Source organism: Alosa pseudoharengus, unplaced genomic scaffold (assembly GCF_046254945.1).
Source record: "Alosa pseudoharengus isolate Yale_2024_CS ecotype anadromous, Long Island Sound unplaced genomic scaffold, YU_APseudo_1.1 YU_APseudo_1.1_scf_11, whole genome shotgun sequence".
Taxonomy (NCBI): domain Eukaryota; kingdom Metazoa; phylum Chordata; class Actinopteri; order Clupeiformes; family Clupeidae; genus Alosa; species Alosa pseudoharengus.
The window spans coordinates 787,774-1,076,131 of record NW_027468576.1 but is presented as its reverse complement, the minus strand read 5'-3'; the positions used below and the strand labels follow the sequence as shown (position 1 = coordinate 1,076,131).

At 43.9% G+C, this 288,358-nt stretch overlaps 4 protein-coding genes and 8 long non-coding RNA genes across 21 annotated transcripts; 6 read left to right on the top strand and 6 right to left on the bottom strand.

Annotated features, from left to right (window-relative positions):
• Nucleotides 1–40,488: 40,488 nt before the first annotated feature.
• LOC143114197 (uncharacterized) lies at nucleotides 40,489–43,737 on the bottom strand. The gene is made up of 4 exons (XM_076275696.1): nucleotides 43,026–43,737; nucleotides 42,607–42,720; nucleotides 41,192–41,399; nucleotides 40,489–41,048 (listed from the first exon to the last, which is right to left on the bottom strand). The coding sequence occupies exons 1-4, from the start codon at nucleotides 43,067–43,069 to the stop codon at nucleotides 40,587–40,589; spliced, it is 828 nt and encodes a 275-aa protein (XP_076131811.1). The 5' UTR covers nucleotides 43,070–43,737; the 3' UTR covers nucleotides 40,489–40,586.
• Nucleotides 43,738–63,247: 19,510 nt separating this feature from the next.
• On the top strand, nucleotides 63,248–70,570 carry LOC143117474 (uncharacterized). The gene is made up of 11 exons (XM_076279222.1): nucleotides 63,248–63,325; nucleotides 63,435–63,546; nucleotides 63,663–63,782; nucleotides 64,155–64,334; nucleotides 64,455–64,502; nucleotides 64,626–64,679; nucleotides 64,787–64,831; nucleotides 64,945–65,135; nucleotides 65,368–65,527; nucleotides 66,567–66,670; nucleotides 70,499–70,570. The coding sequence occupies exons 1-11, from the start codon at nucleotides 63,248–63,250 to the stop codon at nucleotides 70,538–70,540; spliced, it is 1,134 nt and encodes a 377-aa protein (XP_076135337.1). The 3' UTR covers nucleotides 70,541–70,570.
• LOC143114192 (uncharacterized) lies at nucleotides 68,033–70,318 on the bottom strand. Of its 2 annotated transcripts, XR_012984864.1 has the most exons (5): nucleotides 69,980–70,318; nucleotides 69,181–69,266; nucleotides 68,825–68,912; nucleotides 68,498–68,721; nucleotides 68,033–68,317 (listed from the first exon to the last, which is right to left on the bottom strand). It is a non-coding gene; the product is annotated as an uncharacterized LOC143114192 (long non-coding RNA). The 2 variants fall into 2 exon arrangements; XR_012984863.1 differs by having other exon boundaries at nucleotides 68,033–68,721; nucleotides 69,980–70,313.
• Nucleotides 70,571–71,213: 643 nt separating the features above from the next.
• On the top strand, nucleotides 71,214–72,627 carry LOC143114187 (uncharacterized). Its single transcript, XR_012984862.1, has 2 exons — nucleotides 71,214–71,549; nucleotides 72,043–72,627. It is a non-coding gene; the product is annotated as an uncharacterized LOC143114187 (long non-coding RNA).
• A 4,359-nt stretch (nucleotides 72,628–76,986) lies between these two features.
• Nucleotides 76,987–83,810, bottom strand: LOC143116564 (uncharacterized). The gene is made up of 3 exons (XR_012985858.1): nucleotides 82,188–83,810; nucleotides 81,254–81,391; nucleotides 76,987–80,975 (listed from the first exon to the last, which is right to left on the bottom strand). It is a non-coding gene; the product is annotated as an uncharacterized LOC143116564 (long non-coding RNA).
• Nucleotides 83,811–87,617: 3,807 nt separating this feature from the next.
• On the bottom strand, nucleotides 87,618–251,059 carry LOC143116560 (spermatogenesis-associated protein 20-like). 2 transcript variants are annotated; one of them, XM_076277739.1, is made up of 6 exons: nucleotides 250,674–251,059; nucleotides 96,970–97,162; nucleotides 96,702–96,832; nucleotides 91,516–91,620; nucleotides 90,451–90,525; nucleotides 87,618–88,029 (listed from the first exon to the last, which is right to left on the bottom strand). In XM_076277739.1, the coding sequence occupies exons 1-6, from the start codon at nucleotides 250,722–250,724 to the stop codon at nucleotides 87,943–87,945; spliced, it is 642 nt and encodes a 213-aa protein (XP_076133854.1). In that variant the 5' UTR covers nucleotides 250,725–251,059; the 3' UTR covers nucleotides 87,618–87,942. The 2 variants fall into 2 exon arrangements, 1 of the variants encoding a protein (XP_076133854.1); XR_012985852.1 differs by having other exon boundaries at nucleotides 88,008–88,029; nucleotides 90,451–90,567; nucleotides 91,261–91,620.
• Nucleotides 168,153–170,182, top strand: LOC143114180 (uncharacterized). Its single transcript, XR_012984861.1, has 3 exons — nucleotides 168,153–168,332; nucleotides 168,432–168,507; nucleotides 168,607–170,182. It is a non-coding gene; the product is annotated as an uncharacterized LOC143114180 (long non-coding RNA).
• LOC143116563 (uncharacterized) lies at nucleotides 247,564–250,680 on the top strand. Its single transcript, XR_012985857.1, has 3 exons — nucleotides 247,564–247,879; nucleotides 248,253–248,466; nucleotides 250,272–250,680. It is a non-coding gene; the product is annotated as an uncharacterized LOC143116563 (long non-coding RNA).
• A 5-nt stretch (nucleotides 251,060–251,064) lies between the features above and the next one.
• Nucleotides 251,065–255,747, top strand: LOC143116559 (uncharacterized). Of its 2 annotated transcripts, none has more exons than XM_076277738.1 (11): nucleotides 251,065–251,363; nucleotides 251,929–252,153; nucleotides 252,263–252,409; nucleotides 252,915–252,980; nucleotides 253,105–253,723; nucleotides 253,818–253,894; nucleotides 254,026–254,212; nucleotides 254,303–254,424; nucleotides 254,576–254,804; nucleotides 255,019–255,165; nucleotides 255,333–255,744. In XM_076277738.1, exons 7-11 carry the CDS (start codon nucleotides 254,053–254,055, stop codon nucleotides 255,587–255,589), a joined length of 915 nt encoding a protein of 304 aa, XP_076133853.1. In that variant the 5' UTR covers nucleotides 251,065–251,363; nucleotides 251,929–252,153; nucleotides 252,263–252,409; nucleotides 252,915–252,980; nucleotides 253,105–253,723; nucleotides 253,818–253,894; nucleotides 254,026–254,052; the 3' UTR covers nucleotides 255,590–255,744. The 2 variants fall into 2 exon arrangements, 1 of the variants encoding a protein (XP_076133853.1); XR_012985851.1 differs by having other exon boundaries at nucleotides 251,279–251,363; nucleotides 255,333–255,747.
• Nucleotides 255,748–255,767: 20 nt separating this feature from the next.
• On the bottom strand, nucleotides 255,768–256,394 carry LOC143116562 (uncharacterized). The gene is made up of 2 exons (XR_012985856.1): nucleotides 256,252–256,394; nucleotides 255,768–256,058 (listed from the first exon to the last, which is right to left on the bottom strand). It is a non-coding gene; the product is annotated as an uncharacterized LOC143116562 (long non-coding RNA).
• Nucleotides 256,395–256,771: 377 nt separating this feature from the next.
• LOC143116561 (uncharacterized) lies at nucleotides 256,772–259,790 on the top strand. 3 transcript variants are annotated; one of them, XR_012985854.1, is made up of 5 exons: nucleotides 256,772–256,860; nucleotides 257,417–257,518; nucleotides 257,676–257,770; nucleotides 258,327–258,370; nucleotides 258,955–259,790. It is a non-coding gene; the product is annotated as an uncharacterized LOC143116561 (long non-coding RNA). The 3 variants fall into 3 exon arrangements; XR_012985853.1 differs by having other exon boundaries at nucleotides 257,417–257,555; XR_012985855.1 differs by lacking the exon at nucleotides 256,772–256,860 and adding an exon at nucleotides 257,161–257,229 and having other exon boundaries at nucleotides 257,417–257,555.
• A 2,662-nt stretch (nucleotides 259,791–262,452) lies between these two features.
• On the bottom strand, nucleotides 262,453–269,357 carry LOC143116557 (uncharacterized). 5 transcript variants are annotated; one of them, XR_012985850.1, is made up of 10 exons: nucleotides 269,074–269,261; nucleotides 267,235–267,357; nucleotides 266,375–266,479; nucleotides 266,203–266,269; nucleotides 263,878–263,971; nucleotides 263,599–263,682; nucleotides 263,395–263,484; nucleotides 263,205–263,297; nucleotides 262,997–263,073; nucleotides 262,453–262,870 (listed from the first exon to the last, which is right to left on the bottom strand). It is a non-coding gene; the product is annotated as an uncharacterized LOC143116557 (long non-coding RNA). The 5 variants fall into 5 exon arrangements; XR_012985847.1 differs by having other exon boundaries at nucleotides 266,203–266,479; nucleotides 269,195–269,357; XR_012985849.1 differs by having other exon boundaries at nucleotides 262,453–262,876; nucleotides 266,203–266,479.
• Nucleotides 269,358–288,358: the final 19,001 nt, after the last annotated feature.

The following is a 288,358-nucleotide window of genomic DNA, read 5'->3' as shown; positions in this document are numbered from 1 at the left end:
CAAAAGACAGATTTTTGACAAATTTCAAAATATGTCAGATATTGTCCAAATTATTTTTTATTTCACGTCTAGACATGTGAAATGCATGAACTAGTGCAAAAAAGTGTAACAAAATTGGTTTGATTTTTTTTTAGTACTTTTCAGTTTTTCTTAGTTTTCACATAAGGTCCGGGGTCAGGACAAAAGACAGATTTTTGACAAATTTCAAAATATGTCAGATATTGTCCAAATCATTTTTTATTTCATTTCTATACATGTGAAATGCATTGAACAAGGGCAAAAAAGTGTAAAAAAATTGGTTTGATTTTTTTTTTAGTACCTTGCAGTTTTTCTTAGTTTTCACATAAGGTCTGGGGTCAGGACAAAAGACAGATTTTTGACAAATTTCAAAATATGTCAGATATTGTCCAAATCATTTTTTATTTCACTTCTAGACATGTGAAATGCATGAACTAGGGCAAAAAAGTGTAAAAAAAATTGGTTTGATTTTTTTTTAGTACTTTTCAGTTTTTCTTAGTTTTCACATAAGGTCCGGGGTCAGGACAAAAGACAGATTTTTGACAAATTTCAAAATATGTCAGATATTGGCTTAAATTATTTTTTATTTCACTTCTAGACATGTGAAATGCATGAACTAGTGCAAAAAAGTTTTAAAAAATTGGTTTGATTTTTTTTTAGTACTTTTCAGTTTTTCTTAGTTTTCACATAAGGTCTGGGGTCAGGACAAAAGACAGATTTTTGACAAATTTCAAAATATGTCAGATATTGTCCAAATCATTTTTTATTTCACGTCTAGACATGTGAAATGCATGAACTAGTGCAAAAAAGTGTAACAAAATTGGTTTGATTTTTTTAGTACCTTTCAGTTTTTCTTAGTTTTCACATAAGGTCCGGGGTCAGGACAAAAGACATATTTTTGACAAATTTCAAAATCTGTCAGATATTGTCCAAATCATTTTTTATTTCATTTCTAGACATGTGAAATGCATGAACTAGTGCAAAAAAGTGTAACAAAATTGGTTTGATTTTTTTTTTAGTACTTTTCAGTTTTTCTTAGTTTTCACATAAGGTCCGGGGTCAGGACAAAAGACAGATTTTTGACAAATTTCAAAATATGTCAGATATTGTCCAAATTATTTTTTATTTCACGTCTAGACATGTGAAATGCATGAACAAGTGCAAAAAAGTGTAACAAAATTGGTTTGATTTTTTTTTAGTACTTTTCAGTTTTTCTTAGTTTTCACATAAGGTCCGGGGTCAGGACAAAAGACAGATTTTTGACAAATTTCAAAATATGTCAGATATTGTCCAAATTATTTTTTATTTCACGTCTAGACATGTGAAATGCATGAACTAGTGCAAAAAAGTGTAACAAAATTGGTTTGATTTTTTTTTAGTACCTTGCAGTTTTTCTTAGTTTTCACATAAGGTCCGGGGTCAGGACAAAAGACAGATTTTTGACAAATTTCAAAATATGTCAGATATTGGCTTAAATTATTTTTTATTTCACTTCTAGACATGTGAAATGCATGAACTAGTGCAAAAAAGTGTAACAAAATTGGTTTGATTTTTTTTTTAGTACTTTTCAGTTTTTCTTAGTTTTCACATAAGGTCCGGGGTCAGGACAAAAGACAGATTTTTGACAAATTTCAAAATATGTCAGATATTGTCCAAATCATTTTTTATTTCACTTCTAGACATGTGAAATGCATGAACTAGGGTAAAAAAAGTGAAAAAAAATTGGTCTGATTTTTTTTAGTACCTTTCAGTTTTTCTTAGTTTTCACATAAGTTCTGGGGTCAGGACAAAAGACAGATTTTTGACAAATTTCAAAATATGTCAGATATTGTCCAAATCATTTTTTATTTCACTTCTAGACATGTGAAATGCATGAACTAGGGCAAAAAAGTGTAAAAAAAATTGGTTTGATTTTTTTTTAGTACTTTTCAGTTTTTCTTAGTTTTCACATAAGGTCCGGGGTCAGGACAAAAGACAGATTTTTGACAAATTTCAAAATATGTCAGATATTGGCTTAAATTATTTTTTATTTCACTTCTAGACATGTGAAATGCATGAACTAGTGCAAAAAAGTTTTAAAAAATTGGTTTGATTTTTTTTTAGTACTTTTCAGTTTTTCTTAGTTTTCACATAAGGTCCGGGGTCAGGACAAAAGACATATTTTTGACAAATTTCAAAATATGTCAGATATTGTCCAAATCATTTTTTATTTCACTTCTAGACATGTGAAATGCATGAACTAGGGTAAAAAAAGTGAAAAAAAATTGGTCTGATTTTTTTTAGTACCTTTCAGTTTTTCTTAGTTTTCACATAAGTTCTGGGGTCAGGACAAAAGACAGATTTTTGACAAATTTCAAAATATGTCAGATATTGTCCAAATCATTTTTTATTTCACTTCTAGACATGTGAAATGCATGAACTAGGGCAAAAAAGTGTAAAAAAAATTGGTTTGATTTTTTTTTAGTACTTTTCAGTTTTTCTTAGTTTTCACATAAGGTCCGGGGTCAGGACAAAAGACAGATTTTTGACAAATTTCAAAATATGTCAGATATTGTCCAAATCATTTTTTATTTCACTTCTAGACATGTGAAATGCATGAACTAGGGTAAAAAAAGTGAAAAAAAATTGGTCTGATTTTTTTTTAGTACCTTTCAGTTTTTCTTAGTTTTCACATAAGTTCTGGGGTCAGGACAAAAGACAGATTTTTGACAAATTTCAAAATATGTCAGATATTGTCCAAATCATTTTTTATTTCACTTCTAGACATGTGAAATGCATGAACTAGGGCAAAAAAGTGTAAAAAAAATTGGTTTGATTTTTTTTTAGTACTTTTCAGTTTTTCTTAGTTTTCACATAAGGTCCGGGGTCAGGACAAAAGACAGATTTTTGACAAATTTCAAAATATGTCAGATATTGGCTTAAATTATTTTTTATTTCACTTCTAGACATGTGAAATGCATGAACTAGTGCAAAAAAGTTTTAAAAAATTGGTTTGATTTTTTTTTAGTACTTTTCAGTTTTTCTTAGTTTTCACATAAGGTCCGGGGTCAGGACAAAAGACATATTTTTGACAAATTTCAAAATATGTCAGATATTGTCCAAATCATTTTTTATTTCACTTCTAGACATGTGAAATGCATGAACTAGGGTAAAAAAAGTGAAAAAAAATTGGTCTGATTTTTTTTAGTACCTTTCAGTTTTTCTTAGTTTTCACATAAGTTCTGGGGTCAGGACAAAAGACAGATTTTTGACAAATTTCAAAATATGTCAGATATTGTCCAAATCATTTTTTATTTCACTTCTAGACATGTGAAATGCATGAACTAGGGCAAAAAAGTGTAAAAAAAATTGGTTTGATTTTTTTTTAGTACTTTTCAGTTTTTCTTAGTTTTCACATAAGGTCCGGGGTCAGGACAAAAGACAGATTTTTGACAAATTTCAAAATATGTCAGATATTGGCTTAAATTATTTTTTATTTCACTTCTAGACATGTGAAATGCATGAACTAGTGCAAAAAAGTTTTAAAAAATTGGTTTGATTTTTTTTTAGTACTTTTCAGTTTTTCTTAGTTTTCACATAAGGTCCGGGGTCAGGACAAAAGACATATTTTTGACAAATTTCAAAATATGTCAGATATTGTCCAAATCATTTTTTATTTCACTTCTAGACATGTGAAATGCATGAACTAGGGTAAAAAAAGTGAAAAAAAATTGGTCTGATTTTTTTTAGTACCTTTCAGTTTTTCTTAGTTTTCACATAAGTTCTGGGGTCAGGACAAAAGACAGATTTTTGACAAATTTCAAAATATGTCAGATATTGTCCAAATCATTTTTTATTTCACTTCTAGACATGTGAAATGCATGAACTAGGGCAAAAAAGTGTAAAAAAAATTGGTTTGATTTTTTTTTAGTACTTTTCAGTTTTTCTTAGTTTTCACATAAGGTCCGGGGTCAGGACAAAAGACAGATTTTTGACAAATTTCAAAATATGTCAGATATTGGCTTAAATTATTTTTTATTTCACTTCTAGACATGTGAAATGCATGAACTAGTGCAAAAAAGTTTTAAAAAATTGGTTTGATTTTTTTTTAGTACTTTTCAGTTTTTCTTAGTTTTCACATAAGGTCCGGGGTCAGGACAAAAGACATATTTTTGACAAATTTCAAAATCTGTCAGATATTGTCCAAATCATTTTTTATTTCATTTCTATACATGTGAAATGCATTGAACTAGGGCAAAAAAGTGTAAAAAAATTGGTTTGATTTTTTTTTTAGTACCTTGCAGTTTTTCTTAGTTTTCACATAAGGTCCGGGGTCAGGACAAAAGACAGATTTTTGACAAATTTCAAAATATGTCAGATATTGTCCAAATCATTTTTTATTTCACTTCTAGACATGTGAAATGCATGAACTAGGGCAAAAAAAGTGAAAAAAAATTGGTCTGATTTTTTTTAGTACCTTTCAGTTTTTCTTAGTTTTCACATAAGGTCTGGGGTCAGGACAAAAGACAGATTTTTGACAAATTTCAAAATATGTCAGATATTGTCCAAATCATTTTTTATTTCATTTCTATACATGTGAAATGCATTGAACAAGGGCAAAAAAGTGTAAAAAAATTGGTTTGATTTTTTTTTTAGTACCTTGCAGTTTTTCTTAGTTTTCACATAAGGTCTGGGGTCAGGACAAAAGACAGATTTTTGACAAATTTCAAAATATGTCAGATATTGTCCAAATCATTTTTTATTTCACTTCTAGACATGTGAAATGCATGAACTAGGGCAAAAAAGTGTAAAAAAAATTGGTTTGATTTTTTTTTTAGTACTTTTCAGTTTTTCTTAGTTTTCACATAAGGTCCGGGGTCAGGACAAAAGACAGATTTTTGACAAATTTCAAAATATGTCAGATATTGGCTTAAATTATTTTTTATTTCACTTCTAGACATGTGAAATGCATGAACTAGTGCAAAAAAGTTTTAAAAAATTGGTTTGATTTTTTTTTAGTACTTTTCAGTTTTTCTTAGTTTTCACATAAGGTCCGGGGTCAGGACAAAAGACATATTTTTGACAAATTTCAAAATATGTCAGATATTGTCCAAATCATTTTTTATTTCACTTCTAGACATGTGAAATGCATGAACTAGGGTAAAAAAAGTGAAAAAAAATTGGTCTGATTTTTTTTAGTACCTTTCAGTTTTTCTTAGTTTTCACATAAGTTCTGGGGTCAGGACAAAAGACAGATTTTTGACAAATTTCAAAATATGTCAGATATTGTCCAAATCATTTTTTATTTCACTTCTAGACATGTGAAATGCATGAACTAGGGCAAAAAAGTGTAAAAAAAATTGGTTTGATTTTTTTTTAGTACTTTTCAGTTTTTCTTAGTTTTCACATAAGGTCCGGGGTCAGGACAAAAGACAGATTTTTGACAAATTTCAAAATATGTCAGATATTGTCCAAATCATTTTTTATTTCACTTCTAGACATGTGAAATGCATGAACTAGGGTAAAAAAAGTGAAAAAAAATTGGTCTGATTTTTTTTAGTACCTTTCAGTTTTTCTTAGTTTTCACATAAGTTCTGGGGTCAGGACAAAAGACAGATTTTTGACAAATTTCAAAATATGTCAGATATTGTCCAAATCATTTTTTATTTCACTTCTAGACATGTGAAATGCATGAACTAGGGCAAAAAAGTGTAAAAAAAATTGGTTTGATTTTTTTTTAGTACTTTTCAGTTTTTCTTAGTTTTCACATAAGGTCCGGGGTCAGGACAAAAGACAGATTTTTGACAAATTTCAAAATATGTCAGATATTGGCTTAAATTATTTTTTATTTCACTTCTAGACATGTGAAATGCATGAACTAGTGCAAAAAAGTTTTAAAAAATTGGTTTGATTTTTTTTTAGTACTTTTCAGTTTTTCTTAGTTTTCACATAAGGTCTGGGGTCAGGACAAAAGACATATTTTTGACAAATTTCAAAATATGTCAGATATTGTCCAAATCATTTTTTATTTCACTTCTAGACATGTGAAATGCATGAACTAGGGTAAAAAAAGTGAAAAAAAATTGGTCTGATTTTTTTTAGTACCTTTCAGTTTTTCTTAGTTTTCACATAAGTTCTGGGGTCAGGACAAAAGACAGATTTTTGACAAATTTCAAAATATGTCAGATATTGTCCAAATCATTTTTTATTTCACTTCTAGACATGTGAAATGCATGAACTAGGGCAAAAAAGTGTAAAAAAAATTGGTTTGATTTTTTTTTAGTACTTTTCAGTTTTTCTTAGTTTTCACATAAGGTCCGGGGTCAGGACAAAAGACAGATTTTTGACAAATTTCAAAATATGTCAGATATTGGCTTAAATTATTTTTTATTTCACTTCTAGACATGTGAAATGCATGAACTAGTGCAAAAAAGTTTTAAAAAATTGGTTTGATTTTTTTTTAGTACTTTTCAGTTTTTCTTAGTTTTCACATAAGGTCCGGGGTCAGGACAAAAGACATATTTTTGACAAATTTCAAAATATGTCAGATATTGTCCAAATCATTTTTTATTTCACTTCTAGACATGTGAAATGCATGAACTAGGGTAAAAAAAGTGAAAAAAAATTGGTCTGATTTTTTTTAGTACCTTTCAGTTTTTCTTAGTTTTCACATAAGTTCTGGGGTCAGGACAAAAGACAGATTTTTGACAAATTTCAAAATATGTCAGATATTGTCCAAATCATTTTTTATTTCACTTCTAGACATGTGAAATGCATGAACTAGGGCAAAAAAGTGTAAAAAAAATTGGTTTGATTTTTTTTTAGTACTTTTCAGTTTTTCTTAGTTTTCACATAAGGTCCGGGGTCAGGACAAAAGACAGATTTTTGACAAATTTCAAAATATGTCAGATATTGGCTTAAATTATTTTTTATTTCACTTCTAGACATGTGAAATGCATGAACTAGTGCAAAAAAGTTTTAAAAAATTGGTTTGATTTTTTTTTAGTACTTTTCAGTTTTTCTTAGTTTTCACATAAGGTCCGGGGTCAGGACAAAAGACATATTTTTGACAAATTTCAAAATCTGTCAGATATTGTCCAAATCATTTTTTATTTCATTTCTATACATGTGAAATGCATTGAACTAGGGCAAAAAAGTGTAAAAAAATTGGTTTGATTTTTTTTTTAGTACCTTGCAGTTTTTCTTAGTTTTCACATAAGGTCCGGGGTCAGGACAAAAGACAGATTTTTGACAAATTTCAAAATATGTCAGATATTGTCCAAATCATTTTTTATTTCACTTCTAGACATGTGAAATGCATGAACTAGGGCAAAAAAAGTGAAAAAAAATTGGTCTGATTTTTTTTAGTACCTTTCAGTTTTTCTTAGTTTTCACATAAGGTCTGGGGTCAGGACAAAAGACAGATTTTTGACAAATTTCAAAATATGTCAGATATTGTCCAAATCATTTTTTATTTCATTTCTATACATGTGAAATGCATTGAACAAGGGCAAAAAAGTGTAAAAAAATTGGTTTGATTTTTTTTTAGTACCTTGCAGTTTTTCTTAGTTTTCACATAAGGTCTGGGGTCAGGACAAAAGACAGATTTTTGACAAATTTCAAAATATGTCAGATATTGTCCAAATCATTTTTTATTTCACTTCTAGACATGTGAAATGCATGAACTAGGGCAAAAAAGTGTAAAAAAAATTGGTTTGATTTTTTTTTTAGTACTTTTCAGTTTTTCTTAGTTTTCACATAAGGTCCGGGGTCAGGACAAAAGACAGATTTTTGACAAATTTCAAAATATGTCAGATATTGGCTTAAATTATTTTTTATTTCACTTCTAGACATGTGAAATGCATGAACTAGTGCAAAAAAGTTTTAAAAAATTGGTTTGATTTTTTTTAGTACTTTTCAGTTTTTCTTAGTTTTCACATAAGGTCTGGGGTCAGGACAAAAGACAGATTTTTGACAAATTTCAAAATATGTCAGATATTGTCCAAATCATTTTTTATTTCACGTCTAGACATGTGAAATGCATGAACTAGTGCAAAAAAGTGTAACAAAATTGGTTTGATTTTTTTTAGTACCTTTCAGTTTTTCTTAGTTTTCACATAAGGTCCGGGGTCAGGACAAAAGACATATTTTTGACAAATTTCAAAATCTGTCAGATATTGTCCAAATCATTTTTTATTTCATTTCTAGACATGTGAAATGCATGAACTAGTGCAAAAAAGTGTAACAAAATTGGTTTGATTTTTTTTTTAGTACTTTTCAGTTTTTCTTAGTTTTCACATAAGGTCCGGGGTCAGGACAAAAGACAGATTTTTGACAAATTTCAAAATATGTCAGATATTGTCCAAATTATTTTTTATTTCACGTCTAGACATGTGAAATGCATGAACTAGGGTAAAAAAAGTGAAAAAAAATTGGTCTGATTTTTTTTAGTACTTTTCAGTTTTTCTTAGTTTTCACATAAGGTCCGGGGTCAGGACAAAAGACAGATTTTTGACAAATTTCAAAATCTGTCAGATATTGTCCAAATCATTTTTTATTTCATTTCTATACATGTGAAATGCATTGAACAAGGGCAAAAAAGTGTAAAAAAATTGGTTTGATTTTTTTTTTAGTACCTTGCAGTTTTTCTTAGTTTTCACATAAGGTCCGGGGTCAGGACAAAAGACAGATTTTTGACAAATTTCAAAATATGTCAGATATTGTCCAAATCATTTTTTATTTCACTTCTAGACATGTGAAATGCATGAACTAGGGTAAAAAAAGTGAAAAAAAATTGGTCTGATTTTTTTTAGTACCTTTCAGTTTTTCTTAGTTTTCACATAAGTTCTGGGGTCAGGACAAAAGACAGATTTTTGACAAATTTCAAAATATGTCAGATATTGTCCAAATCATTTTTTATTTCACTTCTAGACATGTGAAATGCATGAACTAGGGCAAAAAAGTGTAAAAAAAATTGGTTTGATTTTTTTTTAGTACTTTTCAGTTTTTCTTAGTTTTCACATAAGGTCCGGGGTCAGGACAAAAGACAGATTTTTGACAAATTTCAAAATATGTCAGATATTGGCTTAAATTATTTTTTATTTCACTTCTAGACATGTGAAATGCATGAACTAGTGCAAAAAAGTTTTAAAAAATTGGTTTGATTTTTTTTTAGTACTTTTCAGTTTTTCTTAGTTTTCACATAAGGTCCGGGGTCAGGACAAAAGACATATTTTTGACAAATTTCAAAATCTGTCAGATATTGTCCAAATCATTTTTTATTTCATTTCTATACATGTGAAATGCATTGAACTAGGGCAAAAAAGTGTAAAAAAATTGGTTTGATTTTTTTTTTAGTACCTTGCAGTTTTTCTTAGTTTTCACATAAGGTCCGGGGTCAGGACAAAAGACAGATTTTTGACAAATTTCAAAATATGTCAGATATTGTCCAAATCATTTTTTATTTCACTTCTAGACATGTGAAATGCATGAACTAGGGTAAAAAAAGTGAAAATAAATTGGTCTGATTTTTTTTAGTACCTTTCAGTTTTTCTTAGTTTTCACATAAGGTCTGGGGTCAGGACAAAAGACAGATTTTTGACAAATTTCAAAATATGTCAGATATTGTCCAAATCATTTTTTATTTCACTTCTAGACATGTGAAATGCATGAACTAGGGCAAAAAAGTGTAAAAAAAATTGGTTTGATTTTTTTTTAGTACTTTTCAGTTTTTCTTAGTTTTCACATAAGGTCCGGGGTCAGGACAAAAGACATATTTTTGACAAATTTCAAAATATGTCAGATATTGTCCAAATCATTTTTTATTTCACTTCTAGACATGTGAAATGCATGAACTAGGGCAAAAAAAGTGAAAAAAAATTGGTCTGATTTTTTTTAGTACCTTTCAGTTTTTCTTAGTTTTCACATAAGGTCTGGGGTCAGGACAAAAGACAGTTTTTTGACAAATTTCAAAATATGTCAGATATTGTCCAAATCATTTTTTATTTCATTTCTATACATGTGAAATGCATTGAACAAGGGCAAAAAAGTGTAAAAAAATTGGTTTGATTTTTTTTTTAGTACCTTGCAGTTTTTCTTAGTTTTCACATAAGGTCTGGGGTCAGGACAAAAGACAGATTTTTGACAAATTTCAAAATATGTCAGATATTGTCCAAATCATTTTTTATTTCACTTCTAGACATGTGAAATGCATGAACTAGGGCAAAAAAGTGTAAAAAAAATTGGTTTGATTTTTTTTTAGTACTTTTCAGTTTTTCTTAGTTTTCACATAAGGTCCGGGGTCAGGACAAAAGACAGATTTTTGACAAATTTCAAAATATGTCAGATATTGGCTTAAATTATTTTTTATTTCACTTCTAGACATGTGAAATGCATGAACTAGTGCAAAAAAGTTTTAAAAAATTGGTTTGATTTTTTTTTAGTACTTTTCAGTTTTTCTTAGTTTTCACATAAGGTCCGGGGTCAGGACAAAAGACATATTTTTGACAAATTTCAAAATATGTCAGATATTGTCCAAATCATTTTTTATTTCACTTCTAGACATGTGAAATGCATGAACTAGGGTAAAAAAAGTGAAAAAAAATTGGTCTGATTTTTTTTAGTACCTTTCAGTTTTTCTTAGTTTTCACATAAGTTCTGGGGTCAGGACAAAAGACAGATTTTTGACAAATTTCAAAATATGTCAGATATTGTCCAAATCATTTTTTATTTCACTTCTAGACATGTGAAATGCATGAACTAGGGCAAAAAAGTGTAAAAAAAATTGGTTTGATTTTTTTTTAGTACTTTTCAGTTTTTCTTAGTTTTCACATAAGGTCCGGGGTCAGGACAAAAGACAGATTTTTGACAAATTTCAAAATATGTCAGATATTGGCTTAAATTATTTTTTATTTCACTTCTAGACATGTGAAATGCATGAACTAGTGCAAAAAAGTTTTAAAAAATTGGTTTGATTTTTTTTTAGTACTTTTCAGTTTTTCTTAGTTTTCACATAAGGTCCGGGGTCAGGACAAAAGACATATTTTTGACAAATTTCAAAATCTGTCAGATATTGTCCAAATCATTTTTTATTTCATTTCTATACATGTGAAATGCATTGAACTAGGGCAAAAAAGTGTAAAAAAATTGGTTTGATTTTTTTTTTAGTACCTTGCAGTTTTTCTTAGTTTTCACATAAGGTCCGGGGTCAGGACAAAAGACAGATTTTTGACAAATTTCAAAATATGTCAGATATTGTCCAAATCATTTTTTATTTCACTTCTAGACATGTGAAATGCATGAACTAGGGCAAAAAAAGTGAAAAAAAATTGGTCTGATTTTTTTTAGTACCTTTCAGTTTTTCTTAGTTTTCACATAAGGTCTGGGGTCAGGACAAAAGACAGATTTTTGACAAATTTCAAAATATGTCAGATATTGTCCAAATCATTTTTTATTTCATTTCTATACATGTGAAATGCATTGAACAAGGGCAAAAAAGTGTAAAAAAATTGGTTTGATTTTTTTTTTAGTACCTTGCAGTTTTTCTTAGTTTTCACATAAGGTCTGGGGTCAGGACAAAAGACAGATTTTTGACAAATTTCAAAATATGTCAGATATTGTCCAAATCATTTTTTATTTCACTTCTAGACATGTGAAATGCATGAACTAGGGCAAAAAAGTGTAAAAAAAATTGGTTTGATTTTTTTTTTAGTACTTTTCAGTTTTTCTTAGTTTTCACATAAGGTCCGGGGTCAGGACAAAAGACAGATTTTTGACAAATTTCAAAATATGTCAGATATTGGCTTAAATTATTTTTTATTTCACTTCTAGACATGTGAAATGCATGAACTAGTGCAAAAAAGTTTTAAAAAATTGGTTTGATTTTTTTTAGTACTTTTCAGTTTTTCTTAGTTTTCACATAAGGTCTGGGGTCAGGACAAAAGACAGATTTTTGACAAATTTCAAAATATGTCAGATATTGTCCAAATCATTTTTTATTTCACGTCTAGACATGTGAAATGCATGAACTAGTGCAAAAAAGTGTAACAAAATTGGTTTGATTTTTTTTAGTACCTTTCAGTTTTTCTTAGTTTTCACATAAGGTCCGGGGTCAGGACAAAAGACATATTTTTGACAAATTTCAAAATCTGTCAGATATTGTCCAAATCATTTTTTATTTCATTTCTAGACATGTGAAATGCATGAACTAGTGCAAAAAAGTGTAACAAAATTGGTTTGATTTTTTTTTTAGTACTTTTCAGTTTTTCTTAGTTTTCACATAAGGTCCGGGGTCAGGACAAAAGACAGATTTTTGACAAATTTCAAAATATGTCAGATATTGTCCAAATTATTTTTTATTTCACGTCTAGACATGTGAAATGCATGAACTAGGGTAAAAAAAGTGAAAAAAAATTGGTCTGATTTTTTTTAGTACTTTTCAGTTTTTCTTAGTTTTCACATAAGGTCCGGGGTCAGGACAAAAGACAGATTTTTGACAAATTTCAAAATCTGTCAGATATTGTCCAAATCATTTTTTATTTCATTTCTATACATGTGAAATGCATTGAACAAGGGCAAAAAAGTGTAAAAAAATTGGTTTGATTTTTTTTTTAGTACCTTGCAGTTTTTCTTAGTTTTCACATAAGGTCCGGGGTCAGGACAAAAGACAGATTTTTGACAAATTTCAAAATATGTCAGATATTGTCCAAATCATTTTTTATTTCACTTCTAGACATGTGAAATGCATGAACTAGGGTAAAAAAAGTGAAAAAAAATTGGTCTGATTTTTTTTAGTACCTTTCAGTTTTTCTTAGTTTTCACATAAGTTCTGGGGTCAGGACAAAAGACAGATTTTTGACAAATTTCAAAATATGTCAGATATTGTCCAAATCATTTTTTATTTCACTTCTAGACATGTGAAATGCATGAACTAGGGCAAAAAAGTGTAAAAAAAATTGGTTTGATTTTTTTTTAGTACTTTTCAGTTTTTCTTAGTTTTCACATAAGGTCCGGGGTCAGGACAAAAGACAGATTTTTGACAAATTTCAAAATATGTCAGATATTGGCTTAAATTATTTTTTATTTCACTTCTAGACATGTGAAATGCATGAACTAGTGCAAAAAAGTTTTAAAAAATTGGTTTGATTTTTTTTTAGTACTTTTCAGTTTTTCTTAGTTTTCACATAAGGTCCGGGGTCAGGACAAAAGACATATTTTTGACAAATTTCAAAATCTGTCAGATATTGTCCAAATCATTTTTTATTTCATTTCTATACATGTGAAATGCATTGAACTAGGGCAAAAAAGTGTAAAAAAATTGGTTTGATTTTTTTTTTAGTACCTTGCAGTTTTTCTTAGTTTTCACATAAGGTCCGGGGTCAGGACAAAAGACAGATTTTTGACAAATTTCAAAATATGTCAGATATTGTCCAAATCATTTTTTATTTCACTTCTAGACATGTGAAATGCATGAACTAGGGTAAAAAAAGTGAAAATAAATTGGTCTGATTTTTTTTAGTACCTTTCAGTTTTTCTTAGTTTTCACATAAGGTCTGGGGTCAGGACAAAAGACAGATTTTTGACAAATTTCAAAATATGTCAGATATTGTCCAAATCATTTTTTATTTCACTTCTAGACATGTGAAATGCATGAACTAGGGCAAAAAAGTGTAAAAAAAATTGGTTTGATTTTTTTTTAGTACTTTTCAGTTTTTCTTAGTTTTCACATAAGGTCCGGGGTCAGGACAAAAGACATATTTTTGACAAATTTCAAAATATGTCAGATATTGTCCAAATCATTTTTTATTTCACTTCTAGACATGTGAAATGCATGAACTAGTGCAAAAAAGTTTTAAAAAATTGGTTTGATTTTTTTTTAGTACTTTTCAGTTTTTCTTAGTTTTCACATAAGGTCCGGGGTCAGGACAAAAGACATATTTTTGACAAATTTCAAAATATGTCAGATATTGTCCAAATCATTTTTTATTTCACTTCTAGACATGTGAAATGCATGAACTAGGGTAAAAAAAGTGAAAAAAAATTGGTCTGATTTTTTTTAGTACCTTTCAGTTTTTCTTAGTTTTCACATAAGTTCTGGGGTCAGGACAAAAGACAGATTTTTGACAAATTTCAAAATATGTCAGATATTGTCCAAATCATTTTTTATTTCACTTCTAGACATGTGAAATGCATGAACTAGGGCAAAAAAGTGTAAAAAAAATTGGTTTGATTTTTTTTTAGTACTTTTCAGTTTTTCTTAGTTTTCACATAAGGTCCGGGGTCAGGACAAAAGACAGATTTTTGACAAATTTCAAAATATGTCAGATATTGGCTTAAATTATTTTTTATTTCACTTCTAGACATGTGAAATGCATGAACTAGTGCAAAAAAGTTTTAAAAAATTGGTTTGATTTTTTTTTAGTACTTTTCAGTTTTTCTTAGTTTTCACATAAGGTCCGGGGTCAGGACAAAAGACATATTTTTGACAAATTTCAAAATCTGTCAGATATTGTCCAAATCATTTTTTATTTCATTTCTATACATGTGAAATGCATTGAACTAGGGCAAAAAAGTGTAAAAAAATTGGTTTGATTTTTTTTTTAGTACCTTGCAGTTTTTCTTAGTTTTCACATAAGGTCCGGGGTCAGGACAAAAGACAGATTTTTGACAAATTTCAAAATATGTCAGATATTGTCCAAATCATTTTTTATTTCACTTCTAGACATGTGAAATGCATGAACTAGGGCAAAAAAAGTGAAAAAAAATTGGTCTGATTTTTTTTAGTACCTTTCAGTTTTTCTTAGTTTTCACATAAGGTCTGGGGTCAGGACAAAAGACAGATTTTTGACAAATTTCAAAATATGTCAGATATTGTCCAAATCATTTTTTATTTCATTTCTATACATGTGAAATGCATTGAACAAGGGCAAAAAAGTGTAAAAAAATTGGTTTGATTTTTTTTTAGTACCTTGCAGTTTTTCTTAGTTTTCACATAAGGTCTGGGGTCAGGACAAAAGACAGATTTTTGACAAATTTCAAAATATGTCAGATATTGTCCAAATCATTTTTTATTTCACTTCTAGACATGTGAAATGCATGAACTAGGGCAAAAAAGTGTAAAAAAAATTGGTTTGATTTTTTTTTTAGTACTTTTCAGTTTTTCTTAGTTTTCACATAAGGTCCGGGGTCAGGACAAAAGACAGATTTTTGACAAATTTCAAAATATGTCAGATATTGGCTTAAATTATTTTTTATTTCACTTCTAGACATGTGAAATGCATGAACTAGTGCAAAAAAGTTTTAAAAAATTGGTTTGATTTTTTTTAGTACTTTTCAGTTTTTCTTAGTTTTCACATAAGGTCTGGGGTCAGGACAAAAGACAGATTTTTGACAAATTTCAAAATATGTCAGATATTGTCCAAATCATTTTTTATTTCACGTCTAGACATGTGAAATGCATGAACTAGTGCAAAAAAGTGTAACAAAATTGGTTTGATTTTTTTTAGTACCTTTCAGTTTTTCTTAGTTTTCACATAAGGTCCGGGGTCAGGACAAAAGACATATTTTTGACAAATTTCAAAATCTGTCAGATATTGTCCAAATCATTTTTTATTTCATTTCTAGACATGTGAAATGCATGAACTAGTGCAAAAAAGTGTAACAAAATTGGTTTGATTTTTTTTTTAGTACTTTTCAGTTTTTCTTAGTTTTCACATAAGGTCCGGGGTCAGGACAAAAGACAGATTTTTGACAAATTTCAAAATATGTCAGATATTGTCCAAATTATTTTTTATTTCACGTCTAGACATGTGAAATGCATGAACTAGGGTAAAAAAAGTGAAAAAAAATTGGTCTGATTTTTTTTAGTACTTTTCAGTTTTTCTTAGTTTTCACATAAGGTCCGGGGTCAGGACAAAAGACAGATTTTTGACAAATTTCAAAATCTGTCAGATATTGTCCAAATCATTTTTTATTTCATTTCTATACATGTGAAATGCATTGAACAAGGGCAAAAAAGTGTAAAAAAATTGGTTTGATTTTTTTTTTAGTACCTTGCAGTTTTTCTTAGTTTTCACATAAGGTCCGGGGTCAGGACAAAAGACAGATTTTTGACAAATTTCAAAATATGTCAGATATTGTCCAAATCATTTTTTATTTCACTTCTAGACATGTGAAATGCATGAACTAGGGTAAAAAAAGTGAAAAAAAATTGGTCTGATTTTTTTTAGTACCTTTCAGTTTTTCTTAGTTTTCACATAAGTTCTGGGGTCAGGACAAAAGACAGATTTTTGACAAATTTCAAAATATGTCAGATATTGTCCAAATCATTTTTTATTTCACTTCTAGACATGTGAAATGCATGAACTAGGGCAAAAAAGTGTAAAAAAAATTGGTTTGATTTTTTTTTAGTACTTTTCAGTTTTTCTTAGTTTTCACATAAGGTCCGGGGTCAGGACAAAAGACAGATTTTTGACAAATTTCAAAATATGTCAGATATTGGCTTAAATTATTTTTTATTTCACTTCTAGACATGTGAAATGCATGAACTAGTGCAAAAAAGTTTTAAAAAATTGGTTTGATTTTTTTTTAGTACTTTTCAGTTTTTCTTAGTTTTCACATAAGGTCCGGGGTCAGGACAAAAGACATATTTTTGACAAATTTCAAAATCTGTCAGATATTGTCCAAATCATTTTTTATTTCATTTCTATACATGTGAAATGCATTGAACTAGGGCAAAAAAGTGTAAAAAAATTGGTTTGATTTTTTTTTTAGTACCTTGCAGTTTTTCTTAGTTTTCACATAAGGTCCGGGGTCAGGACAAAAGACAGATTTTTGACAAATTTCAAAATATGTCAGATATTGTCCAAATCATTTTTTATTTCACTTCTAGACATGTGAAATGCATGAACTAGGGTAAAAAAAGTGAAAATAAATTGGTCTGATTTTTTTTAGTACCTTTCAGTTTTTCTTAGTTTTCACATAAGGTCTGGGGTCAGGACAAAAGACAGATTTTTGACAAATTTCAAAATATGTCAGATATTGTCCAAATCATTTTTTATTTCACTTCTAGACATGTGAAATGCATGAACTAGGGCAAAAAAGTGTAAAAAAAATTGGTTTGATTTTTTTTTAGTACTTTTCAGTTTTTCTTAGTTTTCACATAAGGTCCGGGGTCAGGACAAAAGACATATTTTTGACAAATTTCAAAATATGTCAGATATTGTCCAAATCATTTTTTATTTCACTTCTAGACATGTGAAATGCATGAACTAGGGCAAAAAAAGTGAAAAAAAATTGGTCTGATTTTTTTTAGTACCTTTCAGTTTTTCTTAGTTTTCACATAAGGTCTGGGGTCAGGACAAAAGACAGTTTTTTGACAAATTTCAAAATATGTCAGATATTGTCCAAATCATTTTTTATTTCATTTCTATACATGTGAAATGCATTGAACAAGGGCAAAAAAGTGTAAAAAAATTGGTTTGATTTTTTTTTTAGTACCTTGCAGTTTTTCTTAGTTTTCACATAAGGTCTGGGGTCAGGACAAAAGACAGATTTTTGACAAATTTCAAAATATGTCAGATATTGTCCAAATCATTTTTTATTTCACTTCTAGACATGTGAAATGCATGAACTAGGGCAAAAAAGTGTAAAAAAAATTGGTTTGATTTTTTTTTAGTACTTTTCAGTTTTTCTTAGTTTTCACATAAGGTCCGGGGTCAGGACAAAAGACAGATTTTTGACAAATTTCAAAATATGTCAGATATTGGCTTAAATTATTTTTTATTTCACTTCTAGACATGTGAAATGCATGAACTAGTGCAAAAAAGTTTTAAAAAATTGGTTTGATTTTTTTTTAGTACTTTTCAGTTTTTCTTAGTTTTCACATAAGGTCCGGGGTCAGGACAAAAGACATATTTTTGACAAATTTCAAAATATGTCAGATATTGTCCAAATCATTTTTTATTTCACTTCTAGACATGTGAAATGCATGAACTAGGGTAAAAAAAGTGAAAAAAAATTGGTCTGATTTTTTTTAGTACCTTTCAGTTTTTCTTAGTTTTCACATAAGTTCTGGGGTCAGGACAAAAGACAGATTTTTGACAAATTTCAAAATATGTCAGATATTGTCCAAATCATTTTTTATTTCACTTCTAGACATGTGAAATGCATGAACTAGGGCAAAAAAGTGTAAAAAAAATTGGTTTGATTTTTTTTTAGTACTTTTCAGTTTTTCTTAGTTTTCACATAAGGTCCGGGGTCAGGACAAAAGACAGATTTTTGACAAATTTCAAAATATGTCAGATATTGGCTTAAATTATTTTTTATTTCACTTCTAGACATGTGAAATGCATGAACTAGTGCAAAAAAGTTTTAAAAAATTGGTTTGATTTTTTTTTAGTACTTTTCAGTTTTTCTTAGTTTTCACATAAGGTCCGGGGTCAGGACAAAAGACATATTTTTGACAAATTTCAAAATCTGTCAGATATTGTCCAAATCATTTTTTATTTCATTTCTATACATGTGAAATGCATTGAACTAGGGCAAAAAAGTGTAAAAAAATTGGTTTGATTTTTTTTTTAGTACCTTGCAGTTTTTCTTAGTTTTCACATAAGGTCCGGGGTCAGGACAAAAGACAGATTTTTGACAAATTTCAAAATATGTCAGATATTGTCCAAATCATTTTTTATTTCACTTCTAGACATGTGAAATGCATGAACTAGGGCAAAAAAAGTGAAAAAAAATTGGTCTGATTTTTTTTAGTACCTTTCAGTTTTTCTTAGTTTTCACATAAGGTCTGGGGTCAGGACAAAAGACAGATTTTTGACAAATTTCAAAATATGTCAGATATTGTCCAAATCATTTTTTATTTCATTTCTATACATGTGAAATGCATTGAACAAGGGCAAAAAAGTGTAAAAAAATTGGTTTGATTTTTTTTTTAGTACCTTGCAGTTTTTCTTAGTTTTCACATAAGGTCTGGGGTCAGGACAAAAGACAGATTTTTGACAAATTTCAAAATATGTCAGATATTGTCCAAATCATTTTTTATTTCACTTCTAGACATGTGAAATGCATGAACTAGGGCAAAAAAGTGTAAAAAAAATTGGTTTGATTTTTTTTTTAGTACTTTTCAGTTTTTCTTAGTTTTCACATAAGGTCCGGGGTCAGGACAAAAGACAGATTTTTGACAAATTTCAAAATATGTCAGATATTGGCTTAAATTATTTTTTATTTCACTTCTAGACATGTGAAATGCATGAACTAGTGCAAAAAAGTTTTAAAAAATTGGTTTGATTTTTTTTAGTACTTTTCAGTTTTTCTTAGTTTTCACATAAGGTCTGGGGTCAGGACAAAAGACAGATTTTTGACAAATTTCAAAATATGTCAGATATTGTCCAAATCATTTTTTATTTCACGTCTAGACATGTGAAATGCATGAACTAGTGCAAAAAAGTGTAACAAAATTGGTTTGATTTTTTTTAGTACCTTTCAGTTTTTCTTAGTTTTCACATAAGGTCCGGGGTCAGGACAAAAGACATATTTTTGACAAATTTCAAAATCTGTCAGATATTGTCCAAATCATTTTTTATTTCATTTCTAGACATGTGAAATGCATGAACTAGTGCAAAAAAGTGTAACAAAATTGGTTTGATTTTTTTTTTAGTACTTTTCAGTTTTTCTTAGTTTTCACATAAGGTCCGGGGTCAGGACAAAAGACAGATTTTTGACAAATTTCAAAATATGTCAGATATTGTCCAAATTATTTTTTATTTCACGTCTAGACATGTGAAATGCATGAACTAGGGTAAAAAAAGTGAAAAAAAATTGGTCTGATTTTTTTTAGTACTTTTCAGTTTTTCTTAGTTTTCACATAAGGTCCGGGGTCAGGACAAAAGACAGATTTTTGACAAATTTCAAAATCTGTCAGATATTGTCCAAATCATTTTTTATTTCATTTCTATACATGTGAAATGCATTGAACAAGGGCAAAAAAGTGTAAAAAAATTGGTTTGATTTTTTTTTTAGTACCTTGCAGTTTTTCTTAGTTTTCACATAAGGTCCGGGGTCAGGACAAAAGACAGATTTTTGACAAATTTCAAAATATGTCAGATATTGTCCAAATCATTTTTTATTTCACTTCTAGACATGTGAAATGCATGAACTAGGGTAAAAAAAGTGAAAAAAAATTGGTCTGATTTTTTTTAGTACCTTTCAGTTTTTCTTAGTTTTCACATAAGTTCTGGGGTCAGGACAAAAGACAGATTTTTGACAAATTTCAAAATATGTCAGATATTGTCCAAATCATTTTTTATTTCACTTCTAGACATGTGAAATGCATGAACTAGGGCAAAAAAGTGTAAAAAAAATTGGTTTGATTTTTTTTTAGTACTTTTCAGTTTTTCTTAGTTTTCACATAAGGTCCGGGGTCAGGACAAAAGACAGATTTTTGACAAATTTCAAAATATGTCAGATATTGGCTTAAATTATTTTTTATTTCACTTCTAGACATGTGAAATGCATGAACTAGTGCAAAAAAGTTTTAAAAAATTGGTTTGATTTTTTTTTAGTACTTTTCAGTTTTTCTTAGTTTTCACATAAGGTCCGGGGTCAGGACAAAAGACATATTTTTGACAAATTTCAAAATCTGTCAGATATTGTCCAAATCATTTTTTATTTCATTTCTATACATGTGAAATGCATTGAACTAGGGCAAAAAAGTGTAAAAAAATTGGTTTGATTTTTTTTTTAGTACCTTGCAGTTTTTCTTAGTTTTCACATAAGGTCCGGGGTCAGGACAAAAGACAGATTTTTGACAAATTTCAAAATATGTCAGATATTGTCCAAATCATTTTTTATTTCACTTCTAGACATGTGAAATGCATGAACTAGGGTAAAAAAAGTGAAAATAAATTGGTCTGATTTTTTTTAGTACCTTTCAGTTTTTCTTAGTTTTCACATAAGGTCTGGGGTCAGGACAAAAGACAGATTTTTGACAAATTTCAAAATATGTCAGATATTGTCCAAATCATTTTTTATTTCACTTCTAGACATGTGAAATGCATGAACTAGGGCAAAAAAGTGTAAAAAAAATTGGTTTGATTTTTTTTTAGTACTTTTCAGTTTTTCTTAGTTTTCACATAAGGTCCGGGGTCAGGACAAAAGACATATTTTTGACAAATTTCAAAATATGTCAGATATTGTCCAAATCATTTTTTATTTCACTTCTAGACATGTGAAATGCATGAACTAGGGCAAAAAAAGTGAAAAAAAATTGGTCTGATTTTTTTTAGTACCTTTCAGTTTTTCTTAGTTTTCACATAAGGTCTGGGGTCAGGACAAAAGACAGTTTTTTGACAAATTTCAAAATATGTCAGATATTGTCCAAATCATTTTTTATTTCATTTCTATACATGTGAAATGCATTGAACAAGGGCAAAAAAGTGTAAAAAAATTGGTTTGATTTTTTTTTTAGTACCTTGCAGTTTTTCTTAGTTTTCACATAAGGTCTGGGGTCAGGACAAAAGACAGATTTTTGACAAATTTCAAAATATGTCAGATATTGTCCAAATCATTTTTTATTTCACTTCTAGACATGTGAAATGCATGAACTAGGGCAAAAAAGTGTAAAAAAAATTGGTTTGATTTTTTTTTAGTACTTTTCAGTTTTTCTTAGTTTTCACATAAGGTCCGGGGTCAGGACAAAAGACAGATTTTTGACAAATTTCAAAATATGTCAGATATTGGCTTAAATTATTTTTTATTTCACTTCTAGACATGTGAAATGCATGAACTAGTGCAAAAAAGTTTTAAAAAATTGGTTTGATTTTTTTTTAGTACTTTTCAGTTTTTCTTAGTTTTCACATAAGGTCTGGGGTCAGGACAAAAGACAGATTTTTGACAAATTTCAAAATATGTCAGATATTGTCCAAATTATTTTTTATTTCACGTCTAGACATGTGAAATGCATGAACTAGTGCAAAAAAGTGTAACAAAATTGGTTTGATTTTTTTTTAGTACTTTTCAGTTTTTCTTAGTTTTCACATAAGGTCCGGGGTCAGGACAAAAGACAGATTTTTGACAAATTTCAAAATCTGTCAGATATTGTCCAAATCATTTTTTATTTCATTTCTATACATGTGAAATGCATTGAACAAGGGCAAAAAAGTGTAAAAAAATTGGTTTGATTTTTTTTTTAGTACCTTGCAGTTTTTCTTAGTTTTCACATAAGGTCCGGGGTCAGGACAAAAGACAGATTTTTGACAAATTTCAAAATATGTCAGATATTGTCCAAATCATTTTTTATTTCACTTCTAGACATGTGAAATGCATGAACTAGGGTAAAAAAAGTGAAAAAAAATTGGTCTGATTTTTTTTAGTACCTTTCAGTTTTTCTTAGTTTTCACATAAGTTCTGGGGTCAGGACAAAAGACAGATTTTTGACAAATTTCAAAATATGTCAGATATTGTCCAAATCATTTTTTATTTCACTTCTAGACATGTGAAATGCATGAACTAGGGCAAAAAAGTGTAAAAAAAATTGGTTTGATTTTTTTTTAGTACTTTTCAGTTTTTCTTAGTTTTCACATAAGGTCCGGGGTCAGGACAAAAGACAGATTTTTGACAAATTTCAAAATATGTCAGATATTGGCTTAAATTATTTTTTATTTCACTTCTAGACATGTGAAATGCATGAACTAGTGCAAAAAAGTTTTAAAAAATTGGTTTGATTTTTTTTTAGTACTTTTCAGTTTTTCTTAGTTTTCACATAAGGTCCGGGGTCAGGACAAAAGACAGATTTTTGACAAATTTCAAAATATGTCAGATATTGTCCAAATTATTTTTTATTTCACGTCTAGACATGTGAAATGCATGAACTAGTGCAAAAAAGTGTAACAAAATTGGTTTGATTTTTTTTTAGTACTTTTCAGTTTTTCTTAGTTTTCACATAAGGTCCGGGGTCAGGACAAAAGACAGATTTTTGACAAATTTCAAAATATGTCAGATATTGTCCAAATCATTTTTTATTTCATTTCTAGACATGTGAAATGCATGAACTAGTGCAAAAAAGTGTAACAAAATTGGTTTGATTTTTTTTTAGTACTTTTCAGTTTTTCTTAGTTTTCACATAAGGTCCGGGGTCAGGACAAAAGACAGATTTTTTACAAATTTCAAAATATGTCAGATATTGTCCAAATCATTTTTTATTTCACTTCTAGACATGTGAAATGCATGAACTAGGGCAACAAAGTGTAAAAAAATTGGTTTTATTTTTTTTAGTACCTTGCAGTTTTTCTTAGTTTTCACATAAGGTCCGGGGTCAGGACAAAAGACAGATTTCTGACAAATTTCAAAATCTGTCAGATATTGTCCAAATCATTTTTTATTTAATTTCTAGACATGTGAAATGCATGAACTAGGGCAAGAAAGTGTGAAAAAATTTGTTTGATTTTTTTTTTGTACCTTGCAATTTTTCTTAGTTTTCACATAAGGTCCGGGGTCAGGATAAAAGACAGATTTTTGACAAATTTCAAAATATGTCAGATATTGTCCAAATTATTTTTTATTTCATTTCTAGACATGTGAAATGCATGAACTAGGGCAAAAAAAGTGAATAAAAATTGGTCTGATTTTTTTTAGTACTTTTCAGTTTTTCTTAGTTTTCACATAAGGTCCGGGGTCAGGACAAAAGACAGATTTCTGACAAATTTCAAAATCTGTCAGATATTGTCCAAATCATTTTTTATTTAATTTCTAGACATGTGAAATGCATGAACTAGGGCAAGAAAGTGTGAAAAAATTGGTTTGATTTTTTTTAGTACCTTGCAGTTTTTCTTAGTTTTCACATAAGGTCCGGGGTCAGGACAAAAGACAGATTTTTGACAAATTTCAAAATCTGTCAGATATTGTCCAAATCATTTTTTATTTCACGTCTAGACATGTGAAATGCATGAACTAGTGCAAAAAAGTGTAACAAAATTGGTTTGATTTTTTTTTAGTACCTTGCAGTTTTTCTTAGTTTTCACACAAGGTCCGGGGTCAGGACAAAAGACAGATTTTTGACAAATTTCAAAATCTGTCAGATATTGTCCAAATCATTTTTTATTTCACGTCTAGACATGTGAAATGCATGAACTAGTGCAAAAAAGTGTAACAAAATTGGTTTGATTTTTTTTTAGTACCTTGCAGTTTTTCTTAGTTTTCACACAAGGTCCGGGGTCAGGACAAAAGACAGATTTTTGACAAATTTCAAAATCTGTCAGATATTGTCCAAATTATTTTTTATTTCACTTCTAGACATGTAAAATGCATGAACTAGGGCAAAAAAAGTGAAAAAAAATTGGTCTGATTTTTTTTAGTACTTTTCAGTTTTTCTTAGTTTTCACATAAGGTCCGGGGTCAGGATAAAAGACAGATTTTTGACAAATTTCAAAATCTGTCAGATATTGTCCAAATCATTTTTTATTTCATTTCTAGACATGTGAAATGCATGAACTAGTGCAAAAAAAGTGTAACAAAATTGATTTGATTTTTTTTTAGTACTTTTCAGTTTTTCTTAGTTTTCACATAAGGTCCGGGGTCAGGACAAAAGACAGATTTTTGACAAATTTCAAAATATGTCAGATATTGTCCAAATCATTTTATATTTCACGTCTAGACATGTGAAATGCATGAACTAGTGCAAAAAAGTGTAACAAAATTGATTTGATTTTTTTTTAGTACTTTTCAGTTTTTTCTTAGTTTTCACATAAGGTCCGGGGTCAGGACAAAAGACAGATTTTTGACAAATTTCAAAATCTGTCAGATATTGTCCAAATAATTTTTTATTTCACTTCTAGACATGTGAAATGCATGAACTAGGGCAAAAAAGTGTAAAAAAATTGGTTTGATTTTTTTTAGTACCTTTCAGTTTTTTTTAGTTTTCACATAAGGTCCGGGGTCAGGACAAAAGACAGATTTTTGACAAATTTCAAAATATGTCAGATATTGTCCAAATTATTTTATATTTCACGTCTAGACATGTGAAATGCATGAACTAGTGCAAAAAAGTGTAACAAAATTGATTTGATTTTTTTTTAGTACTTTTCAGTTTTTTCTTAGTTTTCACATAAGGTCCGGGGTCAGGACAAAAGACAGATTTTTGACAAATTTCAAAATATGTCAGATATTGTCCAAATCATTTTTTATTTCATTTCTAGACATGTGAAATGCATGAACTAGGGCAAAAAAAGTGAAAAAAAATTGGTCTGATTTTTTTTAGTACTTTTCAGTTTTTCTTAGTTTTCACATAAGGTCCGGGGTCAGGACAAAAGACAGATTTTTGACAAATTTCAAAATCTGTCAGATATTGTCCAAATCATTTTTTATTTCATTTCTAGACATGTGAAATGCATGAACTAGGGCAAAAAAAGTGAAAAAAAAATGGTCTGAATTTTTTTAGTACTTTTCAGTTTTTCTTAGTTTTCACGTAAGGTCCGGGGTCAGGACAAAATACAGATTTTTGACAAATTTCAAAATATGTCAGATATTGTCCAAATCATTTTTTATTTCACTTCTAGACATGTGAAATGCATGAACTAGGGCAAAAAAGTGTAACAAAATTGGTTTGATTTTTTTTAGTACCTTTCAGTTTTTCTTAGTTTTCACACAAGGTCCGGGGTCAGGACAAAAGACAGATTTTTGACAAATTTCAAAATATGTCAGATATTGTCCAAATTATTTTTTATTTCACTTCTAGACATGTGAAATGATTGAACTAGGGCAAAAAAAGTAAAAAAAAATGGTCTGATTTTTTTTAGTACCTTTCAGTTTTTCTTAGTTTTCACATAAGGTCTGGGGTCAGGACAAAAGACAGATTTTTGACAAATTTCAAAATATGTCAGATATTGTCCAAATCATTTTTTATTTCACTTCTAGACATGTGAAATGCATGAACTAGGGCAAAAAAAGTGTAAAAAAATTGGTTTGATTTTTTTAGTACCTTTCAGTTTTTCTTAGTTTTCACATAAGGTCCGGGGTCAGGACAAAAGACAGATTTTTGACAAATTTCAAAATCTGTCAGATATTGTCCAAATTATTTTTTATTTCACTTCTAGACATGTGAAATGCATGAACTAGTGCAAAAAAGTGTAACAAATTGGTTTGATTTTTTTTAGTACTTTTCAGATTTTCTTAGTTTTCACATAAGGTCCGGGATCAGGATAAAAGACAGATTTTTGACAAATTTCAAAATCTCTCAGATATTGTCCAAATCATTTTTTATTTCACTTCTAGACATATGAAATGCATGAACTAGGGCAAAAAAGTGTAAAAAAATTGGTTTGATTTTTTTTAGTACCTTTCAGTTTTTCTTAGTTTTCACATAAGGTCCGGGGGGTCAGGACAAAAGACAGATTTTTGACAAATTTCAAAATATGTCAGATATTGTCCAAATCATTTTTTATTTCACTTCTAGACATGTGAAATGCATGAACTAGGGCAAGAAAGTGTGAAAAAATTGGTTTGATTTTTTTTAGTACCTTGCAGTTTTTCTTAGTTTTCACATAAGGTCCGGGGTCAGGACAAAAGACAGATTTTTGACAAATTTCAAAATATGTCAGATATTGTCCAAATTATTTTTTATTTCACTTCTAGACATGTGAAATGATTGAACTAGGGCAAAAAAAGTTAAAAAAAATTGGTTTGATTTTTTTTAGTACCTTGCAGTTTTTCTTAGTTTTCACATAAGGTCCGGGGTCAGGACAAAAGACAGATTTTTGACAAATTTCAAAATATGTCAGATATTGTCCAAATTATTTTTTATTTCACTTCTAGACATGTGAAATGATTGAACTAGGGCAAAAAAAGTTAAAAAAAATTGGTCTGATTTTTTTTAGTACCTTTTAGTTTTTCTTAGTTTTCACATAAGGTCTGGGGTCAGGACAAAAGACAGATTTTTGACAAATTTCAAAATATGTCAGATATTGTCCAAATCATTTTTTATTTAATTTCTAGACATGTGAAATGCATGAACTAGGGCAAAAAAGTGTGAAAAAATTGGTTTGATTTTTTTTAGTACCTTGCAGTTTTTCTTAGTTTTCACATAAGGTCCGGGGTCAGGACAAAAGACAGATTTTTGACAAATTTCAAAATATGTCAGATATTGTCCAAATTATTTTTTATTTCACGTCTAGACATGTGAAATGCATGAACTAGTGCAAAAAAGTGTAACAAAATTGGTTTGATTTTTTTTTAGTACTTTTCAGTTTTTCTTAGTTTTCACATAAGGTCCGAGGTCAGGACAAAAGACAGATTTTTGACAAATTTCAAAATCTGTCAGATATTGTCCAAATTATTTTTTATTTCACTTCTAGACATGTGAAATGCATGAACTAGGGCAAAAAAAGTGAAAAAAAATTGGTCTGATTTTTTTTAGTACTTTTCAGTTTTTCTTAGTTTTCACATAAGGTCCGGGGTCAGGACAAAAGACAGAATTTTGACAAATTTCAAAATATGTCAGATATTGTCCAAATCATTTTTTATTTCACTTATAGACATGTGAAATGCATGAACTAGGGCAAAAAAGTGTAAAAAAAATTGGTTTGATTTTTTTTAGTACCTTTCAGTTTTTTTTAGTTTTCACATAAGGTCCGGGGTCAGGACAAAAGACAGATTTTTGACAAATTTCAAAATATGTCAGATATTGTCCAAATTATTTTTTATTTCACGTCTAGACATGTGAAATGCATGAACTAGTGCAAAAAAGTGTAACAAAATTGGTTTGATTTTTTTTTAGTACTTTTCAGTTTTTCTTAGTTTTCACATAAGGTCCGGGGTCAGGATAAAAGACAGATTTTTGACAAATTTCAAAATCTCTCAGATATTGTCCAAATCATTTTTTATTTCACTTCTAGACATATGAAATGCATGAACTAGGGCAAAAAAGTGTAAAAAAATTGGTTTGATTTTTTTTAGTACCTTTCAGTTTTTCTTAGTTTTCACATAAGGTCCGGGGTCAGGACAAAAGACAGATTTTTGACAAATTTCAAAATATGTCAGATATTGTCCAAATCATTTTTTATTTCACTTCTAGACATGTGAAATGCATGAACTAGGGCAAGAAAGTGTGAAAAAATTGGTTTGATTTTTTTTAGTACCTTGCAGTTTTTCTTAGTTTTCACATAAGGTCCGGGGTCAGGATAAAAGACAGATTTTTGACAAATTTCAAAATCTCTCAGATATTGTCCAAATCATTTTTTATTTCACTTCTAGACATGTGAAATGCATGAACTAGTGCAAAAAAGTGTAAAAATATTGGTTTGATTTTTTTTAGTACTTTTCAGTTTTTCTTAGTTTTCACATAAGGTCCGGGGTCAGGACAAAAGACAGAATTTTTACAAATTTCAAAATATGTCAGATATTGTCCAAATCATTTTTTATTTCACTTCTAGACATGTGAAATGATTGAACTAGGGCAAAAAAAGTAAAAAAAAATGGTCTGATTTTTTTTAGTACCTTTCAGTTTTTCTTAGTTTTCACATAAGGTCTGGGGTCAGGACAAAAGACAGATTTTTGACAAATTTCAAAATATGTCAGATATTGTCCAAATTATTTTTTATTTCACGTCTAGACATGTGAAATGCATGAACTAGTGCAAAAAAGTGTAACAAAATTGGTTTGATTTTTTTTTAGTACTTTTCAGTTTTTCTTAGTTTTCACATAAGGTCCGAGGTCAGGACAAAAGACAGATTTTTGACAAATTTCAAAATCTGTCAGATATTGTCCAAATTATTTTTTATTTCACTTCTAGACATGTGAAATGCATGAACTAGGGCAAAAAAAGTGAAAAAAAATTGGTCTGATTTTTTTTAGTACTTTTCAGTTTTTCTTAGTTTTCACATAAGGTCCGGGGTCAGGACAAAAGACAGAATTTTGACAAATTTCAAAATATGTCAGATATTGTCCAAATCATTTTTTATTTCATTTCTAGACATGTGAAATGCATGAACTAGGGCAAAAAAGTGTGAAAAAATTGGTTTGATTTTTTTTAGTACCTTGCAGTTTTTCTTAGTTTTCACATAAGGTCCGGGGTCAGGACAAAAGACAGATTTTTGACAAATTTCAAAATATGTCAGATATTGTCCAAATTATTTTTTATTTCACTTCTAGACATGTGAAATGATTGAACTAGGGCAAAAAAAGTTAAAAAAAATTGGTCTGATTTTTTTTAGTACCTTTTAGTTTTTCTTAGTTTTCACATAAGGTCTGGGGTCAGGACAAAAGACAGATTTTTGACAAATTTCAAAATATGTCAGATATTGTCCAAATCATTTTTTATTTAATTTCTAGACATGTGAAATGCATGAATTAGGGCAAAAAAGTGTGAAAAAATTGGTTTGATTTTTTTTAGTACCTTGCAGTTTTTCTTAGTTTTCACATAAGGTCCGGGGTCAGGACAAAAGACAGATTTTTGACAAATTTCAAAATATGTCAGATATTGTCCAAATTATTTTTTATTTCACGTCTAGACATGTGAAATGCATGAACTAGTGCAAAAAAGTGTAACAAAATTGGTTTGATTTTTTTTTAGTACTTTTCAGTTTTTCTTAGTTTTCACATAAGGTCCGAGGTCAGGACAAAAGACAGATTTTTGACAAATTTCAAAATCTGTCAGATATTGTCCAAATTATTTTTTATTTCACTTCTAGACATGTGAAATGCATGAACTAGGGCAAAAAAAGTGAAAAAAAATTGGTCTGATTTTTTTTAGTACTTTTCAGTTTTTCTTAGTTTTCACATAAGGTCCGGGGTCAGGACAAAAGACAGAATTTTGACAAATTTCAAAATATGTCAGATATTGTCCAAATCATTTTTTATTTCACTTATAGACATGTGAAATGCATGAACTAGGGCAAAAAAGTGTAAAAAAAATTGGTTTGATTTTTTTTAGTACCTTTCAGTTTTTTTTAGTTTTCACATAAGGTCCGGGGTCAGGACAAAAGACAGATTTTTGACAAATTTCAAAATATGTCAGATATTGTCCAAATTATTTTTTATTTCACGTCTAGACATGTGAAATGCATGAACTAGTGCAAAAAAGTGTAACAAAATTGGTTTGATTTTTTTTTAGTACTTTTCAGTTTATCTTAGTTTTCACATAAGGTCTGGGGTCAGGACAAAAGACAGATTTTTGACAAATTTCAAAATATGTCAGATATTGTCCAAATCATTTTTTATTTAATTTCTAGACATGTGAAATGCATGAATTAGGGCAAAAAAGTGTGAAAAAATTGGTTTGATTTTTTTTAGTACCTTGCAGTTTTTCTTAGTTTTCACATAAGGTCCGGGGTCAGGACAAAAGACAGATTTTTGACAAATTTCAAAATATGTCAGATATTGTCCAAATTATTTTTTATTTCACGTCTAGACATGTGAAATGCATGAACTAGTGCAAAAAAGTGTAACAAAATTGGTTTGATTTTTTTTTAGTACTTTTCAGTTTTTCTTAGTTTTCACATAAGGTCCGAGGTCAGGACAAAAGACAGATTTTTGACAAATTTCAAAATCTGTCAGATATTGTCCAAATTATTTTTTATTTCACTTCTAGACATGTGAAATGCATGAACTAGGGCAAAAAAAGTGAAAAAAAATTGGTCTGATTTTTTTTAGTACTTTTCAGTTTTTCTTAGTTTTCACATAAGGTCCGGGGTCAGGACAAAAGACAGAATTTTGACAAATTTCAAAATATGTCAGATATTGTCCAAATCATTTTTTATTTCACTTATAGACATGTGAAATGCATGAACTAGGGCAAAAAAGTGTAAAAAAAATTGGTTTGATTTTTTTTAGTACCTTTCAGTTTTTTTTAGTTTTCACATAAGGTCCGGGGTCAGGACAAAAGACAGATTTTTGACAAATTTCAAAATATGTCAGATATTGTCCAAATTATTTTTTATTTCACGTCTAGACATGTGAAATGCATGAACTAGTGCAAAAAAGTGTAACAAAATTGGTTTGATTTTTTTTTAGTACTTTTCAGTTTATCTTAGTTTTCACATAAGGTCTGGGGTCAGGACAAAAGACAGATTTTTGACAAATTTCAAAATCTGTCAGATATTGTCCAAATCATTTTTTATTTCACTTCTATACATGTGAAATGCATGAACTAGGGCAAAAAAGTGTAAAAATATTGGTTTGATTTTTTTTAGTACCTTTCAGTTTTTCTTAGTTTTCACATAAGGTCCGGGGTCAGGACAAAAGACAGATTTTTGACAAATTTCAAAATATGTCAGATATTGTCCAAATCATTTTTTATTTAATTTCTAGACATGTGAAATGCACGAACAAGTGCAAAAAAGTGTAACAAAATTGGTCTGATTTTTTTTAGTACTTTTCAGTTTTTCTTAGTTATCACATAAGGTCCGGGGTCAGGACAAAAGACAGATTTTTGACAAATTTCAAAATATGTCAGATATTGTCCAAATTATTTTTTATTTCACTTCTAGACATGTGAAATGCATGAACTAGGGCAAAAAAAGTGAAAAAAAATTGGTCTGATTTTTTTTTAGTACCTTGCAGTTTTTCTTAGTTTTCACATAAGGTCCGGGGTCAGGACAAAAGACAGATTTTTGACAAATTTCAAAATATTTCAGATATTGTCCAAATCATTTTTTATTTCACTTCTAGACATGTGAAATGCATGAATTAGGGCAAAAAAGTGTGAAAAAATTGGTTTGATTTTTTTTAGTACCTTGCAGTTTTTCTTAGTTTTCACATAAGGTCCGGGGTCAGGACAAAAGACAGATTTTTGACAAATTTCAAAATATGTCAGATATTGTCCAAATTATTTTTTATTTCACGTCTAGACATGTGAAATGCATGAACTAGTGCAAAAAAGTGTAACAAAATTGGTTTGATTTTTTTTTAGTACTTTTCAGTTTTTCTTAGTTTTCACATAAGGTCCGAGGTCAGGACAAAAGACAGATTTTTGACAAATTTCAAAATCTGTCAGATATTGTCCAAATTATTTTTTATTTCACTTCTAGACATGTGAAATGCATGAACTAGGGCAAAAAAAGTGAAAAAAAATTGGTCTGATTTTTTTTAGTACTTTTCAGTTTTTCTTAGTTTTCACATAAGGTCCGGGGTCAGGACAAAAGACAGAATTTTGACAAATTTCAAAATATGTCAGATATTGTCCAAATCATTTTTTATTTCACTTATAGACATGTGAAATGCATGAACTAGGGCAAAAAAGTGTAAAAAAAATTGGTTTGATTTTTTTTAGTACCTTTCAGTTTTTTTTAGTTTTCACATAAGGTCCGGGGTCAGGACAAAAGACAGATTTTTGACAAATTTCAAAATATGTCAGATATTGTCCAAATTATTTTTTATTTCACGTCTAGACATGTGAAATGCATGAACTAGTGCAAAAAAGTGTAACAAAATTGGTTTGATTTTTTTTTAGTACTTTTCAGTTTATCTTAGTTTTCACATAAGGTCCGAGGTCAGGACAAAAGACAGATTTTTGACAAATTTCAAAATCTGTCAGATATTGTCCAAATTATTTTTTATTTCACTTCTAGACATGTGAAATGCATGAACTAGGGCAAAAAAAGTGAAAAAAAATTGGTCTGATTTTTTTTAGTACTTTTCAGTTTTTCTTAGTTTTCACATAAGGTCCGGGGTCAGGACAAAAGACAGAATTTTGACAAATTTCAAAATATGTCAGATATTGTCCAAATCATTTTTTATTTCACTTATAGACATGTGAAATGCATGAACTAGGGCAAAAAAGTGTAAAAAAAATTGGTTTGATTTTTTTTAGTACCTTTCAGTTTTTCTTAGTTTTCACATAAGGTCCGAGGTCAGGACAAAAGACAGATTTTTGACAAATTTCAAAATATGTCAGATATTGTCCAAATCATTTTTTATTTTACTTCTAGACATGTGAAATGCATGAACTAGGGCAAAAAAGTGAAAAAAAATTGGTCTGATTTTTTTTAGTACTTTTCAGTTTTTCTTAGTTTTCACATAAGGTCCGGGATCAGGATAAAAGACAGATTTTTTACAAATTTCAAAATATGTCAGATATTGTCCAAATCATTTTTTATTTCACTTATAGACATGTGAAATGCATGAACTAGGGCAAAAAAGTGTAAAAAAATTGGTTTGATTTTTTTTAGTACCTTTCAGTTTTTTTTAGTTTTCACATAAGGTCTGGGGTCAGGACAAAAGACAGATTTTTGACAAATTTCAAAATATGTCAGATATTGTCCAAATCATTTTTTATTTAATTTCTAGACATGTGAAATGCATGAACTAGGGCAAAAAAGTGTGAAAAAATTGGTTTGATTTTTTTTAGTACCTTGCAGTTTTTCTTAGTTTTCACATAAGGTCCGGGGTCAGGACAAAAGACAGATTTTTGACAAATTTCAAAATATGTCAGATATTGTCCAAATCATTTTTTATTTCACTTCTAGACATGTGAAATGCATGAACTAGGGCAAAAAAAGTGTAAAAAAATTGGTTTGATTTTTTTAGTACCTTTCAGTTTTTCTTAGTTTTCACATAAGGTCCGGGGTCAGGACAAAAGACAGATTTTTGACAAATTTCAAAATCTGTCAGATATTGTCCAAATTATTTTTTATTTCACTTCTAGACATGTGAAATGCATGAACTAGTGCAAAAAAGTGTAACAAAATTGGTTTGATTTTTTTTAGTACCTTTCAGTTTTTCTTAGTTTTCACACAAGGTCCGGGGTCAGGACAAAAGACAGATTTTTGACAAATTTCAAAATATGTCAGATATTGTCCAAATCATTTTTTATTTCACTTCTAGACATGTGAAATGCACGATCAAGTGCAAAAAAGTGTAACGGTTGAAGCTGCATTAACTGCGTTAGAAGAAGAGGAATAATAAGAATAAGAAGCCTAGGAAGAACAGTACAGTGCATTTTCATGCACTGTAATAACTAGAAAAGCATTTCCTGAAGGAAATACAGTGCATGAAAATGCAAAAATATGATGTAAAATATCATACAGAGTAAAAACAAACTATATTGGTTGCTAAGTAGATGAGGTTTAATATAGTTGGAATGACTGAACAGTTCAATAGGTGGATAGTTTAAATTGTTAAATTATTTAGGTAGATAGTTGATGATAACTGACAGTTAGAATGGCTCGAATGTTTGCTAGTAGTTATGCTAACTATGTTAACAAAGATAATAATGTTAACCAAGTTACTATGCTAACTAGCATGCTAACAATATTAAAATGCTAACTATGCTAACCATGTGACTTAGTTAACTTAGCTAATCATTTTTAACAGTTTTGCAAAAAATGCTAACTAGCATGCTAACATGTTAGCATGCTAACTATGCTAACCATGTGACTTAGCTAATCATTTTTAGCAGTTTTGCTAAAAATGCTAACTAGCATGCTAACATGCTAGCATGCTAACTATGCTAACCATGTGACTTAGCTAACTTAGCTAATCCTTTTTAGCATTTTTAGAAAAAATGCTAACTAGCATTTTAACATGCTAGCATGCTAACTATGCTAACCATGTGACTTAGCTAATCATTTTTAGCAGTTTTGTAAAAAATGCTAACTAGCATGCTAACATGTTAGCATGCTAACTATGCTAACCATGAGACTTAGCTAACTTAGCTAATCATTTTTAGCAGTTTTGCAAAAAATGCTAACTAGCATGCTAACATATTAGCATGCTAACTATGCTAACCATGTGACTTAGCTAACTTAGCTAATCATTTTTAGCAGTTTTGTTAAAAATGCTAACTAGCATGCTAACATGCTAGCATGCTAACTATGCTAACCATGTGACTTAGCTAACTTAGCTAATCATTTTTAGCAGTTTTGCAAAAAATGCTAACTAGCATGCTAACATGCTAACTATGCTAAACAAGTTACTTAGCTAACTTAGCTAACTAGCTACAGTGAGTAGGAGTCATAGTTGATGACAAGTAACAGTTACAATGGCTGAACAGTTAAAAAGTTCAGTAGTTTAAAGGGTTAAATTGTTTAACAGTGAAATATTGTAGTGAGGACTTTTATTTTGAAACAGTTTTTGGCAGAGGAAGCAGTTGAACAGGATGTGTAGTCTTAATAGGGCCAGTTTGTATGCTTAAAGCCTGAGACTGGCAGTTGATGCAGCTGGCCCGAACACCTGCCATAGGATTCTAATTGCTTAACGGCTCTATTGTGATGTCATCAGCCCGTGTTAAGTCTATGGGGAAATTTTGAACAGTTTTTAATTAATAGTTTAAAAAGTATAAAAGTTACAAAGCTGAAAAATACATAGCAGGCATGTCCTAAGTAAGACCTACGTAACATAGTTTGAATGAAGTTTCTACGTTAAACGGTTGAAGCTGCATTAAGTGCGTTAGAAGAAGAATAAGAACTAGAAAAGCATTTCCTGAAGGAAATACAGTGCATGAAAATGCAAAAATATGATGAGTTCATATGGTTAAATTATTTGCTTGGTAGATAAGGTTTAATATAGTTGGAATGACTGAACAGTTAAATAGGTTAATAATTGAAATGGTTAAATTATTTAGGCAGATAGTTGACGATAACTAACAGTTAGAATGGCTCCAATGTTTGCTAGTAGTTATGCTAACTATGTTAATAAAGATAATAATGTTAACCAAGTTACTATGCTAACTAGCATTCTAACAATGTTAAAATGTTAACTATGCTAACCATATGACTTAGCTAACCTAGCTAATCATTTTTATTAGTTATGATAACTATGCTAATTAGCATGCTAACATGTTAATTATATTAACCATGTGACTTAGCTAACTTCGCTAATCATTTTTAGCAGTTTTGCAAAAAATGCTAATTAGCATGCTAACATGCTAACTATGCTAACCATGTGACTTAGCTAACTTAGCTAATCATTTTTAGCAGTTTTATAAAAAATGCTAACTAGCATGCTAACATGTTAGCATGCTAACTATGCTAACCATGTGACTTAGCTAACTTAGCTAATCATTTTTAGCAGTTTTGCTAAAAATGCTAACTAGCATGCTAACATGCTAACTATGTTAACCATGCTAACTAGCTACAGTGGGTAGGAGTCATAGTTGATGACAAGTAACAGTTACAATGGCTGAACAGTTAAAAAGTTCAGTAGTTTTAAGGGTTAAATTGTTTAACAGTGAAATATTGTAGTGAGGACTTTTATTTTGAAACAGTTTTTGGCAGAGGAAGCAGTTGAACAGGATGTGTAGTCTTAATAGGGCCAGTTTGTATGCTTAAAGCCTGAAACTGGCAGTTGATCCAGGTGGCCCGAACACCTGCCATAGGATTCTAATTGCTTAACGGCTGTATTGTGATGTCATAATCATAATGTTAAGTCAATGGGGAAATTTTGATTAGTTTTTAATTAATAGTTTAAAAAGTATAAAAGTTACAAAGATGAAAAATACATAGCACCCATGTCATAAGTAAGACCTACGCAACGCAGTTTGAATGAAGTTTCTACGTTAAACGGTTGAAGCTGTATTAAGCACGTTAGAAGAAGAAGAAGAATAAGAACTAGAAAAGCATTTCCTGAAGGAAATACAGTGCATGAAAATGCAAAAATATGATGAGTTCATATGGTTAAATTATTTGCTTGGTAGATAAGGTTTAATATAGTTGGAATGACTGAACAGTTAAATAGGTTGATAATTGAAATGGTTAAATTATTTAGGCAGATAGTTGACGATAACTAACAGTTGGAATGGCTCCAATTTTTGCTAGCAGTTATGCTAATGTTAACAAAGATAATAATGTTAACCAAGTTACTATGCTAACTAGCATGCTAACAATGTTAAAATGTTAACTATGCTAACCATATTACTTAGCTAACTTCACTAATCATTTTTAGCAGTTATGCTAACATGCTAGCATGCTAACTATGCTAACTATGTGACTTAGCTAACTTAGCTAATCATTTTTAGCAGTTTTGTAAAAAATGCTAACTAGCATGCTAACATGCTAGCATGCTAACTATGCTAACCATGTGACTTAGCTAACTTAGCTAATCATTTTTAGCAGTTTTACAAAAAATGCTAACTAGCATGCTAACATGCTAGCATGCTAACTATGCTAACCATGTGACTTAGCTAACTTAGCTAATCATTTTTAGCAGTTTTGCAAAAAATGCTAACTAGCATGCTAACATGCTAGCATGCTAACATGCTAACTATGCTAACCATGCTAACTAGCTACAGTGGGTAGGAGTCATAGTTGATGACAAGTAACAGTTACAATGGCTGAACAGTTAAAAAGTTCTGTAGTTTAAAGGGTTAAATTGTTTAACAGTGAAATATTGTAGTGAGGACTTTTATTTTGAAACAGTTTTTGGCAGAGGAAGCAGTTGAACAGGATGTGTAGTCTTAATAGGGCCAGTTTGTATGCTTAAAGCCTGAAACTGGCAGTTGATCCAGGTGGCCCGAACACCTGCCATAGGATTCTAATTGCTTAACGGCTGTATTGTGATGTCATAATCATAATGTTAAGTCAATGGGGAAATTTTGATTAGTTTTTAATTAATAGTTTAAAAAGTATAAAAGTTACAAAGATGAAAAATACATAGCACCCATGTCATAAGTAAGACCTACGCAACGCAGTTTGAATGAAGTTTCTACGTTAAACGGTTGAAGCTGTATTAAGCGCGTTAGAAGAAGAAGAAGAATAAGAACTAGAAAAGCATTTCCTGAAGGAAATACAGTGCATGAAAATGCAAAAATATGATGAGTTCATATGGTTAAATTATTTGCTTGGTAGATAACATAGATATATACACTAGATGTCGCCTTCTGCTTCTCAGCATGCGTCAACACCGCCGCCATCTTTGTACAGGGATCTGAATCGCTAAACTAGTTCTCCTGTATTGTCAGCGTTACCTATTTAGCGACGTTTGGCCATCCCCAGCGATAGAAAACCTTTTTAGCGATTAGCGACAAATTTGGGAACTTCTCACAATGATGGCAGATCGGCTTCTTTGTTGTTGAAACGTAAGAAAATCACCTTTCTCATGCCTTTGTCATTTATGAATTCAGCTACATCTCGTTTGCCCATGGCACTGACCCATGATTATAAAAGTAACGACTGGCGTAGCCTATGTAGTAGCAGAGGTAAATGTTCTACAGATCTACAGCAACTTCTGGTGAGATTACAACTTACATGAGTAAACGAGACGAGGGGTATGTGGCCTCAACCAGAGCCTGTCTACGAAGAGCCTGTTTACTTTCATTGTATCGATCCTGGTTGCAGTTTACTCATTGTTCCTCTAGGGGCCGCCGCTAGCTAGTGCAGAATGAATGGGAGTCTATGGGGCTAGACGGGTAAAATGTATCTTTATTATCGTCTTAAGCTTAGTTTTCTGTAGACTCAACCATAAATACATGCCTGTCAGTTGGAACAACCCAAAAAATTAGATAATTGCTTGAGATTTTGACGATTTATGGTGATTTTATTTTCGCTAGATCTTTGCCCAGATTGACGCTAATGCATTATAGAGGAGTGGATCACTGAAGCAAGATGGCGTCTCGATTGACGCATTCGTTCCAATGAACAGCAGTAGTCAAGGCGACATCTAGTGTATATATCTATGGGTAGATAAGGTTTACTATAGTTGGAATGACTGAACAGTTAAATAGGTTGATAATTGAAATGGTTAAATTATTTAGGCAGATAGTTGACGATAACTAACAGTTGGAATGGCTCCAATGTTTGCTAGTAGTTATGCTAACTATGTTAAAGATAATAATGGTAACCAAGTAACTATGCTAACTAGCATGCTAACAATATTAAAATGTTAACTATGCTAACCATATGACTTAGCTAACCTAGCTAATAATTTTTATTAGTTATGATAACTATGCTAATTAACATGCTAACATGCTAATTATGTTAACCATGTGACTTAGCTAACTTCGCTTATCATTTTTAACAGTAATGCTAACTAGCATGCTAACATGCTAGCATGCTAACATGCTAACCATGTGACTTAGCTAACTTAGCTAATCATTTTTAGCAGTTTTGCTAAAAAATGCTAACTAGCATGCTAACATGCTAGCATGCTAACTATGCTAACCATATGACTTAGCTAACTTAGCTAATCATTTTTAGCAGTTTTGCAAAAAATGCTAACTAGCATGCTAACATGTTAGCATGCTAACTATGCTAACCATGTGACTTAGCTAACTTAGCTAATCATTTTTAGCAGTTTTGTAAAAAATGCTAACTAGCATGTTAGCATGCTAACTATGCTAACCATGTGACTTAGCTAACTTAGCTAATCGTTTTTAACAGTTTTGCTAAAAATGCTAACTAGCATGCTAACTAGCATGCTAACATGCTAGCATGCTAACTATGCTAACCAAGTTACTTAGCTATCTTAGCTAACTAGCTACAGTGGGTAGGAGTCATAGTTGATGACAAGTAACAGTTACAATGGCTGAACAGATAAAAGTTCAGTAGTTTAAAGGGTTAAATTGTTTAACAGTGAAATATTGTAGTGAGGACTTTTATTTTGAAACAGTTTTTGGCAGAGGAAGCAGTTGAACAGGATGTGTAGTCTTAATAGGGCCAGTTTGTATGCTTAAAGCCTGAGACTGGCAGTTGATGCAGCTGGCCCGAACACCTGCCATAGGATTCTAATTGCTTAACGGCTCTATTGTGATGTCATCAGCCCATGTTAAGTCTATGGGGAAATTTTGAACAGTTTTTAATTAATAGTTTAAAAAGTATAAAAGTTACAAAGCTGAAAAATACAAAGCACCCATGTCCTAAGTAAGACCTACGTAACATAGTTTGAATGAAGTTTCTACGTTAAGCGGTTGAAGCTGCATTAATTGCGTTAGAAGAAGAAGAATAAGAAGCCTAGGAAGAACAGTACAGTGCATTTTCATGCACTGTAATAAGAAGAAGCCTAGGAAGAACAGTACAGTGCATTTTCATGCACTGTAATAAGAAGCCTAGGAAGAACAGTATAGTGCATTTTCATGCACTATAATAAGAAGAAGAAGAAGCCTAGGAAGAACAGTAGAGTGCATTTTCATGCACTCTAATAAGAAGAAGCCTAGGAAGAACAGTACAGTGCATTTTCATGCACTGTAATAATAAAATGCCTTGGAATAACAGTACAGTGCATTTTCATGCACTGTAATAAGAAGAAGCCTAGGAAGAACAGTACAGTGCATTTTCATGCACTGTAATAAGAATCAGAAGAAGCCTAGGAAGAACAGTACAGTGCATTTTCATGCACTGTAATAAGAAGAAGCCTAGGAAGAACAGTACAGTGCATTTTCATGCACTGTAATAACAGTACAGTGCATTTTCATGCACTGTAATAATAAAATGCCTTGGAATAACAGTACAGTGCATTTTCATGCACTGTAATAATAAAATGCCTTGGAATAACAGTACATAATAAAATGCCTTGGAATAACAGTACAGTGCATTTTCATGCACTGTAATAACTGGAGTGCAAACCATCTATGAACATAATGTTTATTTGAAGTTTCACCAAAACGGTAAGTTATGAAAGTTGACAAAACAAATTTGATTATGGAAAACATCACATCAAAACAACTTCTATTTATATTTCTTGGCAATGTCATGGAGTAGGCGACCCAGTGAGCCATTGCGATGTTTTTTGGCTAGCCATTCATTCCACTCAATTAGTGTAAGGTGATCTGTTAACAAGTCCTCTGTCCGATTCCCCCTGCATCTTGAGATGATCTCCTTATAACTCCGCCAAGCCCTCTCGATGTGCTGAGTGTGGCAACCTGTATCTGCATTGACGAATGCTTGACTGTGGTTCACTGTGTAATGATCATACCCCAGTGCAGGCAGTACCTGGCGGTAGGCTCGCCATTCGTCACTTAAAACTGAAGTCCCTCTTCTAATATGGTGGACGATGAGAGGTACCAGCTCTTGTCTTGTCCTTTTTGGCACTAAACGTAGAATAGGTCGACGTCTTGAGTGCTTCACACCGAGCATCCCAAACACCCACTTTTTTCTTTTCCAGCCACCTGTTATCCGGCCACGTCCATACTGTCAAAAAAGCACACATGGATATTACAAATTATGTTTAAGCATTATTTTACTCTTTGGTAATAAAAATAGGAGAAAGAGGAAGATGATGAGGAATAACAAAAAGAAGAAAAATACATTATGTGTATTGTGTTTGCATTTACTTTTCTTTTGTGCCTGAAGTGGCTTTCATCTATCGCCACAAACTCTCTTCGACCTCCCAGCCTCTGTCCTCTCTTCCTTCGCATTCGTTCCACAGCCTCAACACAGACATTTCTCAAAAGTTTGGCCATTCTTGTCAGTGTTGCTGAACTTGCGGCAATGTCATCGGTTATCATGTCAACTTGTCTTAACCGTAGGCCTTGTGCAAACCTGATAATACACAATATTATAGTAATGGTGAAAATTTGCATAATAAACAGTGAGCAGACACCTAATTAGGACACATGAAATATGCATCAAGGAGAGAAAGAGGAAGGTAGAATGAGAGAGAAGTAAGACAAACAGAAAGAGTGAAAAGGGGAGAAAGTGAAGACATAGATAGATGTGGGTGGATGAATAGACATAGGTACATGGATAGATGATAGTCGGGTAGATATGGAAGAGAGTGCAGGTAACTAGATGGAAATATCTAGTACAGATAGATTATTGATAGAGACAGACTGGCAGACTCAATAGACCTCTGAAGTTTGCCTACAAAAAAGAACCAAAACGGCCATCTTTGCCCATATAAGGAGATCCGGTTGTTAATTGAAGCTAACTACCTATGGCAAGTTGCATTGCAAGTTAGCTCTGGGGTAGCAATAATCTAAGTGTGCCGCCTTCACGTACCGGAGATCACAGTATCCACTCGAAGGCAGAGGACAAAAGTGTGTTCAGGAAAACGTCTGCATTTCAGACTTTTTCATCCCCGCGAGAGTTTAAAAGATGCGATAATTTAAAATCCCCATGTTATTTTCCCACAGGAAAAATCTTAGAATAGCCTACTTTATTTTTTTTTTAGATATGTGATCACATTTCACTTCACCTTGGCAAATGGTACGCTCTGAATGATTAAACATAATGATTCATGGTAACTTTTTACACCTGAATTTATAATTTAGCCTACTTGTCTATAGGCCTTTCTCACAAAACGACCGATGGCCCAAAAAGTCTTCAGAGCAGTGTACTCGAGCTTCCAATGTTTAAGGGCGCTACACACCAACCCAAAGTTAGCTGCCAGGTGCCGACGGCGATAGCTTTTGTGCCGATTCAACATGTGTAATCGGCAGAAAAGCTACCACCGCCGGCATCCGTCAGTCGATATCGGGTTGGTGTGTAGCGCCTATAGGTGCAGGAACCGGAAGAGCCAGTCCCTGCTCTGAAGACTTTTTGGGCCATCGGTCGTTTTGTGAGAAAGGCCTATTGTGATCAGAATGTTCAAGATGAACTTAAAAGTGCCTAATTGTCCATCCAAAGGTTATACCAAAAGACTATCTGATATTTAAGCCTTGTTATGGGTATAGGCCCTGTTTAAGCAACATTAAAAACTAATTGGCCTACATATACCTACTGTTACTGTAGTAGTCTATGTCCATACCTGTATAAGAACCTCATCCAGCTGAAAAGGCACATCTTGGATTTGCTGAAGATTGTCTGGTGTCGGATGGATTTCCTGACTATGCCTTTGTGCTTGCCCCGACGTCGACATACCCTGTGGACAAAAAACACAAGCAATGAAATCAAACTTAAAGTTATTCGTTTGATCTCAATTCATAGTATCCTAGGCTTATACATGTTTCCCCCATAAATATAAATCGTATAGGCTTTTCAGATAATTAGAAATGAGTCTTCTAGCCTAGGCCGATATGCCTACATAGCCTGGTAGCCTACAAAATATAAAATGAGAAACAAAAATGCCAGTAGCCTAAGTATATAGAAAATATAAGTGGTTTTCATTCAAGATGTAGGCCTATCTATCTGTGATAAATATAACCTATGGATAAAAAGACAACTTACCATTCACATTTATCCACACCATGACACTTCTGTTCAATTTTCATTGTATGGTGGCAAAAGTTGCATTTGATCTTTTTTTTTATCAGTCTTCTCCTCTACAACCATTTTATAAGCTTCTTTAAATTATTTTTACTTCTTCTTCCTTCAATTAGTTGCCGCGGCTCCCTTGCTAAACCAGGCATCTTGATTCCATAAGGAAATATGCTACTGTGTTCCAGTTTGCGCCAAAAAATACGCGCCAGAAGTGCATTGGTAGCTGTGAAGCCAGCAGCAATAGGGTGGGGGGAAACGTCATTATACAAATATAAGCATTGACTGATGATACTGTTTTGCCACAATGTTATCAGCCTTCATTTACCATTGTTGGTTTTCAATAGCATGCTATAAAGTATACAATTTACAAATTATAAATCAACATGGCAAGTTTCAAACCCAAAGAGAGGGATTTTAAACTCTTATTCTGAAGTCAATGAATTCAGGAAACTCCGGCTGAGGGTAGCTAATCTTTATTTTTTCGTTATGTTACCAAGTGGCTAGTGACAAGATCTCGAAGTAACGTGGAATTAAAAGAAGAAAATAAGCATAGCATTACATTTCATTGCCATTTATCTTAGACACGAAATGGCAAAAAGAAAAATTAGACCTTTTACAAGGTCAGGGAAGATCAGGAAACTAGATGGTGAAAAGAAATCGCCTGTAACCCTAATCGACGATGACGATGGCGTTGATGGACACGTTCCAGCCAGATAGTGCTAAACTCAACTCAAACCGCCGGTAAGTTTCTTAACTTTCATTCTTATTAGCCTGTTATTAATGCATCCAACTTACTGTCTTAACAGTAGTTTCTAGCGTTAGCTTTTTTCCCCTAAAGTTTATAACAACTTGTCAAATGTGCATGGCTATCTTATCACATCTGGTGTAGCTAGCGTGAAAGCTTGTAGGATGTCTTGGAGCAGCTTAGCAGCTACACACAGGTCGTTAACACATTTTGAGAGCAGCACTCCGAGGGATGCAGATAGTTTTCGAGAGGCAAACATTTAAGAAATGCTTTTTAGCATATGTAGCCTACACTGTAAACATTCACAGTTGTTGAAGCCTATATGCCATCAAAGGGCAGAACTGACTACTAATTGTATTATGTGTAGTCTCTCAAAATCTTCAAATAGCCTATTATGTTTATTATTGTCATTAATTGTGGTTATACTGCCTGTATTTTGGTGAAAAACAGCATACTGCATGGTGAACAAATGTAGAGCAAACCATGAATGTAGTATTGATGTGCTTTTAAAACAGAAACATAGCATGCTCTACCTATTATTTATTTATTTTTTTCTTCCTTGCTTTCTGTCTTTCAGGAAACTCTATGTCTCCAACAGTATCAGAGCTCCTCCTTAAAGCTAAGGAGAGAGAGGGTGTCCTGATAAGGAAGAACAAGAAGCTGAAAAAGGAATTGCACTCTTCACAAACAAGGGGCTGGTAAGTCAATACTTTATCTCAATATGACACTTAACAACAAACACCACTTGGATTAAAACATTTTAATATAGGGCTCTTCACAGTGTAAGTAGAACGCTCCATTCACGTTCGGCTGTCAATTCTTTATGCTAAGCATAATTGACCGCTGTCAAGGATAGTGGCCTTTTTGCCACTGATTCACTACAGACAGTTGTTCAGCTGCGTTCTAAAGAATGTTGTATTCAAGTTCAGTGAGTTTGGTGAAGTTTGTTTCTCATCATTTGCCAATGAAAACAGTAAAAAATACATTTAAAGACCCATCAGGTGAAGTGTCTTCTCTTATGTTGGTAGGTAGCCGTATAATAAGTGGGGTCCGGGTCGCTCTGTCGGGGCTTATTTTTTTGATAATGGCTGGCATTCTATACATTAACCCTTACACAGTAGAGCCCTTTGAAGACTCCATCGATAATATCAAATATCAAGTATAACTTTTTTTTCATGTTGTCACCATGTTGGTCTTGAGGATGGACACACATCCCAGCTAACACACGACCAAATGGCAACGTTGCCTATAAGTTGCCATTTGGTCATGGCGACATTACTTTCTGGCAACGTTGTGGCAACATTGCCACAACGTTGCCTGCAGGAAGTTGCCATTAAGTAAACAAATTACGTTGCCGCAACGAAGTGGCTTGGTAATTTTGATAACGTTGCCTCTTGGTAGTGTAAGTGACGTTGCCACAACGTTGCCTACAGGAAGTTGCCATTAAGTAAACAAATTACGTTGCCGCAACGTAGTGGCTTGGTAATTTTGATAACGTTGCCTCTTGGTAGTGTAAGTGACGTTGCCACAACGTTGCCTACAGGAAGTTGCCATTAAGTAAACAAATTACGTTGCCGCAACGTAGTGGCTTGGTAATTTTGATAACGTTGCCTCTTGGTAGTGTAAGTGACGTTGCCACAACGTTGCCTACAGGAAGTTGCCATTAAGTAAACAAATTACGTTGCCGCAACGTAGTGGCTTGGTAATTTTGATAACGTTGCCTCTTGGTAGTGTGAGTGACGTTGCCACAACGTTGCCTACAGGAAGTTGCCATTAAGTAAACAAATTACGTTGCCGCAACGTAGTGGCTTGGTAATTTTGATAACGTTGCCTCTTGGTAGTGTAAGTGAGGTTGCCTACAGGAAGTTGCCATTAAGTAAACAAATTACGTTGCGCAACGTAGTGGCTTGGTAATTTGCTAACATTGCCACTTCCACTGACACATTGCGACAGGTTGTGGTCATTTACTTACCGCGATACGTCAAACTTCAGAATTACACCATACAAGTAAGAAAGGCTGTTTCCGTGTCCAGCACAAATATTAGGTTTGAATGCTATTCAGGACATGTATGACAATTTCTAGTGTAGAATTTATATTTCCATAGTGACAATAAAGGGCCCACCTTCAGACAGCTCAGGAAAACCAGGTTAACATGCTATAAACAGATTTTTAAGTCAAACTATCTTCCAGCCAAAAATAATTACCCACAGTGTTGTTTATTCACTACCTAGGGATGACTCAATTCCCACAGAAAATATTTGTGCTCAACTACTGTAGGATTAATCCAAAACTACATAACAATTCAGTTCCACAAACTGACCCAGTTGAAAAAAATAGCAATGACACATTTAGATACTGAATTGATGAAGCATTTATTTTAAATGCATATACAGGGACCACATAAATAAATCACAATGACAATTCTTTCTATTAAAACATTTGAAGTAAAATTCATGCATTTCACATGCATACACTAGTGATGTGTCAAACTATTGCAGGGTAGGCATTGGTCAACCAGTACAGAGCATGAGGTGGAGAGTAGCTAAAACAGTGACTGCCAAAAACTATACAAATACTATACATTTTGTAATCAAAAATATAGAAGTTAATTTGATACAGTGAAGAATTATTTTGTCTATTAGAATTGCAATGATAATACTCTGTTGAAAGCACAAACAGGGTTCCTACACATTTTCCATTTCAAAATACCATACTTTTTCCATACTCAAATGTCCAAACTTCTCGTTAGATTTTTCTGACCATATTCTCGACATTGCGGCCACTTCTGGTTTGGGATAACTCGGTGAAAACAAAGGTATGGACAACTGAAGTGAATTAAAAAATGACACTTAATATTCGTTCATTTAGCTTGGTCATTTTTAGTTGTATCATAGTATCTTAACGATGGGGACTGACAGTTAAGCTACACAACAGTAGGAATGGTTCATTATGACCTGAGTGAAGTGATTAGTACTGCAAATGTAATAGTCTGGAAACACAAATATTTCTCCAAACCCTTGTTTCTTTTTTCCATACTTATCCTGACCTGGAAATTACTAAAATCAAATTCCATACTTTTCCAGGTTTTCCATACTGCGTAGGAACCCTGGCACAGATGACAACATACTGCAATGTCATTAAGACCTCACAGCATTCGCAGCGATTCAAAATTAGAACAATTTGACTTCTGCCTACCATACTCCATTGGCTGTCCAGCGCATTCCTCAATCCTAACGTTACTTCACTATTATTTGCACATTTACCTTTTTTTTTTTGCCTGTTTTTAAGGCACTCTTTAAGTTGTTTCAGTTCGGCCTGAGTTTGTGCTTGCTGTAACTCCACAGTAGCTTCCCCAGGGTTACCGTTATGTTACAATGTTGCAAGTTAATTTGATACAGTAAAAAATTATTGTGTCTGTATAAAAGAATTGCAATAATACACTGATGAGAGCACAAATGACAACATACTGCAATGTCATGAAGAATGGCCATGAAGATTATTTTCCCTATCTTGATTGACTGTCTTGAGGTGGCTGAAACAAAGTGCAATGATCTTGAATTTTAGTACTCCGACTAATGTTGAATACATGCTAAAAAACCTTTATGTCAATCATGTCACAAATTCTATGTAAGTTCTGCAAAACACCAATGCTGTTGTGAGGTTTTTTTGTTTTGTTTTGGTCATTTCAGAGGACAGCTACTGGTCATTCAACAAGCCCACACAGAGGGCAAAATAAAAAAAGTTTCTATTTTACAAAGGACCAAGACCACCAAAAAAAGATGACTACACAGCATAAACATACTTGCACACCCTAAAACTCTCCATGGTCCAAGGCGATAGCCTGCTGACCTACATAGGTCAAGCTAAGCCTTTTACACAATTTTCCACAGAACCTCCAACAAAACACACAGTAGCACAGAGTAGCACTGCATAGAAAGTAAGTTAACCCATCAAATGCCTCCACTTGAACAGGTAGACTAGGAATAATAGCCTTACAAGAAATGCGTTGAACAAGCTGGTGGCTGTATGGACAAGGCTTGAGGTGCAGCACAAATTAAACACAGCCATGGGTATATCATTTACTAATCACTCTCACGCAGGACATTTTGCCCAATTAACAGAACTACGTAAGGGGCTATTTCAAAATATTATCCGAAACGACCAAATTCTTTCTATTAAAACATTTGAAGTACATTTCATGCGTTTCAGATTCACGTGATGTGTACTAACAAACCACATTGCAGGGTAGGCATTGGTCAACCAGTACAGAGCATTAAGGCCTTGGAGAGGCTGAGGTGGAGAGTACTAAAACAGTGACTGCTAATCAGAATCCAGTCCAAACTAATGTTAATGCTGTCTAGCGCAATTTGACTTAGATCTCCCTCTTGTTATCAAATTACTGGCAACAATACCAAGTCTTTTCTCCCAAAAACTCCACAATAGTATACATATACCTACAAAAACATAGACGTTAATTTGATACATTTGATAAATTTTTGTGTCTGCATTAGATAATACAATTGCAATGATAATACTCTGATGAGAGCACAAATGACAACATACTGCAATGCCATGAAGAATGGCCATGGAGATTATTTTTTCCCTAACAGGAATCTTGATTGCACTTTGTTTTAGGTTGTCTTCTGGGATCCACTTCAAAACAGTGTCATTGATCTTGAATTTCAGTACTGGTTACCATTAAGTTCTCGGCCTCTCTAAACAAAAAATCAGTATATATCTCCAGTGTTGCTCTACCAATGCTGGGCTTACGAGAACGTTCATCGCCACACTGAATGTCATGAAGTGGCTGAAAAAATCATCTTTAAGGACGCCCTTCAGCACAATCTTTCCTGTATACAACATAAACTGCCTATATTCCGTTGCCTTCCATCTCTCCAGCTCTTTAAGATCTCTCGGTCTGCGAGCGAAGCTGGAAGGGATGTGTGGACGGAGGTTGGTGAGCCTGCTGCTGACTTCCTCTATTTGGGTTGCTGACATCTTGAGGCCCTTCACTCCTCTGCACCACATGAAGAGAAGCCTCTTCATTACACCCAAGCATGCCTGGTGCATGTAATCAATGGGAAATGCTCTGATCATGTTTATGGGCAAATCCAAAAGCGGGGTGCTCCCGTGATGATGCTCGCCCTGTGTCTGTTGGCGGAAGGAGTCATCGCTACGAGCCACCACCTCTGTGTCTTGGTAAGTTACTTTATTATACCACTCACCCCTCTGAACACACTGGTCACACCCATAATAGCCTGTGCAAAGCTTAACATTCTTCACAAAGGCCTTCGCAGGAGCATCGCACACAAAACATAGAATGTTGAATTTAATTGTTTTGTTCCTGTGTTGCAGGCCACTGGACAGGAGGTTGTTGACATCCATCACCATGTCTTCCAGGAATTCTAGATTCTGTGGCTTCGCACCTCCACAAGTCAGGGTGATGGGGAAGACTGACACTGGCTTTAAATGGACAGCACAAAGGATGGGCCACATTGTTCTTCCTGAGCTCTTAAACAGAGGTAGCCCATCTACGTTGAAGGAAAGATCAACACAGTCAGGGACCTGGTCTGCTGGGTATCTCAATAGAGTCTGGTGCAATTTGTCCTTGATGGGAAAATGGACATACTCCATACCAGACTTTGATGTGATCCTGACCTCCCTGGGTGTCTTCAGGAGTGTCCTGGTGGTGGATGGCAGGTCAGTGTGTCCGTGACCTCTCAAAACTTTCAAAAGGTCATCAACAGCATTGTGTTTCACCTGAAACTGGCAAGCCCAGCTAGCGAGGTCAGCCGCTAGGGATGCCGGACACTGGTCGGATGCCTCCAGGTCATCCTCTAAAGCCTCTTCCTCCTCATCATCAGAGGGATCAACATCCATCCAGTCATCCTCAGAAGCAGAATTATCCTGAAATGACTCATCCAAGTCCAAGGAGTTGCCAACAGGCGCAAGAACACTGGATGGACTGCTGGCCAAGCTGACATCAGCCACATGGTGTTCTGTGACACAATCACTGGCAGTGCGATCAGCTATCTTACTCATAACTTGTTTAGCTGATCTCCATGAACGGAGGTACTGCCTTGCCCTTAACTGTTTTTCCTCACTCATCCTGTGGAATAAAATGTTTCGAATTGTCATGTGCGATTGAGGTTTCAATACCGTCTAACCAATCTAAGATTCAGACCAAAGATTCACGATGAAAATGGAACACTGATTCCAAAATTCAGCAGGGTTCACACACCCATGCAACCTCTATCAACAGCACCACTGTTTCCATAACAATAATCTTTGTTCTGAATTGGCTTTAAGGCTGACACTGAATACATACCTGACAAAAATGAGGTCAACAGGGACTGAAGGGAATGATCTATAATGCAAAAAGAAATGTATAGGGAATGAATGTAATTGTGTTCATTAAGCTTTTAAACAGTACAGTTCATGATGCATACAGTTTGTGAAACAGTACAGGACTAGGCCTAGGTTTTGTGCAGGTAAAGAAGAATGTGGGAATGTGTAAATTCATCTTAAATCAAAACTGAAAGGTGATTTAATTTGCTCAAAGGTAATACATTCAAACTGGGAAGAGTCTTAAGATATGAAAATATGGCTGTTTATTTCATCTTTTGAGGGGTATGTTGCCTGGTAAGCCAAACTCATTCATGAGTGAATAGTCTGGTTACTCATGATTGGGAAAATTGGCTATAAATGCTGTGCTTTCATTATACATTGATGTTCCTTGGGGTCAGTTTGACCCCAGCTGTATGAAACTTTACATGAATATTTGACACATTATGGATATTATTATTCTAAAAGCATGAGACCATATTGTTATTATCATTACATACACAAGTACATATTACATATAAGTGGGGCTGTCAAAATAACTGATTAATAAAAAAAATTGCGCAGATTAATCGAATCCACATGACCTTTGACCCCGAGCCATTCTAGTCAGTAACCATTAGACTGTAAAATGAAGGAAAGAGAAGAAGAATGTGCTGCCTAGATCGTTGATTGGAACATTTACTTTTTAAAAACAGCGTGATGGTGTTGATAAAAAATAGTGTTGATTAAAATAAAGTCCTCTGCAATGTCTGCAGCAAGGAATTTGCATATAACCGGAGTTCGTCAACTCTAAAGTCGCACATCAATGCAAAGAAATAGTGTTGACATTGAGGGGAGTATTCATTTATTTTCATTGTGTCCTCTAGGTTATATCTGTGGCCTGAAATGCCTTGTATGTGAAAAAAAAACTCCTTCCCGAAGCAGTTTTGAATTTATTTCCTCAGCATATTAGGTCATATCATAGATTATTATGCCCATTATTTGAACAGTGAAAATAATAATGAAAGAGTTTTTTTAACTTTAATGTCACTAATGCTGATTATTCAATGATTAATTTGAATTTAAATATTTAAAATCCTTTTACAAAAAAAATTTATATATGCAATCAATTTAGATTAATTAATCACAGAGTATGTAATTAATTCAATGACATTTTTGACAGCCGATTGACAGCCCTTATAAGTCATTTTGGCAGGACTGTATAAGTCAAAAGGGCTTTGGGCTGCTGACATTGGATGGGCAATATTGCCGGCCAGGGTTCCAAGGTTCATAAAAGGGGGGTAACTCTTGTTAAGTACCTGTCACAAAAAAAACTGGGTAACAATATGAATTCTAATCATTTTCTGAGGGTTTATTTAGCTGGGGTCAAGGAGGATAAAGCATGTCGGTAAGATTTGAGGGTAACACAAGCGTTAACAGACGTTTGGGGCAATGATTTCAATGGGAATACATGTGATTGGTAGTTTTTTTAAATGACGTCACATAAACGTCAATTGAGTACATCGTTCGGATATCCTCTCATTCCCGCGAAAGCTTCATGGCGGATAGCAGACCTACTGAGCCGTGGTCGATTTTGCTGGAAATCCTCAACAATGTAAGTTTAAACTACCGTTGATGGCATAACGTTATAGTCTGTAGACAGAGGAACACATAACTAACCAAATGCTTTTAAATTCTTGCAGTTTGGTAGAACCGACAGAGTCCAAGAAGATATGGTGAGGAACTGAAGCTAAGGTATGTGCAAAGCTAACGTTATTCACTGCTAATGTAGCATTACGTTCGATAGCATGGACCGACATGTCCTGTGACCAAGTCCGATAGCCAATTGGTCACTTGATCGCCGTTACTATGCTAGCTCTGAAATTATCATAGGGCTAGGCTACTGCTAGCTGCTTTACAGGGTCTCGGCAACTTTTATTTTATTTTACTGTGTCCATTGTTGGTGTTATCAGAGCCCGTCTTATTAGACATTCTCTGGTGTTATTAATGTTAGGTTAGCATCATTGTTTTTCGCGCCACCACTTTAACCTCGTATAAGTTAACGTTAGCAGCTAGGTTCCAAGCACATGCGACAACCTTAGAAAGAGTGACAGAGACAGGATCTTCGTTTAAGTTGCCAGTTTAACAGTAATTTGAAATGCCAAAGCTTAGTCAATTGTTCAATGTAATGTCAGGATAGACAATTGCTATAGTCTATGTGACTTTACAGGGTCTCGGGAACTTTTATTTATTGGCGTTATTAATGTTAAATTGGCATCATTGTTTTGCGTTGGGCACTGCGTAGTCAAAGTTTTTCGCGCCACCACTTTAACCTCATGTAAGTTAACGTTAGCACTAGGTTCCAAGCACATGCGACAACGTTAGAAAGAGTGTGACAGAGACGGGATCGATCTTCGGTTTAAGTTGCCAGTTTAACAGTAATTTGAAATGCCAAAGCTTAGTCAATTGTTCAATGTTATTTCACCATTAATGTCAGGATAGCCAATTGCTATAGTCTATCTATGTGACTTTACAGGGTCTCGGCAACTTTTATTTATTGGTGTTATTAACTTAATGTTAAATTGGCATTATTGTTTTGCGTTGGGCACTGCGTTGGTCACCGTTTTTCGCGCCACCACTTAAGCTCGTGTACCATTAGCACTAGATCCCAGTCAAGAGCATGCGACAAGACCGTTAGAAAGTGTGCATGCGACAGAAACTGGAACCTTCATTTTGCAAGTTGTTTAACGGTCATTTGACATGTCGAAGCTTACTCAGTTTTAAACGTTAGCTGCTAGATGTTATTCACCATCACCATGTGACTTACAGGGTATCCGCAACTTTTACTTTATTTTTAATCTGTCTTATTGGTTGGAGATTCCTAAAGAAACACAAGCACCCACCCCTTAAGTGTATCTAAAATAGCCTTCGTGCCGTTTGAAAGGGTGGATATAGGCGCCCAGCACTAAACTCCGAGCTTGGTAAACAAAATCGGATATTTCAGGCAGTAAAAGCCCCTGTAAGAACCAAAGCAGATTTGGTTCAAATATAAACACCTATGGCTACTGGAAAATGTAAGGTTAATTTATCAAATGTTATTTTGAAGTATTAAAAACATCGTTGTTTTAGAATTTTCGAACGAAAGGGGCGGTAGTTGGAGGCGTTACGATAACGTTAGCTACCCGTGCCGAGTGAGTGGTCAGGGCACCCAGCTGCCCGGCACCAAACTCAGAGATAAACAAAATCAGATAGCTCTATTTCAGGCAGTAAAAGCCCCTGTAAGAACCAAAGGTTCAAATCTACACACCTGTGGCTACTGGAAATGTCAAGGTTCATTTATCAAATGTTATTTTGAAGTATTAAAAAAACATCGTTGTTTTAGAATTTTCGAACGAAAGGGGCGGTAGTTGGAGGCGTTACGATAACGTTAGCTAGTTCTACCCGTGCCGAGTGAGTGGTCAGGGCACCCAGCTGCCCGGCACCAAACTCAGAGCTTGATAAACAAAATCGGATGTTTCAGGCAGTAAAAGCCCCTGTAAGAATCAAAGGTTCAAATCTACACACCTGTGGCTACTGGAAATGTCAAGGTTCATTTATCAAATGTTATTTTGAAGTATTAAAAAAACATCGTTTTATAATTTTCAAGAAAGGGGCTAGCATAGCGGCTAACGTTAACGTTAATTTAAGAATTTGCGAACATTGTCCTTATCTTACAGAACTACAACTTATAAACGCTAACATTGAAACTAAATAGCTCAACTTAACTTACCTTAGATGACGATGTCAATATAAACACAAAATAAACGAATTACAATATATATACACTAAAAATATTACAAAATGAAACTTAACTATTAAACTAATAATACACTAATAATAATAATAATCTAATAATAATAAACTTAATATCTAATGCTAATACTAATAATAACTCTATCTATCACGCTTCTTCTCTGTCTCTAATAATAATACACTAATAATAATACACTAATAATAATAATAATCTAATAATAATAAACTTAATATCTAATGCTAATACCAGAGCCCGTCTACGGAGAGCCTTGTCACTCCGTATTAAGTCCCATTGTACCGAATTTTGGTTGCAGTTCCACCATATTTCCACTGGGGGCGATCGCCATGAGTGCAGAATGAATGGGAGTCAATGGAGCTAGACGGCTAAATTTGTCTCTTTCACCTGATTGTCGTTGACAAATCTCAGATTTGATTGTAGTTTGTATAACTTCAACATGGGTTATAGGTCAAAAGTTGAATGAACGAGTACTTATGTCCTTTTGATTTCTTACAGTTTGGGTCGTTGTTGCCCATAACACGCTAGCATTGTGCTAATGAGTGACGTCATTGACACGTTTGAAAGGCTTTTTAGAACAATTAAGTGACTTTAAAAAATATAATACTCCACCAAGTGTATTTTCTTTGCCTCCCCTTTCGAATACAATATTCAAATTACTTGAAAAAAAATTATATCCCGAGAAAAGTGGATTTTGAGGGGTACAGCTCCATAGACCTCCATGCATTCTGCACTCGTGGACGAGCGCCCTCATGTGGAACCACAGAAGGAACTGCAACCAGTTCAGAAACCGGAAGTTTTCCGAGAGTGGCAGTTCTCCCCTTATTAGACATTCTCTGCTAATACTAATAATAACTCTATCTATCACGCTTCTTCTCTGTCTCTCGTCTCTGTCTCTTCTCCTGTCTCAAAACCCACAAAGGCAACTTCGGTAGTACTGGGTATTTAAACGGGCTATATTGCGCGAGACATGCAATGCCTGGTTCTATACACGAATCCGACGAGCGTTCTGTGTAGGCTGCCATCTTATGGCGACGCCATCACTGAGATGTTAACTTACTGGTATGTAAACAAACCTCCGTGATAACGCACCCTCGATGACAGCTACAGCCAGACAGTATGGCTTGTTCCCGCGGTCTTCCTGTTTTAGTGTTTTCCGTAATTATCGCGTATTTTAATACTGTCTTAGCCTAGTTCATGGGCATGCACTGAGTGATTATTTGATTAGCCAACAACGTGTATATTTTAATATGTAACGTTTAGGGGTGGCACTGTTAATGAAAATAAATCTGAACCGTTCGGTTCGCTTGTCTCTGTTAGGGGCATGTGTGCATCGTACGCTTTTGACGGTTCATGACGTAATGTAGCCTCATGCCCATATGTGACCCCAGACAGTTTTTTTTCCCTTTCGCGTGAAAGCGGAGGTGTGGAGTGCTGCGGGTCACGTGAAAAATGGCAAGTGGGAGAGATAATGAAAGGCAGCACGGAGTTGGAGGATGCACCAGCGTCGCATTAGTCTGGTGTATGAACATTTTGGATTTGATTTTACCTATGATGACAGCGGAAAGAAAACTCTAGATAGAACTGCGACTGTGTGCAAGCATTGTGCAACATTCAGTAGCCTACCTATGCTATACAGGCCCAGTGTGGCTAATCGGGAGGGTGGGCAGGTCTGAATATCGTGAGCAAATATTGTTTCTGAAGTTCATTTGCGGTGCCCTCACGGCTTAAACACACGTGGGAAAACTGAACAATCCAACCAGCAGACTGATAAGAGAGCCAACTATGCTGCTTAATTTTCAATATTTACCATATTTACCAGACAGTGTTACAAATGTATTTTAATGCAAAATTAGTATGAAATGCTGTTCAACTGAAGTCAGGGTAATGTCATGTTTCCAACTTGAAGTTCATTTTTCCTCTTGGTGGGGTATAGCTCAGGTTGTTGGTTGGTCTGAGATACAAATTGTTCAACAAAGGGATGGGCATGTCCTCCTTTAGTGTTGTCCATGGGGCCAGGAAGTGAAAATAGAGACAGGGTTGTGTGTTGTCCTTTTTGACAGCTGTAGTAGTACTGAACGATTCAATTGGTCTGGGGAGGATGTGGTCTATGCTGGAGTGGTTGATATCTGTCTCTTGTGAGGGATTTTTTTTTTACATGTGTTTATAATGGGGTCATAAATTATAACAAAAGAATTACAACAAAACAATAAACAAATACAATAAAACAAACTGGAAATGGAGCCATCGACTTTGTAAGTGCATGCACATAAATGCGCAAAATAATATTTAGGTAAGCATAGACAATCGTTTCTTAATCTAATGTTACATCGAAAAGGCAAGCTTGCATTAACAATGTTTGCACAGGCTACAGAGGGCAGCATGGAGGTTACTTAGTCACTCCTCACATCTGGTGCAGCTGTGAGCTACAGGCATAAAAACAAGACCTATTTGTCAAACCCAGCTAGCTAGACACAATTGTTCTTGTATAGCTTTTTTGTTTCGCTTGATATTTTACTCAACTGTTTCTCAGCATATGGTATGTGTGTGTTAACAGAAAGTATTAAGACATTCTTACCTTTTTTTTTTTTGTCCTTTTCCAGAGACTGAACTGAAAATGCTGGGATCCACCATTTTGGAGATGACTGGAGGCCAAAGGACATCTTGACAACCCTGACTCAGCTGCAACTGCAAAACCAGCCCCACTGCGGCTTCAGGACAACTTCAGCTTGATAGAAAACTGGGGGGCAGTTACCTTTTGGGTCTATTAGTGTTTCCCTGTCCCTTATGCCTTGTGAATCACCGTTTTAAATGGGAGATACCGACCACCGTCTTTGTTTGTCGTTTCAGATAATATTTTAAAATAGCCCCTTACATAGTTCTGTTAATTGGGCAAACTGTCCAGCGTGAGGGTGTGATTAGTAAATTATATACCCATGGCTGTATTTCATTTGTGCTGCTCCTCAAGCTTTGTCCATACGGCCACCAGCTTGTTCAATACATCTCTTGTCAGGACATTGTCTGTTTTGTGTGCGATGCTCCTGCGAAGGCCTTTGTGAAGAATGTAAGGCTTTGCACAGGCTATTATGGGTGTGACTGAAGAGAATTGTCTTAAGAACATAAATGCCCCCTGTCAATGGTAGCACCCCGCTTTTGGATTTGCCCATAAACATAATCAGAGTATTTCCCATCGTTTACATGCACGTAGCAGTGTGGCTATGAACATTCTTGTAAGTCCAGCATTGGTCGAGCAACACTGGATATATGCTGCTGATCTCCTCAGATTTTTTGTTGAGAGAGGCCGAGAACTTTATGGTAACCAGTTTCTTGTCTACAGCGTCCACTCAATGTGGCACATTACGGAGGATGCCGTGAATCTTGTGTGTAGGATTGGACAATTGTAGCGCTTTCAAATTTGAGAATTGTCTTAAGAACATAAATGCCCCCTGTCAGTGCCAGTTTCAGGTGAAACACAATGCTGTTGATGACCTTTTGAAAGTTTTGAGAGGTCAAAGGGAAGCGGATCATAGTTAAACCCAAAAAGTTTACTCACAACGGTATATATTTCAGAAGACATGCAGCTACTGGCCACTAAATAACCCCACACATAGGGCAAATGAAAGAGTCCTACATGACCCAAAGGCCCGTCCGAATATTTTCCTCGTCAGGTGTGTTAATGGGCGGCAAAAACATAGTGATGTACACAAAAGCAACAAATTTAAAAGAGCGCAATTTGCACAAATTGTTTTGGTCAACCTTACTTTGTTCAGATGACTGGGAAAGGAGGACAAAGGGAAGCGCATCATAGTTAAACCCAAAAAGTTTACTCACAACGGTATATCTACACATCCTTGTGACCTGCAGTAACTTAGGCCTCCATACAGTATATATCCATATAGTAGGCTACTTTTGCAGTCTGACACTAATTTCCATATATAGTCATACTGAAGTCTTACTGGAGTCACTGCATGTTTCAGCCTTTTTGCAGTTGTACAGTGTAAGGTAGCAGTTGTGGCTATCTGACCAGTTTTAAGATTGTCTTTTCCTAGTCTTGACCTTGTGACACTGACAAGTCTATTAATTAGTGACCCAGTCTTTGTGTGCCTTTAGTGTTAAAAGTGCATGCAGCAATTCTAAACAATTTGTAAACATGTAACACTGTTATTTACATTCTAATATGATTCTGTTCAGTTGAAAAAAAAACACAGAAAAAAAAAGAGAAGAAACAAGTCCAACATTCAAAGACTTCCCTTCCTCCAGCACCCCAGACAGGACTATCCACTCCACGGCCTAGTAGTTCATATCTAAGTCCACAGCCTAGCCCACAGCACCCCCCTCAACAATACGCTTCACGACCTGCAACTGATGACGGTAAAGTTATGCAAGGGAGTGATGGTGAAAAACAAATACCAATAATTGTATAGAAGTCAAGAAGACTAAGGTTCGAAACAAAAACAAATAACCTAAATTCTTATCTTGTACTTTCTGTAGATGACTCGCTTCCATCTTCACCTTGTGACTTGGAGTAACTTAGGGCCTCCATACACTATATTACTTTCGCAGTCTGACACTAATTTCCATATATAGTCATACTGAAATCTTGGGAGTCTTACTGGAGTCACCGCATGTTTCAGCCTTTTTGCAGTTGTACAGTGTAAGGTAGCGGTTGTACAGTTGTGGCTATCTGACCAGTTTTAAGATTGTCTCGACCTTGTGACACACATCCCTTCCAGCTTCGCTCTCAGACCGAGAGATCTTAAAGAGCTGGAGAGATGGAAGGCAACGGAATATAGGCAGTTTATGTTGTATACAGGAAAGATTGTGCTGAAGGGGGTCCTTAAAGATGATTTTTTCAGCCACTTCATGACATTCAGTGTGGCGATGAACGTTCTCGTAAGCCCAGCATTGGTAGAGCAACACTGGAGATATATACTGATTTTTTGTTTAGAGAGGCCGAGAACTTAATGGTAACCAGTACTGAAATTCAAGATCAATGACACTGTTTTGAAGTGGATCCCAGAAGACAACCTAAAACAAAGTGCAATCAAGATTCCTGTTAGGGAAAAAATAATCTCCATGGCCATTCTTCATGGCATTGCAGTATGTTGTCATTTGTGCTCTCATCAGAGTATTATCATTGCAATTGTATTATCTAATGCAGACACAAACATTTATCAAATGTATCAAATTAACGTCTATGTTTTTGTAGGTATATGTATACTATTGTGGAGTTTTTGGGAGAAAAGACTTGGTATTGTTGCCAGTAATTTGATAACAAGAGGGAGATCTAAGTCAAATTGCGCTAGACAGCATTAACATTAGTTTGGACTGGATTCTGATTAGCAGTCACTGTTTTAGTACTCTCCACCTCAGCCTCTCCAAGGCCTTAATGCTCTGTACTGGTTGACCAATGCCTACCCTGCAATGTGGTTTGTTAGTACACATCACGTGAATCTGAAACGCATGAAATGTACTTCAAATGTTTTAATAGAAAGAATTTGGTCGTTTCGGATAATATTTTGAAATAGCCCCTTACGTAGTTCTGTTAATTGGGCAAAATGTCCTGCGTGAGAGTGATTAGTAAATGATATACCCATGGCTGTGTTTAATTTCACATGTATTCCCATTGAAATCATTGCCCCAAACGTCTGTTAACGCTTGTGTTACCCTCAAATCTTACCGACATGCTTTATCCTCCTTGACCCCAGCTAAATAAACCCTCAGAAAATGATTAGAATTCATATTGTTACCCAGTTTTTTTTGTGACAGGTACTTAACAAGAGTTACCCCCCTTTTATGAACCTTGGAACCCTGGCCGGCAATATTGCCCATCCAATGTCAGCAGCCCAAAGCCCTTTTGACTTATACAGTCCTGCCAAAATGACTTATAAGGGCTGTCAATCGGCTGTCAAAAATGTCATTGAATTAATTACATACTCTGTGATTAATTAATCTAAATTGATTGCATATATAATTTTTTTTTGTAAAAGGATTTTAAATATTTAAATTCAAATTAATCATTGAATAATCAGCATTAGTGACATTAAAGTTAAAAAAACTCTTTCATTATTATTTTCACTGTTCAAATAATGGGCATAATAATCTATGATATGACCTAATATGCTGAGGAAATAAATTCAAAACTGCTTCGGGAAGGAGTTTTTTTTTCACATACAAGGCATTTCAGGCCACAGATATAACCTAGAGGACACAATGAAAATAAATGAATACTCCCCTCAATGTCAACACTATTTCTTTGCATTGATGTGCGACTTTAGAGTTGACGAACTCCGGTTATATGCAAATTCCTTGCTGCAGACATTGCAGAGGACTTTATTTTAATCAACACTATTTTTTATCAACACCATCACGCTGTTTTTAAAAAGTAAATGTTCCAATCAACGATCTAGGCAGCACATTCTTCTTCTCTTTCCTTCATTTTACAGTCTAATGGTTACTGACTAGAATGGCTCGGTGTCAAAGGTCATGTGGATTCGATTAATCTGCGCAATTTTTTTTATTAATCAGTTATTTTGACAGCCCCACTTATATGTAATATGTACTTGTGTATGTAATGATAATAACAATATGGTCTCATGCTTTTAGAATAATAATATCCATAATGTGTCAAATATTCATGTAAAGTTTCATACAGCTGGGGTCAAACTGACCCCAAGGAACATCAATGTATAATGAAAGCACAGCATTTATAGCCAATTTTCCCAATCATGAGTAACCAGACTATTCACTCATGAATGAGTTTGGCTTACCAGGCAACATACCCCTCAAAAGATGAAATAAACAGCCATATTTTCATATCTTAAGACTCTTCCCAGTTTGAATGTATTACCTTTGAGCAAATTAAATCACCTTTCAGTTTTGATTTAAGATGAATTTACACATTCCCACATTCTTCTTTACCTGCACAAAACCTAGGCCTAGTCCTGTACTGTTTCACAAACTGTATGCATCATGAACTGTACTGTTTAAAAGCTTAATGAACACAATTACATTCATTCCCTATACATTTCTTTTTGCATTATAGATCATTCCCTTCAGTCCCTGTTGACCTCATTTTTGTCAGGTATGTATTCAGTGTCAGCCTTAAAGCCAATTCAGAACAAAGATTATTGTTATGGAAACAGTGGTGCTGTTGATAGAGGTTGCATGGGTGTGTGAACCCTGCTGAATTTTGGAATCAGTGTTCCATTTTCATCGTGAATCTTTGGTCTGAATCTTAGATTGGTTAGACGGTATTGAAACCTCAATCGCACATGACAATTCGAAACATTTTATTCCACAGGATGAGTGAGGAAAAACAGTTAAGGGCAAGGCAGTACCTCCGTTCATGGAGATCAGCTAAACAAGTTATGAGTAAGATAGCTGATCGCACTGCCAGTGATTGTGTCACAGAACACCATGTGGCTGATGTCAGCTTGGCCAGCAGTCCATCCAGTGTTCTTGCGCCTGTTGGCAACTCCTTGGACTTGGATGAGTCATTTCAGGATAATTCTGCTTCTGAGGATGACTGGATGGATGTTGATCCCTCTGATGATGAGGAGGAAGAGGCTTTAGAGGATGACCTGGAGGCATCCGACCAGTGTCCGGCATCCCTAGCGGCTGACCTCGCTAGCTGGGCTTGCCAGTTTCAGGTGAAACACAATGCTGTTGATGACCTTTTGAAAGTTTTGAGAGGTCACGGACACACTGACCTGCCATCCACCACCAGGACACTCCTGAAGACACCCAGGGAGGTCAGGATCACATCAAAGTCTGGTATGGAGTATGTCCATTTTCCCATCAAGGACAAATTGCACCAGACTCTATTGAGATACCCAGCAGACCAGGTCCCTGACTGTGTTGATCTTTCCTTCAACGTAGATGGGCTACCTCTGTTTAAGAGCTCAGGAAGAACAATGTGGCCCATCCTTTGTGCTGTCCATTTAAAGCCAGTGTCAGTCTTCCCCATCACCCTGACTTGTGGAGGTGCGAAGCCACAGAATCTAGAATTCCTGGAAGACATGGTGATGGATGTCAACAACCTCCTGTCCAGTGGCCTGCAACACAGGAACAAAACAATTAAATTCAACATTCTATGTTTTGTGTGCGATGCTCCTGCGAAGGCCTTTGTGAAGAATGTTAAGCTTTGCACAGGCTATTATGGGTGTGACCAGTGTGTTCAGAGGGGTGAGTGGTATAATAAAGTAACTTACCAAGACACAGAGGTGGTGGCTCGTAGCGATGACTCCTTCCGCCAACAGACACAGGGCGAGCATCATCACGGGAGCACCCCGCTTTTGGATTTGCCCATAAACATGATCAGAGCATTTCCCATTGATTACATGCACCAGGCATGCTTGGGTGTAATGAAGAGGCTTCTCTTCATGTGGTGCAGAGGAGTGAAGGGCCTCAAGATGTCAGCAACCCAAATAGAGGAAGTCAGCAGCAGGCTCACCAACCTCCGTCCACACATCCCTTCCAGCTTCGCTCGCAGACCGAGAGATCTTAAAGAGCTGGAGAGATGGAAGGCAACGGAATATAGGCAGTTTATGTTGTATACAGGAAAGATTGTGCTGAAGGGGGTCCTTAAAGATGATTTTTTCAGCCACTTCATGACATTCAGTGTGGCTATGAACATTCTCGTAAGTCCAGCATTGGTCGAGCAACACTGGAGATATGCTGCTGATCTCCTCAGATTTTTTGTTGAGAGAGGCCGAGAACTTTATGGCAACCAGTTTCTTGTCTACAACGTGCACTCAATGTTGCACATTGCGGAGGATGCCGTGACTTTTGCAGGATTGGACAATTGTAGCGCTTTTAAATTTGAGAATTGTCTGAAGAACATAAAGAGGATGGTAAGGAGTGGAAGATGCCCCCTGTCACAAGTGGTGAAAAGGCTTGAGGAATGTGCTGGACAGCCAATGGAGTATGGTAGGCAGAGGTCCAATTCTTCTTTTATATTGAATCGCCGCGAATGTTGTGAGGTCATAGAGGAGAGGGATGGAAGCAAGCTGTGCCGTGTATTCCAGCACCCAGAACCACTTTTCAGTGTCCCTTGTGACTCGACATTAATTGGAGCACTGAAATTCAAGATCAATGACACTGTTTTGAGGTGGATCCCAGAAGACAACCTAAAACAAAGTGCAATCAAGATTCCTGTTAGGGAAAAAATAATCTTCATGGCCATTCTTCATGACATTGCAGTATGTTGTCATTTGTGCTCTCATCAGTGTATTATCATTGCAATTCTTTTATACAGACACAATAATTCTTTACTGTATCAAATTAACTTCTCTGTTCTTTATTACAGAATGTATAGCATTGTGGAGTTTTTGGGGGAAAAGACAGTTGGCATTGTGGCCAGTAACTGGATTAGAAAAGAGGGAGATGTAAGTACATTCTAAAAACCTTTATGTCAATCATGTCACAAATTCTATGCAAGTTCTGCAAAACACCAATGCTGTTGTGAGATTTTTTGTTTTGTTTTTTCCATTTCAGAAGACATACAGCTACTGGCCACTAAATAACCCCACACAGAGGGCAAAGGAAAGAGTCCTACATGACCCCAAGACATGGCTTAAAAGGCCAGTGCGAATATTTTCCTCGTCAGGTGTGTTAATGGGCGGCAAAAACATGGTGACGTACACAAAAGCAACAAATTTAAAAGAGTGCAATTTCTAGCTGATAATTTGCACAAATTGTTTTGGTCAACCTTACTTTGTTCAGATGACTGGGATCAGGCCGTCAGGAGGAACAAGAGGGCGGAGACAAAGTCCTGTGTAGAGACAGGAAAGGAGGACAAAGGAAAGCGCATCATTGTTAAACCCAAAAAGTTTACTCACAACGGTATATCTACACATCCTTGTGACCTGGAGTAACTTAGGGCCTCCATACACTATATTACTTTCGCAGTCTGACACTAATTTCCATATATAGTCATACTGAAATCTTGGGAGTCTTACTGGAGTCACTGCATGTTTCAGCCTTTTTGCAGTTGTACAGTGTAAGGTAGCGGTTGTACAGTGTAAGGTAGCAGTTGTGGCTATCTGACCAGTTTTAAGATTGTCTTTTCCTAGTCTTGACCTTGTGACACTGACAAGTCTATTAATTAGTGACCCAGTCTTTGTGTGCCTTTAGTGTTAAAAGTGCATGCAGCAATTCTAAACAATTTGTAAACATGTAACACTGTTATTTACATTCTAATATGATTCTGTTCAGTTGAAAAAAAAACACAGAAAAAAAAAGAGAAGAAACAAGTCCAACATTCAAAGACTTCCCTTCCTCCAGCACCCCAGACAGGACTATCCACTCCACGGCCTAGTAGTTCATATCTAAGTCCACAGCCTAGCCCACAGCACCCCCCTCAACAATACGCTTCACGACCTGCGACTGATGACGGTAAAGTTATGCAAGGGAGTGATGGTGAAAAACAAATACCAATAATTGTATAGAAGTCAAGAAGACTAAGGTTCGAAACAAAAACAAATAACCTAAATTCTTATCTTGTACTTTCTGTAGATGACTCGCTTCCATCTTCACCGGCGAGACATTATACAGACAATGATGGTAAAGTTATGTATGGTAATGATGATGAATGATGACATTTAACAGTAATTCTATGAGCCAAGACAACAAAGAGTTTGTAACAAAAAAACATAACATTGAATTATTGTTTTGTACTTTCTGTAGATGATTCAATTCCCTCTTCAATCGAACCACCATCGCCAATCTACACTGGTGACGGTAAAGTGGCGGGTGGAGAGGGTGGTCAAAAGCAAACTAGTAACTCTTATCCACAGGTTATATCAGTTATCTGTCTATACTAACACTGCTTTTTACACACTACTCAGGTGACCGAAGAGAAACCATGCCCATCTGGGCAAAGAATATAAACGGTAATACATTATGTAGTTAAAAATTGTGACGTCTTGTAGAAACACAGTGTATGCAAATGACAACAACTTCTACTAAATACACTCCTCTCTTCTCAACTTATATTTTTTTACAGCGACATTGGAGGTTCTGCTTCGCAAAGTGGAAACTATGGAGCAGAACCAAAGAGAGGCTCTACGTTTGCTTCAGGCAAAACAACATGGGGACCCTGGGGAAGCTACTGTGGAGTTAGAGCAAGCCCAAACTCAGGCCGAACTTAATAAACTCGAAGAGCACCTTAAAAATAGGGATTTCACAAAAAAAATGGTAAATGTACAAATAATAGTGAAGTGACGTTAGGCTATAGTGTACACATAAACTTTTTTTCATGAGTTCCCTGTTAGTGGGTCACGCTAGTAGTTAAGTTGTTAGAGAGATGAGCAGTCCATTTTCAAAGACCTATTAATTTGGTTACCACCCCCCCAAAAAAAACCACCACCACCATGTGTAAAATACAACGCAAATACTTGCCTTAACCATGGTTGTGTCCTTTCCTTAGATTTCCCATCTGAGCCTCGTTGGTGGGTCCAATCCTGGGGAGTGTGTGAGGAGGGTGTTGCGCTCTGTGGCCTCCAACTATGTGTGGAGCAGCTACAGCCTTAGGGGGAAAAAGGGGAAGATGCCACTGCTTGGCACAGCAGTGGGCAGTACCATTAAACGTAAGTTCAAATATGTGCAAACAAATCTCTTTCAGTGTCCCTGGCTGCTTTTTTGTCTTTGTATTGGAGGATGTTTGTTATGGAATGCTTTCAATGCATCACATCTATTTACTAATATATTGACTGCTCTCTTTAACAGAGGCACTTTATCTTTACTATATTTTGAATTTATTACCTGCCGTTGTTGCTGCTCAGGAGTTGAAGGGGACCAAAGACTTTCACTCTTGTGCTTTTGCTGAAATGCAACAACACTGAATTTGAATTAGACCTGATAGGGAATTAAATAGCCTAGTGCAAGACATGTTGACATCACACATCTGTACACATGTATCTCATGTATAGCTAAAGGCTATGTTTTTCTGGAGTATATTTTTGTATGATAACAAATTCGATCTTATAGCTATGTGATTTTAACAGATTTTTAAGTCCTTGTGGCTACAGCAGAACAACACCGTGGATTACCAACCATTACCACTCTCATTCATACTATATTAAATTGTCTGGATTCAGATGAAAGATAACTAATATACATATGTTTTGGTTTATATCATTAAAGAAAAACTGATAAAACCACTATATATTTTCTTAAAGCATATACCCTCTAGATGTCATTTAACAGTTTGTTTACTATGGCCGACGGCTTTTGCATTTTGGCAACAATGTAGGGGGTTTGACTTACATCTAGAGGGTATGCTTTCAGGAAACACAGTTTTGGTGAGTTTATTCAGTTTTCTTTCTACAAACCAAAATGTGTTAGCTGTGCACTTTATCTGAATCCATACAATCCCTTTCATTTTTAATGAGAAGGCTACTTGAGAGGCTGTTGAAATCACAAAGCAACAAGTTCCAACTTACTATCACACAAAAATATACTCCAGAGATAAATAGCTTGGGTGGGGTGTAGTGAGAATTTGCTACCCGAGTGTTGGTGACACGCCCATTTTTTGGCCTGTGCTGTGGTTCATGGAGTAATATGCTTTCAGAAAAATAAAGTGACTAATTTGTCTGAAATGTCATCACGAATCCAATCTTATTACAGAGGCGATCATGAAATGGAAGCCAGGGCTGGGAGAGAAGGACGTGGAGCTGCTGATAGCGGAGGTCCTAAAACATGCCCCTGCAGCCCACTCCAAAAGTTTAAAGGTGAGTTGAAACGAGAGAGGCATAAATATCCCTCCAAATCAATTAAAAGAACATGCCGACTATTAGGGAACTGGCTATACTTGCACGAAATTGCTCTAATAGCCTACGTTTCTTTTCCGGTGGAGCCAGGTGTGTTTGAACCTGCCGCTATTGTTAATGCAATTAGCGTCTACGGACCCGGTTGGGTGTTGCACCTAGTAAATCAGCATGTTACGATTAAGGATTTATGCGTGTGTTCAAATTTATATTAATGGGCAAACAAGATATTCAGTGTAGGAGTGTAAGATGCCGTTACAAGACAGTTACGCTCCACCTGAAACAAACGAATGCACTGAGCCTTTTGTGCAAGTCCATTATCATATTTTTGTACACCACCTCAAAATGATATGCGGATCCATGCCCTACTTTTTAAGCTTGTTCACAAGACGTGCAGTTACTCGTCTTCGTCTTCAAGCCAAACAAGGCTAACCTTCTAAGCGAGACATCTTTGTGCAACAAGCTACAACACTCGCAACAATGAAGCTGATAGCCTAGCCAAAAACAAATCATGTTTCACTAGCATTACAGCTATAGCAGCAATATACTGTAGGCCTACAGTTTTAGCAGCAACATGCTGGTGGATCAACACAAGATGATATCTCCATGTTAATAAAGTAGGCTAACTGTGAGACGTCATATAGCCTATTAAATGTGCATAGGCTACTGGATCATACCGCGACCATTTTTCACTCTCGCGTTCTATCAACGCATTTACAATCCTCAATAATGCTTCTAAAAAAAACACAGACTGATAACGAACTAAACTTTACAAAGGAGCAGTATCAATACTTACGGGTGGGCTATCTGAACACACAAAATTATAATATTTAAGACAGAAACACCATCCGCATCTCGCCTACTATTTCCGCGACTTGATAGCCGTCGGCGCATCCTCACACTCTGATCTACACTGAAAAAAAAAGTTCCTTGAATTTACATGATTTTAATGTGTACATCGGTCCCACATAATCAGAATGTGTCCAGCTGACACAATTTTTACACTTTTGTTCTAGTTAATCGTTTCTTGTAAAACCTACACATTGAAATCACATCGTATTACATAAAAAAATCATGTTGAATGAAGATAATACCTTCATATTTATGTAATACCAATGTATTGTGTAATGCAAAAGTAATTTTATCATGTCAATAGTAATAGATTGTAAAAGGTACTTCTAACTTCATTTATTAATGCTAAAAAAATAAACTCTTAAAGTTTTATGTCCCTATAGTAACAGAACAGTGTGTTTTAACTGTTTTTTCTTTCTTTCTAGAATTGCAGACATCTGTTATATATCTTTTTACTGAAAAGAGTCAAGTCAGTTTAGTAGTCAATTTTTATTGAAAGCAACATGAAATACACAGTATTGTTTTTTATCCAGCAATTGACAAATGGAAAAAAGTGCAGCAAACATCACAGGGAAAGGAGAAAGATAGAGGAGTGAGAGAGGAAGAGGAGAGAGAGAAGTGAGAGAGGGAGAAGGGGAGAGAGGGAGAGAGAAGGGGGAAGAGAGAGAGGGAGAGAAGAGAAAGAAAGTGAGAGATCAGGCCTGAAGACTGATGGACCAGATTCAAAGATGACTGACCAAAAGGTGACATTTCTAGTTCCTAAAATAAAGATAATTAATAATTAATAATAATAAAAAACATCCACAAAAAGATTTCATGACCCGTGGTCACTCAGCCATTGATAGTCCTTTCAGGTTTCAACATAGTAAAAACAGTATTTCTTTTTCAAAAAATAAAAATGGAAAGTCATTCACTGAAACAGGTTGTTCTTTAACCAACCTTTGGAGTTTGCCTTCATCCAGCTCCATGAAGATTTTTTACAATGCCTCAAAGGTGTATCTAAGCACGGGCAGGTACATGAGGTTATCAACTCCGACATCATCAGTGACAGCTAACGGCCATGTAGATCTGTCAAAAACTTTATTCCTTGGAGTACGACCCCAATGTCCTCATGTTCTCTCAGGACATAAACCTCAACAGTTGTCTTCAACTTCATCCATGACCTGAATTAGGCAGACAAATGCACATAACAGTAAGAAAATGAGACCCTCTAACAAAGCCCTATTGAGAAATGAATGTGAAAAATAGACATGTTCATGTACATACCACATATTCCTGCACAAAGTTTTCAGGATCTTCCCCCGTGTAGATACAGAGTCCCTTCAGGAGACACTCGGCCAGCATCTATATCACACTGAAATAAAAACATTATTGATTAGCACGTTAATCCAAGTTTCATTTAAGTCAGCCACTGTTGTAAACGACCATATGATAAAAAGAAACAAAAAGTTAGACGAATACAATAGATAGATACTTTATTCTTCCCGAGATCATCACAAATTTTAGGATGTGATGAATAATAGAATAATAATAGAACAATATGTGAAGAAGTATCAATATCAACATGATCAAAAATATTAGCCTCTGTAAGGTTTGCATGATTAAAACTCTGCATTACTCACATCAGTAATTTGCTTAATCATTGCTTGGAGACAGGAACTTGGATTGAAGTGGGACAATTGTGATTCTTTTGAAATTCCGTGTTGATCTGAAATAAGAGGCAGGAAGAAAATTAGTTTCATACGACAGTGCCAGACAAAACATACGCATACTGCACCACACATCTGGCATAACAGGCATTTATTGGTGTATAAGACATTCATTTTATCAACAGTAAATTCATAAATAAATAAAAGATCAAACTTCAGTGACTTCAAACAGTAACATCACTACATCTTAGACTCAGTAACAAAAAAGTTGTATGCGTACACTGTACTGCCTGTTTTTTTGCCTGCACAAACAAATCAAAATATTTATATTTCATATTTTCATCATATGGGGAGACAACTTCCTAGGGCTAAACGTTTTTGGATGCTATAATGTAACTTTGCAAATGGCTTTTTGTCCACATGGCTATGCTAGCTTGCTTTTAGGCAGCCATTTGCTGGCAACACACTTGGCGCACACAGGCTAACAGGCTTTTCACTCACATACAACTTATTATGCTTCAAACGTGATCAAATTAATGGACTGTACCAAACCAACCCCAATTTAGCTTTACTATGATTTATGTATTTTTCCAACCGCCCAACAGATGCAGCTAACTGGTTGGTTAGGCTAACGTTAACTTGGTAGAAAGAAACGGACCAAAAAATAATACAAAGACATCAAGGGTCAACTTTGCAACGCTGTAATACTGTAAGAAAACAGCTAGGAGATTTATTGTCTAATATAACATGATCATAAGGTTGATAAACTTACCCTTCAGTAGGCTAATTCGATTTGCCATTCTCTCTTCCACTTCAGTCACTGATGATAGATATCCAAACTTTAACGGTCAAACCATGCTTCAAAAACTTCTTCTTCTACTACTATGTATTTTTTTTAATGACACATTACAGCCACCTGCTGCTCTGGAGTATGTCTGAACTTAACATTTTCACTTTCGATCAACACAAGAAAAATGTCTACATCCAGCATTCAAAATTATCTCTTGAAATCTACTTAATTAAAACACGTTTGCAAGCGGAATATAAAACAATCATGTTGCATATATCAAATTAATTTGTGTCAAATCAAAGACCCCCTATTTCCATTTTTTTCAGTGTAGGCTACAAGCGCAAGGGCGAAGTAATGACCCAGCAGCAGCAAAAAGTCTAGCATAACCAGCTATTGGCATATCCTATTTAAGTTTTGACTAAATGTAAAATGACTTTTGACTGAATGTAAAATTAATATAAATGCACTTACCTGTTGTTCTCTTTTATTTGTTCTTCACAGGGTCGGATGGAACGGCAGGTGGAAGACCATCCGCAAAATTGATTTTTTTAAATAAAATATAATAAATTGATATTTGTTAGTGTACAGCTGTCTTTTCTTTTGAATAGGCTCAACATTAGCAACAGCCATCAGTCAAAATGCAGGTAAAACATGAATGTGGCTTGTCTAGGCTCTCAACTAGATTTTGTGGGTTCTATTAAAGGCAAATGAGAACTCTCATAACTCTGACCGCACCTGCTTCGCTGCGTGGCAGTCATAATAAATTGATATTTGTTAGTACAGTTGTCTTGAATAGGCTTGGAGTAGTCAACATTAGCAACAGCCACTATAGCCAAATGCAGGTATATGAATGTGGCTTGTCTATTTTCAGACAACTAGATTTTGTGGATTCTATAAAGGGCAAATGAGGACTGCACATGCAGATCCGCCCTAACGTGCTGGCGACATTATGGCAACCTTTCTCAGGAAGGTTGCTACAATGTCGCCAGTATGTCTTTTGATTGCCGCGACGTGGCGGTTACGTGCGAGAAACGTTGCCAAGATATGTTGCGGCAACGTAATCGCGTCTTTCACCCGCACGTGTCGGCAACGTTAGAACTTACGTGGCGGCAACGTATGTTTGGTAATAAAGTTACGTAACCGCCACGTAACGGCGACGTAACTGTGTTAGCTGGGATACACCTTTGTACCTGACAAAATGTACAGTATGTGAGTACTGAAGCTTCTCACTTAAACTTCACTTGATTAAACTTTCCCGTCCCCTTTCCTTATTGTTTCTTTTCAGACAAGATATGCCATACCACAACTTCTGACCACACCACTTCATCTGAGTCATCATCTGAGTCCTCTTCCACCAGTAATTCATCTTCCTCTTCTTCCTCCAATTCTTCATTGTCATCAGACGATGAAAGTCATAAGAAAAGGCGTTACAAAAAAAAGCATACAAGGAAAGACAAAAGGCATCGGAAGGAAAAGAAGTCGGCAAAAGCAAGGCATCGCAAAAAGCACAAGAAGGAACAGAAGTCCGCAAAACCTGAATGTGGACAAAGAGGTGAGTCATAAGGGAGGGCTCCTGTTTACAAAAACAATTACATTAATACACAGGATTAAAGTTAAAATCCCTTGTGCCAAAATCCAAGGTAAAAACACATTCAGAAGCCCCTACTCAAAATTAACTTTAAAAAGCACGCTACCCACAAATCCACCAACAAATGGTCACTAACACAAGACAAATGGCCCATCCAACAGCAGTATATAGTATGTGGTATGTCATTGGGGTTATCAAGTGGGCACCCTCATTCACCGATGTTTCGTTAAGTTAGGCCCACGACACCTCATGAAGGCTTAACAGTGAAACCAGCGTCCTGGAGACACTCCCCTCCATGCTGCCACCATATTACCACTTTGAAATATCCAATACCCAAAATACTCTTAACCAGCTTAGGCATGGTCAAGTTATGGGTGATGCATGTTAATGTCAACAATATTTTGTCTCATCTCACAGTCCAGTTAATCTCTATTTGTTTTATTTCTTACTGATGCAGCTTCCAGTCCAAAAGACATCGTTGCAAGGTACAAGAAGGTTCTGCGGGCTTACAACCGTGGAAAAAAACTTGGGGAAGCGTGTACCATTGCTGGTGTTACAGAGGTGACCGTTCGATCAAAAGCAGCTATCCCAGAGTTGGCTATAGCTTCACCAGAAAAATTTGAGGAGCTTTTGGCAGGCTACAACAAAAGAGGAAAAATTTCTGATTTTCTAAGTAAATGTGAAGACCTTATTGAGAATGATACACAGGTCAGAGCTGAGATAGCAAAACTCAAACATGAGGGCAATCTCATACCCTACATTAAGAGGGAGCCGAAGTAAGCCCCCCGCCAACAACCCTCTTATGTTTAAGCAGTGTTCATTCATGTTGTGTTCATGTTTACTGTCTGATTGTCTGAAGAGGCAGCAGAAGTAAGTGCCCCTCGCCCCACCACCCTGTTTTGTTTATGCTGTGGTGTTGCAATGAAGGATTGATAGCCTTTTAAGCTATTATGTTTTTTGTTTAATTTTTATTTGCTTATTGCCCTCCTCTGATGGATCAGAAGTTTTGATTTCAATAAATATCTCTTGATATTAAAGCCAATTGTGATGTGTGACAATGCTTTACAATGTGTTAAGCATCTGTAATTGCAGTGTATGTAAAGTGTTATTGTTTTCATTATCACTATTGTCATTTAACAATATTTGACTTTAATCGGCAAAGTCATAAGTTAAGTACAGAACTATGAACACCAGTTACAACTTCAATGTGTTTATACATTGTTTGCTCCAGGTATATCCCATCAGTTTGAAATACAGCATTTTTGGATCATTTACAAATTGTTCATTAAAATATAAGACTAAGATGTAACTTCATAATAGCCACCCAAAATTTTGTTTCATGCAGTCATTTTCCATCAATTGATTATAAGATTGACATTTTTAGATAATTTACAAATTGTTTATTAACATATAAAAGACTAAGATGCAACTTCATAATAGCCATTAAAAAAAAGGTTTGATGCAATCATTTATCATCAATTAATTATAAAAAGTACATTTTTAGATAGTTTACAAATGATTTACTACCAAATAAAAGACTACGACCCAACTTTATCATAGCCATCTGAAAAACAAATATTGTAATTGTTTTCTAACTAACTGTTAATCAATAGAACATCATTTATAGTTCAATAGTTAATCAACCTATGTAATATGCATAGGCGTTGTGTATATGGCTATGTAAAGGCCTACAATCAACATTATAATCATTAACAATAACTCAATATATCATTATTAATAATACGATATTTGCAATAATAATGTAGCTTATTAATATAAAATAAATTGAAATCAAGCTATCACTAAACGGATATTTTTTAGAGTAGAGTAGAGTAGAGTGAGAGAGTGAGTGAGGTAGAGTAGAGAGGTAGAGTAGAGTAGAGAGGTAGAGTAGAGTAGAGTAGAGTGAGTGAGTCAGTGACGCCACTCTTGACCTACATAAATTCAAATATGCTTTATTGGCACGACACACCATATGATGCATTGCCAAAGCGTTCACAGTAATAATAATAATTAAAGAAAATACAAATACAAAATGATATAAACATGTACAAACATTACAAACATTGTTACACTTCCGTCACACACACACACACACACACACACACACACACACACACACACACACACACACACACACACACACACACACACACACACACACACACACACACACACACACACACACACACACAGCACGTCACGTCACAACCATACAAGACCATTGTCTGTACACGTCCACAGGAAAACCAAGACAGGACAAAACAAAACAAACAGGAGACATGGTGTAATAGACTGGGGCTGGGGAGCAGTGTTATGTTGAAGGGTGGAGGTAGTGGGGTGATTATCTTAAGTAATGCCTTCTCTCAGGTTATGGAGTGAGGACACATAACTGGCTGCCAGTATGCATGTGCTGGTGTCCTCACCCAAAACTACAGCAAGTTTTTTCTGTTCCTCCAGTTTTGTGAAGTTGGGAATGATGTTGTTCAAAATGGTGAAATATTTGTCTCTTTGGGACCGATATTTGTCACAGTAGGGATGAGCTCTTGGGATTTAAGTGCTTTAAAATGTAGTGAATTTTGAGGGCTTAATTTTAGATGAATCCAGAATTTTAGTGATCGTTTTTGGATATTAATCAATAGTGGAAATCGGCCTAATTCTGCCCTGCTAGCATTTGTGGGTACTTTTCTTTGGATATGTAACAAATTTCTACAGAATTCAGCATGCAGGGCTTCGATTGGGTGTTTGTCCCATCTTGAGTAGTCGTGCTTACTGAGTGGACCCCATATTTCACTTCCATAAAGTGCAATTGGCAAAATGACTGTCAAATATTTTGGACCAGATTTTAATTGGTATATCTATTTGATGAAAATTTCTTTTTATTGCATAAAATGCTCGTCGTGCTTTTTCTTTTAGTGCATTCACTAAATATGTATGTGAATGGCTAGGTTGAGAGCTCTATCTAGTGTGTAGCATTCAAAGAAGTGGGCATGCATGGTGAATATCTGTCAGGATTTCCCCATGCACACCACACTTACCCTGTGTAAGATGTATGCCTCCTCTGTAATGTGTGCATTAAAATAAGTGAGGCATGCAGATAGACACCTGATGAGGTATCTACCTGCACTCCACCCTTACCCTAGCCTGTTTTGTAGTTTTGTTTGTGTTTTATGAATGTCACCTAATATGTAGTGCAATTAAAAGAGAGTAAGCGTGCTGTAAGCACTTAAATCCCAAGAGCTCAGCCCTAAGCCCAGTCCCCTATGTCAGTTGGTCTCGGATTTAACTAACCCAATAACCCACAAATTGTCCAGACCAGCACTGCTTCCCAACAACCAATCAGAATCAACCAAATTAACAAGAACAACAAGAATTCTTATTTGGAACACTGGAAGAAAGAAACAAAATTACAACACAAACTAGAATGTTACATTGGCATACGAAAAGACTATCAATTGGCAGAGTATCTCCACACTGTCAGAGATACGAAGCAGAGACAGATCCTCACCAAGTACAGGCTGAGTGACCACAGTCTAGCCATAGAGAAAGGCAGGCACAAGAAGTCATGGCTGCCCAAAGAGCAAAGGACATGTGGTCACTGTCAGGGGAGGTAGAGTCAGAGGTGCACTTTCTGCTACACTGTGACAAATATCGATCCCAAAGAGACAAATATTTCACCATTTTGAACAACATCATTCCCAACTTTACAAAACTGGAGGAACAGAAAAGACTTGCTGTAGTTTTGGGTGAGGACACCAGCACATGCATACTGGCAGCCAGTTATGTGTCCTCACTCCATAACCTGAGAGAAGGCATTACTTAAGATAACCACCCCACTACCTCCACCCTTCAACATAACACTGCTCCCCAGCCCCAGTCTGTTACACCATGTCTCCTGTTTGTTTTTGTTTTGTCCTGTCTTGGTTTTCCTATGCACGTGTACAGACAATGGTCTTGTATGGTTGTGACGTGCTGTGTGTGTGTGTATGTGTGTGTGTGTGTGTGTGACGGAAGTGTAACAATGTTTTTAATGTTTGTACATGTTTATATCATTTTGTATTTGTATTTTCTTTAATTATTATTATTCCTGTGAACGCTTTGGCAATGCATCATATGGTTTGTCGTGCCAATAAAGCATATTTGAATTTGAGTGAGTGAGTGAGTGAGGTAGAGTAGAGAGGTAGAGTAGAGTAGAGAGGTAGAGTAGAGTGAGTGAGTGAGTGAGAGAGGTAGAGTAGAGAGGTAGAGTAGAGTAGAGAGGTAGAGTAGAGTAGAGTGAGTGAGGTAGAGTAGAGAGGTAGAGTAGAGTAGAGAGGTAGAGTAGAGTAGAGAGGTAGAGTAGAGTAGAGTGAGTGAGGTAGAGTAGAGAGGTAGAGTAGAGTAGAGTAGAGTAGAGAGGTAGAGTAGAGAGGTAGAGTAGAGTAGAGAGGTAGAGTAGAGTAGAGAGGTAGAGTAGAGTAGAGTAGAGTAGAGTAGAGTGAGTGAGTGAGTGAGTGACGCCACTCTTGACCTAAATATGTATGTGAATGGCTAGGTTGAGAGCTCTATCTAGTGTGTAGCATTAAAAGAAGTGGGCATGCATGGTGAATATATGTCAGGATTTCCCCATGCACACCACACTTACCCTGTGTAAGATGTATGCCTCCTCTGTAATGTGTGCATTAAAATAAGTGAGGCATGCAGATAGACACCTGATGAGGTATCTACCTGCACCCCACCCTTACCCTAGCCTGTTTTGTAGTTTTGTTTGTGTTTTATGAATGTCACCTAATATGTAGTGCAATTAAAAGAGATTAAGCGTGCTGTGTGCTTCCAGGACAAGGCATGTGCATGAGCATATGAGGGGGGTGCACAACGGGGGCCCAGGGCCAATGGATAACCCACAGGACCCAACCAATGCCAAACCCACACAGCGACCCACCAGGACCGAGTCTCCCAAGCCATCCAATGGGGCCCCGGCAGAATGACAATGAGAGAGGCAGAGAGTGAAATTAGAAAAGTTAGAGTAGAGAGGTAGAGTAGAGAGGTAGAGTAGAGAGGTAGAGTAGAGTAGAGAGGTAGAGTAGAGAGGTAGAGTAGAGAGGTAGAGTAGAGTAGAGTGGTAGAGTAGAGAGGTAGAGTAGAGTAGAGTAGAGTGAGTGAGTGAGAGAGGTAGAGTAGAGTAGAGAGGTAGAGTAGAGTGAGTGAGTGAGTGAGTGAGAGAGGTAGAGTAGAGAGGTAGAGTAGAGTAGAGAGGTAGAGTAGAGAGGTAGAGTAGAGAGGTAGAGTAGAGTAGAGTGAGAGAGTGAGTGAGGTAGAGTAGAGAGGTAGAGTAGAGTAGAGAGGTAGAGTAGAGTAGAGTAGAGAGGTAGAGTAGAGTAGAGTAGAGTGAGTGAGTCAGTGACGCCACTCTTGACCTACATAAATTCAAATATGCTTTATTGGCACGACACACCATATGATGCATTGCCAAAGCGTTCACAGTAATAATAATAATTAAAGAAAATACAAATACAAAATGATATAAACATGTACAAACATTACAAACATTGTTACACTTCCGTCACACACACACACACACACACACACACACACACACACACACAGCACGTCACAACCATACAAGACCATTGTCTGTACACGTCCATAGGAAAACCAAGACAGGACAAAACAAAACAAACAGGAGACATGGTGTAATAGACTGGGGCTGGGGAGCAGTGTTATGTTGAAGGGTGGAGGTAGTGGGGTGATTATCTTAAGTAATGCCTTCTCTCAGGTTATGGAGTGAGGACACATAACTGGCTGCCAGTATGCATGTGCTGGTGTCCACACCCAAAACTACAGCAAGTTTTTTCTGTTCCTCCAGTTTTGTGAAGTTGGGAATGATGTTGTTCAAAATGGTGAAATATTTGTCTCTTTGGGACCGATATTTGTCACAGTGTAGCAGAAAGTGCACCTCTGACTCTACCTCCCCTGTCATACAGTGACCACATGTCCTTTGCTCTTTGGACAGCCATGACTTCTTGTGCCTGCCTTTCTCTATGGCTAGACTGTGGTCACTCAGCCTGTACTTGGTGAGGATCTGTCTGCTTCGTATCTCTGACAGTGTGGAGATACTCTGCCAATTGATAGTCTTTTCGTATGCCAATGTAACATTCTAGTTTGTGTTATAATTTTGTTTCTTTCTTCCAGTGTTCCAAATAAGAATTCTTGTTGTTCTTGTTAATTTGGTTGATTCTGATTGGTGGTTGGGAAGCAGTACTGGTCTGGACAATTTGTGGGTTAGGGGTTATTGGGTTAGTTAAATCTGAGACCAACTGACATAGGGGACTGGGTTTAGGGATGGGGATTCTTTTTCCAGACTATCGCTACAGCTGTCCAAGGCTTTTGCGGCGTTTTGCATTGCTTGACGCTGTTCCCTTGTTGGTTTGGAATTTGGTCACCTGTCTGATCAATGAGTTCAGGTCTATGGCTGTTTTCATCATCAGGTGTGAACGGAATTATTTTCACAAATGCAGGAGTAGAAAATACCTGTCTTCAATGTAGGTTATACCCTGAATACTCAGATCCTATGGCCATACAGTAAATCCTCAAATTATGGCCGAGATTATATTCTCTATAGCCGGGCCTCTGATAATAGCCAGGGGCATTGTTTATTCGAACAAATAAAGGCCAGGGTAATAATTGCCATGTGGGCTAGGCCTATTGGTCCACTTTTTTTATTGTTGATTTTTTTTTTATTGTTACGGTTTGATTCATATTCGTAATAAACCACACAGGAAGGAATAGGCCTACACACCTCTCTCTCACACACACGTGTGCGAATGTGTAGCCTATGTTGTTACATTTGCAATGAGTTTAATTTAGCCTAATTTTTGGGGGGCAAATGTTTAAATACAAAGTAAAATAAATGATAGTTTTGGCTTTGGAAAGTAATTGTTTCACTCATTATACAAATAGGCGCTGTTAAGGCTGTGGCAGGTTAAAGCGGCATTGGGCTTCTTTTGGGCTTCTTTTTGAGGTGAGAGTTGCTTATTTGTCTCGCAAGAGTTGGCAACACTGGACCAGCGCGAAATCATTTCCAACCATGTTTCCAACCGGGGACAACACGCGAACCCTTTCCTCCAAACAATGTTTTTTATATAGTTAATAGCAGTTATTTCAGGAGTAATCGTGTAAATAATAGTGTTTTGGTATTGAATGTTATATTTACCATCGTGTATTTTATATCGTGTGTGTGAAACCGGTTAACGTTAACGTTAGCAACATTGTGCAGTGCTTCATATCTGACTGCCATCCTGATGCATGGACCGGTGCATGGTCTGCTCTTGGACCACCATATTCAGTTTATTAACTTGCTGTGAATTATTACACAAAATGTTCATTAAATGTACGAAGAAGTATTTCTAGGTTAATGATTGATGATATGGCTCGTACAGTATGAAGGCTACAGTAGCCTAGCTAATGTTAACTAGCATTACCAACCTCCCTGCAAAACTCACCACACAACTTCGTAGGTTTGATAGGTCTTGTCCCTCATGCTGGCCCTTACAAAACCCACAAGCTGACCCTCGACACACAACAGTCAATAATGTGACCCGATTTAAAGTGGTTTTCACCCCTTTGGACACTCTTGATGTCGTCCTTGAAACAGTGAAAGATTCACGGGGGCATGGACGGTTTGCTAGTTCTAACCATTTTACTGCAGTGTCGTAGCATCCAGCCTGTGCTATCAGCTAGCTAGCTAGTTCAAAGGTTTAAGTACTTAATGGGGATATACCGGGCTTTTCAAGCCTCGACTAAGTTGATGTTTCATATAAACAACAATTCATATTCATAGAAACAACAAGGTCACTAAAACATAATATATTTCATACCTGTGTTGCAGCATGTAGGCTAATGTTAGCAGCATTATAATGACATTCTAATGTCTGAAAGGCTAATTATTAGCCTGTCGGCTAACTGAAAAGTTAAGTGTTCAAACTAGCATTTCCAGTGTTCTATTTGATGGTGTATTGGCCCTGACTAAGTTCGTGTTATATATAAACCACAATCCTTGTTGATACAAGTACCAATATTCGTCAAGAAAGTTTTTAATCACATTAAGAATTTCGCCATAGGCAGTAAAAGACTCCGCCATCTTTGTCAATAATTTTCGCTGATAAAGTTTCAAACTATGACCTTAACGGCCTTTCCACCAATCAGAGGCATCACTGTGGGATTGTGGGTAATGAAGTACTTATCCAAGACATCCTGAATAAAAGACATTTATCTCAAAACAAGGTTAGTGCCCCGTGAACTTTTGGAGTCTATATGAGCATACACAATCGCTTAGTACAGCCGTAGCTGGTTTTGAGTCTACCATGTGCAGTTAAGTTTTTATGGCTTATACCCGAATTGTCAATGGAGAAATTGCATTGAATTCTTACTTCCAGAAACTCCTGTGGGCGGGACTGTGATGCTCAGCCAAATTACTCTGGGGGGGGATCGTGCAGGAGACACTGTGCAGGCAGGAGTCAGCAGGATCCGTGTATACAGCCCAAAGATGAGGGCAACTAAGACACCTTAAAAAATGACGCAAACGGGTTTGTAAAGAGCAAAACATGAAGAGCGGAAAGAGAAGATTGACCTGGGTGTGATCTGGAAAACATTGTTAGAAGGATGCGGTGACCAGTGTTTCCCACAGAATTGAATTCCAATTGTGGTGGTTGGTTTGCAATTTAATACAACCTGGAAAATCATTGTGTGGTGGTCAATGTTGATATTGTGGTAGGCCGCTACAAATAAGTCAATGTATGGGAAACACTGGGTGACCCCATGGGTGGTGGCACCAATCCAGGGAAAGAGGGGTGAGGGAGAACCAGGACGCGGTCCCTGGCTGGGGAAGAGACACGGGCACGAACGCGGTTCACGCTACACGCTGGTGTAGGGGAGAGTGGGGTGAGTTGTGCCAGTTTTTACTTAAAGTGACTTAAAGTGACTAAAGGGAGGCCATGATAGCAATGCTTCCAACTACAATATGAACATATATTTCAGGATGTGGTGCATCTCTGGGAACAATCACTTTCGATCTGAAATATAGTATTTAAGAGATATAGCTTTCTGAAAAAAAGTGGTCTTGTGGCACAACTTGCCCCCGGTGCGGGGTAAGTTGTGCCTTTGAAGAGAATCCATTGGGGTAAATTGTGCCATAGATTATTGAAGTAAAACAGTATATTTTGATCTCAGACACAGTAATGCTTTATAAAAGCTAGACAAATTCAATACAAAATTACTTATTTAAAGTTATTTTACAACATCAAAGGCCAGTTTTCTACAAGCCTATTGCGCCACATGAGCACATCAAAGGTCATTTTCCGTTGCCACACCATTTCATCCATGTTGTAGATCTTGTGTGGAGGGAAGTCATACCTGAAATGAGATTAAAGTTTTGTTGATCAGAGAAGTTTACAGCAGATTTAGGTGGTTGGATGTGGTTGTGTAGATGTCAACTCTGCTACTACCTAGAGATGATGTTCCCCCTCTCCTTCCCAGGCTTCCTGGTCAGTGTGTGTGTGTGAGAGAGAGAGGGAGAGAGAGCATGTGTGTGTGAGAGAGAGAGAGAGAGCATGTGTGTGTGAGAGAGAGAGAGAGAGTCCTGTACACAGGAGTGTCTTTCTGGGGCTGACATGTCAAAGCCATATGATTACCTGTCCATCACTTTAGGTTATCAAATAACTCCCCCACGTTGTGCCTATTAATGGCAGTAGCTCTACCAACAGAGGTTGCTTCAGAAGTGCGGCATGACAAATGACGGCGTGCTTTAAAGGCTCCAAACCAATCACATCCTAGAAAATATTAAAAGTTTATTAGTATTATTAGCATATCTCTTAAATTGTCCCTTATTGAGCCCTTGAGTCCCTTGTGTTTAGATAAGTTGAAGCTATACGCTCTAAATAAGTACCCAATTTTGCTTCTCTTATCTGCATGAGCATTCCTGGGAAATAATTGATAAACTTCCCTTTTACTTCTTTCCCTTTTTATTAATAAATGCACATAACCAAACCTGCTTTTTCCTCTCTGATCCAGCTGGCAGGGATATCGATGTCATTTCTTTTTGCGTACTCAAGAGCAAGTTCACAGCATTTCATGGGACTTAGACCGTGAAACATTACTGCTAGTGCCTTAATATGTTCTGCCAGCTCCTTCTCCAAACAGTATGCCCTGCCTGTCTTCTTATAACTCTGTAGCATGATGGTATATTTCTATTTTTGGTCTAAAATTAAGACTGTCACATAGTTTTAGTGATAAAATGTAAGGATAAAATGCACAATTACAATAAAATAATGTTTAAAACATTTATAAGTGGGGGTGAGTTGTGTCACTGGCACAACTTAACCCAGGCCCTTTGGCACAAATCACCCCAACCCCACCATTTTGGAAAAAATGCATCATCCATCAGATTTGAGCTAACATCATGCTAGCTGTATAGACTCATAATGTAGCTTACCAAAGCACTAAAACATGTGTGAAATCTTTTCAAACTTGTCTATAACTGTTTTGACACAACAATCAAAAAAACATGATCATAGAAATTTTACTTTGAAAGGCAAAAAACAGTTTTTTCAACTTAAATGTGCTTACCTGTCATGCAATGAGGCTCTCTTCTTTGCAGGATGAGTGAAATGGCTGTGTCTTCAAAAATGTGTGGTCACATGACCCAATTTTTTCTATAGTTTCCTAGAAATAGGGGGTGGCACAACTTCCCCACTGGCACCAATCACCCCACTCTCCCCTACCTGTGCTCCCATGGTCAGCTAGGGAAGGCTTTAATATGCTGGCACTCAACACAGAGGAAGGCGGAAAAAAAAAAAACTCCCAAACACTTTAAAGGAGAAAAAATTCCTTCCTTGCCCTCTTAGCAATGAGCGACAGAGCAACAGCTCCTGTGCATCAGCTGCCTTACAGCCAAAGCCGGCATTGAGGTGGGGGTAACTGACCTCAACTCCGCATCTCACACACACTGGGACTCCATATTTGTGCATGTCTGGATCAGAATGATACCAGATTGTTGCGGCACAGAATCTGGCCGAATGACAGTTCAGCTTGGTGTACATTAAAGGTTAGCATCATGAACACCGCAGCGCAATGCATATTAAACTGTTCTCATCACAAATCAAACGCCGATATTCTTCAAACAGGCAAAGTGGTAAGCAGTCAGCAACATGTAGATGCGTTAGCTGTAGAACGCAGCTGAGTTGGTTAGCTGTTTGTTATGTAGGTCTACTACTTATCTTTAATGAGATAGAAACTCGTAAAGTTATTATTAAAATCATGTAGCAGGAAATGGCCTACAAGCTAAGCTAGAACCCACTGCATAGCCCACGGTGACACACAAACTGACTAGCAGGAGTAGGCTATAGTCAATAGCCTACTAAAATCAAAACAGTAGGCTAGGTAATTTTAGCTAACGTTATACAATTACCCTTGGCAAACGGCAGCAGTTTGTAGCCTAGTACCAACTTCATGTGTAGGCTAACCATTAGCCATCTGCAATGAGGGAAAGCTAGTTGCTTGCTAAAACAAACAAAGTGGCAAGAGATGTATGTAACGTTAACGTGTTAGAAGTTACAAGCTGGGACCCACGCAAATCACGGAATACAGGCACATTGGCTACTGAAGCAAATTTGAGTGACAAACAACTTAGGATAGACAACACGTTGGTTAACACAATTCCAAGCAAACTTTACCAAAGAACCACGAAGGACTGGAAGCCTGATTTATCAGAAATGTCACGTCTATATAACATGGCCGCTTGCAATGCTCAAGTGTGATTCACGGGATATTTAGCCTACACTGACTTCAGTTCACCCTATGCCTCCAGACAAGCAGTAGCCTAGTGGCTACTCCATGAGCCTGTAACTATTAACACAGCCAATGTGACCGAAAAGTTGTTAGCTAAAAACAGGCAAATAGCAAAACAAGTGTCTTCATCTAGTAGGCTATACATGTTTGTGACATGTATCTCAACATTCAGCAGGAACGAGTGGGCTTTACAACCAGCTCTAATACAAAGCAACAAGATAAGAACTACCTCCCTCCAGTAGTTTCCCATGCAACCTAGACCATGATCGTCTGTAACAGATAATGGGCAGCAAGTTCTGCTTGACACAAGCGAGCAAACCGGTAGCCACTGCGAGCGGAGTAAAACCGATGGTGCAACTCCCCGCGCCGGCGGCGGGGATTCTTTAGCTAAACGGCCCTAAACCGTTTCCCATGCATTTCCAATGGTAGTCCTAAACCACTACGGATGTAATATTATTTTGGCCGCCACTTCCTTTTTGGCGCTGTTTTGCGGGTTTTTTTAGGCCATTTCCGGTCTCCTAAAATCACTACGGATTGGCGGCCATCTTTGATTCATTTGTTGTGGTCGGCGTTACCACTGATCTATACTGTTCTTTATAGATCAGTGGGCGTTACCCATAGATATATACACTAGATGTCGCCTTGACTACTGCTGTTCATTGGAACGAATGCGTCAATCGAGACGCCATCTTGCTTCAGTGATCCACTCCTCTATAATGCATTAGCGTCAATCTGGGCAAAGATCTAGCGAAAATAAAATCACCATAAATCGTCAAAATCTCAAGCAATTATCTAATTTTTTGGGTTGTTCCAACTGACAGGCATGTATTTATGGTTGAGTCTACAGAAAACTAAGCTTAAGACGATAATAAAGATACATTTTACCCGTCTAGCCCCATAGACTCCCATTCATTCTGCACTAGCTAGCGGCGGCCCCTAGAGGAACAATGAGTAAACTGCAACCAGGTTCGATACAATGAAAGTAAACAGGCTCTTCGTAGACAGGCTCTGGTTGAGGCCACATACCCCTCGTCTCGTTTACTCATGTAAGTTGTAATCTCACCAGAAGTTGCTGTAGATCTGTAGAACATTTACCTCTGCTACTACATAGGCTACGCCAGTCGTTACTTTTATAATCATGGGTCAGTGCCATGGGCAAACGAGATGTAGCTGAATTCATAAATGACAAAGCCATGAGAAAGGTGATTTTCTTACGTTTCAACAACAAAGAAGCCGATCTGCCATCATTGTGAGAAGTTCCCAAATTTGTCGCTAATCGCTAAAAAGGTTTTCTATCGCTGGGGATGGCCAAACGTCGCTAAATAGGTAACGCTGACAATACAGGAGAACTAGTTTAGCGATTCAGATCCATGTACAAAGATGGCGGCGGTGTTGACGCATGCTGAGAAGCAGAAGGCGACATCTAGTGTATATATCTATGGGCGTTACCAATGACAGATATCGGACTTACTTTTTACTCTCAGGTAAGTTTGGTCTAATTATGCGCTATCCAATGAATGAAACTCGATATATTTTTGGATCATTTGTCTGATATTCATGATTTTACGTGATAATATCTTGTTAGCGCCGTACTGACACAAATTTTCTGCGACGAATTGGCTAGGCTAGCACCGCTTGTTTACATTAAAATAGCTAGGTTCGATCTCTCTGAAATGCGTTTAAAATGCGATCAGACTATTGATTTTACACATTGAGACCTTGGGGAATGTACTACTACTGTGTGGACTCGAAATGTAAAGGTTAAATATGTTTTAGATGCGTTAGAATATCAACCGCGATTAGAATGCTAAATGCATTGAAAATGAATGAGCTACCAATCGCCACTGTAATGACCTGACGATCACTGGAAATACTTTAAAAACGTGACCAGACACCCTAGCTCACTTCTTAAGAGCATAGAGATGGTGTTACAACAGTTTGGAGTTGGAATTTGAGGTGTAGATATGCTTTAGAAGTGTAAACATGTCAACCGGGAATTCCATGCTAAAAACAGAGTGATGAATGAACTATTTTTGTTTACTACTTTTACGAGGGCTGAGGGTCTCTGTAAATGTATTTAAGCCCTCATCAGATCATCTGGCTAGCATGTTTAGACCCTCTAGATGTATTTACTACAGTGTGGAGTCCAAATTCGAGGTCTAAGTATGCTTTAGATATGTAAACAGAACACCTGATTTTTTAACGTGTGTTAATGAGTACACCACTATCAAACTAATAGTGATGGGCTATTATTACAACTCCAGGGATCTGTGTGTGTCTTCAAAATGGATTCTGTATGGTGTGATTTAAATTGTTTGTCTTTTCCTCGTAGAAAGTTGCATCTGTGCCCTGCCCCCCTTTAGGTTTGAGCCCTCGTCCTCCCAACTGACCCCGTGGCCCTCCGCTGCAGCAGAACTGGCCCTTGAGTACCGCCAGAAGGGGACCACTACCTAGAAGATCAAGAGGGTGGACAGGGTGTACATGGAGGCAAGGGACACAGTGGCACTGAAAGGAGGTGACCCCAGAGCGTGATGTGCGTAGGATGATGGGTCGGGCGCTGATACAGCTGTGTGAGCTAAATCAAAGGATACTCTCTCAATGGTAGGTCAAATGTTTTAGCTGCTCAGTCCCTGTTATTTACAATAAGACCAGACAGTGCATGAGGAGACACTGTCATTACATTTTGAGGCCCCCGACACACCTGGCACCCCCACTGCACCTGAGACCTTTATTTCCCTGGGAAGCATCCAGGAGCCCTCCAAGCCCACCTAGGGAAAGTTCAGGTGGAGGTTCAGCTGCACAAAGCAGACAGCCCCCACCACCACCCAGGAGTGCCTGGTTCCTCAGGAGGAGTCCACCAGCTGCCTTCCCTTCATAAAAAATCTGAGGAGACTTCTTAAAAGGAACAAATGTTTTAGCACAACGCTGTGGTCATATTCAGTTACCCGCTTTAAGGACTGTACATAAATGGTGACATTTAATTATTTGTACAGGTCCGTGAGAACACAGAGGGAGACAGAAAGGACTGTGGTGGCACCTTGACCAGGCAATGCAGACGGGCTCAGCAGGGTCGACCCAGAACCCAGCAGCATCGGCAACGTATCGTCCAGCAGCAGTGGACCCACAGCCCAGCAGCAGTGGCGGTGTAGCGTCTGACAGCAGCGGCCGGTTCTGCAGTGGCGGTGTATCGTCTGACAGCAGCCGACCCAGGGCCCAGCAGCATCGACAGTGTATCGTCCAGCAGAAGCAGACCCAGGGCCCAGCAGCAATGGCGCTGTATCGTCCAGCAGAAGCAGACCCAGGGCCAGCAGCAGTGTCAATGTATCGCCCAGCAACAGCGGACCCAGGGACAGCACACACACGCGCTGCCACGGCTACACAATGCGCACACAAACACATCAGCACTCTACTCTCCCTCTCTCACACACACACCTTTTGATTTTGTTTGGTTGTTTTTTGTCATCTTTTACTCATGATACTAGCTACCCAGCTAACTCCTCGAACACACTACGGCATACACAAACACACACACACACACACACACACACACACACACACACCCATCCACTCTCATACCACACCACTACTGCTCTGTACACACTGAATCAAACACGCCTTGAACTCTCACTCTCACACACACCTTTTAATTGTTTTGTTTTACAGTCTTTTTTTGCAGTGTTACTATGCCATAGAAACCCTGTATTTCACATTCTCACTGCATCCTCCACACTACACACTTACTGTACATGCACCAGACTTCCTCACACATTCTGATGGTCATAGGTATTCATCACTCACTCCTCAAACACACACACACTTCATCATCCATCAACTCAGACATTCATTCAGATCTCCCTATACACTGCAACAACAAAGCCACACACAGTCAGACACACCTTGAAACATACACACACTTTATCCATCAGATCTCCCTAAATCCACTGAATCATCCACACATTACACTAGACACACACACACACACACACACGCATGCCCTTGCACCTTTTTCTAACACCTTATATTGACTTTAAAACACTTTTATTTAGAATGTTATGTACACATTTTCAGTGATAACAGGATTTTTCTTGCAATACAATGTTTGAATGGCCTACTGTTATGATCCACATTAATCATTCAAGCACTTATGTGAAATTGTAAGTTTAAACTAATAAAGTTGTCCTCCATAGAGGGGGGGTGGTGGTGGGCCAAAATAGTTTCATAGCAGTATTGCTTTATTCTCACTTGAATTGTTTGTACTTGTTACCATCTGTGGTGGAGTGCTACCAGCACCCCATAACTAATGTACATGATTATTCATAAATAAAGTTTATTTCATGAAAATTCTGCCTGTGACTTTTACATTGAAATGATCTCACCATCAGTACCTATCAACAAGATAAAATATACTATTAAACACTGTCTCAATCATGGATAAAGGAAGGATGACATTATAATATACATTATATGACTATACATTATAAGACTTTATTTTACATTATAAGACTTTATTTTATAATATAATACAAAGTTCATGTTAAGGGAAATAAAAAATACAGGACATTAAAATATTGGAGGAAAGCTCTTCCAGTATGGAGAGGGGACCAATTTGTTTACCCTGCATCTGTAAGACAAATGGAGAGAAAGGGAGGGGTAGAGAGAAGACAGTCTCAATACAAACACTCAGCAATCAGGTCTTTTAGAATTGTTCACATTTTAAAAGGTATTTCAAGAGTTTTTACAACATTTACACTCATTTCTACATTTCTACATACTCGTTTTTACTCGTTTTTACATATTCGTCATATATTTTGAATGCTTCTGTCGCGATTCGAACCCGCGATTTCGGTGGAAAATTGACACGATAATGATATGCGCACGTCAGATTAAGGCTTCGATTTGATTGGCTGTTTCTCCGTTACACCTATTCACGGCTGGCCCCCGCGGGTAGACTGCGAATAAATAACCTGACCGATTGAAGAAGGAGGCGTGGCAAATTCCGTCACGCTCCTCCCGAACTTCCGTTTGTAAAACGCCATTTATGGATGCTTTTGACTAAACTAGTGAGCTAATAACTACAGCACACTTGCCATACACATATCAACCATAAAACAGCTGACTGATGAAATTTGGAAGAATATTTGGGGACAATGTAGTGGAAAAGATGTTTGACTTTTTCAAGGGGATTTCATCCCTAGACCAGTAGGCCTATAGTGTGATGCCATATCATTAAAATATAACTGCCAAGGGATTTTCTTGTTATTTGTATCAATATGTCGGTTCAATTATGGAGTTGACATTTTCTGTCATGTTATGGTCATGGTAAGAACATGCTTTTCATCTTGTACGCCAGACTATATAGAATGTGGATGTGAGCAGCCACAGGGAGCAAGTGGAGGGCAACAGGCAGTGGACTAACAAGTACTAGAGCAGACACGTGGCCGTGTTCTGGAACATGTGTGTTCACATGCAGGCAGACCTATTAGGCCCACTCTGCCCATTATGAAATCAAATATAGTCTTTTTGACATCAATTTTATTGATTTTGTCGCCCGGATTATACGTGTGATAGGTCATGTGGAATCAAGAGTACACACATACACTGTATGCATTTGACCTGAGCATACATGCATGCAGAGACAGTTCGGCTGCCCTATAGTATACTGTACTGCAGGGTTTGACAGTTTGTCCTAGACCATAGAATGACTGTGATAATGTAGTGGTGCGGTGTGTTCACAACCAGGTATATGAATACTAGCAAAGACCCAAAGGGATAAAAGCTCAAACTCAAAGATTAGAACGAATAATGTCTGCATACAACACATCAGCCTTGTTCTACCAATACACATTCCTTGTGTTCACTGTGGTCAGGAACCATTCCAGTGAATTCAAATTGGACTTAGACACAGTAAATGAATGTTGATCCAAACTGAAAATGATGTAATCAGCTAATCATATACAATGATATACTAGAAGTGTTATTTTTATGTTAATATGTTTCTCACTGAGGTTTTGAAGCAGTTTGGCGAAATGTCTGCTTTTTCCACTGGCAGATGATCAGAACTGAACAAAACTACAGAGACAATGAGTAAAACATCTTAAATGGCATATGGCAACCTTATTCAAAAAGCTTTGTAAAATACTGATCTAAATGTGGCATCTTTGATGGTTTCCATGTTGTAGTTGCCAAGATGACACCAGAAGATTAATAAGAGAAACTAAGAAATTTAAAAAGGAGCAATATTCATCATCACAGGCATGTCTTTGGGGCTGGCAGTGAGCAAGCTACTCTAATTTTAGGAATATTCATATACATATTATCTGCAATATTAAGCCATCAGCTCCCCACTGCCTCTCTTAAGTGCAAAATCATGGGCCAAATATGTGGAGCTCCTGGAACCCTCTTATTTTTTATCATTACAATATCTAACATATCACTGTTTATATTACAGTACATTAATACTGTACCTACTTTGTGCTAAATTGCTTATGTTACAGTATTAATCCACTTTGTAAATAGAGAATATACTCTATAAAAGAATATCTTTACTTCAGTACAAAAAAATATTCAGAACTAAATAAAAACCAGAGACAATCTCCTATCGTCCTTCCATATTATGTCGTAAAAAGCAAAAGAACACTTGCCTCTAATCATAATCCTTCCCCACTGGATTACCTGGTATGACAATTATACTATATAAAAAATAAGACATTAATTATTCCAGTGAACAAAAATGACCATCACTGGTGAATGTGCCTTATATTACCATGTTTTCTTAATGTAGAATTACTCTATAAATCATGGAAAACATAATCATAACCAATATAGTTAGTCTAATTGTGACCTCTACGTGTAAGGGTAGGCCAATTCATCACCACACTATGGTTTGGCCATTGTGTTCCTTCTACAGTACAGAAATGAGTTGACCTCAAAACGAGGGGCTTTGGCTATGTGGGAGATGTTCAGCAATCTGTCGCCAGTGGTACGGTGCCGAGTCAGCAGGGGCTAACAGACGCCTGCACTAATGAGGGGGAAGATGGCTCACCTTGTCACTCAGATCCCGAGAGACATAGAGCAGCACGTCACGAGCCACATCTGCAAAACACTGTTCCTTGGACACCTGTGGCCAACCCAACCAAAGAGACATATGTCTTAATGTAGCCTTTGATAGCAATAAATGTATGGTTAAAATGGATAATAATTTAACTTCAAGACTACTTTTAGTTAGCCATGTAACCCTTCATGGTTTTAAACAAAGACACCATCCCCTCCCCCAATGGAATGCTAATGTGCTGGTTACTTACACAGGACAAAGGATATTACCTTGATATAATGTATCCATGTGTCATGAAATGTAAATGTATTCATGTTTGGTATCATTCTGATAGTCTCCTTACAAGGATTGTAATGATTTGATTGTGAGAATGTTTGGAACATTCTATAAGTGATATTTCTGATATATATGATATCTCTCCTCATGCTATTCTGATAAGAATTGATAGGTGTGAAGTGGGTGTGAGTAGGTGTGTCTGATGCCAACTGGAGAACCAATCATGTGGGATTGTTTTTGGCGCCATTTTCTTCTTTGTTTAAAGCATTTAAAAAGTAACTAAACTGCAAGGTTTGTCAGATTTTAGATTTTGGATTGTCAGACTAAGGATGTAGCGGAAGAGAGGAGGAGTTGGCTACAGGCCAACCTAGGCCTTTCAGGCCTGGGCTAGGCCTACATAGACCATAGACCTTTTTTTTGTACCCTCTCAGCTTGTAAACAGAATAAACCTGATTCCTGAGTATTTCCTGAAGTTTGCCAGTCTAAGATTAATATTAAGTAATTATTCACCACAATTACTTTCACCTTTCAAGTCAAATGTTATAAGCTAATATGATATGCCCTTAGAAAACCCTACTTCTTACCAAAGAATACAATACATTATTTTTAAAAAGTGTATAGCGGAGAATGAATGCTTGGAAAACAAACAAACTGGGGCATTCCCTTCCCACCCAATAAAATGAACCTTCAAGCTTTATGCTGAATAAGTGTGTTAGTCTAGGTTGTGATCTATGACTATCCAGAATGAAGACACATACAGATGCACATAAACAAACACACCTGGTAAGCTGTGATGTAGGCCACCGCCAGCTGGGCCTGGTCGTACAACATCTTCTCAAAGTGGGGCACATGCCAAGAGGAATCTGTGGAGTAACGGTGAAAACCCTGAGAAAACAGAGAAGGAAGGGGAGGGAGAGAGAAAGCACAAGAGATGGAGGGAGAGTCTTATTGAAAGTACAAAATGAAAGTAAAATAGGAGAAAACATCAGTCAAAGTTTAAAAAATCTAGAACTTTTATAGATGGTGTATAGTACTGTAATACTATAATATAATACCCTTGCATTGGGGGTAACAAGGACAATATTTCACATTCTATCATTGTGAAATGATTAAATATGTTAAATTGATAAGATCTCATCACAGTTCAAACAATTCAAGTGTAATTGTCTTCAAGCTATTTAATGCATAATACTTATGAGCCTGAAAAACAATCATCAAAGCCATTAAAAATATGTTCCTTGTTCTCATCTGTGTTTACTTAAAAAATAGTACTATCCACACACTCCACACTTCTATGCAATCATAAGTCATAAGTTCTCTAGCCATCTTTAAAGGTTGTATCAGTGATTGCAGGCCCAAAAAAGGACCAAACATAAATGATCACATTCATCTAATCTTTCCTAACGATCCGCTAGCTGCCTGCCCCATAAGCAGGCCGTTAAAAAAATGTGTCTCTGTAGGCAGCCTAGGCTCTGAGATCTGCACACAAAAACAATTGCTAACAACAAGTGTTGCCAAAATAAAGTGTTCCAACCAATAACCAACGAGATGCGTGTTCAGGAGAGTTTCAATTGCACGGGAGGGAGGGGGAGGGAGTAGCGAGCTTTTTTTGTTTGTTTGAACGTCAACAGAAGTGACGTTACCCCGCCATCGCTGATACAACCTTTAAAGCTCACTTCACCCTGGATGGCCCTTAAATCCCACCTAGATCTAGGAAGCCAGTGAAGATGCTGAGTACAGTCTTCAACTGCAGCCTCTGAGATTCATTCCGACATCAACCAAGGAGCTCAAAGCTTGGCTTGTTCAGGTGAATAAGTCAAACCTGCCTGAAAGATTCAAATCCTGGATTTAGCAACATGGCATACAGCCTCACATTCTCTGGTCTCTGTATCATGATGCTGTATCAAGTACAGATATTAGAGCAGTGAAAGACCTTGGAAAGAAAAATCACCATCTACCTTCGCAGGTGGCTCAGCTTGTCGTAGAGTCTTAACAATGCAGTAACAATGCAGCAACATTCTGAAGCTTCCATTCACCAGCACTGCAGAGGAGCTGCCTGAAAGCCCAGGGAGAGGGTTGCTATCATGATCCCAGCATGATCCCAGCAGCAGAGTGGTAGAAAAGCCCTATCTAGGGTTGCACCAATACTGGTATCGAATATTGTATCGGTGTGAATATACTCATACTCATATATGATAGAAATACTGCCTTATTGATAACTCATATCGCAAAGTACCCATATGTACAGTAAGTATTACTCATACTCGGTCTAAAAATAGTGGTATTGGTGCATTGCTAGCTCTATCCATATTCCTAGCCCCGACAACATCTCATCCTCTGAGAGCAATGCTTCAAAACAACTGGTTATGGTGAAACTGACAGGAAACTGACAGAACCTGAGAGGACCACATGGAGGAAGCATTCAAGAGAAAGCATACAAAGTAGCAGAATCTTCTGGGCCAATGGTGGAGACAGGGATGGCGAGCTAGCTGCAAGCCTGTATGAGTGGGTTGCAGAGTCTTTGTGAGTCGCTCGCTCTGCAGAGCATTTGTACTGCTTGGCATCACAGAGATAGAAAAAAGAGGAGTCATCACATCCACCTCTGAGGCCGCAAAGAGAGGGTCCAGTTGCTTCTGGATCAAGAGGATTGATCTGTGGATCACTGCTACTGTAATGCAATTTGGAGAGTGATGGTCCCTGACTGGGTATGATGTTGCAGGACCCGAGACACCCAATGAGCATCACTGAAGATGTGCCCAAGTGCATCCGCAAAACATGAATAGGAGCTCCAGCTAAGTGACTACTAGAACATCAAATTGTACTGCCGTTCAAAAGTTTGGGGTCACTTAAAAATGTCTATACCACTCTACTATAGACAGAATAGCAGCTGACTGCTTCTTCCCTACATGTTTCCTGCATAGTTTTGAGCTATGTTTTGACCACTTTTTGGATGAAATTGTCTCCAATCAAACACGTCCACAGGGTGAGGCATGGCACTGCAAATCAGAGTGAAAGCCTTCTTTCTTCAAGATTCCTTTTACTCAGTATAGTTTCCATTTTACTGCCACCATAGCACAACCAGACCATTCCCTCCACCATGCTTGACACTTCTCCAGCATCTGGTTGGTCACTAATGTTCTTCTTTGTGATCAGAACAGCAGAGCTTTGTCCGTGTATAAAAAAATGTTCCTGTCTTCTTTTACCAATCTTCATCTTTTCTTTACTTTTCTCTTTTTGGCTAGTCTGAGATATAGGGTTTTTTTTCTCTGTCTAGAAGATTGGCATCCTGAAGTCACCTCTTCTGTTAACACTGGTGTTTTGGTACTATTTACCAAAGCTGCCAGTTGAGGACCTGTGATATGTCTGTTTTTCACTGGACAGACTAATGTCAAGCATTTGTTCACTGGGGCCTCCCAAATCCTTTCCAGTTTATGCTTTTCTGTGGAGGGAGTAGCACACAGCGATGTATGAGATGTTCCGTTTCTAGGCTCTTTCTCACATGGAACGTCCTTCATTTCTCAGAGCAAAAAGAAAGTTTCAGAAGAAAGAAGAAAGTTCTTTGTTTCTGGCCATTTTGTGCTTTTAATCGAACCCACAACAAATTATGCTCCAGATACTCAATTCATCTAAAGAAGGACAGTCGTATTGCTTCTTTAATGAGGGCAACAGTTTCAGCTGTGCAAACATAATTACAAAAGGCTTATCTAATGAACAGTTAGTTAGCCTTTTAAAATTCTAAACTTGAGCCCCATTTACACACAAGATAAACGCTAAAGTTGAATCAGCAAACACTGCACCTGCAATGTAGTGCGATACACACTTTTCTTCTGTGTGAAAACAAGCCAATTGGTAAGCGGGTTTGAGAAGGGCAAGGGGGGGGGGGGGGGGATTTACCCGCTATACTAATATGAGACATTTTTTTGAGACATTCAGCCTTGCTTCAGGCAATGTTCGTGGCATGTTTCTTGGTTGCAAATTAATGTTAGTTGCTAAACTGTGCTTTTGTTAGCTTGCATTGTTCACAATATCTAGCAGATGCTACTTAGTTTAAAACACTCTTGAATACATCTTTAAAATTAGAGCTTACAGTAGAGCCACAGTGCTTCAATCACAGCATAAGCAATCTTAGGTGTCTTGAAAGGCACTTTATACTGTATATAAAATGCATTATTATTACTATTATTATAAGGGAAAGGGTTAAAAGGATGCTTGTGCAGCTCTGCTGCTTGGTCAGTTCATAAGCACACTAGTAACTGCCACTGGTTAAGAAATACAGTAGCTAGCAAAGATTGGAGATACATAGCAAAGATTAAATCTCGCAGTCATACAACTTCAATGGAGAGAAGTGAAGCCTATTTGAACCAGTTTCCTGGGCATCGTTTATATCACAAGCTCAGTTTGGTGACATAGACGTGACATTGAACAACAGACTGTCACACAGTCACTCATCTAGCCCACACCCAGAATATTAAGAACGTGCTTTGAGTTAAAGTGCAGCTTTTGGAAGGTAATTTGTTCCAACATAGTGCTAATCCAACAAAACATCACTTAATATTTTTTTTTTTTCCGAATACTTTCTAATTCTCTATAGCTTTAAATGAAAAAGCCCGTAATAAATACAATTTAGAAAACCATTTATTACGGGGTCATAGAGTGAGATACAAGGTAAGGTATCAGTCGTACGATGTTTTATTTCTTTGGAAATAAACTGTGGTCACATAAAGGCTTAAAACGCGTTAGATGTAAAATTATTAGATGTCAAAGTGACGTCCAAATGAATGGGGTCAATGGAATGCTAACTGTAAGTGGTCATTTATCAACCTCAGACCCTACCATTAGTGGTATCCTTTCTGAACGGTCTACCCTTGGCAATAATAGCTAGAATAGTTTGTAGCAAAGATAATACACCTGACCTTGCATGTTTACTCTTGAAAGATTGCAGAGACGTGAACCCGTTAAATGCCTTCGTGTGACAACTGTCACCTGAGACCTGTTACTTTATCATTACGGGGGAGCGTGTGAGAACGCAAAAAAATGATGATTTTTTTCTCTTTTCTTTTCTGAGTGAGGCTTTGTATTAGCAGACAGAGTGCGCCTTTGGAACATAGGATGGATGGTAGCTAATAAAAGGCCTCTGTACACTTACACCTACTGTACATATATTGCATTAAGAATCAACCATTCCTGTTACAATGGTCACTTGCAACATTCATGTCTACACCATACTACTGATTGATCAGGTGCTATTTTAATGGCCAGAAAATGTGGCTTTTTCTTCAAAACAAGGAGATTATAAAGTGACCCCAAACATTTGAACAGTAGCATAAGGTGAGGTAATATGCATAGCATCATCTCAGCAAATCTCAGTAGTGTGGCTCAAAAAAATTGTGTTGTGTTCATTATGAAACAGTATCTAGAAGATTAAGACTGCACATAGTTTTCATTTTATCCACTAGTACCACAGATCATATTATGGTGACAAACGTGTAAGATATAAAGGATGCCTTTTAAAAAGGTGGAGAGTGGAGAGCAGAAGAGTGGGGCATAATCTTGAAACAAATAAAGATGATCCAGTCCAATAAGACTTACGCATTATGTCATTGCCTAAATCATTGCAATACCATACTTGTGCTGGTTCTCTCTTCTATCACTTGGTGGGTGCTTTTTAGATTTTGCAAGTGCTACTCTTGCCCCATCTGCTGGCAAGTTAGTTTTGGTTTCCTAAATTGACAAAAATGACAAATAATCAAACTGTGGGTAAACTCATTAAGTATGAAAAGGCAAAAATGTCACACCCTTCTCATTTTAAAATGGACTTTTATGCTTTGACTGTATGTATGAGTGTCTGATGGTACGTCTGCCCTGAGTTTAAATTTGCTGTCTTTTTTGTAGTTGTTGTAATACTTCACCTTACATTTCAGATTAGTGAACTGTACATGTTGTGATCCATGTGATGTTTTGATTACCTGTGCCACGTGGTCATGGACGCCCCCGAGTGCCATCATACGAAGAGTGTGCAAGGCCATCTCCAAGGCCTCCACGCCCTCAGAGGTAGTGCGGTTCTCCGCCCAGAATGACATCAGGAACATCAGATTCACTGTGAAGTAGGAGAATTCATGTGCCATCAGTGCCTGCAGTCAAACGTCTGCTCAGTTTCCTTCAAATTGTCACTATCTGGGACTGAACAAATAAAACATGCTGATATAATGTAGCTATTTTTAATAACTTGGTTACCTGGTGAAGGGAACTTAGGTGCTTCTCTAAATCCTTCATAGTCTTCATCATAGGAATGAGCCAACTGTTGGAAACATCTGTTGGCAACATCAGGGCCTGAGGGACCTTCATTAGCTGCAATGGTGGTTCCCTTCCTGAGGGCCTCTAGTGCTCTCTCCCCACTGGACTCTAGCGCCTCTCTGTTCCCCTGCCACTACAGCACATACCACAGAAAGACAGTATGAGGAAAATAAAAACTATGGCTACTCGCTAGTGTTACAAGCTACTGCAAGTTTATCTACTCAAACATAGTATGACACAGGGCCGTAGTCACCATAGACATTGAGGGGGACGTGTCCCCCCCCCAATATTCAAATATGACCAAAATGTCCCCCCCAATATTCGGACATAGAAAAATACAGAAAGAATAAAGCGCTATACTAGGCCTACAGGAAACCAACACGTATCTGAAATGTAATCAAACGTAAATAACGCACAAATTAGTGACCTATGGTTCCAGAGTAGCCTACACCCCTGAGTGGTTTGTCCTGGTGATTTTCCGTTTTTCGTTAGTGGCGTGCGCTATCAAAAGCTTCCATTTACTGCACCCTACTGCGGTGAGGTAGGGCTGTCAACAATATCGCAAAAGCTACCGGAACAATTTTCACAAAACTTCTTGGAAAGGTAAGGAAATCCCATACATGTTTGGAGCGATCAGACTGAAAGGGAACATTTTCCATATTGTAGCCTATTCTCGCAATGATAGCGAAAATGAAACGTTTTCAGAGGGGCAAAAAAGGGCATTTTCCACTATAGAATTTCACAAGTGGGGTGTCATTGGAAAGGGGAGGAAGTGTAGTTTCAGAATGTGGTGAAAGATCCCTTGCAAAATCCTTCATGGGATATTTGTCCCTGTTCAAGTGTTGAAATTCTGCAATTTCACAAATACATATTATATTTTCAGAGGGGCAAAAAAGGGCATTTTCCACCATAGAATTTCACAAGTGGGGTGTCATTGGAAAGGGGAGGAAGTGTAGTTTCAGAATGTGGTGAAAGATCCCTTGCAAAATCCTTCATGGGCTATCTGTCCCTGTTCAAGTGTTGAAATTCTGCAATTTCACAAAATATATACTGTTTTTAGAGGGGCTAAATATCCAATTTTCCACCATAGAATTTCACAAGTGGGGTGTCATTGGAAAGGGGAGGAAGTGTAGTTTCAGAATGTGGTGAAAGATCCCTTGCAAAATCCTACATGGGATATCTGTCCCTGTTCAAGTGTTGAAATTCTGCAATTTCACAAATACATATTATATTTTCAGAGGGGCAAAAAAGGGCATTTTCCACCATAGAATTGCCCCCCCCCCCAGTGTAAAATGAACAAAATTATTGAATAGAAAAAAACATAACACAACATGTATCAAAAGATCCAGCACAGGAAAAAAAAAAAAAACTACATAATCTGCCACCCTCTACATAACCCCCCCCCCCCCCCCCCCTCTAAATTACCAAATTATTTAATAGAACACAAAAGGCAACATTTCTCAAAACATTCGGCAGTGGAGTCAACAGAAAAAAGATATACAGGCTTTTGAATGTCTGTGAACAATGCCTGTTCATCTGCAACAGGCACATGCCTGTGTTATCGCGGATTTGCGGTCAACACTGGCCCCTTGTGGACGAGGTAGAAAATTGCATTATTTAAGGTGGAACAGAAACTTAACTCCCCCGCGATCTGAAAGTGGTCTTCCCCCGCGGAAACGAAAGTGGTGCCAAGTTCAGCCTCGTGTGACAGCGGTGGTCACGTCATGAAGCAGGATTAAAACCTGCTACGCTGGCACAATGCTTCAAGTGCTTTGCACAGCGACGACCAGTCCATTGTGCTACGGGAGCGCTGTTTAATGTCGTGCTCGGTGTTCTATCCATTATGACAGTCTCGTGACGGTGCCCGTAGCGTGCGTCGGTCAAAGGCCCTCGTTCTCGTAAAAAAAAATGTTTTTTATTTTTCCGGCTGTTGCAATTGATATCAGTGGTTAATATGAGTGCCCTCAGTAAACAGCACTACAGACAGACAGCAAACAGTCACGCAATTGGCTTCTTAAGAGATCGCGATTGCACTGACTAGGCTACCGGACACCGGTAAAATTAACGGGAGACGGCGTGACAGCGGTGGTCACGTCATGAAGCAGGATTAAAACCTGCTACGCTGGCACAATGCTTCAAGTGCTTTGCACAGCGACGACCAGTCCATTGTGCTACGGGAGCGCTGTTTAATGCCGTGCTCGGTGTTATATACATTATGACAGTCTCGTGACGGTGCCTGTAGCGTGCGTCGGTCAAAGGCCCTCGTTCTCGTAAAAAAAAAGATTTTTATTTTTCCGGCTGTTGCAATTGATATCAGTGGTTAATATGAGTGCCCTCAGTAAACAGCACTACAGACAGACAGCAAAGAGTCACGCAATTGGCTTCTTAAGAGATCGCGATTGCACTGACTAGGCTACCGGACACCGGTAAAATTAACGGGAGACGGCGTGACAGCGGTGGTCACGTCATGAAGCAGGATTAAAACCTGCTACGCTGGCACAATGCTTCAAGTGCTTTGCATATCGACGACCAGTCCATTGTGCTACGGGAGCGCTGTTTAATGTCGTGCTCGGTGTTCTATCCATTATGACAGTCTCGTGATGGTGCCCGTAGCGTGCGTCGGTCAAAGGCCCTCGTTCTCGTAAAAAAAATGTTTTTTATTTTTCCGGCTGTTGCAATTGATATCAGTGGTTAATATGAGTGCCCCTCAGTAAACAGCACTACAGACAGACAGCAAACAGTCACGCAATTGGCTTCTTAAGAGATCGCGATTGCACTGACTAGGCTACCGGACACCGGTAAAATTAACGGGAGACGGCGTGACAGCGGTGGTCACGTCATGAAGCAGGATTAAAACCTGCTACGCTGGCACAATGCTTCAAGTGCTTTGCACAGCGACGACCAGTCCATTGTGCTACGGGAGCGCTGTTTAATGTCGTGCTCGGTGTTCTATCCATTATGACAGTCCCGTGACGGTGCCCGTAGCGTGCGTCGGTCAAAGGCCCTCGTTCTCGTAAAAAAAATGATTTTTATTTTTCTGGCTATTGCAATTGATATCAGTGGTTAATATGAGTGCCCCTCAGTAAACAGCACTACAGACAGACAGCAAACAGTCACGCAATTGGCTTCTTAAGAGATCGCGATTGCACTGACTAGGCTACCGGACACCGGTAAAATTAACGGGAGACGGCATGACAGCGGTGGTCACGTCATGAAGCAGGATTAAAACCTGCTACGCTGGCACAATGCTTCAAGTGCTTTGCACAGCGACGACCAGTCCATTGTGCTACGGGAGCGCTGTTTAATGCCGTGCTCGGTGTTATATACATTATGACAGTCTCGTGACGGTGCCTGTAGCGTGTGTCGGTCAAAGGCCCTCGTTCTCGTAAAAAAAAAGATTTTTATTTTTCCGGCTGTTGCAATTGATATCAGTGGTTAATATGAGTGCCCTCAGTAAACAGCACTACAGACAGACAGCAAACAGTCACGCAATTGGCTTCTTAAGAGATCGATCGCGATTGCACTGACTAGGCTACCGGACACCGGTAAAATTAACGGGAGACGGCGTGACAGCGGTGGTCACGTCATGAAGCAGGATTAAAACCTGCTACGCTGGCACAATGCTTCAAGTGCTTTGCATATCGACGACCAGTCCATTGTGCTACGGGAGCGCTGTTTAATGTCGTGCTCGGTGTTCTATCCATTATGACAGTCTCGTGACGGTGCCCGTAGCGTGCGTCGGTCAAAGGCCCTCGTTCTCGTAAAAAAAAATGTTTTTTATTTTTCCGGCTGTTGCAATTGATATCAGTGGTTAATATGAGTGCCCTCAGTAAACAGCACTACAGACAGACAGCAAACAGTCACGCAATTGGCTTCTTAAGAGATCGCGATTGCACTGACTAGGCTACCGGACACCGGTAAAATTAACGGGAGACGGCGTGACAGCGGTGGTCACGTCATGAAGCAGGATTAAAACCTGCTACGCTGGCACAATGCTTCAAGTGCTTTGCACAGCGACGACCAGTCCATTGTGCTACGGGAGCGCTGTTTAATGTCGTGCTCGGTGTTCTATCCATTATGACAGTCTCGTGACGGTGCCCGTAGCGTGCGTCGGTCAAAGGCCCTCGTTCTCGTAAAAAAAATGTTTTTTATTTTTCCGGCTGTTGCAATTGATATCAGTGGTTAATATGAGTGCCCCTCAGTAAACAGCACTACAGACAGACAGCAAACAGTCACGCAATTGGCTTCTTAAGAGATCGCGATTGCACTGACTAGGCTACCGGACACCGGTAAAATTAACGGGAGACGGCGTGACAGCGGTGGTCACGTCATGAAGCAGGATTAAAACCTGCTACGCTGGCACAATGCTTCAAGTGCTTTGCACAGCGACGACCAGTCCATTGTGCTACGGGAGCGCTGTTTAATGCCGTGCTCGGTGTTATATCCATTATGACAGTCTCGTGACGGTGCCCGTAGCGTGCGTCGGTCAAAGGCCCTCCTTCTCGTAAAAAAAAAGATTTTTATTTTTCCGGCTGTTGCAATTGATATCAGTGGTTAATATGAGTGCCCTCAGTAAACAGAACTACAGACAGACAGCAAACAGTCACGCAATTGGCTTCTTAAGAGATCGCGATTGCACTGACTAGGCTACCGGACACCGGTAAAATTAACGGGAGACGGCGTGACAGCGGTGGTCACGTCATGAAGCAGGATTAAAACCTGCTACGCTGGCACAATGCTTCAAGTGCTTTGCATATCGACGACCAGTCCATTGTGCTACGGGAGCGCTGTTTAATGTCGTGCTCGGTGTTCTAAGAATGCCGACTCCACTGTCGCATTTCCCAGCCAGGTCCATGATAGGCTTTTTGTCACTGCTTCCAAAAATGTCTCCCTCTTGATAAAGCAGTTTAATACCCGTGCTGTGTTGCGCTCACTAAAGGGCGATTCTTAAAGTAGTCCTAGCCTACATGATCCAAAGCACTATCTCCGTTGCTCGAGTTTATCATTAGCACTGGACAATATCGGAAAATATAGGAAATGCGACATGTCAGTTTGGCCCTTTATGGTTTCTGCAATTTAGATTAACAGATCATGCATTCAGCTTGGGTCATCCTGCGGTCATACGAAAAACCTTGTATTTTCCATTAGGCCTATATTCCCAGATCTATCTTGAGACATTTTACTGGATTTCTTATGCAGCAGTGTCTAAAAACCCTACTGATCGAGATTTATGCTCATTTGGCGTTGCAGGAGTCGTGGTAAATATATCGGTGGCACTCATTGCAACGGTGTCCGAGTGTGCAGAATCCCTTTTCATCGCGCAGTTTGCGCACATAATCAACAGTAGCATAGTTGACACATGTCATGTTTCATTTTGAGTAGTAAGTGTTCAACATCAGTGTTCAATATGGATTTAATTTCAATCATGCATAATAATATTTAGATTTTTTTATGTGAGGGAGAGAACTCAGTTGGGGGGGCACACTGGCCTGTTTGGACGGGCCTGGCCCCCTATGGCCCGCCCTTGACGCCGACGCTGTCTATCCATTATGACAGTCTCGTGACGCTGTAGCGTGTGCAGGCCAAAGGCCCTCCTTCTCAGTAAAAAATGATTTTTATTTCTCTGGCTGTTGCAATTGATATCAGTGGTTAATACGAGTGCCCTCAGTAAACAGGGCAACAAACAGACAGCAAACAATTAGAAACATTTACGCAATTGGCTTCTTAAGAGATCGCCTGCACTCGCTCGCGATTCGCGATTGCATTGACTAGGCTACCGGACACCGGTAAAATTAACGGGAGACCGCGGTGGTCACGTCATGAAGCAGGATTACAACCTGCGACGCTGGCACAATGCTTCAGCGACGTCTAGTCTACGGGAGCGCTGTTTAATGTAGTGCTCTGTGTTCTATCCATTGCAACACCCAGAGGAGTAAAAAATAATTTTACAAAATAGGGGAATGCCGCGATCAGCGGACTTTGACCTACACACGCACGCTCGCACGCAGTAGCCGGCAGTCACGAGACTCTAATCATGTATAATGAGCACTGCATTAATGGTGTCTCCGTAGCACACATGGGAAAGGCAGCGCTGTGCTACATAGCACTTTAAGAATGTCATCGCAGGTTCGAATCCAGCCTGAAGCACCGTCCGGCCATTTCCGCGGTCTCGCGTTGTTTTACGCGACGGTGCCCTCTGCTCAGCGTCTTCCCGATCACCGGCGACATCTTATGAAGCAGAGAACCTGAGTGTTTGTAACTGATTGCATTCCTGTTTCTTGTGTTTTTTTACTGAGGGCAAACATATGAATCATTGATATCCATTGCAACACCCAGAGGAGTAAAAAATAATTTTACAAAATAGGGGAATGCCGCGATCAGCGGACTTTGACCTACGCACGCACGCACGCAGTAGCCGGCAGTCACGAGACTCTAATCATGTATAATGAGCACTACATTAATCAGCGTCTCCGTAGCACACATGGGAATGGCAGCGCTGTGCTACATAGCACTTTAAGAATAGCATCGCCGGTTCGAATCCGGCCTGAAGCACCGTCCGGCAGTTTCCGCGGACTCACGTTGTTTTACGCGACGGTGCCCTCTGCTCAGCGTCTTCCCGATCGCCCGCGACATCTTATGAAGCAGAGAACCTGAGTGTTTGTAACTGTTTGCGTCCTGTTTCTTGTGTTTTTTTACTGAGGGCAATCATATGAATCATTGATATCCATTGCAACACCCAGAGGAGTAAAAAAATATTTTACAAAATAGGGGAATGCCGCGATCGGCGGACTTTGACCTACGCACGCACGCACGCAGTAGCCGGCAGTCACGAGACTCTAATCATGTATAATGAGCACTGCATTAATCAGCGTCTCCGTAGCACACATGGGAAAGGCAGCGCTGTGCTACATAGCACTTTAAGAATGTCATCGCAGGTTCGAATCCAGCCTGAAGCACCGTCCGGCCATTTCCGCGGTCTCGCGTTGTTTTACGCGACGGTGCCCTCTGCTCAGCGTCTTCCCGATGGCCGGCGACATCTTATGAAGCAGAGAACCTGAGTGTTTGTAACTGATTGCATTCCTGTTTCTTGTGTTTTTTTACTGAGGGCAATCATATGAATCATTGATATCCATTGCAACACCCAGGAGAGTAAAAAATAATTTTACAAAATAGGGGAATGCTGCGATCGGCGGACTTTGACCTACACACGCACGCACGCACGCAGTAGCCGGCAGTCACGAGACTCTAATCATGTATAATGAGCACTGCATTAATCAGCGTCTCCGTAGCACACATGGGAAAGGCAGCGCTGTGCTACATAGCACTTTAAGAATGTCATCGCAGGTTCGAATCCAGCCTGAAGCACCGTCCGGCCATTTCCGCGGTCTCGCGTTGTTTTACGCGACGGTGCCCTCTGCTCAGCGTCTTCCCGATCGCCCGCGACATCTTATGAAGCAGAGATCCTGAGTGTTTGTAACTGTTTGCGTCCTGTTTCTTGTGTTTTTTTTACTGAGGGCAATCATATGAATCATTGATATCCATTGCAACACCCAGAGGAGTAAAAAAATATTTTACAAAATAGGGGAATGCCGCGATCAGCGGACTTTGACCTACGCACGCACGCACGCAGTAGCCGGCAGTCACGAGACTCTAATCATGTATAATGAGCACTACATTAATCAGCGTCTCCGTAGCACACATGGGAATGGCAGCGCTGTGCTACATAGCACTTTAAGAATGGCATCGCCGGTTCGAATCCGGCCTGAAGCACCGTCCGGCAGTTTCCGCGGACTCACGTTGTTTTACGCGACGGTGCCCTCTGCTCAGCGTCTTCCCGATCGCCCGCGACATCTTATGAAGCAGAGAACCTGAGTGTTTGTAACTGTTTGCGTCCTGTTTCTTGTGTTTTTTTACTGAGGGCAATCATATGAATCATTGATATCCATTGCAACACCCAGAGGAGTAAAAAAATATTTTACAAAATAGGGGAATGCCGCGATCGGCGGACTTTGACCTACGCACGCACGCACGCAGTAGCCTGCAGTCACGAGACTCTAATCATGTATAATGAGCACTGCATTAATCAGCGTCTCCGTAGCACACATGGGAAAGGCAGCGCTGTGCTACATAGCACTTTAAGAATGTCATCGCAGGTTCGAATCCAGCCTGAAGCACCGTCCGGCCATTTCCGCTGTCTCGCGTTGTTTTACGCGACGGTGCCCTCTGCTCAGCGTCTTCCCGATCACCGGCGACATCTTATGAAGCAGAGAACCTGAGTGTTTGTAACTGATTGCATTCCTGTTTCTTGTGTTTTTTTACTGAGGGCAAACATATGAATCATTGATATCCATTGCAACACCCAGGAGAGTAAAAAATAATTTTACAAAATAGGGGAATGCTGCGATCGGCGGACTTTGACCTACACACGCACGCACGCACGCAGTAGCCGGCAGTCACGAGACTCTAATCATGTATAATGAGCACTGCATTAATGGTGTCTCCGTAGCACACATGGGAAAGGCAGCGCTGTGCTACATAGCACTTTAAGAATGTCATCGCAGGTTCGAATCCAGCCTGAAGCACCGTCCGGCCATTTCCGCGGTCTCGCGTTGTTTTACGCGACGGTGCCCTCTGCTCAGCGTCTTCCCGATCGCCCGCGACATCTTATGAAGCAGAGATCCTGAGTGTTTGTAACTGTTTGCGTCCTGTTTCTTGTGTTTTTTTTACTGAGGGCAATCATATGAATCATTGATATCCATTGCAACACCCAGAGGAGTAAAAAAATATTTTACAAAATAGGGGAATGCCGCGATCAGCGGACTTTGACCTACGCACGCACGCACGCAGTAGCCGGCAGTCACGAGACTCTAATCATGTATAATGAGCACTACATTAATCAGCGTCTCCGTAGCACACATGGGAATGGCAGCGCTGTGCTACATAGCACTTTAAGAATGGCATCGCCGGTTCGAATCCGGCCTGAAGCACCGTCCGGCAGTTTCCGCGGACTCACGTTGTTTTACGCGACGGTGCCCTCTGCTCAGCGTCTTCCCGATCGCCCGCGACATCTTATGAAGCAGAGAACCTGAGTGTTTGTAACTGTTTGCGTCCTGTTTCTTGTGTTTTTTTACTGAGGGCAATCATATGAATCATTGATATCCATTGCAACACCCAGAGGAGTAAAAAAATATTTTACAAAATAGGGGAATGCCGCGATCGGCGGACTTTGACCTACGCACGCACGCACGCAGTAGCCTGCAGTCACGAGACTCTAATCATGTATAATGAGCACTGCATTAATCAGCGTCTCCGTAGCACACATGGGAAAGGCAGCGCTGTGCTACATAGCACTTTAAGAATGTCATCGCAGGTTCGAATCCAGCCTGAAGCACCGTCCGGCCATTTCCGCTGTCTCGCGTTGTTTTACGCGACGGTGCCCTCTGCTCAGCGTCTTCCCGATCACCGGCGACATCTTATGAAGCAGAGAACCTGAGTGTTTGTAACTGATTGCATTCCTGTTTCTTGTGTTTTTTTACTGAGGGCAAACATATGAATCATTGATATCCATTGCAACACCCAGGAGAGTAAAAAATAATTTTACAAAATAGGGGAATGCTGCGATCGGCGGACTTTGACCTACACACGCACGCACGCACGCAGTAGCCGGCAGTCACGAGACTCTAATCATGTATAATGAGCACTGCATTAATGGTGTCTCCGTAGCACACATGGGAAAGGCAGCGCTGTGCTACATAGCACTTTAAGAATGTCATCGCAGGTTCGAATCCAGCCTGAAGCACAGTCCGGCTGTTTCCGCGGTCTCACGATGTTTTACGCGACGGTGCCCTCTGCTCAGCGTCTTCCCGATCGCCCGCGACATCTTATGAAGCAGAGAACCTGAGTGTTTGTAACTGATTGCGTCCTGTTTCTTGTATTTTTTTACTGAGGGCAATCATATGAATCATTGATATCCATTGCAACACCCAGGAGAGTAAAAAATAATTTTACAAAATAGGGGAATGCTGCGATCGGCGGACTTTGACCTACACACGCACGCACGCAGGCAGTAGCCGGCAGTCACGAGACTCTAATCATGTATAATGAGCACTGCATTAATGGTGTCTCCGTAGCACACATGGGAAAGGCAGCGCTGTGCTACATAGCACTTTAAGAATGTCATCGCAGGTTCGAATCCAGCCTGAAGCACAGTCCGGCTGTTTCCGCGGTCTCACGATGTTTTACGCGACGGTGCCCTCTGCTCAGCGTCTTCCCGATCGCCCGCGACATCTTATGAAGCAGAGTTTGTAACTGTTTGCGTCCTGTTTCTTGTGCTTTTTTACTGAGGGCAATCATATGAATCATTGATATCCATTGCAACACCCAGAGGAGTAAAAAATAATTTTACAAAATAGGGGAATGCTGCGATCGGCGGACTTTGACCTACGCACGCACCCACGCAGTAGCCGGCAGTCACGAGACTCTAATCATGTATAATGAGCACTGCATTAATCGGTGTCTCCGTAGCACACATGGGAAAGGCAGCGCTGTGCTACATAGCACTTTAAGAATGTCATCGCAGGTTCGAATCCGGCCTGAAGCACCGTCCGGCAGTTTCCGCGGACTCACGTTGTTTTACGCGACGGTGCCCTCTGCTCAGCGTCTTCCCGATCGCCCGCGACATCTTATGAAGTAGAGAACCTGAGTGTTTGTAACTGTTTGCGTCCTGTTTCTTGTGTTTTTTTACTGAGGGCAATCATATGAATCATTGATATCCATTGCAACACCCAGAGGAGTAAAAAATAATTTTACAAAATAGGGGAATGCCGCGATCAGCGGACTTTGACCTACGCACGCACGCACGCAGTCGCCGGCAGTCACGAGACTCTAATCATGTATAATGAGCACAGCATTAATCGGCGTCTCCGTAGCACACATGGGAAAGTCAGCGCTGTGCTACATAGCACTTTAAGAATGTCATCGCAGGTTCGAATCCAGCCTGAAGCACCGTCCGGCCATTTCCGCGGTCTCGCGTTGTTTTACGCGACGGTGCCCTCTGCTCAGCGTCTTCCCGATCGCCCGCGACATCTTATGAAGCAGAGATCCTGAGTGTTTGTAACTGTTTGCGTCCTGTTTCTTGTGTTTTTTTTACTGAGGGCAATCATATGAATCATTGATATCCATTGCAACACCCAGGAGAGTAAAAAATAATTTTACAAAATAGGGGAATGCTGCGATCGGCGGACTTTGACCTATACACGCACGCACGCAAGCAGTAGCCGGCAGTCACGAGACTCTAATCATGTATAATGAGCACTGCATTAATCGGTGTCTCCGTAGCACACATGGGAAAGGCAGCGCTGTGCTACATAGCACTTTAAGAATGTCATCGAAGGTTCGAATCCGGCCTGAAGCACCGTCCGGCAGTTTCCGCGGACTCACGTTGTTTTACGCGACGGTGCCCTCTGCTCAGCGTCTTCCCGATCGCCCGCGACATCTTATGAAGTAGAGAACCTGAGTGTTTGTAACTGTTTGCGTCCTGTTTCTTGTGTTTTTTTTACTGAGGGCAATCATATGAATCATTGATATCCATTGCAACACCCAGAGGAGTAAAAAATAATTTTACAAAATAGGGGAATGCCGCGATCAGCGGACTTTGACCTACGCACGCACGCACGCAGTAGCCGGCAGTCACGAGACTCTAATCATGTATAATGAGCACTGCATTAATCAGCGTCTCCGTAGCACACATGGGAAAGGCAGCGCTGTGCTACATAGCACTTTAAGAATGGCATCGCCGGTTCGAATCCGGCCTGAAGCACCGTCCGGCAGTTTCCGCGGACTCACGTTGTTTTACGCGACGGTGCCCTCTGCTCAGCTTCTTCCCGATCGCCGGCGACATCTTATGAAGCAGAGAACCTGAGTGTTTGTAACTGATTGCATTCCTGTTTCTTGTGTTTTTTTACTGAGGGCAATCATATGAATCATTGATATCCATTGCAACACCCAGTAGAGTAAAAAATAATTTTACAAAATAGGGGAATGCTGCGATCGGCGGACTTTGACCTACACACGCACGCACGCACGCAGTAGCCGGCAGTCACGAGACTCTAATCATGTATAATGAGCAGTGCATTAATCGGTGTCTCCGTAGCACACATGGGAAAGGCAGCGCTGTGCTACATAGCACTTTAAGAATGTCATCGCAGGTTCGAATCCAGCCTGGAGCACAGTCCGGCTGTTTCCGCGGTCTCACGATGTTTTACGCGACGGTGCCCTCTGCTCAGCGTCTTCCCGATCACCCGCGACATCTTATGAAGCAGAGTTTGTAACTGTTTGCGTCCTGTTTCTTGTGCTTTTTTACTGAGGGCAATCATATGAATCATTGATATCCATTGCAACACCCAGAGGAGTAAAAAATAATTTTACAAAATAGGGGAATGCTGCGATCGGCGGACTTTGACCTACGCACGCACCCATGCAGTAGCCGGCAGTCACGAGACTCTAATCATGTATAATGAGCACTGCACTAATCAGCATCTCCGTAGCACATATGGGAAAGGCAGCGCTGTGCTACATAGCACTTTAAGAATGGCATTGCAGGTTCGAATAAGGCCTGAAGCACCGTCCGGCCATTTCCGCGGTCTCGCGTTGTTTTACGCGACGTGCCCTCTGCTCAGCGTCTTCCCGATCTCTGGCGACATCTTATGAAGCAGAGAACCTGAGTGTTTGTAACTGATTGCATTCCTGTTTCTTGTGTTTTTTTACTGAGGGCAATCATATGAATCATTGATATCCATTGCAACACCCAGGAGAGTAAAAAATAATTTTACAAAATAGGGGAATGCTGCGATCGGCGGACTTTGACCTATACACGCACGCACGCAAGCAGTAGCCGGCAGTCACGAGACTCTAATCATGTATAATGAGCACTGCATTAATCGGTGTCTCCGTAGCACACATGGGAAAGGCAGCGCTGTGCTACATAGCACTTTAAGAATGTCATCGCAGGTTCGAATCCGGCCTGAAGCACCGTCCGGCAGTTTCCGCGGACTCACGTTGTTTTACGCGACGGTGCCCTCTGCTCAGCGTCTTCCCGATCGCCCGCGACATCTTATGAAGTAGAGAACCTGAGTGTTTGTAACTGTTTGCGTCCTGTTTCTTGTGTTTTTTTACTGAGGGCAATCATATGAATCATTGATATCCATTGCAACACCCAGAGGAGTAAAAAATAATTTTACAAAATAGGGGAATGCCGCGATCAGCGGACTTTGACCTACGCACGCACGCACGCAGTAGCCGGCAGTCACGAGACTCTAATCATGTATAATGAGCACTGCATTAATCAGCGTCTCCGTAGCACACATGGGAAAGGCAGCGCTGTGCTACATAGCACTTTAAGAATGGCATCGCCGGTTCGAATCCGGCCTGAAGCACCGTCCGGCAGTTTCCGCGGACTCACGTTGTTTTACGCGACGGTGCCCTCTGCTCAGCGTCTTCCCGATCGCCGGCGACATCTTATGAAGCAGAGAACCTGAGTGTTTGTAACTGATTGCATTCCTGTTTCTTGTGTTTTTTTACTGAGGGCAATCATATGAATCATTGATATCCATTGCAACACCCAGTAGAGTAAAAAATAATTTTACAAAATAGGGGAATGCTGCGATCGGCGGACTTTGACCTACACACGCACGCACGCACGCAGTAGCCGGCAGTCACGAGACTCTAATCATGTATAATGAGCAGTGCATTAATCGGTGTCTCCGTAGCACACATGGGAAAGGCAGCGCTGTGCTACATAGCACTTTAAGAATGTCATCGCAGGTTCGAATCCAGCCTGAAGCACAGTCCGGCTGTTTCCGCGGTCTCACGATGTTTTACGCGACGGTGCCCTCTGCTCAGCGTCTTCCCGATCACCCGCGACATCTTATGAAGCAGAGTTTGTAACTGTTTGCGTCCTGTTTCTTGTGCTTTTTTACTGAGGGCAATCATATGAATCATTGATATCCATTGCAACACCCAGAGGAGTAAAAAATAATTTTACAAAATAGGGGAATGCTGCGATCGGCGGACTTTGACCTACGCACGCACGCACGCAGTCGCCGGCAGTCACGAGACTCTAATCATGTATAATGAGCACAGCATTAATCGGCGTCTCCGTAGCACACATGGGAAAGGCAGCGCTGTGCTACATAGCACTTTAAGAATGGCATCGCCGGTTCGAATCCGGCCTGAAGCACCGTCCGGCAGTTTCCGCGGACTCACGTTGTTTTACGCGACGGTGCCCTCTGCTCAGCGTCTTCCCGATCGCCGGCGACATCTTATGAAGCAGAGAACCTGAGTGTTTGTAACTGATTGCATTCCTGTTTCTTGTGTTTTTTTACTGAGGGCAATCATATGAATCATTGATATCCATTGCAACACCCAGGAGAGTAAAAAATAATTTTACAAAATAGGGGAATGCTGCGATCGGCGGACTTTGACCTACACACGCACGCACGCACGCAGTAGCCGGCAGTCACGAGACTCTAATCATGTATAATGAGCACTGCATTAATGGTGTCTCCGTAGCACACATGGGAAAGGCAGCGCTGTGCTACATAGCACTTTAAGAATGTCATCGCAGGTTCGAATCCAGCCTGAAGCACAGTCCGGCTGTTTCCGCGGTCTCACGATGTTTTACGCGACGGTGCCCTCTGCTCAGCATCTTCCCGATCGCCCGCGACATCTTATGAAGCAGAGTTTGTAACTGTTTGCGTCCTGTTTCTTGTGCTTTTTTACTGAGGGCAATCATATGAATCATTGATATCCATTGCAACACCCAGAGGAGTAAAAAATAATTTTACAAAATAGGGGAATGCCGCGATCAGCGGACTTTGACCTACGCACGCACGCACGCAGTAGCCGGCAGTCACGAGACTCTAATCATGTATAATGAGCACTACATTAATCAGCGTCTCCGTAGCACACATGGGAATGGCAGCGCTGTGCTACATAGCACTTTAAGAATGGCATCGCCGGTTCGAATCCGGCCTGAAGCACCGTCCGGCAGTTTCCGCGGACTCACGTTGTTTTACGCGACGGTGCCCTCTGCTCAGCGTCTTCCCGATCGCCCGCGACATCTTATGAAGCAGAGAACCTGAGTGTTTGTAACTGTTTGCGTCCTGTTTCTTGTGTTTTTTTACTGAGGGCAATCATATGAATCATTGATATCCATTGCAACACCCAGAGGAGTAAAAAAATATTTTACAAAATAGGGGAATGCCGCGATCGGCGGACTTTGACCTACGCACGCACGCACGCAGTAGCCGGCAGTCACGAGACTCTAATCATGTATAATGAGCACTGCATTAATCAGCGTCTCCGTAGCACACATGGGAAAGGCAGCGCTGTGCTACATAGCACTTTAAGAATGTCATCGCAGGTTCGAATCCAGCCTGAAGCACCGTCCGGCCATTTCCGCGGTCTCGCGTTGTTTTACGCGACGGTGCCCTCTGCTCAGCGTCTTCCCGATCGCCGGCGACATCTTATGAAGCAGAGAACCTGAGTGTTTGTAACTGATTGCATTCCTGTTTCTTGTGTTTTTTTACTGAGGGCAATCATATGAATCATTGATATCCATTGCAACACCCAGGAGAGTAAAAAATAATTTTACAAAATAGGGGAATGCTGCGATCGGCGGACTTTGACCTACACACGCACGCACGCACGCAGTAGCCGGCAGTCACGAGACTCTAATCATGTATAATGAGCAGTGCATTAATGGTGTCTCCGTAGCACACATGGGAAAGGCAGCGCTGTGCTACATAGCACTTTAAGAATGTCATCGCAGGTTCGAATCCAGCCTGAAGCACAGTCCGGCTGTTTCCGCGGTCTCACGATGTTTTACGCGACGGTGCCCTCTGCTCAGCGTCTTCCCGATCGCCGGCGACATCTTATGAAGCAGAGAACCTGAGTGTTTGTAACTGATTGCATTCCTGTTTCTTGTGTTTTTTTACTGAGGGCAATCATATGAATCATTGATATCCATTGCAACACCCAGGAGAGTAAAAAATAATTTTACAAAATAGGGGAATGCTGCGATCGGCGGACTTTGACCTACACACGCACGCACGCACGCAGTAGCCGGCAGTCACGAGACTCTAATCATGTATAATGAGCACTGCATTAATGGTGTCTCCGTAGCACACATGGGAAAGGCAGCGCTGTGCTACATAGCACTTTAAGAATGTCATCGCAGGTTCGAATCCAGCCTGAAGCACAGTCCGGCTGTTTCCGCGGTCTCACGATGTTTTACGCGACGGTGCCCTCTGCTCAGCATCTTCCCGATCGCCCGCGACATCTTATGAAGCAGAGTTTGTAACTGTTTGCGTCCTGTTTCTTGTGCTTTTTTACTGAGGGCAATCATATGAATCATTGATATCCATTGCAACACCCAGAGGAGTAAAAAATAATTTTACAAAATAGGGGAATGCCGCGATCAGCGGACTTTGACCTACGCACGCACGCACGCAGTAGCCGGCAGTCACGAGACTCTAATCATGTATAATGAGCACTACATTAATCAGCGTCTCCGTAGCACACATGGGAATGGCAGCGCTGTGCTACATAGCACTTTAAGAATGGCATCGCCGGTTCGAATCCGGCCTGAAGCACCGTCCGGCAGTTTCCGCGGACTCACGTTGTTTTACGCGACGGTGCCCTCTGCTCAGCGTCTTCCCGATCGCCCGCGACATCTTATGAAGCAGAGAACCTGAGTGTTTGTAACTGTTTGCGTCCTGTTTCTTGTGTTTTTTTACTGAGGGCAATCATATGAATCATTGATATCCATTGCAACACCCAGAGGAGTAAAAAAATATTTTACAAAATAGGGGAATGCCGCGATCGGCGGACTTTGACCTACGCACGCACGCACGCAGTAGCCGGCAGTCACGAGACTCTAATCATGTATAATGAGCACTGCATTAATCAGCGTCTCCGTAGCACACATGGGAAAGGCAGCGCTGTGCTACATAGCACTTTAAGAATGTCATCGCAGGTTCGAATCCAGCCTGAAGCACCGTCCGGCCATTTCCGCGGTCTCGCGTTGTTTTACGCGACGGTGCCCTCTGCTCAGCGTCTTCCCGATCGCCGGCGACATCTTATGAAGCAGAGAACCTGAGTGTTTGTAACTGATTGCATTCCTGTTTCTTGTGTTTTTTTACTGAGGGCAATCATATGAATCATTGATATCCATTGCAACACCCAGGAGAGTAAAAAATAATTTTACAAAATAGGGGAATGCTGCGATCGGCGGACTTTGACCTACACACGCACGCACGCACGCAGTAGCCGGCAGTCACGAGACTCTAATCATGTATAATGAGCAGTGCATTAATGGTGTCTCCGTAGCACACATGGGAAAGGCAGCGCTGTGCTACATAGCACTTTAAGAATGTCATCGCAGGTTCGAATCCAGCCTGAAGCACAGTCCGGCTGTTTCCGCGGTCTCACGATGTTTTACGCGACGGTGCCCTCTGCTCAGCGTCTTCCCGATCGCCCGCGACATCTTATGAAGCAGAGATCCTGAGTGTTTGTAACTGTTTGCGTCCTGTTTCTTGTGTTTTTTTTACTGAGGGCAATCATATGAATCATTGATATCCATTGCAACACCCAGAGGAGTAAAAAAATATTTTACAAAATAGGGGAATGCCGCGATCAGCGGACTTTGACCTACGCACGCACGCACGCAGTAGCCGGCAGTCACGAGACTCTAATCATGTATAATGAGCACTACATTAATCAGCGTCTCCGTAGCACACATGGGAATGGCAGCGCTGTGCTACATAGCACTTTAAGAATGGCATCGCCGGTTCGAATCCGGCCTGAAGCACCGTCCGGCAGTTTCCGCGGACTCACGTTGTTTTACGCGACGGTGCCCTCTGCTCAGCGTCTTCCCGATCGCCCGCGACATCTTATGAAGCAGAGAACCTGAGTGTTTGTAACTGTTTGCGTCCTGTTTCTTGTGTTTTTTTACTGAGGGCAATCATATGAATCATTGATATCCATTGCAACACCCAGAGGAGTAAAAAAATATTTTACAAAATAGGGGAATGCCGCGATCGGCGGACTTTGACCTACGCACGCACGCACGCAGTAGCCTGCAGTCACGAGACTCTAATCATGTATAATGAGCACTGCATTAATCAGCGTCTCCGTAGCACACATGGGAAAGGCAGCGCTGTGCTACATAGCACTTTAAGAATGTCATCGCAGGTTCGAATCCAGCCTGAAGCACCGTCCGGCCATTTCCGCTGTCTCGCGTTGTTTTACGCGACGGTGCCCTCTGCTCAGCGTCTTCCCGATCACCGGCGACATCTTATGAAGCAGAGAACCTGAGTGTTTGTAACTGATTGCATTCCTGTTTCTTGTGTTTTTTTACTGAGGGCAAACATATGAATCATTGATATCCATTGCAACACCCAGGAGAGTAAAAAATAATTTTACAAAATAGGAGAATGCTGCGATCGGCGGACTTTGACCTACACACGCACGCACGCACGCAGTAGCCGGCAGTCACGAGACTCTAATCATGTATAATGAGCACTGCATTAATGGTGTCTCCGTAGCACACATGGGAAAGGCAGCGCTGTGCTACATAGCACTTTAAGAATGTCATCGCAGGTTCGAATCCAGCCTGAAGCACAGTCCGGCTGTTTCCGCGGTCTCACGATGTTTTACGCGACGGTGCCCTCTGCTCAGCGTCTTCCCGATCGCCCGCGACATCTTATGAAGCAGAGAACCTGAGTGTTTGTAACTGATTGCGTCCTGTTTCTTGTATTTTTTTACTGAGGGCAATCATATGAATCATTGATATCCATTGCAACACCCAGGAGAGTAAAAAATAATTTTACAAAATAGGGGAATGCTGCGATCGGCGGACTTTGACCTACACACGCACGCACGCAGGCAGTAGCCGGCAGTCACGAGACTCTAATCATGTATAATGAGCACTGCATTAATGGTGTCTCCGTAGCACACATGGGAAAGGCAGCGCTGTGCTACATAGCACTTTAAGAATGTCATCGCAGGTTCGAATCCAGCCTGAAGCACAGTCCGGCTGTTTCCGCGGTCTCACGATGTTTTACGCGACGGTGCCCTCTGCTCAGCGTCTTCCCGATCGCCCGCGACATCTTATGAAGCAGAGTTTGTAACTGTTTGCGTCCTGTTTCTTGTGCTTTTTTACTGAGGGCAATCATATGAATCATTGATATCCATTGCAACACCCAGAGGAGTAAAAAATAATTTTACAAAATAGGGGAATGCTGCGATCGGCGGACTTTGACCTACGCACGCACCCACGCAGTAGCCGGCAGTCACGAGACTCTAATCATGTATAATGAGCACTGCATTAATCGGTGTCTCCGTAGCACACATGGGAAAGGCAGCGCTGTGCTACATAGCACTTTAAGAATGTCATCGCAGGTTCGAATCCGGCCTGAAGCACCGTCCGGCAGTTTCCGCGGACTCACGTTGTTTTACGCGACGGTGCCCTCTGCTCAGCGTCTTCCCGATCGCCCGCGACATCTTATGAAGTAGAGAACCTGAGTGTTTGTAACTGTTTGCGTCCTGTTTCTTGTGTTTTTTTACTGAGGGCAATCATATGAATCATTGATATCCATTGCAACACCCAGAGGAGTAAAAAATAATTTTACAAAATAGGGGAATGCCGCGATCAGCGGACTTTGACCTACGCACGCACGCACGCAGTCGCCGGCAGTCACGAGACTCTAATCATGTATAATGAGCACAGCATTAATCGGCGTCTCCGTAGCACACATGGGAAAGTCAGCGCTGTGCTACATAGCACTTTAAGAATGTCATCGCAGGTTCGAATCCAGCCTGAAGCACCGTCCGGCCATTTCCGCGGTCTCGCGTTGTTTTACGCGACGGTGCCCTCTGCTCAGCGTCTTCCCGATCGCCCGCGACATCTTATGAAGCAGAGATCCTGAGTGTTTGTAACTGTTTGCGTCCTGTTTCTTGTGTTTTTTTTACTGAGGGCAATCATATGAATCATTGATATCCATTGCAACACCCAGGAGAGTAAAAAATAATTTTACAAAATAGGGGAATGCTGCGATCGGCGGACTTTGACCTATACACGCACGCACGCAAGCAGTAGCCGGCAGTCACGAGACTCTAATCATGTATAATGAGCACTGCATTAATCGGTGTCTCCGTAGCACACATGGGAAAGGCAGCGCTGTGCTACATAGCACTTTAAGAATGTCATCGCAGGTTCGAATCCGGCCTGAAGCACCGTCCGGCAGTTTCCGCGGACTCACGTTGTTTTACGCGACGGTGCCCTCTGCTCAGCGTCTTCCCGATCGCCCGCGACATCTTATGAAGTAGAGAACCTGAGTGTTTGTAACTGTTTGCGTCCTGTTTCTTGTGTTTTTTTACTGAGGGCAATCATATGAATCATTGATATCCATTGCAACACCCAGAGGAGTAAAAAATAATTTTACAAAATAGGGGAATGCCGCGATCAGCGGACTTTGACCTACGCACGCACGCACGCAGTAGCCGGCAGTCACGAGACTCTAATCATGTATAATGAGCACTGCATTAATCAGCGTCTCCGTAGCACACATGGGAAAGGCAGCGCTGTGCTACATAGCACTTTAAGAATGGCATCGCCGGTTCGAATCCGGCCTGAAGCACCGTCCGGCAGTTTCCGCGGACTCACGTTGTTTTACGCGACGGTGCCCTCTGCTCAGCGTCTTCCCGATCGCCGGCGACATCTTATGAAGCAGAGAACCTGAGTGTTTGTAACTGATTGCATTCCTGTTTCTTGTGTTTTTTTACTGAGGGCAATCATATGAATCATTGATATCCATTGCAACACCCAGTAGAGTAAAAAATAATTTTACAAAATAGGGGAATGCTGCGATCGGCGGACTTTGACCTACACACGCACGCACGCACGCAGTAGCCGGCAGTCACGAGACTCTAATCATGTATAATGAGCAGTGCATTAATCGGTGTCTCCGTAGCACACATGGGAAAGGCAGCGCTGTGCTACATAGCACTTTAAGAATGTCATCGCAGGTTCGAATCCAGCCTGAAGCACAGTCCGGCTGTTTCCGCGGTCTCACGATGTTTTACGCGACGGTGCCCTCTGCTCAGCGTCTTCCCGATCACCCGCGACATCTTATGAAGCAGAGTTTGTAACTGTTTGCGTCCTGTTTCTTGTGCTTTTTTACTGAGGGCAATCATATGAATCATTGATATCCATTGCAACACCCAGAGGAGTAAAAAATAATTTTACAAAATAGGGGAATGCTGCGATCGGCGGACTTTGACCTACGCACGCACGCACGCAGTCGCCGGCAGTCACGAGACTCTAATCATGTATAATGAGCACAGCATTAATCGGCGTCTCCGTAGCACACATGGGAAAGGCAGCGCTGTGCTACATAGCACTTTAAGAATGGCATCGCCGGTTCGAATCCGGCCTGAAGCACCGTCCGGCAGTTTCCGCGGACTCACGTTGTTTTACGCGACGGTGCCCTCTGCTCAGCGTCTTCCCGATCGCCGGCGACATCTTATGAAGCAGAGAACCTGAGTGTTTGTAACTGATTGCATTCCTGTTTCTTGTGTTTTTTTACTGAGGGCAATCATATGAATCATTGATATCCATTGCAACACCCAGGAGAGTAAAAAATAATTTTACAAAATAGGGGAATGCTGCGATCGGCGGACTTTGACCTACACACGCACGCACGCACGCAGTAGCCGGCAGTCACGAGACTCTAATCATGTATAATGAGCACTGCATTAATGGTGTCTCCGTAGCACACATGGGAAAGGCAGCGCTGTGCTACATAGCACTTTAAGAATGTCATCGCAGGTTCGAATCCAGCCTGAAGCACAGTCCGGCTGTTTCCGCGGTCTCACGATGTTTTACGCGACGGTGCCCTCTGCTCAGCATCTTCCCGATCGCCCGCGACATCTTATGAAGCAGAGTTTGTAACTGTTTGCGTCCTGTTTCTTGTGCTTTTTTACTGAGGGCAATCATATGAATCATTGATATCCATTGCAACACCCAGAGGAGTAAAAAATAATTTTACAAAATAGGGGAATGCCGCGATCAGCGGACTTTGACCTACGCACGCACGCACGCAGTAGCCGGCAGTCACGAGACTCTAATCATGTATAATGAGCACTACATTAATCAGCGTCTCCGTAGCACACATGGGAATGGCAGCGCTGTGCTACATAGCACTTTAAGAATGGCATCGCCGGTTCGAATCCGGCCTGAAGCACCGTCCGGCAGTTTCCGCGGACTCACGTTGTTTTACGCGACGGTGCCCTCTGCTCAGCGTCTTCCCGATCGCCCGCGACATCTTATGAAGCAGAGAACCTGAGTGTTTGTAACTGTTTGCGTCCTGTTTCTTGTGTTTTTTTACTGAGGGCAATCATATGAATCATTGATATCCATTGCAACACCCAGAGGAGTAAAAAAATATTTTACAAAATAGGGGAATGCCGCGATCGGCGGACTTTGACCTACGCACGCACGCACGCAGTAGCCGGCAGTCACGAGACTCTAATCATGTATAATGAGCACTGCATTAATCAGCGTCTCCGTAGCACACATGGGAAAGGCAGCGCTGTGCTACATAGCACTTTAAGAATGTCATCGCAGGTTCGAATCCAGCCTGAAGCACCGTCCGGCCATTTCCGCGGTCTCGCGTTGTTTTACGCGACGGTGCCCTCTGCTCAGCGTCTTCCCGATCGCCGGCGACATCTTATGAAGCAGAGAACCTGAGTGTTTGTAACTGATTGCATTCCTGTTTCTTGTGTTTTTTTACTGAGGGCAATCATATGAATCATTGATATCCATTGCAACACCCAGGAGAGTAAAAAATAATTTTACAAAATAGGGGAATGCTGCGATCGGCGGACTTTGACCTACACACGCACGCACGCACGCAGTAGCCGGCAGTCACGAGACTCTAATCATGTATAATGAGCAGTGCATTAATGGTGTCTCCGTAGCACACATGGGAAAGGCAGCGCTGTGCTACATAGCACTTTAAGAATGTCATCGCAGGTTCGAATCCAGCCTGAAGCACAGTCCGGCTGTTTCCGCGGTCTCACGATGTTTTACGCGACGGTGCCCTCTGCTCAGCGTCTTCCCGATCGCCCGCGACATCTTATGAAGCAGAGATCCTGAGTGTTTGTAACTGTTTGCGTCCTGTTTCTTGTGTTTTTTTTACTGAGGGCAATCATATGAATCATTGATATCCATTGCAACACCCAGAGGAGTAAAAAAATATTTTACAAAATAGGGGAATGCCGCGATCAGCGGACTTTGACCTACGCACGCACGCACGCAGTAGCCGGCAGTCACGAGACTCTAATCATGTATAATGAGCACTACATTAATCAGCGTCTCCGTAGCACACATGGGAATGGCAGCGCTGTGCTACATAGCACTTTAAGAATGGCATCGCCGGTTCGAATCCGGCCTGAAGCACCGTCCGGCAGTTTCCGCGGACTCACGTTGTTTTACGCGACGGTGCCCTCTGCTCAGCGTCTTCCCGATCGCCCGCGACATCTTATGAAGCAGAGAACCTGAGTGTTTGTAACTGTTTGCGTCCTGTTTCTTGTGTTTTTTTACTGAGGGCAATCATATGAATCATTGATATCCATTGCAACACCCAGAGGAGTAAAAAAATATTTTACAAAATAGGGGAATGCCGCGATCGGCGGACTTTGACCTACGCACGCACGCACGCAGTAGCCTGCAGTCACGAGACTCTAATCATGTATAATGAGCACTGCATTAATCAGCGTCTCCGTAGCACACGGGAAAGGCAGCGCTGTGCTACATAGCACTTTAAGAATGTCATCGCAGGTTCGAATCCAGCCTGAAGCACCGTCCGGCCATTTCCGCTGTCTCGCGTTGTTTTACGCGACGGTGCCCTCTGCTCAGCGTCTTCCCGATCACCGGCGACATCTTATGAAGCAGAGAACCTGAGTGTTTGTAACTGATTGCATTCCTGTTTCTTGTGTTTTTTTACTGAGGGCAAACATATGAATCATTGATATCCATTGCAACACCCAGGAGAGTAAAAAATAATTTTACAAAATAGGGGAATGCTGCGATCGGCGGACTTTGACCTACACACGCACGCACGCACGCAGTAGCCGGCAGTCACGAGACTCTAATCATGTATAATGAGCACTGCATTAATGGTGTCTCCGTAGCACACATGGGAAAGGCAGCGCTGTGCTACATAGCACTTTAAGAATGTCATCGCAGGTTCGAATCCAGCCTGAAGCACAGTCCGGCTGTTTCCGCGGTCTCACGATGTTTTACGCGACGGTGCCCTCTGCTCAGCGTCTTCCCGATCGCCCGCGACATCTTATGAAGCAGAGAACCTGAGTGTTTGTAACTGATTGCGTCCTGTTTCTTGTATTTTTTTACTGAGGGCAATCATATGAATCATTGATATCCATTGCAACACCCAGGAGAGTAAAAAATAATTTTACAAAATAGGGGAATGCTGCGATCGGCGGACTTTGACCTACACACGCACGCACGCAGGCAGTAGCCGGCAGTCACGAGACTCTAATCATGTATAATGAGCACTGCATTAATGGTGTCTCCGTAGCACACATGGGAAAGGCAGCGCTGTGCTACATAGCACTTTAAGAATGTCATCGCAGGTTCGAATCCAGCCTGAAGCACAGTCCGGCTGTTTCCGCGGTCTCACGATGTTTTACGCGACGGTGCCCTCTGCTCAGCGTCTTCCCGATCGCCCGCGACATCTTATGAAGCAGAGTTTGTAACTGTTTGCGTCCTGTTTCTTGTGCTTTTTTACTGAGGGCAATCATATGAATCATTGATATCCATTGCAACACCCAGAGGAGTAAAAAATAATTTTACAAAATAGGGGAATGCTGCGATCGGCGGACTTTGACCTACGCACGCACCCACGCAGTAGCCGGCAGTCACGAGACTCTAATCATGTATAATGAGCACTGCATTAATCGGTGTCTCCGTAGCACACATGGGAAAGGCAGCGCTGTGCTACATAGCACTTTAAGAATGTCATCGCAGGTTCGAATCCGGCCTGAAGCACCGTCCGGCAGTTTCCGCGGACTCACGTTGTTTTACGCGACGGTGCCCTCTGCTCAGCGTCTTCCCGATCGCCCGCGACATCTTATGAAGTAGAGAACCTGAGTGTTTGTAACTGTTTGCGTCCTGTTTCTTGTGTTTTTTTACTGAGGGCAATCATATGAATCATTGATATCCATTGCAACACCCAGAGGAGTAAAAAATAATTTTACAAAATAGGGGAATGCCGCGATCAGCGGACTTTGACCTACGCACGCACGCACGCAGTCGCCGGCAGTCACGAGACTCTAATCATGTATAATGAGCACAGCATTAACCGGCGTCTCCGTAGCACACATGGGAAAGTCAGCGCTGTGCTACATAGCACTTTAAGAATGTCATCGCAGGTTCGAATCCAGCCTGAAGCACCGTCCGGCCATTTCCGCGGTCTCGCGTTGTTTTACGCGACGGTGCCCTCTGCTCAGCGTCTTCCCGATCGCCCGCGACATCTTATGAAGCAGAGATCCTGAGTGTTTGTAACTGTTTGCGTCCTGTTTCTTGTGTTTTTTTTACTGAGGGCAATCATATGAATCATTGATATCCATTGCAACACCCAGGAGAGTAAAAAATAATTTTACAAAATAGGGGAATGCTGCGATCGGCGGACTTTGACCTATACACGCACGCACGCAAGCAGTAGCCGGCAGTCACGAGACTCTAATCATGTATAATGAGCACTGCATTAATCGGTGTCTCCGTAGCACACATGGGAAAGGCAGCGCTGTGCTACATAGCACTTTAAGAATGTCATCGCAGGTTCGAATCCGGCCTGAAGCACCGTCCGGCAGTTTCCGCGGACTCACGTTGTTTTACGCGACGGTGCCCTCTGCTCAGCGTCTTCCCGATCGCCCGCGACATCTTATGAAGTAGAGAACCTGAGTGTTTGTAACTGTTTGCGTCCTGTTTCTTGTGTTTTTTTACTGAGGGCAATCATATGAATCATTGATATCCATTGCAACACCCAGAGGAGTAAAAAATAATTTTACAAAATAGGGGAATGCCGCGATCAGCGGACTTTGACCTACGCACGCACGCACGCAGTAGCCGGCAGTCACGAGACTCTAATCATGTATAATGAGCACTGCATTAATCGGTGTCTCCGTAGCACACATGGGAAAGGCAGCGCTGTGCTACATAGCACTTTAAGAATGTCATCGCAGGTTCGAATCCGGCCTGAAGCACCGTCCGGCAGTTTCCGCGGACTCACGTTGTTTTACGCGACGGTGCCCTCTGCTCAGCGTCTTCCCGATCGCCCGCGACATCTTATGAAGTAGAGAACCTGAGTGTTTGTAACTGTTTGCGTCCTGTTTCTTGTGTTTTTTTACTGAGGGCAATCATATGAATCATTGATATCCATTGCAACACCCAGAGGAGTAAAAAATAATTTTACAAAATAGGGGAATGCCGCGATCAGCGGACTTTGACCTACGCACGCACGCACGCAGTCGCCGGCAGTCACGAGACTCTAATCATGTATAATGAGCACAGCATTAACCGGCGTCTCCGTAGCACACATGGGAAAGTCAGCGCTGTGCTACATAGCACTTTAAGAATGTCATCGCAGGTTCGAATCCAGCCTGAAGCACCGTCCGGCCATTTCCGCGGTCTCGCGTTGTTTTACGCGACGGTGCCCTCTGCTCAGCGTCTTCCCGATCGCCCGCGACATCTTATGAAGCAGAGATCCTGAGTGTTTGTAACTGTTTGCGTCCTGTTTCTTGTGTTTTTTTTACTGAGGGCAATCATATGAATCATTGATATCCATTGCAACACCCAGGAGAGTAAAAAATAATTTTACAAAATAGGGGAATGCTGCGATCGGCGGACTTTGACCTATACACGCACGCACGCAAGCAGTAGCCGGCAGTCACGAGACTCTAATCATGTATAATGAGCACTGCATTAATCGGTGTCTCCGTAGCACACATGGGAAAGGCAGCGCTGTGCTACATAGCACTTTAAGAATGTCATCGCAGGTTCGAATCCGGCCTGAAGCACCGTCCGGCAGTTTCCGCGGACTCACGTTGTTTTACGCGACGGTGCCCTCTGCTCAGCGTCTTCCCGATCGCCCGCGACATCTTATGAAGTAGAGAACCTGAGTGTTTGTAACTGTTTGCGTCCTGTTTCTTGTGTTTTTTTACTGAGGGCAATCATATGAATCATTGATATCCATTGCAACACCCAGAGGAGTAAAAAATAATTTTACAAAATAGGGGAATGCCGCGATCAGCGGACTTTGACCTACGCACGCACGCACGCAGTAGCCGGCAGTCACGAGACTCTAATCATGTATAATGAGCACTGCATTAATCAGCGTCTCCGTAGCACACATGGGAAAGGCAGCGCTGTGCTACATAGCACTTTAAGAATGGCATCGCCGGTTCGAATCCGGCCTGAAGCACCGTCCGGCAGTTTCCGCGGACTCACGTTGTTTTACGCGACGGTGCCCTCTGCTCAGCTTCTTCCCGATCGCCGGCGACATCTTATGAAGCAGAGAACCTGAGTGTTTGTAACTGATTGCATTCCTGTTTCTTGTGTTTTTTTACTGAGGGCAATCATATGAATCATTGATATCCATTGCAACACCCAGTAGAGTAAAAAATAATTTTACAAAATAGGGGAATGCTGCGATCGGCGGACTTTGACCTACACACGCACGCACGCACGCAGTAGCCGGCAGTCACGAGACTCTAATCATGTATAATGAGCAGTGCATTAATCGGTGTCTCCGTAGCACACATGGGAAAGGCAGCGCTGTGCTACATAGCACTTTAAGAATGTCATCGCAGGTTCGAATCCAGCCTGGAGCACAGTCCGGCTGTTTCCGCGGTCTCACGATGTTTTACGCGACGGTGCCCTCTGCTCAGCGTCTTCCCGATCACCCGCGACATCTTATGAAGCAGAGTTTGTAACTGTTTGCGTCCTGTTTCTTGTGCTTTTTTACTGAGGGCAATCATATGAATCATTGATATCCATTGCAACACCCAGAGGAGTAAAAAATAATTTTACAAAATAGGGGAATGCTGCGATCGGCGGACTTTGACCTACGCACGCACCCATGCAGTAGCCGGCAGTCACGAGACTCTAATCATGTATAATGAGCACTGCACTAATCAGCATCTCCGTAGCACATATGGGAAAGGCAGCGCTGTGCTACATAGCACTTTAAGAATGGCATTGCAGGTTCGAATAAGGCCTGAAGCACCGTCCGGCCATTTCCGCGGTCTCGCGTTGTTTTACGCGACGTGCCCTCTGCTCAGCGTCTTCCCGATCTCTGGCGACATCTTATGAAGCAGAGAACCTGAGTGTTTGTAACTGATTGCATTCCTGTTTCTTGTGTTTTTTTACTGAGGGCAAACATATGAATCATTGATATCCATTGCAACACCCAGAGGAGTAAAAAATAATTTTACAAAATAGGGGAATGCCGCGATCAGCGGACTTTGACCTACGCACGCACGCACGCAGTAGCCGGCAGTCACGAGACTCTAATCATGTATAATGAGCACTGCATTAATCAGCGTCTCCGTAGCACACATGGGAAAGGCAGCGCTGTGCTACATAGCACTTTAAGAATGGCATCGCCGGTTCGAATCCGGCCTGAAGCACTGTCCGGCAGTTTCCGCGGACTCACGTTGTTTTACGCGACGGTGCCCTCTGCTCACCGTCTTCCCGATCGCCCGCGACATCTTATGAAGCAGAGATCCTGAGTGTTTGTAACTGTTTGCGTCCTGTTTCTTGTGTTTTTTTTACTGAGGGCAATCATATGAATCATTGATATCCATTGCAACACCCAGAGGAGTAAAAAAATATTTTACAAAATAGGGGAATGCCGCGATCAGCGGACTTTGACCTACGCACGCACGCACGCAGTAGCCGGCAGTCACGAGACTCTAATCATGTATAATGAGCACTACATTAATCAGCGTCTCCGTAGCACACATGGGAATGGCAGCGCTGTGCTACATAGCACTTTAAGAATAGCATCGCCGGTTCGAATCCGGCCTGAAGCACCGTCCGGCAGTTTCCGCGGACTCACGTTGTTTTACGCGACGGTGCCCTCTGCTCAGCGTCTTCCCGATCGCCCGCGACATCTTATGAAGCAGAGAACCTGAGTGTTTGTAACTGTTTGCGTCCTGTTTCTTGTGTTTTTTTACTGAGGGCAATCATATGAATCATTGATATCCATTGCAACACCCAGAGGAGTAAAAAAATATTTTACAAAATAGGGGAATGCCGCGATCGGCGGACTTTGACCTACGCACGCACGCACGCAGTAGCCGGCAGTCACGAGACTCTAATCATGTATAATGAGCACTGCATTAATCAGCGTCTCCGTAGCACACATGGGAAAGGCAGCGCTGTGCTACATAGCACTTTAAGAATGTCATCGCAGGTTCGAATCCAGCCTGAAGCACCGTCCGGCCATTTCCGCGGTCTCGCGTTGTTTTACGCGACGGTGCCCTCTGCTCAGCGTCTTCCCGATGGCCGGCGACATCTTATGAAGCAGAGAACCTGAGTGTTTGTAACTGATTGCATTCCTGTTTCTTGTGTTTTTTTACTGAGGGCAATCATATGAATCATTGATATCCATTGCAACACCCAGGAGAGTAAAAAATAATTTTACAAAATAGGGGAATGCTGCGATCGGCGGACTTTGACCTACACACGCACGCACGCACGCAGTAGCCGGCAGTCACGAGACTCTAATCATGTATAATGAGCACTGCATTAATCAGCGTCTCCGTAGCACACATGGGAAAGGCAGCGCTGTGCTACATAGCACTTTAAGAATGTCATCGCAGGTTCGAATCCAGCCTGAAGCACCGTCCGGCCATTTCCGCGGTCTCGCGTTGTTTTACGCGACGGTGCCCTCTGCTCAGCGTCTTCCCGATCGCCCGCGACATCTTATGAAGCAGAGATCCTGAGTGTTTGTAACTGTTTGCGTCCTGTTTCTTGTGTTTTTTTTACTGAGGGCAATCATATGAATCATTGATATCCATTGCAACACCCAGAGGAGTAAAAAAATATTTTACAAAATAGGGGAATGCCGCGATCAGCGGACTTTGACCTACGCACGCACGCACGCAGTAGCCGGCAGTCACGAGACTCTAATCATGTATAATGAGCACTACATTAATCAGCGTCTCCGTAGCACACATGGGAATGGCAGCGCTGTGCTACATAGCACTTTAAGAATGGCATCGCCGGTTCGAATCCGGCCTGAAGCACCGTCCGGCAGTTTCCGCGGACTCACGTTGTTTTACGCGACGGTGCCCTCTGCTCAGCGTCTTCCCGATCGCCCGCGACATCTTATGAAGCAGAGAACCTGAGTGTTTGTAACTGTTTGCGTCCTGTTTCTTGTGTTTTTTTACTGAGGGCAATCATATGAATCATTGATATCCATTGCAACACCCAGAGGAGTAAAAAAATATTTTACAAAATAGGGGAATGCCGCGATCGGCGGACTTTGACCTACGCACGCACGCACGCAGTAGCCTGCAGTCACGAGACTCTAATCATGTATAATGAGCACTGCATTAATCAGCGTCTCCGTAGCACACATGGGAAAGGCAGCGCTGTGCTACATAGCACTTTAAGAATGTCATCGCAGGTTCGAATCCAGCCTGAAGCACCGTCCGGCCATTTCCGCTGTCTCGCGTTGTTTTACGCGACGGTGCCCTCTGCTCAGCGTCTTCCCGATCACCGGCGACATCTTATGAAGCAGAGAACCTGAGTGTTTGTAACTGATTGCATTCCTGTTTCTTGTGTTTTTTTACTGAGGGCAAACATATGAATCATTGATATCCATTGCAACACCCAGGAGAGTAAAAAATAATTTTACAAAATAGGGGAATGCTGCGATCGGCGGACTTTGACCTACACACGCACGCACGCACGCAGTAGCCGGCAGTCACGAGACTCTAATCATGTATAATGAGCACTGCATTAATGGTGTCTCCGTAGCACACATGGGAAAGGCAGCGCTGTGCTACATAGCACTTTAAGAATGTCATCGCAGGTTCGAATCCAGCCTGAAGCACAGTCCGGCTGTTTCCGCGGTCTCACGATGTTTTACGCGACGGTGCCCTCTGCTCAGCGTCTTCCCGATCGCCCGCGACATCTTATGAAGCAGAGAACCTGAGTGTTTGTAACTGATTGCGTCCTGTTTCTTGTATTTTTTTACTGAGGGCAATCATATGAATCATTGATATCCATTGCAACACCCAGGAGAGTAAAAAATAATTTTACAAAATAGGGGAATGCTGCGATCGGCGGACTTTGACCTACACACGCACGCACGCAGGCAGTAGCCGGCAGTCACGAGACTCTAATCATGTATAATGAGCACTGCATTAATGGTGTCTCCGTAGCACACATGGGAAAGGCAGCGCTGTGCTACATAGCACTTTAAGAATGTCATCGCAGGTTCGAATCCAGCCTGAAGCACAGTCCGGCTGTTTCCGCGGTCTCACGATGTTTTACGCGACGGTGCCCTCTGCTCAGCGTCTTCCCGATCGCCCGCGACATCTTATGAAGCAGAGTTTGTAACTGTTTGCGTCCTGTTTCTTGTGCTTTTTTACTGAGGGCAATCATATGAATCATTGATATCCATTGCAACACCCAGAGGAGTAAAAAATAATTTTACAAAATAGGGGAATGCTGCGATCGGCGGACTTTGACCTACGCACGCACCCACGCAGTAGCCGGCAGTCACGAGACTCTAATCATGTATAATGAGCACTGCATTAATCGGTGTCTCCGTAGCACACATGGGAAAGGCAGCGCTGTGCTACATAGCACTTTAAGAATGTCATCGCAGGTTCGAATCCGGCCTGAAGCACCGTCCGGCAGTTTCCGCGGACTCATGTTGTTTTACGCGACGGTGCCCTCTGCTCAGCGTCTTCCCGATCGCCCGCGACATCTTATGAAGTAGAGAACCTGAGTGTTTGTAACTGTTTGCGTCCTGTTTCTTGTGTTTTTTTACTGAGGGCAATCATATGAATCATTGATATCCATTGCAACACCCAGAGGAGTAAAAAATAATTTTACAAAATAGGGGAATGCCGCGATCAGCGGACTTTGACCTACGCACGCACGCACGCAGTCGCCGGCAGTCACGAGACTCTAATCATGTATAATGAGCACAGCATTAATCGGCGTCTCCGTAGCACACATGGGAAAGTCAGCGCTGTGCTACATAGCACTTTAAGAATGTCATCGCAGGTTCGAATCCAGCCTGAAGCACCGTCCGGCCATTTCCGCGGTCTCGCGTTGTTTTACGCGACGGTGCCCTCTGCTCAGCGTCTTCCCGATCGCCCGCGACATCTTATGAAGCAGAGATCCTGAGTGTTTGTAACTGTTTGCGTCCTGTTTCTTGTGTTTTTTTTACTGAGGGCAATCATATGAATCATTGATATCCATTGCAACACCCAGGAGAGTAAAAAATAATTTTACAAAATAGGGGAATGCTGCGATCGGCGGACTTTGACCTATACACGCACGCACGCAAGCAGTAGCCGGCAGTCACGAGACTCTAATCATGTATAATGAGCACTGCATTAATCGGTGTCTCCGTAGCACACATGGGAAAGGCAGCGCTGTGCTACATAGCACTTTAAGAATGTCATCGCAGGTTCGAATCCGGCCTGAAGCACCGTCCGGCAGTTTCCGCGGACTCACGTTGTTTTACGCGACGGTGCCCTCTGCTCAGCGTCTTCCCGATCGCCCGCGACATCTTATGAAGTAGAGAACCTGAGTGTTTGTAACTGTTTGCGTCCTGTTTCTTGTGTTTTTTTACTGAGGGCAATCATATGAATCATTGATATCCATTGCAACACCCAGAGGAGTAAAAAATAATTTTACAAAATAGGGGAATGCCGCGATCAGCGGACTTTGACCTACGCACGCACGCAGTAGCCGGCAGTCACGAGACTCTAATCATGTATAATGAGCACTGCATTAATCAGCGTCTCCGTAGCACACATGGGAAAGGCAGCGCTGTGCTACATAGCACTTTAAGAATGGCATCGCCGGTTCGAATCCGGCCTGAAGCACCGTCTGGCAGTTTCCGCGGACTCACGTTGTTTTACGCGACGGTGCCCTCTGCTCAGCGTCTTCCCGATCGCCGGCGACATCTTATGAAGCAGAGAACCTGAGTGTTTGTAACTGATTGCATTCCTGTTTCTTGTGTTTTTTTACTGAGGGCAATCATATGAATCATTGATATCCATTGCAACACCCAGTAGAGTAAAAAATAATTTTACAAAATAGGGGAATGCTGCGATCGGCGGACTTTGACCTACACACGCACGCACGCACGCAGTAGCCGGCAGTCACGAGACTCTAATCATGTATAATGAGCAGTGCATTAATCGGTGTCTCCGTAGCACACATGGGAAAGGCAGCGCTGTGCTACATAGCACTTTAAGAATGTCATCGCAGGTTCGAATCCAGCCTGAAGCACAGTCCGGCTGTTTCCGCGGTCTCACGATGTTTTACGCGACGGTGCCCTCTGCTCAGCGTCTTCCCGATCACCCGCGACATCTTATGAAGCAGAGTTTGTAACTGTTTGCGTCCTGTTTCTTGTGCTTTTTTACTGAGGGCAATCATATGAATCATTGATATCCATTGCAACACCCAGAGGAGTAAAAAATAATTTTACAAAATAGGGGAATGCTGCGATCGGCGGACTTTGACCTACGCACGCACGCACGCAGTCGCCGGCAGTCACGAGACTCTAATCATGTATAATGAGCACAGCATTAATCGGCGTCTCCGTAGCACACATGGGAAAGGCAGCGCTGTGCTACATAGCACTTTAAGAATGGCATCGCCGGTTCGAATCCGGCCTGAAGCACCGTCCGGCAGTTTCCGCGGACTCACGTTGTTTTACGCGACGGTGCCCTCTGCTCAGCGTCTTCCCGATCGCCGGCGACATCTTATGAAGCAGAGAACCTGAGTGTTTGTAACTGATTGCATTCCTGTTTCTTGTGTTTTTTTACTGAGGGCAATCATATGAATCATTGATATCCATTGCAACACCCAGGAGAGTAAAAAATAATTTTACAAAATAGGGGAATGCTGCGATCGGCGGACTTTGACCTACACACGCACGCACGCACGCAGTAGCCGGCAGTCACGAGACTCTAATCATGTATAATGAGCACTGCATTAATGGTGTCTCCGTAGCACACATGGGAAAGGCAGCGCTGTGCTACATAGCACTTTAAGAATGTCATCGCAGGTTCGAATCCAGCCTGAAGCACAGTCCGGCTGCTTCCGCGGTCTCACGATGTTTTACGCGACGGTGCCCTCTGCTCAGCATCTTCCCGATCGCCCGCGACATCTTATGAAGCAGAGTTTGTAACTGTTTGCGTCCTGTTTCTTGTGCTTTTTTACTGAGGGCAATCATATGAATCATTGATATCCATTGCAACACCCAGAGGAGTAAAAAATAATTTTACAAAATAGGGGAATGCCGCGATCAGCGGACTTTGACCTACGCACGCACGCACGCAGTAGCCGGCAGTCACGAGACTCTAATCATGTATAATGAGCACTACATTAATCAGCGTCTCCGTAGCACACATGGGAATGGCAGCGCTGTGCTACATAGCACTTTAAGAATGGCATCGCCGGTTCGAATCCGGCCTGAAGCACCGTCCGGCAGTTTCCGCGGACTCACGTTGTTTTACGCGACGGTGCCCTCTGCTCAGCGTCTTCCCGATCGCCCGCGACATCTTATGAAGCAGAGAACCTGAGTGTTTGTAACTGTTTGCGTCCTGTTTCTTGTGTTTTTTTACTGAGGGCAATCATATGAATCATTGATATCCATTGCAACACCCAGAGGAGTAAAAAAATATTTTACAAAATAGGGGAATGCCGCGATCGGCGGACTTTGACCTACGCACGCACGCACGCAGTAGCCTGCAGTCACGAGACTCTAATCATGTATAATGAGCACTGCATTAATCAGCGTCTCCGTAGCACACATGGGAAAGGCAGCGCTGTGCTACATAGCACTTTAAGAATGTCATCGCAGGTTCGAATCCAGCCTGAAGCACCGTCCGGCCATTTCCGCTGTCTCGCGTTGTTTTACGCGACGGTGCCCTCTGCTCAGCGTCTTCCCGATCACCGGCGACATCTTATGAAGCAGAGAACCTGAGTGTTTGTAACTGATTGCATTCCTGTTTCTTGTGTTTTTTTACTGAGGGCAAACATATGAATCATTGATATCCATTGCAACACCCAGGAGAGTAAAAAATAATTTTACAAAATAGGGGAATGCTGCGATCGGCGGACTTTGACCTACACACGCACGCACGCACGCAGTAGCCGGCAGTCACGAGACTCTAATCATGTATAATGAGCACTGCATTAATGGTGTCTCCGTAGCACACATGGGAAAGGCAGCGCTGTGCTACATAGCACTTTAAGAATGTCATCGCAGGTTCGAATCCAGCCTGAAGCACAGTCCGGCTGTTTCCGCGGTCTCACGATGTTTTACGCGACGGTGCCATCTGCTCAGCGTCTTCCCGATCGCCCGCGACATCTTATGAAGCAGAGAACCTGAGTGTTTGTAACTGATTGCGTCCTGTTTCTTGTATTTTTTTACTGAGGGCAATCATATGAATCATTGATATCCATTGCAACACCCAGGAGAGTAAAAAATAATTTTACAAAATAGGGGAATGCTGCGATCGGCGGACTTTGACCTACACACGCACGCACGCAGGCAGTAGCCGGCAGTCACGAGACTCTAATCATGTATAATGAGCACTGCATTAATGGTGTCTCCGTAGCACACATGGGAAAGTCAGCGCTGTGCTACATAGCACTTTAAGAATGTCATCGCAGGTTCGAATCCAGCCTGAAGCACCGTCCGGCCATTTCCGCGGTCTCGCGTTGTTTTACGCGACGGTGCCCTCTGCTCAGCGTCTTCCCGATCGCCGGCGACATCTTATGAAGCAGAGAACCTGAGTGTTTGTAACTGATTGCATTCCTGTTTCTTGTGTTTTTTTACTGAGGGCAATCATATGAATCATTGATATCCATTGCAACACCCAGGAGAGTAAAAAATAATTTTACAAAATAGGGGAATGCTGCGATCGGCGGACTTTGACCTACACACGCACGCACGCACGCAGTAGCCGGCAGTCACGAGACTCTAATCATGTATAATGAGCACTGCATTAATGGTGTCTCCGTAGCACACATGGGAAAGGCAGCGCTGTGCTACATAGCACTTTAAGAATGTCATCGCAGGTTCGAATCCAGCCTGAAGCACAGTCCGGCTGTTTCCGCGGTCTCACGATGTTTTACGCGACGGTGCCCTCTGCTCAGCGTCTTCCCGATCGCCCGCGACATCTTATGAAGCAGAGTTTGTAACTGTTTGCGTCCTGTTTCTTGTGCTTTTTTACTGAGGGCAATCATATGAATCATTGATATCCATTGCAACACCCAGAGGAGTACAAAATAATTTTACAAAATAGGGGAATGCCGGGATCAGCGGACTTTGACCTACGCACGCACGCACGCAGTAGCCGGCAGTCACGAGACTCTAATCATGTATAATGAGCACTACATTAATCAGCGTCTCCGTAGCACACATGGGAATGGCAGCGCTGTGCTACATAGCACTTTAAGAATGGCATCGCCGGTTCGAATCCGGCCTGAAGCACCGTCCGGCAGTTTCCGCGGACTCACGTTGTTTTACGCGACGGTGCCCTCTGCTCAGCGTCTTCCCGATCGCCCGCGACATCTTATGAAGCAGAGAACCTGAGTGTTTGTAACTGATTGCATTCCTGTTTCTTGTGTTTTTTTACTGAGGGCAATCATATGAATCATTGATATCCATTGCAACACCCAGTAGAGTAAAAAATAATTTTACAAAATAGGGGAATGCTGCGATCGGCGGACTTTGACCTACACACGCACGCACGCACGCAGTAGCCGGCAGTCACGAGACTCTAATCATGTATAATGAGCAGTGCATTAATCGGTGTCTCCGTAGCACACATGGGAAAGGCAGCGCTGTGCTACATAGCACTTTAAGAATGTCATCGCAGGTTCGAATCCAGCCTGAAGCACAGTCCGGCTGTTTCCGCGGTCTCACGATGTTTTACGCGACGGTGCCCTCTGCTCAGCGTCTTCCCGATCACCCGCGACATCTTATGAAGCAGAGTTTGTAACTGTTTGCGTCCTGTTTCTTGTGCTTTTTTACTGAGGGCAATCATATGAATCATTGATATCCATTGCAACACCCAGAGGAGTAAAAAATAATTTTACAAAATAGGGGAATGCTGCGATCAGCGGACTTTGACCTACGCACGCACGCACGCAGTCGCCGGCAGTCACGAGACTCTAATCATGTATAATGAGCACAGCATTAACCGGCGTCTCCGTAGCACACATGGGAAAGTCAGCGCTGTGCTACATAGCACTTTAAGAATGTCATCGCAGGTTCGAATCCAGCCTGAAGCACCGTCCGGCCATTTCCGCGGTCTCGCGTTGTTTTACGCGACGGTGCCCTCTGCTCAGCGTCTTCCCGATCGCCCGCGACATCTTATGAAGCAGAGATCCTGAGTGTTTGTAACTGTTTGCGTCCTGTTTCTTGTGTTTTTTTTACTGAGGGCAATCATATGAATCATTGATATCCATTGCAACACCCAGGAGAGTAAAAAATAATTTTACAAAATAGGGGAATGCTGCGATCGGCGGACTTTGACCTATACACGCACGCACGCAAGCAGTAGCCGGCAGTCACGAGACTCTAATCATGTATAATGAGCACTGCATTAATCGGTGTCTCCGTAGCACACATGGGAATGGCAGCGCTGTGCTACATAGCACTTTAAGAATGTCATCGCAGGTTCGAATCCGGCCTGAAGCACCGTCCGGCAGTTTCCGCGGACTCACGTTGTTTTACGCGACGGTGCCCTCTGCTCAGCGTCTTCCCGATCGCCCGCGACATCTTATGAAGTAGAGAACCTGAGTGTTTGTAACTGTTTGCGTCCTGTTTCTTGTGTTTTTTTACTGAGGGCAATCATATGAATCATTGATATCCATTGCAACACCCAGAGGAGTAAAAAATAATTTTACAAAATAGGGGAATGCCGCGATCAGCGGACTTTGACCTACGCACGCACGCACGCAGTAGCCGGCAGTCACGAGACTCTAATCATGTATAATGAGCACTGCATTAATCAGCGTCTCCGTAGCACACATGGGAAAGGCAGCGCTGTGCTACATAGCACTTTAAGAATGTCATCGCAGGTTCGAATCCAGCCTGAAGCACAGTCCGGCTGTTTCCGCGGTCTCACGATGTTTTACGCGACGGTGCCCTCTGCTCAGCGTCTTCCCGATCGCCCGCGACATCTTATGAAGCAGAGTTTGTAACTGTTTGCGTCCTGTTTCTTGTGCTTTTTTACTGAGGGCAATCATATGAATCATTGATATCCATTGCAACACCCAGAGGAGTAAAAAATAATTTTACAAAATAGGGGAATGCTGCGATCGGCGGACTTTGACCTACGCACGCACCCACGCAGTAGCCGGCAGTCACGAGACTCTAATCATGTATAATGAGCACTGCACTAATCAGCATCTCCGTAGCACATATGGGAAAGGCAGCGCTGTGCTACATAGCACTTTAAGAATGGCATTGCAGGTTCGAATAAGGCCTGAAGCACCGTCCGGCCATTTCTGCGGTCTTGCGTTGTTTTACGCGACGTGCCCTCTGCTCAGCGTCTTCCCGATCTCCGGCGACATCTTATGAAGCAGAGAACCTGAGTGTTTGTAACTGATTGCATTCCTGTTTCTTGTGTTTTTTTACTGAGGGCAATCATATGAATCATTGATATCCATTGCAACACCCAGGAGAGTAAAAAATAATTTTACAAAATAGGGGAATGCTGCGATCGGCGGACTTTGACCTATACACGCACGCACGCAAGCAGTAGCCGGCAGTCACGAGACTCTAATCATGTATAATGAGCACTGCATTAATCGGCGTCTCCGTAGCACACATGGGAAAGGCAGCGCTGTGCTACATAGCACTTTAAGAATGTCATCGCAGGTTCGAATCCGGCCTGAAGCACCGTCCGGCAGTTTCCGCGGACTCACGTTGTTTTACGCGACGGTGCCCTCTGCTCAGCGTCTTCCCGATCGCCCGCGACATCTTATGAAGTAGAGAACCTGAGTGTTTGTAACTGTTTGCGTCCTGTTTCTTGTGTTTTTTTACTGAGGGCAATCATATGAATCATTGATATCCATTGCAACACCCAGAGGAGTAAAAAATAATTTTACAAAATAGGGGAATGCCGCGATCAGCGGACTTTGACCTACGCACGCACGCACGCAGTAGCCGGCAGTCACGAGACTCTAATCATGTATAATGAGCACTGCATTAATCAGCGTCTCCGTAGCACACATGGGAAAGGCAGCGCTGTGCTACATAGCACTTTAAGAATGGCATCGCCGGTTCGAATCCGGCCTGAAGCACCGTCCGGCAGTTTCCGCGGACTCACGTTGTTTTACGCGACGGTGCCCTCTGCTCAGCGTCTTCCCGATCGCCGGCGACATCTTATGAAGCAGAGAACCTGAGTGTTTGTAACTGATTGCATTCCTGTTTCTTGTGTTTTTTTACTGAGGGCAATCATATGAATCATTGATATCCATTGCAACACCCAGTAGAGTAAAAAATAATTTTACAAAATAGGGGAATGCTGCGATCGGCGGACTTTGACCTACACACGCACGCACGCACGCAGTAGCCGGCAGTCACGAGACTCTAATCATGTATAATGAGCAGTGCATTAATCGGTGTCTCCGTAGCACACATGGGAAAGGCAGCGCTGTGCTACATAGCACTTTAAGAATGTCATCGCAGGTTCGAATCCAGCCTGAAGCACAGTCCGGCTGTTTCCGCGGTCTCACGATGTTTTACGCGACGGTGCCCTCTGCTCAGCGTCTTCCCGATCACCCGCGACATCTTATGAAGCAGAGTTTGTAACTGTTTGCGTCCTGTTTCTTGTGCTTTTTTACTGAGGGCAATCATATGAATCATTGATATCCATTGCAACACCCAGAGGAGTAAAAAATAATTTTACAAAATAGGGGAATGCTGCGATCGGCGGACTTTGACCTACGCACGCACGCACGCAGTCGCCGACAGTCACGAGACTCTAATCATGTATAATGAGCACAGCATTAATCGGCGTCTCCGTAGCACACATGGGAAAGTCAGCGCTGTGCTACATAGCACTTTAAGAATGTCATCGCAGGTTCGAATCCAGCCTGAAGCACCGTCCGGCCATTTCCGCGGTCTCGCGTTGTTTTACGCGACGGTGCCCTCTGCTCAGCGTCTTCCCGATCGCCGGCGACATCTTATGAAGCAGAGAACCTGAGTGTTTGTAACTGATTGCATTCCTGTTTCTTGTGTTTTTTTACTGAGGGCAATCATATGAATCATTGATATCCATTGCAACACCCAGGAGAGTAAAAAATAATTTTACAAAATAGAGGAATGCTGCGATCGGCGGACTTTGACCTACACACGCACGCACGCACGCAGTAGCCGGCAGTCACGAGACTCTAATCATGTATAATGAGCACTGCATTAATGGTGTCTCCGTAGCACACATGGGAAAGGCAGCGCTGTGCTACATAGCACTTTAAGAATGTCATCGCAGGTTCGAATCCAGCCTGAAGCACAGTCCGGCTGTTTCCGCGGTCTCACGATGTTTTACGCGACGGTGCCCTCTGCTCAGCGTCTTCCCGATCGCCCGCGACATCTTATGAAGCAGAGTTTGTAACTGTTTGCGTCCTGTTTCTTGTGCTTTTTTACTGAGGGCAATCATATGAATCATTGATATCCATTGCAACACCCAGAGGAGTAAAAAATAATTTTACAAAATAGGGGAATGCTGCGATCGGCGGACTTTGACCTACGCACGCACCCACGCAGTAGCCGGCAGTCACGAGACTCTAATCATGTATAATGAGCACTGCATTAATCGGTGTCTCCGTAGCACACATGGGAAAGGCAGCGCTGTGCTACATAGCACTTTAAGAATGTCATCGCAGGTTCGAATCCGGCCTGAAGCACCGTCCGGCAGTTTCCGCGGACTCACGTTGTTTTACGCGACGGTGCCCTCTGCTCAGCGTCTTCCCGATCGCCCGCGACATCTTATGAAGTAGAGAACCTGAGTGTTTGTAACTGTTTGCGTCCTGTTTCTTGTGTTTTTTTACTGAGGGCAATCATATGAATCATTGATATCCATTGCAACACCCAGAGGAGTAAAAAATAATTTTACAAAATAGGGGAATGCCGCGATCAGCGGACTTTGACCTACGCACGCACGCACGCAGTCGCCGGCAGTCACGAGACTCTAATCATGTATAATGAGCACAGCATTAATCGGCGTCTCCGTAGCACACATGGGAAAGTCAGCGCTGTGCTACATAGCACTTTAAGAATGTCATCGCAGGTTCGAATCCAGCCTGAAGCACCGTCCGGCCATTTCCGCGGTCTCGCGTTGTTTTACGCGACGGTGCCCTCTGCTCAGCGTCTTCCCGATCGCCCGCGACATCTTATGAAGCAGAGATCCTGAGTGTTTGTAACTGTTTGCGTCCTGTTTCTTGTGTTTTTTTTACTGAGGGCAATCATATGAATCATTGATATCCATTGCAACACCCAGGAGAGTAAAAAATAATTTTACAAAATAGGGGAATGCTGCGATCGGCGGACTTTGACCTATACACGCACGCACGCAAGCAGTAGCCGGCAGTCACGAGACTCTAATCATGTATAATGAGCACTGCATTAATCGGTGTCTCCGTAGCACACATGGGAAAGGCAGCGCTGTGCTACATAGCACTTTAAGAATGTCATCGCAGGTTCGAATCCGGCCTGAAGCACCGTCCGGCAGTTTCCGCGGACTCACGTTGTTTTACGCGACGGTGCCCTCTGCTCAGCGTCTTCCCGATCGCCCGCGACATCTTATGAAGTAGAGAACCTGAGTGTTTGTAACTGTTTGCGTCCTGTTTCTTGTGTTTTTTTACTGAGGGCAATCATATGAATCATTGATATCCATTGCAACACCCAGAGGAGTAAAAAATAATTTTACAAAATAGGGGAATGCCGCGATCAGCGGACTTTGACCTACGCACGCACGCACGCAGTAGCCGGCAGTCACGAGACTCTAATCATGTATAATGAGCACTGCATTAATCAGCGTCTCCGTAGCACACATGGGAAAGGCAGCGCTGTGCTACATAGCACTTTAAGAATGGCATCGCCGGTTCGAATCCGGCCTGAAGCACCGTCCGGCAGTTTCCGCGGACTCACGTTGTTTTATGCGACGGTGCCCTCTGCTCAGCTTCTTCCCGATCGATCGCCGGCGACATCTTATGAAGCAGAGAACCTGAGTGTTTGTAACTGATTGCATTCCTGTTTCTTGTGTTTTTTTACTGAGGGCAATCATATGAATCATTGATATCCATTGCAACACCCAGTAGAGTAAAAAATAATTTTACAAAATAGGGGAATGCTGCGATCGGCGGACTTTGACCTACACACGCACGCACGCACGCAGTAGCCGGCAGTCACGAGACTCTAATCATGTATAATGAGCAGTGCATTAATCGGTGTCTCCGTAGCACACATGGGAAAGGCAGCGCTGTGCTACATAGCACTTTAAGAATGTCATCGCAGGTTCGAATCCAGCCTGGAGCACAGTCCGGCTGTTTCCGCGGTCTCACGATGTTTTACGCGACGGTGCCCTCTGCTCAGCGTCTTCCCGATCACCCGCGACATCTTATGAAGCAGAGTTTGTAACTGTTTGCGTCCTGTTTCTTGTGCTTTTTTACTGAGGGCAATCATATGAATCATTGATATCCATTGCAACACCCAGAGGAGTAAAAAATAATTTTACAAAATAGGGGAATGCTGCGATCGGCGGACTTTAACCTACGCACGCACCCATGCAGTAGCCGGCAGTCACGAGACTCTAATCATGTATAATGAGCACTGCACTAATCAGCATCTCCGTAGCACATATGGGAAAGGCAGCGCTGTGCTACATAGCACTTTAAGAATGGCATTGCAGGTTCGAATAAGGCCTGAAGCACCGTCCGGCCATTTCCGCGGTCTCGCGTTGTTTTACGCGACGTGCCCTCTGCTCAGCGTCTTCCCGATCTCTGGCGACATCTTATGAAGCAGAGAACCTGAGTGTTTGTAACTGATTGCATTCCTGTTTCTTGTGTTTTGTTACTGAGGGCAATCATATGAATCATTGATATCCATTGCAACACCCAGGAGAGTAAAAAATAATTTTACAAAATAGGGGAATGCTGCGATCGGCGGACTTTGACCTATACACGCACGCACGCAAGCAGTAGCCGGCAGTCACGAGACTCTAATCATGTATAATGAGCACTGCATTAATCGGTGTCTCCGTAGCACACATGGGAAAGGCAGCGCTGTGCTACATAGCACTTTAAGAATGTCATCGCAGGTTCGAATCCGGCCTGAAGCACCGTCCGGCAGTTTCCGCGGACTCACGTTGTTTTACGCGACGGTGCCCTCTGCTCAGCGTCTTCCCGATCGCCCGCGACATCTTATGAAGTAGAGAACCTGAGTGTTTGTAACTGTTTGCGTCCTGTTTCTTGTGTTTTTTTACTGAGGGCAATCATATGAATCATTGATATCCATTGCAACACCCAGAGGAGTAAAAAATAATTTTACAAAATAGGGGAATGCCGCGATCAGCGGACTTTGACCTACGCACGCACGCACGCAGTAGCCGGCAGTCACGAGACTCTAATCATGTATAATGAGCACTGCATTAATCAGCGTCTCCGTAGCACACATGGGAAAGGCAGCGCTGTGCTACATAGCACTTTAAGAATGGCATCGCCGGTTCGAATCCGGCCTGAAGCACCGTCCGGCAGTTTCCGCGGACTCACGTTGTTTTACGCGACGGTGCCCTCTGCTCAGCGTCTTCCCGATCGCCGGCGACATCTTATGAAGCAGAGAACCTGAGTGTTTGTAACTGATTGCATTCCTGTTTCTTGTGTTTTTTTACTGAGGGCAATCATATGAATCATTGATATCCATTGCAACACCCAGTAGAGTAAAAAATAATTTTACAAAATAGGGGAATGCTGCGATCGGCGGACTTTGACCTACACACGCACGCACGCACGCAGTAGCCGGCAGTCACGAGACTCTAATCATGTATAATGAGCAGTGCATTAATCGGTGTCTCCGTAGCACACATGGGAAAGGCAGCGCTGTGCTACATAGCACTTTAAGAATGTCATCGCAGGTTCGAATCCAGCCTGAAGCACAGTCCGGCTGTTTCCGCGGTCTCACGATGTTTTACGCGACGGTGCCCTCTGCTCAGCGTCTTCCCGATCACCCGCGACATCTTATGAAGCAGAGTTTGTAACTGTTTGCGTCCTGTTTCTTGTGCTTTTTTACTGAGGGCAATCATATGAATCATTGATATCCATTGCAACACCCAGAGGAGTAAAAAATAATTTTACAAAATAGGGGAATGCTGCGATCGGCGGACTTTGACCTACGCACGCACGCACGCAGTCGCCGGCAGTCACGAGACTCTAATCATGTATAATGAGCACAGCATTAATCGGCGTCTCCGTAGCACACATGGGAAAGGCAGCGCTGTGCTACATAGCACTTTAAGAATGTCATCGCAGGTTCGAATCCAGCCTGAAGCACCGTCCGGCCATTTCCGCGGTCTCGCGTTGTTTTACGCGACGGTGCCCTCTGCTCAGCGTCTTCCCGATCGCCCGCGACATCTTATGAAGCAGAGATCCTGAGTGTTTGTAACTGTTTGCGTCCTGTTTCTTGTGTTTTTTTTACTGAGGGCAATCATATGAATCATTGATATCCATTGCAACACCCAGGAGAGTAAAAAATAATTTTACAAAATAGGGGAATGCTGCGATCGGCGGACTTTGACCTATACACGCACGCACGCAAGCAGTAGCCGGCAGTCACGAGACTCTAATCATGTATAATGAGCACTGCATTAATCGGTGTCTCCGTAGCACACATGGGAAAGGCAGCGCTGTGCTACATAGCACTTTAAGAATGTCATCGCAGGTTCGAATCCGGCCTGAAGCACCGTCCGGCAGTTTCCGCGGACTCACGTTGTTTTACGCGACGGTGCCCTCTGCTCAGCGTCTTCCCGATCGCCCGCGACATCTTATGAAGTAGAGAACCTGAGTGTTTGTAACTGTTTGCGTCCTGTTTCTTGTGTTTTTTTACTGAGGGCAATCATATGAATCATTGATATCCATTGCAACACCCAGAGGAGTAAAAAATAATTTTACAAAATAGGGGAATGCCGCGATCAGCGGACTTTGACCTACGCACGCACGCACGCAGTAGCCGGCAGTCACGAGACTCTAATCATGTATAATGAGCACTGCATTAATCAGCGTCTCCGTAGCACACATGGGAAAGGCAGCGCTGTGCTACATAGCACTTTAAGAATGGCATCGCCGGTTCGAATCCGGCCTGAAGCACCGTCCGGCAGTTTCCGCGGACTCACGTTGTTTTACGCGACGGTGCCCTCTGCTCAGCTTCTTCCCGATCGCCGGCGACATCTTATGAAGCAGAGAACCTGAGTGTTTGTAACTGATTGCATTCCTGTTTCTTGTGTTTTTTTACTGAGGGCAATCATATGAATCATTGATATCCATTGCAACACCCAGTAGAGTAAAAAATAATTTTACAAAATAGGGGAATGCTGCGATCGGCGGACTTTGACCTACACACGCACGCACGCACGCAGTAGCCGGCAGTCACGAGACTCTAATCATGTATAATGAGCAGTGCATTAATCGGTGTCTCCGTAGCACACATGGGAAAGGCAGCGCTGTGCTACATAGCACTTTAAGAATGTCATCGCAGGTTCGAATCCAGCCTGGAGCACAGTCCGGCTGTTTCCGCGGTCTCACGATGTTTTACGCGACGGTGCCCTCTGCTCAGCGTCTTCCCGATCACCCGCGACATCTTATGAAGCAGAGTTTGTAACTGTTTGCGTCCTGTTTCTTGTGCTTTTTTACTGAGGGCAATCATATGAATCATTGATATCCATTGCAACACCCAGAGGAGTAAAAAATAATTTTACAAAATAGGGGAATGCTGCGATCGGCGGACTTTGACCTACGCACGCACCCATGCAGTAGCCGGCAGTCACGAGACTCTAATCATGTATAATGAGCACTGCACTAATCAGCATCTCCGTAGCACATATGGGAAAGGCAGCGCTGTGCTACATAGCACTTTAAGAATGGCATTGCAGGTTCGAATAAGGCCTGAAGCACCGTCCGGCCATTTCCGCGGTCTCGCGTTGTTTTACGCGACGTGCCCTCTGCTCAGCGTCTTCCCGATCTCTGGCGACATCTTATGAAGCAGAGAACCTGAGTGTTTGTAACTGATTGCATTCCTGTTTCTTGTGTTTTTTTACTGAGGGCAATCATATGAATCATTGATATCCATTGCAACACCCAGGAGAGTAAAAAATAATTTTACAAAATAGGGGAATGCTGCGATCGGCGGACTTTGACCTATACACGCACGCACGCAAGCAGTAGCCGGCAGTCACGAGACTCTAATCATGTATAATGAGCACTGCATTAATCGGTGTCTCCGTAGCACACATGGGAAAGGCAGCGCTGTGCTACATAGCACTTTAAGAATGTCATCGCAGGTTCGAATCCGGCCTGAAGCACCGTCCGGCAGTTTCCGCGGACTCACGTTGTTTTACGCGACGGTGCCCTCTGCTCAGCGTCTTCCCGATCGCCCGCGACATCTTATGAAGTAGAGAACCTGAGTGTTTGTAACTGTTTGCGTCCTGTTTCTTGTGTTTTTTTACTGAGGGCAATCATATGAATCATTGATATCCATTGCAACACCCAGAGGAGTAAAAAATAATTTTACAAAATAGGGGAATGCCGCGATCAGCGGACTTTGACCTACGCACGCACGCACGCAGTAGCCGGCAGTCACGAGACTCTAATCATGTATAATGAGCACTGCATTAATCAGCGTCTCCGTAGCACACATGGGAAAGGCAGCGCTGTGCTACATAGCACTTTAAGAATGGCATCGCCGGTTCGAATCCGGCCTGAAGCACCGTCCGGCAGTTTCCGCGGACTCACGTTGTTTTACGCGACGGTGCCCTCTGCTCAGCGTCTTCCCGATCGCCGGCGACATCTTATGAAGCAGAGAACCTGAGTGTTTGTAACTGATTGCATTCCTGTTTCTTGTGTTTTTTTACTGAGGGCAATCATATGAATCATTGATATCCATTGCAACACCCAGTAGAGTAAAAAATAATTTTACAAAATAGGGGAATGCTGCGATCGGCGGACTTTGACCTACACACGCACGCACGCACGCAGTAGCCGGCAGTCACGAGACTCTAATCATGTATAATGAGCAGTGCATTAATCGGTGTCTCCGTAGCACACATGGGAAAGGCAGCGCTGTGCTACATAGCACTTTAAGAATGTCATCGCAGGTTCGAATCCAGCCTGAAGCACAGTCCGGCTGTTTCCGCGGTCTCACGATGTTTTACGCGACGGTGCCCTCTGCTCAGCGTCTTCCCGATCACCCGCGACATCTTATGAAGCAGAGTTTGTAACTGTTTGCGTCCTGTTTCTTGTGCTTTTTTACTGAGGGCAATCATATGAATCATTGATATCCATTGCAACACCCAGAGGAGTAAAAAATAATTTTACAAAATAGGGGAATGCTGCGATCGGCGGACTTTGACCTACGCACGCACGCACGCAGTCGCCGGCAGTCACGAGACTCTAATCATGTATAATGAGCACAGCATTAATCGGCGTCTCCGTAGCACACATGGGAAAGGCAGCGCTGTGCTACATAGCACTTTAAGAATGTCATCGCAGGTTCGAATCCAGCCTGAAGCACCGTCCGGCCATTTCCGCGGTCTCGCGTTGTTTTACGCGACGGTGCCCTCTGCTCAGCGTCTTCCCGATCGCCCGCGACATCTTATGAAGCAGAGATCCTGAGTGTTTGTAACTGTTTGCGTCCTGTTTCTTGTGTTTTTTTTACTGAGGGCAATCATATGAATCATTGATATCCATTGCAACACCCAGGAGAGTAAAAAATAATTTTACAAAATAGGGGAATGCTGCGATCGGCGGACTTTGACCTATACACGCACGCACGCAAGCAGTAGCCGGCAGTCACGAGACTCTAATCATGTATAATGAGCACTGCATTAATCGGTGTCTCCGTAGCACACATGGGAAAGGCAGCGCTGTGCTACATAGCACTTTAAGAATGTCATCGCAGGTTCGAATCCGGCCTGAAGCACCGTCCGGCAGTTTCCGCGGACTCACGTTGTTTTACGCGACGGTGCCCTCTGCTCAGCGTCTTCCCGATCGCCCGCGACATCTTATGAAGTAGAGAACCTGAGTGTTTGTAACTGTTTGCGTCCTGTTTCTTGTGTTTTTTTACTGAGGGCAATCATATGAATCATTGATATCCATTGCAACACCCAGAGGAGTAAAAAATAATTTTACAAAATAGGGGAATGCCGCGATCAGCGGACTTTGACCTACGCACGCACGCACGCAGTAGCCGGCAGTCACGAGACTCTAATCATGTATAATGAGCACTGCATTAATCAGCGTCTCCGTAGCACACATGGGAAAGGCAGCGCTGTGCTACATAGCACTTTAAGAATGGCATCGCCGGTTCGAATCCGGCCTGAAGCACCGTCCGGCAGTTTCCGCGGACTCACGTTGTTTTACGCGACGGTGCCCTCTGCTCAGCTTCTTCCCGATCGCCGGCGACATCTTATGAAGCAGAGAACCTGAGTGTTTGTAACTGATTGCATTCCTGTTTCTTGTGTTTTTTTACTGAGGGCAATCATATGAATCATTGATATCCATTGCAACACCCAGTAGAGTAAAAAATAATTTTACAAAATAGGGGAATGCTGCGATCGGCGGACTTTGACCTACACACGCACGCACGCACGCAGTAGCCGGCAGTCACGAGACTCTAATCATGTATAATGAGCAGTGCATTAATCGGTGTCTCCGTAGCACACATGGGAAAGGCAGCGCTGTGCTACATAGCACTTTAAGAATGTCATCGCAGGTTCGAATCCAGCCTGGAGCACAGTCCGGCTGTTTCCGCGGTCTCACGATGTTTTACGCGACGGTGCCCTCTGCTCAGCGTCTTCCCGATCACCCGCGACATCTTATGAAGCAGAGTTTGTAACTGTTTGCGTCCTGTTTCTTGTGCTTTTTTACTGAGGGCAATCATATGAATCATTGATATCCATTGCAACACCCAGAGGAGTAAAAAATAATTTTACAAAATAGGGGAATGCTGCGATCGGCGGACTTTGACCTACGCACGCACCCATGCAGTAGCCGGCAGTCACGAGACTCTAATCATGTATAATGAGCACTGCACTAATCAGCATCTCCGTAGCACATATGGGAAAGGCAGCGCTGTGCTACATAGCACTTTAAGAATGGCATTGCAGGTTCGAATAAGGCCTGAAGCACCGTCCGGCCATTTCCGCGGTCTCGCGTTGTTTTACGCGACGTGCCCTCTGCTCAGCGTCTTCCCGATCTCTGGCGACATCTTATGAAGCAGAGAACCTGAGTGTTTGTAACTGATTGCATTCCTGTTTCTTGTGTTTTTTTACTGAGGGCAATCATATGAATCATTGATATCCATTGCAACACCCAGGAGAGTAAAAAATAATTTTACAAAATAGGGGAATGCTGCGATCGGCGGACTTTGACCTATACACGCACGCACGCAAGCAGTAGCCGGCAGTCACGAGACTCTAATCATGTATAATGAGCACTGCATTAATCGGTGTCTCCGTAGCACACATGGGAAAGGCAGCGCTGTGCTACATAGCACTTTAAGAATGTCATCGCAGGTTCGAATCCGGCCTGAAGCACCGTCCGGCAGTTTCCGCGGACTCACGTTGTTTTACGCGACGGTGCCCTCTGCTCAGCGTCTTCCCGATCGCCCGCGACATCTTATGAAGTAGAGAACCTGAGTGTTTGTAACTGTTTGCGTCCTGTTTCTTGTGTTTTTTTACTGAGGGCAATCATATGAATCATTGATATCCATTGCAACACCCAGAGGAGTAAAAAATAATTTTACAAAATAGGGGAATGCCGCGATCAGCGGACTTTGACCTACGCACGCACGCACGCAGTAGCCGGCAGTCACGAGACTCTAATCATGTATAATGAGCACTGCATTAATCAGCGTCTCCGTAGCACACATGGGAAAGGCAGCGCTGTGCTACATAGCACTTTAAGAATGGCATCGCCGGTTCGAATCCGGCCTGAAGCACCGTCCGGCAGTTTCCGCGGACTCACGTTGTTTTACGCGACGGTGCCCTCTGCTCAGCGTCTTCCCGATCGCCGGCGACATCTTATGAAGCAGAGAACCTGAGTGTTTGTAACTGATTGCATTCCTGTTTCTTGTGTTTTTTTACTGAGGGCAATCATATGAATCATTGATATCCATTGCAACACCCAGTAGAGTAAAAAATAATTTTACAAAATAGGGGAATGCTGCGATCGGCGGACTTTGACCTACACACGCACGCACGCACGCAGTAGCCGGCAGTCACGAGACTCTAATCATGTATAATGAGCAGTGCATTAATCGGTGTCTCCGTAGCACACATGGGAAAGGCAGCGCTGTGCTACATAGCACTTTAAGAATGTCATCGCAGGTTCGAATCCAGCCTGAAGCACAGTCCGGCTGTTTCCGCGGTCTCACGATGTTTTACGCGACGGTGCCCTCTGCTCAGCGTCTTCCCGATCACCCGCGACATCTTATGAAGCAGAGTTTGTAACTGTTTGCGTCCTGTTTCTTGTGCTTTTTTACTGAGGGCAATCATATGAATCATTGATATCCATTGCAACACCCAGAGGAGTAAAAAATAATTTTACAAAATAGGGGAATGCTGCGATCGGCGGACTTTGACCTACGCACGCACGCACGCAGTCGCCGGCAGTCACGAGACTCTAATCATGTATAATGAGCACAGCATTAATCGGCGTCTCCGTAGCACACATGGGAAAGGCAGCGCTGTGCTACATAGCACTTTAAGAATGGCATCGCCGGTTCGAATCCGGCCTGAAGCACCGTCCGGCAGTTTCCGTGGACTCACGTTGTTTTACGCGACGGTGCCCTCTGCTCAGCGTCTTCCCGATCGCCGGCGACATCTTATGAAGCAGAGAACCTGAGTGTTTGTAACTGATTGCATTCCTGTTTCTTGTGTTTTTTTACTGAGGGCAATCATATGAATCATTGATATCCATTGCAACACCCAGCAGAGTAAAAAATAATTTTACAAAATAGGGGAATGCTGCGATCGGCGGACTTTGACCTACACACGCACGCACTCACGCAGTAGCCGGCAGTCACGAGACTCTAATCATGTATAATGAGCACTGCATTAATGGTGTCTCCGTAGCACACATGGGAAAGGCAGCGCTGTGCTACATAGCACTTTAAGAATGTCATCGCAGGTTCGAATCCAGCCTGAAGCACAGTCCGGCTGTTTCCGCGGTCTCACGATGTTTTACGCGACGGTGCCCTCTGCTCAGCATCTTCCCGATCGCCCGCGACATCTTATGAAGCAGAGTTTGTAACTGTTTGCGTCCTGTTTCTTGTGCTTTTTTACTGAGGGCAATCATATGAATCATTGATATCCATTGCAACACCCAGAGGAGTAAAAAATAATTTTACAAAATAGGGGAATGCCGCGATCAGCGGACTTTGACCTACGCACGCACGCACGCAGTAGCCGGCAGTCACGAGACTCTAATCATGTATAATGAGCACTACATTAATCAGCGTCTCCGTAGCACACATGGGAATGGCAGCGCTGTGCTACATAGCACTTTAAGAATGGCATCGCCGGTTCGAATCCGGCCTGAAGCACCGTCCGGCAGTTTCCGCGGACTCACGTTGTTTTACGCGACGGTGCCCTCTGCTCAGCGTCTTCCCGATCGCCCGCGACATCTTATGAAGCAGAGAACCTGAGTGTTTGTAACTGTTTGCGTCCTGTTTCTTGTGTTTTTTTACTGAGGGCAATCATATGAATCATTGATATCCATTGCAACACCCAGAGGAGTAAAAAAATATTTTACAAAATAGGGGAATGCTGCGATCGGCGGACTTTGACCTACGCACGCACGCACGCAGTAGCCGGCAGTCACGAGACTCTAATCATGTATAATGAGCACTGCATTAATCAGCGTCTCCGTAGCACACATGGGAAAGGCAGCGCTGTGCTACATAGCACTTTAAGAATGTCATCGCAGGTTCGAATCCAGCCTGAAGCACCGTCCGGCCATTTCCGCGGTCTCGCGTTGTTTTACGCGACGGTGCCCTCTGCTCAGCGTCTTCCCGATCGCCGGCGACATCTTATGAAGCAGAGAACCTGAGTGTTTGTAACTGATTGCATTCCTGTTTCTTGTGTTTTTTTACTGAGGGCAATCATATGAATCATTGATATCCATTGCAACACCCAGGAGAGTAAAAAATAATTTTACAAAATAGGGGAATGCTGCGATCGGCGGACTTTGACCTACACACGCACGCACGCACGCAGTAGCCGGCAGTCACGAGACTCTAATCATGTATAATGAGCAGTGCATTAATCGGTGTCTCCGTAGCACACATGGGAAAGGCAGCGCTGTGCTACATAGCACTTTAAGAATGTCATCGCAGGTTCGAATCCGGCCTGAAGCACAGTCCGGCTGTTTCCGCGGTCTCACGATGTTTTACGCGACGGTGCCCTCTGCTCAGCGTCTTCCCGATCACCCGCGACATCTTATGAAGCAGAGTTTGTAACTGTTTGCGTCCTGTTTCTTGTGCTTTTTTACTGAGGGCAATCATATGAATCATTGATATCCATTGCAACACCCAGAGGAGTAAAAAATAATTTTACAAAATAGGGGAATGCTGCGATCGGCGGACTTTGACCTACGCACGCACGCACGCAGTCACCGGCAGTCACGAGACTCTAATCATGTATAATGAGCAGAGCATTAATCGGCGTCTCCGTAGCACACATGGGAAAGTCAGCGCTGTGCTACATAGCACTTTAAGAATGTCATCGCAGGTTCGAATCCAGCCTGAAGCACCGTCCGGCCATTTCCGCGGTCTCGCGTTGTTTTACGCGACGGTGCCCTCTGCTCAGCGTCTTCCCGATCGCCGGCGACATCTTATGAAGCAGAGAACCTGAGTGTTTGTAACTGATTGCATTCCTGTTTCTTGTGTTTTTTTACTGAGGGCAATCATATGAATCATTGATATCCATTGCAACACCCAGGAGAGTAAAAAATAATTTTACAAAATAGGGGAATGCTGCGATCGGCGGACTTTGACCTACACACGCACGCACGCACGCAGTAGCCGGCAGTCACGAGACTCTAATCATGTATAATGAGCACTGCATTAATGGTGTCTCCGTAGCACACATGGGAAAGGCAGCGCTGTGCTACATAGCACTTTAAGAATGTCATCGCAGGTTCGAATCCAGCCTGAAGCACAGTCCGGCTGTTTCCGCGGTCTCACGATGTTTTACGCGACGGTGCCCTCTGCTCAGCGTCTTCCCGATCGCCCGCGACATCTTATGAAGCAGAGTTTGTAACTGTTTGCGTCCTGTTTCTTGTGCTTTTTTACTGAGGGCAATCATATGAATCATTGATATCCATTGCAACACCCAGAGGAGTACAAAATAATTTTACAAAATAGGGGAATGCCGGGATCAGCGGACTTTGACCTACGCACGCACGCACGCAGTAGCCGGCAGTCACGAGACTCTAATCATGTATAATGAGCACTACATTAATCAGCGTCTCCGTAGCACACATGGGAATGGCAGCGCTGTGCTACATAGCACTTTAAGAATGGCATCGCCGGTTCGAATCCGGCCTGAAGCACCGTCCGGCAGTTTCCGCGGACTCACGTTGTTTTACGCGACGGTGCCCTCTGCTCAGCGTCTTCCCGATCGCCCGCGACATCTTATGAAGCAGAGAACCTGAGTGTTTGTAACTGATTGCATTCCTGTTTCTTGTGTTTTTTTACTGAGGGCAATCATATGAATCATTGATATCCATTGCAACACCCAGTAGAGTAAAAAATAATTTTACAAAATAGGGGAATGCTGCGATCGGCGGACTTTGACCTACACACGCACGCACGCACGCAGTAGCCGGCAGTCACGAGACTCTAATCATGTATAATGAGCAGTGCATTAATCGGTGTCTCCGTAGCACACATGGGAAAGGCAGCGCTGTGCTACATAGCACTTTAAGAATGTCATCGCAGGTTCGAATCCAGCCTGAAGCACAGTCCGGCTGTTTCCGCGGTCTCACGATGTTTTACGCGACGGTGCCCTCTGCTCAGCGTCTTCCCGATCACCCGCGACATCTTATGAAGCAGAGTTTGTAACTGTTTGCGTCCTGTTTCTTGTGCTTTTTTACTGAGGGCAATCATATGAATCATTGATATCCATTGCAACACCCAGAGGAGTAAAAAATAATTTTACAAAATAGGGGAATGCTGCGATCAGCGGACTTTGACCTACGCACGCACGCACGCAGTCGCCGGCAGTCACGAGACTCTAATCATGTATAATGAGCACAGCATTAACCGGCGTCTCCGTAGCACACATGGGAAAGTCAGCGCTGTGCTACATAGCACTTTAAGAATGTCATCGCAGGTTCGAATCCAGCCTGAAGCACCGTCCGGCCATTTCCGCGGTCTCGCGTTGTTTTACGCGACGGTGCCCTCTGCTCAGCGTCTTCCCGATCGCCCGCGACATCTTATGAAGCAGAGATCCTGAGTGTTTGTAACTGTTTGCGTCCTGTTTCTTGTGTTTTTTTTACTGAGGGCAATCATATGAATCATTGATATCCATTGCAACACCCAGGAGAGTAAAAAATAATTTTACAAAATAGGGGAATGCTGCGATCGGCGGACTTTGACCTATACACGCACGCACGCAAGCAGTAGCCGGCAGTCACGAGACTCTAATCATGTATAATGAGCACTGCATTAATCGGTGTCTCCGTAGCACACATGGGAATGGCAGCGCTGTGCTACATAGCACTTTAAGAATGTCATCGCAGGTTCGAATCCGGCCTGAAGCACCGTCCGGCAGTTTCCGCGGACTCACGTTGTTTTACGCGACGGTGCCCTCTGCTCAGCGTCTTCCCGATCGCCCGCGACATCTTATGAAGTAGAGAACCTGAGTGTTTGTAACTGTTTGCGTCCTGTTTCTTGTGTTTTTTTACTGAGGGCAATCATATGAATCATTGATATCCATTGCAACACCCAGAGGAGTAAAAAATAATTTTACAAAATAGGGGAATGCCGCGATCAGCGGACTTTGACCTACGCACGCACGCAGGCAGTAGCCGGCAGTCACGAGACTCTAATCATGTATAATGAGCACTGCATTAATCAGCGTCTCCGTAGCACACATGGGAAAGGCAGCGCTGTGCTACATAGCACTTTAAGAATGTCATCGCAGGTTCGAATCCAGCCTGAAGCACCGTCCGGCCATTTCCGCGGTCTCGCGTTGTTTTACGCGACGGTGCCCTCTGCTCAGCGTCTTCCCGATCGCCGGCGACATCTTATGAAGCAGAGAACCTGAGTGTTTGTAACTAAATGCATTCCTGTTTCTTGTGTTTTTTTACTGAGGGCAATCATATGAATCATTGATATCCATTGCAACACCCAGGAGAGTAAAAAATAATTTTACAAAATAGGGGAATGCTGCGATCGGCGGACTTTGACCTACACACGCACGCACGCACGCAGTAGCCGGCAGTCACGAGACTCTAATCATGTATAATGAGCAGTGCATTAATCGGTGTCTCCGTAGCACACATGGGAAAGGCAGCGCTGTGCTACATAGCACTTTAAGAATGTCATCGCAGGTTCGAATCCGGCCTGAAGCACAGTCCGGCTGTTTCCGCGGTCTCACGATGTTTTACGCGACGGTGCCCTCTGCTCAGCGTCTTCCCGATCACCCGCGACATCTTATGAAGCAGAGTTTGTAACTGTTTGCGTCCTGTTTCTTGTGCTTTTTTACTGAGGGCAATCATATGAATCATTGATATCCATTGCAACACCCAGAGGAGTAAAAAATAATTTTACAAAATAGGGGAATGCTGCGATCGGCGGACTTTGACCTACGCACGCACGCACGCAGTCGCCGGCAGTCACGAGACTCTAATCATGTATAATGAGCAGAGCATTAATCGGCGTCTCCGTAGCACACATGGGAAAGTCAGCGCTGTGCTACATAGCACTTTAAGAATGTCATCGCAGGTTCGAATCCAGCCTGAAGCACCGTCCGGCCATTTCCGCGGTCTCGCGTTGTTTTACGCGACGGTGCCCTCTGCTCAGCGTCTTCCCGATCGCCGGCGACATCTTATGAAGCAGAGAACCTGAGTGTTTGTAACTGATTGCATTCCTGTTTCTTGTGTTTTTTTACTGAGGGCAATCATATGAATCATTGATATCCATTGCAACACCCAGGAGAGTAAAAAATAATTTTACAAAATAGGGGAATGCTGCGATCGGCGGACTTTGACCTACACACGCACGCACGCACGCAGTAGCCGGCAGTCACGAGACTCTAATCATGTATAATGAGCACTGCATTAATGGTGTCTCCGTAGCACACATGGGAAAGGCAGCGCTGTGCTACATAGCACTTTAAGAATGTCATCGCAGGTTCGAATCCAGCCTGAAGCACAGTCCGGCTGTTTCCGCGGTCTCACGATGTTTTACGCGACGGTGCCCTCTGCTCAGCGTCTTCCCGATCGCCCGCGACATCTTATGAAGCAGAGTTTGTAACTGTTTGCGTCCTGTTTCTTGTGCTTTTTTACTGAGGGCAATCATATGAATCATTGATATCCATTGCAACACCCAGAGGAGTACAAAATAATTTTACAAAATAGGGGAATGCCGGGATCAGCGGACTTTGACCTACGCACGCACGCACGCAGTAGCCGGCAGTCACGAGACTCTAATCATGTATAATGAGCACTACATTAATCAGCGTCTCCGTAGCACACATGGGAATGGCAGCGCTGTGCTACATAGCACTTTAAGAATGGCATCGCCGGTTCGAATCCGGCCTGAAGCACCGTCCGGCAGTTTCCGCGGACTCACGTTGTTTTACGCGACGGTGCCCTCTGCTCAGCGTCTTCCCGATCGCCCGCGACATCTTATGAAGCAGAGAACCTGAGTGTTTGTAACTGATTGCATTCCTGTTTCTTGTGTTTTTTTACTGAGGGCAATCATATGAATCATTGATATCCATTGCAACACCCAGTAGAGTAAAAAATAATTTTACAAAATAGGGGAATGCTGCGATCGGCGGACTTTGACCTACACACGCACGCACGCACGCAGTAGCCGGCAGTCACGAGACTCTAATCATGTATAATGAGCAGTGCATTAATCGGTGTCTCCGTAGCACACATGGGAAAGGCAGCGCTGTGCTACATAGCACTTTAAGAATGTCATCGCAGGTTCGAATCCAGCCTGAAGCACAGTCCGGCTGTTTCCGCGGTCTCACGATGTTTTACGCGACGGTGCCCTCTGCTCAGCGTCTTCCCGATCACCCGCGACATCTTATGAAGCAGAGTTTGTAACTGTTTGCGTCCTGTTTCTTGTGCTTTTTTACTGAGGGCAATCATATGAATCATTGATATCCATTGCAACACCCAGAGGAGTAAAAAATAATTTTACAAAATAGGGGAATGCTGCGATCAGCGGACTTTGACCTACGCACGCACGCACGCAGTCGCCGGCAGTCACGAGACTCTAATCATGTATAATGAGCACAGCATTAACCGGCGTCTCCGTAGCACACATGGGAAAGTCAGCGCTGTGCTACATAGCACTTTAAGAATGTCATCGCAGGTTCGAATCCAGCCTGAAGCACCGTCCGGCCATTTCCGCGGTCTCGCGTTGTTTTACGCGACGGTGCCCTCTGCTCAGCGTCTTCCCGATCGCCCGCGACATCTTATGAAGCAGAGATCCTGAGTGTTTGTAACTGTTTGCGTCCTGTTTCTTGTGTTTTTTTTACTGAGGGCAATCATATGAATCATTGATATCCATTGCAACACCCAGGAGAGTAAAAAATAATTTTACAAAATAGGGGAATGCTGCGATCGGCGGACTTTGACCTATACACGCACGCACGCAAGCAGTAGCCGGCAGTCACGAGACTCTAATCATGTATAATGAGCACTGCATTAATCGGTGTCTCCGTAGCACACATGGGAATGGCAGCGCTGTGCTACATAGCACTTTAAGAATGTCATCGCAGGTTCGAATCCGGCCTGAAGCACCGTCCGGCAGTTTCCGCGGACTCACGTTGTTTTACGCGACGGTGCCCTCTGCTCAGCGTCTTCCCGATCGCCCGCGACATCTTATGAAGTAGAGAACCTGAGTGTTTGTAACTGTTTGCGTCCTGTTTCTTGTGTTTTTTTACTGAGGGCAATCATATGAATCATTGATATCCATTGCAACACCCAGAGGAGTAAAAAATAATTTTACAAAATAGGGGAATGCCGCGATCAGCGGACTTTGACCTACGCACGCACGCACGCAGTAGCCGGCAGTCACGAGACTCTAATCATGTATAATGAGCACTGCATTAATCAGCGTCTCCGTAGCACACATGGGAAAGGCAGCGCTGTGCTACATAGCACTTTAAGAATGTCATCGCAGGTTCGAATCCAGCCTGAAGCACAGTCCGGCTGTTTCCGCGGTCTCACGATGTTTTACGCGACGGTGCCCTCTGCTCAGCGTCTTCCCGATCGATCGCCCGCGACATCTTATGAAGCAGAGTTTGTAACTGTTTGCGTCCTGTTTCTTGTGCTTTTTTACTGAGGGCAATCATATGAATCATTGATATCCATTGCAACACCCAGAGGAGTAAAAAATAATTTTACAAAATAGGGGAATGCTGCGATCGGCGGACTTTGACCTACGCACGCACCCACGCAGTAGCCGGCAGTCACGAGACTCTAATCATGTATAATGAGCACTGCACTAATCAGCATCTCCGTAGCACATATGGGAAAGGCAGCGCTGTGCTACATAGCACTTTAAGAATGGCATTGCAGGTTCGAATAAGGCCTGAAGCACCGTCCGGCCATTTCTGCGGTCTTGCGTTGTTTTACGCGACGTGCCCTCTGCTCAGCGTCTTCCCGATCTCCGGCGACATCTTATGAAGCAGAGAACCTGAGTGTTTGTAACTGATTGCATTCCTGTTTCTTGTGTTTTTTTACTGAGGGCAATCATATGAATCATTGATATCCATTGCAACACCCAGGAGAGTAAAAAATAATTTTACAAAATAGGGGAATGCTGCGATCGGCGGACTTTGACCTATACACGCACGCACGCAAGCAGTAGCCGGCAGTCACGAGACTCTAATCATGTATAATGAGCACTGCATTAATCGGCGTCTCCGTAGCACACATGGGAAAGGCAGCGCTGTGCTACATAGCACTTTAAGAATGTCATCGCAGGTTCGAATCCGGCCTGAAGCACCGTCCGGCAGTTTCCGCGGACTCACGTTGTTTTACGCGACGGTGCCCTCTGCTCAGCGTCTTCCCGATCGCCCGCGACATCTTATGAAGTAGAGAACCTGAGTGTTTGTAACTGTTTGCGTCCTGTTTCTTGTGATTTTTTACTGAGGGCAATCATATGAATCATTGATATCCATTGCAACACCCAGAGGAGTAAAAAATAATTTTACAAAATAGGGGAATGCCGCGATCAGCGGACTTTGACCTACGCACGCACGCACGCAGTAGCCGGCAGTCACGAGACTCTAATCATGTATAATGAGCACTGCATTAATCAGCGTCTCCGTAGCACACATGGGAAAGGCAGCGCTGTGCTACATAGCACTTTAAGAATGGCATCGCCGGTTCGAATCCGGCCTGAAGCACCGTCCGGCAGTTTCCGCGGACTCACGTTGTTTTACGCGACGGTGCCCTCTGCTCAGCGTCTTCCCGATCGCCGGCGACATCTTATGAAGCAGAGAACCTGAGTGTTTGTAACTGATTGCATTCCTGTTTCTTGTGTTTTTTTACTGAGGGCAATCATATGAATCATTGATATCCATTGCAACACCCAGTAGAGTAAAAAATAATTTTACAAAATAGGGGAATGCTGCGATCGGCGGACTTTGACCTACACACGCACGCACGCACGCAGTAGCCGGCAGTCACGAGACTCTAATCATGTATAATGAGCAGTGCATTAATCGGTGTCTCCGTAGCACACATGGGAAAGGCAGCGCTGTGCTACATAGCACTTTAAGAATGTCATCGCAGGTTCGAATCCAGCCTGAAGCACAGTCCGGCTGTTTCCGCGGTCTCACGATGTTTTACGCGACGGTGCCCTCTGCTCAGCGTCTTCCCGATCACCCGCGACATCTTATGAAGCAGAGTTTGTAACTGTTTGCGTCCTGTTTCTTGTGCTTTTTTACTGAGGGCAATCATATGAATCATTGATATCCATTGCAACACCCAGAGGAGTAAAAAATAATTTTACAAAATAGGGGAATGCTGCGATCGGCGGACTTTGACCTACGCACGCACGCACGCAGTCGCCGACAGTCACGAGACTCTAATCATGTATAATGAGCACAGCATTAATCGGCGTCTCCGTAGCACACATGGGAAAGTCAGCGCTGTGCTACATAGCACTTTAAGAATGTCATCGCAGGTTCGAATCCAGCCTGAAGCACCGTCCGGCCATTTCCGCGGTCTCGCGTTGTTTTACGCGACGGTGCCCTCTGCTCAGCGTCTTCCCGATCGCCGGCGACATCTTATGAAGCAGAGAACCTGAGTGTTTGTAACTGATTGCATTCCTGTTTCTTGTGTTTTTTTACTGAGGGCAATCATATGAATCATTGATATCCATTGCAACACCCAGGAGAGTAAAAAATAATTTTACAAAATAGAGGAATGCTGCGATCGGCGGACTTTGACCTACACACGCACGCACGCACGCAGTAGCCGGCAGTCACGAGACTCTAATCATGTATAATGAGCACTGCATTAATGGTGTCTCCGTAGCACACATGGGAAAGGCAGCGCTGTGCTACATAGCACTTTAAGAATGTCATCGCAGGTTCGAATCCAGCCTGAAGCACCGTCCGGCCATTTCCGCGGTCTCGCGTTGTTTTACGCGACGGTGCCCTCTGCTCAGCGTCTTCCCGATCGCCGGCGACATCTTATGAAGCAGAGAACCTGAGTGTTTGTAACTGATTGCATTCCTGTTTCTTGTGTTTTTTTACTGACGGCAATCATATGAATCATTGATATCCATTGCAACACCCAGGAGAGTAAAAAATAATTTTACAAAATAGGGGAATGCTGCAATCGGCGGACTTTGACCTACACACGCACGCACGCACGCAGTAGCCGGCAGTCACGAGACTCTAATCATGTATAATGAGCACTGCATTAATGGTGTCTCCGTAGCACACATGGGAAAGGCAGCGCTGTGCTACATAGCACTTTAAGAATGTCATCGCAGGTTCGAATCCAGCCTGAAGCACCGTCCGGCCATTTCCGCGGTCTCGCGTTGTTTTACGCGACGGTGCCCTCTGCTCAGCGTCTTCCCGATCACCGGCGACATCTTATGAAGCAGAGAACCTGAGTGTTTGTAACTGATTGCATTCCTGTTTCTTGTGTTTTTTTACTGAGGGCAAACATATGAATCATTGATATCCATTGCAACACCCAGGAGAGTAAAAAATAATTTTACAAAATAGGGGAATGCTGCGATCGGCGGACTTTGACCTACACACGCACGCACGCACGCAGTAGCCGGCAGTCACGAGACTCTAATCATGTATAATGAGCACTGCATTAATCAGCGTCTCCGTAGCACACATGGGAAAGGCAGCGCTGTGCTACATAGCACTTTAAGAATGGCATCGCCGGTTCGAATCCGGCCTGAAGCACCGTCCGGCAGTTTCCGCGGACTCACGTTGTTTTACGCGACGGTGCCCTCTGCTCAGCGTCTTCCCGATCGCCGGCGACATCTTATGAAGCAGAGAACCTGAGTGTTTGTAACTGATTGCATTCCTGTTTCTTGTGTTTTTTTACTGAGGGCAATCATATGAATCATTGATATCCATTGCAACACCCAGGAGAGTAAAAAATAATTTTACAAAATAGGGGAATGCTGCGATCGGCGGACTTTGACCTACACACGCACGCACGCACGCAGTAGCCGGCAGTCACGAGACTCTAATCATGTATAATGAGCACTGCATTAATGGTGTCTCCGTAGCACACATGGGAAAGGCAGCGCTGTGCTACATAGCACTTTAAGAATGTCATCGCAGGTTCGAATCCAGCCTGAAGCACAGTCCGGCTGTTTCCGCGGTCTCACGATGTTTTACGCGACGGTGCCCTCTGCTCAGCGTCTTCCCGATCGCCCGCGACATCTTATGAAGCAGAGTTTGTAACTGTTTGCGTCCTGTTTCTTGTGCTTTTTTACTGAGGGCAATCATATGAATCATTGATATCCATTGCAACACCCAGAGGAGTACAAAATAATTTTACAAAATAGGGGAATGCCGGGATCAGCGGACTTTGACCTACGCACGCACGCACGCAGTAGCCGGCAGTCACGAGACTCTAATGATGTATAATGAGCACTACATTAATCAGCGTCTCCGTAGCACACATGGGAATGGCAGCGCTGTGCTACATAGCACTTTAAGAATGGCATCGCCGGTTCGAATCCGGCCTGAAGCACCGTCCGGCAGTTTCCGCGGACTCACGTTGTTTTACGCGACGGTGCCCTCTGCTCAGCGTCTTCCCGATCGCCCGCGACATCTTATGAAGCAGAGAACCTGAGTGTTTGTAACTGATTGCATTCCTGTTTCTTGTGTTTTTTTACTGAGGGCAATCATATGAATCATTGATATCCATTGCAACACCCAGTAGAGTAAAAAATAATTTTACAAAATAGGGGAATGCTGCGATCGGCGGACTTTGACCTACACACGCACGCACGCACGCAGTAGCCGGCAGTCACGAGACTCTAATCATGTATAATGAGCAGTGCATTAATCGGTGTCTCCGTAGCACACATGGGAAAGGCAGCGCTGTGCTACATAGCACTTTAAGAATGTCATCGCAGGTTCGAATCCAGCCTGAAGCACAGTCCGGCTGTTTCCGCGGTCTCACGATGTTTTACGCGACGGTGCCCTCTGCTCAGCGTCTTCCCGATCACCCGCGACATCTTATGAAGCAGAGTTTGTAACTGTTTGCGTCCTGTTTCTTGTGCTTTTTTACTGAGGGCAATCATATGAATCATTGATATCCATTGCAACACCCAGAGGAGTAAAAAATAATTTTACAAAATAGGGGAATGCTGCGATCAGCGGACTTTGACCTACGCACGCACGCACGCAGTCGCCGGCAGTCACGAGACTCTAATCATGTATAATGAGCACAGCATTAACCGGCGTCTCCGTAGCACACATGGGAAAGTCAGCGCTGTGCTACATAGCACTTTAAGAATGTCATCGCAGGTTCGAATCCAGCCTGAAGCACCGTCCGGCCATTTCCGCGGTCTCGCGTTGTTTTACGCGACGGTGCCCTCTGCTCAGCGTCTTCCCGATCGCCCGCGACATCTTATGAAGCAGAGATCCTGAGTGTTTGTAACTGTTTGCGTCCTGTTTCTTGTGTTTTTTTTACTGAGGGCAATCATATGAATCATTGATATCCATTGCAACACCCAGGAGAGTAAAAAATAATTTTACAAAATAGGGGAATGCTGCGATCGGCGGACTTTGACCTATACACGCACGCACGCAAGCAGTAGCCGGCAGTCACGAGACTCTAATCATGTATAATGAGCACTGCATTAATCGGTGTCTCCGTAGCACACATGGGAATGGCAGCGCTGTGCTACATAGCACTTTAAGAATGTCATCGCAGGTTCGAATCCGGCCTGAAGCACCGTCCGGCAGTTTCCGCGGACTCACGTTGTTTTACGCGACGGTGCCCTCTGCTCAGCGTCTTCCCGATCGCCCGCGACATCTTATGAAGTAGAGAACCTGAGTGTTTGTAACTGTTTGCGTCCTGTTTCTTGTGTTTTTTTACTGAGGGCAATCATATGAATCATTGATATCCATTGCAACACCCAGAGGAGTAAAAAATAATTTTACAAAATAGGGGAATGCCGCGATCAGCGGACTTTGACCTACGCACGCACGCACGCAGTAGCCGGCAGTCACGAGACTCTAATCATGTATAATGAGCACTGCATTAATCAGCGTCTCCGTAGCACACATGGGAAAGGCAGCGCTGTGCTGCATAGCACTTTAAGAATGGCATCGCCGGTTCGAATCCGGCCTGAAGCACCGTCCGGCAGTTTCCGCGGACTCACGTTGTTTTACGCAACGGTGCCCTCTGCTCAGCGTCTTCCCGATCGCCGGCGACATCTTATGAAGCAGAGAACCTGAGTGTTTGTAACTGATTGCATTCCTGTTTCTTGTGTTTTTTTACTGAGGGCAATCATATGAATCATTGATATCCATTGCAACACCCAGGAGAGTAAAAAATAATTTTACAAAATAGGGGAATGCTGCGATCGGCGGACTTTGACCTACACACGCACGCACGCACGCAGTAGCCGGCAGTCACGAGACTCTAATCATGTATAATGAGCACTGCATTAATGGTGTCTCCGTAGCACACATGGGAAAGGCAGCGCTGTGCTACATAGCACTTTAAGAATGTCATCGCAGGTTCGAATCCAGCCTGAAGCACAGTCCGGCTGTTTCCGCGGTCTCACGATGTTTTACGCGACGGTGCCCTCTGCTCAGCGTCTTCCCGATCGCCCGCGACATCTTATGAAGCAGAGTTTGTAACTGTTTGCGTCCTGTTTCTTGTGCTTTTTTACTGAGGGCAATCATATGAATCATTGATATCCATTGCAACACCCAGAGGAGTAAAAAATAATTTTACAAAATAGGGGAATGCTGCGATCGGCGGACTTTGACCTACGCACGCACCCACGCAGTAGCCGGCAGTCACGAGACTCTAATCATGTATAATGAGCACTGCACTAATCAGCATCTCCGTAGCACATATGGGAAAGGCAGCGCTGTGCTACATAGCACTTTAAGAATGGCATTGCAGGTTCGAATAAGGCCTGAAGCACCGTCCGGCCATTTCCGCGGTCTCGCGTTGTTTTACGCGACGTGCCCTCTGCTCAGCGTCTTCCCGATCTCCGGCGACATCTTATGAAGCAGAGAACCTGAGTGTTTGTAACTGATTGCATTCCTGTTTCTTGTGTTTTTTTACTGAGGGCAATCATATGAATCATTGATATCCATTGCAACACCCAGGAGAGTAAAAAATAATTTTACAAAATAGGGGAATGCTGCGATCGGCGGACTTTGACCTATACACGCACGCACGCAAGCAGTAGCCGGCAGTCACGAGACTCTAATCATGTATAATGAGCACTGCATTAATCGGCGTCTCCGTAGCACACATGGGAAAGGCAGCGCTGTGCTACATAGCACTTTAAGAATGTCATCGCAGGTTCGAATCCGGCCTGAAGCACCGTCCGGCAGTTTCCGCGGACTCACGTTGTTTTACGCGACGGTGCCCTCTGCTCAGCGTCTTCCCGATCGCCCGCGACATCTTATGAAGTAGAGAACCTGAGTGTTTGTAACTGTTTGCGTCCTGTTTCTTGTGTTTTTTTACTGAGGGCAATCATATGAATCATTGATATCCATTGCAACACCCAGAGGAGTAAAAAATAATTTTACAAAATAGGGGAATGCCGCGATCAGCGGACTTTGACCTACGCACGCACGCACGCAGTAGCCGGCAGTCACGAGACTCTAATCATGTATAATGAGCACTGCATTAATCAGCGTCTCCGTAGCACACATGGGAAAGGCAGCGCTGTGCTACATAGCACTTTAAGAATGGCATCGCCGGTTCGAATCCGGCCTGAAGCACCGTCCGGCAGTTTCCGCGGACTCACGTTGTTTTACGCGACGGTGCCCTCTGCTCAGCGTCTTCCCGATCGCCGGCGACATCTTATGAAGCAGAGAACCTGAGTGTTTGTAACTGATTGCATTCCTGTTTCTTGTGTTTTTTTACTGAGGGCAATCATATGAATCATTGATATCCATTGCAACACCCAGGAGAGTAAAAAATAATTTTACAAAATAGGGGAATGCTGCGATCGGCGGACTTTGACCTACACACGCACGCACGCACGCAGTAGCCGGCAGTCACGAGACTCTAATCATGTATAATGAGCACTGCATTAATGGTGTCTCCGTAGCACACATGGGAAAGGCAGCGCTGTGCTACATAGCACTTTAAGAATGTCATCGCAGGTTCGAATCCAGCCTGAAGCACAGTCCGGCTGTTTCCGCGGTCTCACGATGTTTTACGCGACGGTGCCCTCTGCTCAGCGTCTTCCCGATCGCCTGCGACATCTTATGAAGCAGAGTTTGTAACTGTTTGCGTCCTGTTTCTTGTGCTTTTTTACTGAGGGCAATCATATGAATCATTGATATCCATTGCAACACCCAGAGGAGTAAAAAATAATTTTACAAAATAGGGGAATGCTGCGATCGGCGGACTTTGACCTACACACGCACGCACGCAGTAGCCGGCAGTCCCGAGACTCTAATCATGTATAATTCGCACTGCATTAATCAGCGTCTCCGTAGCACACATGGGAAAGGCAGCGCTGTGCTACATAGCACTTTAAGAATGGCACCGCCGGTTCGAATCCGGCCTGAAGCACCGTCCGGCAGTTTCCGCGGACTCACGTTGTTTTACGCGACGGTGCCCTCTGCTCAGCGTCTTCCCGATCGCCCGCGACATCTTATGAAGCAGAGAACCTGAGTGTTTGTAACTGATTGCGTCCTGTTTCTTGTATTTTTTTACTGTGGGCAATCATATGAATCATTGATATCCATTGCAACACCCAGGAGAGTAAAAAATAATTTTACAAAATAGGGGAATGCCCCGATCGGCGGACTTTGACCTACGCACGCACGCACGCAGTAGCCGGCAGTCACGAGACTCTAATCATGTATAATGAGCACTGCATTAATCAGCGTCTCCGTAGCACACATGGGAAAGGCAGCGCTGTGCTACATAGCACTTTAAGAATGTCATCGCAGGTTCGAATCCGGCCTGAAACACCGTCTGGCCGTTTCCTCGGTCTCACGTTGTTTTACGCGAAGGTGCCCTCTGCTCAGCGTCTTCCCGATCCTCCGCGACATCTTATGAAGCAGAGTTTGTAACTGTTTGCGTCCTGTTTCTTGTGCTTTTTTACTGAGGGCAATCATATGAATCATTGATATCCATTGCAACACCCAGAGGAGTAAAAAATAATTTTACAAAATAGGGGAATGCTGCGATTGGCGGACTTTGACCTACGCGCACGCACGCAGTAGCCGGCAGTCACGAGACTCTAATCATGTATAATGAGCACTGCATTAATCAGCGTCTCCGTAGCACACATGGGAAAGGCAGCGCTGTGCTACATAGCACTTTAAGAATGGCATCGCCGGTTCGAATCCGGCCTGAAGCACCGTCCGGCAGTTTCCGCGGACTCACGTTGTTTTACGCGACGGTGCCCTCTGCTCAGTGTCTTCCCGATCGCCGGCGACATCTTATGAAGCAGAGAACCTGAGTGTTTGTAACTGTTTGCGTCCTGTTTCTTGTGTTTTTTTACTGAGGGCAATCATATGAATCATTGATATCCATTGCAACACCCAGAGGAGTAAAACATAATTTTACAAAATAGGGGAATGCCGCGATCAGCGGACTTTGACCTATGCACGCACGCACGCAGTAGCCGGCAGTCACGAGACTCTAGTCATGTATAATTCGCACTGCATTAATCAGCGTCTCCGTAGCACACATGGGAAAGGCAGCGCTGTGCTGCATAGCACTTTAAGAATGGCATCGCCGGTTCGAATCCGGCCTGAAGCACCGTCCGGCAGTTTCCGCGGACTCACGTTGTTTTACGCGACGGTGCCCTCTGCTCAGAGTCTTCCCGATCGCCGGCGACATCTTATGAAGCAGAGAACCTGAGTGTTTGTAACTGATTGCATTCCTGTTTCTTGTGTTTTTTTACTGAGGGCAATCATATGAATCATTGATATCCATTGCAACACCCAGGAGAGTAAAAAATAATTTTACAAAATAGGGGAATGCTGCGATCGGCGGACTTTGACCTACACACGCACGCACGCACGCAGTAGCCGGCAGTCACGAGACTCTAATCATGTATAATGAGCAGTGCATTAATCGGTGTCTCCGTAGCACACATGGGAAAGGCAGCGCTGTGCTACATAGCACTTTAAGAATGGCATCGCCGGTTCGAATCCGGCCTGAAGCACCGTCCGGCAGTTTCCGCGGACTCACGTTGTTTTACGCGACGGTGCCCTCTGCTCAGCGTCTTCCCGATCGCCGGCGACATCTTATGAAGCAGAGAACCTGAGTGTTTGTAACTGATTGCATTCCTGTTTCTTGTGTTTTTTTACTGAGGGCAATCATATGAATCATTGATATCCATTGCAACACCCAGGAGAGTAAAAAATAATTTTACAAAATAGGGGAATGCTGCGATCGGCGGACTTTGACCTACACACGCACGCACGCACGCAGTAGCCGGCAGTCACGAGACTCTAATCATGTATAATGAGCACTGCATTAATGGTGTCTCCGTAGCACACATGGGAAAGGCAGCGCTGTGCTACATAGCACTTTAAGAATGTCATCGCAGGTTCGAATCCAGCCTGAAGCACAGTCCGGCTGTTTCCGCGGTCTCACGATGTTTTACGCGACGGTGCCCTCTGCTCAGCGTCTTCCCGATCGCCCGCGACATCTTATGAAGCAGAGTTTGTAACTGTTTGCGTCCTGTTTCTTGTGCTTTTTTACTGAGGGCAATCATATGAATCATTGATATCCATTGCAACACCCAGAGGAGTAAAAAATAATTTTACAAAATAGGGGAATGCTGCGATCGGCGGACTTTGACCTACACACGCGCGCACGCACACAGTAGCCGGCAGTCACGAGACTCTAATCATGTATAATTCGCACTGCATTAATCAGCGTCTCCGTAGCACACATGGGAAAGGCAGCGCTGTGCTACATAGCACTTTAAGAATGGCATCGCCGGTTCGAATCCGGCCTGAAGCACCGTCCGGCAGTTTCCGCGGACTCACGTTGTTTTACGCGACGGTGCCCTCTGCTCAGCGTCTTCCCGATCGCCCGCGACATCTTATGAAGCAGAGAACCTGAGTGTTTGTAACTGATTGCGTCCTGTTTCTTGTATTTTTTTACTGTGGGCAATCATATGAATCATTGATATCCATTGCAACACCCAGGAGAGTAAAAAATAATTTTACAAAATAGGGGAATGCCCCGATCGGCGGACTTTGACCTACGCACGCACGCACGCAGTAGCCGGCAGTCACGAGACTCTAATCATGTATAATGAGCACTGCATTAATCAGCGTCTCCGTAGCACACATGGGAAAGGCAGCGCTGTGCTACATAGCACTTTAAGAATGTCATCGCAGGTTCGAATCCGGCCTGAAACACCGTCTGGCCGTTTCCTCGGTCTCACGTTGTTTTACGCGAAGGTGCCCTCTGCTCAGCGTCTTCCCGATCCTCCGCGACATCTTATGAAGCAGAGTTTGTAACTGTTTGCGTCCTGTTTCTTGTGCTTTTTTACTGAGGGCAATCATATGAATCATTGATATCCATTGCAACACCCAGAGGAGTAAAAAATAATTTTACAAAATAGGGGAATGCTGCGATCGGCGGACTTTGACCTACGCACGCACCCACGCAGTAGCCGGCAGTCACGAGACTCTAATCATGTATAATGAGCACTGCACTAATCAGCATCTCCGTAGCACATATGGGAAAGGCAGCGCTGTGCTACATAGCACTTTAAGAATGGCATTGCAGGTTCGAATAAGGCCTGAAGCACCGTCCGGCCATTTCCGCGGTCTCGCGTTGTTTTACGCGACGTGCCCTCTGCTCAGCGTCTTCCCGATCTCCGGCGACATCTTATGAAGCAGAGAACCTGAGTGTTTGTAACTGATTGCATTCCTGTTTCTTGTGTTTTTTTACTGAGGGCAATCATATGAATCATTGATATCCATTGCAACACCCAGGAGAGTAAAAAATAATTTTACAAAATAGGGGAATGCTGCGATCGGCGGACTTTGACCTATACACGCACGCACGCAAGCAGTAGCCGGCAGTCACGAGACTCTAATCATGTATAATGAGCACTGCATTAATCGGTGTCTCCGTAGCACACATGGGAAAGGCAGCGCTGTGCTACATAGCACTTTAAGAATGTCATCGCAGGTTCGAATCCGGCCTGAAGCACCGTCCGGCAGTTTCCGCGGACTCACGTTGTTTTACGCGACGGTGCCCTCTGCTCAGCGTCTTCCCGATCGCCCGCGACATCTTATGAAGTAGAGAACCTGAGTGTTTGTAACTGTTTGCGTCCTGTTTCTTGTGTTTTTTTACTGAGGGCAATCATATGAATCATTGATATCCATTGCAACACCCAGAGGAGTAAAAAATAATTTTACAAAATAGGGGAATGCCGCGATCAGCGGACTTTGACCTACGCACGCACGCACGCAGTAGCCGGCAGTCACGAGACTCTAATCATGTATAATGAGCACTGCATTAATCAGCGTCTCCGTAGCACATGTAGCAGGGTAGCTTGTGCTTTCCCTGTTTCCCTCTGGCAGCTGCCAGATTGGAGGTGGGTACGTTAATGAAGGGGGCGGCCCCTACATTAAGTATATTTATACGGCTAGATATCAGCTGACCATGCGTCTTCCGTTCTCCCATTGTCGCTGGAGGAGCTAGCTTCCGTGTTTGGGTGGCTTGCGGGCAGTTTGGTTTGGCCTTACTGGAGCTAGGTTTACTGCTTGGGTCTCTTGCATCGTTCTACTACAAGGTAAGCTTTCTCTTAAAGTCACACGCGGTTTGATGCGGTCGTGACACCTGTTTATGCTTTTGTGCGACCGCATCATTAGTTTATGCTTCCTTGCTTTAGAGCGCATCCTCGCTTGGCAGTGGACTGTTTGCACGTCCAGCCTTGAGCGTTTATTCACTGGAATCGTGCCATTAAGGTATACCGATCTTCCTAATTTATGTCGGACGCTTTTTATACCCCGTTGATTATCTCCGGGGGGTTTAATCTGCCTTGTTTGCCTGTTGTCTGGTTTTAGCACTGTTCGGTAGCCCTTCCTGTCATGTTCTTGGATTAGCTGTGCTTCCAGGTATGTAGCCTACTCTTAATTTCAGTTTCTGCATTTAGAGGTATTTGGCTTGTATTAATTCTCCTCTGTGATTTCAGACGGTGAAGTTTAACTGAAGCCTGTGCGGTGCTCCAGATTGTGGCTGCACATAAGCCTCGCCACTGCTGCTTTGTTTCCACATAAATTCTACCGTAGGCTAACCTTTGCTGTCCAGTCAGGTAGCTTCCCCCCTGGCCGTGCCACCTGGGAAGCCGCTTGCTGTACAGTATACTGTGTATTCTATGTGTTATGACTGCATGTTCTAACGTGTCCAAATGATACTGGGCTAGACTGTACTCGCCTCTATCACCACCGCCTGTTGCTATATGGTTTAGCCTTACTTTTGTGTCCATTGTCTTCACGCTGTGTGTTGTTTTTGTTTGTTTATTTTCTTTTTTTCATTTCACTCTCCTAAATAGGAGAGTTGACTGTATGTGCTTGTGTGTGTGTGCGCGTGTGTTTGTGGCTGTGGTTGGGGTGCATGTGCTTGTGAGTGTGTGAGTGTGTGTGTGCGTCTGCGGTTGAGGTGCATGCTTGTGTGTGTTCGTCTGCGGTTGAGGTGCATGCTTGTGTGTGTTCGTCTGCGGTTTAGGGTGCATGTGCATGTGTGTGTGTGCGTGGGCCTTGGAATCTTGTGATTGTGTCTTGCAGTGGACCATTGGGGCAGTATGCAGGGACCTCCCGCCTAGTACTAAGTGGAAGGCCCAGGGCTCTGTGTGCATAAAAGCTAAGTGTCCTACACATTGTTGTATGCTATGTCCAACTAGCCATTTTGTGACCTTCCTGCCCTCACTAAACATTGTTGCCCTTCTCTTTCTCTCTCCCTTGGTGTGTGTGGAAGACAGGAGCTGTTTGACCTCGAGCAGTGGGTCGGTGGTGGAGCCCTTTCCTCACTGGTCTTCTATTTTGTGCACATCCAGGGTTTTGCTTTTTTTCTTTTGTATTTTGATCTTGCTGTGTTCACGTGTGGTGTGGTTTTGGACCCGTCCCCCTCCTCTTCAGTCTACCCCTGCCGTGGTAAGCTACAGCCCTGTTTCTCCCCACACTATCCAGTTGAGTAGTCTCTCCGGGCCCTGCGCCCCCATGGTCCACACATCTTATAACATCTTATAACTGCTCATATCCGCTTGTGTTTTAAGGAGTGATCACTCTGTTAGTACTTTGTCAAACTCTTAATAAAAAGACTTTGTATTTTTCTGTAAATCACGTCTCCAGTCTCTTGATGTACATGCGAACCTGTGTCATTGGTTGAGAGTAACCACCCTTTAAAACTAAACTTCTTGGGGCGCAATCCCCTAGATGGCGTAGTCGTCTAGAATCAATAACCCCTCAGCTCTGCCACATTTTGGCGTAGCAGTCGGCAGGATACATCAAGGTACTAAGACGTGGTTCCCATTTTTGTGGTATTGTTAGGACGCACCTGGTCTTATTTGTGTATGTATGGAATACTTTTCCCTTTTCTTCTGTGTATGAATGGTGGATGTGCCTTTAAGTTTTCTTTAGAAACAAAGCAGCAGTGGCCTTTCCCAGAATTGAAGTTCGCCGTCTAGAGGGCGGCTCCTCCAGTACAAGGTTTGCAGGACCGCTTCTAGCTGCAGTGAGCGTAAGTTAAATCCCTTACTTTTTGGTCATGGAGGAAGACTTACAGGAACTCAGGGACCTGGTGGCACAGCTTAAAGCTGAGAATGAGCGGCTGAGGCTTGAACGAACAGCAACTCCCCAGCCTGACTCAGGCCGCTCTAGTGACCCCCCGCCTCCGGCAGACCCTCTAGCAGCCACTCCAGCTGAGGGTCCTAATGCGACAGGATCCCGAGTGAATGATGGTGGTCAGGCCCTTGGCTCTGAGAGGTTGGTCTTTGTCCCCCGTGACCGCAAATGTCCAAGTTTCAGTGCTAAGTCAGGCATTAGCGTAACAGAGTGGGTAGAGGAAGCACAAGCCTGTATGCGCGTCCGGCGCCTCTCCACCGTTGATCAGGCTGACTTCTTGTTCGACCACCTTGTGGGAGAAGCGAGGGAGGAGATAAAATATCGCCCTTTTGAAGACCGTAGAGATCCTGATAAGATTATTAGCATCCTAACAGAGTTGTATGGGTGTTCTCAGTCATATATATCCCTTCAGGAGGCATTCTTCTCCCGTAAACAGCAGGAGGGAGAAACCTTGCAGGAGTTTTCTCTGGCACTGCTGAGTTTAATGGATAAAGTTAAGAGGCAGGCTCCCCATGCAGTACTCAATGCTGATGTCTTATTGCGCGACCAATTTGCAGAGCACGTTTTGGACGGAGCTCTGCGGAGAGAGTTGAAGCAGTTGATACGCCGCCAGCCACTACTGACACTGATAGAACTCAGGGCTGAGGCTATTAGGTGGGAACGGGAGGGTTTACCAGGAGGCGCTAGGAGCCGTAGCCATTCTCTTCCTTCCACCTACGGTATTCAGTATGCAGTTCAAGGAACCACACAAGCTCCAGCTGGTAGCGGGCCCCAGCAGTCAGAGCTAGACGAGTTAAAACAGATCTTAAAGCAGCAACAACGGCAGTTAGACCAGATGACTCAGAGCATTGCACAGTTGCGCGACGTCCAGCAGCCTCGTCGTCCCCTGCGTGACCAGCCTATCATCTGCCGGAGATGCCACCGCCCAGGGCATTTTGCCCGTGAGTGTGATGGGGAAAGGGCCCTTCACCGCTCATATTCCCCCTCCTCAGCAGTCCCCTCAACTAGTGGTAGGCCTCAGCCTCCCTCACAGTCGGGAAACTAGTTCCCCCTGGGCTGCAGAGTCACAGCTTAGGTGGGGACATTGTTGACTCCGAGAGAGTGAGTGGTAGTTTGGGTACATTATCTAGCCTAATGTCTACTTGCCCTCATTTAGATGTGTGCATTGGAGGTGTATTGGTTCCTTGCTTGATAGATACAGGTTCTATGGTATCGACAGTTACAGAGACATTCTTTTTAAGACACTTTGAGCCACAGGGTCAGGACCAGATGCGGTCCTGCCAATGGCTGCAGCTCCGTGCAGCCAACGGACTGTCTATCCCTTATGTCGGCTACCTAGAGTTGGAGGTAGAACTGTGTGGTAAGACTATCCCAGGTTGTGGTATCTTGATTGTGAAAGATCCTCCTGGCCCCATGGGCTCCAGGGTACCTGGGGTGCTTGGAATGAATGTGCTTGGTAGGTGTTATCGTGAGTTGTTCGGTCAGCATGGCCCCGCCTTGTTTAAAGCTACCTCGGTGTTGCAGGCTCCCACCCTCGTGGTTGAGGCCTTGCAACAATGTCATCGAGTAGAGGTTGAGTTGCCATCTGGCCAGCTGAGTCCTGTCAAAGTTCGTGGTGGGCGAGCATTTAGAGTCCCCGGGGGAACTATGAAGCTTATTCCGTCTACCTGTTCGAGCATATATGCCCATGGCATGGTGCTGTTTGAGCCTCCAGAGTCTGGTCTACCAGCTGGATTATTGGCGTCGCCTGCACTAGTTAGGGTAGTTGGTGGTACCGCCTCTATCCCAGTGGTTAATGTGAGTACCGCAGATGTCCTTCTCTTCCCACGCACCTTGCTAGGCACTTTACAGCATGCACACGTAGTCAGCTTGCCGGCTGGAGTAACTGAAGTTCCGTCTGTTACGGCCACAGTCAGTTCCCAGATAGTTCTGGAACCTGCACCTAGCATACAGGAACAGATTGAGGCCTTGGAACTGCCAGCTCTGTCTACATCAGAGCGGGGCCAGGTCAAAGCTTTGCTCAAACGGTACCAGACAGTGTTTTCTGCTCATGATGGTGACCTGGGTTGCACAAAATTGCTGTCGCATGATATTCCGCTGGTTGATGAGGTGCCTATCCGTCAGCGATACCGGCGAATACCCCCATCCGAGTACGAGGTGGTAAAAGCCCACATTCACCAGCTCCTGGATGCACAGGTCATCAGAGAGAGCTGTAGTCCATTTGCCTCCCCTATAGTCTTGGTTAAGAAAAAAGACGGTAGCCTGCGCTTATGTGTAGACTACCGTCAGCTGAATGCCAAGACTAGGAAGGATGCGTTCCCATTGCCCCGCATCGAAGAGTCGCTGGACGCTTTGGCTGGGGCCAAGTGGTTTTCCACAATGGATTTGGCCAGTGGATATAACCAGGTCCCGGTCACGGAGGGAGATAAAGCTAAGACCGCTTTCTGCACCCCATTTGGCCTCTTCGAGTGGAATCGAATGCCTTTTGGGTTATGTAACGCTCCCTCCACGTTCCAGCGGCTTATGGAACGCCTCTTCGGTGATCAACAGTGCCACTCTTTGCTGCTGTATTTAGACGACATCGTAATTTTTTCGTCTACTGTATCTCAACATTTAGAGCGGTTGGAGCTTGTTCTGGGCCGGCTAAACCAAGAGGGGTTGAAGGCCAAGTTGCGCAAATGTGCGTTCTTTCAGCGGGAGGTCAGTTACTTGGGGCATGTCATTTCAGACCAGGGGGTTGCGACTGACCCCAGCAAGGTTGAGGCAGTGGCACAGTGGCGACGCCCAAGTAATGTCTCAGAGTTGAGATCATTCTTGGGCTTCGCCAGTTATTACCGCCGCTTTGTGGAGGGTTTCGCTAAGTTAGCGGGTCCCCTACATAAGCTGGTAGCAGCTTACGGGGGCAGTAAGTCCCGGCCACCCAAGGCGGGCTTTGCACAGGCTTGGTCCAATGACTGTCAGGCCAGCTTCGAGGCCCTGAAGGGTAAGTTAACCACCACCCCTGTCTTGGCCTATGCTGACTTCTCCCTTCCGTTCATCTTAGAGGTGGACGCCAGCTACGGGGGGCTGGGAGCTGTTCTTTCCCAGGAGCAAGGGGGCAGGGTGCGACCAATAGCATATGCAAGTCGTGGTCTACGGCCCACTGAGCGCAACACCATCAACTATAGTTCCATGAAGTTGGAATTTTTGGCGCTCAAGTGGGCCATGACTGAGAAGTTTCGAGAATACTTGCTGGGGAATAAGTGCCTTGTTTTTACAGACAACAACCCCCTTAGCCACCTGACCTCCGCGAAGCTCGGAGCCACTGAACAGCGTTGGGCAGCCCAACTGGCCCTGTTTGATTTTCAGCTTCGGTATCGCTCAGGAAAGAGTAACACCAATGCTGATGCACTGTCACGACAGTACCAGCCAGATGTAGATCCTGACTCTCTGGCCCCAGGACTTTCTCTTCCAGCCTCCTTGTTGCAGGCTATTGAACAAGGGCCGTCAGTGGCTGTCAGTCAAAATCTGGTCGTTGCCTTCCCGGGGCACACCCTAGCTGACTTGTCCTCCCTGCAACAGGCAGACCCAGTTTTGGGGAAGGTCTTGGGCTTCTGGAGGCAGAAAAAACGCCCCAGTGCTGACCAGCGTCGCACACTCTCCAAGTCAGTCCTGACCCTGCTACAACAATGGGACCGCCTGGTGGAGCAAGGGGGTGTGCTCTACCGTCGTATTTTCCGCCCAGATGGCGGTGAGGAGGTATTGCAGCTGGTTCTGCCCAGTGCCTTGAAGCAAGAGGTGCTCACCCAGTTACACCAAGATCATGGTCACCAAGGCGTTGAGAGAACATCTGAGCTGCTCCGCTCACGCTGCTATTGGCCAGGTATGACTACAGACGTGGTGCGTTGGTGTCAGGAGTGTGACCGGTGCCAACTGGCCAAGGACACGCAACGGCCTGCCCGCACTTTCATGGGCCATTTGCTGGCAGCTCACCCGAATGAAGTCTTAGCTATTGATTTCACAACACTGGAACCCTCTGCTTCAGGGGTGGAGCATGTGCTGGTAATGACCGACGTGTTTACTAAGTACACTGTGGCCATCCCCACAAGGGATCAGCGGGCTAACACTGTAGCCCAAGTTCTAGTGTTAGAATGGTTTTATAGGTTTGGGGTGCCGGCCCGGATCCATTCGGACCAGGGTCGGAGTTTTGAGTCTTTACTCCTTCATCAGCTCTGTGACCTCTATGGGGTCCGGAAGTCCCGCACCACCCCTTATCACCCAGAGGGTAATGGCCAGTGCGAGCGGTTCAACCGCACTTTGCATGGCCTCCTGCGCACTCTGCCTGTGACTAAGAAACGGGATTGGGTGTCCTGTCTTCCTCAGCTGTTATTCTGTTATAACACCACCCCCCATCAAGCCACAGGGGAGAGTCCTCACTTCCTTATGTTTGGGCAAGAGCCGCGCCTCCCGATCGACTTCCTACTGGGTCGGGTGCAGGAACCAGGAGTTGGAAGAGTGCATGATTGGATCCTTGAACACCAGTCCCGTCTCCAGGTAGGCTTTGAGGGAGCCCAGGAGCGATTGCGGATAGCTGCTGATCGCCGGAAGGCCCACCATGACCAATATGTCCATGGCACACCACTGGTGCAGGGTCAACAGGTGTATCTCCGCAATGTGAGTGTGAGAGGGAGACATAAAATCCAGGACCTGTGGAGCCCAGTAGTGTACCAGGTGGTTAGGGCACCGGCAGCAGGGGGTGCAGTGTACACTATAGCCCCAGTAGAGGACCCATCGCAGCAGAGGCAAGTTCACCGCACTCTCTTGAAGGCAAGGGTGGAAAGGGGCCACCCTGAACTAAGCCCATGTACCAGGACATCATTGATAGCTACACCCTCCTCACCTCCCCATGAGGTTTGCGAGGGTGATTTGTTTGTGCTGGTCCCAGAACAGTCACGAGCATCCACATCTCAGTTGGAAGCGAACCCTGATCCACCTGAAACAATCCCCGGTGCAGCGATGGTGGCTGTCTCTGAGGAGCAGCAACCGTCTGCCTCAGGGTGGCAAATGGCCTCTGACCTACCGGATCAAACCTCCAGGGGAGTGATTTCTAGTAGCGACGGAGAACAAGGGCAAGGTAACCCTGCCCTGACAGTAGTCACTAACTCTGACGAAGGCTGTGAGTCAGCGCCACGCCGTACTCCTAGAGGTAATGCGGGGCAACACTCCAATCCACACCGGCTGCCACAGTCAACACAAGGGATTCTGTAATTGCCGTGTTCCGCCTCAACCCTTTGTGTTGAATTTACTATCGTCGGGCCGACGACACAAAAAGGGGGGGTGGATTGTAGCAGGGTAGCTTGTGCTTTCCCTGTTTCCCTCTGGCAGCTGCCAGATTGGAGGTGGGTACGTTAATGAAGGGGGCGGCCCCTACATTAAGTATATTTATACGGCTAGATATCAGCTGACCATGCGTCTTCCGTTCTCCCATTGTCGCTGGAGGAGCTAGCTTCCGTGTTTGGGTGGCTTGCGGGCAGTTTGGTTTGGCCTTACTGGAGCTAGGTTTACTGCTTGGGTCTCTTGCATCGTTCTACTACAAGGTAAGCTTTCTCTTAAAGTCACACGCGGTTTGATGCGGTCGTGACACCTGTTTATGCTTTTGTGCGACCGCATCATTAGTTTATGCTTCCTTGCTTTAGAGCGCATCCTCGCTTGGCAGTGGACTGTTTGCACGTCCAGCCTTGAGCGTTTATTCACTGGAATCGTGCCATTAAGGTATACCGATCTTCCTAATTTATGTCGGACGCTTTTTATACCCCGTTGATTATCTCCGGGGGGTTTAATCTGCCTTGTTTGCCTGTTGTCTGGTTTTAGCACTGTTCGGTAGCCCTTCCTGTCATGTTCTTGGATTAGCTGTGCTTCCAGGTATGTAGCCTACTCTTAATTTCAGTTTCTGCATTTAGAGGTATTTGGCTTGTATTAATTCTCCTCTGTGATTTCAGACGGTGAAGTTTAACTGAAGCCTGTGCGGTGCTCCAGATTGTGGCTGCACATAAGCCTCGCCACTGCTGCTTTGTTTCCACATAAATTCTACCGTAGGCTAACCTTTGCTGTCCAGTCAGGTAGCTTCCCCCCTGGCCGTGCCACCTGGGAAGCCGCTTGCTGTACAGTATACTGTGTATTCTATGTGTTATGACTGCATGTTCTAACGTGTCCAAATGATACTGGGCTAGACTGTACTCGCCTCTATCACCACCGCCTGTTGCTATATGGTTTAGCCTTACTTTTGTGTCCATTGTCTTCACGCTGTGTGTTGTTTTTGTTTGTTTATTTTCTTTTTTTCATTTCACTCTCCTAAATAGGAGAGTTGACTGTATGTGCTTGTGTGTGTGTGCGCGTGTGTTTGTGGCTGTGGTTGGGGTGCATGTGCTTGTGAGTGTGTGAGTGTGTGTGTGCGTCTGCGGTTGAGGTGCATGCTTGTGTGTGTTCGTCTGCGGTTGAGGTGCATGCTTGTGTGTGTTCGTCTGCGGTTTAGGGTGCATGTGCATGTGTGTGTGTGCGTGGGCCTTGGAATCTTGTGATTGTGTCTTGCAGTGGACCATTGGGGCAGTATGCAGGGACCTCCCGCCTAGTACTAAGTGGAAGGCCCAGGGCTCTGTGTGCATAAAAGCTAAGTGTCCTACACATTGTTGTATGCTATGTCCAACTAGCCATTTTGTGACCTTCCTGCCCTCACTAAACATTGTTGCCCTTCTCTTTCTCTCTCCCTTGGTGTGTGTGGAAGACAGGAGCTGTTTGACCTCGAGCAGTGGGTCGGTGGTGGAGCCCTTTCCTCACTGGTCTTCTATTTTGTGCACATCCAGGGTTTTGCTTTTTTTCTTTTGTATTTTGATCTTGCTGTGTTCACGTGTGGTGTGGTTTTGGACCCGTCCCCCTCCTCTTCAGTCTACCCCTGCCGTGGTAAGCTACAGCCCTGTTTCTCCCCACACTATCCAGTTGAGTAGTCTCTCCGGGCCCTGCGCCCCCATGGTCCACACATCTTATAACATCTTATAACTGCTCATATCCGCTTGTGTTTTAAGGAGTGATCACTCTGTTAGTACTTTGTCAAACTCTTAATAAAAAGACTTTGTATTTTTCTGTAAATCACGTCTCCAGTCTCTTGATGTACATGCGAACCTGTGTCATTGGTTGAGAGTAACCACCCTTTAAAACTAAACTTCTTGGGGCGCAATCCCCTAGATGGCGTAGTCGTCTAGAATCAATAACCCCTCAGCTCTGCCACACACACATGGGAAAGGCAGCGCTGTGCTACATAGCACTTTAAGAATGGCATCGCCGGTTCGAATCCGGCCTGAAGCACCGTCCGGCAGTTTCCGCGGACTCACGTTGTTTTACGCGACGGTGCCCTCTGCTCAGCGTCTTCCCGATCGCCCGCGACATCTTATGAAGCAGAGAACCTGAGTGTTTGTAACTGATTGCGTCCTGTTTCTTGTATTTTTTTACTGTGGGCAATCATATGAATCATTGATATCCATTGCAACACCCAGGAGAGTAAAAAATAATTTTACAAAATAGGGGAATGCCCCGATCGGCGGACTTTGACCTACGCACGCACGCACGCAGTAGCCGGCAGTCACGAGACTCTAATCATGTATAATGAGCACTGCATTAATCAGCGTCTCCGTAGCACACATGGGAAAGGCAGCGCTGTGCTACATAGCACTTTAAGAATGTCATCGCAGGTTCGAATCCGGCCTGAAACACCGTCTGGCCGTTTCCTCGGTCTCACGTTGTTTTACGCGAAGGTGCCCTCTGCTCAGCGTCTTCCCGATCCTCCGCGACATCTTATGAAGCAGAGTTTGTAACTGTTTGCGTCCTGTTTCTTGTGCTTTTTTACTGAGGGCAATCATATGAATCATTGATATCCATTGCAACACCCAGAGGAGTAAAAAATAATTTTACAAAATAGGGGAATGCTGCGATCGGCGGACTTTGACCTACGCACGCACCCACGCAGTAGCCGGCAGTCACGAGACTCTAATCATGTATAATGAGCACTGCACTAATCAGCATCTCCGTAGCACATATGGGAAAGGCAGCGCTGTGCTACATAGCACTTTAAGAATGGCATTGCAGGTTCGAATAAGGCCTGAAGCACCGTCCGGCCATTTCCGCGGTCTCGCGTTGTTTTACGCGACGTGCCCTCTGCTCAGCGTCTTCCCGATCTCCGGCGACATCTTATGAAGCAGAGAACCTGAGTGTTTGTAACTGATTGCATTCCTGTTTCTTGTGTTTTTTTACTGAGGGCAATCATATGAATCATTGATATCCATTGCAACACCCAGGAGAGTAAAAAATAATTTTACAAAATAGGGGAATGCTGCGATCGGCGGACTTTGACCTATACACGCACGCACGCAAGCAGTAGCCGGCAGTCACGAGACTCTAATCATGTATAATGAGCACTGCATTAATCGGTGTCTCCGTAGCACACATGGGAAAGGCAGCGCTGTGCTACATAGCACTTTAAGAATGTCATCGCAGGTTCGAATCCGGCCTGAAGCACCGTCCGGCAGTTTCCGCGGACTCACGTTGTTTTACGCGACGGTGCCCTCTGCTCAGCGTCTTCCCGATCGCCCGCGACATCTTATGAAGTAGAGAACCTGAGTGTTTGTAACTGTTTGCGTCCTGTTTCTTGTGTTTTTTTACTGAGGGCAATCATATGAATCATTGATATCCATTGCAACACCCAGAGGAGTAAAAAATAATTTTACAAAATAGGGGAATGCCGCGATCAGCGGACTTTGACCTACGCACGCACGCACGCAGTAGCCGGCAGTCACGAGACTCTAATCATGTATAATGAGCACTGCATTAATCAGCGTCTCCGTAGCACACATGGGAAAGGCAGCGCTGTGCTACATAGCACTTTAAGAATGGCATCGCCGGTTCGAATCCGGCCTGAAGCACCGTCCGGCAGTTTCCGCGGACTCATGTTGTTTTACGCGACGGTGCCCTCTGCTCAGTGTCTTCCCGATCGCCGGCGACATCTTATGAAGCAGAGAACCTGAGTGTTTGTAACTGTTTGCGTCCTGTTTCTTGTGTTTTTTTACTGAGGGCAATCATATGAATCATTGATATCCATTGCAACACCCAGAGGAGTAAAACATAATTTTACAAAATAGGGGAATGCCGCGATCAGCGGACTTTGACCTATGCACGCACGCACGCAGTAGCCGGCAGTCACGAGACTCTAGTCATGTATAATTCGCACTGCATTAATCAGCGTCTCCGTAGCACACATGGGAAAGGCAGCGCTGTGCTGCATAGCACTTTAAGAATGGCATCGCCGGTTCGAATCCGGCCTGAAGCACCGTCCGGCAGTTTCCGCGGACTCACGTTGTTTTACGCGACGGTGCCCTCTGCTCAGAGTCTTCCCGATCGCCGGCGACATCTTATGAAGCAGAGAACCTGAGTGTTTGTAACTGATTGCATTCCTGTTTCTTGTGTTTTTTTACTGAGGGCAATCATATGAATCATTGATATCCATTGCAACACCCAGGAGAGTAAAAAATAATTTTACAAAATAGGGGAATGCTGCGATCGGCGGACTTTGACCTACACACGCACGCACGCACGCAGTAGCCGGCAGTCACGAGACTCTAATCATGTATAATGAGCAGTGCATTAATCGGTGTCTCCGTAGCACACATGGGAAAGGCAGCGCTGTGCTACATAGCACTTTAAGAATGGCATCGCCGGTTCGAATCCGGCCTGAAGCACCGTCCGGCAGTTTCCGCGGACTCACGTTGTTTTACGCGACGGTGCCCTCTGCTCAGCGTCTTCCCGATCGCCGGCGACATCTTATGAAGCAGAGAACCTGAGTGTTTGTAACTGATTGCATTCCTGTTTCTTGTGTTTTTTTACTGAGGGCAATCATATGAATCATTGATATCCATTGCAACACCCAGGAGAGTAAAAAATAATTTTACAAAATAGGGGAATGCTGCGATCGGCGGACTTTGACCTACACACGCACGCACGCACGCAGTAGCCGGCAGTCACGAGACTCTAATCATGTATAATGAGCACTGCATTAATGGTGTCTCCGTAGCACACATGGGAAAGGCAGCGCTGTGCTACATAGCACTTTAAGAATGTCATCGCAGGTTCGAATCCAGCCTGAAGCACAGTCCGGCTGTTTCCGCGGTCTCACGATGTTTTACGCGACGGTGCCCTCTGCTCAGCGTCTTCCCGATCGCCCGCGACATCTTATGAAGCAGAGTTTGTAACTGTTTGCGTCCTGTTTCTTGTGCTTTTTTACTGAGGGCAATCATATGAATCATTGATATCCATTGCAACACCCAGAGGAGTAAAAAATAATTTTACAAAATAGGGGAATGCTGCGATCGGCGGACTTTGACCTACACACGCACGCACGCACACAGTAGCCGGCAGTCACGAGACTCTAATCATGTATAATTCGCACTGCATTTATCAGCGTCTCCGTAGCACACATGGGAAAGGCAGCGCTGTGCTACATAGCACTTTAAGAATGGCATCGCCGGTTCGAATCCGGCCTGAAGCACCGTCCGGCAGTTTCCGCGGACTCACGTTGTTTTACGCGACGGTGCCCTCTGCTCAGCGTCTTCCCGATCGCCCGCGACATCTTATGAAGCAGAGAACCTGAGTGTTTGTAACTGATTGCGTCCTGTTTCTTGTATTTTTTTACTGTGGGCAATCATATGAATCATTGATATCCATTGCAACACCCAGGAGAGTAAAAAATAATTTTACAAAATAGGGGAATGCCCCGATCGGCGGACTTTGACCTACGCACGCACGCACGCAGTAGCCGGCAGTCACGAGACTCTAATCATGTATAATGAGCACTGCATTAATCAGCGTCTCCGTAGCACACATGGGAAAGGCAGCGCTGTGCTACATAGCACTTTAAGAATGTCATCGCAGGTTCGAATCCGGCCTGAAACACCGTCTGGCCGTTTCCTCGGTCTCACGTTGTTTTACGCGAAGGTGCCCTCTGCTCAGCGTCTTCCCGATCCTCCGCGACATCTTATGAAGCAGAGTTTGTAACTGTTTGCGTCCTGTTTCTTGTGCTTTTTTACTGAGGGCAATCATATGAATCATTGATATCCATTGCAACACCCAGAGGAGTAAAAAATAATTTTACAAAATAGGGGAATGCTGCGATCGGCGGACTTTGACCTACGCGCACGCACGCAGTAGCCGGCAGTCACGAGACTCTAATCATGTATAATGAGCACTGCATTAATCAGCGTCTCCGTAGCACACATGGGAAAGGCAGCGCTGTGCTACATAGCATTTTAAGAATGTCATCGCAGGTTCGAATCCGGCCTGAAACACCGTCTGGCCGTTTCCGCTGTCTCGCGTTGTTTTACGCGACGGTGCCCTCTGCTCAGCGTCTTCCCGATCGCCCGCGACATCTTATGAAGTAGAGAACCTGAGTGTTTGTAACTGTTTGCGTCCTGTTTCTTGTGTTTTTTTACTGAGGGCAATCATATGAATCATTGATATCCATTGCAACACCCAGAGGAGTAAAACATAATTTTACAAAATAGGGGAATGCCGCGATCAGCGGACTTTGACCTATGCACGCACGCACGCAGTAGCCGGCAGTCACGAGACTCTAGTCATGTATAATTCGCACTGCATTAATCAGCGTCTCCGTAGCACACATGGGAAAGGCAGCGCTGTGCTACATAGCACTTTAAGAATGGCATCGCCGGTTCGAATCCGGCCTGAAGCACCGTCCGGCAGTTTCCGAGGACTCATGTTGTTTTACGCGACGGTGCCCTCTGCTCAGCGTCTTCCCGATCGCCGGTGACATCTTATGAAGCAGAGAACCTGAGTGTTTGTAACTGTTTGCGTCCTGTTTCTTGTGCTTTTTTACTGAGGGCAATCATATGAATCATTGATATCCATTGCAACACCCAGAGGAGTAAAAAATAATTTTACAAAATAGGGGAATGCTGCGATCGGCGGACTTTGACCTACACACGCACGCACGCACGCAGTAGCCGGCAGTCACGAGACTCTAATCATGTATAATGAGCACTGCATTAATCAGCGTCTCCGTAGCACACATGGGAAAGGCAGCGCTGTGCTACATAGCACTTTAAGAATGTCATCGCAGGTTCGAATCCGGCCTGAAACACCGTCTGGCCGTTTCCTCGGTCTCACGTTGTTTTACGCGAAGGTGCCCTCTGCTCAGCGTCTTCCCGATCCTCCGCGACATCTTATGAAGCAGAGTTTGTAACTGTTTGCGTCCTGTTTCTTGTGCTTTTTTACTGAGGGCAATCATATGAATCATTGATATCCATTGCAACACCCAGAGGAGTAAAAAATAATTTTACAAAATAGGGGAATGCTGCGATCGGCGGACTTTGACCTACGCGCACGCACGCAGTAGCCGGCAGTCACGAGACTCTAATCATGTATAATGAGCACTGCATTAATCAGCGTCTCCGTAGCACACATGGGAAAGGCAGCGCTGTGCTACATAGCATTTTAAGAATGTCATCGCAGGTTCGAATCCGGCCTGAAACACCGTCTGGCCGTTTCCGCTGTCTCGCGTTGTTTTACGCGACGGTGCCCTCTGCTCAGCGTCTTCCCGATCGCCCGCGACATCTTATGAAGTAGAGAACCTGAGTGTTTGTAACTGTTTGCGTCCTGTTTCTTGTGTTTTTTTACTGAGGGCAATCATATGAATCATTGATATCCATTGCAACACCCAGAGGAGTAAAACATAATTTTACAAAATAGGGGAATGCCGCGATCAGCGGACTTTGACCTATGCACGCACGCACGCAGTAGCCGGCAGTCACGAGACTCTAGTCATGTATAATTCGCACTGCATTAATCAGCGTCTCCGTAGCACACATGGGAAAGGCAGCGCTGTGCTACATAGCACTTTAAGAATGGCATCGCCGGTTCGAATCCGGCCTGAAGCACCGTCCGGCAGTTTCCGAGGACTCATGTTGTTTTACGCGACGGTGCCCTCTGCTCAGCGTCTTCCCGATCGCCGGTGACATCTTATGAAGCAGAGAACCTGAGTGTTTGTAACTGTTTGCGTCCTGTTTCTTGTGCTTTTTTACTGAGGGCAATCATATGAATCATTGATATCCATTGCAACACCCAGAGGAGTAAAAAATAATTTTACAAAATAGGGGAATGCTGCGATCGGCGGACTTTGACCTACACACGCACGCACGCACACAGTAGCCGGCAGTCACGAGACTCTAATCATGTATAATTCGCACTGCATTAATCAGCGTCTCCGTAGCACACATGGGAAAGGCAGCGCTGTGCTACATAGCACTTTAAGAATGGCATCGCCGGTTCGAATCCGGCCTGAAGCACCGTCCGGCAGTTTCCGCGGACTCACGTTGTTTTACGCGACGGTGCCCTCTGCTCAGCGTCTTCCCGATCGCCCGCGACATCTTATGAAGCAGAGAACCTGAGTGTTTGTAACTGATTGCGTCCTGTTTCTTGTATTTTTTTACTGTGGGCAATCATATGAATCATTGATATCCATTGCAACACCCAGGAGAGTAAAAAATAATTTTACAAAATAGGGGAATGCCCCGATCGGCGGACTTTGACCTACGCACGCACGCACGCAGTAGCCGGCAGTCACGAGACTCTAATCATGTATAATGAGCACTGCATTAATCAGCGTCTCCGTAGCACACATGGGAAAGGCAGCGCTGTGCTACATAGCACTTTAAGAATGTCATCGCAGGTTCGAATCCGGCCTGAAACACCGTCTGGCCGTTTCCTCGGTCTCACGTTGTTTTACGCGAAGGTGCCCTCTGCTCAGCGTCTTCCCGATCCTCCGCGACATCTTATGAAGCAGAGTTTGTAACTGTTTGCGTCCTGTTTCTTGTGCTTTTTTACTGAGGGCAATCATATGAATCATTGATATCCATTGCAACACCCAGAGGAGTAAAAAATAATTTTACAAAATAGGGGAATGCTGCGATCGGCGGACTTTGACCTACGCGCACGCACGCAGTAGCCGGCAGTCACGAGACTCTAATCATGTATAATGAGCACTGCATTAATCAGCGTCTCCGTAGCACACATGGGAAAGGCAGCGCTGTGCTACATAGCATTTTAAGAATGTCATCGCAGGTTCGAATCCGGCCTGAAACACCGTCTGGCCGTTTCCGCTGTCTCGCGTTGTTTTACGCGACGGTGCCCTCTGCTCAGCGTCTTCCCGATCGCCCGCGACATCTTATGAAGTAGAGAACCTGAGTGTTTGTAACTGTTTGCGTCCTGTTTCTTGTGTTTTTTTACTGAGGGCAATCATATGAATCATTGATATCCATTGCAACACCCAGAGGAGTAAAACATAATTTTACAAAATAGGGGAATGCCGCGATCAGCGGACTTTGACCTATGCACGCACGCACGCAGTAGCCGGCAGTCACGAGACTCTAATTATGTATAATGAGCACTGCATTAATGGTGTCTCCGTAGCACACATGGGAAAGGCAGCGCTGTGCTACATAGCACTTTAAGAATGTCATCGCAGGTTCGAATCCAGCCTGAAGCACCGTCCGGCCATTTCCGCGGTCTCGCGTTGTTTTACGCGACGGTGCCCTCTGCTCAGCGTCTTCCCGATCGCCGGCGACATCTTATGAAGCAGAGAACCTGAGTGTTTGTAACTGATTGCATTCCTGTTTCTTGTGTTTTTTTACTGAGGGCAATCATATGAATCATTGATATCCATTGCAACACCCAGGAGAGTAAAAAATAATTTTACAAAATAGGGGAATGCGATCGGCGGACTTTGACCTACACACGCACGCACGCAAGCAGTAGCCGGCAGTCACGAGACTCTAATCATGTATAATGAGGACTGCATTAATCGGTGTCTCCGTAGCACACATGGGAAAGGCAGCGCTGTGCTACATAGCACTTTAAGAATGTCATCGCAGGTTCGAATCCAGCCTGAAGCACAGTCCGGCTGTTTCCGCGGTCTCGCGATGTTTTACGCGACGGTGCCCTCTGCTCAGCGTCTTCCCGATCGCCCGCGACATCTTATGAAGCACAGTTTGTAACTGTTTGCGTCCTGTTTCTTGTGCTTTTTTACTGAGGGCAATCATATGAATCATTGATATCCATTGCAACACCCAGAGGACTAAAAAATAATTTTACAAAATAGGGGAATGCTGTGATCGGCGGACTTTGACCTACACACTCACGCACGCAGTCGCCGGCAGTCACGAGACTCTAATCATGTATAATGAGCACTGCATTAATCAGCGTCTCCGTAGCACACATGGGAAAGGCAGCGCTGTGCTACATAGCTCTTTGAGAATGGCATCGCCGGTTCGAATCCGGCCTGAAGCACCGTCTGGCAGTTTCCGCGGACTCACGTTGTTTTACGCGACGGTGCCCTCTGCTCAGCGTCTTCCCGATCGCCGGCGACATCTTATGAAGCAGAGAACCTGAGTGTTTGTAACTGATTGCATTCCTGTTTCTTGTGTTTTTTTACTGAGGGCAATCATATGAATAATTGATATCCATTGCAACACCCAGGAGAGTAAAAAATAATTTTACAAAATAGGGGAATGCTGTGATCGGCGGACTTTGACCTACACACGCAAGCACGCACGCAGTAGCCGGCAGTCACGAGACTCTAATCATGTATAATGAGCACTGCATTAATGGTGTCTCCGTAGCACACATGGGAAAGGCAGCGCTGTGCTACATAGCACTTTAAGAATGTCATCGCAGGTTCGAATCCGGCCTGAAGCACCGTCCGGCAGTTTCCGCGGACTCATGTTGTTTTACGCGACGGTGCCCTCTGCTCAGCGTCTTCCCGATCGCCGGTGACATCTTATGAAGCAGAGAACCTGAGTGTTTCTAACTGATTGCATTCCTGTTTCTTGTGTTTTTTTACTGAGGGCAATGATATGAATCATTGATATCCATTGCAACACCCAGGAGAGTAAAAAATAATTTTACCTAATAGGGGAATGCCGCGATCAGCGGACTTTGACCTACGCACGCACGCACGCAGTAGCCGGCAGTCACGAGACTCTAATCATGTATAATGAGCACTGCATTAATCAGCGTCTCCGTAGCACACATGGGAAAGGCAGCGCTGTGCTACATAGCACTTTAAGAATGGCATCGCCGGTTCGAATCCGGCCTGATTACCGTCCGGCAGTTTCCGCGGACTCACGTTGTTTTACGCGACGGTGCCCTCTGCTCAGCGTCTTCCCGATCGCCGGCGACATCTTATGAAGCAGAGAACCTGAGTGTTTGTAACTGATTGCATTCCTGTTTCTTGTGTTTTTTTACTGAGGGCAATCATATGAATCATTGATATCCATTGCAACACCCAGGAGAGTAAAAAATAATTTTACAAAATAGGGGAATGCCGCGATCGGCGGACTTTGACCTACACACGCACGCACGCACGCAGTAGCCGGCAGTCACGAGACTCTAATTATGTATAATGAGCACTGCATTAATGGTGTCTCCGTAGCACACATGGGAAAGGCAGCGCTGTGCTACATAGCACTTTAAGAATGTCATCGCAGGTTCGAATCCAGCCTGAAGCACCGTCCGGCCATTTCCGCGGTCTCGCGTTGTTTTACGCGACGGTGCCCTCTGCTCAGCGTCTTCCCGATCGCCGGCGACATCTTATGAAGCAGAGAACCTGAGTGTTTGTAACTGATTGCATTCCTGTTTCTTGTGTTTTTTTACTGAGGGCAATCATATGAATCATTGATATCCATTGCAACACCCAGGAGAGTAAAAAATAATTTTACAAAATAGGGGAATGCGATCGGCGGACTTTGACCTACACACGCACGCACGCAAGCAGTAGCCGGCAGTCACGAGACTCTAATCATGTATAATGAGGACTGCATTAATCGGTGTCTCCGTAGCACACATGGGAAAGGCAGCGCTGTGCTACATAGCACTTTAAGAATGTCATCGCAGGTTCGAATCCAGCCTGAAGCACAGTCCGGCTGTTTCCGCGGTCTCGCGATGTTTTACGCGACGGTGCCCTCTGCTCAGCGTCTTCCCGATCGCCCGCGACATCTTATGAAGCACAGTTTGTAACTGTTTGCGTCCTGTTTCTTGTGCTTTTTTACTGAGGGCAATCATATGAATCATTGATATCCATTGCAACACCCAGAGGACTAAAAAATAATTTTACAAAATAGGGGAATGCTGTGATCGGCGGACTTTGACCTACACACTCACGCACGCAGTCGCCGGCAGTCACGAGACTCTAATCATGTATAATGAGCACTGCATTAATCAGCGTCTCCGTAGCACACATGGGAAAGGCAGCGCTGTGCTACATAGCTCTTTGAGAATGGCATCGCCGGTTCGAATCCGGCCTGAAGCACCGTCTGGCAGTTTCCGCGGACTCACGTTGTTTTACGCGACGGTGCCCTCTGCTCAGCGTCTTCCCGATCGCCGGCGACATCTTATGAAGCAGAGAACCTGAGTGTTTGTAACTGATTGCATTCCTGTTTCTTGTGTTTTTTTACTGAGGGCAATCATATGAATAATTGATATCCATTGCAACACCCAGGAGAGTAAAAAATAATTTTACAAAATAGGGGAATGCTGTGATCGGCGGACTTTGACCTACACACGCAAGCACGCACGCAGTAGCCGGCAGTCACGAGACTCTAATCATGTATAATGAGCACTGCATTAATGGTGTCTCCGTAGCACACATGGGAAAGGCAGCGCTGTGCTACATAGCACTTTAAGAATGTCATCGCAGGTTCGAATCCGGCCTGAAGCACCGTCCGGCAGTTTCCGCGGACTCATGTTGTTTTACGCGACGGTGCCCTCTGCTCAGCGTCTTCCCGATCGCCGGTGACATCTTATGAAGCAGAGAACCTGAGTGTTTCTAACTGATTGCATTCCTGTTTCTTGTGTTTTTTTACTGAGGGCAATGATATGAATCATTGATATCCATTGCAACACCCAGGAGAGTAAAAAATAATTTTACCTAATAGGGGAATGCCGCGATCAGCGGACTTTGACCTACGCACGCACGCACGCAGTAGCCGGCAGTCACGAGACTCTAATCATGTATAATGAGCACTGCATTAATCAGCGTCTCCGTAGCACACATGGGAAAGGCAGCGCTGTGCTACATAGCACTTTAAGAATGGCATCGCCGGTTCGAATCCGGCCTGATTACCGTCCGGCAGTTTCCGCGGACTCACGTTGTTTTACGCGACGGTGCCCTCTGCTCAGCGTCTTCCCGATCGCCGGCGACATCTTATGAAGCAGAGAACCTGAGTGTTTGTAACTGATTGCATTCCTGTTTCTTGTGTTTTTTTACTGAGGGCAATCATATGAATCATTGATATCCATTGCAACACCCAGGAGAGTAAAAAATAATTTTACAAAATAGGGGAATGCCGCGATCGGCGGACTTTGACCTACACACGCACGCACGCACGCAGTAGCCGGCAGTCACGAGACTCTAATTATGTATAATGAGCACTGCATTAATGGTGTCTCCGTAGCACACATGGGAAAGGCAGCGCTGTGCTACATAGCACTTTAAGAATGTCATCGCAGGTTCGAATCCAGCCTGAAGCACCGTCCGGCCATTTCCGCGGTCTCGCGTTGTTTTACGCGACGGTGCCCTCTGCTCAGCGTCTTCCCGATCGCCGGCGACATCTTATGAAGCAGAGAACCTGAGTGTTTGTAACTGATTGCATTCCTGTTTCTTGTGTTTTTTTACTGAGGGCAATCATATGAATCATTGATATCCATTGCAACACCCAGGAGAGTAAAAAATAATTTTACAAAATAGGGGAATGCTGCGATCGGCGGACTTTGACCTACACACGCACGCACGCAAGCAGTAGCCGGCAGTCACGAGACTCTAATCATGTATAATGAGGACTGCATTAATCGGTGTCTCCGTAGCACACATGGGAAAGGCAGCGCTGTGCTACATAGCACTTTAAGAATGTCATCGCAGGTTCGAATCCGGCCTGAAGCACCGTCCGGCAGTTTCCGCGGACTCAAGTTGTTTTACGCGACGGTGCCCTCTGCTCAGCGTCTTCCCGATCGCCCGCGACATCTTATGAAGCAGAGAACCTGAGTGTTTGTAACTGTTTGCGTCCTGTTTCTTGTCTTTTTTTACTGAGGGCAATCATATGAATCATTGATATTCATTGCAACACCCAGAGGAGTAAAAAATAATTTTACAAAATAGGGGAATGCCGCGATCAGCGGACGTTGACCTACGCACGCACGCAAGCAGTAGCCGGCAGTCACGAGACTCTAATCATGTATAATGAGCACTGCATTAATCAGCGTCTCCGTAGCACACATGGGAAAGGCAGCGCTGTGCTACATAGCACTTTAAGAATGGCATCGCTGGTTCGAATCCGGCCTGAAGGTTCGGCAGTTTCCGCGAACTCACGTTGTTTTACGCGACGGTGCCCTCTGCTCAGCGTCTTCCCGATCGCCCGCGACATCTTATGAAGCAGAGAACCTGAGTGTTTGTAACTGTTTGCGTCCTGTTTCTTGTCTTTTTTTACTGAGGGCAATCATATGAATCATTGATATTCATTGCAACACCCAGAGGAGTAAAAAATAATTTTACAAAATAGGGGAATGCCGCGATCAGCGGACTTTGACCTACGCACGCACGCATGCAGTAGCCGGCAGTCACGAGACTCTAATCATGTATAATGAGCACTACATTAATCAGCGTCTCCGTAGCACACATGGGAAAGGCAGCGCTGTGCTACATAGCACTTTAAGAATGGCATCGCCGGTTCGAATCCGGCCTGAAGCACCGTCCGGCAGTTTCTGCGGACTCACGTTGTTTTACGCGACGGTGCCCTCTGCTCAGCGTCTTCCCGATCGCCCGCGACATGTTATGAAGCAGAGAACCTGAGTGTTTGTAACTGTTTGCGTCCTGTTTCTTGTGTTTTTTTACTGAGGGCAATCATATGAATCATTGATATCCATTGCAACACCCAGAGGAGTAAAAAATAATTTTACAAAATAGGGGAATGCCGCGATCAGCGGACTTTGACCTACGCACGCACGCACGCAGTAGCCGGCAGTCACGAAACTCTAATCATGTATAATGAGCACTGCATTAATCAGCGTCTCCGTAGCACACATGGGAAAGGCAGCGCTGTGCTACATAGCACTTTAAGAATGGCATCGCCAGTTCGAATCCGGCCTGAAGGTCCGGCAGTTTCCGCGGACTCACGTTGTTTTACGCGACGGTGCCCTCTGCTCAGCGTCTTCCCGATCGCCCGCGACATCTTATGAAGCAGAGAACCTGAGTGTTTGTAACTGTTTGCGTCCTGTTTCTTGTCTTTTTTTACTGAGGGCAATCATATGAATCATTGATATTCATTGCAACACCCAGAGGAGTAAAAAATAATTTTACAAAATAGGGGAATGCCGCGATCAGCGGACGTTGACCTACGCACGCACGCACGCAGTAGCCGGCAGTCACGAGACTCTAATCATGTATAATGAGCACTGCATTAATCAGCGTCTCCGTAGCACACATGGGAAAGGCAGCGCTGTGCTACATAGCACTTTAAGAATGGCATCGCCGGTTCGAATCCGGCCTGATTACCGTCCGGCAGTTTCCGCGGACTCACGTTGTTTTACGCGACGGTGCCCTCTGCTCAGCGTCTTCCCGATCGCCGGCGACATCTTATGAAGCAGAGAACCTGAGTGTTTGTAACTGATTGCATTCCTGTTTCTTGTGTTTTTTTACTGAGGGCAATCATATGAATCATTGATATCCATTGCAACACCCAGGAGAGTAAAAAATAATTTTACAAAATAGGGGAATGCTGCGATCGGCGGACTTTGACCTACACACGCACGCACGCAAGCAGTAGCCGGCAGTCACGAGACTCTAATCATGTATAATGAGGACTGCATTAATCGGTGTCTCCGTAGCACACATGGGAAAGGCAGCGCTGTGCTACATAGCACTTTAAGAATGTCATCGCAGGTTTGAATCCGGCCTGAAGCACCGTCCGGCAGTTTCCGCGGACTCACGTTGTTTTACGCGACGGTGCCCTCTGCTCAGCGTCTTCCCGAACGCCCGCGACATCTTATGAAGTAGAGAACCTGAGTGTTTGTAACTGTTTGCGTCCTGTTTCTTGTGTTTTTTTACTGAGGGCAATCATATGAATCATTGATATCCATTGCAACACCCAGAGGAGTAAAAAATAATTTTACAAAATAGGGGAATGCCGCGATCAGCGGACTTTGACCTACACACGCAAGCACGCACGCAGTAGCCGGCAGTCACGAGACTCTAATCATGTATAATGAGCACTGCATTAATGGTGTCTCCGTAGCACACATGGGAAAGGCAGCGCTGTGCTACATAGCACTTTAAGAATGTCATCGCAGGTTCGAATCCGGCCTGAAGCACCGTCCGGCAGTTTCCGCGGACTCATGTTGTTTTACGCGACGGTGCCCTCTGCTCAGCGTCTTCCCGATCGCCGGTGACATCTTATGAAGCAGAGAACCTGAGTGTTTCTAACTGATTGCATTCCTGTTTCTTGTGTTTTTTTACTGAGGGCAATGATATGAATCATTGATATCCATTGCAACACCCAGGAGAGTAAAAAATAATTTTACCTAATAGGGGAATGCCGCGATCAGCGGACTTTGACCTACGCACGCACGCACGCAGTAGCCGGCAGTCACGAGACTCTAATCATGTATAATGAGCACTGCATTAATCAGCGTCTCCGTAGCACACATGGGAAAGGCAGCGCTGTGCTACATAGCACTTTAAGAATGGCATCGCCGGTTCGAATCCGGCCTGATTACCGTCCGGCAGTTTCCGCGGACTCACGTTGTTTTACGCGACGGTGCCCTCTGCTCAGCGTCTTCCCGATCGCCGGCGACATCTTATGAAGCAGAGAACCTGAGTGTTTGTAACTGATTGCATTCCTGTTTCTTGTGTTTTTTTACTGAGGGCAATCATATGAATCATTGATATCCATTGCAACACCCAGGAGAGTAAAAAATAATTTTACAAAATAGGGGAATGCCGCGATCGGCGGACTTTGACCTACACACGCACGCACGCTCGCAGTAGCCGGCAGTCACGAGACTCTAATTATGTATAATGAGCACTGCATTAATGGTGTCTCCGTAGCACACATGGGAAAGGCAGCGCTGTGCTACATAGCACTTTAAGAATGTCATCGCAGGTTCGAATCCAGCCTGAAGCACCGTCCGGCCATTTCCGCGGTCTCGCGTTGTTTTACGCGACGGTGCCCTCTGCTCAGCGTCTTCCCGATCGCCGGCGACATCTTATGAAGCAGAGAACCTGAGTGTTTGTAACTGATTGCATTCCTGTTTCTTGTGTTTTTTTACTGAGGGCAATCATATGAATCATTGATATCCATTGCAACACCCAGGAGAGTAAAAAATAATTTTACAAAATAGGGGAATGCTGCGATCGGCGGACTTTGACCTACACACGCACGCACGCAAGCAGTAGCCGGCAGTCACGAGACTCTAATCATGTATAATGAGGACTGCATTAATCGGTGTCTCCGTAGCACACATGGGAAAGGCAGCGCTGTGCTACATAGCACTTTAAGAATGTCATCGCAGGTTCGAATCCGGCCTGAAGCACCGTCCGGCAGTTTCCGCGGACTCAAGTTGTTTTACGCGACGGTGCCCTCTGCTCAGCGTCTTCCCGATCGCCCGCGACATCTTATGAAGCAGAGAACCTGAGTGTTTGTAACTGTTTGCGTCCTGTTTCTTGTCTTTTTTTACTGAGGGCAATCATATGAATCATTGATATTCATTGCAACACCCAGAGGAGTAAAAAATAATTTTACAAAATAGGGGAATGCCGCGATCAGCGGACGTTGACCTACGCACGCACGCAAGCAGTAGCCGGCAGTCACGAGACTCTAATCATGTATAATGAGCACTGCATTAATCAGCGTCTCCGTAGCACACATGGGAAAGGCAGCGCTGTGCTACATAGCACTTTAAGAATGGCATCGCTGGTTCGAATCCGGCCTGAAGGTTCGGCAGTTTCCGCGAACTCACGTTGTTTTACGCGACGGTGCCCTCTGCTCAGCGTCTTCCCGATCGCCCGCGACATCTTATGAAGCAGAGAACCTGAGTGTTTGTAACTGTTTGCGTCCTGTTTCTTGTCTTTTTTTACTGAGGGCAATCATATGAATCATTGATATTCATTGCAACACCCAGAGGAGTAAAAAATAATTTTACAAAATAGGGGAATGCCGCGATCAGCGGACTTTGACCTACGCACGCACGCATGCAGTAGCCGGCAGTCACGAGACTCTAATCATGTATAATGAGCACTACATTAATCAGCGTCTCCGTAGCACACATGGGAAAGGCAGCGCTGTGCTACATAGCACTTTAAGAATGGCATCGCCGGTTCGAATCCGGCCTGAAGCACCGTCCGGCAGTTTCTGCGGACTCACGTTGTTTTACGCGACGGTGCCCTCTGCTCAGCGTCTTCCCGATCGCCCGCGACATGTTATGAAGCAGAGAACCTGAGTGTTTGTAACTGTTTGCGTCCTGTTTCTTGTGTTTTTTTACTGAGGGCAATCATATGAATCATTGATATCCATTGCAACACCCAGAGGAGTAAAAAATAATTTTACAAAATAGGGGAATGCCGCGATCAGCGGACTTTGACCTACGCACGCACGCACGCAGTAGCCGGCAGTCACGAAACTCTAATCATGTATAATGAGCACTGCATTAATCAGCGTCTCCGTAGCACACATGGGAAAGGCAGCGCTGTGCTACATAGCACTTTAAGAATGGCATCGCCAGTTCGAATCCGGCCTGAAGGTCCGGCAGTTTCCGCGGACTCACGTTGTTTTACGCGACGGTGCCCTCTGCTCAGCGTCTTCCCGATCGCCCGCGACATCTTATGAAGCAGAGAACCTGAGTGTTTGTAACTGTTTGCGTCCTGTTTCTTGTCTTTTTTTACTGAGGGCAATCATATGAATCATTGATATTCATTGCAACACCCAGAGGAGTAAAAAATAATTTTACAAAATAGGGGAATGCCGCGATCAGCGGACGTTGACCTACGCACGCACGCACGCAGTAGCCGGCAGTCACGAGACTCTAATCATGTATAATGAGCACTGCATTAATCAGCGTCTCCGTAGCACACATGGGAAAGGCAGCGCTGTGCTACATAGCACTTTAAGAATGGCATCGCCGGTTCGAATCCGGCCTGATTACCGTCCGGCAGTTTCCGCGGACTCACGTTGTTTTACGCGACGGTGCCCTCTGCTCAGCGTCTTCCCGATCGCCGGCGACATCTTATGAAGCAGAGAACCTGAGTGTTTGTAACTGATTGCATTCCTGTTTCTTGTGTTTTTTTACTGAGGGCAATCATATGAATCATTGATATCCATTGCAACACCCAGGAGAGTAAAAAATAATTTTACAAAATAGGGGAATGCTGCGATCGGCGGACTTTGACCTACACACGCACGCACGCAAGCAGTAGCCGGCAGTCACGAGACTCTAATCATGTATAATGAGGACTGCATTAATCGGTGTCTCCGTAGCACACATGGGAAAGGCAGCGCTGTGCTACATAGCACTTTAAGAATGTCATCGCAGGTTTGAATCCGGCCTGAAGCACCGTCCGGCAGTTTCCGCGGACTCACGTTGTTTTACGCGACGGTGCCCTCTGCTCAGCGTCTTCCCGAACGCCCGCGACATCTTATGAAGTAGAGAACCTGAGTGTTTGTAACTGTTTGCGTCCTGTTTCTTGTGTTTTTTTACTGAGGGCAATCATATGAATCATTGATATCCATTGCAACACCCAGAGGAGTAAAAAATAATTTTACAAAATAGGGGAATGCCGCGATCAGCGGACTTTGACCTACGCACGCACGCACGCAGTAGCCGGCAGTCACGAGACTCTAATCATGTATAATTCGCACTGCATTAATCAGCGTCTCCGTAGCACACATGGGAAAGGCAGCGCTGTGCTACATAGCACTTTAAGAATGGCATCGCCGGTTCGAATCCGGCCTGAAGCACCGTCCGGCAGTTTCCGCCGACTCACGTTGTTTTACGCGACGGTGCCCTCTGCTCAGCGTCTTCCCGATCGCCGGCGACATCTTATGAAGCAGAGAACCTGAGTGTTTGTAACTGATTGCATTCCTGTTTCTTGTGTTTTTTTACTGAGGGCAATCATATGAATCATTGATATCCATTGCAACACCCAGGAGAGTAAAAAATAATTTTACAAAATAGGGGAATGCTGCGATCGGCGGACTTTGACCTACACACGCACGCACGCAAGCAGTAGCCGGCAGTCACGAGACTCTAATCATGTATAATGAGGACTGCATTAATCGGTGTCTCCGTAGCACACATGGGAAAGGCAGCGCTGTGCTACATAGCACTTTAAGAATGTCATCGCAGGTTCGAATCCGGCCTGAAGCACCGTCCGGCAGTTTCCGCGGACTCACGTTGTTTTACGCGACGGTGCCCTCTGCTCAGCGTCTTCCCGATCGCCGGCGACATCTTATGAAGCAGAGAACCTGAGTGTTTGTAACTGATTGCATTCCTGTTTCTTGTGTTTTTTTACTGAGGGCAATCATATGAATCATTGATATCCATTGCAACACCCAGGAGAGTAAAAAATAAATTTACAAAATAGGGGAATGCCGCGATCAGCGGACTTTGACCTACGCACGCACGCAGTAGCCGGCAGTCACGAGACTCTAATCATGTATAATTCGCACTGCATTAATCAGCGTCTCCGTAGCACACATGGGAAAGGCAGCGCTGTGCTACATAGCACTTTAAGAATGGCATCGCCGGTTCGAATCCGGCCTGAAGCACCGTCCGGCAGTTTCCGCCGACTCACGTTGTTTTACGCGACGGTGCCCTCTGCTCAGCGTCTTCCCGATCGCCCGCGACATCTTATGAAGTAGAGAACCTGAGTGTTTGTAACTGTTTGCGTCCTGTTTCTTGTGTTTTTTTACTGAGGGCAATCATATGAATCATTGATATCCATTGCAACACCCAGAGGAGTAAAAAATAATTTTACAAAATAGGGGAATGCCGCGATCAGCGGACTTTGACCTACGCACGCACGCACGCAGTAGCCGGCAGTCACGAGACTCTAATCATGTATAATTCGCACTGCATTAATCAGCGTCTCCGTAGCACACATGGGAAAGGCAGCGCTGTGCTACATAGCACTTTAAGAATGGCATCGCCGGTTCGAATCCGGCCTGAAGCACCGTCCGGCAGTTTCCGCCGACTCACGTTGTTTTACGCGACGGTGCCCTCTGCTCAGCGTCTTCCCGATCGCCGGCGACATCTTATGAAGCAGAGAACCTGAGTGTTTGTAACTGATTGCATTCCTGTTTCTTGTGTTTTTTTACTGAGGGCAATCATATGAATCATTGATATCCATTGCAACACCCAGGAGAGTAAAAAATAATTTTACAAAATAGGGGAATGCTGCGATCGGCGGACTTTGACCTACACACGCACGCACGCACGCAGTAGCCGGCAGTCACGAGACTCTAATCATGTATAATGAGCACTGCATTAATGGTGTCTCCGTAGCACACATGGGAAATGCAGCGCTGTGCTACATAGCACTTTAAGAATGTCATCGCAGGTTCGAATCCAGCCTGAAGCACCGTCCGGCCATTTCCGTGGTCTCGCGTTGTTTTACGCGACGGTGCCCTCTGCTCAGCGTCTTCCCGATCGCCGGCGACATCTTATGAAGCAGAGAACCTGAGTGTTTGTAACTGATTGCATTCCTGTTTCTTGTGTTTTTTTTACTGAGGGCAATCATATGAATCATTGATATCCATTGCAACACCCAGAGGAGTAAAAAATAATTTTACAAAATAGGGGAATGCTGCGATCGGCGGACTTTGACCTACACACGCACGCACGCACACAGTAGCCGGCAGTCACGAGACTCTAATCATGTATAATTCGCACTGCATTAATCAGCGTCTCCGTAGCACACATGGGAAAGGCAGCGCTGTGCTACATAGCACTTTAAGAATGGCATCGCCGGTTCGAATCCGGCCTGAAGCACCGTCCGGCAGTTTCCGCGGACTCACGTTGTTTTACGCGACGGTGCCCTCTGCTCAGCGTCTTCCCGATCGCCCGCGACATCTTATGAAGCAGAGAACCTGAGTGTTTGTAACTGATTGCGTCCTGTTTCTTGTATTTTTTTACTGTGGGCAATCATATGAATCATTGATATCCATTGCAACACCCAGGAGAGTAAAAAATAATTTTACAAAATAGGGGAATGCCCCGATCGGCGGACTTTGACCTACGCACGCACGCACGCAGTAGCCGGCAGTCACGAGACTCTAATCATGTATAATGAGCACTGCATTAATCAGCGTCTCCGTAGCACACATGGGAAAGGCAGCGCTGTGCTACATAGCACTTTAAGAATGTCATCGCAGGTTCGAATCCGGCCTGAAACACCGTCTGGCCGTTTCCTCGGTCTCACGTTGTTTTACGCGAAGGTGCCCTCTGCTCAGCGTCTTCCCGATCCTCCGCGACATCTTATGAAGCAGAGTTTGTAACTGTTTGCGTCCTGTTTCTTGTGCTTTTTTACTGAGGGCAATCATATGAATCATTGATATCCATTGCAACACCCAGAGGAGTAAAAAATAATTTTACAAAATAGGGGAATGCTGCGATCGGCGGACTTTGACCTACGCGCACGCACGCAGTAGCCGGCAGTCACGAGACTCTAATCATGTATAATGAGCACTGCATTAATCAGCGTCTCCGTAGCACACATGGGAAAGGCAGCGCTGTGCTACATAGCATTTTAAGAATGTCATCGCAGGTTCGAATCCGGCCTGAAACACCGTCTGGCCGTTTCCGCTGTCTCGCGTTGTTTTACGCGACGGTGCCCTCTGCTCAGCGTCTTCCCGATCGCCCGCGACATCTTATGAAGTAGAGAACCTGAGTGTTTGTAACTGTTTGCGTCCTGTTTCTTGTGTTTTTTTACTGAGGGCAATCATATGAATCATTGATATCCATTGCAACACCCAGAGGAGTAAAACATAATTTTACAAAATAGGGGAATGCCGCGATCAGCGGACTTTGACCTATGCACGCACGCACGCAGTAGCCGGCAGTCACGAGACTCTAATTATGTATAATGAGCACTGCATTAATGGTGTCTCCGTAGCACACATGGGAAAGGCAGCGCTGTGCTACATAGCACTTTAAGAATGTCATCGCAGGTTCGAATCCAGCCTGAAGCACCGTCCGGCCATTTCCGCGGTCTCGCGTTGTTTTACGCGACGGTGCCCTCTGCTCAGCGTCTTCCCGATCGCCGGCGACATCTTATGAAGCAGAGAACCTGAGTGTTTGTAACTGATTGCATTCCTGTTTCTTGTGTTTTTTTACTGAGGGCAATCATATGAATCATTGATATCCATTGCAACACCCAGGAGAGTAAAAAATAATTTTACAAAATAGGGGAATGCGATCGGCGGACTTTGACCTACACACGCACGCACGCAAGCAGTAGCCGGCAGTCACGAGACTCTAATCATGTATAATGAGGACTGCATTAATCGGTGTCTCCGTAGCACACATGGGAAAGGCAGCGCTGTGCTACATAGCACTTTAAGAATGTCATCGCAGGTTCGAATCCAGCCTGAAGCACAGTCCGGCTGTTTCCGCGGTCTCGCGATGTTTTACGCGACGGTGCCCTCTGCTCAGCGTCTTCCCGATCGCCCGCGACATCTTATGAAGCACAGTTTGTAACTGTTTGCGTCCTGTTTCTTGTGCTTTTTTACTGAGGGCAATCATATGAATCATTGATATCCATTGCAACACCCAGAGGACTAAAAAATAATTTTACAAAATAGGGGAATGCTGTGATCGGCGGACTTTGACCTACACACTCACGCACGCAGTCGCCGGCAGTCACGAGACTCTAATCATGTATAATGAGCACTGCATTAATCAGCGTCTCCGTAGCACACATGGGAAAGGCAGCGCTGTGCTACATAGCTCTTTGAGAATGGCATCGCCGGTTCGAATCCGGCCTGAAGCACCGTCTGGCAGTTTCCGCGGACTCACGTTGTTTTACGCGACGGTGCCCTCTGCTCAGCGTCTTCCCGATCGCCGGCGACATCTTATGAAGCAGAGAACCTGAGTGTTTGTAACTGATTGCATTCCTGTTTCTTGTGTTTTTTTACTGAGGGCAATCATATGAATAATTGATATCCATTGCAACACCCAGGAGAGTAAAAAATAATTTTACAAAATAGGGGAATGCTGTGATCGGCGGACTTTGACCTACACACGCAAGCACGCACGCAGTAGCCGGCAGTCACGAGACTCTAATCATGTATAATGAGCACTGCATTAATGGTGTCTCCGTAGCACACATGGGAAAGGCAGCGCTGTGCTACATAGCACTTTAAGAATGTCATCGCAGGTTCGAATCCGGCCTGAAGCACCGTCCGGCAGTTTCCGCGGACTCATGTTGTTTTACGCGACGGTGCCCTCTGCTCAGCGTCTTCCCGATCGCCGGTGACATCTTATGAAGCAGAGAACCTGAGTGTTTCTAACTGATTGCATTCCTGTTTCTTGTGTTTTTTTACTGAGGGCAATGATATGAATCATTGATATCCATTGCAACACCCAGAGGAGTAAAAAATAATTTTACAAAATAGGGGAATGCCGCGATCAGCGGACTTTGACCTACGCACGCACGCACGCAGTAGCCGGCAGTCACGAGACTCTAATCATGTATAATGAGCACTGCATTAATCAGCGTCTCCGTAGCACACATGGGAAAGGCAGCGCTGTGCTACATAGCACTTTAAGAATGGCATCGCCGGTTCGAATCCGGCCTGAAGCACCGTCCGGCAGTTTCCGCCGACTCACGTTGTTTTACGCGACGGTGCCCTCTGCTCAGCGTCTTCCCGATCGCCGGCGACATCTTATGAAGCAGAGAACCTGAGTGTTTGTAACTGATTGCATTCCTGTTTCTTGTGTTTTTTTACTGAGGGCAATCATATGAATCATTGATATCCATTGCAACACCCAGGAGAGTAAAAAATAATTTTACAAAATAGGGGAATGCTGCGATCGGCGGACTTTGACCTACACACGCACGCACGCAAGCAGTAGCCGGCAGTCACGAGACTCTAATCATGTATAATGAGGACTGCATTAATCGGTGTCTCCGTAGCACACATGGGAAAGGCAGCGCTGTGCTACATAGCACTTTAAGAATGTCATCGCAGGTTCGAATCCGGCCTGAAGCACCGTCCGGCAGTTTCCGCGGACTCACGTTGTTTTACGCGACGGTGCCCTCTGCTCAACGTCTTCCCGATCGCCGGCGACATCTTATGAAGCAGAGAACCTGAGTGTTTGTAACTGATTGCATTCCTGTTTCTTGTGTTTTTTTACTGAGGGCAATCATATGAATCATTGATATCCATTGCAACACCCAGGAGAGTAAAAAATAAATTTACAAAATAGGGGAATGCCGCGATCAGCGGACTTTGACCTACGCACGCACGCAGTAGCCGGCAGTCACGAGACTCTAATCATGTATAATTCGCACTGCATTAATCAGCGTCTCCGTAGCACACATGGGAAAGGCAGCGCTGTGCTACATAGCACTTTAAGAATGGCATCGCCGGTTCGAATCCGGCCTGAAGCACCGTCCGGCAGTTTCCGCCGACTCACGTTGTTTTACGCGACGGTGCCCTCTGCTCAGCGTCTTCCCGATCGCCCGCGACATCTTATGAAGTAGAGAACCTGAGTGTTTGTAACTGTTTGCGTCCTGTTTCTTGTGTTTTTTTACTGAGGGCAATCATATGAATCATTGATATCCATTGCAACACCCAGAGGAGTAAAAAATAATTTTACAAAATAGGGGAATGCCGCGATCAGCGGACTTTGACCTACGCACGCACGCACGCAGTAGCCGGCAGTCACGAGACTCTAATCATGTATAATTCGCACTGCATTAATCAGCGTCTCCGTAGCACACATGGGAAAGGCAGCGCTGTGCTACATAGCACTTTAAGAATGGCATCGCCGGTTCGAATCCGGCCTGAAGCACCGTCCGGCAGTTTCCTCCAACTCACGTTGTTTTACGCGACGGTGCCCTCTGCTCAGCGTCTTCCCGATCGCCGGCGACATCTTATGAAGCAGAGAACCTGAGTGTTTGTAACTGATTGCATTCCTGTTTCTTGTGTTTTTTTACTGAGGGCAATCATATGAATCATTGATATCCATTGCAACACCCAGGAGAGTAAAAAATAATTTTACAAAATAGGGGAATGCTGCGATCGGCGGACTTTGACCTACACACGCACGCACGCACGCAGTAGCCGGCAGTCACGAGACTCTAATCATGTATAATGAGCACTGCATTAATGGTGTCTCCGTAGCACACATGGGAAATGCAGCGCTGTGCTACATAGCACTTTAAGAATGTCATCGCAGGTTCGAATCCAGCCTGAAGCACCGTCCGGCCATTTCCGTGGTCTCGCGTTGTTTTACGCGACGGTGCCCTCTGCTCAGCGTCTTCCCGATCGCCGGCGACATCTTATGAAGCAGAGAACCTGAGTGTTTGTAACTGATTGCATTCCTGTTTCTTGTGTTTTTTTTACTGAGGGCAATCATATGAATCATTGATATCCATTGCAACACCCAGGAGAGTAAAAAATAATTTTACAAAATAGGGGAATGCTGCGATCGGCGGACTTTGACCTACACACGCACGCACGCACGCAGTAGCCGGCAGTCACGAGACTCTAATCATGTATAATGAGCACTGCATTAATGATGTCTCCGTAGCACACATGGGAAAGGCAGCGCTGTGCTACATAGCACTTTAAGAATGTCATCGCAGGTTCGAATCCAGCCTGAAGCACCGTCCGGCCATTTCCGCGGTCTCGCGTTGTTTTACGCGACGGTGCCCTCTGCTCAGCGTCTTCCCGATCGCCGGCGACATCTTATGAAGCAGAGAACCTGAGTGTTTGTAACTGATTGCATTCCTGTTTCTTGTGTTTTTTTACTGAGGGCAATCATATGAATCATTGATATCCATTGCAACACCCAGGAGAGTAAAAAATAATTTTACAAAATAGGGGAATGCTGCGATCGGCGGACTTTGACCTACACACGCACGCACGCAAGCAGTAGCCGGCAGTCACGAGACTCTAATCATGTATAATGAGGACTGCATTAATCGGTGTCTCCGTAGCACACATGGGAAAGGCAGCGCTGTGCTACATAGCACTTTAAGAATGTCATCGCAGGTTCGAATCCAGCCTGAAGCACAGTCCGGCTGTTTCCGCGGTCTCACGATGTTTTACGCGACGGTGCCCTCTGCTCAGCGTCTTCCCGATCGCCCGCGACATCTTATGAAGCAGAGTTTGTAACTGTTTGCGTCCTGTTTCTTGTGCTTTTTTACTGAGGGCAATCATATGAATCATTGATATCCATTGCAACACCCAGAGGACTAAAAAATAATTTTACAAAATAGGGGAATGCTGTGATCGGCGGACTTTGACCTACGCACGCATGCACGCAGTCGCCGGCAGTCACGAGACTCTAATCATGTATAATGAGCACTGCATTAATCAGCGTCTCCGTAGCACACATGGGAAAGGCAGCGCTGTGCTACATAGCACTTTAAGAATGTCATCGCCGGTTCGAATCCGGCCTGAAGCACCGTCCGGCAGTTTCCGCCGACTCACGTTGTTTTACGCGACGGTGCCCTCTGCTCAGCGTCTTCCCGATCGCCGGCGACATCTTATGAAGCAGAGAACCTGAGTGTTTGTAACTGATTGCATTCCTGTTTCTTGTGTTTTTTTACTGAGGGCAATCATATGAATCATTGATATCCATTGCAACACCCAGGAGAGTAAAAAATAATTTTACAAAATAGGGGAATGCTGCGATCGGCGGACTTTGACCTACACACGCACGCACGCACGCAGTAGCCGGCAGTCACGAGACTCTAATTATGTATAATGAGCACTGCATTAATGGTGTCTCCGTAGCACACATGGGAAAGGCAGCGCTGTGCTACATAGCACTTTAAGAATGTCATCGCAGGTTCGAATCCAGCCTGAAGCACCGTCCGGCCATTTCCGCGGTCTCGCGTTGTTTTACGCGACGGTGCCCTCTGCTCAGCGTCTTCCCGATCGCCGGCGACATCTTATGAAGCAGAGAACCTGAGTGTTTGTAACTGATTGCATTCCTGTTTCTTGTGTTTTTTTACTGAGGGCAATCATATGAATCATTGATATCCATTGCAACACCCAGGAGAGTAAAAAATAATTTTACAAAATAGGGGAATGCTGCGATCGGCGGACTTTGACCTACACACGCACGCACGCACGCAGTAGCCGGCAGTCACGAGACTCTAATCATGTATAATGAGCACTGCATTAATGGTGTCTCCGTAGCACACATGGGAAATGCAGCGCTGTGCTACATAGCACTTTAAGAATGTCATCGCAGGTTCGAATCCAGCCTGAAGCACCGTCCGGCCATTTCCGTGGTCTCGCGTTGTTTTACGCGACGGTGCCCTCTGCTCAGCGTCTTCCCGATCGCCGGCGACATCTTATGAAGCAGAGAACCTGAGTGTTTGTAACTGATTGCATTCCTGTTTCTTGTGTTTTTTTTACTGAGGGCAATCATATGAATCATTGATATCCATTGCAACACCCAGGAGAGTAAAAAATAATTTTACAAAATAGGGGAATGCTGCGATCGGCGGACTTTGACCTACACACGCACGCACGCACGCAGTAGCCGGCAGTCACGAGACTCTAATCATGTATAATGAGCACTGCATTAATGATGTCTCCGTAGCACACATGGGAAAGGCAGCGCTGTGCTACATAGCACTTTAAGAATGTCATCGCAGGTTCGAATCCAGCCTGAAGCACCGTCCGGCCATTTCCGCGGTCTCGCGTTGTTTTACGCGACGGTGCCCTCTGCTCAGCGTCTTCCCGATCGCCGGCGACATCTTATGAAGCAGAGAACCTGAGTGTTTGTAACTGATTGCATTCCTGTTTCTTGTGTTTTTTTACTGAGGGCAATCATATGAATCATTGATATCCATTGCAACACCCAGGAGAGTAAAAAATAATTTTACAAAATAGGGGAATGCTGCGATCGGCGGACTTTGACCTACACACGCACGCACGCAAGCAGTAGCCGGCAGTCACGAGACTCTAATCATGTATAATGAGGACTGCATTAATCGGTGTCTCCGTAGCACACATGGGAAAGGCAGCGCTGTGCTACATAGCACTTTAAGAATGTCATCGCAGGTTCGAATCCAGCCTGAAGCACAGTCCGGCTGTTTCCGCGGTCTCACGATGTTTTACGCGACGGTGCCCTCTGCTCAGCGTCTTCCCGATCGCCCGCGACATCTTATGAAGCAGAGTTTGTAACTGTTTGCGTCCTGTTTCTTGTGCTTTTTTACTGAGGGCAATCATATGAATCATTGATATCCATTGCAACACCCAGAGGACTAAAAAATAATTTTACAAAATAGGGGAATGCTGTGATCGGCGGACTTTGACCTACGCACGCATGCACGCAGTCGCCGGCAGTCACGAGACTCTAATCATGTATAATGAGCACTGCATTAATCAGCGTCTCCGTAGCACACATGGGAAAGGCAGCGCTGTGCTACATAGCACTTTAAGAATGGCATCGCCGGTTCGAATCCGGCCTGAAGCACCGTCCGGCAGTTTCCGCCGACTCACGTTGTTTTACGCGACGGTGCCCTCTGCTCAGCGTCTTCCCGATCGCCGGCGACATCTTATGAAGCAGAGAACCTGAGTGTTTGTAACTGATTGCATTCCTGTTTCTTGTGTTTTTTTACTGAGGGCAATCATATGAATCATTGATATCCATTGCAACACCCAGGAGAGTAAAAAATAATTTTACAAAATAGGGGAATGCTGCGATCGGCGGACTTTGACCTACACACGCACGCACGCACGCAGTAGCCGGCAGTCACGAGACTCTAATTATGTATAATGAGCACTGCATTAATGGTGTCTCCGTAGCACACATGGGAAAGGCAGCGCTGTGCTACATAGCACTTTAAGAATGTCATCGCAGGTTCGAATCCAGCCTGAAGCACCGTCCGGCCATTTCCGCGGTCTCGCGTTGTTTTACGCGACGGTGCCCTCTGCTCAGCGTCTTCCCGATCGCCGGCGACATCTTATGAAGCAGAGAACCTGAGTGTTTGTAACTGATTGCATTCCTGTTTCTTGTGTTTTTTTACTGAGGGCAATCATATGAATCATTGATATCCATTGCAACACCCAGGAGAGTAAAAAATAATTTTACAAAATAGGGGAATGCTGCGATCGGCGGACTTTGACCTACACACGCACGCACGCACGCAGTAGCCGGCAGTCACGAGACTCTAATCATGTATAATGAGCACTGCATTAATGGTGTCTCCGTAGCACACATGGGAAATGCAGCGCTGTGCTACATAGCACTTTAAGAATGTCATCGCAGGTTCGAATCCAGCCTGAAGCACCGTCCGGCCATTTCCGTGGTCTCGCGTTGTTTTACGCGACGGTGCCCTCTGCTCAGCGTCTTCCCGATCGCCGGCGACATCTTATGAAGCAGAGAACCTGAGTGTTTGTAACTGATTGCATTCCTGTTTCTTGTGTTTTTTTTACTGAGGGCAATCATATGAATCATTGATATCCATTGCAACACCCAGGAGAGTAAAAAATAATTTTACAAAATAGGGGAATGCTGCGATCGGCGGACTTTGACCTACACACGCACGCACGCACGCAGTAGCCGGCAGTCACGAGACTCTAATCATGTATAATGAGCACTGCATTAATGATGTCTCCGTAGCACACATGGGAAAGGCAGCGCTGTGCTACATAGCACTTTAAGAATGTCATCGCAGGTTCGAATCCAGCCTGAAGCACCGTCCGGCCATTTCCGCGGTCTCGCGTTGTTTTACGCGACGGTGCCCTCTGCTCAGCGTCTTCCCGATCGCCGGCGACATCTTATGAAGCAGAGAACCTGAGTGTTTGTAACTGATTGCATTCCTGTTTCTTGTGTTTTTTTACTGAGGGCAATCATATGAATCATTGATATCCATTGCAACACCCAGGAGAGTAAAAAATAATTTTACAAAATAGGGGAATGCTGCGATCGGCGGACTTTGACCTACACACGCACGCACGCAAGCAGTAGCCGGCAGTCACGAGACTCTAATCATGTATAATGAGGACTGCATTAATCGGTGTCTCCGTAGCACACATGGGAAAGGCAGCGCTGTGCTACATAGCACTTTAAGAATGTCATCGCAGGTTCGAATCCAGCCTGAAGCACAGTCCGGCTGTTTCCGCGGTCTCACGATGTTTTACGCGACGGTGCCCTCTGCTCAGCGTCTTCCCGATCGCCCGCGACATCTTATGAAGCAGAGTTTGTAACTGTTTGCGTCCTGTTTCTTGTGCTTTTTTACTGAGGGCAATCATATGAATCATTGATATCCATTGCAACACCCAGAGGACTAAAAAATAATTTTACAAAATAGGGGAATGCTGTGATCGGCGGACTTTGACCTACACACGCATGCACGCAGTCGCCGGCAGTCACGAGACTCTAATCATGTATAATGAGCACTGCATTAATCAGCGTCTCCGTAGCACACATGGGAAAGGCAGCGCTGTGCTACATAGCACTTTAAGAATGTCATCGCCGGTTCGAATCCGGCCTGAAGCACCGTCCGGCAGTTTCCGCCGACTCACGTTGTTTTACGCGACGGTGCCCTCTGCTCAGCGTCTTCCCGATCGCCGGCGACATCTTATGAAGCAGAGAACCTGAGTGTTTGTAACTGATTGCATTCCTGTTTCTTGTGTTTTTTTACTGAGGGCAATCATATGAATCATTGATATCCATTGCAACACCCAGGAGAGTAAAAAATAATTTTACAAAATAGGGGAATGCTGCGATCGGCGGACTTTGACCTACACACGCACGCACGCACGCAGTAGCCGGCAGTCACGAGACTCTAATTATGTATAATGAGCACTGCATTAATGGTGTCTCCGTAGCACACATGGGAAAGGCAGCGCTGTGCTACATAGCACTTTAAGAATGTCATCGCAGGTTCGAATCCAGCCTGAAGCACCGTCCGGCCATTTCCGCGGTCTCGCGTTGTTTTACGCGACGGTGCCCTCTGCTCAGCGTCTTCCCGATCGCCGGCGACATCTTATGAAGCAGAGAACCTGAGTGTTTGTAACTGATTGCATTCCTGTTTCTTGTGTTTTTTTACTGAGGGCAATCATATGAATCATTGATATCCATTGCAACACCCAGGAGAGTAAAAAATAATTTTACAAAATAGGGGAATGCTGCGATCGGCGGACTTTGACCTACACACGCACGCACGCACGCAGTAGCCGGCAGTCACGAGACTCTAATCATGTATAATGAGCACTGCATTAATGGTGTCTCCGTAGCACACATGGGAAATGCAGCGCTGTGCTACATAGCACTTTAAGAATGTCATCGCAGGTTCGAATCCAGCCTGAAGCACCGTCCGGCCATTTCCGTGGTCTCGCGTTGTTTTACGCGACGGTGCCCTCTGCTCAGCGTCTTCCCGATCGCCGGCGACATCTTATGAAGCAGAGAACCTGAGTGTTTGTAACTGATTGCATTCCTGTTTCTTGTGTTTTTTTTACTGAGGGCAATCATATGAATCATTGATATCCATTGCAACACCCAGGAGAGTAAAAAATAATTTTACAAAATAGGGGAATGCTGCGATCGGCGGACTTTGACCTACACACGCACGCACGCACGCAGTAGCCGGCAGTCACGAGACTCTAATCATGTATAATGAGCACTGCATTAATGATGTCTCCGTAGCACACATGGGAAAGGCAGCGCTGTGCTACATAGCACTTTAAGAATGTCATCGCAGGTTCGAATCCAGCCTGAAGCACCGTCCGGCCATTTCCGCGGTCTCGCGTTGTTTTACGCGACGGTGCCCTCTGCTCAGCGTCTTCCCGATCGCCGGCGACATCTTATGAAGCAGAGAACCTGAGTGTTTGTAACTGATTGCATTCCTGTTTCTTGTGTTTTTTTACTGAGGGCAATCATATGAATCATTGATATCCATTGCAACACCCAGGAGAGTAAAAAATAATTTTACAAAATAGGGGAATGCTGCGATCGGCGGACTTTGACCTACACACGCACGCACGCAAGCAGTAGCCGGCAGTCACGAGACTCTAATCATGTATAATGAGGACTGCATTAATCGGTGTCTCCGTAGCACACATGGGAAAGGCAGCGCTGTGCTACATAGCACTTTAAGAATGTCATCGCAGGTTCGAATCCAGCCTGAAGCACAGTCCGGCTGTTTCCGCGGTCTCACGATGTTTTACGCGACGGTGCCCTCTGCTCAGCGTCTTCCCGATCGCCCGCGACATCTTATGAAGCAGAGTTTGTAACTGTTTGCGTCCTGTTTCTTGTGCTTTTTTACTGAGGGCAATCATATGAATCATTGATATCCATTGCAACACCCAGAGGACTAAAAAATAATTTTACAAAATAGGGGAATGCTGTGATCGGCGGACTTTGACCTACGCACGCATGCACGCAGTCGCCGGCAGTCACGAGACTCTAATCATGTATAATGAGCACTGCATTAATCAGCGTCTCCGTAGCACACATGGGAAAGGCAGCGCTGTGCTACATAGCACTTTAAGAATGGCATCGCCGGTTCGAATCCGGCCTGAAGCACCGTCCGGCAGTTTCCGCCGACTCACGTTGTTTTACGCGACGGTGCCCTCTGCTCAGCGTCTTCCCGATCGCCGGCGACATCTTATGAAGCAGAGAACCTGAGTGTTTGTAACTGATTGCATTCCTGTTTCTTGTGTTTTTTTACTGAGGGCAATCATATGAATCATTGATATCCATTGCAACACCCAGGAGAGTAAAAAATAATTTTACAAAATAGGGGAATGCTGCGATCGGCGGACTTTGACCTACACACGCACGCACGCAGTAGCCGGCAGTCACGAGACTCTAATTATGTATAATGAGCACTGCATTAATGGTGTCTCCGTAGCACACATGGGAAAGGCAGCGCTGTGCTACATAGCACTTTAAGAATGTCATCGCAGGTTCGAATCCAGCCTGAAGCACCGTCCGGCCATTTCCGCGGTCTCGCGTTGTTTTACGCGACGGTGCCCTCTGCTCAGCGTCTTCCCGATCGCCGGCGACATCTTATGAAGCAGAGAACCTGAGTGTTTGTAACTGATTGCATTCCTGTTTCTTGTGTTTTTTTACTGAGGGCAATCATATGAATCATTGATATCCATTGCAACACCCAGGAGAGTAAAAAATAATTTTACAAAATAGGGGAATGCTGCGATCGGCGGACTTTGACCTACACACGCACGCACGCACGCAGTAGCCGGCAGTCACGAGACTCTAATCATGTATAATGAGCACTGCATTAATGGTGTCTCCGTAGCACACATGGGAAATGCAGCGCTGTGCTACATAGCACTTTAAGAATGTCATCGCAGGTTCGAATCCAGCCTGAAGCACCGTCCGGCCATTTCCGTGGTCTCGCGTTGTTTTACGCGACGGTGCCCTCTGCTCAGCGTCTTCCCGATCGCCGGCGACATCTTATGAAGCAGAGAACCTGAGTGTTTGTAACTGATTGCATTCCTGTTTCTTGTGTTTTTTTTACTGAGGGCAATCATATGAATCATTGATATCCATTGCAACACCCAGGAGAGTAAAAAATAATTTTACAAAATAGGGGAATGCTGCGATCGGCGGACTTTGACCTACACACGCACGCACGCACGCAGTAGCCGGCAGTCACGAGACTCTAATCATGTATAATGAGCACTGCATTAATGATGTCTCCGTAGCACACATGGGAAAGGCAGCGCTGTGCTACATAGCACTTTAAGAATGTCATCGCAGGTTCGAATCCAGCCTGAAGCACCGTCCGGCCATTTCCGCGGTCTCGCGTTGTTTTACGCGACGGTGCCCTCTGCTCAGCGTCTTCCCGATCGCCGGCGACATCTTATGAAGCAGAGAACCTGAGTGTTTGTAACTGATTGCATTCCTGTTTCTTGTGTTTTTTTACTGAGGGCAATCATATGAATCATTGATATCCATTGCAACACCCAGGAGAGTAAAAAATAATTTTACAAAATAGGGGAATGCTGCGATCGGCGGACTTTGACCTACACACGCACGCACGCAAGCAGTAGCCGGCAGTCACGAGACTCTAATCATGTATAATGAGGACTGCATTAATCGGTGTCTCCGTAGCACACATGGGAAAGGCAGCGCTGTGCTACATAGCACTTTAAGAATGTCATCGCAGGTTCGAATCCAGCCTGAAGCACAGTCCGGCTGTTTCCGCGGTCTCACGATGTTTTACGCGACGGTGCCCTCTGCTCAGCGTCTTCCCGATCGCCCGCGACATCTTATGAAGCAGAGTTTGTAACTGTTTGCGTCCTGTTTCTTGTGCTTTTTTACTGAGGGCAATCATATGAATCATTGATATCCATTGCAACACCCAGAGGACTAAAAAATAATTTTACAAAATAGGGGAATGCTGTGATCGGCGGACTTTGACCTACGCACGCATGCACGCAGTCGCCGGCAGTCACGAGACTCTAATCATGTATAATGAGCACTGCATTAATCAGCGTCTCCGTAGCACACATGGGAAAGGCAGCGCTGTGCTACATAGCACTTTAAGAATGGCATCGCCGGTTCGAATCCGGCCTGAAGCACCGTCCGGCAGTTTCCGCCGACTCACGTTGTTTTACGCGACGGTGCCCTCTGCTCAGCGTCTTCCCGATCGCCGGCGACATCTTATGAAGCAGAGAACCTGAGTGTTTGTAACTGATTGCATTCCTGTTTCTTGTGTTTTTTTACTGAGGGCAATCATATGAATCATTGATATCCATTGCAACACCCAGGAGAGTAAAAAATAATTTTACAAAATAGGGGAATGCTGCGATCGGCGGACTTTGACCTACACACGCACGCACGCACGCAGTAGCCGGCAGTCACGAGACTCTAATTATGTATAATGAGCACTGCATTAATGGTGTCTCCGTAGCACACATGGGAAAGGCAGCGCTGTGCTACATAGCACTTTAAGAATGTCATCGCAGGTTCGAATCCAGCCTGAAGCACCGTCCGGCCATTTCCGCGGTCTCGCGTTGTTTTACGCGACGGTGCCCTCTGCTCAGCGTCTTCCCGATCGCCGGCGACATCTTATGAAGCAGAGAACCTGAGTGTTTGTAACTGATTGCATTCCTGTTTCTTGTGTTTTTTTACTGAGGGCAATCATATGAATCATTGATATCCATTGCAACACCCAGGAGAGTAAAAAATAATTTTACAAAATAGGGGAATGCTGCGATCGGCGGACTTTGACCTACACACGCACGCACGCACGCAGTAGCCGGCAGTCACGAGACTCTAATCATGTATAATGAGCACTGCATTAATGGTGTCTCCGTAGCACACATGGGAAATGCAGCGCTGTGCTACATAGCACTTTAAGAATGTCATCGCAGGTTCGAATCCAGCCTGAAGCACCGTCCGGCCATTTCCGTGGTCTCGCGTTGTTTTACGCGACGGTGCCCTCTGCTCAGCGTCTTCCCGATCGCCGGCGACATCTTATGAAGCAGAGAACCTGAGTGTTTGTAACTGATTGCATTCCTGTTTCTTGTGTTTTTTTTACTGAGGGCAATCATATGAATCATTGATATCCATTGCAACACCCAGGAGAGTAAAAAATAATTTTACAAAATAGGGGAATGCTGCGATCGGCGGACTTTGACCTACACACGCACGCACGCACGCAGTAGCCGGCAGTCACGAGACTCTAATCATGTATAATGAGCACTGCATTAATGATGTCTCCGTAGCACACATGGGAAAGGCAGCGCTGTGCTACATAGCACTTTAAGAATGTCATCGCAGGTTCGAATCCAGCCTGAAGCACCGTCCGGCCATTTCCGCGGTCTCGCGTTGTTTTACGCGACGGTGCCCTCTGCTCAGCGTCTTCCCGATCGCCGGCGACATCTTATGAAGCAGAGAACCTGAGTGTTTGTAACTGATTGCATTCCTGTTTCTTGTGTTTTTTTACTGAGGGCAATCATATGAATCATTGATATCCATTGCAACACCCAGGAGAGTAAAAAATAATTTTACAAAATAGGGGAATGCTGCGATCGGCGGACTTTGACCTACACACGCACGCACGCAAGCAGTAGCCGGCAGTCACGAGACTCTAATCATGTATAATGAGGACTGCATTAATCGGTGTCTCCGTAGCACACATGGGAAAGGCAGCGCTGTGCTACATAGCACTTTAAGAATGTCATCGCAGGTTCGAATCCAGCCTGAAGCACAGTCCGGCTGTTTCCGCGGTCTCACGATGTTTTACGCGACGGTGCCCTCTGCTCAGCGTCTTCCCGATCGCCCGCGACATCTTATGAAGCAGAGTTTGTAACTGTTTGCGTCCTGTTTCTTGTGCTTTTTTACTGAGGGCAATCATATGAATCATTGATATCCATTGCAACACCCAGAGGACTAAAAAATAATTTTACAAAATAGGGGAATGCTGTGATCGGCGGACTTTGACCTACGCACGCATGCACGCAGTCGCCGGCAGTCACGAGACTCTAATCATGTATAATGAGCACTGCATTAATCAGCGTCTCCGTAGCACACATGGGAAAGGCAGCGCTGTGCTACATAGCACTTTAAGAATGGCATCGCCGGTTCGAATCCGGCCTGAAGCACCGTCCGGCAGTTTCCGCCGACTCACGTTGTTTTACGCGACGGTGCCCTCTGCTCAGCGTCTTCCCGATCGCCGGCGACATCTTATGAAGCAGAGAACCTGAGTGTTTGTAACTGATTGCATTCCTGTTTCTTGTGTTTTTTTACTGAGGGCAATCATATGAATCATTGATATCCATTGCAACACCCAGGAGAGTAAAAAATAATTTTACAAAATAGGGGAATGCTGCGATCGGCGGACTTTGACCTACACACGCACGCACGCACGCAGTAGCCGGCAGTCACGAGACTCTAATTATGTATAATGAGCACTGCATTAATGGTGTCTCCGTAGCACACATGGGAAAGGCAGCGCTGTGCTACATAGCACTTTAAGAATGTCATCGCAGGTTCGAATCCAGCCTGAAGCACCGTCCGGCCATTTCCGCGGTCTCGCGTTGTTTTACGCGACGGTGCCCTCTGCTCAGCGTCTTCCCGATCGCCGGCGACATCTTATGAAGCAGAGAACCTGAGTGTTTGTAACTGATTGCATTCCTGTTTCTTGTGTTTTTTTACTGAGGGCAATCATATGAATCATTGATATCCATTGCAACACCCAGGAGAGTAAAAAATAATTTTACAAAATAGGGGAATGCTGCGATCGGCGGACTTTGACCTACACACGCACGCACGCAAGCAGTAGCCGGCAGTCACGAGACTCTAATCATGTATAATGAGGACTGCATTAATCGGTGTCTCCGTAGCACACATGGGAAAGGCAGCGCTGTGCTACATAGCACTTTAAGAATGTCATCGCAGGTTCGAATCCAGCCTGAAGCACAGTCCGGCTGTTTCCGCGGTCTCACGATGTTTTACGCGACGGTGCCCTCTGCTCAGCGTCTTCCCGATCGCCCGCGACATCTTATGAAGCAGAGTTTGTAACTGTTTGCGTCCTGTTTCTTGTGCTTTTTTACTGAGGGCAATCATATGAATCATTGATATCCATTGCAACACCCAGAGGACTAAAAAATAATTTTACAAAATAGGGGAATGCTGTGATCGGCGGACTTTGACCTACGCACGCATGCACGCAGTCGCCGGCAGTCACGAGACTCTAATCATGTATAATGAGCACTGCATTAATCAGCGTCTCCGTAGCACACATGGGAAAGGCAGCGCTGTGCTACATAGCACTTTAAGAATGGCATCGCCGGTTCGAATCCGGCCTGAAGCACCGTCCGGCAGTTTCCGCCGACTCACGTTGTTTTACGCGACGGTGCCCTCTGCTCAGCGTCTTCCCGATCGCCGGCGACATCTTATGAAGCAGAGAACCTGAGTGTTTGTAACTGATTGCATTCCTGTTTCTTGTGTTTTTTTACTGAGGGCAATCATATGAATCATTGATATCCATTGCAACACCCAGGAGAGTAAAAAATAATTTTACAAAATAGGGGAATGCTGCGATCGGCGGACTTTGACCTACACACGCACGCACGCAGTAGCCGGCAGTCACGAGACTCTAATTATGTATAATGAGCACTGCATTAATGGTGTCTCCGTAGCACACATGGGAAAGGCAGCGCTGTGCTACATAGCACTTTAAGAATGTCATCGCAGGTTCGAATCCAGCCTGAAGCACCGTCCGGCCATTTCCGCGGTCTCGCGTTGTTTTACGCGACGGTGCCCTCTGCTCAGCGTCTTCCCGATCGCCGGCGACATCTTATGAAGCAGAGAACCTGAGTGTTTGTAACTGATTGCATTCCTGTTTCTTGTGTTTTTTTACTGAGGGCAATCATATGAATCATTGATATCCATTGCAACACCCAGGAGAGTAAAAAATAATTTTACAAAATAGGGGAATGCTGCGATCGGCGGACTTTGACCTACACACGCACGCACGCAAGCAGTAGCCGGCAGTCACGAGACTCTAATCATGTATAATGAGGACTGCATTAATCGGTGTCTCCGTAGCACACATGGGAAAGGCAGCGCTGTGCTACATAGCACTTTAAGAATGTCATCGCAGGTTCGAATCCAGCCTGAAGCACAGTCCGGCTGTTTCCGCGGTCTCACGATGTTTTACGCGACGGTGCCCTCTGCTCAGCGTCTTCCCGATCGCCCGCGACATCTTATGAAGCAGAGTTTGTAACTGTTTGCGTCCTGTTTCTTGTGCTTTTTTACTGAGGGCAATCATATGAATCATTGATATCCATTGCAACACCCAGAGGACTAAAAAATAATTTTACAAAATAGGGGAATGCTGTGATCGGCGGACTTTGACCTACGCACGCATGCACGCAGTCGCCGGCAGTCACGAGACTCTAATCATGTATAATGAGCACTGCATTAATCAGCGTCTCCGTAGCACACATGGGAAAGGCAGCGCTGTGCTACATAGCACTTTAAGAATGGCATCGCCGGTTCGAATCCGGCCTGAAGCACCGTCCGGCAGTTTCCGCCGACTCACGTTGTTTTACGCGACGGTGCCCTCTGCTCAGCGTCTTCCCGATCGCCGGCGACATCTTATGAAGCAGAGAACCTGAGTGTTTGTAACTGATTGCATTCCTGTTTCTTGTGTTTTTTTACTGAGGGCAATCATATGAATCATTGATATCCATTGCAACACCCAGGAGAGTAAAAAATAATTTTACAAAATAGGGGAATGCTGCGATCGGCGGACTTTGACCTACACACGCACGCACGCACGCAGTAGCCGGCAGTCACGAGACTCTAATTATGTATAATGAGCACTGCATTAATGGTGTCTCCGTAGCACACATGGGAAAGGCAGCGCTGTGCTACATAGCACTTTAAGAATGTCATCGCAGGTTCGAATCCAGCCTGAAGCACCGTCCGGCCATTTCCGCGGTCTCGCGTTGTTTTACGCGACGGTGCCCTCTGCTCAGCGTCTTCCCGATCGCCGGCGACATCTTATGAAGCAGAGAACCTGAGTGTTTGTAACTGATTGCATTCCTGTTTCTTGTGTTTTTTTACTGAGGGCAATCATATGAATCATTGATATCCATTGCAACACCCAGGAGAGTAAAAAATAATTTTACAAAATAGGGGAATGCTGCGATCGGCGGACTTTGACCTACACACGCACGCACGCAAGCAGTAGCCGGCAGTCACGAGACTCTAATCATGTATAATGAGGACTGCATTAATCGGTGTCTCCGTAGCACACATGGGAAAGGCAGCGCTGTGCTACATAGCACTTTAAGAATGTCATCGCAGGTTCGAATCCAGCCTGAAGCACAGTCCGGCTGTTTCCGCGGTCTCACGATGTTTTACGCGACGGTGCCCTCTGCTCAGCGTCTTCCCGATCGCCCGCGACATCTTATGAAGCAGAGTTTGTAACTGTTTGCGTCCTGTTTCTTGTGCTTTTTTACTGAGGGCAATCATATGAATCATTGATATCCATTGCAACACCCAGAGGACTAAAAAATAATTTTACAAAATAGGGGAATGCTGTGATCGGCGGACTTTGACCTACGCACGCATGCACGCAGTCGCCGGCAGTCACGAGACTCTAATCATGTATAATGAGCACTGCATTAATCAGCGTCTCCGTAGCACACATGGGAAAGGCAGCGCTGTGCTACATAGCACTTTAAGAATGGCATCGCCGGTTCGAATCCGGCCTGAAGCACCGTCCGGCAGTTTCCGCCGACTCACGTTGTTTTACGCGACGGTGCCCTCTGCTCAGCGTCTTCCCGATCGCCGGCGACATCTTATGAAGCAGAGAACCTGAGTGTTTGTAACTGATTGCATTCCTGTTTCTTGTGTTTTTTTACTGAGGGCAATCATATGAATCATTGATATCCATTGCAACACCCAGGAGAGTAAAAAATAATTTTACAAAATAGGGGAATGCTGCGATCGGCGGACTTTGACCTACACACGCACGCACGCACGCAGTAGCCGGCAGTCACGAGACTCTAATTATGTATAATGAGCACTGCATTAATGGTGTCTCCGTAGCACACATGGGAAAGGCAGCGCTGTGCTACATAGCACTTTAAGAATGTCATCGCAGGTTCGAATCCAGCCTGAAGCACCGTCCGGCCATTTCCGCGGTCTCGCGTTGTTTTACGCGACGGTGCCCTCTGCTCAGCGTCTTCCCGATCGCCGGCGACATCTTATGAAGCAGAGAACCTGAGTGTTTGTAACTGATTGCATTCCTGTTTCTTGTGTTTTTTTACTGAGGGCAATCATATGAATCATTGATATCCATTGCAACACCCAGGAGAGTAAAAAATAATTTTACAAAATAGGGGAATGCTGCGATCGGCGGACTTTGACCTACACACGCACGCACGCAAGCAGTAGCCGGCAGTCACGAGACTCTAATCATGTATAATGAGGACTGCATTAATCGGTGTCTCCGTAGCACACATGGGAAAGGCAGCGCTGTGCTACATAGCACTTTAAGAATGTCATCGCAGGTTCGAATCCAGCCTGAAGCACAGTCCGGCTGTTTCCGCGGTCTCACGATGTTTTACGCGACGGTGCCCTCTGCTCAGCGTCTTCCCGATCGCCCGCGACATCTTATGAAGCAGAGTTTGTAACTGTTTGCGTCCTGTTTCTTGTGCTTTTTTACTGAGGGCAATCATATGAATCATTGATATCCATTGCAACACCCAGAGGACTAAAAAATAATTTTACAAAATAGGGGAATGCTGTGATCGGCGGACTTTGACCTACGCACGCATGCACGCAGTCGCCGGCAGTCACGAGACTCTAATCATGTATAATGAGCACTGCATTAATCAGCGTCTCCGTAGCACACATGGGAAAGGCAGCGCTGTGCTACATAGCACTTTAAGAATGGCATCGCCGGTTCGAATCCGGCCTGAAGCACCGTCCGGCAGTTTCCGCCGACTCACGTTGTTTTACGCGACGGTGCCCTCTGCTCAGCGTCTTCCCGATCGCCGGCGACATCTTATGAAGCAGAGAACCTGAGTGTTTGTAACTGATTGCATTCCTGTTTCTTGTGTTTTTTTACTGAGGGCAATCATATGAATCATTGATATCCATTGCAACACCCAGGAGAGTAAAAAATAATTTTACAAAATAGGGGAATGCTGCGATCGGCGGACTTTGACCTACACACGCACGCACGCACGCAGTAGCCGGCAGTCACGAGACTCTAATTATGTATAATGAGCACTGCATTAATGGTGTCTCCGTAGCACACATGGGAAAGGCAGCGCTGTGCTACATAGCACTTTAAGAATGTCATCGCAGGTTCGAATCCAGCCTGAAGCACCGTCCGGCCATTTCCGCGGTCTCGCGTTGTTTTACGCGACGGTGCCCTCTGCTCAGCGTCTTCCCGATCGCCGGCGACATCTTATGAAGCAGAGAACCTGAGTGTTTGTAACTGATTGCATTCCTGTTTCTTGTGTTTTTTTACTGAGGGCAATCATATGAATCATTGATATCCATTGCAACACCCAGGAGAGTAAAAAATAATTTTACAAAATAGGGGAATGCTGCGATCGGCGGACTTTGACCTACACACGCACGCACGCAAGCAGTAGCCGGCAGTCACGAGACTCTAATCATGTATAATGAGGACTGCATTAATCGGTGTCTCCGTAGCACACATGGGAAAGGCAGCGCTGTGCTACATAGCACTTTAAGAATGTCATCGCAGGTTCGAATCCAGCCTGAAGCACAGTCCGGCTGTTTCCGCGGTCTCACGATGTTTTACGCGACGGTGCCCTCTGCTCAGCGTCTTCCCGATCGCCCGCGACATCTTATGAAGCAGAGTTTGTAACTGTTTGCGTCCTGTTTCTTGTGCTTTTTTACTGAGGGCAATCATATGAATCATTGATATCCATTGCAACACCCAGAGGACTAAAAAATAATTTTACAAAATAGGGGAATGCTGTGATCGGCGGACTTTGACCTACGCACGCATGCACGCAGTCGCCGGCAGTCACGAGACTCTAATCATGTATAATGAGCACTGCATTAATCAGCGTCTCCGTAGCACACATGGGAAAGGCAGCGCTGTGCTACATAGCACTTTAAGAATGGCATCGCCCGTTCGAATCCGGCCTGAAGCACCGTCCGGCAGTTTCCGCCGACTCACGTTGTTTTACGCGACGGTGCCCTCTGCTCAGCGTCTTCCCGATCGCCGGCGACATCTTATGAAGCAGAGAACCTGAGTGTTTGTAACTGATTGCATTCCTGTTTCTTGTGTTTTTTTACTGAGGGCAATCATATGAATCATTGATATCCATTGCAACACCCAGGAGAGTAAAAAATAATTTTACAAAATAGGGGAATGCTGCGATCGGCGGACTTTGACCTACACACGCACGCACGCAAGCAGTAGCCGGCAGTCACGAGACTCTAATCATGTATAATGAGGACTGCATTAATCGGTGTCTCCGTAGCACACATGGGAAAGGCAGCGCTGTGCTACATAGCACTTTAAGAATGTCATCGCAGGTTCGAATCCAGCCTGAAGCACAGTCCGGCTGTTTCCGCGGTCTCACGATGTTTTACGCGACGGTGCCCTCTGCTCAGCGTCTTCCCGATCGCCCGCGACATCTTATGAAGCAGAGTTTGTAACTGTTTGCGTCCTGTTTCTTGTGCTTTTTTACTGAGGGCAATCATATGAATCATTGATATCCATTGCAACACCCAGAGGACTAAAAAATAATTTTACAAAATAGGGGAATGCTGTGATCGGCGGACTTTGACCTACGCACGCATGCACGCAGTCGCCGGCAGTCACGAGACTCTAATCATGTATAATGAGCACTGCATTAATCAGCGTCTCCGTAGCACACATGGGAAAGGCAGCGCTGTGCTACATAGCACTTTAAGAATGGCATCGCCGGTTCGAATCCGGCCTGAAGCACCGTCCGGCAGTTTCCGCCGACTCACGTTGTTTTACGCGAAGGTGCCCTCTGCTCAGCGTCTTCCCGATCGCCGGCGACATCTTATGAAGCAGAGAACCTGAGTGTTTGTAACTGATTGCATTCCTGTTTCTTGTGTTTTTTTACTGAGGGCAATCATATGAATCATTGATATCCATTGCAACACCCAGGAGAGTAAAAAATAATTTTACAAAATAGGGGAATGCTGCGATCGGCGGACTTTGACCTACACACGCACGCACGCACGCAGTAGCCGGCAGTCACGAGACTCTAATTATGTATAATGAGCACTGCATTAATGGTGTCTCCGTAGCACACATGGGAAAGGCAGCGCTGTGCTACATAGCACTTTAAGAATGTCATCGCAGGTTCGAATCCAGCCTGAAGCACCGTCCGGCCATTTCCGCGGTCTCGCGTTGTTTTACGCGACGGTGCCCTCTGCTCAGCGTCTTCCCGATCGCCGGCGACATCTTATGAAGCAGAGAACCTGAGTGTTTGTAACTGATTGCATTCCTGTTTCTTGTGTTTTTTTACTGAGGGCAATCATATGAATCATTGATATCCATTGCAACACCCAGGAGAGTAAAAAATAATTTTACAAAATAGGGGAATGCTGCGATCGGCGGACTTTGACCTACACACGCACGCACGCAAGCAGTAGCCGGCAGTCACGAGACTCTAATCATGTATAATGAGGACTGCATTAATCGGTGTCTCCGTAGCACACATGGGAAAGGCAGCGCTGTGCTACATAGCACTTTAAGAATGTCATCGCAGGTTCGAATCCAGCCTGAAGCACAGTCCGGCTGTTTCCGCGGTCTCACGATGTTTTACGCGACGGTGCCCTCTGCTCAGCGTCTTCCCGATCGCCCGCGACATCTTATGAAGCAGAGTTTGTAACTGTTTGCGTCCTGTTTCTTGTGCTTTTTTACTGAGGGCAATCATATGAATCATTGATATCCATTGCAACACCCAGAGGACTAAAAAATAATTTTACAAAATAGGGGAATGCTGTGATCGGCGGACTTTGACCTACGCACGCATGCACGCAGTCGCCGGCAGTCACGAGACTCTAATCATGTATAATGAGCACTGCATTAATCAGCGTCTCCGTAGCACACATGGGAAAGGCAGCGCTGTGCTACATAGCACTTTAAGAATGTCATCGCCGGTTCGAATCCGGCCTGAAGCACCGTCCGGCAGTTTCCGCCGACTCACGTTGTTTTACGCGACGGTGCCCTCTGCTCAGCGTCTTCCCGATCGCCGGCGACATCTTATGAAGCAGAGAACCTGAGTGTTTGTAACTGATTGCATTCCTGTTTCTTGTGTTTTTTTACTGAGGGCAATCATATGAATCATTGATATCCATTGCAACACCCAGGAGAGTAAAAAATAATTTTACAAAATAGGGGAATGCTGCGATCGGCGGACTTTGACCTACACACGCACGCACGCACGCAGTAGCCGGCAGTCACGAGACTCTAATTATGTATAATGAGCACTGCATTAATGGTGTCTCCGTAGCACACATGGGAAAGGCAGCGCTGTGCTACATAGCACTTTAAGAATGTCATCGCAGGTTCGAATCCAGCCTGAAGCACCGTCCGGCCATTTCCGCGGTCTCGCGTTGTTTTACGCGACGGTGCCCTCTGCTCAGCGTCTTCCCGATCGCCGGCGACATCTTATGAAGCAGAGAACCTGAGTGTTTGTAACTGATTGCATTCCTGTTTCTTGTGTTTTTTTACTGAGGGCAATCATATGAATCATTGATATCCATTGCAACACCCAGGAGAGTAAAAAATAATTTTACAAAATAGGGGAATGCTGCGATCGGCGGACTTTGACCTACACACGCACGCACGCACGCAGTAGCCGGCAGTCACGAGACTCTAATCATGTATAATGAGCACTGCATTAATGGTGTCTCCGTAGCACACATGGGAAATGCAGCGCTGTGCTACATAGCACTTTAAGAATGTCATCGCAGGTTCGAATCCAGCCTGAAGCACCGTCCGGCCATTTCCGTGGTCTCGCGTTGTTTTACGCGACGGTGCCCTCTGCTCAGCGTCTTCCCGATCGCCGGCGACATCTTATGAAGCAGAGAACCTGAGTGTTTGTAACTGATTGCATTCCTGTTTCTTGTGTTTTTTTTACTGAGGGCAATCATATGAATCATTGATATCCATTGCAACACCCAGGAGAGTAAAAAATAATTTTACAAAATAGGGGAATGCTGCGATCGGCGGACTTTGACCTACACACGCACGCACGCACGCAGTAGCCGGCAGTCACGAGACTCTAATCATGTATAATGAGCACTGCATTAATGATGTCTCCGTAGCACACATGGGAAAGGCAGCGCTGTGCTACATAGCACTTTAAGAATGTCATCGCAGGTTCGAATCCAGCCTGAAGCACCGTCCGGCCATTTCCGCGGTCTCGCGTTGTTTTACGCGACGGTGCCCTCTGCTCAGCGTCTTCCCGATCGCCGGCGACATCTTATGAAGCAGAGAACCTGAGTGTTTGTAACTGATTGCATTCCTGTTTCTTGTGTTTTTTTACTGAGGGCAATCATATGAATCATTGATATCCATTGCAACACCCAGGAGAGTAAAAAATAATTTTACAAAATAGGGGAATGCTGCGATCGGCGGACTTTGACCTACACACGCACGCACGCAAGCAGTAGCCGGCAGTCACGAGACTCTAATCATGTATAATGAGGACTGCATTAATCGGTGTCTCCGTAGCACACATGGGAAAGGCAGCGCTGTGCTACATAGCACTTTAAGAATGTCATCGCAGGTTCGAATCCAGCCTGAAGCACAGTCCGGCTGTTTCCGCGGTCTCACGATGTTTTACGCGACGGTGCCCTCTGCTCAGCGTCTTCCCGATCGCCCGCGACATCTTATGAAGCAGAGTTTGTAACTGTTTGCGTCCTGTTTCTTGTGCTTTTTTACTGAGGGCAATCATATGAATCATTGATATCCATTGCAACACCCAGAGGACTAAAAAATAATTTTACAAAATAGGGGAATGCTGTGATCGGCGGACTTTGACCTACGCACGCATGCACGCAGTCGCCGGCAGTCACGAGACTCTAATCATGTATAATGAGCACTGCATTAATCAGCGTCTCCGTAGCACACATGGGAAAGGCAGCGCTGTGCTACATAGCACTTTAAGAATGGCATCGCCGGTTCGAATCCGGCCTGAAGCACCGTCCGGCAGTTTCCGCCGACTCACGTTGTTTTACGCGACGGTGCCCTCTGCTCAGCGTCTTCCCGATCGCCGGCGACATCTTATGAAGCAGAGAACCTGAGTGTTTGTAACTGATTGCATTCCTGTTTCTTGTGTTTTTTTACTGAGGGCAATCATATGAATCATTGATATCCATTGCAACACCCAGGAGAGTAAAAAATAATTTTACAAAATAGGGGAATGCTGCGATCGGCGGACTTTGACCTACACACGCACGCACGCACGCAGTAGCCGGCAGTCACGAGACTCTAATTATGTATAATGAGCACTGCATTAATGGTGTCTCCGTAGCACACATGGGAAAGGCAGCGCTGTGCTACATAGCACTTTAAGAATGTCATCGCAGGTTCGAATCCAGCCTGAAGCACCGTCCGGCCATTTCCGCGGTCTCGCGTTGTTTTACGCGACGGTGCCCTCTGCTCAGCGTCTTCCCGATCGCCGGCGACATCTTATGAAGCAGAGAACCTGAGTGTTTGTAACTGATTGCATTCCTGTTTCTTGTGTTTTTTTACTGAGGGCAATCATATGAATCATTGATATCCATTGCAACACCCAGGAGAGTAAAAAATAATTTTACAAAATAGGGGAATGCTGCGATCGGCGGACTTTGACCTACACACGCACGCACGCACGCAGTAGCCGGCAGTCACGAGACTCTAATCATGTATAATGAGCACTGCATTAATGGTGTCTCCGTAGCACACATGGGAAATGCAGCGCTGTGCTACATAGCACTTTAAGAATGTCATCGCAGGTTCGAATCCAGCCTGAAGCACCGTCCGGCCATTTCCGTGGTCTCGCGTTGTTTTACGCGACGGTGCCCTCTGCTCAGCGTCTTCCCGATCGCCGGCGACATCTTATGAAGCAGAGAACCTGAGTGTTTGTAACTGATTGCATTCCTGTTTCTTGTGTTTTTTTTACTGAGGGCAATCATATGAATCATTGATATCCATTGCAACACCCAGGAGAGTAAAAAATAATTTTACAAAATAGGGGAATGCTGCGATCGGCGGACTTTGACCTACACACGCACGCACGCACGCAGTAGCCGGCAGTCACGAGACTCTAATCATGTATAATGAGCACTGCATTAATGATGTCTCCGTAGCACACATGGGAAAGGCAGCGCTGTGCTACATAGCACTTTAAGAATGTCATCGCAGGTTCGAATCCAGCCTGAAGCACCGTCCGGCCATTTCCGCGGTCTCGCGTTGTTTTACGCGACGGTGCCCTCTGCTCAGCGTCTTCCCGATCGCCGGCGACATCTTATGAAGCAGAGAACCTGAGTGTTTGTAACTGATTGCATTCCTGTTTCTTGTGTTTTTTTACTGAGGGCAATCATATGAATCATTGATATCCATTGCAACACCCAGGAGAGTAAAAAATAATTTTACAAAATAGGGGAATGCTGCGATCGGCGGACTTTGACCTACACACGCACGCACGCAAGCAGTAGCCGGCAGTCACGAGACTCTAATCATGTATAATGAGGACTGCATTAATCGGTGTCTCCGTAGCACACATGGGAAAGGCAGCGCTGTGCTACATAGCACTTTAAGAATGTCATCGCAGGTTCGAATCCAGCCTGAAGCACAGTCCGGCTGTTTCCGCGGTCTCACGATGTTTTACGCGACGGTGCCCTCTGCTCAGCGTCTTCCCGATCGCCCGCGACATCTTATGAAGCAGAGTTTGTAACTGTTTGCGTCCTGTTTCTTGTGCTTTTTTACTGAGGGCAATCATATGAATCATTGATATCCATTGCAACACCCAGAGGACTAAAAAATAATTTTACAAAATAGGGGAATGCTGTGATCGGCGGACTTTGACCTACGCACGCATGCACGCAGTCGCCGGCAGTCACGAGACTCTAATCATGTATAATGAGCACTGCATTAATCAGCGTCTCCGTAGCACACATGGGAAAGGCAGCGCTGTGCTACATAGCACTTTAAGAATGTCATCGCCGGTTCGAATCCGGCCTGAAGCACCGTCCGGCAGTTTCCGCCGACTCACGTTGTTTTACGCGACGGTGCCCTCTGCTCAGCGTCTTCCCGATCGCCGGCGACATCTTATGAAGCAGAGAACCTGAGTGTTTGTAACTGATTGCATTCCTGTTTCTTGTGTTTTTTTACTGAGGGCAATCATATGAATCATTGATATCCATTGCAACACCCAGGAGAGTAAAAAATAATTTTACAAAATAGGGGAATGCTGCGATCGGCGGACTTTGACCTACACACGCACGCACGCACGCAGTAGCCGGCAGTCACGAGACTCTAATTATGTATAATGAGCACTGCATTAATGGTGTCTCCGTAGCACACATGGGAAAGGCAGCGCTGTGCTACATAGCACTTTAAGAATGTCATCGCAGGTTCGAATCCAGCCTGAAGCACCGTCCGGCCATTTCCGCGGTCTCGCGTTGTTTTACGCGACGGTGCCCTCTGCTCAGCGTCTTCCCGATCGCCGGCGACATCTTATGAAGCAGAGAACCTGAGTGTTTGTAACTGATTGCATTCCTGTTTCTTGTGTTTTTTTACTGAGGGCAATCATATGAATCATTGATATCCATTGCAACACCCAGGAGAGTAAAAAATAATTTTACAAAATAGGGGAATGCTGCGATCGGCGGACTTTGACCTACACACGCACGCACGCACGCAGTAGCCGGCAGTCACGAGACTCTAATCATGTATAATGAGCACTGCATTAATGGTGTCTCCGTAGCACACATGGGAAATGCAGCGCTGTGCTACATAGCACTTTAAGAATGTCATCGCAGGTTCGAATCCAGCCTGAAGCACCGTCCGGCCATTTCCGTGGTCTCGCGTTGTTTTACGCGACGGTGCCCTCTGCTCAGCGTCTTCCCGATCGCCGGCGACATCTTATGAAGCAGAGAACCTGAGTGTTTGTAACTGATTGCATTCCTGTTTCTTGTGTTTTTTTTACTGAGGGCAATCATATGAATCATTGATATCCATTGCAACACCCAGGAGAGTAAAAAATAATTTTACAAAATAGGGGAATGCTGCGATCGGCGGACTTTGACCTACACACGCACGCACGCACGCAGTAGCCGGCAGTCACGAGACTCTAATCATGTATAATGAGCACTGCATTAATGATGTCTCCGTAGCACACATGGGAAAGGCAGCGCTGTGCTACATAGCACTTTAAGAATGTCATCGCAGGTTCGAATCCAGCCTGAAGCACCGTCCGGCCATTTCCGCGGTCTCGCGTTGTTTTACGCGACGGTGCCCTCTGCTCAGCGTCTTCCCGATCGCCGGCGACATCTTATGAAGCAGAGAACCTGAGTGTTTGTAACTGATTGCATTCCTGTTTCTTGTGTTTTTTTACTGAGGGCAATCATATGAATCATTGATATCCATTGCAACACCCAGGAGAGTAAAAAATAATTTTACAAAATAGGGGAATGCTGCGATCGGCGGACTTTGACCTACACACGCACGCACGCAAGCAGTAGCCGGCAGTCACGAGACTCTAATCATGTATAATGAGGACTGCATTAATCGGTGTCTCCGTAGCACACATGGGAAAGGCAGCGCTGTGCTACATAGCACTTTAAGAATGTCATCGCAGGTTCGAATCCAGCCTGAAGCACAGTCCGGCTGTTTCCGCGGTCTCACGATGTTTTACGCGACGGTGCCCTCTGCTCAGCGTCTTCCCGATCGCCCGCGACATCTTATGAAGCAGAGTTTGTAACTGTTTGCGTCCTGTTTCTTGTGCTTTTTTACTGAGGGCAATCATATGAATCATTGATATCCATTGCAACACCCAGAGGACTAAAAAATAATTTTACAAAATAGGGGAATGCTGTGATCGGCGGACTTTGACCTACGCACGCATGCACGCAGTCGCCGGCAGTCACGAGACTCTAATCATGTATAATGAGCACTGCATTAATCAGCGTCTCCGTAGCACACATGGGAAAGGCAGCGCTGTGCTACATAGCACTTTAAGAATGGCATCGCCGGTTCGAATCCGGCCTGAAGCACCGTCCGGCAGTTTCCGCCGACTCACGTTGTTTTACGCGACGGTGCCCTCTGCTCAGCGTCTTCCCGATCGCCGGCGACATCTTATGAAGCAGAGAACCTGAGTGTTTGTAACTGATTGCATTCCTGTTTCTTGTGTTTTTTTACTGAGGGCAATCATATGAATCATTGATATCCATTGCAACACCCAGGAGAGTAAAAAATAATTTTACAAAATAGGGGAATGCTGCGATCGGCGGACTTTGACCTACACACGCACGCACGCAGTAGCCGGCAGTCACGAGACTCTAATTATGTATAATGAGCACTGCATTAATGGTGTCTCCGTAGCACACATGGGAAAGGCAGCGCTGTGCTACATAGCACTTTAAGAATGTCATCGCAGGTTCGAATCCAGCCTGAAGCACCGTCCGGCCATTTCCGCGGTCTCGCGTTGTTTTACGCGACGGTGCCCTCTGCTCAGCGTCTTCCCGATCGCCGGCGACATCTTATGAAGCAGAGAACCTGAGTGTTTGTAACTGATTGCATTCCTGTTTCTTGTGTTTTTTTACTGAGGGCAATCATATGAATCATTGATATCCATTGCAACACCCAGGAGAGTAAAAAATAATTTTACAAAATAGGGGAATGCTGCGATCGGCGGACTTTGACCTACACACGCACGCACGCACGCAGTAGCCGGCAGTCACGAGACTCTAATCATGTATAATGAGCACTGCATTAATGGTGTCTCCGTAGCACACATGGGAAATGCAGCGCTGTGCTACATAGCACTTTAAGAATGTCATCGCAGGTTCGAATCCAGCCTGAAGCACCGTCCGGCCATTTCCGTGGTCTCGCGTTGTTTTACGCGACGGTGCCCTCTGCTCAGCGTCTTCCCGATCGCCGGCGACATCTTATGAAGCAGAGAACCTGAGTGTTTGTAACTGATTGCATTCCTGTTTCTTGTGTTTTTTTTACTGAGGGCAATCATATGAATCATTGATATCCATTGCAACACCCAGGAGAGTAAAAAATAATTTTACAAAATAGGGGAATGCTGCGATCGGCGGACTTTGACCTACACACGCACGCACGCACGCAGTAGCCGGCAGTCACGAGACTCTAATCATGTATAATGAGCACTGCATTAATGATGTCTCCGTAGCACACATGGGAAAGGCAGCGCTGTGCTACATAGCACTTTAAGAATGTCATCGCAGGTTCGAATCCAGCCTGAAGCACCGTCCGGCCATTTCCGCGGTCTCGCGTTGTTTTACGCGACGGTGCCCTCTGCTCAGCGTCTTCCCGATCGCCGGCGACATCTTATGAAGCAGAGAACCTGAGTGTTTGTAACTGATTGCATTCCTGTTTCTTGTGTTTTTTTACTGAGGGCAATCATATGAATCATTGATATCCATTGCAACACCCAGGAGAGTAAAAAATAATTTTACAAAATAGGGGAATGCTGCGATCGGCGGACTTTGACCTACACACGCACGCACGCAAGCAGTAGCCGGCAGTCACGAGACTCTAATCATGTATAATGAGGACTGCATTAATCGGTGTCTCCGTAGCACACATGGGAAAGGCAGCGCTGTGCTACATAGCACTTTAAGAATGTCATCGCAGGTTCGAATCCAGCCTGAAGCACAGTCCGGCTGTTTCCGCGGTCTCACGATGTTTTACGCGACGGTGCCCTCTGCTCAGCGTCTTCCCGATCGCCCGCGACATCTTATGAAGCAGAGTTTGTAACTGTTTGCGTCCTGTTTCTTGTGCTTTTTTACTGAGGGCAATCATATGAATCATTGATATCCATTGCAACACCCAGAGGACTAAAAAATAATTTTACAAAATAGGGGAATGCTGTGATCGGCGGACTTTGACCTACGCACGCATGCACGCAGTCGCCGGCAGTCACGAGACTCTAATCATGTATAATGAGCACTGCATTAATCAGCGTCTCCGTAGCACACATGGGAAAGGCAGCGCTGTGCTACATAGCACTTTAAGAATGGCATCGCCGGTTCGAATCCGGCCTGAAGCACCGTCCGGCAGTTTCCGCCGACTCACGTTGTTTTACGCGACGGTGCCCTCTGCTCAGCGTCTTCCCGATCGCCGGCGACATCTTATGAAGCAGAGAACCTGAGTGTTTGTAACTGATTGCATTCCTGTTTCTTGTGTTTTTTTACTGAGGGCAATCATATGAATCATTGATATCCATTGCAACACCCAGGAGAGTAAAAAATAATTTTACAAAATAGGGGAATGCTGCGATCGGCGGACTTTGACCTACACACGCACGCACGCACGCAGTAGCCGGCAGTCACGAGACTCTAATTATGTATAATGAGCACTGCATTAATGGTGTCTCCGTAGCACACATGGGAAAGGCAGCGCTGTGCTACATAGCACTTTAAGAATGTCATCGCAGGTTCGAATCCAGCCTGAAGCACCGTCCGGCCATTTCCGCGGTCTCGCGTTGTTTTACGCGACGGTGCCCTCTGCTCAGCGTCTTCCCGATCGCCGGCGACATCTTATGAAGCAGAGAACCTGAGTGTTTGTAACTGATTGCATTCCTGTTTCTTGTGTTTTTTTACTGAGGGCAATCATATGAATCATTGATATCCATTGCAACACCCAGGAGAGTAAAAAATAATTTTACAAAATAGGGGAATGCTGCGATCGGCGGACTTTGACCTACACACGCACGCACGCACGCAGTAGCCGGCAGTCACGAGACTCTAATCATGTATAATGAGCACTGCATTAATGGTGTCTCCGTAGCACACATGGGAAATGCAGCGCTGTGCTACATAGCACTTTAAGAATGTCATCGCAGGTTCGAATCCAGCCTGAAGCACCGTCCGGCCATTTCCGTGGTCTCGCGTTGTTTTACGCGACGGTGCCCTCTGCTCAGCGTCTTCCCGATCGCCGGCGACATCTTATGAAGCAGAGAACCTGAGTGTTTGTAACTGATTGCATTCCTGTTTCTTGTGTTTTTTTTACTGAGGGCAATCATATGAATCATTGATATCCATTGCAACACCCAGGAGAGTAAAAAATAATTTTACAAAATAGGGGAATGCTGCGATCGGCGGACTTTGACCTACACACGCACGCACGCACGCAGTAGCCGGCAGTCACGAGACTCTAATCATGTATAATGAGCACTGCATTAATGATGTCTCCGTAGCACACATGGGAAAGGCAGCGCTGTGCTACATAGCACTTTAAGAATGTCATCGCAGGTTCGAATCCAGCCTGAAGCACCGTCCGGCCATTTCCGCGGTCTCGCGTTGTTTTACGCGACGGTGCCCTCTGCTCAGCGTCTTCCCGATCGCCGGCGACATCTTATGAAGCAGAGAACCTGAGTGTTTGTAACTGATTGCATTCCTGTTTCTTGTGTTTTTTTACTGAGGGCAATCATATGAATCATTGATATCCATTGCAACACCCAGGAGAGTAAAAAATAATTTTACAAAATAGGGGAATGCTGCGATCGGCGGACTTTGACCTACACACGCACGCACGCAAGCAGTAGCCGGCAGTCACGAGACTCTAATCATGTATAATGAGGACTGCATTAATCGGTGTCTCCGTAGCACACATGGGAAAGGCAGCGCTGTGCTACATAGCACTTTAAGAATGTCATCGCAGGTTCGAATCCAGCCTGAAGCACAGTCCGGCTGTTTCCGCGGTCTCACGATGTTTTACGCGACGGTGCCCTCTGCTCAGCGTCTTCCCGATCGCCCGCGACATCTTATGAAGCAGAGTTTGTAACTGTTTGCGTCCTGTTTCTTGTGCTTTTTTACTGAGGGCAATCATATGAATCATTGATATCCATTGCAACACCCAGAGGACTAAAAAATAATTTTACAAAATAGGGGAATGCTGTGATCGGCGGACTTTGACCTACGCACGCATGCACGCAGTCGCCGGCAGTCACGAGACTCTAATCATGTATAATGAGCACTGCATTAATCAGCGTCTCCGTAGCACACATGGGAAAGGCAGCGCTGTGCTACATAGCACTTTAAGAATGGCATCGCCGGTTCGAATCCGGCCTGAAGCACCGTCCGGCAGTTTCCGCCGACTCACGTTGTTTTACGCGACGGTGCCCTCTGCTCAGCGTCTTCCCGATCGCCGGCGACATCTTATGAAGCAGAGAACCTGAGTGTTTGTAACTGATTGCATTCCTGTTTCTTGTGTTTTTTTACTGAGGGCAATCATATGAATCATTGATATCCATTGCAACACCCAGGAGAGTAAAAAATAATTTTACAAAATAGGGGAATGCTGCGATCGGCGGACTTTGACCTACACACGCACGCACGCACGCAGTAGCCGGCAGTCACGAGACTCTAATTATGTATAATGAGCACTGCATTAATGGTGTCTCCGTAGCACACATGGGAAAGGCAGCGCTGTGCTACATAGCACTTTAAGAATGTCATCGCAGGTTCGAATCCAGCCTGAAGCACCGTCCGGCCATTTCCGCGGTCTCGCGTTGTTTTACGCGACGGTGCCCTCTGCTCAGCGTCTTCCCGATCGCCGGCGACATCTTATGAAGCAGAGAACCTGAGTGTTTGTAACTGATTGCATTCCTGTTTCTTGTGTTTTTTTACTGAGGGCAATCATATGAATCATTGATATCCATTGCAACACCCAGGAGAGTAAAAAATAATTTTACAAAATAGGGGAATGCTGCGATCGGCGGACTTTGACCTACACACGCACGCACGCAAGCAGTAGCCGGCAGTCACGAGACTCTAATCATGTATAATGAGGACTGCATTAATCGGTGTCTCCGTAGCACACATGGGAAAGGCAGCGCTGTGCTACATAGCACTTTAAGAATGTCATCGCAGGTTCGAATCCAGCCTGAAGCACAGTCCGGCTGTTTCCGCGGTCTCACGATGTTTTACGCGACGGTGCCCTCTGCTCAGCGTCTTCCCGATCGCCCGCGACATCTTATGAAGCAGAGTTTGTAACTGTTTGCGTCCTGTTTCTTGTGCTTTTTTACTGAGGGCAATCATATGAATCATTGATATCCATTGCAACACCCAGAGGACTAAAAAATAATTTTACAAAATAGGGGAATGCTGTGATCGGCGGACTTTGACCTACGCACGCATGCACGCAGTCGCCGGCAGTCACGAGACTCTAATCATGTATAATGAGCACTGCATTAATCAGCGTCTCCGTAGCACACATGGGAAAGGCAGCGCTGTGCTACATAGCACTTTAAGAATGGCATCGCCGGTTCGAATCCGGCCTGAAGCACCGTCCGGCAGTTTCCGCCGACTCACGTTGTTTTACGCGACGGTGCCCTCTGCTCAGCGTCTTCCCGATCGCCGGCGACATCTTATGAAGCAGAGAACCTGAGTGTTTGTAACTGATTGCATTCCTGTTTCTTGTGTTTTTTTACTGAGGGCAATCATATGAATCATTGATATCCATTGCAACACCCAGGAGAGTAAAAAATAATTTTACAAAATAGGGGAATGCTGCGATCGGCGGACTTTGACCTACACACGCACGCACGCAGTAGCCGGCAGTCACGAGACTCTAATTATGTATAATGAGCACTGCATTAATGGTGTCTCCGTAGCACACATGGGAAAGGCAGCGCTGTGCTACATAGCACTTTAAGAATGTCATCGCAGGTTCGAATCCAGCCTGAAGCACCGTCCGGCCATTTCCGCGGTCTCGCGTTGTTTTACGCGACGGTGCCCTCTGCTCAGCGTCTTCCCGATCGCCGGCGACATCTTATGAAGCAGAGAACCTGAGTGTTTGTAACTGATTGCATTCCTGTTTCTTGTGTTTTTTTACTGAGGGCAATCATATGAATCATTGATATCCATTGCAACACCCAGGAGAGTAAAAAATAATTTTACAAAATAGGGGAATGCTGCGATCGGCGGACTTTGACCTACACACGCACGCACGCAAGCAGTAGCCGGCAGTCACGAGACTCTAATCATGTATAATGAGGACTGCATTAATCGGTGTCTCCGTAGCACACATGGGAAAGGCAGCGCTGTGCTACATAGCACTTTAAGAATGTCATCGCAGGTTCGAATCCAGCCTGAAGCACAGTCCGGCTGTTTCCGCGGTCTCACGATGTTTTACGCGACGGTGCCCTCTGCTCAGCGTCTTCCCGATCGCCCGCGACATCTTATGAAGCAGAGTTTGTAACTGTTTGCGTCCTGTTTCTTGTGCTTTTTTACTGAGGGCAATCATATGAATCATTGATATCCATTGCAACACCCAGAGGACTAAAAAATAATTTTACAAAATAGGGGAATGCTGTGATCGGCGGACTTTGACCTACGCACGCATGCACGCAGTCGCCGGCAGTCACGAGACTCTAATCATGTATAATGAGCACTGCATTAATCAGCGTCTCCGTAGCACACATGGGAAAGGCAGCGCTGTGCTACATAGCACTTTAAGAATGGCATCGCCGGTTCGAATCCGGCCTGAAGCACCGTCCGGCAGTTTCCGCCGACTCACGTTGTTTTACGCGACGGTGCCCTCTGCTCAGCGTCTTCCCGATCGCCGGCGACATCTTATGAAGCAGAGAACCTGAGTGTTTGTAACTGATTGCATTCCTGTTTCTTGTGTTTTTTTACTGAGGGCAATCATATGAATCATTGATATCCATTGCAACACCCAGGAGAGTAAAAAATAATTTTACAAAATAGGGGAATGCTGCGATCGGCGGACTTTGACCTACACACGCACGCACGCACGCAGTAGCCGGCAGTCACGAGACTCTAATTATGTATAATGAGCACTGCATTAATGGTGTCTCCGTAGCACACATGGGAAAGGCAGCGCTGTGCTACATAGCACTTTAAGAATGTCATCGCAGGTTCGAATCCAGCCTGAAGCACCGTCCGGCCATTTCCGCGGTCTCGCGTTGTTTTACGCGACGGTGCCCTCTGCTCAGCGTCTTCCCGATCGCCGGCGACATCTTATGAAGCAGAGAACCTGAGTGTTTGTAACTGATTGCATTCCTGTTTCTTGTGTTTTTTTACTGAGGGCAATCATATGAATCATTGATATCCATTGCAACACCCAGGAGAGTAAAAAATAATTTTACAAAATAGGGGAATGCTGCGATCGGCGGACTTTGACCTACACACGCACGCACGCAAGCAGTAGCCGGCAGTCACGAGACTCTAATCATGTATAATGAGGACTGCATTAATCGGTGTCTCCGTAGCACACATGGGAAAGGCAGCGCTGTGCTACATAGCACTTTAAGAATGTCATCGCAGGTTCGAATCCAGCCTGAAGCACAGTCCGGCTGTTTCCGCGGTCTCACGATGTTTTACGCGACGGTGCCCTCTGCTCAGCGTCTTCCCGATCGCCCGCGACATCTTATGAAGCAGAGTTTGTAACTGTTTGCGTCCTGTTTCTTGTGCTTTTTTACTGAGGGCAATCATATGAATCATTGATATCCATTGCAACACCCAGAGGACTAAAAAATAATTTTACAAAATAGGGGAATGCTGTGATCGGCGGACTTTGACCTACGCACGCATGCACGCAGTCGCCGGCAGTCACGAGACTCTAATCATGTATAATGAGCACTGCATTAATCAGCGTCTCCGTAGCACACATGGGAAAGGCAGCGCTGTGCTACATAGCACTTTAAGAATGGCATCGCCGGTTCGAATCCGGCCTGAAGCACCGTCCGGCAGTTTCCGCCGACTCACGTTGTTTTACGCGACGGTGCCCTCTGCTCAGCGTCTTCCCGATCGCCGGCGACATCTTATGAAGCAGAGAACCTGAGTGTTTGTAACTGATTGCATTCCTGTTTCTTGTGTTTTTTTACTGAGGGCAATCATATGAATCATTGATATCCATTGCAACACCCAGGAGAGTAAAAAATAATTTTACAAAATAGGGGAATGCTGCGATCGGCGGACTTTGACCTACACACGCACGCACGCACGCAGTAGCCGGCAGTCACGAGACTCTAATTATGTATAATGAGCACTGCATTAATGGTGTCTCCGTAGCACACATGGGAAAGGCAGCGCTGTGCTACATAGCACTTTAAGAATGTCATCGCAGGTTCGAATCCAGCCTGAAGCACCGTCCGGCCATTTCCGCGGTCTCGCGTTGTTTTACGCGACGGTGCCCTCTGCTCAGCGTCTTCCCGATCGCCGGCGACATCTTATGAAGCAGAGAACCTGAGTGTTTGTAACTGATTGCATTCCTGTTTCTTGTGTTTTTTTACTGAGGGCAATCATATGAATCATTGATATCCATTGCAACACCCAGGAGAGTAAAAAATAATTTTACAAAATAGGGGAATGCTGCGATCGGCGGACTTTGACCTACACACGCACGCACGCAAGCAGTAGCCGGCAGTCACGAGACTCTAATCATGTATAATGAGGACTGCATTAATCGGTGTCTCCGTAGCACACATGGGAAAGGCAGCGCTGTGCTACATAGCACTTTAAGAATGTCATCGCAGGTTCGAATCCAGCCTGAAGCACAGTCCGGCTGTTTCCGCGGTCTCACGATGTTTTACGCGACGGTGCCCTCTGCTCAGCGTCTTCCCGATCGCCCGCGACATCTTATGAAGCAGAGTTTGTAACTGTTTGCGTCCTGTTTCTTGTGCTTTTTTACTGAGGGCAATCATATGAATCATTGATATCCATTGCAACACCCAGAGGACTAAAAAATAATTTTACAAAATAGGGGAATGCTGTGATCGGCGGACTTTGACCTACGCACGCATGCACGCAGTCGCCGGCAGTCACGAGACTCTAATCATGTATAATGAGCACTGCATTAATCAGCGTCTCCGTAGCACACATGGGAAAGGCAGCGCTGTGCTACATAGCACTTTAAGAATGGCATCGCCGGTTCGAATCCGGCCTGAAGCACCGTCCGGCAGTTTCCGCCGACTCACGTTGTTTTACGCGACGGTGCCCTCTGCTCAGCGTCTTCCCGATCGCCGGCGACATCTTATGAAGCAGAGAACCTGAGTGTTTGTAACTGATTGCATTCCTGTTTCTTGTGTTTTTTTACTGAGGGCAATCATATGAATCATTGATATCCATTGCAACACCCAGGAGAGTAAAAAATAATTTTACAAAATAGGGGAATGCTGCGATCGGCGGACTTTGACCTACACACGCACGCACGCACGCAGTAGCCGGCAGTCACGAGACTCTAATTATGTATAATGAGCACTGCATTAATGGTGTCTCCGTAGCACACATGGGAAAGGCAGCGCTGTGCTACATAGCACTTTAAGAATGTCATCGCAGGTTCGAATCCAGCCTGAAGCACCGTCCGGCCATTTCCGCGGTCTCGCGTTGTTTTACGCGACGGTGCCCTCTGCTCAGCGTCTTCCCGATCGCCGGCGACATCTTATGAAGCAGAGAACCTGAGTGTTTGTAACTGATTGCATTCCTGTTTCTTGTGTTTTTTTACTGAGGGCAATCATATGAATCATTGATATCCATTGCAACACCCAGGAGAGTAAAAAATAATTTTACAAAATAGGGGAATGCTGCGATCGGCGGACTTTGACCTACACACGCACGCACGCAAGCAGTAGCCGGCAGTCACGAGACTCTAATCATGTATAATGAGGACTGCATTAATCGGTGTCTCCGTAGCACACATGGGAAAGGCAGCGCTGTGCTACATAGCACTTTAAGAATGTCATCGCAGGTTCGAATCCAGCCTGAAGCACAGTCCGGCTGTTTCCGCGGTCTCACGATGTTTTACGCGACGGTGCCCTCTGCTCAGCGTCTTCCCGATCGCCCGCGACATCTTATGAAGCAGAGTTTGTAACTGTTTGCGTCCTGTTTCTTGTGCTTTTTTACTGAGGGCAATCATATGAATCATTGATATCCATTGCAACACCCAGAGGACTAAAAAATAATTTTACAAAATAGGGGAATGCTGTGATCGGCGGACTTTGACCTACGCACGCATGCACGCAGTCGCCGGCAGTCACGAGACTCTAATCATGTATAATGAGCACTGCATTAATCAGCGTCTCCGTAGCACACATGGGAAAGGCAGCGCTGTGCTACATAGCACTTTAAGAATGGCATCGCCGGTTCGAATCCGGCCTGAAGCACCGTCCGGCAGTTTCCGCCGACTCACGTTGTTTTACGCGACGGTGCCCTCTGCTCAGCGTCTTCCCGATCGCCGGCGACATCTTATGAAGCAGAGAACCTGAGTGTTTGTAACTGATTGCATTCCTGTTTCTTGTGTTTTTTTACTGAGGGCAATCATATGAATCATTGATATCCATTGCAACACCCAGGAGAGTAAAAAATAATTTTACAAAATAGGGGAATGCTGCGATCGGCGGACTTTGACCTACACACGCACGCACGCACGCAGTAGCCGGCAGTCACGAGACTCTAATTATGTATAATGAGCACTGCATTAATGGTGTCTCCGTAGCACACATGGGAAAGGCAGCGCTGTGCTACATAGCACTTTAAGAATGTCATCGCAGGTTCGAATCCAGCCTGAAGCACCGTCCGGCCATTTCCGCGGTCTCGCGTTGTTTTACGCGACGGTGCCCTCTGCTCAGCGTCTTCCCGATCGCCGGCGACATCTTATGAAGCAGAGAACCTGAGTGTTTGTAACTGATTGCATTCCTGTTTCTTGTGTTTTTTTACTGAGGGCAATCATATGAATCATTGATATCCATTGCAACACCCAGGAGAGTAAAAAATAATTTTACAAAATAGGGGAATGCTGCGATCGGCGGACTTTGACCTACACACGCACGCACGCAAGCAGTAGCCGGCAGTCACGAGACTCTAATCATGTATAATGAGGACTGCATTAATCGGTGTCTCCGTAGCACACATGGGAAAGGCAGCGCTGTGCTACATAGCACTTTAAGAATGTCATCGCAGGTTCGAATCCAGCCTGAAGCACAGTCCGGCTGTTTCCGCGGTCTCACGATGTTTTACGCGACGGTGCCCTCTGCTCAGCGTCTTCCCGATCGCCCGCGACATCTTATGAAGCAGAGTTTGTAACTGTTTGCGTCCTGTTTCTTGTGCTTTTTTACTGAGGGCAATCATATGAATCATTGATATCCATTGCAACACCCAGAGGACTAAAAAATAATTTTACAAAATAGGGGAATGCTGTGATCGGCGGACTTTGACCTACGCACGCATGCACGCAGTCGCCGGCAGTCACGAGACTCTAATCATGTATAATGAGCACTGCATTAATCAGCGTCTCCGTAGCACACATGGGAAAGGCAGCGCTGTGCTACATAGCACTTTAAGAATGGCATCGCCGGTTCGAATCCGGCCTGAAGCACCGTCCGGCAGTTTCCGCCGACTCACGTTGTTTTACGCGACGGTGCCCTCTGCTCAGCGTCTTCCCGATCGCCGGCGACATCTTATGAAGCAGAGAACCTGAGTGTTTGTAACTGATTGCATTCCTGTTTCTTGTGTTTTTTTACTGAGGGCAATCATATGAATCATTGATATCCATTGCAACACCCAGGAGAGTAAAAAATAATTTTACAAAATAGGGGAATGCTGCGATCGGCGGACTTTGACCTACACACGCACGCACGCACGCAGTAGCCGGCAGTCACGAGACTCTAATTATGTATAATGAGCACTGCATTAATGGTGTCTCCGTAGCACACATGGGAAAGGCAGCGCTGTGCTACATAGCACTTTAAGAATGTCATCGCAGGTTCGAATCCAGCCTGAAGCACCGTCCGGCCATTTCCGCGGTCTCGCGTTGTTTTACGCGACGGTGCCCTCTGCTCAGCGTCTTCCCGATCGCCGGCGACATCTTATGAAGCAGAGAACCTGAGTGTTTGTAACTGATTGCATTCCTGTTTCTTGTGTTTTTTTACTGAGGGCAATCATATGAATCATTGATATCCATTGCAACACCCAGGAGAGTAAAAAATAATTTTACAAAATAGGGGAATGCTGCGATCGGCGGACTTTGACCTACACACGCACGCACGCAAGCAGTAGCCGGCAGTCACGAGACTCTAATCATGTATAATGAGGACTGCATTAATCGGTGTCTCCGTAGCACACATGGGAAAGGCAGCGCTGTGCTACATAGCACTTTAAGAATGTCATCGCAGGTTCGAATCCAGCCTGAAGCACAGTCCGGCTGTTTCCGCGGTCTCACGATGTTTTACGCGACGGTGCCCTCTGCTCAGCGTCTTCCCGATCGCCCGCGACATCTTATGAAGCAGAGTTTGTAACTGTTTGCGTCCTGTTTCTTGTGCTTTTTTACTGAGGGCAATCATATGAATCATTGATATCCATTGCAACACCCAGAGGACTAAAAAATAATTTTACAAAATAGGGGAATGCTGTGATCGGCGGACTTTGACCTACGCACGCATGCACGCAGTCGCCGGCAGTCACGAGACTCTAATCATGTATAATGAGCACTGCATTAATCAGCGTCTCCGTAGCACACATGGGAAAGGCAGCGCTGTGCTACATAGCACTTTAAGAATGGCATCGCCGGTTCGAATCCGGCCTGAAGCACCGTCCGGCAGTTTCCGCCGACTCACGTTGTTTTACGCGACGGTGCCCTCTGCTCAGCGTCTTCCCGATCGCCGGCGACATCTTATGAAGCAGAGAACCTGAGTGTTTGTAACTGATTGCATTCCTGTTTCTTGTGTTTTTTTACTGAGGGCAATCATATGAATCATTGATATCCATTGCAACACCCAGGAGAGTAAAAAATAATTTTACAAAATAGGGGAATGCTGCGATCGGCGGACTTTGACCTACACACGCACGCACGCACGCAGTAGCCGGCAGTCACGAGACTCTAATTATGTATAATGAGCACTGCATTAATGGTGTCTCCGTAGCACACATGGGAAAGGCAGCGCTGTGCTACATAGCACTTTAAGAATGTCATCGCAGGTTCGAATCCAGCCTGAAGCACCGTCCGGCCATTTCCGCGGTCTCGCGTTGTTTTACGCGACGGTGCCCTCTGCTCAGCGTCTTCCCGATCGCCGGCGACATCTTATGAAGCAGAGAACCTGAGTGTTTGTAACTGATTGCATTCCTGTTTCTTGTGTTTTTTTACTGAGGGCAATCATATGAATCATTGATATCCATTGCAACACCCAGGAGAGTAAAAAATAATTTTACAAAATAGGGGAATGCTGCGATCGGCGGACTTTGACCTACACACGCACGCACGCAAGCAGTAGCCGGCAGTCACGAGACTCTAATCATGTATAATGAGGACTGCATTAATCGGTGTCTCCGTAGCACACATGGGAAAGGCAGCGCTGTGCTACATAGCACTTTAAGAATGTCATCGCAGGTTCGAATCCAGCCTGAAGCACAGTCCGGCTGTTTCCGCGGTCTCACGATGTTTTACGCGACGGTGCCCTCTGCTCAGCGTCTTCCCGATCGCCCGCGACATCTTATGAAGCAGAGTTTGTAACTGTTTGCGTCCTGTTTCTTGTGCTTTTTTACTGAGGGCAATCATATGAATCATTGATATCCATTGCAACACCCAGAGGACTAAAAAATAATTTTACAAAATAGGGGAATGCTGTGATCGGCGGACTTTGACCTACGCACGCATGCACGCAGTCGCCGGCAGTCACGAGACTCTAATCATGTATAATGAGCACTGCATTAATCAGCGTCTCCGTAGCACACATGGGAAAGGCAGCGCTGTGCTACATAGCACTTTAAGAATGGCATCGCCCGTTCGAATCCGGCCTGAAGCACCGTCCGGCAGTTTCCGCCGACTCACGTTGTTTTACGCGACGGTGCCCTCTGCTCAGCGTCTTCCCGATCGCCGGCGACATCTTATGAAGCAGAGAACCTGAGTGTTTGTAACTGATTGCATTCCTGTTTCTTGTGTTTTTTTACTGAGGGCAATCATATGAATCATTGATATCCATTGCAACACCCAGGAGAGTAAAAAATAATTTTACAAAATAGGGGAATGCTGCGATCGGCGGACTTTGACCTACACACGCACGCACGCAAGCAGTAGCCGGCAGTCACGAGACTCTAATCATGTATAATGAGGACTGCATTAATCGGTGTCTCCGTAGCACACATGGGAAAGGCAGCGCTGTGCTACATAGCACTTTAAGAATGTCATCGCAGGTTCGAATCCAGCCTGAAGCACAGTCCGGCTGTTTCCGCGGTCTCACGATGTTTTACGCGACGGTGCCCTCTGCTCAGCGTCTTCCCGATCGCCCGCGACATCTTATGAAGCAGAGTTTGTAACTGTTTGCGTCCTGTTTCTTGTGCTTTTTTACTGAGGGCAATCATATGAATCATTGATATCCATTGCAACACCCAGAGGACTAAAAAATAATTTTACAAAATAGGGGAATGCTGTGATCGGCGGACTTTGACCTACGCACGCATGCACGCAGTCGCCGGCAGTCACGAGACTCTAATCATGTATAATGAGCACTGCATTAATCAGCGTCTCCGTAGCACACATGGGAAAGGCAGCGCTGTGCTACATAGCACTTTAAGAATGGCATCGCCGGTTCGAATCCGGCCTGAAGCACCGTCCGGCAGTTTCCGCCGACTCACGTTGTTTTACGCGAAGGTGCCCTCTGCTCAGCGTCTTCCCGATCGCCGGCGACATCTTATGAAGCAGAGAACCTGAGTGTTTGTAACTGATTGCATTCCTGTTTCTTGTGTTTTTTTACTGAGGGCAATCATATGAATCATTGATATCCATTGCAACACCCAGGAGAGTAAAAAATAATTTTACAAAATAGGGGAATGCTGCGATCGGCGGACTTTGACCTACACACGCACGCACGCACGCAGTAGCCGGCAGTCACGAGACTCTAATTATGTATAATGAGCACTGCATTAATGGTGTCTCCGTAGCACACATGGGAAAGGCAGCGCTGTGCTACATAGCACTTTAAGAATGTCATCGCAGGTTCGAATCCAGCCTGAAGCACCGTCCGGCCATTTCCGCGGTCTCGCGTTGTTTTACGCGACGGTGCCCTCTGCTCAGCGTCTTCCCGATCGCCGGCGACATCTTATGAAGCAGAGAACCTGAGTGTTTGTAACTGATTGCATTCCTGTTTCTTGTGTTTTTTTACTGAGGGCAATCATATGAATCATTGATATCCATTGCAACACCCAGGAGAGTAAAAAATAATTTTACAAAATAGGGGAATGCTGCGATCGGCGGACTTTGACCTACACACGCACGCACGCAAGCAGTAGCCGGCAGTCACGAGACTCTAATCATGTATAATGAGGACTGCATTAATCGGTGTCTCCGTAGCACACATGGGAAAGGCAGCGCTGTGCTACATAGCACTTTAAGAATGTCATCGCAGGTTCGAATCCAGCCTGAAGCACAGTCCGGCTGTTTCCGCGGTCTCACGATGTTTTACGCGACGGTGCCCTCTGCTCAGCGTCTTCCCGATCGCCCGCGACATCTTATGAAGCAGAGTTTGTAACTGTTTGCGTCCTGTTTCTTGTGCTTTTTTACTGAGGGCAATCATATGAATCATTGATATTGTAACGATTTGATAACGAACCACACAGTTGTCCAATCAAAAGGTTTATTCACTGGGAACGAGAGCCGGGACACAGATAGACCAAGACCAAGACACAGAACACAATGCAAACAGGGCAGGTCAAGCACGCACACACACTACACATACAGGGGAGGACGCAGCCTCCCACACAAAAAGGATCACACACGAGGGAGAACTAAAAGGGAAACATGTCACAATAAAGACGCTAACATTACACTTATAACTTAGGAGAATAACGACATAAACCCCCCAAATGTTCACCCTCGTGTCCCAGCATGCCTTTCGCTGGAGAACGCTAACACAGTCTTTATGCGCCGACGTTACACAGCTCCCCCAACAAGCCATTGCCGTCCTCGGCAATGCCCACGAGGTAGCCACATGCTAACGTCGGCGCGCGTCGCCCGCCACTCAGTTCAGTGCGACAGTTCCGCCAACTCACGTGGGGTGCACGCGCCGCAGGAGCTCACTCAACGGGGCGCCACGCTGCTAGCAATCCAGTTCGGGCGTGCTAGCAGCCACGTGGCCGACCCGCTCGTCACCAGCTCCCTCTCAGCAGCCGCCCTCAGGCTGCACTTTCCGCGGCGTGTCACCACGGCACTCCTCCTCTCCAGACGGGGCCCTAGGTGGCCTTACAACCGTCGACACTGTACCAAGCACCGGGGTTCGAGGGGGGCCAGATGAAGCTGCACCAACGCCACTCCGCTCCGTCGAGTCGCCGACCGGGACAGACAGGCACCGACTCCACAGCAACCGGACCGCGCTGAGCTCTCCCGCTGCAGCTACCGTCTTCGGCGTCCCTCCTCGTGTTGCCATCTCGCAGAGCCGTACTGCTCTGTTCCCGGCCCGTTCCACTCCTTCGCGGCCTCGGCGAAGGCACGACCCCCGAGATGGTCGTGCTATCGAACTCCACACAACGAACTTTTTTCTTTTTTAAAAGGCGCCGGCCAACAGGCCAACTAGAACTAGCGCCTAGCACTGCACGGTGCCCCTCACACGCACCCAAAAGTTAGCACACACCAAAACAGTCACACACTAGAGAGCCCTTCCGTCGAAGCTGCCCCACCGTCGTGAGTTCGCTGCCCTCAGCGGCTCCGCCAACCGTCCATCGTCTAGGAACCTCTTCCTCGCCGCACTCCCTCTCTGCTCACGCGTCGCGGCTCGCCGTGGAGTCAGCGCCCAGGCCATCGCCGTCCTCTCCGCGAACGCTTCTTCAGGCTCCTCTTCCGGCAAGAACTTCTCCCATGGCCGCAGGCAGCTCCAACCGAAAGCTCCTCTCCTCCGTCGGCAGTAGCGATAGAAGGCCCCGAGCTTTTTAGTAGCCCTTACAAGGGCTCTCTCTGCATCCTCTTGCGTGGGCCTCCACCCAGTGATGAGGTCTCCCGCTCCCAGCTGCTCCCGCTGAGTGGAGGCCATGTTCGAAAGTCGCTTCTGACACCAATGTAACGATTTGATAACGAACCACACAGTTGTCCAATCAAAAGGTTTATTCACTGGGAACGAGAGCCGGGACACAGATAGACCAAGACCAAGACACAGAACACAATGCAAACAGGGCAGGTCAAGCACGCACACACACTACACATACAGGGGAGGACGCAGCCTCCCACACAAAAAGGATCACACACGAGGGAGAACTAAAAGGGAAACATGTCACAATAAAGACGCTAACATTACACTTATAACTTAGGAGAATAACGACATAAACCCCCCAAATGTTCACCCTCGTGTCCCAGCATGCCTTTCGCTGGAGAACGCTAACACAGTCTTTATGCGCCGACGTTACAATATCCATTGCAACACCCAGAGGACTAAAAAATAATTTTACAAAATAGGGGAATGCTGTGATCGGCGGACTTTGACCTACGCACGCACGCACGCAGTCGCCGGCAGTCACGAGACTCTAATCATGTATAATGAGCACTGCATTAATCAGCGTCTCCGTAGCACACATGGGAAAGGCAGCGCTGTGCTACATAGCACTTTAAGAATGGCATCGCCAGTTCGAATCCGGCCTGAAGCACCTTCTGGCCCTTTCCGCGGTCTCACGTTGTTTTATGCGACGGTGCCCTCTGCTCAGCGTCTTCCCGATCGCCGGCGACATCTTATGAAGCAGAGAACCTGAGTGTTTGTAACTGATTGCATTCCTGTTTCTTGTGTTTTTTTACTGAGGGCAATCATATGAATCATTGATATCCATTGCAACACCCAGAGGAGTAAAAAATAATTTTACAAAATAGGGGAATGCTGCGATCGGCGGACTTTGACCTACGCACGCACCCACGCAGTAGCCGGCAGTCACGAGACTCTAATCATGTATAATGAGCACTGCACTAATCAGCATCTCCGTAGCACATATGGGAAAGGCAGCGCTGTGCTACATAGCACTTTAAGAATGTCATCGCAGGTTCGAATCCAGCCTGAAGCACCGTCCGGCCATTTCCGCGGTCTCGCGTTGTTTTACGCGACGGTGCCCTCTGCTCAGCGTCTTCCCGATCGCCGGCGACATCTTATGAAGCAGAGAACCTGAGTGTTTGTAACTGATTGCATTCCTGTTTCTTGTGTTTTTTTACTGAGGGCAATCATATGAATCATTGATATCCATTGCAACACCCAGAGGAGTAAAAAATTATTTTACAAAATAGGGGAATGCTTCGATCGGCGGACTTTGACCTACACACGCACGCACGCACGCAGTAGCCGGCAGTCACGAGACTCTAATCGTTGCAACCTGGTCTCACGGGAATCCGTGAAATATCCACGGACGCTTAACTCAAAATCCGTGGTGGGCCCACGGAATCACTGAAATTTCCGTGAAACTCACACGGATTTCGATTCAATGCAAGTTAATGACACTCATATCCCGTGGCTATTTCACGGATCCCCGTTTAAACAACTGAGTGCAGATTTCGTTCAACGGACGTTGTTATCTTATTGGGAAACACACTTTTGATACTTTCAGTTCGATTTTTATTGCCTTTTTTAGTGTCTGTGTAATGTTAGCCTGTCAGGCGTTGCATTCCATCCCTGTTTCAACAACTGAGTGCAGATTTCGCTCAACGGAAGTTACATTTCCGTGAAACACACACGGATTTCGTTCCAATGCAAGTTAATGACAATATATTCCGTGGCTATTTCACGGATCCCCGTTTAACAACTGAGTGCAGATTTCGCTCAACGGATGTTGTTATCTTATTGGGAAACACACTTTTGATACATTCAGTTCGATTTTTATGTAATGTTAGCCTGTCAGGCGTTGCATTCCATCCCTGTTTCAACAACTGAGTGCAGATTTCGCTCAACGGAAGTTGACATTTCCGTGAAACACACACGGATTTCGTTCCAATGCAAGTTAATGACAATATATTCCGTGGCCCACACACGGATCCCCCGTTTCAACAACTGAGTACAGATTTCAGGACTGCATATTTGCCGTTGGCTTAAATTATGCCCTCATTTAAGTGGGATATTTAATAAAAACGTTCTCACTTCTCATTTCAGCGAGGCATAGTAACCGTTGCTAGGTAAACAAAGCCCATGTCAGAAGCGTATCCCCAGAGAATGTCAACTTAAAAAGAATAGCTTACTGATAGCACTAGTTCTTTCGTCTCAATACTGATTATGAAGTTGTTATAAATGTAATACACTACTGCAGAAATGTTTATATTGCTTAAGGTGGAAATAAAGTTATTTGGCAAAGAGATGCATTCTGGGAAGTGATGTGTTTAAATGTAATGGCTACATATACCCAAGTTTCTTTCATTCGGAGATTTATGCTCATTATTTTACAAATTTGAGCAAGGATATAAAATATTAAGACTGTACTTTTTCATTGCTATTGATATTTTGGCGCAATTTTGTGCATCGCGTCACTGTGTGCGACGATCCCAGAAACCATTGCCTGGGCGAGATTCCGAGCGGTAAGTACAAGGGTCTAATAAGCAAGAGAAATGCATAGGCATTTAACATGTCTAAAATTGAGTTTTGGCCAAAACAATTATGTCCTCCTATTTGTTTATTTCGAACTCCACTGTAAGAGCTGTATTTGAAAGAGACTGACATAATACAATTCTTTGTTGCATCAAAATAAAATGCAACGTACTTAGCCAGAGCCTCTGCTAGCTAGATAGATTAGCTAATTCGGAACTCTGCTGTTGGTTTATTTACATTGATTTGGACGTGTACTTTTGGCATCGCCAGCTATGTGGCACAATTTGCATATATGTGTAACACGCTTCCACCTAATTTCTGCGCCAGCAAAATTTTGTGTTCAGGGCTCAACATTAACTTTCTGAAGTAGCAGCTACTTGCCAACTGGGCAACCAGACATGGGCTTTTGGATGCCACATTAGCAGCTAGCTAAGCCAAATGGTTTCATCCTGTATAGTTCATGCTACTACTTGAAGTTAAAGCGTTTATAAGTCTGGCAAGGCTAAGTTTATACAAGTACCCAGCGAGCCACAGACACACAGACGATTGTTGCTTTATATATTATGATAGATAGATGGTGCAGATCAGCAGGGGTTGTTTTTTTTTTTTTTGGGGGGGGGGGGGGGGGTATGCAAAAGTAGTAGTAGTAGGCGCCAAGTGGATATGATATCTTATGTGTGTGCAATGTACGCATGTGCTTCAATCATTCTTGTGTAGAATATAACATGAATGGTTACTGAGCAATTTGATGGTCAGGCGATTAGAGTCAAGGAGATTCTATTCTTGTAGAACATGTAACTAGTAATCATATCATATCTATCATTTTTGCTAATAATGTAGAGATAAAATATCATTCTAATAATGTTTTTTGTCTTTGTTACAGATAATTTACGAGATACATGCTTGTCTCTCTCTCTCTCTCTCTCTCTCACACACACACACACAGACACACACACTCACCCTTTCATTCTCATATAGTAAGTATTCCAAGATTTTTATTTTCACAAATTTGAAAGACACTAAATTGTTACTTTATTATTGTTAACCTGAAGAGCATCGGATTCTGTTAAATATCCAATTGGCATTGGGGGAACACCGAATCATCAATCCACGTTTAATGTAGGAACAGCAAATCGCATAGTGTTATACTAGATACCCTGAGTTGGTCCCAAATATCAGTCTTGAAATAGATGAAATCTTGTTTATTACAGGATTGCCTTTATTACAACTGAGTTGAAAGACTGAACATGTTGTTTAATGGTTCAATCTCTCTAAACAACTGAGGAATTTGTATTTTTAAACAATAGCAATTCTAATTACCGGTATGCTTTTCTTGTTGATTTTTTGCAGCCTGTCATGGGAGGGTTAAAAAAAAAAATGCCCTGCATGTCTTGCATCCATTTTTAATGGGTGCAAAATATGCCCAGTATGCACGGCACCACAGCCACAGAAGCTGAGGCAAAAAAAACAACTAGAAAGCTTCAATGAAAAAAAGGAAACCTGGGAGGCCAATACCAAAAAGAATCAACTGACCTCCCATCTGATGGATGATGCTATTATTCTGGTAAGTCATTTGTGCTACATTCAGTGTCGGTGCTCCGCACAAGCAGAACATGCACTGCGCGTGGGGCACCAAGTGCCTGGGGGGCACCAAAAAAATATAGCTCGTAGAAAATCATCATGCCGCAAATCCTCAAATTGTGGCGGGTCTTTTATTTAGGCTACTTAGGTTGTGCAAACCACAGGCCTTTATTCGAGGCAGGCATTTATTTCTTATAAGGCTTCTGTTGAATAATTTTATGTAAAGCCTGTGCTAACAGTTCTCCTGCCCGCTACCGCATCTGTGTGAGCGCGTCCCTACTGGATATTGTGGCCTGTTCACACGTTATGTCTCTTCCTTGCAAACTTGACTAGCTAAACCATTAATGAAAGCAAAGCAACCAGTTACATCTTCATAAAATATCAATTTGCCAGGCATGCCTTCATGGACAACAGGCCTAAGGTATTTTTTCCTGCGTTTTATGGTGAGACACATTTGGAGTGGCATGGTATCAAAAGCAGAAGATTCTCGGTCTAGTTTGGATTTATGCCTAATTAACTTTTGGATTGTTTGATTATATTGCTCAATGTTGGAACTCATGGCCAATATCAAATATGATTGGTATTTTATGCTTCAATGTTCAGTTTAAATTTAGTTCAAACTGTGTCAGGTTTTCCATCCGCTGTTTATTTGCGAGCCAATAGCCACTTCATTCATTTTTTGCACATTAACCTTACTGTGTGTAGCCAAGCCTTATGCCATACCCAAGTAGCCTAAATCAAGGTAATTTTTAATTATGCATGATTTATTTTGTTATTGAATTCGTAGGCTGGGATTCCTCTCAGCAACAATTATGTTTAAAGGTAGCCTACTGCTTTAGCCTTCAGAAGGGGCAGGCAGCCAGGCTACTGACAGAGCGACGTTGGAGACCCATAGTAGATTTACGACTTTTCATTGCCAACAGTAGGCCTATTAAACCAACCAACAATATAAAGTATCCAAAATAGTGGGGGCACCAGAGTGGCACCATGCATTTGTGCTTTGGGCACCCAAATGGCTAGCACAGGCCCTGGTTACATTACCATAGTACTAATGTTAGGTTAAAGGTTGTATCAGCGATGATGAGCGATTTGTAAAGACAAAACACTTTTATAATGTTCAGCTAATATTTTCTCATGGTCGGCTAGCTCTCCTGTCATTCTAGGCGCTGAAAAAGACTCTGGTATTTTTACGCAGCCCATGCACCACAAACCGCGGAGTCTACCGGACATTAACATTGTGGTTGGTAGTACACCACTAACAATAACCAAGCATTGCATGGATTTTTTAAAAATGAATACTGGTGGTAAGGTTGAGTTATCTCTTGTGTGTCTTGTTTGGTCCTCAGACAAAATATAAAATGAGTTATATATCGGACAAAAACGTCTGCTAAGAAATTTGAACATAAACAATAACAAAAACACAGGCAATATCCGCCAGGATCACTGATACAACCTTTAAGAATGAAGTGTCAAAATGAGTAATACCTCTACTATGCTCCTGTAGTGACACGTTCATACATGAATCATGCACACATGCAAATAGACATGCACACCAAACCCACGCACATATTTTCACACCTTTCCCACATACACTCTCAACAAGTACATTCTCAACTAGTACATTCTCAACTAGTGCATTCCCGTAGCATCTGCTAGCCCGTAGCGTGTTGTAATTTATATGTATGTTGCTTTGGATAAAAGCGTCTGCTAAATACATAAACGTAAACATATATCACTGGCACAATTTATAAATGTTTTTTTAAAGTAACAGGGTTTTTTTTTTTTCAGATTGAGAAGCTCAATGCTGTGGGCTGGAGTCCCGTCCTCCTTCTTGAATACCCAAAGAGAAACCCACAAATGCTTCTCCCTCAGGGCCTGAGGTTAAAGGAGAATTCCGGTGTGATTTTGACCTAAAGTGTTCTGAAACATGATACCGAGTGTGAACGTATGTCATATAGCTCATCTCGGCTTGTCCCCTGCACTCCGAAATCTGGCGCTAGTTAGCCAATGCTACCAAGAGGCGGTCAATGTTGGTGGCTCGGGCATCGGCATAGCCATGCAAATAAATCACTGTTTTACACCATTTACAAGGCTCAACGTATCTCCACACTTCATTGGTATACTTCCCAAGGCCCTGACATTTGAAACGAGACATTGAGAACTTTGAAAAAGCACTGGTAGTTTACTTACAAGACGATTTATACAGACAGTATCTTCAGGAAGTTTAGAGCTTGCAGCCATCTTGAATTTAGTCACGATAAGTCGAGCGACGAGCACGAATGAACAGGATATGGATCAGATTGCAAAAATAATTCCGTGGAAATGCATGGATTCCAGTTGCTGCTTAAAATATGTATTGACGATGTACATGACAACGAAGAGCACCTTACAACAAATGGCATAAACTTAGCTCAAAATGTTTTACTACTCAGTGACGTGAATCTTGCATAATGTTGTTGACGGAAGACGTGCTGTAGGCTACACGTGAAGAAGGAGGAGTGGCCGGCCGGCATGTGTGCATACTACATAGCCTACTGACTGCAGCTTCAGCTGGCATTACGAAGGATAAGAGAAAAGGAACAGAAGACAGAATGGTTCGCGCTTGTGCTTTTCCAGGTTGCGGCAAGGAGATGCTATGTTCCAGAAAGTTTTCACAGGCTACCTCTACACGAGTCAACTTGGAAGCAGTGGCTTGTTGTCGATGTCGAGACACCTATCCATATACTGAAACAGAAGGATTACCGTGTTTGTAGTGCACATTTTGATCCAGACGACTTCATTACAACAGGCTCTAACCCTCGACAACGAATGCGTCTGAAGAAATGTGCCATCCCGAAAGCGACACAACCTTCTCCGAAAGCGACACAACTTTCTCCGGAGGTATGAATTTATTTGGTTATTAGACTGTAAATTGTGTGAACCATGTTAGCATGTATAAATCGTGTGCAGCACTGAACATTGTGTTTGCAAACAATTCACGTAGCAGCTAGTTTTGTATTCCGGAAAGAGAAATGAGGCAGATTATGCTACATTTATTATTTAGCCCACCATCATAAATGTTGCTGGAGAGGGACGGAGGGGTGTGGTTTGTTCTGATATTTTTGATAAATACAATATAGAACTTGCCATGTAAGCTAACCTGGCTGACCGTGATTGGGGTCCGCTAAGGTGTTTGGGGGATGGGTTTGCTATGCTGCATTCAGTTGCATTGTTAGGCGTAATGGTGTAAAGTATTAGCGGGGGGTGTTGGGGAGTACATTCCTCACAGTTTGAAGTGTTAGAACTTTCCAGGTAGTTAGAGTACCTAAAAGTAGCAAGTGATGGTCAATGAACAGAGTGGGGCCACTTTGGATTGATTGCAAAACAGATGTGCTGCTGTGTGCATCTAAGTGTCCTATAAACCAATGAATAAATAAACTTATTTTGTGTGTATGTATTTTCTTAGACCAGTACCTCTGAGGACCCGGCAATGTATCCCTCTGAAATGGCTGCTGCCCCCCAGTCCACGCCTAAAAAACCCCATAGACAACTGCAACACAGGAGGTCTGATTGGTCCACTGGCCTCAGTTTTACCATTTCAAGCCCCAAACAGCCATCAGTAAGGCCACGAACTAGGCCATCAGCATCTGGACAATACACTGCACGACCTGCATCATGGCAATACCCACAGGTAAGTCACGTATTGTGTTGACAGTCAGTGTTCACATTTCACTGTAATGTCTGTAACACCTTGGTCACCATTGAAGTATCAATGTGTAATTTTTTTTATCAATTTGAAGGAAAGGACTGAAACACCCCCATCATTGTTGAGTCCCTCAAGGGAAGCCAGTGGTGTGACACAACAGCCCTCAGTAAGGCCACGAACTACTAGGCCATCATCATCTGGACAATACACTCCACGACCCGCATCATGGCAATACCCACAGGTAAGCCATGTATTGTGTTGACAGTCAGCCGCAGTTCACATGGACCATAGAATAGTCTAGAATAGTATCTACTTTTTGGCTCCCCTTATCCAGCACTGGCCTTGGCCAAGTCCGCTGCTGGAATAATAAATCCCCCAGAAGATAACTGCAATGAGACATTCTTTGTATCCCTTCACCCCACCTGCAAACAGACTATGAACTCTATACACATACATACACATACACACACACACACACACACACACACCCATGCCTTCGCCGCTTCTTACTCCTAGTCTGACAAGCGGGTCTGGAACAGCGCTGACCATGGCTGCAGGAAAGGATGGCTGATTGACTACTGGGCCACCTCCACCCCCCCTGTTGTCTTCCATGTGTTTATGTGCCTATGTTGCTGAGGCTCCCCATAGGAGCATAGTATGGGGGTGCTACTACTACTACTACTTTACACTGTAATGTCTGCAACACCTTGGTCACCACTGAATGTCATTTTTTTATAAATTTGAAGGAAAGGACTGAAACACCCCCCTCATTGTGGAGTCCCTCGAGGGAAGCCAGTGGTGTGACACAATCAGTGAGTTGAATTTTTAATTTCATATATGGTTCTGGTGATAATGTGCTACACTGATGCTCCATTTAGAAGTAAATGTGTAATCTTTTCCAACAATGACATTATTCATCTGTCCTTTGATCAACAGGAAGATGTAGAGGAAGGAGCTGCAGGTGCTTCAGACACATCTGTGCAAGATATGAGCATTAGTTTTGGGGAAATGGATTTGGACCCTAAAGACACCAGTTTTGTGCCCCTGAGTGACACCACCTCATCCAGCCCAAGCTCTGACTCTGTCTCCAGCTCTGGCAGCACAAATGGATGGGCAGGAAGAAAGTGGCTAGTCGATGAGGCCAAGCTGATGGAGCTTTTTAGAACATGCGCTCAGTGTGGTGTGGCCATTGAGGAAAAACGAGTAGCCACACGTGCCAGCCAGATCCGAATACACTGGACGTGTTTGAAGGGACACACCGGGGAATGGGCATCATGCACTGACCAAAGGAATATGGGCCGCAACAACCTCTTGGCATGTGCTGCAACATTTTTCACCGGAGCCACCTACTCGGACATCAAAGATTGGGCAGACCTGATCAACCTGCAGCTACCAGGCAAGACTCAGTTTTACGCCATTCAATCGAAATACCTCATCCCTGTAATCAATCATGCATACAAGGGACAACAACAAAAAATTCTGGAGAGGATTTCTCAACTTTCTGCTTCGGGGGAAAAACTGGAAATGTGTGGTGATGCGAGGTGTGATAGCCCTGGTAAGCATTGTTATTCATCAGATTTTGGTTGACTTTCAAATATACACAATTCCTTTTTTTTTCAAAATCACAGACATGTTTGTTTTTCCAAAAGGCTACAGCTGCAAGTACAGCACCTATTAATTTCAAGATGATGCAACAAAAGAAATTCTTCATTTTGAACTTGTACAGGTAAACAAGCATAGATGCCTGTTGTTGTTATGTGAAATAAGCATACAGTTGCTGTCAAGGCAATGAGTTGGGACTATGTACATGCACATGCCCTGTGAAATAACAAACTGGTATTTTTACTATGTTATTAGGTTACAGAAGCATCGAGTTCGGTGGCAATGGAGGCAATGGGCTTTCAGAGAGGCCTAAATCACCTCCTCGATCTCGGGCTGGACATTGGGGTGATGGCGACCGACAGATCGCCATCAATAAGGAAACTAATGAGGGAAAGCTATGGCAACATTCGTCACGAATATGACCCTTGGCATGTGAACAAGAGTATGCATCATATTTACTAGATATCCACACGTGTTTGACTGGTTGTTGCTGGTGAAATGGAAGCTCATATTGTTTTTGAACTCTCCATAGGTCTCAAGAAGAAACTGGTGTCTGTCTCTAATAAAAAAAATTACAGAGAGCTTCGACCATGGCTGAGGTCTATCAGCAATCACCTATACTGGGCCTGCAATTCCAGCCATGGTGATGAACAGGTAACCATGAAATTATGAATCATTATTTTATGACCCACATTAGGAAAAATATTTTAGTTAAAACATGTATAACCCAAGACCGTGTTGACACATGAACTCACAAAAGTATTCTCCATAATTTCTAAGGGTTGTATTTTATGTGGTTTTTCAGGAGTGTGTGCGACGGTGGACATCTGTTCTTCACCATATTCGTGGCATCCACAGATGGGAAGAGAATGGGCGGGAGTACCAATGTGCTCATCCACCTCTCTCAGAGGAGGATCAGGAGAAGAAAAAGTGGCTGGAACATGACTCCCCAGCTTTCCGTGCTCTCACAGAGTTGGTTGAGGAAAAAAACCTCCTGCGTGACCTGAGACAGATGGCTCTGTTCAAGCACACTGGTATGCCTTCACAGTCATTGAAATGAGTTTCTTAGAATTGCATTATCTTTGTTATTAAAAAGAGGAAGTGAACAGCTGTTTATTATCTAGTCACACTGTTATCCTTTGTAACCTCAGTCAGCATTCCTTATACATCTTAACTTTTCAACACCAGCTATTATCACTTTACATGACTGATATTGATTGATATATTTCAATTGGACATATTTTGCAGGATCTCTTGAAGTCTTTCACAACGTCACCCTGAAGTACGCACCAAAGCGGCTTCACTTTACATACGACTCGATGAGAGCCCGCACAGAATTGGCCATCATAGATCACAATATCAATATTGGAAGGGAACAAAAAACAACGCTTGAGGGTAAGGAAGCGGCTTTGTCTCCAAATTTTGTGTGTTCTGAACAGTACAGTAATTAGTAGAATAACTAACTTGATTTCGGACTTATTTTACCATGGCACACATAGCTAAACAGTGTTATAGTAGCCTACATAATCAACAACTTATTTTTACTTTTGTCTGTGGGATAGGAAAACCGCAGTACAAGTACATGTACACAAAGACGACACAGCAGTGGGTGGCTAAGCCAGTGTATGAGCCCACCTCTCAGGACTTTCGAAAAGACCTGATGAAGGACGTCTTGAAGTTGAGGGAGGAGAAAAGCCTGGAACCTTGGCCCCGTCCTCCTCCTCGCCCAAGAAGGTTGTTGCAAAACATAGCACCAGTGCCGAGGCCAGACCCGTCTGAGTTGGTGGCCCAAAGGCTGTCGCGGTTCAAGCAACTCTGACTTGTAGTGACATTTCTTTTGTTCTTTTAGAGTATCGTTTTCTTTGCATTTTTTATTTATAATGTACATAGTTTGTTTTTCCTTTTGTGTTTATTTCATGTTCTATGATGCTGTCTACATCTTTGTTGTTTGTCTATAAATAAATATTGTAGTTTGGAATGAAAACAAACAAAATGTGTTGATTTTATATTGTTGTTATTTCAAATGAGTATGAACAATATTATTACCCCCTCACATTGCAATACAAATAATATCAACAAAGTAACACATTTTAGTAATTGGTAACTAGATGATCCTGGAAGCGTCTTCTGCCTCCTGGAATCCATGGTATACTCCACTGGTAGAGGGGTATTTTTTTCTTATTGCTGTAACCACACAGCTTGGCAGAACTTGTCTTTCCCCTCGTCCCAGTTTCTCTCCTTGAAGCACCCACTCAAGGAAAACCCGGTAAGCCACAAGTCTGCACTGTCTGGGAGGTAGGGGGAGGGTCGAGGCGATGATGGGGGAGGGAGAGGCAAGGAAAGGTGAATACACTTCGGTCAATATCATTGTTATCATATCATTATCATAATCAAGTAACTTTAGCTGCCAATTAAAACTACAAATACAGTAACTATTGGATTGATCAAAAGCAATAAAACCCAAGTGTGTAGAGTACTTACTCAGTAGATAAATGTCCATCTTGCCCCTCCGGCGTGGGTCTTCGTGTCCAGTTTAATTTTGGGACATGGAAAAAGGCTTCCAATACCCACAAGTCCAGAAGGGAAGAAAAGCCTTGCGCTAATGTCACGCAGCGTGCGTCTTGAGTGCGATGGTGCAAAAGGTCCCACTCTTTGCAACAAAAACACTCCATATCGGTAGGCATTATCTCACAGCACCGGCAGGAACACCACCATTTCCCCGTGATACGAGGCTGTGTTGTGGCTGTGCTTGCAGCTGCTTGCTCCGCACGCTGTCTCTCAATCTCTCTCCTTTCACGGCGCTCACGCAGCTCTTCCTCCGTATTCAGGCTCAAATAAATAAGGACGCCCATCAAACTCAAATGTTTCCTCCTCGTCTTCAAAGTCTTCATAAAACTCCGTAGCTTCATCATCCGACATCCTTGCAATAGCCTAGCTAGCCCACTAACTCCAGTCAACAACTAAAGCGAGTATTCACGTGACTTATCAGCTGTAGTTTCGCTCCTGCTCGTCACTCGACTTATCGTGACTAAATTCAAGATGGCTGCAAGCTCTAAACTTCCTGAAGATACTGTCTGTATAAATCGTCTTGTAAGTAAACTACCAGTGCTTTTTCAAAGTTCTCAATGTCTCGTTTCAAATGTCAGGGCCTTGGGAAGTATACCAATGAAGTGTGGAGATACGTTGAGCCTTGTAAATGGTGTAAAACAGTGATTTATTTGCATGGCTATGCCGATGCCCGAGCCACCAACATTGACCGCCTCTTGGTAGCATTGGCTAACTAGCGCCAGATTTCGGAGTGCAGGGGACAAGCCGAGATGAGCTATATGACATACGTTCACACTCGGTATCATGTTTCAGAACACTTTAGGTCAAAATCACACCGGAATTCTCCTTTAAGTGGGGGGGAAAGTAAATGCCTCAATAACATTAAGGACATTTTCACCTTAATGGTTAAAGGTGATTCCACATTTTCTATACATTATAACGTCTCTATACAACCCCAATTCTGAAAAATGTGGGACACTGAAAATTAGATGACATCAAATAACAAAATGTACAGAAAAATATCATGACATCACTCCTACATTTCACATTTGACCTTATTGTACATTGTGTATTGTTTGTGTTGCTTGTATTCTTTCAGGAAAGAAAGCGCTGACCGATCCAAACAATTTGCCGGGTCAATGAGAGGAGGCCATCTTCATGTCAGAAAATGTGGCTTTCCACCAAGTGTAGATTAGCAATGGTAATTGCGTTAGGGAAGAAAGTCAGTTGCGGAGAATGTAAGATACAGGCCCTAATCTGTACACTGTATGATGAATTATATGATATGCTTGTTATTTGTGTTCTGTATGTATGTTAACATTTTGATTAACATTCTACTATTTGCTTATGTCAAACAGTTTCTAGAAAAGGAAGTGAAGAACAAGAGTGCCCCCACAACAGCCCTATGTACAAGCAGCAGTACAGAAGAGTACTAAAAAAGAGAAAGACAAAGGTTATTTCCATACACAAAATTGAAAATAAAACAATGGATGATGTAACAGTACTTTTTGATCACTTTTAAAAATGTATAATGGCACTGCGGAATAATTGAAATCAGTGATCAGTAACTGTCAGTATCAGTAATCGTACCAGATATTGCGTTTGTTCATCTTTGTGTTTATGTTCAAAATCCCGAACAAGACACGCCAGAGATAACTCACCCCTATATTATATATAAATATAATATAAAGTATTCTCTGAAAAATATTCATGGCATGTTTTAGTATTGTTAGAGATGCTACCAACCCCAGAATGTTTGTCTGCAGTTACTCTATGTTCCAGTTTATGGGACTGTGTAAATTGACCAGGATGTTTTACAGCTCGTATAGGGAATGTAAAGTGAGTGGACCATGAGGAGATATTAACTGAACATCATAAAAAGTGTTACGTGTCTACAAAACGCTGATAGTCACTGATGTGAAGTGTTAAAATTTGAATGTTAAGTTGAGTGCAATGTTATCTTTTTAAGCAAGACACTATTTTTCTATGTCTTTGTTTGCCTGCCACAGGGGAAGATGGAGATCCTAATAGATTGGGTGCCTTCCAAAATGTGGTGAGTTGGTTATCTTTTACACCAGATACTCACAATTACACAAAGGGAAATTACGTTGTTCCAGCAGCCATACATATACTGTAGGACATGTAAATGTACCAGATTTAGTTATTATAGTCTATGCTATAATTTAGTTATATACCGGTACTGCAGGCTACATGTAAACATATATACCGTAAATCAGTTTATATTGTAACACTCCTGTGTACCTGATGTTTTAGATGGATAGAAAGATACTTTATTGATCCCCAAGGGGAAATTCAAGTATGAACAGTAGGGTTTTATGGCAATTGGTAGTAGAGTGTTGTCTGGGGTGAGTGTGAGCTATAAACTATTTTTTATTCATTTGCACTCTGAACTTGTAAATGTACTAACCTGAGATGTTGATAATGTAACTTTTGTCAATTCAGGATGTCAGGGCCCAGTTTTTTTTATTTCCATACTGTGGAGTATTCAGATATTTTATTAGTTGTAACACTATTATGACATTGGTTAATCTAAACATCCCTCCACTAGAATATCTAATCAAACTGGAATACAGGTTACAGTCTTTTTCACTAACCATCTTCCCCCTTTTTTCTCAGCGGGAAAACCTGTCTGCCAACCTGGGAGCCTGCAAGATAAAGATCTACACACACACACACACACACTCACTCACTCACTCACTCACTCAACAGTCAACAAATATTTTAGCTGAGTGTTGTTCTTTTGTATTTTTTTATATAATATAAGTTAATAAAGACTACTAGTTGCCATATTGAATAGGAAGTATCACACATGTTTTACCACCCTGTTTTCTCAACAGAATCACCGTGTTGTGTGTTGTTAGCTTGTCTCCCACTACTTCTTGTATTGCAGTTGTTAGGACAAACTGGCAGAAGAACTTTCATTCACTAAACATTTAAAAGTGCCACAGAGTAATTACTGCTTTTGATATTTGTTTTAAGTCATTGTTGCTATTGTAGTATACTTGCTGTTGTTTTTGACTGTGGTCTAGAGGGTCCAGGTGCCTTGTGGCATGGGAGCTCCTGTTACTTCTTACATCAGTAAGTGCATCGATGATGTGACACACACAAAGACCCGGCTAACTGGAAGACATGACAGGAGATGTCCATAGGCTGCCGAGAACGCCTTCAGAGCCAAGGATGAAACTGATCTGAGAACAACGAGAGCCAAACTTTCCCCTAGCATCAGTAAAGCAAAACAGGAATACACACAAAAGATAACCTGCCATTTCAAAGACAGCAGAGACACATAGAGCATTCCCATCATGTGCATATAGCAAATTCTACTACAGCGCAGTCAGAGCCAGACAGTAACGGAGTACATTTACTTGAGTACACCAAGCACCTCATAACATCTATATTGTGCTTTTATCTGATGCAAGTGTTTTGATATGAAATAAACATAATTTGCATGACATGGTCAGTTCTGCTGGTCAGTTTTGACCTACGCGACAGCCCTGCAAAGTACCATCCACACAGCTATTCGGCTGCATTTTTTGACAGTTTTCAAGTTCAATTTATTTCTTTGTCCCAAATGGGCAATTTGATTGCAGACAGGATCACATACCACACGACATAAATAGGTCTGACAATGCCTAAAAAGTCAGTAAAACCAAGATAAAACTTAATTAAATAAGTTAGATATAAGAGGAGGAAGTGAATGAATATGGGGGGGGGGGGGTCACTAAATGGACAAATCTATCTTTTCCTGTTGTGTACATTCAGTACTTGAATAGAAAAGGGGATGAAGGAATTTTTGTACCTATGGTTAAAAGCAATAGGATGCCAACAAACGCAAGCTAGGTGGCAGCAGCACGTATTCAGAATACAGGGGATGGCTTGTGTCTTGATATATTTGTATCGCTTTGTTGAACACCTGCTTATTAAAATATTCGGTGAGACTAACAAACTTCACTCCCACTATCTTACTGGCCACATTTACTATCTTGGAAAGTGCATTTTTGTCTCTGATGGTGACATTTCCATACCAGCAGATAATGGAGAATGTGAGGATTGACTCAATAAAAGCTTTGTAAAACAATGCCATCAATGTTTTGTCCACCTGAAACTTAGCCAGTTTCCTAAGTGCAGAGAGTCTTTGTTGCCCTCTCTTGCACACCGAGGTGGTGTTCAGGTCGAACTTAAGCCGGTCATCAATCAAGGTGCCTAGGTACTTGTAAGATGATACAATTTCAACATCTTGATCGTTGATGACACTGTGCTTTGGAACAGGGGGAAGGCGTCTGAAATCTATGGACATGTCCTTGGTTTTACTGATGTTCAGATGCAAAAAAGCATCTTCACACCATGACACAAATTCATTGATAACAGGGCCATGCTCATTCTCATGGGAATTCAGGAGACTGACAATTACAGAGTCATCTGCAAATTTTAGAATGTGCCTGTTGTCATACTGGCTGCGGCAGTCATTGTTGTACAGTATGTACAACAGGGGGGAGAGAACACACCCCTGAGGTGAGCCTGTGGATGATGTTAGGCCACTGGACAGCACTTTATTTACCCTCACTCTCTGAACTCTGCGTGAGGAAATCAAGTAGCCAACCAATCAGGCTTGGGTCAAGGCTAAAGTTGTTCAGTAGTTTCTCAATCAGTAGGTGGGGTTGGATGGTGTTAAATGCCGAGGAGAAATCTACAAAGAGCAACCTTGCATGATTCCCACTTTCCTCCAGGTGTTTATAGAGAAGACTTAGTAGAGTGATGGTAGCATCCTGCACCCCCCTCTTGGCCCTATAGGCAAACTGGGAAGGATCCAAGAGAGGTTGCACCTTGATTAGGAGCTCAGCTTTAATCAGCTTCTCTAAGGATTTTGCAATAAGAGATTTTGGATGCACACAAGTTCATGGATCAAACCAAGCACCTCATAACATCTATATTGTGCTTTTATCTGATATATGCAATGATATATGTAGGCTACCTCATGTGCAAAAATGGGAAAATAACATGTATTTAAAAATATTACAAATGTTGCAAGCTTTTGACTTTATAGTCAAGCAGGTGATACATCTTAATAATTCAAGCATGTTTCTCATGTTATATATACAAATATTTTTGTAATTTTGAAATTATAGCTATTTCTGTAATTAGACTACATGCCCCATGACGTGTAGCGTTCATTTCAACGCTGCTTTATAACAATGGCGCCGAATTTGTAGTTCATTAAAACGGCTTTGTATTAAAACATAAACAAATTATTGTTAGGATGCACACTGGCACAGACGACTTTTGCTGGGTATAATATGTAGAGAAATAGTTAAAGCAAGTTAGTACATGACTCATTGGCATTCAATGAAAAGAAGTATAATTCCACAAAATATCGAAAAACGTGTACAGTAGGCTACTTCTGACCCTTGTTGCTAGGCAACGCCCCGTAGGCCTACCTGCTTGGCTGAAGAATAAGGAGGCTCATTATCCTAATCTTTGCTGTTCAAAGCAACATATAAATATATAAAACGATATAACACTTAAATTGAACAGGGAATAAATTAAGATGTTGATCAGACTGTAATAAGGACAAGCAATAGGCTAATAAACAAATGCCCATTCAATCAATGATATAATAACAAGTTGCTTACTGTTTAATGGACTAAGTGCATGTTGAACAAATGTGCCTTTAGACCCCTTTTAAAACACTGTAAACTATCACAGGAACAAAGAGCACTGTGCAACTTATTGCACCCACATGGAACCACTGAGGAAGAGTCTTGAATTTAGCGTTCATGAGTGGTCGACAGAACAAATGGTAATCAGAAGACAGCAGTGGGCGGTTGGGGAAGTACATCTTGATCATTGAATTAAAATAACAAGGAGCAGATCCAGTCAGTGTCCTATAGGCCAAAGTGAGAGATTTCAATGTAATGCTGGCTACTACAGGGGGAGTGTAGGAGAATAGGCCTAGGAGTGGATATGCATGCCCGATATCCATACCCCATCTGCTGGAACATTGGCTCATATATGTATTTTCACTGACACATTATCTATGTATCTATCTCATTTTAATTATGATAGCCATAGTACATGTGAGATTACAACAATAATAATGAAAGTAGTAATACAAACTGAAATGACTAAATGAATGAATTCCTTTATTGTTATTGCATTGGGAAAGAAGCTATTTCTAAATCTGCTAGTGCTAATCTGCTTGTTTTTAGACTCTGTAACATAGGTGGCTAACTGTTTCCAATTGTCCTGTTCTGTTCATGGTACACCAAAACTGTCACACTTGGATATTGAATCAATTACGATGAAAAACACGTAGCTTATCAACAAAGAAAAGTGAGATTGCTTTATGATGATAGATGCTTTACTTTTCCAAAAGATGTTGACACATTAAAGGAAATGACATGTAGTATTGTGATCCTTCTTTATGATCTGCCGCTGCTGCTGGTGGTGTTTGTGGTGCTGGTGGTGTTTGTGCTGCTGTTGGTGTTGCTGCTGGTGCTGGTGATGGGGGTGATGGTGGTGCCTCAACAGACTGCTGCAGCTCAACAGATTAAAGGAAAAGCACATTATTGTTAGATATGTGTGTACAAATCTGTTTTAGTCTGTAAAACACACTGGTATGCAAAAGGTTTTAGACAGGTTCATGCATTTGTATATATACCTGGAGATTGTAATACGCATTGTATGAGCGTACCACCTGCCTCAGCTTTTCAGCAGTGAAAGCTTTACGCCCTTCACCTTTTCCATAAAAAATGGCAAACAATGCATCATTACTGGTTTTATCATATACTCTTATGAAAAGTCAAATCATGTTGCAACAGCTGTGTGCATGCAGTTGAAACAGTAATAGTTGGTCAATATTAACATACCGTCACTGACTGAGGCAAAGGGCAATTCCTCAGGCCACCAAGGCGGCCTGTGTTGTGGCAGATATTCAGACCGAGACAAACCCTGACTCAGTGCTGAGATAGAAGGGTGTTAAAGTGTAATCAGATTCAGTAGTCTGCATCATTTTGATCTTTAAATAAGGAAATTGAAAACATACAATGCCAGTCATACCATGTTCTTTTATCAGACGGCCAATTGCCATCCGGCAATGTGTGCCACTGATATCAGGGTCAACGTATGGCCTCTCACCCCCCAAAGCATCTGTAAGACAGTACGCTCAGTGTCATTAAAAACAAATGTTAAGGTTCCTTTTCTGAACTTCAAGAAAGGATTGACACAGAAACAAACCTTAACACCACTTTCATTTATACATACCACTTGACACACCCCTATTAGTGTACATGTTTAGCAGCTCAGCCTTCCTGTCATTGGTCCAAAAGGCCTCAAGATACTTTGGCCCTAAATGAACCGTAACCGGGAAAAAAACCCTTAAAATCCATTATCAATTCGGTTTGTGTTGCCATGTCAATATCATTTTTATCAAAACTCAGGGCCAGATTGTGACCATACTAAAATAATTGTTCTTCCATTGAATGTCATCTTCGATAGATCTCATCATTGAAATGTTGTTGAATAAAAACATATTACATATACCTGTGAAATTAACGGTGGGTGACTCACTGCTGAAGTCAACCCATACGGCAAAAGCCAGGGGTGCTCCAGCCTCACCACCGCACCAATTCTTCATCTGAAAACAATATTAAAAATATTATACTTTCCCTCTCTTTTAAAAGCAGCCTCCCTCCCTTTCTTTCTTCACTGCACCCAATATTAGCATGAATTAAGACATGTCCCACTGTATTCTGAAAGCCTGACCTACTTTCCTGCAGACTTTTGCATATCATACGATCAGTGTTCATAACTCTATACATGGCACTATTTTGTATATTGGCGAACGAGGTACACATATGATAAGTTTTGAGCTCCAACTCAAAGGCAAAGCAGTTTCAGCCATGCAAACCATATATTTTCTGAAAGCTGGTCAGTTGTAGGTGTGATTTAACATACATTAGGACATGTCATGTGGTTACTATGGTCATATTGTGGTTGTTGCTAGGGTAAATTGAATGGTTGCTATGGTGTTGCTAAGGTAGATATGGTGGTTGCTATGCAAAATAACATGGTTGCTATGGTGGTTGTTAGGGTAAGCATGTTGGTTGCTATGGTGGTTGCTAGCTTGACATTATACAAGTGGTTGCTAGGGTAATTAAGATGGTTGCTTGGGTGTTGCTAGGGTAATTAAGGTGGTTGCTTGGGTGTTGCTAGGGTACATATGGTGGCAAAATAACAAAGCAGTAGAATTGCTAACGTTTAGCCATTTTTACATTTTTAGCCAAAAAACTCACTTATGTTGGTCTGATCAGTATGAAATCAGAATATGTTGAACAACGGGACATTACAAACAAGCCAGGCTCAGTTTGGAGTCGGTGGATTATTCCCGGAAGGAGATAAACGGTTCGAAACATACAAGGTTTCCCTCTTCTGCCGCGGTAACGCTAGGTGCTAGAGGTATGGGACCAAGACGCACGGCACCGCCTTGAGGCCCCTGACAACTGTTCCAAAGGTGGGATATCTGAGACACCCACAAAAAAAACAGTGAAGGAAAAACTTTAAAAAAGTTGACCACTCCCACTTCAGAGGTGGAGTTTTGGGTGGTAGCATGGAGCTACGAGGCTGAAATTCAAGTCAGACCTTCTGCACAAGACCCACATAGAGCGTGCAAAGTTTCATCGCTCTAGCTGTAACGCAAAGCATTGTGCCTACTTTTTTGGCAATTTAAAGCAACACCAAAGAACTTTTCCTCTGTCGCACGCACTATTTGTTTATCCAGCACCAGCTTTGCAAATAACAATGTCCACAGACAAGGTAGAATATGTTGCATGATTTTATGAAAGTACGATGTATTGCGACATCAGATGCAAGTCAAATTTGTAGTTTCTCATGTCTCATTCCATCGAACTACATATCCGCTACCCGATCCGGCAAACTTACATAGTGCGGTTATAGCCGATAGAGGGCCTCGAAGCGGATGCAGAAAGTGCCGTTCACCCTGTTACGAGTTGATGAACCACTGAAACGATTTTGGAAACACTATTTTAAGGTACAAAAAACTCTTTGGTGTTGCTTTAACATTTAGCCATTTTTCAATTTTTAGCCAAAAAGCACACTTATGTTGATCCGATCAGTATGAAATCAGAATATGTTGAACAACGGGACATCACAAACAAGCCAGGCTCAGTTTGGAGTCGGTGGATTATTCCCGGAAGGAGATAAACGGTTCGAAACATACAAGGTTTCCCTCTGCTGGCGCGGTAAAGCTAGGTGCTAGAGGGATGGGACCAAAACGCACGGCACCCCCTTGAGGCCCCTGACAAATGTTCCAAAGGTGGGATCTCTGAGACACCCACAAAAAAAACTGTGAAGGAAAAACATAAAAAAAGTTGACCACTCCCATTTCAGAGGTGGAGTTTTGATATGTCAAAGTCAGTAGGAAGGTAGGACATGTCTTAATTAATTGACATCTAGAGGCTATAGGCTTTCAGAAAATATATGGTTTAGGTGGTCAATTCAGCTGTCCCTTAACAGTGTAGGCCTAAATATATCAGCTGTACAATGCGTTTCTCGATCTACAATATGGGCCTATGTACGCCTTATGATGCACCAAAGTCAGTGGGAAGGTGGGACATGTCTTAATGTATATTAATTGACATCTAGAGGCTATAGGCTTTCAGAAAATATATGGTTTAGGTGGTCAATTCAGCTGTCCCTTAACAGTGTAGGCCTAAATGTATCAGTTCAATCTACTTTCTACAATCTGTAGAAACAATCTAAATCTACAATATGGGCCTATATTTAGCACAGCGACAACCATATCTAGCAAAATCACAGTAAAAGTAATGTAAAAGTGATGTAAAATACCTGCCAATTGTCCTCTGTATCCACCGCTGCAGTAGACCATGATGTGAGGATGCACTCCATAACACAGCTGTTAATGGAAGCAAGGACTGAGGTGTCAAGGCCAGCATGCTTCAGCCTCTTCAGGAAGTTGACAAATGAGTAGCCAAACAAGGACAAACAAGGCCTTGCTTACATACTGGCTGTCTTGTAGTTTGACACCACTCTCCTTTCTGTGAGTGTTCTGTTGGAGTAATTTAATGAAATGCAACCCATACATCAGGATATCAGGAGCAAGGATCTGTGAAAACATAAGTAGAGGGGAGAAAAAAAGACATAAAGATATGTCGAGAAAACATTGCAGCACCATCCCTAAACAACACATCAGGACACCTTTCTTTCCTTTTTCATTTGATCACTACTGCAATTCATACACCTTGTACCCTTGTATACAGGTGAGACAAGGGTAAAACTGATGTGGGTATTTATTCTATTATAGAATAGGCTACTAAAATATAACTCCACAACTTCAAGTGTCAACACTGTAGTTTTGAAGGAGTATTTGTAGTTCTTATGCAGGAAAATCAGTATAGGCTACTTTGGACATTAAAAGCTGCATGCACTACGTAGTACACTCAGAAATGCATTATTTTGGAGATAGAAATGTTGCTTTGTTTTTCAGAAAAACGGTAGTAGCATAACAGAATTTTTTGTCACATGAATTACCCAGACCCAAAGAAACAAATAGCTTATTACGTGAAACTGACCTGCTTATAATTTAATGTCAAACACCATCTCAATCACCATCGCACTCATTTCGATAATTTAACCAAATAACCATAACAATTATTTATTTGGCTAATTATCACGCATTTGTCCACGTCTTTTACCATTATAAGACATTCACTAAGAAATTGCACTAATTTCGCGTGATTCTAGTTGTTTTACAGCATGAAGGGTTTTTGGTCATGATAAGTATACCTATATTTTGTTCGAAACAACAAAAAACAACACCATTATTATTATTATTTACTAAATTAACGTAGTTTAACTTACCTTACCCCACATAGCCAGCCAGCTCTCGCTCTACGATGCGTTTCCGCTTTCTTGTGGTGGCGTGTGTCACATGACAGCAACCAGCCTATCACACTGGGGCTGTTTCCTTTTTCGAGCGTCGCCCTGGGATCGTCGCACACAGTGACGCGATGCACAAAATTGCGCCAAAATATCAATAGCAATGAAAAAGTACAGTCTTAATATTTTATATCCTTGCTCAAATTTGTAAAATAATGAGCATAAATCTCCGAATGAAAGAAACTTGGGTATATGTAGCCATTACATTTAAACACATCACTTCCCAGAATGCATCTCTTTGCCAAAGAACTTTATTTCCACCTTAAGCAATATAAACATTTCTGCAGTAGTGTATTACATTTATAACAACTTCATAATCAGTATTGAGACGAAAGAACTAGTGCTATCAGTAAGCTATTCTTTTTAAGTTGACATTCTCTGGGGATACGCTTCTGACATGGGCTTTGTTTACCTAGCAACGGTTACTATGCCTCGCTGAAATGAGAAGTGAGAACGTTTTTATTAAATATCCCACTTAAATAAGGGCATCATTTAAGCCAACGGCAAATATGCAGTCCTGAAACGACTGTAATTATTCAATATCCATGTATCCCAAAGTTATAAAAGTCAGTTGACCGAAATCTGTACTCAGTTGTTGAAACGGGGGATCCGTGTGTGGGCCACGGAATATATTGTCATTAACTTGCATTGGAACGAAATCCGTGTGTGTTTCACGGAAATGTCAACTTCCGTTGAGCGAAATCTGCACTCAGTTGTTGAAACAGGGATGGAATGCAACGCCTGACAGGCTAACATTACATAAAAATCGAACTGAATGTATCAAAAGTGTGTTTCCCAATAAGATAACAACATCCGTTGAGCGAAATCTGCACTCAGTTGTTAAACGGGGATCCGTGAAATAGCCACGGAATATATTGTCATTAACTTGCATTGGAACGAAATCCGTGTGTGTTTCACGGAAATGTAACTTCCGTTGAGAGGAAATCTGCACTCAGTTGTTGAAACAGGGATGGAATGCAACGCCTGACAGGCTAACATTACACAGACACTAAAAAAGGCAATAAAAATCGAACTGAATGTATCAAAAGTGTGTTTCCCAATAAGATAACAACGTCCGTTGAGCGAAATCTGCACTCAGTTGTTTAAACGGGGATCCGTGAAATAGCCACGGGATATGAGTGTCATTAACTTGCATTGAATCGAAATCCGTGTGAGTTTCACGGAAATTTCAGTGATTCCGTGGGTCCACCACGGATTTTGAGTTAAGCGTCCGTGGCTATTTCACGGATTCCCGTGAGACCAGGTTGGTGCATGCTCTCTCTCTCCAACACAAACCAGATTCTGGTACATAACGTTGAAAACAGATAAATGTGTTTATTCGAAGCACACATACAAATACTGTATGTGCGCACTTACGTGACTATCCTACTTCAAGTATTAGCCTACGCACAATAGATTTATCTTCTTTAGCCTATAATGCATAGGCTACACTTTTTAAACAAAAAGCAGCTGTGACAGGCAGCGGCCGCATATATTCTGCGTCATATCTCGCAGCTTGTGAACTCTACAAGCCCCCACCCCTCACTCGACAACCACACGGAGATTCTGTAATGTGCGTGTATGTCGTTCACACATACGTCCGTATAAGGTCAGTATTAGGTCCGCAGGTTAGCATCATATCTGAATCATCCGAAGGGTAGGACCTCCGTTTGACAAACCTCCGCATGTACTCCGGAGGTTATATCTGAAAGCGCTTTCTGTATCGATAGACAAACACACATTAGCAATTGTTGCTATAACCTGGTGTCGTGGAAAATTATCCACTTCCCGAAACCTCCAATCCAACTAGCACTCTGATATCAAAGACCCGAAGGAGAACACCAAGACGAGAAACGCTGAAGACTGTTGATCCTTTATTCACCGTATTGCAGTGATGATACAATCCAAACAATGTCAGGACTGAACCGTCAGGCAAGAGAGTGATGAGTTGCAGCTGCTACCCCGATGAGATCTGATCTGAATGTGCCTGAGCTCTCTCTTTTATGCTCTCAGGGGCCTGAGAGGCGTTCCTATCATCAGGAGCGTCACCAGGCCCCTTCTAGCCAATCAGAACGTTTTGGGACTTGAGATATTGGTGGAAACTCCTTCTCATACAAACATTAAAAAATGTGTGTTGCTAGGCAGAATATATGTGATCGAGTTCTATGTGTAATCTGTTGCCAGGCAGGGTATGTTTTGATTTGGTTCTATGTGTCATCCCAACTTTGGTTTCACTTCCCCTCCCTGGAAGGTCCCTGCATCTCCTCTTCTGCTAGCCCCTTCTATTTATGCCCTTCTGGTAAGCACCTTTCTCTCCCAGGCCCTGTTTTTACTTTCACTTTTAGCCTTTGACAGCTCAGTCTCATGACTTCCAGTAAATGTTGCATAACAGTTGCACAAACAACACCTTTATAGTAAATGGAATGTTTTCCAATAAACCAGCACACACACACACACACAAGTATTATTATTATGTCTAGATAAAATCACCACACTGGCCAAACACATATTCTCTTGTATCACAATTAATGTTTATTAGTGAGTTGCTTTTGTTGTTGTTGTTGCTCTTGTTGTTCTTGTTCTTGTTGTTCTTGTTGCTTCTCTTGTTGTTCTTGTTATTATTGTTCTTGTTCTTGGTGTTGTTGATGTTGTTGTTATTTTTAGGGAAGATCTTGTATGCTCCAGTCACATCTAAAATTCAGCCCTCTACTTCTACTTTTTCACAGGTATTTGCTCCTGATATCCTGACCAACAGAACATGTACAGAAAGAAGTGTTCCACTACCAATTTCGCTCATCTGTGGTTCTCCTGACATGTTGGGAGAGCAGGGATTTCAATTCTGATTGCTCTTCAATTAACATAATCATCCTCAACATCCTCACATCTTGCGCATCCTCACATTCTGCACATCCTCACATCCTGTGGTTCACTGCAACGCGTAGTTACATCAGTACAGCGGATCATTGGCTCATGAACTCCCCACATTGAAAGTTTACTGTTCCACACTGAGTAACATCTCATATTAATAGCTTGAATTTCCCCTTGGGCATCAATAAAGTATCTATCTATCTATTAGCACTATTTTGTAATTGTGCCACACTGACAAATTGCTGCTTCTGTTTGATGTAGTGCTGGGTGTTCTATCCATTATGACAGTCTCGTGACGTTGGCCGTAGCGTTTGTAAGCCAAAGGCCCTCCTCGTAAAAAAATATTTTTATTTCTCCGGCTGTTGCAATTGATATAAGTGCCCTCTGTAAACAGCACAACAGGCAGACAGCAAACATTTAGAAACAGACACGCAATTGGCTTCTTAAGAGATCGCGAGATCGCACGCACGCACGCACCTACACACGCACGCACTCGCGATTGCACTGACTACGCTACCGGACATCGGTAAAATTAACGGGAAGGTCACGTCATGAAGCACGATCAGAAACTGCGACGCCGGCACAATGCTTCAAGTGCTTTAAACAGTGACGTCCAGTCCATTGTGCTACGGGAGCGCTGATTACTGTATGGACAAACTCTGCTTCATAAGATGTCGAGGGCGATCGGGAAGACGCTGAGCAGAGGGCACCGTCGCGTAAAACAACGTGAGTCCGCGGAAACTGCCGGACGGTGCTTCAGGCCGGATTCGAACCGGCGATGCCATTCTTAAAGTGCTATGTAGCACAGCGCTGCCTTTCCCATGTGTGCTACGGAGACGCTGATTAATGTAGTGCTCATTATACATGATTAGAGTCTCGTGACTGCCGGCTACTGCGTGCGTGCGTGCGTAGGTCAAAGTCCGCTGATCGCGGCATTCCCCTATTTTGTAAAATATTTTTTACTCCTCTGGGTGTTGCAATGGATATCAATGATTCATGTGATTGCCCTCAGTAAAAAAACACAAGAAACAGGACGCAAACAGTTACAAACACTCAGGTTCTCTGCTTCATAAGATGTCGCGGGCGATCGGGAAGACGCTGAGCAGAGGGCACCGTCGCGTAAAACAACGTGAGTCCGCGGAAACTGCCGGACGGTGCTTCAGGCCGGATTCGAACCTGCGATGACATGGTTAAAGTGCTATGTAGCACAGCGCTGCCTTTCCCATGTGTGCTATGGAGACGCTGATTAATGCAGAGCTCATTAGAGTCTCGTGACTGCCGGCTACTGTGTGCGTGCGTGCGTAGGTCAAAGTCCGCCGATCGCAGCATTCCCCTATTTTGTAAAATTATTTTTTACTCCTCTGGGTGTTGCAATGGATATCAATGATTCATATAATTGCCCTCAGTAAAAAAGCACAAGAAACAGGACGCAAACAGTTACAAACTCTGCTTCATAAGATGTCGCGGGCGATCGGGAAGACGCTGAGCAGAGGGCACCGTCGCGTAAAACATCGTGAGACCGCGGAAACGGCCGGACGGTGCTTCAGGCTGGATTCGAACCTGCGATGACATTCTTAAAGTGCTATGTAGCACAGCGCTGCCTTTCCCATGTGTGCTACTGAGACACCATTAATGCAGTGCTCATTATACATGATTAGAGTCTCGTGACTGCCGGCTACTGCGTGCGTGCGTGCGTAGGTCAAAGTCCGCTGATCACGGCATTCCCCTATTTTGTAAAATTATTTTTTACTCTCCTGGGTGTTGCAATGGATATCAATGATTCATATGATTGCCCTCAGTAAAAAAACACAAGAAACAGCAATGCAATCAGTTACAAACACTCAGGTTCTCTGCTTCATAAGATGTCGCGAGCGATCGGGAAGACGCTGAGCAGAGGGCACCGTCGCGTAAAACAACGTGAGTCCGCGGAAACTGCTGGACGGTGCTTCAGGCCGGATTCGAACCTGCGATGACATGGTTAAAGTGCTATGTAGCACAGCGCTGCCTTTCCCATGTGTGCTATGGAGACGCTGATTAATGCAGAGCTCATTAGAGTCTCGTGACTGCCGGCTACTGTGTGCGTGCGTGCGTAGGTCAAAGTCCGCCGATCGCAGCATTCCCCTATTTTGTAAAATTATTTTTTACTCCTCTGGGTGTTGCAATGGATATCAATGATTCATATAATTGCCCTCAGTAAAAAAGCACAAGAAACAGGACGCAAACAGTTACAAACTCTGCTTCATAAGATGTCGCGGGCGATCGGGAAGACGCTGAGCAGAGGGCACCGTCGCGTAAAACATCGTGAGACCGCGGAAACGGCCGGACGGTGCTTCAGGCTGGATTCGAACCTGCGATGACATTCTTAAAGTGCTATGTAGCACAGCGCTGCCTTTCCCATGTGTGCTACTGAGACACCATTAATGCAGTGCTCATTATACATGATTAGAGTCTCGTGACTGCCGGCTACTGCGTGCGTGCGTGCGTAGGTCAAAGTCCGCTGATCACGGCATTCCCCTATTTTGTAAAATTATTTTTTACTCTCCTGGGTGTTGCAATGGATATCAATGATTCATATGATTGCCCTCAGTAAAAAAACAAAAGAAACAGCAATGCAATCAGTTACAAACACTCAGGTTCTCTGCTTCATAAGATGTCGCCGGCGATCGGGAAGACGCTGAGCAGAGGGCACCATCGCGTAAAACAACGCGAGACCGCGGAAACTGCCGGACCTTCAGGCCGGATTCGAACCGGCGATGCCATTCTTAAAGTGCTATGTAGCACAGCGCTGCCTTTCCCATGTGTGCTACGGAGACGCTGATTAATGCAGTGCTCATTATACATGATTAGAGTCTCGTGACTGCCGGCTACTGCGTGCGTGCGTGCGTAGGTCAAAGTCCGCTGATCGCGGCATTCCCCTATTTTGTAAAATTATTTTTTACTCCTCTGGGTGTTGCAATGAATATCAATGATTCATATGATTGCCCTCAGTAAAAAAACACAAGAAACAGGACGCAAACAGTTACAAACTCTGCTTCATAAGATGTCGCGGGCGATCGGGAAGACGCTGAGCAGAGGGCACGTCGCGTAAAACAACGTGAGACCGCGGAAATGGCCGGACGGTGCTTCAGGCCTTATTCGAACCTGCAATGCCATTCTTAACGTGCTATGTAGCACAGCGCTGCCTATCCCATGTGTGCTACGGAGACTCTGATTAATGCAGTGCTCATTATACATGATTAGAGTCTCGTGACTGCCGGCTACTGCTGCTTGCTAGGTCAAAGTCCGCCGATCGGGGCATTCCCCTATTTTGTAAAATTATTTTTTACTCCTCTGGGTGTTGCAATGGATATCAATGATTCATATGATTGCCCTCAGTAAAAAAACACAAGAAACAGGAATGCAATCAGTTACAAACACTCAGGTTCTCTGCTTCATAAGATGTCGCCGGCGATCGGGAAGACGCTGAGCAGAGGGCACCGTCGCGTAAAACAACGCGAGACAGCGGAAATGGCCGGACGGTGCTTCAGGCTGGATTCGATCCTGCGATGACATTCTTAAAGTGCTATGTAACACAGCGCTGCCTTTCCCATGTGTGCTACGGAGACACCATTAATGCAGTGCTCATTATACATGATTAGAGTCTCGTGACTGCCGGCTACTGCGTGCGTGCGTGCGTGTGTAGGTCAAAGTCCGCCGATCGCAGCATTCCCCTATTTTGTAAAATTATTTTTTACTCCTCTGGGTGTTGCAATGGATATCAATGATTCATATGATTGCCCTCAGTAAAAAAGCACAAGAAACAGGACGCAAACAGTTACAAACTCTGCTTCATAAGATGTCGCGGGCGATCGGGAAGACGCTGAGCAGAGGGCACCGTCGCGTAAAACATCGTGAGACCGCGGAAACAGCCGGACTGTGCTTCAGGCTGGATTCGAACCTGCGATGACATTCTTAAAGTGCTATGTAGCACAGCGCTGCCTTTCCCATGTGTGCTACGGAGACACCATTAATGCAGTGCTCATTATACATGATTAGAGTCTCGTGACTGCCGGCTACTGCGTGCGTGCGTGCGTGTGTAGGTCAAAGTCCGCCGATCGCAGCATTCCCCTATTTTGTAAAATTATTTTTTACTCTCCTGGGTGTTGCAATGGATATCAATGATTCATATGATTGCCCTCAGTAAAAAAACACAAGAAACAGGAATGCAATCAGTTACAAACACTCAGGTTCTCTGCTTCATAAGATGTCGCCGGCGATCGGGAAGACGCTGAGCAGAGGGCACCGTCGCGTAAAACAACGTGAGTCCGCGGAAACTGCCGGACGGTGCTTCAGGCCGGATTCGAACCGGCGATGCCATTCTTAAAGTGCTATGTAGCACAGCGCTGCCTTTCCCATGTGTGCTACGGAGACGCTGATTAATGTAGTGCTCATTATACATGATTAGAGTCTCGTGACTGCCGGCTACTGCGTGCGTGCGTGCGTAGGTCAAAGTCCGCTGATCGCGGCATTCCCCTATTTTGTAAAATTATTTTTTACTCCTCTGGGTGTTGCAATGGATATCAATGATTCATATGATTGCCCTCAGTAAAAAAACACAAGAAACAGGAAGCAAACAGTTACAAACACTCAGGTTCTCTACTTCATAAGATGTCGCCGGCGATCGGGAAGACGCTGAGCAGAGGGCACCGTCGCGTAAAACAACGTGAGTCCGCGGAAACTGCCGGACGGTGCTTCAGGACGGATTCGAACCTGCGATGACATTCTTAAAGTGCTATGTAGCACAGCGCTGCTTTTCCCATGTGTGCTACGGAGACACCGATTAATGCAGTGCTCATTATACATGATTAGAGTCTCGTGACTGCCGGCTACTGCTTGCGTGCGTGCGTGTATAGGTCAAAGTCCGCCGATCGCAGCATTCCCCTATTTTGTAAAATTATTTTTTACTCTCCTGGGTGTTGCAATGGATATCAATGATTCATATGATTGCCCTCAGTAAAAAAACACAAGAAACAGGAATGCAATCAGTTACAAACACTCAGGTTCTCTGCTTCATAAGATGTCGCCGGCGATCGGGAAGACGCTGAGCAGAGGGCACCGTCGCGTAAAACAACGTGAGTCCGCGGAAACTGCCGGACGGTGCTTCAGGCCGGATTCGAACCTGCGATGCCATTCTTAAAGTGCTATGTAGCACAGCGCTGCCTTTCCCATGTGTGCTACGGAGACGCTGATTAATGTAGTGCTCATTATACATGATTAGAGTCTCGTGACTGCCGGCTACTGCGTGCGTGCGTGCGTAGGTCAAAGTCCGCTGATCGCGGCATTCCCCTATTTTGTAAAATTATTTTTTACTCCTCTGGGTGTTGCAATGGATATCAATGATTCATATGATTGCCCTCAGTAAAAAAACACAAGAAACAGGACGCAAACAGTTACAAACACTCAGGTTCTCTACTTCATAAGATGTCGCGGGCGATCGGGAAGACGCTGAGCAGAGGGCACCGTCGCGTAAAACAACGTGAGTCCGCGGAAACTGCCGGACGGTGCTTCAGGACGGATTCGAACCTGCGATGACATTCTTAAAGTGCTATGTAGCACAGCGCTGCCTTTCCCATGTGTGCTACGGAGACACCGATTAATGCAGTGCTCATTATACATGATTAGAGTCTCGTGACTGCCGGCTACTGCTTGCGTGCGTGCGTGTATAGGTCAAAGTCCGCCGATCGCAGCATTCCCCTATTTTGTAAAATTATTTTTTACTCCTCTGGGTGTTGCAATGGATATCAATGATTCATATGATTGCCCTCAGTAAAAAAGCACAAGAAACAGGAATGCAATCAGTTACAAACACTCAGGTTCTCTACTTCATAAGATGTCGCCGGAGATCGGGAAGACGCTGAGCAGAGGGCACGTCGCGTAAAACAACGCGAGACCGCGGAAATGGCCGGACGGTGCTTCAGGCCTTATTCGAACCTGCAATGCCATTCTTAAAGTGCTATGTAGCACAGCGCTGCCTTTCCCATATGTGCTACGGAGATGCTGATTAGTGCAGTGCTCATTATACATGATTAGAGTCTCGTGACTGCCGGCTACTGCGTGGGTGCGTGCGTAGGTCAAAGTCCGCCGATCGCAGCATTCCCCTATTTTGTAAAATTATTTTTTACTCCTCTGGGTGTTGCAATGGATATCAATGATTCATATGATTGCCCTCAGTAAAAAAGCACAAGAAACAGGACGCAAACAGTTACAAACTCTGCTTCATAAGATGTCGCGGGCGATCGGGAAGACGCTGAGCAGAGGGCACCGTCGCGTAAAACATCGTGAGACCGCGGAAACAGCCGGACTGTGCTTCAGGCTGGATTCGAACCTGCGATGACATTCTTAAAGTGCTATGTAGCACAGCGCTGCCTTTCCCATGTGTGCTACGGAGACACCATTAATGCAGTGCTCATTATACATGATTAGAGTCTCGTGACTGCCGGCTACTGCGTGCGTGCGTGCGTGTGTAGGTCAAAGTCCGCCGATCGCAGCATTCCCCTATTTTGTAAAATTATTTTTTACTCTCCTGGGTGTTGCAATGGATATCAATGATTCATATGATTGCCCTCAGTAAAAAAACACAAGAAACAGGAATGCAATCAGTTACAAACACTCAGGTTCTCTGCTTCATAAGATGTCGCCGGCGATCGGGAAGACGCTGAGCAGAGGGCACCGTCGCGTAAAACAACGCGAGACCGCGGAAATGGCCGGACGGTGCTTCAGGCTGGATTCGATCCTGCGATGACATTCTTAAAGTGCTATGTAGCACAGCGCTGCCTTTCCCATGTGTGCTACGGAGACACCATTAATGCAGTGCTCATTATACATGATTAGAGTCTCGTGACTGCCGGCTACTGCGTGCGTGCGTGCGTGCGTGTGTAGGTCAAAGTCCGCCGATCGCAGCATTCCCCTATTTTGTAAAATTATTTTTTACTCTCCTGGGTGTTGCAATGGATATCAATGATTCATATGATTGCCCTCAGTAAAAAAACACAAGAAACAGGAATGCAATCAGTTACAAACACTCAGGTTCTCTGCTTCATAAGATGTCGCCGGCGATCGGGAAGACGCTGAGCAGAGGGCACCGTCGCGTAAAACAACGCGAGACCGCGGAAATGGCCGGACGGTGCTTCAGGCTGGATTCGAACCTGCGATGACATTCTTAAAGTGCTATGTAGCACAGCGCTGACTTTCCCATGTGTGCTACGGAGACGCCGATTAATGCTGTGCTCATTATACATGATTAGAGTCTCGTGACTGCCGGCGACTGCGTGCGTGCGTGCGTAGGTCAAAGTCCGCCGATCGCAGCATTCCCCTATTTTGTAAAATTATTTTTTACTCCTCTGGGTGTTGCAATGGATATCAATGATTCATATGATTGCCCTCAGTAAAAAAGCACAAGAAACAGGACGCAAACAGTTACAAACTCTGCTTCATAAGATGTCGTGGAGGATCGGGAAGACGCTGAGCAGAGGGCACCTTCGCGTAAAACAACATGAGACCGAGGAAACGGCCAGACGGTGTTTCAGGCCGGATTCGAACCTGCGATGACATTCTTAAAGTGCTATGTAGCACAGCGGTGCCTTTCCCATGTGTGCTACGGAGACGCTGATTAATGCAGTGCTCATTATACATGATTAGAGTCTCGTGACTGCCGGCTACTGCGTGCGTGCGTGCGTGTGTAGGTCAAAGTCCGCCGATCGCAGCATTCCCCTATTTTGTAAAATTATTTTTTACTCTCCTGGGTGTTGCAATGGATATCAATGATTCATATGATTGCCCTCAGTAAAAAAACACAAGAAACAGGAATGCAATCAGTTACAAACACTCAGGTTCTCTGCTTCATAAGATGTCGCCGGCGATCGGGAAGACGCTGAGCAGAGGGCACCGTCGCGTAAAACAACGTGAGTCCGCGGAAACTGCCGGACGGTGCTTCAGGACGGATTCGAACCTGCGATGACATTCTTAAAGTGCTATGTAGCACAGCGCTGCCTTTCCCATGTGTGCTACGGAGACACCGATTAATGCAGTGCTCATTATACATGATTAGAGTCTCGTGACTGCCGGCTACTGCTTGCGTGCGTGTATAGGTCAAAGTCCGCCGATCGCAGCATTCCCCTATTTTGTAAAATTATTTTTTACTCCTCTGGGTGTTGCAATGGATATCAATGATTCATATGATTGCCCTCAGTAAAAAAGCACAAGAAACAGGACGCAAACAGTTACAAACTCTGCTTCATAAGATGTCGCGGGCGATCGGGAAGACGCTGAGCAGAGGGCACCGTCGCGTAAAACATCGTGAGACCGCGGAAACAGCCGGACTGTGCTTCAGGCTGGATTCGAACCTGCGATGACATTCTTAAAGTGCTATGTAGCACAGCGCTGCCTTTCCCATGTGTGCTACGGAGACACCATTAATGCAGTGCTCATTATACATGATTAGAGTCTCGTGACTGCCGGCTACTGCGTGCGTGCATGCGTGTGTAGGTCAAAGTCCGCCGATCGCAGCATTCCCCTATTTTGTAAAATTATTTTTTACTCTCCTGGGTGTTGCAATGGATATCAATGATTCATATGATTGCCCTCAGTAAAAAAACACAAGAAACAGGAATGCAATCAGTTACAAACACTCAGGTTCTCTGCTTCATAAGATGTCGCCGGCGATCGGGAAGACGCTGAGCAGAGGGCACCGTCGCGTAAAACAACGCGAGACCGCGGAAATGGCCGGACGGTGCTTCAGGCTGGATTCGATCCTGCGATGACATTCTTAAAGTGCTATGTAGCACAGCGCTGCCTTTCCCATGTGTGCTACGGAGACACCATTAATGCAGTGCTCATTATACATGATTAGAGTCTCGTGACTGCCGGCTACTGCGTGCGTGCGTGCGTGTGTAGGTCAAAGTCCGCCGATCGCAGCATTCCCCTATTTTGTAAAATTATTTTTTACTCTCCTGGGTGTTGCAATGGATATCAATGATTCATATGATTGCCCTCAGTAAAAAAACACAAGAAACAGGAATGCAATCAGTTACAAACACTCAGGTTCTCTGCTTCATAAGATGTCGCCGGCGATCGGGAAGACGCTGAGCAGAGGGCACCGTCGCGTAAAACAACGCGAGACCGCGGAAATGGCCGGACGGTGCTTCAGGCTGGATTCGAACCTGCGATGACATTCTTAAAGTGCTATGTAGCACAGCGCTGACTTTCCCATGTGTGCTACGGAGACGCCGATTAATGCTGTGCTCATTATACATGATTAGAGTCTCGTGACTGCCGGCGACTGCGTGCGTGCGTGCGTAGGTCAAAGTCCGCCGATCGCAGCATTCCCCTATTTTGTAAAATTATTTTTTACTCCTCTGGGTGTTGCAATGGATATCAATGATTCATATGATTGCCCTCAGTAAAAAAGCACAAGAAACAGGAATGCAATCAGTTACAAACACTCAGGTTCTCTGCTTCATAAGATGTCGCCGGAGATCGGGAAGACGCTGAGCAGAGGGCACGTCGCGTAAAACAACGCGAGACCGCGGAAATGGCCGGACGGTGCTTCAGGCCTTATTCGAACCTGCAATGCCATTCTTAAAGTGCTATGTAGCACAGCGCTGCCTTTCCCATATGTGCTACGGAGATGCTGATTAGTGCAGTGCTCATTATACATGATTAGAGTCTCGTGACTGCCGGCTACTGCGTGGGTGCGTGCGTAGGTCAAAGTCCGCCGATCGCAGCATTCCCCTATTTTGTAAAATTATTTTTTACTCCTCTGGGTGTTGCAATGGATATCAATGATTCATATGATTGCCCTCAGTAAAAAAGCACAAGAAACAGGACGCAAACAGTTACAAACTCTGCTTCATAAGATGTCGCGGGCGATCGGGAAGACGCTGAGCAGAGGGCACCGTCGCGTAAAACATCGTGAGACCGCGGAAACAGCCGGACTGTGCTTCAGGCTGGATTCGAACCTGCGATGACATTCTTAAAGTGCTATGTAGCACAGCGCTGCCTTTCCCATGTGTGCTACGGAGACACCATTAATGCAGTGCTCATTATACATGATTAGAGTCTCGTGACTGCCGGCTACTGCGTGCGTGCGTGCGTGTGTAGGTCAAAGTCCGCCGATCGCAGCATTCCCCTATTTTGTAAAATTATTTTTTACTCTCCTGGGTGTTGCAATGGATATCAATGATTCATATGATTGCCCTCAGTAAAAAAACACAAGAAACAGGAATGCAATCAGTTACAAACACTCAGGTTCTCTGCTTCATAAGATGTCGCCGGCGATCGGGAAGACGCTGAGCAGAGGGCACCGTCGCGTAAAACAACGTGAGTCCGCGGAAACTGCCGGACGGTGCTTCAGGCCGGATTCGAACCGGCGATGCCATTCTTAAAGTGCTATGTAGCACAGCGCTGCCTTTCCCATGTGTGCTACGGAGACGCTGATTAATGCAGTGCTCATTATACATGATTAGAGTCTCGTGACTGCCGGCTACTGCGTGCGTGCGTGCGTAGGTCAAAGTCCGCTGATCGCGGCATTCCCCTATTTTGTAAAATTATTTTTTACTCCTCTGGGTGTTGCAATGGATATCAATGATTCATATGATTGCCCTCAGTAAAAAAACACAAGAAACAGGACGCAAACAGTTACAAACACTCAGGTTCTCTACTTCATAAGATGTCGCGGGCGATCGGGAAGACGCTGAGCAGAGGGCACCGTCGCGTAAAACAACGTGAGTCCGCGGAAACTGCCGGATGGTGCTTCAGGACGGATTCGAACCTGCGATGACATTCTTAAAGTGCTATGTAGCACAGCGCTGCCTTTCCCATGTGTGCTACGGAGACACCGATTAATGCAGTGCTCATTATACATGATTAGAGTCTCGTGACTGCCGGCTACTGCTTGCGTGCGTGCGTGTATAGGTCAAAGTCCGCCGATCGCAGCATTCCCCTATTTTGTAAAATTATTTTTTACTCTCCTGGGTGTTGCAATGGATATCAATGATTCATATGATTGCCCTCAGTAAAAAAACACAAGAAACAGGAATGCAATCAGTTACAAACACTCAGGTTCTCTGCTTCATAAGATGTCGCCGGAGATCGGGAAGACGCTGAGCAGAGGGCACGTCGCGTAAAACAACGCGAGACCGCGGAAATGGCCGGACGGTGCTTCAGGCCTTATTCGAACCTGCAATGCCATTCTTAAAGTGCTATGTAGCACAGCGCTGCCTTTCCCATATGTGCTACGGAGATGCTGATTAGTGCAGTGCTCATTATACATGATTAGAGTCTCGTGACTGCCGGCTACTGCGTGGGTGCGTGCGTAGGTCAAAGTCCGCCGATCGCAGCATTCCCCTATTTTGTAAAATTATTTTTTACTCCTCTGGGTGTTGCAATGGATATCAATGATTCATATGATTGCCCTCAGTAAAAAAGCACAAGAAACAGGACGCAAACAGTTACAAACTCTGCTTCATAAGATGTCGCGGGCGATTGGGAAGACGCTGAGCAGAGGGCACCGTCGCGTAAAACATCGTGAGACCGCGGAAACAGCCGGACTGTGCTTCAGGCTGGATTCGAACCTGCGATGACATTCTTAAAGTGCTATGTAGCACAGCGCTGCCTTTCCCATGTGTGCTACGGAGACACCATTAATGCAGTGCTCATTATACATGATTAGAGTCTCGTGACTGCCGGCTACTGCGTGCGTGCGTGCGTGTGTAGGTCAAAGTCCGCCGATCGCAGCATTCCCCTATTTTGTAAAATTATTTTTTACTCTCCTGGGTGTTGCAATGGATATCAATGATTCATATGATTGCCCTCAGTAAAAAAAACACAAGAAACAGGAATGCAATCAGTTACAAACACTCAGGTTCTCTGCTTCATAAGATGTCGCCGGCGATCGGGAAGACGCTGAGCAGAGGGCACCGTCGCGTAAAACAACGCGAGACCGCGGAAATGGCCGGACGGTGCTTCAGGCTGGATTCGATCCTGCGATGACATTCTTAAAGTGCTATGTAGCACAGCGCTGCCTTTCCCATGTGTGCTACGGAGACACCATTAATGCAGTGCTCATTATACATGATTAGAGTCTCGTGACTGCCGGCTACTGCGTGCGTGCGTGCGTGTGTAGGTCAAAGTCCGCCGATCGCAGCATTCCCCTATTTTGTAAAATTATTTTTTACTCTCCTGGGTGTTGCAATGGATATCAATGATTCATATGATTGCCCTCAGTAAAAAAACACAAGAAACAGGAATGCAATCAGTTACAAACACTCAGGTTCTCTGCTTCATAAGATGTCGCCGGCGATCGGGAAGACGCTGAGCAGAGGGCACCGTCGCGTAAAACAACGCGAGACCGCGGAAATGGCCGGACGGTGCTTCAGGCTGGATTCGAACCTGCGATGACATTCTTAAAGTGCTATGTAGCACAGCGCTGACTTTCCCATGTGTGCTACGGAGACGCCGATTAATGCTGTGCTCATTATACATGATTAGAGTCTCGTGACTGCCGGCGACTGCGTGCGTGCGTGCGTAGGTCAAAGTCCGCCGATCGCAGCATTCCCCTATTTTGTAAAATTATTTTTTACTCCTCTGGGTGTTGCAATGGATATCAATGATTCATATGATTGCCCTCAGTAAAAAAGCACAAGAAACAGGAATGCAATCAGTTACAAACACTCAGGTTCTCTGCTTCATAAGATGTCGCCGGAGATCGGGAAGACGCTGAGCAGAGGGCACGTCGCGTAAAACAACGCGAGACCGCGGAAATGGCCGGACGGTGCTTCAGGCCTTATTCGAACCTGCAATGCCATTCTTAAAGTGCTATGTAGCACAGCGCTGCCTTTCCCATATGTGCTACGGAGATGCTGATTAGTGCAGTGCTCATTATACATGATTAGAGTCTCGTGACTGCCGGCTACTGCGTGGGTGCGTGCGTAGGTCAAAGTCCGCCGATCGCAGCATTCCCCTATTTTGTAAAATTATTTTTTACTCCTCTGGGTGTTGCAATGGATATCAATGATTCATATGATTGCCCTCAGTAAAAAAGCACAAGAAACAGGACGCAAACAGTTACAAACTCTGCTTCATAAGATGTCGCGGGCGATCGGGAAGACGCTGAGCAGAGGGCACCGTCGCGTAAAACATCGTGAGACCGCGGAAACAGCCGGACTGTGCTTCAGGCTGGATTCGAACCTGCGATGACATTCTTAAAGTGCTATGTAGCACAGCGCTGCCTTTCCCATGTGTGCTACGGAGACACCATTAATGCAGTGCTCATTATACATGATTAGAGTCTCGTGACTGCCGGCTACTGCGTGCGTGCGTGCGTGTGTAGGTCAAAGTCCGCCGATCGCAGCATTCCCCTATTTTGTAAAATTATTTTTTACTCTCCTGGGTGTTGCAATGGATATCAATGATTCATATGATTGCCCTCAGTAAAAAAACACAAGAAACAGGAATGCAATCAGTTACAAACACTCAGGTTCTCTGCTTCATAAGATGTCGCCGGCGATCGGGAAGACGCTGAGCAGAGGGCACCGTCGCGTAAAACAACGTGAGTCCGCGGAAACTGCCGGACGGTGCTTCAGGCCGGATTCGAACCGGCGATGCCATTCTTAAAGTGCTATGTAGCACAGCGCTGCCTTTCCCATGTGTGCTACGGAGACGCTGATTAATGCAGTGCTCATTATACATGATTAGAGTCTCGTGACTGCCGGCTACTGCGTGCGTGCGTGCGTAGGTCAAAGTCCGCTGATCGCGGCATTCCCCTATTTTGTAAAATTATTTTTTACTCCTCTGGGTGTTGCAATGGATATCAATGATTCATATGATTGCCCTCAGTAAAAAAACACAAGAAACAGGACGCAAACAGTTACAAACACTCAGGTTCTCTACTTCATAAGATGTCGCGGGCGATCGGGAAGACGCTGAGCAGAGGGCACCGTCGCGTAAAACAACGTGAGTCCGCGGAAACTGCCGGACGGTGCTTCAGGACGGATTCGAACCTGCGATGACATTCTTAAAGTGCTATGTAGCACAGCGCTGCCTTTCCCATGTGTGCTACGGAGACACCATTAATGCAGTGCTCATTATACATGATTAGAGTCTCGTGACTGCCGGCTACTGCGTGCGTGCGTGCGTGTGTAGGTCAAAGTCCGCCGATCGCAGCATTCCCCTATTTTGTAAAATTATTTTTTACTCTCCTGGGTGTTGCAATGGATATCAATGATTCATATGATTGCCCTCAGTAAAAAAACACAAGAAACAGGAATGCAATCAGTTACAAACACTCAGGTTCTCTGCTTCATAAGATGTCGCCGGCGATCGGGAAGACGCTGAGCAGAGGGCACCGTCGCGTAAAACAACGCGAGACCGCGGAAATGGCCGGACGGTGCTTCAGGCTGGATTCGAACCTGCGATGACATTCTTAAAGTGCTATGTAGCACAGCGCTGACTTTCCCATGTGTGCTACGGAGACGCCGATTAATGCTGTGCTCATTATACATGATTAGAGTCTCGTGACTGCCGGCGACTGCGTGCGTGCGTGCGTAGGTCAAAGTCCGCCGATCGCAGCATTCCCCTATTTTGTAAAATTATTTTTTACTCCTCTGGGTGTTGCAATGGATATCAATGATTCATATGATTGCCCTCAGTAAAAAAGCACAAGAAACAGGAATGCAATCAGTTACAAACACTCAGGTTCTCTGCTTCATAAGATGTCGCCGGAGATCGGGAAGACGCTGAGCAGAGGGCACGTCGCGTAAAACAACGCGAGACCGCGGAAATGGCCGGACGGTGCTTCAGGCCTTATTCGAACCTGCAATGCCATTCTTAAAGTGCTATGTAGCACAGCGCTGCCTTTCCCATATGTGCTACGGAGATGCTGATTAGTGCAGTGCTCATTATACATGATTAGAGTCTCGTGACTGCCGGCTACTGCGTGGGTGCGTGCGTAGGTCAAAGTCCGCCGATCGCAGCATTCCCCTATTTTGTAAAATTATTTTTTACTCCTCTGGGTGTTGCAATGGATATCAATGATTCATATGATTGCCCTCAGTAAAAAAGCACAAGAAACAGGACGCAAACAGTTACAAACTCTGCTTCATAAGATGTCGCGGGCGATCGGGAAGACGCTGAGCAGAGGGCACCGTCGCGTAAAACATCGTGAGACCGCGGAAACAGCCGGACTGTGCTTCAGGCTGGATTCGAACCTGCGATGACATTCTTAAAGTGCTATGTAGCACAGCGCTGCCTTTCCCATGTGTGCTACGGAGACACCATTAATGCAGTGCTCATTATACATGATTAGAGTCTCGTGACTGCCGGCTACTGCGTGCGTGCGTGCGTGTGTAGGTCAAAGTCCGCCGATCGCAGCATTCCCCTATTTTGTAAAATTATTTTTTACTCTCCTGGGTGTTGCAATGGATATCAATGATTCATATGATTGCCCTCAGTAAAAAAACACAAGAAACAGGAATGCAATCAGTTACAAACACTCAGGTTCTCTGCTTCATAAGATGTCGCCGGCGATCGGGAAGACGCTGAGCAGAGGGCACCGTCGCGTAAAACAACGTGAGTCCGCGGAAACTGCCGGACGGTGCTTCAGGCCGGATTCGAACCGGCGATGCCATTCTTAAAGTGCTATGTAGCACAGCGCTGCCTTTCCCATGTGTGCTACGGAGACGCTGATTAATGCAGTGCTCATTATACATGATTAGAGTCTCGTGACTGCCGGCTACTGCGTGCGTGCGTGCGTAGGTCAAAGTCCGCTGATCGCGGCATTCCCCTATTTTGTAAAATTATTTTTTACTCCTCTGGGTGTTGCAATGGATATCAATGATTCATATGATTGCCCTCAGTAAAAAAACACAAGAAACAGGACGCAAACAGTTACAAACACTCAGGTTCTCTACTTCATAAGATGTCGCGGGCGATCGGGAAGACGCTGAGCAGAGGGCACCGTCGCGTAAAACAACGTGAGTCCGCGGAAACTGCCGGACGGTGCTTCAGGACGGATTCGAACCTGCGATGACATTCTTAAAGTGCTATGTAGCACAGCGCTGCCTTTCCCATGTGTGCTACGGAGACACCGATTAATGCAGTGCTCATTATACATGATTAGAGTCTCGTGACTGCCGGCTACTGCTTGCGTGCGTGCGTGTATAGGTCAAAGTCCGCCGATCGCAGCATTCCCCTATTTTGTAAAATTATTTTTTACTCTCCTGGGTGTTGCAATGGATATCAATGATTCATATGATTGCCCTCAGTAAAAAAACACAAGAAACAGGAATGCAATCAGTTACAAACACTCAGGTTCTCTGCTTCATAAGATGTCGCCGGAGATCGGGAAGACGCTGAGCAGAGGGCACGTCGCGTAAAACAACGCGAGACCGCGGAAATGGCCGGACGGTGCTTCAGGCCTTATTCGAACCTGCAATGCCATTCTTAAAGTGCTATGTAGCACAGCGCTGCCTTTCCCATATGTGCTACGGAGATGCTGATTAGTGCAGTGCTCATTATACATGATTAGAGTCTCGTGACTGCCGGCTACTGCGTGGGTGCGTGCGTAGGTCAAAGTCCGCCGATCGCAGCATTCCCCTATTTTGTAAAATTATTTTTTACTCCTCTGGGTGTTGCAATGGATATCAATGATTCATATGATTGCCCTCAGTAAAAAAGCACAAGAAACAGGACGCAAACAGTTACAAACTCTGCTTCATAAGATGTCGCGGGCGATTGGGAAGACGCTGAGCAGAGGGCACCGTCGCGTAAAACATCGTGAGACCGCGGAAACAGCCGGACTGTGCTTCAGGCTGGATTCGAACCTGCGATGACATTCTTAAAGTGCTATGTAGCACAGCGCTGCCTTTCCCATGTGTGCTACGGAGACACCATTAATGCAGTGCTCATTATACATGATTAGAGTCTCGTGACTGCCGGCTACTGCGTGCGTGCGTGCGTGTGTAGGTCAAAGTCCGCCGATCGCAGCATTCCCCTATTTTGTAAAATTATTTTTTACTCTCCTGGGTGTTGCAATGGATATCAATGATTCATATGATTGCCCTCAGTAAAAAAAACACAAGAAACAGGAATGCAATCAGTTACAAACACTCAGGTTCTCTGCTTCATAAGATGTCGCCGGCGATCGGGAAGACGCTGAGCAGAGGGCACCGTCGCGTAAAACAACGCGAGACCGCGGAAATGGCCGGACGGTGCTTCAGGCTGGATTCGATCCTGCGATGACATTCTTAAAGTGCTATGTAGCACAGCGCTGCCTTTCCCATGTGTGCTACGGAGACACCATTAATGCAGTGCTCATTATACATGATTAGAGTCTCGTGACTGCCGGCTACTGCGTGCGTGCGTGCGTGTGTAGGTCAAAGTCCGCCGATCGCAGCATTCCCCTATTTTGTAAAATTATTTTTTACTCTCCTGGGTGTTGCAATGGATATCAATGATTCATATGATTGCCCTCAGTAAAAAAACACAATAAACAGGAATGCAATCAGTTACAAACACTCAGGTTCTCTGCTTCATAAGATGTCGCCGGCGATCGGGAAGACGCTGAGCAGAGGGCACCGTCGCGTAAAACAACGCGAGACCGCGGAAATGGCCGGACGGTGCTTCAGGCTGGATTCGAACCTGCGATGACATTCTTAAAGTGCTATATAGCACAGCGCTGACTTTCCCATGTGTGCTACGGAGACGCCGATTAATGCTGTGCTCATTATACATGATTAGAGTCTCGTGACTGCCGGCGACTGCGTGCGTGCGTGCGTAGGTCAAAGTCCGCCGATCGCAGCATTCCCCTATTTTGTAAAATTATTTTTTACTCCTCTGGGTGTTGCAATGGATATCAATGATTCATATGATTGCCCTCAGTAAAAAAGCACAAGAAACAGGAATGCAATCAGTTACAAACACTCAGGTTCTCTGCTTCATAAGATGTCGCCGGAGATCGGGAAGACGCTGAGCAGAGGGCACGTCGCGTAAAACAACGCGAGACCGCGGAAATGGCCGGACGGTGCTTCAGGCCTTATTCGAACCTGCAATGCCATTCTTAAAGTGCTATGTAGCACAGCGCTGCCTTTCCCATATGTGCTACGGAGATGCTGATTAGTGCAGTGCTCATTATACATGATTAGAG

Excerpts from the sequence above, each read along its gene's own strand:
- LOC143116559 (XM_076277738.1), top strand. The coding sequence starts at position 254,053 with ATGGAGGCAATGGGCTTTCAGAGAGGCCTAAATCACCTCCTCGATCTC. Across the intron at positions 254,805-255,018 it reads GGCTCTGTTCAAGCACACTG|GATCTCTTGAAGTCTTTCAC; the intron begins GTATGCCTTCAC and ends CATATTTTGCAG. Across the intron at positions 255,166-255,332 it reads ACAAAAAACAACGCTTGAGG|GAAAACCGCAGTACAAGTAC; the intron begins GTAAGGAAGCGG and ends TCTGTGGGATAG.
- LOC143116560 (XM_076277739.1), bottom strand. The coding sequence starts at position 250,724 with ATGGCTGCAAGCTCTAAACTTCCTGAAGATACTGTCTGTATAAATCGT. Across the intron at positions 97,163-250,673 it reads CTGTCTGTATAAATCGTCTT|TGGCAGGGGAACAGAGAGGC; the intron begins GTAAGTAAACTA and ends TATGTGCTGTAG. Across the intron at positions 96,833-96,969 it reads ACCTAAGTTCCCTTCACCAG|TGAATCTGATGTTCCTGATG; the intron begins GTAACCAAGTTA and ends CCTACTTCACAG.
- LOC143114197 (XM_076275696.1), bottom strand. The coding sequence starts at position 43,069 with ATGAAAATTGAACAGAAGTGTCATGGTGTGGATAAATGTGAATG. Across the intron at positions 42,721-43,025 it reads GGTGTGGATAAATGTGAATG|GGTATGTCGACGTCGGGGCA; the intron begins GTAAGTTGTCTT and ends TTTTGTCCACAG. Across the intron at positions 41,049-41,191 it reads ACTTCAGGCACAAAAGAAAA|TATGGACGTGGCCGGATAAC; the intron begins GTAAATGCAAAC and ends CTTTTTTGACAG.
- LOC143117474 (XM_076279222.1), top strand. The coding sequence starts at position 63,248 with ATGTATAGCATTGTGGAGTTTTTGGGGGAAAAGACAGTTGGCATTGTG. Across the intron at positions 63,783-64,154 it reads CAAAAAGTTTACTCACAACG|TTGAAAAAAAAACACAGAAA; the intron begins GTATATCTACAC and ends GATTCTGTTCAG. Across the intron at positions 64,832-64,944 it reads CTGGGCAAAGAATATAAACG|CGACATTGGAGGTTCTGCTT; the intron begins GTAATACATTAT and ends ATTTTTTTACAG.